Source organism: Suricata suricatta, chromosome 6 (assembly GCF_006229205.1).
Source record: "Suricata suricatta isolate VVHF042 chromosome 6, meerkat_22Aug2017_6uvM2_HiC, whole genome shotgun sequence".
Classification (NCBI taxonomy): Eukaryota; Metazoa; Chordata; class Mammalia; order Carnivora; family Herpestidae; genus Suricata; species Suricata suricatta.
In genome coordinates, this window is record NC_043705.1 from 50,077,711 (window position 1) to 50,318,180 (window position 240,470).

The 240,470-nt window shown below is 41.1% G+C and overlaps 3 protein-coding genes across 7 annotated transcripts in view; 2 read left to right on the forward strand and 1 right to left on the reverse strand.

Annotated features, from left to right (window-relative positions):
- The window catches only part of MAP1B (microtubule associated protein 1B), a 94,001-nt gene extending 55,647 nt beyond the window's left edge, over positions 1–38,354 (forward strand). Inside the window, exons 3-7 of the mRNA XM_029942409.1 lie at positions 13,276–13,358; positions 16,090–16,230; positions 26,554–33,055; positions 36,410–36,648; positions 37,815–38,354. Of these exons, the coding sequence (XP_029798269.1) occupies positions 13,276–13,358; positions 16,090–16,230; positions 26,554–33,055; positions 36,410–36,648; positions 37,815–37,970 (7,121 nt within the window). The 3' untranslated portion in view covers positions 37,971–38,354. The remainder of the gene's footprint in view (positions 1–13,275; positions 13,359–16,089; positions 16,231–26,553; positions 33,056–36,409; positions 36,649–37,814) is intronic.
- A 9,290-nt stretch (positions 38,355–47,644) lies between these two features.
- On the reverse strand, positions 47,645–136,117 carry MRPS27 (mitochondrial ribosomal protein S27). 2 transcript variants are annotated; one of them, XM_029942411.1, is made up of 12 exons: positions 136,013–136,117; positions 129,225–129,302; positions 117,860–117,930; positions 115,608–115,666; positions 67,645–67,759; positions 63,470–63,548; positions 60,226–60,341; positions 56,286–56,388; positions 53,622–53,764; positions 51,575–51,742; positions 48,729–48,881; positions 47,645–48,085 (listed from the first exon to the last, which is right to left on the reverse strand). In XM_029942411.1, exons 1-12 carry the CDS (start codon positions 136,083–136,085, stop codon positions 47,930–47,932), a joined length of 1,314 nt encoding a protein of 437 aa, XP_029798271.1. In that variant the 5' UTR covers positions 136,086–136,117; the 3' UTR covers positions 47,645–47,929. The 2 variants fall into 2 exon arrangements, with proteins under 2 accessions (XP_029798271.1, XP_029798272.1); XM_029942412.1 differs by having other exon boundaries at positions 47,992–48,881.
- A 39-nt stretch (positions 136,118–136,156) lies between these two features.
- Positions 136,157–193,781, forward strand: PTCD2 (pentatricopeptide repeat domain 2). 4 transcript variants are annotated; one of them, XR_003909903.1, is made up of 12 exons: positions 136,157–136,314; positions 138,105–138,197; positions 141,248–141,377; positions 144,973–145,090; positions 147,508–147,586; positions 148,244–148,335; positions 150,668–150,781; positions 155,037–155,111; positions 162,719–162,832; positions 185,870–186,037; positions 191,603–191,677; positions 193,762–193,781. XR_003909903.1 is itself a non-coding variant. In XM_029942413.1 (10 exons), the coding sequence occupies exons 1-10, from the start codon at positions 136,203–136,205 to the stop codon at positions 166,268–166,270; spliced, it is 1,152 nt and encodes a 383-aa protein (XP_029798273.1). In that variant the 5' UTR covers positions 136,159–136,202; the 3' UTR covers positions 166,271–166,862. The 4 variants fall into 4 exon arrangements, 3 of the variants coding, with proteins under 3 accessions (XP_029798273.1, XP_029798274.1, XP_029798276.1); XM_029942413.1 differs by lacking the exons at positions 185,870–186,037; positions 191,603–191,677; positions 193,762–193,781 and adding an exon at positions 166,046–166,862 and having other exon boundaries at positions 136,159–136,314; XM_029942414.1 differs by lacking the exons at positions 136,157–136,314; positions 141,248–141,377; positions 185,870–186,037; positions 191,603–191,677; positions 193,762–193,781 and adding an exon at positions 166,046–166,862 and having other exon boundaries at positions 138,114–138,197.
- The last annotated feature ends 46,689 nt before the right edge of the window (positions 193,782–240,470 follow it).

A 240,470-nucleotide genomic window follows, 5' to 3' on the forward strand; every position in this document is an offset into this window, starting at 1 on the left:
TGAAAATTGCCCACTTGACAAGAAGTTCACATGAGATATTGCACATGATTTTCACAAGTATGTGAAAGCATTTTGTTAACTAAGACAATAATTTAGTTGGATGCCTTAGATCCTCTAAAATTATGTGATGTAGGGACCATTAACCACCATGAGAATTTTGAGGGAAGAGACAGCTCTGGGAGTTGAAATGGACAGGAGATATTCCCAGAGGAAATAAAATGGGAGCTGGATCTGCAAAGGATTGATTAGATTTAAGTAGGTCTGAGGCTTTACTTTATGACATAGTAAATGGTGTCATCAAACAATACCCTTTATTTAAAGCAACCTTTAAGCCAACTGTCCCACTGGGGTGACCAGTTGGCATAGGCTCTGATATAATGAAAATTTCAATTACTTAGTGTAAATTAAGTGAATACATAGACATTGTAAATTACTGGTTTATTTCATGTAAACTTTTAATAGGATAACTCATTGAAATTAAATGCTATGGGGGTGCCTGGGTGGCTCAGTCGGTTAAGCGTCCGGCTTTGGCTCAGGTCATGATCTCACAGTTCATGGGTTCGAGCCCCCTGCCGGGGGCTCTGTGCTGACAGCTAGCTCAGAGCCTGGAGCCTGCTTCAGATTCTGTGTCTCCCTGTCTCTCTGACCCTCCCCTGCTCACGCTCTCTCTGTCTCTCAAAAATAAATTTAAAAAACATTAAAAAATTTTTAAATAAAAGAATATGAAGTGAAATGAAGAAATTGAGTGGCTGAGTTCAAAGTCAAGGTCCTGCATCCTGCTCATCAACGTGCGATTTCACGTGAGGCCTGAGTCAGTAGTGAGCTGGGTTCCATACCCTCTCCCCTCTAAAAATAAGAAATGGTATGAAAGCCAGTAAGAAGGCAAACTCTGTGTATGATGTTGAGCGAATACTGAAATAGTTCATGTAACTGCTCCCTTTGCTCTTCTAATCAATATTTTACTGATAAGAAGTGGGGTTTGCGTTTGGTTGAGGGAGGAGAGGGGAGAGGTGAGAGGTGAAGGGTGTAGTTGGAGAAAGGTCTTCTGATAAAATTTTCCTGCCTCTGGGCCTGCCCATACACAGGGGCTTGGTATCCCCTGTGGCAGAATCTCTGAGGACATGCTCAGAGCAGTTTGCCTGTGAAGACTTTGTTGCGTGGTCTTCTTCAGTTTTTAGTCTGTAGGGCTCAAATATCTACCCAAGGCTTTGTGTTCAAATACCTTATGCGGTGCTCAAAAATGGCTCTCTTCTGCCACTGCTGCCTACTAGGACAACACACGGAGAGTGGAAAAGAATAGCGTGGAAGTGGCCAGGGGGAGACTTACTTCTTCTCAGCTTAGAATAAGAGAAGGAGCACACTAAAGAGGAAAACGTGAGCAGACACGTGGGGCCATTTGTTAGAGCACAGCAAGGGATTGAAATGTAAGACTGGCTGGGAGCCATGAGTTCAAAGAACAGACCTTTCAAAATAGTGTGTGCTCTGGAGTCAGTGAAATGTGAGGCGAGCACATCACTGAGAGGAGGTGAAACTTCAGTCTGGGTCAGCAGACAGGGCACATAAGTGAGGGCAAAGAATAGGAAATCCAGAGGAGTCAGGGCTTGACCCTGGTGTGCTGAGAATCCCCCTTCAGCCCCAGGACAGGGAAGACCCCAGGTCAGTAAGAACTGAGTGTACTTTTCTGGGCAGCCTGAGTGCCGAGCCTTGACCGGGTAACACAGACACTGTGTACAGTGGAAATATACAGGTGTCGATTCCACCAGCATGTGTGAATTAGCCATCTCTGCCTCCGCCTTCTGAACGAGGCAGTATATAAATAAATAACACTAAAACAAACAACGAAAATCACACTACCGTTGGTGTTGAGGTGTTCTGCCAAACGCTTGAAATATACAGCCAGATTTATTCATACCAGCTGGAACACAAGATGTGAGGCTCTACCTTTCCATGACCTGTCACAGATGGTGGCGGGTGAGGCACCACATCAGCTATGATCAGATCTCAGTTCCCTTGAGCCTCATACTTCCAGATCAGGATCTTTTTTTTTTTTTTTTAATGTTCACTTTTGAGAGTGAGAGAGCATGAGCTTGGGAGGGGCAGACAGATAGGCAGGCAGAGAATCTGAAGCAGGCTCCATACCCACAGCAGAGAACCCAGTACCGGGTTTGAACTCGAGCCCTGAGATCATAACCTGATCTAAAGTGGGACCCTCCACTGACTGAGCCACCCAGGCGCTCGCCAGCTCAGGGTCTTGACCTTAAGAACTCAAGGTGACCTGGCTTGTTGCTTTCCCCTAGCCTATTGATACTGCCACTGGAGATAGAGGTGGCATTGTCCCTTTGGGACTTTCCTGGGGGGGGAAATCAATTCATACTATTTCTCTTTGGCCTAGAGATAAGAGTGTCCAAGGAGTTGGATAGTAGATGTAATATTTGTTGTATTAGCTATTTATATTTTTCTTCTTCGGTTTCTTTTTCAATGGCCAGGATCAAAAGGACTGATTTGATTTCTGGTTTTAAGGTATCTGGCTTTGAGGGTGAATAGTGTGATGATTTGGTTCTAAATAGTAACAGATGAGGGTGAAAGGTCAGCAGTTTCCCTGGATTTGATCAATGGCAAGAGTTTGATGGCAAATTAAATGTCAGATAAAACTGTCAGATGATTTCTAGAATCAATACTTACAGAGAAAAGTTTGAGCTTTTAATGATCACATTTGCTCCCAAGGGAAATAATTCTAGCACTGTGTTTAGACATTAGGATAGGAATACATTAAAAGCAGTGTGAGGATGATTTTAAATAAGATCACTTGCTATGTTGTTGTTGATCAGTAGCCTATTCTTTATACCCACTGTGTGGTTTCTCAAAGAAGGGGCCACACAAGATCAGAATTCTCTGAAAGACTGCAGAAATGCAGAGTCCCAGGCCCCCCCCCCCGAACCAGTCTGTCTGAGCTTGGACCATGCAGCTCTGTATTTTTATTGCGTTCCTCCGATGATCCTGGGCCATGTTACACTCTGAGAAGATCCAGCCTCCAGTCTGTGCTCCATCAGGCCGAAGTGTCCCAGACAGAAAACAAAGCCATGCCCACCCACTAAGCAATGTAATGCTGCTGTAGGCCCACTCGGTACATTTTGGGTTGAGTCTGAAAAGTACCTACTAGGTGTTAATTTGCTTTTTTATGGTCTCTGGAATATTCTGTGTCTCCTCTCTGCGAGGTGGATTCAGTGTGCAAATCAAGATGGCACTGCAGGTATACGTCACCTTGGGGGCTGGCGGGGAGGGGACAAGGCAGTGGTACCATCACTTCCCTTGTGCTCTTTCTCTGTCACCCTCATGGGTATTTTGCTGCTTTTGCCCGCCTTCTGGGTAGTGGCATTTCCCAAGACGTTTTGCAGCAAAGTCTCTCTACATTCTCTAAGAGCACCAGTGTACAAATACACTGATGCCTCCCAGATCTGGTCCAACCTATTGCTTCAGCCTCACATCCACATCCACCATCCTTAGGTCTGCTTGTTGGGCAGAACTACCAGGATCTCCCATAGAGACCTCAAAGTCAGAGGGCCCCGAATCAAACTGGTTGTCATCTGTCTTCTGTCTTCCCTTTAAAATGTCTTATTAGCTAAGAGCCTGGGTCTGGACAGTGACCACCGGGTTTCCATCCTAGTTTCACTGTGTATTCCCATGGGCTGTTGCTTAACTGCCCAGTACCTCATATTCCTCGTCTGTAAAATGGGAATACGGCCGTCCTCATAGGATTGGTGTACAGATTTAATGCAGTAATGCAACATAAAGAACTTAGGTCAGTTCCTGACCCAGGGCAGGTATTCAATCTATCTGAGCCATTTTTATTATTCATTCCTTTATCAAATATTGATTGAGCTGCTGCTGTGTATCAGACACTACTTCTGACTTTTACTTCCCAAATGAGACACTGTCAAAACTCCAAGTGTCCCCATTAAACTATCTTCCCTTTGGGCTAGCATCCCATCCATGTTTTAATCTCAATGCTAGTTTATGAAGGCAGCACTAATTTGTCCAAACTGAACTCTAGACAACTGTGTGCTCTAAATAATTCACATTGTCTTAGTAAATAGGGAATACAGCATCTCGTACGAAGGCCAGGAGAAGACCAGTAAAATTAAAAAACATTTTCTGAAACCTACTCTGATCTCAAAAAGGCAGGGGTCTAACTGTGGAACCACAGGAAAGTGCCATTTTTGAGTTGACACAGGCTGAGATTGGCCATCTCAGGGTTTAACCTAATGGTTGGCAGGTTTCTGGCACCTGGCAGGTGTCCCTGAAAACAAAAAGAATTCCCAGACCTAAATCCCAAATGCTGAGAGTATTCTGTAATATACTAAGGAAAATGTATCTCAGATACATCTTAATATTGTTTTTTAATTTTTAAGTGTTTTATTTATTTATTTTGTAAAGAGACAGTGAGCGAGCAGGGGAGAGGCAGAGAGGGAGGGAGACAGAATCCCAAGCAGGCTCCGCACTGTCAGCACAGAGCCCCGTGCGGGGACACCCTCACAGACTGTGAGATCATGACCTGAGCCGAAACCAAGAGTCGGACACTTAACCGACTGCGCCACCCAGGTGCCCACAAATCTTATTTTAAACAACTAAGGATATAGTCCTTGTAAACTTTTAAGACAATCTGAGCAGCACTGAGGGGCACTGGCAAGAGTGGGGATCAGGAATCAAGTGGGCTAGATTTAACACGTGGTTTCGCAGCTTATTTTATCCCCGTGAGGCTGGGCAAGGCGGTAGCTCTTACTCAAACAACCTGCCGCATGAACTTCAATTTCTCTGTAAATCATCATCATCATCATCATCTTTGTGATACACCGAGGTAATATGCAAGTCAAAAGATTTTATAGGGGCACCTGGAGGGCTCAGTCGGTTGAGTGTCCGACTTTGGCTCAGGTCATGATCTTGTGGGGGGCTCAAGCCCCACATGGGGCTTGCTGCTTTCAGGGTGGAGCCCACTTGGATCCTCTGTCCCTCTCTCTCTGTCTCTCCCCTGCTTGCGCTCTTTCTCACTAAAAAATAAATAAATCCTAAAAAAAATAAGAATTTATAAACCATGCAGTGCATCACAAACGAAAGGTAGTGCTGTTCATATTTTAGCACCTATTCCCAAATAAAACTGTCTGCGGCAGGCGTGGGAACTGCCTTTGGCAGCCATGCAAATACAGCAGTCACTCACCTATGTTCAGACCACAGTTCACCCCTGGAGCTTGTCTTTTTCTTCTTAGAAGATAGTGGGTGGCATGGAATTGCTCCTTCAGGCCCCCCACGCAGTTCTGTGAGGTGAGAGATTCTGACTTCTTATACCATAGGAGTGACAGGTTCTTGTCACAGGCTCATGGGTAAGAGGCCTCTCCTTGGCTGCTGGACCCCTTGAATCTTAAAGGCAGAAGGCATTTCTTTCTTGTGCATGAGGAGCATAAGTATCTTTCTTTGTCTGCAGCAGGCTTTGTTTAGGGAACAGGGCACTGGGACACCTCCCACCTTGCCACGGGCCAGCGGACCCGGTTCACAGACCTGAAACACCATCATCAAGTTTACATGCACGAACCCAGAGGACAGTGCTGTGTAGACGGTAAAGTACTAGACAGATGTGCATCTCTGCTTTTGCTGACAGCCAGAGTTGGCTCCCCTGACCGGTAATATATAGCCCTTTGCTAGGGGTACCTTTTTTTTTTTCTCCCTCTGTAGCATTCTAAAATCTGTATGTTGTTGAAGATACAACTTTTAGGTTGTCTTCTCTCTCTTAGCTGGTGCCCACATTGGTGGTGTTGTTCTCCCTTAGCTGTTCTCCAGGGAGCCAGACCTTCATCCACACCGTCTATGGTACTTTCTACTTCTTTCAGGCCTTTCAAAAAGAGGGAGAGGGAAGAGGGGAGAGGAGACCCTACAAGAATGCGATTAGGGAGGAGAATGACCCTGTGGAGAGGATTGGGAAAGAGGGGAGGAGGAGAGCCCTACCAAAGGGACTGGGCCTGTTGCTGCCCGGCGTCCCCTCCCCCCCACCAGGCCTGTGCCCAGTACGAGCCGTTCCTCTGTGGTTGGAACAGGAGGGGATGCAAGATGATGCTCCTTCTGCCACCAGGAGCAGGGCCCGCCCGCCCGCCTGCCTGTTGTTAAGGCTCCGTCTGCGTCTGCCTGCGGGGAACTCGGTTAGGATGATTAGGACAAGGAGAAAGCCTCAGGGGTCCAGGAGACACTGCTTATTTGCTTATCTGAGTGCCTAATGGTCAGGAAAACATAGAGCAGAAGACAGAGCCCGAGAGAAGGATAGGGTGGAAGGACTGGCAAACCCATGAAAAACCAAACCACATGACAACAAGCAAGAAGACTTAAATCCAGAAATGTAGATTCTGTAAATTCTGTGTCCCACAAAAAATGTGAAAAGTAAAATCCTTAAAAGGCTGTCTAATGCCCAATAATCAGTGTATTTAAATTAAAAGCAATTATTTGTGAGGTTTCCTGTGCATGTTTATAATGGAATTCAAGTTCTTATTGTCTTACACAAAAAAGCAAACACTGAACATTTGGAGGTCTATGTGACTTACAGGAATATATATCAGAGATGAAACAGATGCAGAAACAAACAAGTTTACTCCCAACAGAAAAGAACAGCCATTTTCAGGAATATCAGTAGAAAGGTGGCAGAGAACTGGGCTCCGATTGTGCAGCAGGAACAAAGAGGGAGTGAGTCTCGGGGTGCGTGGGGGAGGCCAGCGTGCCTGCCGAGGGGCGAGGGAGTCAGCAGCCCTGGCTGACCAGTGGCTGACCCAGGCAGTGTGTTCAAAGGAGAGTCTTGGCGTCACAACTGGAAAACCTCTCTTTTGGACAGAGGTGGGTGGGGAAGGGGGACTGAGAGCTGCATGAGCTGACAGAAGGGAATGATGAATGGATTGATGTTGAGGTGTGAAGGCTCCTGGGAAATCAGACTCCTTCCAACGTTAGGGGTTTTAGTTCCCTGGGGAGGGAAGCTGTGTAGGCTCCTGGGGAGGGCTGGTTTTCCGTGTTCTGTGCTGACACTGTTGGTCTTTGGGGACCGTGTCATCAGGAGGTACCAAGCCTCCTAGCTCCTCTGTTTTTCTAAAGGTGTCTCAGTGGCAGAAGTCAGGAGCCGAGCTGTCCAGCCTCCCTTGTGGTCATGTTCTCCCCCATGTCTGAGGGGATTTCTTCCTTATTCTAGGGAATGAGGGGGAGGCTTCTGCTAGGTCTGTTAGAGCTCCTCCGCCCTCCTGCATCCAGCTCTGAGCCCTCACGCTGGGGCACCTGGGAAAGACATGGCTGCTGTGGTGCTCAAAGAAGCACTGTGACCACATAACCATGTCCAACCCATTTTCTCTCTTTCTGTTTTTCTTGCTTAGACATGACGAGGTGGGATTGAGGGAACACAGGGAGAACCAACAAAGGCTGCTGGGAATGGGCCTCTGCTGCTTGGAGGCTTCCTGGCTCGCCTCCCTCTGAGAAGGAGCCCAGGAGCCATCTTCCCACCAGGGATGGGGGTTAGCTGCGAAAGGGTAGAGAAGGAAAGCGGATTCACAAGACCTTTGCTGATGCAGGCGTCTCGCCTCCCTCCATACTGGCTCTCTCCATCTTCAAACTTCCTCCATCTCTCAGCATATTTGCTTTGCATATTCGTGTTTATTCCTGCATAAAGGAGGCCTGGATGTTATTCGAAATAAAAAGCTGTTATTAAAAGCTGCTGTCAGACCCAATGGGAAACAATTTTTAGTTCCTGCGCTGAGTACCTTTCATTTCTTGATTTCACCCATTTAGCTAAACTTTACCCTGGGGAGTGTGTTCTGCTCATGGAGGTTGGAGGCGAGCTTTCCTCTTCGAAAATCCACTTTGGTGAGGAGGTAGACTCAGAGAAGTCACTGCTTTTATTTTCTTTTTCCTTCCTCCCTCTCTGCCTCCCTCCTTTCCTTCTTTCTTTGTCCCTCCAATGAAAACAGACTTTAACATCAAGACGTTCTGTGCCTGTGGCCTTTTCTTGATCTCCCAGCCCTTACTTTTGGCCAAATAATCCCAGTCCCATGCACCAGGCTTTCCCTTGCTAACTCTAGAATCTTCTTTAACCCTAAATTTCTGCTTCTTCAAATTGGAAGTTTTTCTAGTGCTGAATCCCAATCTCAGATTCCACTTCCTCTGGTTTTCACCTGAGGATGAGGCAGGAGGTGTGGGTGGGTGAAAGGGGGGGAACGAGGGGCAGAGGTGAGTGGGCACGAGGACTCTTTGCCTCCCCAAGTGGAACCCTTGACCCTGACTCTCAATCCTGGTCACCAGTGCGTCCGTGTCAGTGAGTCATGACCCTCCTCATCTTCTTTCTTCCATACTGAATATATATCGAGGCTTTCTTTATTCTTCCACTTCCATTTCTAGAGGAGGCCTGCAAAGTGTTCCTTTCTCAGGAAAAGGAAGTGGTAGAAATAAAGTTCTGGGTTGTGATCCTTAGTGGAAATGGAAATTAAATGTTCAGTCTCAAGACCTACAGAGCGATTGATCTCTTGTGGCCGATCTGAAAGGTTTCAGCATTGCTACTTGTGATTTTTATCAGGGGCTCCCCGCCTCCTCTTAGCGCTTCTCTGACTTTGGACCTGACATTCTCTCCCTTGCGCTGGACTCTTTGATTAAGCAGCTGCCCATCTGGGCTGAGAATGTTGGGGGTCTTGCTCTGGCCCCAGCTGGGATGGTGTCACTCCGAGGCCACTGTGTTCTAGGACTGATGTGTGGGGGATATGTATGGGAGAGAAGGCTCAGCTGGGTACAAGAGAGAAGGTTCCACGTCTCATGGGGATTGGTGGGTAGTGGGTGTCCGTGAATTCTGTCATGGTCAGCCTCTTCAGAAACCAGGAAGGAGCCTGTGTGTGTGTGTGTGTTTAGATGGATATTAAACTCTGTGGAGAAGAGACCCTATAAGCATCCTATAAATTATATACCTAGAGAATAACATTTTGCTTTCAGAGACTTCAGAGTCCCCTGGATATAGTAAACCGTAAACCACCAAAACAGCACAAACCTTAAAAACGCATAGATTGAAATAATCGGTCAGACTTAGAATGACTGAATAAAGTCCCAGCAATAACCGAAAATTACAGGCTTATTGTGAGTCTCAAAGATAGCCTTTGGGAGTGTGCAAACAGAGGTCTCATTGTCTGCAAAGACCCTGCTGCTTCAGGGGTCCCCCGGGCCATCCTCTTTTGATTTTACAGACTTCTTTTTTGTCACACAACAGTCCCTGCCCCATTCACCCCAGGATCGAGCCCTCACAATTACAGTGAGTTTTGTGGGGAAGCCCTCAAAAGGCTTTTTCTTATCAAAGCAATAAGCGACACAGCCATTCCATCTCAAGCCCCTGCTTTTGCTTCCCTCCGACCAATGCTGAGGAGAGTCCGCTATTCACAGGGGCTGCCTAATGGTTTGGCTGTGAGCGGTTTCTGGGAATGCAGACTAGAATGGTAGAGAGAGAGGCCACGACCAGGTTGTCTTTCTTTCCTGGGAACTTCTTTTCTGAAGCAATTGAATGAGACCTTTGCAGTCGAGGGTGGTGGCCTCTCCTTCAGAATGCCTGGCCTGTTTCCCAGTGTGAAACATTCCCCAAATATGCAACTTTGCAAGCCTCCCAGGCTGCCCACTGCCCGGGAGGGCTGGCGTTCCACCGGGGTGCCGGGGCGGGGGCACGGGGCTCCAGCCCCTCCGGCAGCCCCTGCGCTCGCCAGATGCCAGGAAGGCCCAGCCCCTGGTTACATCGTCCAGGGAAAGAATCTGTCCAACAGCCTGGCTGTGACAAGACCTTGAAGCTTCTCTCTCTCTCTCTCTCTCTCTCTCTCTAAATCCCCTCCTTCATTCAAATCCAATCCTATAAAAAGGCTTTTGTTGAAGGAGCAGCCATGACATCTTGGTGCACGTCTGTGTCACTGCTCTCAGTCTTTCCAAAGATGGACAGAAAGAATGTCGTTAGTTGAATTCCTGAGCAAACAGGTCTGAAAATTGACTTGGAGGGAGTAGAGGTAAACGGCGGCGGTCACATGGCATTTGTTGTGTCTGCAAGTGAGGAAGCCACGGAGGAAGGGAGCTTCTCCTGGATGGTAAGAAGCCCTCGGCCAGGGCGTGCCTGGCCGGCGGTGCCCTTGCTGTGTGTCTGGGGAAGGACCTGCTTGAGCGGGGGAAGCTCGGGCTGCACTGGGCTGTGGTTGTTTAGATGTGGGTTGGGAAGCTGCGGTTAGCAGAGGTGGGCACCGTGTGGATCCCTTAGAAAAGAAAGGGGCTCTGACTCCTTTACCATCTCTTGGGGAGGAAGTCATTTGTGCCTACCTTGCTCAAGCTTCCCTTTGTGGGTTCTTACAGGACAGAGCCCGGACCGCAGTCCTACCATGGCGTTGTGCTCCCTGCGGTCTGGCTTTGTGTGTTGGAAATCGTCATGTCAAAAGTATGATCAAGGAAAATGACCATTCATTTCTCCTTGGTCTGAAGCTTTTGCTTAATTTCTTCTCAACTTTGTGCTTTTAAATCTCACAGAGGCTTTGTTTCAAGGAGGCCACTGATGAAAGGACTAGAAAGGTTTTCTGGGTTTGGCTGATTGTCATTTTATCATTTGCTTATTCAATCTGATGTTCTTTTGCTTTAGCTTTAAGTGCAAGTGTTTTTGCTGTCCAAAGCAAAAACGATCAAGCCAAAAAAACAATGGCCAACAAATTATAGATTTTGGCATTCATTATAAACATTCTTTCCCATGGCTTAAATTATTTTCTTGAAGCTCAGTCCTTCACCTGATCAAACTGTGTGTCATTGTTCTGTTTTGGACTTTCTTCATTTTCAGGCATTTCAAGTAAAATGCCATACACTTTTTTCACCTTTTTTTGTGTGTGGGTACTCTACCACCTTTGACTTCTTTTTTTTTTTTTTTTTTTTTTTTTTTCTTTTTGCCAGTAATCTGTGAATGCTTTCTGGCTTCTTGCTTCTTGCCACACATCCTTGCAGTTACTTTTTTGGCTTTTCCCCTCGCTCTCCCCTGGTATTTATTGTCTGCTGCACCTGTTTTTCCAAATCCTGCTTCCAGTTACCGCCCCACAGAGCGGTGTACCTGGGGGGCTGTGCAGCCAGGTGCGTGGGCTCCAGGTCCTCACTCAGCACTTCCTAGTGGCGTGACCTGGAGCTAGTTCGTGCTCCTTTGCAGACTCCCTTGTCCTCAGCAGTTAAAGGGGACAATCCCAGTACCTCTGTCATAGAGCCCTCCAGGCTATTAAATGAGTTAGTACTGGTGAGGTGCTTAGAACTATGACTGGCGACATCAGTGTTTAGCTTGGGCTTCTTCCATTTCTAATGCAGGGTTTATTGGGACATATTAGCTCTTGGGGAAAGAAGACAACGGAGGAGAATGTGTTGGATGATGTGATGGTGGTATTTCAGCATGTTGTTTCCATAGTACTTCTGGTCCTTCATGATATTAAGGAAAAGAATCCTGTGTACCCTACACTGGTTTCTTGAGGCTCAATTCACATGGCATACAGTTCATTTAAAACATACTGTTCAACAGTTTTGGGTGTATTAATTTTGTTTAAGTTTTCGTAAAATATATGTAAAACACAAAATTTGCTAGTTTAGCCATTTTTAAACGTACAATTCAGTAGCACTGGTTACATTTATAATGTTGTGTGACATCACCTTTACTTCCAAAGCTTTTTCATCACCCCAGAGAGAAACTCTGTGCATATTAAGTAGTAACACCCCATTCCTTCTCCTCCAATGTCTGGTAACCTCTGATGTACTCTCTGAGTCTATGAATTAACCTATTCTAGATATTTCATGTAAGTGGATTCATACCATATTTGTCCTTTTGTGTCTGGCTTACTTCATTCAGCACACTTATTTCAAGCTTCATCCATGTTGTTGCACACATTGGAACTCCCATTTCTTTTTATGCCAAAGTAATATTCCATTATGTAGATACACCATTTTTTGTTTGTCCAGTCATCCATAGGTGGACATTTGGGTTGTCTCCACCTTTTGGTTCTTATAATTCTGATGCAGTGAACATTGCCTTACAAGTATCTGTTCAAGTCTCTGTTTTCAATTGACCTAGGAGTGGAATTGCCAGATTGTATAGTAATTCTATTTTACCTTTTTAAAGAACTGCCCAGCTATTTTTCTGGAAAGCAGTTGCTTTTTGGCCATTCTCTATTCCTGTTTTCCTCTCCTTTGGTGTTTATTTCCCCCAGATATTATTCCATTCTGTCTTGTCACCCAAGTTTCCTTATACTTCCCAAGCAGCAGACGTATTCTTATCTACCCTCCAACCGCGTGTCTCCCCTCCATGCATCTGAGGGAACACCGCTCTTTTCTCTTCCTTATCACCTGGTAGAGCATGTATCGCCCACTGTGGCCGCACATCCACCTGGTCACTTACTGTGTAATTAATTGTCCAGGAAGGAGAGTCTATGCAGACCGTCATCTACAGGCCTCGGTCTACTTCAGCTGGAGGTGGTTTCCAACACACAGATGCCCCTAAAGCCTTTCCGGTGTGGGAGATCAGTGACGTGGAGCCAGAGGCCCTGCAGGACTCCGGCCCTCCTTAGACCAGCTCCTGCACTCCTGCAACACCTTGCTTTGTTTTTCTCCATCACCTTTGCTTGTCTTTATGGGCAGTTTGGCCACTCAGTACAGCCGGAGAGTTGTTCTCCACTCTTCATTTGCTCACAGTTTCCCCACTTTTCTATGAGCAACTGAATTAATTAAAGGATACTCCAACAGCCTGTAAGCCTGCCTCAGACAGCCATTCTGGTTGTTGGGTAATTGTTAGCTGGGGTTTCTGGATGTCATTCATCTCACAATCAGGCTCCTAATTAATCTCTGCACTATTCTCACCAGAAGAAAGGCTGATGCGGAGAAACATCCCCAATTACCATGAGAAAGGAAATGTCAAGAGCCCCGTTGAGTTTTCCTGGCATCCACCCCTCATCTCAGATGAAAAAAACCGCCATTAACGCACTGAGGCAGGCTGGCGGGCAACCCTGAAAACTCGAGTGTTGTGCGGGCATGAGGAGCTCCAGACACCCGGACCCAACTCTGGGAGGAACCTGCAGGGTCCGGGCTCTTGTGCAGGAACACCAATTGTGTTTCCCAGGATAGCGTGGAGAATCCCGGGGCCGCGTGCCCAGGAGAGCCGCTGCTGTCCCTGCAGCCAGCGGGGCAGTTTTAATCTGGAAAAGCTAAAGGTCTCCCCTTTTGTCTGTGTTTTTGTGTCTCTAGGACAAAAGATCCTTCATCACCGAAGTGACGTTTTAGAAACAGTGGTTCTGATCAACCCTTCAGATGAAGCAGTCAGCACTGAGGTAAGCATCTGGCTCTGCGGGGTCTGGAGCAAGGCTTACACAGTGGACAGAGACCACCGTTCTGTAAGGGCAGGGGTGGTGGGGCAGGAGAAGGGCGCGGGAGAGAGAGGTTTTTTACCCCCCGTCAGCGGCTGGTTCTTACCTCAGCACCATGCCAGACGGTGGGAGATGCTAGCCAGAACTAAATACTTTCTACAGGCAGGGGGTGTGAAATCCTGGGTATTTATGGAGGGTGTGCTGCTGGGAGAGCATCTGGCTGAGATGTAGCAGGGGAAATAGCCCACAAGTCCTCAAGCCAGGCCATTCAGGACACACATTTGGAGAAAAGTGGTATTTTAGAGGCAAGCCCCCTTCAAGCCATTCTGCTCCCCCTCTAACCACCGTTGAAAGGAAAATACATGGCGATCAGGAGCATGGCCTTTGGTGTGAGACTCCCTGGTGTCCTTGGGGCAGATGACTTACTGTCTTTTTGTCTCAGTTTCCATCTTTGTGAAATGGAGATCACAACAGTCCTTACCTTGTTGTGATTAGAAGTGTCAACTGCTTAAAACAGAGCATGCTGTATGACCGCTGAAATATAAATGCTGGCTGTTCTTCATATTAACATTATTATTACTATCATTTGAAATTGTTGCCAAAAGGCATAACTGGGTATTTCAGAGACTACTGTAAGGTAAGAACTTGGCTGAAGCCTAGAACCCCTGGCCCCTCTAGGCCAGAGGGATTGATATATGTCCATTTCCCACTTCTTTTATTACAGTTTAGCACTTTTGAGATTGAGTTGCTTCTTGGACATTATAGTTCCCATAGTCCCTGGGGGGACTTCATTATCCACAGCATCTCTTCTGCCCATGCTTTGAGCCTATTTTTAAAAATTGAGAAAAAAATCCACAAAATCCATCTTTTAAAATGTACAATTCACTGGTTTTTAGTATATTCACCAAGTTGTGTGCCTGTCATCACTGTCTATTCCAAAACATGTCCATCACCCCTCGACAGTCCCAGACCCATGAGCCAACAAGCCCTATTCCTCTCAGGGGCCGGCAACCACTAATCTACTTTTTGCCTCTGTGTATTTGCCTATTCTGAGTATTTTGGATAATGGGATCATACATTATTCTGTATGGCTTGTTTCACTCAGCATAATGTCTTCAAGAGTCATCACACTGTAGCATGTATCAGTATTCCATTCCTTTTTTTGTGGCTATTTCACTTTACAGATGTACCACATTTTGATGAGTGGATATTCATTGGGTTGCTTTTACTTTTTGGCTATCATTATGTAGCTTGGTTTCTCTCTCTCTCTTTTTTTTTTTTTTTTAAAGATTATTTATTTGAGAGAGAGAAAGAGAGAATCCCAAGCAGGCTCCACAGGGTTAGCACAGAGCTGGACAATGTGGGGCTCGAACTCATGAACTGTGAGATCATCACCTGAGTCAAGATCAAGAGCTGGATGCTCCACCAACTGAACTATCCAGGTGCCCCTGTGTAGGCTGTTTTTATCCCATTTCCACTGGCTCCAGATCAGCAGGACCTCTTTAATAGTCTATGAAAGTTCAAGGTTGAGGCGAATGGTGGGCTAGTAGTCTCTCTGTGACTAACGGAATCAGGAAGTAAAGACAATTTGAAATGGAAAAGGAAAAATGAGGAATCCAGGCTTGCTTGTGGAGCAGATGGAGCTGGAACAGTTACTGTGGTCCATGTGCGTTTCCTTGATTAGACCTTAGGGTTCTTGGGGACCATAGGTCACATCCTGTTCACTTTTATATCCCTCCCTTGTTGTCTAGCATGCTGCCTGGCAGTCAGTTTGTGCTGAACTGAACTGCGCTCAGAACAAATACCTTGGTGCTTGGAGCAGCATGTCTGCTGAAGGACAGACTGGCTTCCTGCCACTTAAAGAACAGAGAGTTCTTGGGGCGCCTGGGTGGCTCAGTCGGTTAAGCATCCGGCTTCGCTCAGGTCATGATCTCATGGTTTGTGGGTTTGAGCCCTGCATTGGGCTCTGCGCTGACAGCTCAGAGCCTGGAGCCTGCGTCAGATTCTGTGACTCCTTCTCTCTCTGATCCTACCCTGCTCATGCTCTGTCTCTCTGTCTCAAAAATAAAATTAAAAAAAGTTAAAACATTTTTTTGAAAAAAGAAAAAAAAAGAACAGAGAGTTCTTCATGCAAACCATTTACAATTCTATTTAAAAGATTCCCATTTGAAAAAAAAATAAATGATTCTCATTTGGGGCAGCCTTTTGTTTATGTTCAGCGTTAGGCACCTTGCTGATCCCACTGGAGATGGCATTTGGAGACAAGCTTGTGGTGTATGGTGTGGAAGGAAAGGGGTCCTGTGAGGGAGGGGCTGACCCTGGACCCTCATTGGAAACCTGTGCTTCCTGAGGCAGCACTCGGGGGATCTGGACTGTACTCGGTGACTCAACCTGTGAGTGTCACAGGCTGTGCGCTGCTAGCAGACACAGCTGGGGAACAAATGATTGCCCGCTGTAGACTGCTTTGAGAAAGGCAAGAAAACGAGGGGAGAGAGTCAACTACCACTGCTTGCTTGGTCATCGTAAACACAGAAAATGGTGTTCATTGGCGAACTGATGACCGTCGTCCTTGGCTCTGTCCACTTCCATAGGGGAAATGAATGAGGCTTGTTGGCAATAGCTTTCAAGCCCTGCCTGGAAGTGGGCTGGCGGGGCTGGCTCTGGCTCACGTCCTGCTCCCTGTGCTTCGTTTCAGGTGCGCTTAATGATCACTGATGCTGCTCGACACAAGCTGCTCGTGCTGACAGGGCAGTGCTTTGAAAATACCGGAGAGCTCATTCTCCAGTCCGGCTCTTTCTCCTTCCAGAACTTCATAGAGATTTTCACCGATCAAGAGGTAGGCTCCTGTCTGGAAATATCTAAGCTTTACCGTTGTTTGGTTACACTTGCAGCCTAAGGCTAGGGGGAGCTAGGAGAAGGGGAGGGAATGTCACACCTCCGTTCAAATAAACAAAACTGCGTGATCAGACATAAGACAGTTCTATGATTCGTCACCAAAAGAATTTAGAGCACCCATCTATAATGAATTGGAACCATTCTTAATGTGCTGGAGATACCGGGGCGGGGGGGGGGGGATTGGTACTGTCAGCATTTTACAGATGGCAAACATGACGGAGAAAATTGAAATGACAGAGCCCAAAAGAAAACCCTGGTTTTGTCTTTTCTGAAAGAGTACTCAAAGATCTCTTGGACTTTTAGTAGGATTTAACTGCCCTGATCTCTTTTCAGTATTTGTATTTACTTTTCCTGGTCTAATTATTTCTGATTGCTCTTATGTTTCATGCCTGGTCCCAATGTTTGAACGTGGGCAGTTTGAACAGCCCAACAAAGACAGGGCTCAAGAAAGGGAGGCATGTAGGAAAATGGAGCATATCCATGCCCCAAGAAAAAGACAGTTGAGGTAGCTGGACTAAACCTGGACATTAATATTTTTAATAAATATATCTTATTCAGTGACAATACAGGTCATGTGTTAAATACTATAGGACATTAGTGGTATTTGGTAGAATCAGATTAAAGAGTTTAATTTGGGTGTTTCTGCTGGAAAATTTATCCTGGCTGGGAAAATTCTCTTTCCAAAATATCTGTGCCTCTTTCATTTTGTTTATTTGTTAATAGTAGGTACACAGGTCGGGGCCGCCAGCTTAGTGGGTTGGGGCCTGCCCGTAGCGGATGACAGGTTTCTACATGGAAGGGTTGAGGGATGTGTGCACGGGATGGGTCTCCATGTCCATTTGAATCCATCTTCCTGAGAACTTCCTGAGTTGGTGGCCCCTGTGTCTCCCATGTGTTGCAAAGGGCGGTCTGTCTTTCTGCATTTAAGCTGCCTTAACCCCGGGGTTCACAGAGAGGTACCTGTCATTGCTAGCAAGAGGGGTAAATAAACCTCCTGGCTTCGTTTGGCTTGCCCGGAGGCTTTGTGACAGCTCTGGCCAGGTGACATAACGGTGTTTCACGCTCCCCTCCAGTGGGGGAATAAACAAATGTGAAAATGAACATTTCTCTTAACATTTAAGCCCCCGCTTTCAGAAGGTGTGATGCTAACTGGGTTCTGAGGCAGACAGCCCTGGTTCCCCACGGTGAGAAGGGTCCCCGGGGTAGAGTCATGGCTAGTACCAGCTTTACCACTTAAAGATAAAGGCTTTCACCCCATTTTCTCTAGAGCTTGTTATCTGTCCACTTACAAGACTACTAGAGTTCAGCGTGCATGATTGGAAATCACTGGACTAGACCAATGGTCGCCAGCCTTTTAGAGCCATGATTGCCTACTGTGGCCTTGGAAAAAGGATTTGAGTTCCGAATGAGTTAGTAACAAAGGGACCGTGAAGGTCACTGGTGTTTAGTTTTGTTACATTTATTCAGTCCTTGATAGACACTAGTCACTCTAGAGAAACCAGAAACACTGTTTAGGAAAAACAAAATGATGCATTTTTTTTAAGAATAAGAAGAGCTGAAAATAAATGGTCTGAAAATATAATTATCAGTGCATTTTGAGCTTCAGACTGTGGGAGTCTTAGTCATTGGAGGTCAACCACAAAACCAGAACTTACAGACAGAACAGTCATCTGGCTAACCCATTCCTCCCTGAAATCCGAGGATGGTGAAATCACATCTACTCGGACATTTTTCAGTCTCAGTCTCTCTCTTAGTGAGTCTTTCCTTATTTGTCTCATTGTATCTTTAAGGGAGGAATGTGCTCCCTTTTCCATTTGGTGATGTCTCTGATACCCTTCACCAATACTGCCAGGTTTTTTTCCCCTTCAGATTATTTTCCGTTCTGCACACTGTTCTTCATAAAAGAAGATGGTAGAAGTTTCTTACATTCTCTGGTCACTCTCCACCAGACCTGTTGGCAGGATGAGATGGGTATGGGAGAAATTCAGGAGTTGCCTTGGTCATGTTTTAGTGCCTTGGAATTGTGAGACAATTAGATACATGGGTCAAGGGCTCAAGGAATTCAGAGCTGAGCTGGAGATATGTGGAAGCCATCAGCATATTAAAAAGCAGATGACGTGCTCTCGAGAGAGAAGTGTATTAGAAGAGGAAGGGGCTCCAGTCTAGCATGTAGAAGTCATGGCCAAGGAGAACGAGCCAGACACTTCAGTTGGTTTGTTTGGTTTTAGTCTAGTTTCTGTAAAATGTCATGGCTCATACTGGACACTGTACTCCAAGGGACACTAACTGGGTTAGGACTGTGTGTCAGTGACTTCTGTAGTTTTCAATGCAATTGTCCGTTAAGTCTGAAAGTAACTTTTGACCATCAATAGCCTAATTAAATGTCAGTGGGCAGGGAATGCAGGCTTTGAGGAGTGCTATCATTTACATAAATTGGGGGCTCCTCTTAAGAAAAAGAAAATGGAATTATCAATACACAGTTAAGTACAGGGTTTTGGGAGGAGGCCATGCCAGTAAGGAGCCTTGAAGTGTAAGCTTCTTTAGCTTTATGATCAATCCATTAGACTGTCAGTTACAATCCCTGAATCTTTTCCATGACTGTTGTTGTTAAGCTGCATCTCCCAATCCTGTGCTTCATCCAGCTGGTTTATTGGACCCTACATTTATCCCTTTAGAAGGCCGTCCTGTTAGAGTTGACTTAGCCATCCTCATCCCAAAGTCAAGAGCTTTAGTAAATGTTTTAATTCTGCCGTCTCGCATTTTGCTCTGCCTCCCATTTGCTTGCCACCTACTGATTTGATAAGCATGTCTTCACCATTTGTATCCATGTCAGTGCCCACCAGGATATAAATGAGCCCTAAGGCAGCCCATCATAGACCTCTGTCCAGGCTGACACTAAGCAGCAGGATTTATATGACTGACTTCAAATCCATCTAATTCGGCTATCACACTGTTCAGAGATCTTATTAAGCGTCTTGCTAAAACCAAGAGATACATTGTCCACTGTATTTCCTCATTAGCCAAGCAAGTAACTTAATCACAAAAGGAACTGTAGTTAGAGTAGACTGCGTGGTTTAGAGATTCAAGATTCTTACTTCATTATCTGCAGTAGAGTCAGTTATTTCCTATATCTTCCTTCCTCTTCCATTATGCCTGCATTTAATTAGAAGAATTAGTTAACAAAAAGATTATCTTTGCCCCAGTATTTCTTCCAGTCATGCCTCTCATCTCTATCTGTGGAAACAAGGGAAGAGTAGTGTGCTTGAGAAGTATTAGCAGGCTCATGTCGCTTCCAAAGCAGCCACTCCCGGAGGGCAGTACATATTGAATTGGCCAATTTCAGTGCAGTTTAAGAAACATCTATGGAGCTGACAGTGCATCAGGGAAACACAGATAATTATACAAGGATGTGTTTCCTTCTGTTCAGGAACTTTTACTGTAATGGGCTACACTAGTTACCATTTATTATGATGGTAATTTCCAAATTCTTTTAGAGGAAGACTGTTTCCAAGTCCAAGTTGCCCTGCCACTAGCAATGTTGGCTCCTTATTGTTCTCCTCTGGGCGTTGCAGAAGCATTGATTGAGCTGACACTCAGTCTTTGCCCTGAGGCCCTCAAGCCAGCATGCCTGTTGGTTCACAGGTCTGGAAGCTGGCTCGAGAATGGGGTGAAAGCAGGGGCTGTCTCTGCTGTGTAGCTCCAGGACTGTGGCAGTTGTCTGCTTCGGGATGGCCTCTCCGTAGCCCTGGGCTTAGCATCCCAACTCCTCATGCCCAGTTCGCTGCTGCTTCTCTAGAGGGACCAGGCTTTCCCTTTCTGAAAAGAAACCTGTCCAGTGCTGACTTTTCTGCTTTCCCTTGTATTCCATACTTTTCTATTCCCCAGGCTCTCTGCTGTTTTTCAGTACCATTGACTTCCTCAAAATTCTTGCAAACTTGCTTTCTTTTGTGGTCACATTTCCTCTGTTTCATAGGAACTTCCCAGGCCAGAAGTGAAAAGATGGAAAGTAGGAAGGTATTCCTCAAATCTTTTTACCTTCTCCTTAAACTTTGTCATTAAAAACCCTCTACACACAGCTGCCATACCCCTCAGCATGGAATTTCAAAGATTGAAATGAACTAAACTTAATTTTAAAATTTCACTATTAAAGACTCAGCAGTTTGAGTTTTCCTAGATTTCTCCTGTAAAATGTATTATAAAGCATGAAGAGTTTGTAAGTACTTTTTGTGAAAATGAGGACTAAGAGAACCCTATTTTGGCTATAGTAATGGTGATGAGTGTCTATGCTAATTATTGGACAACAAACCCTATTTGGTGCCCATATTTGTTTTGGTCAGCAGGTAGTTTGAGCAAAAGCTCCCCTAGATGTGCTTTTTTCAGTTTTCTTACCTTCCAAAATAGTTGATTCTTGAAATTGTTAAGCCAGAGATAAACACCAAAGTCAAAGGCTTTTCTTTTTTTTAATTTTTTGTTTTTTAAATAATTTATTGTCAAAAGTTAGCTAACATACAGTTTAGTGTTGGATTCAGGAATGGATTCCCATGATTCATCACTTACATACAACACCCAGTGCTCATCCCAACAAGTGCACTTCTCAATGCCCACCACCCATTTTCCCTACCCCTCACCCCACCACCCCCATCAACCCTCAATTTATTCTCTATATTTAAGAGTCTCTTTTTTAAAATGTTTGTTTATTTTTGAGAGAGAGAGAGAGAGACAGACAGACAGACACACCAGAGAAGGGGCAGAGACAGAGGGAGAGATTGAATCCAAAGCAGGCAGGTTCTTTGCTCACAGCACAGAGCCCAACATGGGGCTTGAACTCACAAACTGTGAGATCATGACCTGAGCCTATATCAAGAGTAGGACGCTTAACTGACTGAGCCACCGAGGTGTCTCTTTATTTAAGTCTCTTATGGTTTCCCTCCCTCTCTGTAACTTAGTTTTCCTTCCCTTCCCCTATGGTCTATGGTCTTTTGTTAAGTTTCTCAAATTCCACATATGAATGAAAACATATCTTTCTCTGGTTGACTTATTTCACTTAGCATAATACACTCTAGTTCCATCCATGTTGTTGCAAATGGCAAGATTTCATTCTTTTTGATTAATATTGAGTAATATTTCATTATATACATATATACCACATCTTCTTTATCCGTTCATCAGTTGATGGACATTTGGTGTTTCCATAATTTGGCTATTGTTGAGAGCACTACTATAAATATTGAAGTACATGTACCCCTATGAGTCAGCACATTTATATCCTTTGGATAAATACCTAGGAGTGCAATTGCTGGGTCATAGGGTAGTTCTATTTTTAATTTTTTGAGGAACCTCCATACTGTTTTCCACAGGGGCTGCACCAGTTTGCATTCCAGCATCAACTGTGCAAAAGGGTTCCCCTTTCTCTGCACCTTGTTAACTTTAGCCATTCTGACAGGTGTGTGGTGATATCTCATTGTGGTTTTGATTTGTGTTTCCCTGATGATGAATGATGTTGAGCATCTTTGCATATGACTATTAGCCATTTGGATGTCTTCTTTGGAAAAGTGTCTATTCATGTCTTTTGCCTATCTCTTCACTGGATTGTTTTGTGGATGTTGAGTTTGATAAAGGTTTTTTTTTTTTTTTTTTAATTTTGAATGTTTATTTTTGAGAGAGAGACAGAGTGTCAGTGGGGAGGGGCAGAGAGAGGGAGACACAGAATCTGAAATGGACCCAGGCTCTGAGCTGTCGGGACAGAGCCTGATGCAGGGCTTGAGCCCATGAACTGAGATCACAACCTGAGCTGAAGTCAGACTCTCAACTGAATGTGCCACCCAGGTGCCCTGATAAGTTCTTTATAGATTTTGGATACTAATCCTTCATCTGATATTTCATTTACAAGTATTTTCTCTCATTTCCATTGTGATCTGAAAATATGCATGGTATGATCTCAGTCCTTTTATATTTATTGAAGGCTGTTTTGTGACCCAGTGTGTGATCTATTTTGGAGAATGTTCCAAGTGCACTTGAGAAGAGTGTATATTCTGCTGCTTTTGGATAAAAAGTTCTGAATATATCTGTTAAGTCCACCTGGTCCAGTGTCTCCTTCAGAGCTGTTGTTTCCTTACTGATTTTCTGCCTAGATGACCTGTCCATTGCTGTAAGTGGAGCATTAAAGTCTCCTACAATCAGTATTGTTATTGGTACATTTATTTATGTTTGTGATTAACTGATATATTTGGGTGCTTCCCCACTGGGGGCATAGCTCTTCTTAATGGATAGAGCCCTTATTTGTGAAATAATGCCCTTGTTCATCTCTTGTTACAGTCTGTTTTAAAATCTAGTTTGTCTGATAGAAGTATGGCTACTCTTGCTTCCTTTTGACATCCAGTAGTATGATAGATGGTTCTCTATCCCTTCACTTTCAACCTGCAGGTATCCTTAGGTCTAAAATGAGTTTCTTGTAGGCAACATATAGATGGATTTTTTTTTAATCCATTCTGATACCATATGTTTTTTGATTGGGGTATTTAGTCCATTTACTTTCAGAGTGATTATTGAAAGATGTGGATTTAGTGTCATTGTATTATCTGTAGGTTTCATGCTTGTGATGACGTTTCTGGTCCTTTGTAATCTTTGTTGTTTTCCACTCACAGAGTTCCCCTTTAGGATCTCCTGCAGGGTTGGTTTAGTGATCATGAATTCCTTTAATTTTTGTTTGTCTGGGAAAGCCTTCATCTCTCCTATTCTGAATGACAGCCTTGCTGGATAAAGGATTCTTGGCTGTATATTTTTCCTATTTAACACAGTGAATATTTCCTGCCACTCCCTTCTGGCCTGCCGAGTTTCAGTAGACAGGTCTGCTACTACCCTTATGTGTCTACTCTTAGGTTAAGGCCTGTTTGTCCCTATCTGATTTCAGAATTCTCTCTTTATCTTCGTATTTTGCCAGTTTCACTATGATTTGTTTTAGTGTTAGCCTGTTTTTGTTGATTTCCAATGGAGTTTTCTATGCCTCCTGGACTTGGATGTCTGTTTCCTATCCCAGATTAGGGAAGTTCTCAGCTATAATTTGTTCAAGTAAACCTCCTGCCCCTTTCTTTCTCTCTCTTTTCTTCTTCTGGAACTCCTATGATATGGTTATTATTTCATTTCATTGATTCACTTAAGTTTCTAATTCTCCCCTCATGGTATAGTAATTTCGTTTCCATCGTTTTCTCTGCCTCATCATTTTACATAATTTTATCTTCTATATCACCTATTCTCTCCTCTGTTTCTTCCATCCTTGCTGTCACTGCATCTAGTTTGTTTTGCATCTCATTTACAGCATTTTTTAACTCACTGTGATTATTTCTTAGGTCCTTGATCTCTGCAGCAATAGATTCTCTGCTGCCTTCTATGCCTTTCTCAAGCCTGGCTATTAGTCTCATGACTGTTATTCTAAATTCATGTTCAGATATATTTTTTATATCTGTTTTGAGCAATTCTCTGGCTATCATTTCTTCCTGGAATTTCTTTTGAAGAGAATTCTTCTGTCTCATCATTTTGGCTAGTTCTCTGTCCTTTTCATGTTTTAATAGCTTGTTACGTGTTCTGCACCTACTGTTACTACTGTATTAAAAAGATGTCATACACTGTCCAGGGCCTGGCACTTTAGGAAGTGTTTTTGGAGTGTGTTGTGTGCTCTCTGTTGTTGTGACTCTGGTTGCTTTATCTCCCTACTTGTAGTGGTCGACTGTTTGGACCTTCTATTGGGTGTGCTTTGATTTGTTCATTGAAGTAACCCTGGAAAAAAGTAAACAAGAAAAAGGTGGGTGGGGAAACCTATCCCATACAAAGAGAGAAATGAAAGGGGCAGGAAAAGGCGGGTAAAAAGGAAAGGAAAAAGAGAAGGAAAGAAAGTGACGAGAAAAATCCTATCAGTCTAACATATAAAACTGCAGGACAGTTGTCTTTGGGTGCCTTGGAACTGGTGGCTGTGGTCTTGAGGACGGGCCATGTGGCTGGCTCAGTGTCAATCCCGCTCCAGTAAATATGCAGTTACAAGGCACGTCCTGTTCTCTGAAGCTCCAGTGTGTTGGCGATGGGGAGGAAAATGGCAGTACCCCAGTCGCCCCTTCCCGGACCAGTGTCTCAAACCACGCTGTTCAGGCAGCCCCTCCCGAGAGGCACTGGTGGCTGGCTTGCCCCTGCTCCACAGTTTCCCAGTCTCCTGTGCCTCCGAGGTGCTCGGCTGGGATTCAAACCCCGATGTCGTAAAGTATACTGCACCACACGGACTTGGTTCTGGGGTAGCGCCACGCCGCCCAGCTGACAAAGGGCCTTTTGGGTAGCCCCTGCAGGGTCTTTTGTCCTTGGGGGGCAATACACCGTGTTCCCATAGTACTCAAGGGAGGGGACTGTTCTCTCCCAGTGCGCCCTTGAGCCTGCTCCTCTCCCCGCACCAGGCGCATGCACATGGCGGCAGCTCTGTTTCAGAGAAAGTCACACACCCCTGAAAACTCTGATCTTTAGCTCCTAAAGCTCTTTATAAAGTAGAAACTAGCACGCTCTGTATTTCTCGTTCCCCGCTCCGTGGTCTGAAGAGTTTTTTCTTCTGGTCAAATACCCACTTCCATAGCCTCTCTTTCTCTTCATTTTGTCTCTCCACATGAGAGGTTCCCCCATTCTGTGCCTAGGCTGCCTGTTTTCTCTCCCCCACTTCACAAACATGCACCTCTGTCCCACCAAGCTGTCTCTTTCCACCTATGCAGATTTTTCTGTCACTCTGCAGCCTCTATTCCTGCATGTTCCAAGTGTTCTGGCCTCCATACAGCTGTGTTTGAGGGGCAAGGGAAATTCCGGTAGCCCTACTTCTTTGCCATCTTAACTCCTCTCCCAAAGGCTTCTTAGTTTGCTATTTTGTGACCCTTCACATAAAATGTAGGGCAGATACACTAACAAAACAAAAATGGCTATTTTACTGTAATCTAATATAGGAAAATTTAGATTCTATAAATTATTCCTCTACACATACACATACCAGTGGTGACTCTAGGAGGCTGTGTGAGACAGAGGATACCACTCTAATGCTGGAAGGCAAGAGTTCAGACCTGCTGGCTCAGGGATGCCCGGGGCCAAGTAAAGTCTTTGCTTTAACCCTTTCATAGTTTGCCATCAAAACCACAGAGCTCTTTTCATTTAGAACTCTGGGCTGATTTATGAGCTTTGCTGTAACTGATAGAAGACTGGAGTTTATGACATGATTCTTCCTCACTATTTACTAAGCCAAGACCATGAAACACATAGCCGTCATATGGAGTGAGAAGGAGAATAGCATTTGTATTAAACTGATATTCTCTGTTTTTTATCCCAGTGTATTCTTCTACATTCCCATCCTATGGTAGTAAACAGTGCATTGAAAAAGTTTTGAGCCAAATTTGACCTTCACCACTCACATCCAGTTTGCCCTGAGAAGAGCAGGAGCTGTGAGGGAGTAGGATGTCTCCTCTTGAATTTAAACATGAGCAAATGGGGGACAAAGTGGGCTACTTCCTCATATAACTATCCAATTGGCTTTAATCATCATGAGTTCAATCAAAGTATTTGTATTTGCAGAGAAGCTACTGGATGGACAACTCATGTTTTAAAGATGCCAGAACCAGTAATTTTTTTGTAGTGATGTGCAGTCTTGAACTATCTGTTTCCAAGGGGAAGAAAATCATGTCAAACTTTTTTCTTTTGTATCTACCAAATTCTAAAAGTAGTCAACAACAAGTGCACTAGATCTAAATTCCTTTAGCATGTCAGTCAGGCCTTCTTGCCAAGCCCAATGGAATAAAAGAAAAACAGTTTATGTAAGTGGTGAAATGACTCACATAGGCTTCCCCTGTGATTGTTTAAAGGGCATTTTTGCGTGGCTGGTACGTGGGGATGAGATCCAAAGTATTTCACAACTGCTGTGGCACAAGCATGGACTATTCTGATGGTCACTAGTCCTAGAACTGGAGCAGAGGTCTGGAGTTCCCCTCCTGGGCAAGAACAGATGCTGGATGGGTCGCAGAGGAAGTGCTGGTGGTGAGGAGGGGTGGCTGCGGCAGATGGGAGTAGTAGGGGGAGTCAGGACAGAGACTATTCACCTACAGGAATGGAAATATTTCTGCATTTATCCAGCTCACATCTCTGAAATCAGCCCTGTGCACACCCAGTGATCCAGTAATACTTAGTAATGGATGCAGATGATGACAGTCACTTAAAACTTTTCTTTCTTCCTTTATTGTTATTTTTTTAATCCCAGATTGGGGAATTACTGAGCACCACCCATCCTGCCAACAAGGCCAGCTTAACCCTGTTCTGCCCTGAAGAAGGGGACTGGAAGAACTCCAATCTTGACAGACACAATCTCCAAGACTTCATCAATATTAAACTCAACTCAGCGTCTATATTGCCAGAAATGGAAGGACTTTCCGAGTTTACTGAGTATCTCTCAGAATCAGTGGAAGTTCCATCTCCCTTTGATATCCTAGAACCTCCCACATCGGGTGGATTTCTAAAGCTCTCCAAGCCTTGTTGTTACATTTTTCCAGGAGGGAGGGGCGATTCTGCATTGTTTGCCGTGAATGGATTCAATATGCTCATCAATGGAGGATCGGAAAGGAAATCCTGCTTTTGGAAGCTCATCCGACACTTGGACCGAGTGGACTCCATCCTACTCACCCACATTGGGGATGACAATTTGCCTGGAATAAACAGCATGCTACAGCGGAAAATTGCAGAGCTCGAGGAAGAACAGTCCCAGGGCTCCACCACAAATAGTGACTGGATGAAAAACCTCATCTCCCCTGACCTAGGAGTTGTATTTCTCAATGTACCTGAAAATCTGAAAAACCCAGAGCCAAACATCAAGATGAAGAGGAGCATAGAAGAAGCTTGCTTTACTCTCCAGTACCTAAATAAATTGTCCATGAAGCCAGAACCTCTCTTCAGAAGTGTAGGCAATACCATTGATCCTGTCATTCTTTTCCAAAAAATGGGAGTTGGTAAACTTGAGATGTATGTGCTCAACCCAGTTAAGAGCAGCAAGGAAATGCAGTATTTTATGCAGCAGTGGACTGGCACCAACAAAGACAAGGCTGAACTAATCCTGCCTAATGGTCAAGAAATAGATATCCCAATTTCCTACCTAACTTCAGTCTCCTCTTTGATCGTGTGGCATCCGGCAAACCCTGCAGAGAAAATCATTCGAGTCCTGTTTCCCGGCAATAGCACCCAATACAATATCCTGGAAGGACTGGAAAAGCTCAAACATTTAGACTTTCTGAAGCAGCCGCTGGCCACCCAGAAGGACCTAACTGGCCAGGTGGCCACTCCAGCTGTGAAACAAGTAAAACTGAAACAGAGAGCTGATAGTCGAGAGAGTCTGAAGCCAGCCGCAAAACCACTTCCTATCAAATCTGTGCGGAAGGAGTCTAAAGAAGAAACCCCTGATGTCACAAAAGCTAATAATGTAGAAAAGCCACCCAAAGTTGAAAGCAAAGAAAAGGTGACAGTGAAAAAAGACAAGCCCATAAAAACAGAGACGAAACCTGCAGTGACCGAAAAGGAGGTGCCAAGCAAAGAAGAGCTGCCCTCGGTCAAAGCCGAAGTGGCCGAAAAGCCAGCCACCGATGTCAAACCCAAAGTCTCAAAGGAGAAGATAGTGAAAAAGGAAACCAAGGCAAAACCTGAGGAAAAGAAAGAGGAGAAGGAAAAGCCAAAGAAAGAAGTGGCTAAAAAGGAGGACAAAACACCCATTAAGAAGGAAGAAAAACCAAAAAAGGAAGAGGTGAAAAAGGAAGTAAAAAAAGAAATCAAGAAAGAAGAGAAAAAAGAACCCAAGAAGGAGGTTAAGAAGGAAACCCCACTGAAGGAAGCCAAGAAGGAGGTGAAGAAGGAAGAAAAGAAGGAAGTTAAAAAGGAAGAAAAGGAACCCAAAAAAGAAATTAAGAAACTTCCTAAAGACTCAAAGAAACCATCTACTCCTCTATCTGAAGCAAAAAAACCGGCTGCATTAAAACCAAAAGTGCCCAAGAAGGAAGAGGCTGTCAAAAAAGAGTCTGTTGCTGCTGGGAAGCCAAAGGAGAAAGGGAAGATTAAAGTCGTTAAGAAGGAAAGCAAGACACCAGAGACTGCAGCTGCAGCCATTGGCTCTGTGGCCGCTGTTGCAGCTGTGGCGGCGGCAGCTGGAATGGCAAGTGCTGGCCCTGCCAAAGAACTTGAGGCTGAAAGGTCCCTTATGTCATCCCCTGAGGATCTGACCAAGGACTTTGAAGAGTTAAAGGCTGAGGAGGTTGATGTGGCAAAAGACATCAAGCCTCAGCTGGAGCTGATCGAAGATGAGAAGAAACTGAAGGAAGCTGAGCCAGTTGAAGCCTATGTCCTCCAGAAAGAGACAGAAGTCATCAAAGGCCCTGCCGAATCTCCTGATGAGGGGATCACCACCACTGAAGGGGAGGGTGAATGTGAACAAACCCCTGAGGAGCTGGAGCCCGTCGAGAAACAGGGAGTGGATGACATTGAAAAATTTGAAGATGAAGGAGCAGGTTTTGAAGAATCCTCAGAGATTGGAGACTATGAAGAGAAGGCAGAAACTGAGGAGGCTGAGGAGCCAGAAGAGGACGTTGAAGAAAATGTGTGTGTGAGCACCTCCAAGCACAGCCTTGTGGAGGAGGAGGAGAGTGCAAAGGCTGAGGCAGATGTGCACATCAAGGAGAAGAGGGAGTCTCTGGCCAGTGGAGATGACCGAGCAGAAGAAGACATGGATGAGGTGGTGGAGAAAGGAGAAGCTGAACAATCCGAGGAGGAGGGTGATGAGGAAGACAGAGCTGAGGATGCCAGAGAGGAAGAATACGAGCCCGAAAAAGCTGAAGCTGAAGACTATGTCATGGCCGTGGTTGACAAGGCTGCAGAGGCTAGCGGTGTCGAGGATCAGTATGGATTCCTTACCACATCAGTCAAGCAACCAGGAGCCCAGGCTCCTTCCCGAGAACCTGCATCTTCAATTCATGATGAGACTTTACCTGGAGGCTCAGAAAGTGAGGCCACTGCATCTGATGAGGAGAATAGAGAAGACCAGCCTGAAGAATTCACAGCCACTTCCGGCTACACTCAGTCTACCATTGAGATATCCAGTGAGCCCACGCCAATGGATGAGATGTCTACTCCTCGAGATGTAATGAGTGATGAGATCAACAATGAAGAGACAGAGTCCCCATCTCAAGAATTTGTAAACATCACCAAATACGAGTCTTCACTGTATTCTCAGGAATACTGCAAACCTGCTGTTACATCAATCAATGGATTATCTGAAGGATCAAAAACAGATGCCACAGATGGGAAGGACTACAATGCTTCAGCCTCCACCATCTCACCACCATCATCCATGGAGGAAGACAAATTTAGCAAATCTGCTCTACGTGACGCTTACTGCTCTGAAGAGAGAGACAAGAAAGCCAGTGCCACACTGGTGATCAAAGACACCATCTCAGCAGTTTCAGATGAAAAACTTAGCCCACCCAAGAGCCCATCCTTGAGTCCATCTCCACCATCACCGATAGAAAAGACCCCCCTGGGGGAACGCAGTGTGAACTTTTCTCTGACGCCAAATGAGATTCAAGTCTCAGCAGAGGCAGAAGTGGTCCCAGTGTCTCCTGAGGTGACCCAAGAAGTAGTTGAAGAACATTGTGCTAGTCCTGAGGATAAGACCCTGGAAGTGGTATCTCCATCTCAGTCTGTAACTGGCAGTGCTGGCCACACACCTTACTACCAGTCTCCCACTGAAGAGAAATCTAGTCACCTCCCCACGGAAGTAACTGAAAAACCATCAGCAGTTCCAGTGAGTTTTGAATTCAGTGATGCCAAAGATGAGAATGAAAGGGCTTCCATAAGCCCCATGGATGAACCTGTGCCTGACTCGGAATCTCCTATTGAAAAAGTCTTGTCTCCTTTACGGAGTCCTCCCCTAATTGGATCCGAGTCTGCATATGAGAGTTTTCTAAGTGCTGATGACAAGACCTCTGGTAGAGGTACTGAAAGCCCCTTTGAAGCAAAGAATGGAAAACAAGACTCTCCAGATGAAATGAGTCCAGTCTCTGATATGACTGCTGCTGGTCTTTTACAAGACAAACCGGAAGGGAAAAGCACAGACTTTATACCAATAAAGGAAGACTTTGGTCAAGAAAAGAAAACTGATGATGCTGAAGCCATGAGTTCTCAATCTGGACTGGCTTTGGATGAAAGAAAATTAGGAGGAGATGTTTCTCCTACACAAATAGATGTCAGTCAGTTTGGGTCTTTTAAAGAAGACACTAAGATGTCCATTTCGGAAGGCACTGTCTCAGACAAGTCAGCTACTCCTGTTGATGAGGGTGTAGCAGAAGATACATACTCGCATATGGAGGGTGTTGCCTCAGTATCCACAGCTTCCGTGGCTACGAGCTCATTTCCAGAGCCAACAACAGATGATGTGTCTCCTTCTCTGCATGCTGAGGTTGGCTCTCCACATTCTACAGAAGTCGATGACTCCCTTTCTGTGTCTGTCGTGCAAACGCCTACCACTTTCCAGGAAACAGAAATGTCTCCATCTAAAGAAGAATGTCCAAGACCAATGTCAATTTCTCCACCAGATTTCTCCCCTAAAACAGCCAAATCTAGGACACCAGTCCAAGATCACAGATCTGAACAGTCCTCAATGTCTATTGAATTTGGCCAAGAATCCCCTGAGCACTCCCTTGCTATGGACTTTAGTCGACAGTCTCCAGATCACCCTACAGTGGGTGCAAGTATGCTTCACATCACTGAAAATGGGCCAACTGAAGTGGATTACAGTCCTTCTGACATGCAGGACTCTAGTTTATCACATAAGATACCACCAATGGAGGAGCCGTCCTACACCCAAGACAATGATCTTTCTGAGCTCATCTCAGTGTCTCAGGTTGAGGCTTCCCCATCCACCTCTTCAGCACATACCCCCTCTCAGATAGCTTCTCCTCTTCAAGAAGACACTCTATCTGACGTCGTTCCTCCCAGAGATATATCCTTATATGCCTCACTCACCTCAGAAAAAGTGCAAAGTCTAGAAGGAGAGAAGCTGTCACCAAAATCTGATATCTCTCCACTCACCCCAAGAGAGTCCTCTCCTTTATATTCACCTAGTTTTTCAGATTCTACCTCTGCTGTCAAAGAGAATATAACAGCTTGCCCCACTTCCTCTTCTCCACCAATGGATGCAGCATCCGCAGAGCCCTATGGCTTCCGTGCCTCAATGTTATTTGATACAATGCAACACCAGCTAGCCTTGAACAGAGATTTGACCACATCTGGCATGGAGAAGGACACTGGAGCCAAGACACCTGGTGACTTTAGCTATGCCTATCAAAAACCTGAGAAAACAACCAGGTCCCCAGATGAAGAGGGTTATGAGTATGAGTCTTATGAGAAAACCACCCGGACCCCAGATGTGAGTGGCTATTACTATGAGAAGATAGAGAGTACCACAAAATCCCCATGTGACAGCAGCCACTCATATGAAACCATTGAGAAAACCAGCAAGACCCCTGGAGATGATGGTTATGCCTATGAGATCACTGAGGAGACCACACGGATCCCCGAAGAGGGTGAATACAGCTATGAGGCAAGTGAGAAGACCATGAGGACCCCTGAAGTGAGTGGTTACAGCTATGAAAAGACTGAGAGGTCTTCGAGAAGGCTCCTGGATGATATCAGCAATGGCTATGATGACTCTGAAGATGGTGGCCACACGCTTGGGGATTCCAGCTACTCCTATGAGACCACTGAGAAAATTGCCAGTTTCCCTGAGTCTGAAAGTTACTCGTATGACACGTCGACAGCTACTACACGAGCCCCTGATACTTCCACATACAGTTATGAGGCCACCAGAACCCCACAAGCATCTGCGTATTCCTACGAGACTTCAGACCAGTGCTTCACTGTAGAAAAGAAGTCTCCCTCAGAGGCTCGCCAGGATGTTGACCTATGCCTTGTGTCCTCCTGTGAATACAAGCATCCCAAGACAGAACTCTCACCCTCCTTCATTAATCCCAATCCTCTCGAGTGGTTTGCGAGTGAAGAGCCAACTGAAGAGTCCGAGAAGCCCCTCACCCAATCAGGGGGAGCTCCACCACCTCCAGGAGGAAAGCCACAGGGGCGACAATGTGATGAAACCCCTCCCACCTCAGTCAGTGAGTCGGCTCCATCCCAGACTGATTCTGATGTTCCCCCGGAGACTGAAGAGTGCCCTTCCATCACAGCTGATGCAAATATCGACTCTGAAGATGAATCAGAAACCATCCCCACAGACAAAACCGTCACGTACAAACACATGGACCCACCTCCGGCTCCCATACAGGACCGCAGCCCTTCTCCACGCCATCCTGACGTGTCCATGATGGACCCGGAGGCCTTGGCCATTGAGCAGAACCTGGGCAAAGCTCTGAAGAAAGACCTGAAAGAGAAGACCAAAACCAAAAAACCAGGTACAAAGACCAAGTCATCTTCACCTGTCAAAAAGGGTGATGGGAAGTCTAAGCCTTCTGCAGCTTCACCAAAACCAGGGGGCTTGAAAGAATCCTCAGATAAAGTGTCCAGAGTGGCTTCTCCTAAGAAGAAGGAATCTGTGGAAAAAGCAACAAAAACCACTACCACTCCGGAGGTCAAAGCTGCACGCGGGGAAGAGAAAGACAAGGACACAAAGAATGCCGCCAACGCCTCCACATCCAAATCGGTAAAGACTGCAACTGCAGGTAGGTAGAAGGGGCCGGCGTCCTGATACAAGCCAAAGCTGTCCACTTTGACTGGAGACTTTGAATTGCCATGTGACTTGGTACTGGAAGGGGAGAGGGTCCATCTCTCCCTTCCCTTTTACTATTCTCTTCTGCCTAAAGGTGTGGATCTCAGCCCAACGTGGCTATGGGCTTGAGGGTAGTGCAGCATATTGCCCAGAGCACCTGATTCGCCAGGTAACAGTTGTCTGGGTTTGCTCCATTCTGCAACACAGCGACCACAGCCTTGTTCTAAATCTTCAGAACCAAGGACTGTGTTTGAAGCTCCTCTGGAAGACTGTATTGACATGGCCCTCTGAATCAAGCTGAGGTGACACAGGCCAGGAGCTCCCAAAAGCTTAGGGAGGGCCAGAGTGCTAAGCCAAGCCTGGTGTGAGCAGTGTGGGCCCAAGATATAATTATTTTTTTTAAAAAATTTGAAGTAAAATTACAATATTTTTAATTAAAAGTTGTAACATTTAAAATTAAAAATTGGAAAATTTTTATTTAAAAACATCACCATCCTAGAGCTACATCCACATTAAAGGTAGTGCCCTGTTTTCTTAGTGGCCAATGAATGTCCTAATTTCATTTGACCCATACCTAGTACAAATTGAGAGAAAAGCATCAAAGTCTCTTTGTATCCCCCCTCTAATGCCACAGTCTCCCTAACAGACAGTCAGGATTCTAATCCAGATTGAAATTCAGTTGGCAGGAAGAGATATCCCTGACTTCTGATTATTTCTGTTTTGGTACCAGTTCCCTTATTCATCAAGTTCTCAGCGATGACCTGGGTTTCTGATGGAACAGGTCTCTGATGGCCCTGCTTCATTTCATTGCTTCAAACCAATCACAGGGTTTTGCATTAATACATTGTTCTTGAGGGATTTTACACCTCAGTTCACAAAGGAATATAAATTGACCCAAACGTGTAAAGCAAAAAATGATTTAAATAACATTTCTTCATTTATTAGGGAAAAATCTGACAGCTGAACTGTGGGACTCTCAAATTCCGTACATTTTAGGAAGTATCACTTATAGCTGCCAAGTTTTACTTTAAGCACCGTGGGGGATCAATTTCAAGCCTGACTTCTCGTCAGTTTTCCTCTTTGTACATGCATGCAGAAGACAAACTTACTTTGTTCATGCTCAGAATAGATGGAAAACCACCAGGTAATTAACCTCTTGGTCTGAAAGAGTTGGCAACTGACCTGTACTTAGAGGAACATGTGAAACCCTTTCAAACAGATAAAAACCAACTGAAATTTGCTACCAAACTTGCCGAATATATACATTCCAGCACACACAAATGGTTTTTTAAAACATTTTGTTTTTTGGTCATTTAAAGAGATATTTTCAAGGCCAGGTAATAAATAAAGATGAGTTACTTTGAATTTACTTTTCCAATAGATTTCTAAAATAACAAAACTGCATTATTAATTAGTTTTTAAGACATGGGTTGGGGTGCCTTGTGTGGCTCAGTCAGTTAAGCAGCCGACTTCAGCTCAGGTCATGATCTCATGGTTCATGAGTTTAAGCCCTGCATTGGGCTCTGTGCTGATCGCTCAGAACATGGAGCCTGCTTCAGATTCTAGGTCTCCCTCTCTCTCTGCTCCACTTCTGCTTGTACTGTGTCTCTCTCTGTCTCTCAAAAATGAATAAACATTAAAAAAAAAAACCCAAACAAACCTGGGTTGACTGCTGTCAACTTCCCTCAGTTTGTGCTTCTGTGAGCAACTTTCATTTGGTTTTGGTGGTAGTGATTTATCGTGCAAGGAAAAACTGCAGACATTTTTAATCGTTAGAACTGTAACTCACAAACTTATGCTCTAAGTCAGAATTCTTTGGTAGGCCTAAATATGGACATCCTAAGAGCTTTTAGCTCACATTCATTAAAATGGCTAGTTATTTATTAAACTGAGTCAGTTTATCCAAATATCAGTTTGGCTGATTCTCATCACTCCTCTCTATAAGTAAAATTAGACAACTGATGGAATTCACTGGTAGTTTTGACTCTGGGGTGACAATCTTTAATGATCCTATGGAGAAAGGAAAGAGGAAGATTCAGTATATAGGATACAGCTGGTATTTTAAATGACTTTATAGTAATGGTCTCAAACCAACTGCACATTAACATCATCTGGGATGCTTTTAAAAGATGCTGGTGCCCAGACCCTGCCCCAGTCCAGGGAAGCCAGATTCTGGGGCGTGGGGCCTGGGCATCAGTATTAAGTTTGCTAATTGATAGTAATTATGCACCCGGGCTGAAGAACCACTGCCTTAGAGTGCTAGTTCTGTTACTGTTTGAAAACGTTTTAACCTTCTAACCAGAACAAGTCAGAAAGCCATCTCATCAGACAAGGTGCCAGGAAAGTTTTGGGCTCTCTATCATTCTTTTAAATGTTTATTTTGAGAGAGAGAAAGGCAAAAAAGAGAGAGAGCAAGTGAGAGAGTGAGGGAGGGGCAGAGAGAGAGGGAGAGAGAGAATCCCAGGCAGGCTCCTCCATGTCAGCACAGAGCCCCATGTGGGACTCAATCCCACAAACCGAGATCATGACCAGGGCCAAAATCAAAAGTTGGTCATTCAACTGACTGAATCACCCAGGGATGGCTTTCTGATTTAGACCAGGAATTTAGACAGCCAGATGCCCCTTTCCCCAGTCTGGTATGTCTTGGTTGGCTAGAGAAAGCCTAGTCTTCCCAAACCTTCCTTAACAAAGTTTGGTAGCCAGCCTTGCCTAGGGAGAGATGTCTCACTTTTCAGAATACTATGCTAGGAGAGAATACAGCATTTCATCAGTATATGAACAAGGTTGAGTTCTGGGGGCCTTGGAGATCATAGGAGATTAAGATCTGAATCATTTATTAAGTCAAATACTGGGGTATAATATTCAGCTGTGAGCAGAGTTGCTATCATATGAGAGTAACATGGATTACTAACAATGCTTAACTAGGGTTTGCCAAATGCAGAGGATTCCTTTTGATTTTCAAAATCTATTTCTCAGATCACTTTCCAAATTAGGTTGCACATTAGTAGCTCTTTTAGGAGGAGTATTACCATCTAGTTCCATCTTTTGGGGAGGCCTTGAAACTCCTCTTCTTTCTAGTGGGTTGTCCATAAGGGGAAACCATCCCGTTCTTCATTTTTCCCTTTGAGATGGTAAACAACCATGATATATTTTCTCAAATTCCAGGTGTTAAATGCCCTATACACAAGAGGGAAATGCCCAGTGTCCCCTTTGCATGTCCTGCAGGACCTCCTTGGGGAATAAGTAGGGAAGTGGGTTTCTTTGCATTTCTGTGACCCTGGCTTTTCTCTTTGTTTACTTACCAAAGGACCAGGCACCACCAAGCCCTCCAAGCCCTCAGCTGTGCCTCCAGGCCCCCCTGTGTATTTGGACCTGTGCTATATTCCCAATCACAGCAATAGTAAGAATGTTGATGTCGAATTTTTCAAGAGAGTGAGGTCATCCTACTACGTGGTGAGTGGGAGTGATCCTGCTGCTGAGGAGCCCAGCCGGGCTGTCCTGGATGCCTTGTTGGAAGGGAAAGCCCAGTGGGGCAGCAACATGCAGGTAAGACAGTATCTGCACTGCACATGGAGCTGTGTACAGAGGCAGAGGGAAGGAGTCGTGTTTACCGCATAAGGTGCCCCGTGGGTCTGTGACACATGAAATATCCTGAGGACAAAGTAGATTTCACACAGAGAAGATACTCTAGAATATTATTCTTGGCACCACCAACAACCATGTCTGGGAGGAAAGCCACTTCACCATATTAAGGCATAATTCACTTATCTACAAAATGGGCCCAAGATTACTTGCCCTTCCTAACATACCAAGAATATGTATGTATGAACCAAAATGATATTTCCATGTGAGGGCGACTAAGGAATTGTCTTTACTCCTTTGTGTTTCATGACTAGACCAGATCTAAGGGCATGGCCATTCAGAAAATCACTTGTCCATGTGAAATCCCACAGGAGGAGCACTGCTGAAAATGGTCTGCAACAGGACACTCCTAGCTCACAGACGTCGTAACTCACTATGAACCAGTCTTATTATTTTGGCTGTGATCTTCACTAATCTCAGGTTTACCTATGGTTTTAGAGAGTCACCAAGTAAACTGTATTTGTGTAATATTAATATTAAATAGAATTATTTGCTAGTTAATGATACCAAATCTCATGAGAAACACCCAGTGGCCTCCTAATGAATATTTCATGGAATTTTTACTATTCAAGCCAGTATCCACCCACCCACCAATCCCCAGCCACACACACACACAGATACAAATCTTTGTTCTCAGGATGAAGTATTAGTTACACACAGTTGGGCAGCAATGGTAAATGAAGCTCCTGGATTTAGTCCTCAGTATCTTTAACGCAAAACTTACCAGGTGTGTTAAAGGAAATACAAGCAATTCCACTTTAACGGAAGCCCTTCTTAACACCAAAGAACTGAAAAACGGAGGATGAATAGAAATGAACTGATTGACTAGGCATGAGTTGCTTTTGGTTCTAGTCTTGAACTCTCCCAGAAACACTTAATTTTCTGCAGCTTTATTTTGATTCCTGGAAAATGTAGGTTGAAAATGCCTTTGTATATTTGGAGAAAAACAGAAACTTTTCCTTTCTTTCCCCCTCCTTTTAAAAAAAATCTTCTAATACCCTGTTATTATTTTATCTTTTCATCTCATTTCGGGCTCTGCCCTTAAACAGCTATTTTCTCTCTCCCTGCAGGTAACCCTGATCCCTACCCATGACTCAGAAGTGATGAGGGAATGGTACCAAGAGACCCATGAGAAACAACAAGACCTCAACATCATGGTTTTAGCAAGTAGCAGCACAGTGGTTATGCAAGATGAATCCTTCCCTGCATGCAAGATTGAACTGTAAAAACCAAGGCCAGCCACACCACAGGATTTGAACTTTGTTTCCAGAAATTCTTCAATTTGAAACCACCTTTTCTAAAAAGTCAATTCATCTAAATAAGTCACTGAACTGTTACCTGCCAAACGCTATACTGTGTCATGGTGATGCAAGTCACTAATATTTCTTAGTTTTTGCTGATTGCTAAGGGGAGTAACAGTATTCCCACAGTAGGGTTCAAGTTACTGCAAAATTACCTGCCCCAGTTCATCTCTGCTGAATATTTGGAAACCATGCACTAGCAAACCCAACTGACTTCTGCTAGGTAGAGGCATTTGTCTTAGAGAGAGAGAGAGCGAGAGAGTGAGAGAAAGAAAGAGCGCACGCGCACCATGAGAGAGAACACAGGAGAGAGAGAGAATGAGAATGAAAAAGAATGCAGGAGAAGGAGAAGGAATGGTAGAGAGTGTGGGTGAGATACCCAGAGAGAAAGAGAGAGCAAGGTGGGGTAAGGAGGTGAAAAGAACCAACACTTAGGTCTGCATTTTCTCAGGCAGTTTATATTCTGTAGTCTACATACTCAGCGTTCTCAACTTGTGTCAGTCTGAGTCATCAAAAAGGTCTTAATTTCCTAAAACAGGTTAGCTGGAAGGAAACGAAAAGAACAAAACTTGTTATGAGGGCATGTGAGATTTTCACGCCTTAATTAAGCTCCTTCAGTTTGAAGGCTGCACACTGACAGAATATAGTGCGTGTAGACTAGATGTGTGAGTGGTTTGAACCCCATTCAGAACTCTCAGACTCTTCAGACACACGAGTAGATTGATCTAAGGCATGCTCCCAGCATTTGTCCACCCGGTTAGTCCACTGAGTCAATGAACCTGCATGCAGAACACCCAAGTCCACCCCCAATTAATAAGCAAATACCAAAGCGGTTGGGAGTACATACGGTAGACAATTTGCCTTAGAAAGTGACTTGAATGTACAAAGATACTTGATGCACTTAATTTTTTAATGTGAGACCGCAAGTTTATAAAACATCCATGTAGGATTATAGATACTCCAGTTAAAGGAGCAAGTGTGTGCGCGTGTGGGGGTCCTAGAAGCTGATCTGATTGGTGCAGCGGTTTGATGCTGAGTCACGTGTGTTGACTACCACCTCAGTGCACCTGTGGCCCCTCAGCCAAACAAGTTGAGCCTTTCATAGCTTCTTTACTACTGCAAGTTCCAAGACTGAAATGGCTTCTATGATCAGAACTGGGAAAACAGCAAGTCTTATGGTGGAAGAGGTTCTTGGCAAGTGTACAGTATTTACCTTCCTTTGTCTTACGTTGGCTTTTTTTTTTTTTTAGTTTTTTTCATTAATTTCAGCATAATTATGGGAACAAATGTACAGAAGAATTTTTTTTAAAGATATGTGAGAACTTTTCATAGATGAACTTTTTAACAGATGTTTTCATTTACAGGAAAATGCAAAGAAAATTTCAAGTGACAGTCCTTTTTGTTTAGGTCTTTCATATGAAAGACAAAAAATGAAAATGTTTTTTGAGGTTCTGGTGAGACTCAAGTCTGATATTGCAGTAATAATATTTATTAAAACCCATAACTATCAGGAATAGTGATACCTCCCACCCCTTGGTTCCCATAACATAAAAATCTGAGTATGTGTTACTTGAGAGTGGGGGAGAATAGCATGGTAGGATACTTTTCCAGGCCTTTACATCACCCAGTGGTATTCTACGTACTTCTTTCAAGATCTTTAACCATGAGGTAGAAGAGCCAAGACAAGAACTAAGAACCCTAGCAAAAATTTGCTTTGGGATGTCCTTTTCTGGAAAAAATGTAAAAGAAATAGTTCATTGAAAGCAAATGAATTCCCATCTCCTACGATTCATCATGTAGAGCTCAGAGATCATTTCCATCGTCATCCTTGAACTGTGAACCTGGAAGCCAGATCATGATTAAAACTGATGTCAAGCTTCAAGTTGCAGATCAATGCACCCAGTGTTCCGATGTGGCAAACTTCTCAGTGACAACTGTGCTGTGCTCTGTCACGTTGTGTTTCCTGCAGACTCTTAAGATCTATGGAGTAGTGAACAATGACCTCATTTTATTTTCTATGTTAGTTATTTATTTCAAAATTAACATTTTAGTTTATTTTTGTCTGAGAAGTGTATGTTTTGCACTGCTAACTACTATGAGGGTTTAAACAATGCTTCTTCAGGGTCCCTTCAATGAGGACCTATGCAGTCTACTTAATGCTGTGAATTACATTTTTCAAATGTTTAATTTTTTTAAGAAAATTAATATTCTATTTTTTTTAGGCTTCTCTAGAAATGCAGCTTTTATTTATTGCCCCAGTTCTTTTAAGCCCTTAAGAACAACACATTGATAAAGGTACAAAAGTTTAACACAAAGTGGAAAAACTCATTGTAAAAAATGGATTTTGTTGAGTATAAACTTTATCTACTTCAGACTTATTTTATGGACAACCTAAGATACTCATGATAGTAGTTATTTAATGATTAGTTATTAAGTTGAGTCAGTTGGGTCCTTGTAATACATGGGAAGAAAAACTGATTTCCAGCCTTCTTGCCAAATCCAGACCGCTGGTTGATTTTTCTGATAGAAGAGGGAATTATTTTCTGATTTCCCAAATTCAATTTATTTAACATGTGCATTATTTTGCTTTTTTAAAAAAAGACAAACATTTATAGCTGATCCTTGATAATAAGCATCCTATCCTCCTCTTCTTTCTTCTTCTTCCTTTTAATTGCTATGGGATTTAATGAGAAAAATCTACAAAAGCTGTCACTGGTCAGCTGGCTCTTTTTCCTATGAAATATATCAGTACCTCTTTCCATCCATTGTTCTCAGTGATGACCACAGAGCTTGAGTGTACCAGGAAAATCAATTATGTGCATTGCAGGTTGCTCCTGTCTTTCCAGACACCTTTCCTACCTGTGTGACTAACCTAATTTTGCTAGTTCCATAAATACACAATTAGTTTAGTAACAGCCATCACAATGTACCATGTACATTCATGGTGAGAGCTAAGGATTGACACAGACTTCTAGGAGCTTTATTCATACTGATTCTTTAATCCAATTGTACAGATTGAATATTTGAGTGAAAGGAATTTACACTCTGTTTAAATGATGAGACTCCATCGAGAGGGCACTCATGATCATGAACTTTTTGGTAGTATTCTTAAGCAAAATTCTACAGAGACTAAATGTTAGAGATGATCCTCCACTTCCAATTTTAATGAATTCTATCCCCTTTCTCAAAACCCAATCCCCATGCATGCTTTCTCAGTCTTGTGGTGGGACTGGATACAATGACTGACACCCCTCCCCCCCACCCCCAATGCCATTTTCCATGAAGTTCAAAAAAAAATTTTTTTTTAAACCTTACATATCCTAGTGAATGGTTTCCCCAGTGTATATGAATGTTTTAAGTGTCTCCAATAGCTTATGCAGTTTAGGAGCTTTTTCAATTCTCATTTAATAAGATTCAGTCATTTGCTAATGAAAATTCTACCACCTTCCATTTTCTGTTACCAAATTTTGGCTCTCAGGAGCTGCTCTTTAATTCTGAAATTGCTTTTCTTGCCTCTCTTTAGTCACCTGCCACAGGAGGTTCTTGCTCGGTAATGATATTGTGAGTTAGATTAATAAGTTGTTTCTTTTTTTCTTTTTTTTTTTTTTGTGCTTCAGATTTAGAAGATTTGAAAGGAACTGTAAGCTTTTATCTTCTAACCAACTGAACAACACACCAAAAGCAGCCTAGGGACGAGCATTTCTTTGAAAGCAATTAGGTTATTCACCTGGTATTCAAGCTATTTACTATTTTAAGAATCTGACTTTATTAATTTAAGGCAGCATCAAAAACTGAAAAGGAAGGGAAAAATATAAGTAGCTTCTCTGCACTCATTTGGAGCTCCCCAAACAGGAGCCATCAAGATGAGGCATCAAGACCGGGCTGCCCTTTCAAGAACAACATGCAGCCATTCCAAGCCCTGCTTACCCGCGCTGCACGCAGCCCTCTTTCCGGCCCGGAAAGAAGTCTTGAGCCTGGCTGAGAAGCACCTCCACTCCTCTCTCTTGTTCTGAATGGTGTTTGTGTCAGTCTGCAGCTGTGTATGGTATTATGTCTTATAATCCTGCATCACTTCTATCCTATCCAGTCATATCTAATGTAGAAAATTAGTTTTCAGTGAAAGTAATATGTAGTGCTTTTATGATATTTGTGTGCAATATCCCCTCTTCCATTGAGGATATTTGATGTAAAAGGAAAAAACTCAGTTCCACAATAAAATACAAAAGTGGCAAAAGTTCATGTGTGTGCTGTGCTGTCTTTTGTGTCCCGAGTCAGGCTCATTAGGAGCTGGGATTTGCCACCCACAGTTCGGGAGGCAGGGGGGCACATTCACTGATGAGGGCTGATTGTGTTCTTTTCAGTGGCTGCTTGGCTTTTGGCAAATTGAAGAGAAGGCCTTGCTATCATTCTGGTACTGCTACATGGTTCTCTTCTAACCACCTCCCAGAGAACGTTGGGGTCTAAGGACAGAAACTGGGAGGTAAAGGGAAAAGGTAATTATCATTCCTGCTTGAGAAGGACAAGTAAATAGACCAGTGCAGATGAAGGACGATACTGGGATGGCTTCCCATATAAAACAAAAGACAGGCTTTACTCCTAACTCTGCCATAGCCAGCTGCCTGACCTTAGTGGCTTTGTAGGGCGCAAGTTCCTTTACTTACCTATAAATGAGAGGATTTGACAGGATGGTCAAACTGCATAAATCCCTCCCAAGACTGACTTTCATCATATTCAGTAATTACATCCAATACCTTATCTCCCTCTTAGTGTCTTGCTGGTTATAGAGTAGGCTTATGTAACTAACATAATACTCTGTGGATTTGACTGACACCCAAGAACTAAAAGCTATTTAGGAAAAGTGATTATAAATAACAAAGAGTATCTGAAAAAAAAGAAGGAATTCCTCTTGGTCAAATGACCATTGTACCTTCACTCTACCCAGTGGTTGGTAATACTGTGGGTATAAAACTTAAGTGCTGCCCTAAACTGACTGGGGTGACGGGCTCCTGAAATTCAAGGGTGAACTTTGGTGACGTAGGAGGCACCAGAAGTGATGTCCTGGAATATGCGTAGGTGTGTGTGTGTGCTGGGGGTGGGGTGGGGTGGGCAGAAAGCAAATTCTAGGCAGAGGCAACAGCTCACACAGAGTTGGGCGGCCCGCTCAGCTCACAAGAGCAGAATATAGAGGTGGCGGCCCTGGCACCTCCATTCCCTCCTTATGGCCACAGAAAATATGCCCAAGGTTGCTCAGTACAGATCTCTAGTACACGGCCTGGTCTTTAGAGATGATCCTTCGGCCTCAAAAGGCTATAGCAGCTTGTCCTGAGTCATAACGATGTCCCTTTGGTACATACACTCCTTCTGATCTTATATTGCGTCTCCAAAAAACTATGGGACTTTACTGACTGGCCCCATTCGAAGCTGCAATCTGGCAGAAGGGACTCGGAAATGCCTCCAGAAATTTAAGGGTTAAGCAGGTGAGAACTCAGGATGGGAAATCATCATCAAAAGATTTAAATTACATCGATCATACTAAATATAGTAAGTTATTTTCTATTCCACTGCCGAACTATTCAGTTCCAGGAAGTCTCTGTGGCCAGATGCTAGGGTGCGGGACCATGTGGGGTTAGCCCAGGTCTGCCCTAGTTTGGGCGGTTGAAGTCCTGTGTCTCAGGAAGGCATCAGTCCCAGGGAACCCCTGACCACTGTTCACCCTCCCCAAATCTCTCCATGTATTTATATCCCACTCCCTCCAGACTCAGTCACAGCAAGGATGGAGAGTTAATGCCCTTCCAGCTGGTCCTTGTTTAGACATTAGAAGTAGCTTTCTTACATTTCTTTATTTCTGGTCTTCCAGGCAAATCAGCAAATGTCTGGTAAGGCACTGACTCCACCTTCTCTTTTTATAATTCTATTGCTCATTCTAAATGTTTCTCTGTGTCCCTACAATGATTTTTCCATAAACTCCTCACTCATGAATGCTTGGACTCTTGTATAATCCCAGATCACCATTTCCTTTTTGATCTTATACTGTGTATCTTGAAAATCCAATGGAGTCATATATGCAGATTGACTTTTGGTCACACCAGGTTCCTTTAATATGACCAGTTCTTCTGGGTAACTCTTGGGGGGTATCTGGCAGTGTTTTCACAGATGACGCAGCATCATAATGACACGTGCTTCATGGGGTGATCTCACCATAAAAAACAGGCACAGCTCCATTTCGTGGCTCACTGAGACCAAAACTACAGGTTACTGTCGTGCAGTCTCATGGATTTATATGCCAGGTGTAAGCTGATAACTTCTACAATTTCTGTCTCCAGTCTGTATCTCTTCTCTGATCTCCAAATTCATAGCTGTCAATTAAGAGTCCTATTTGAATGGCCAATAAGGATCTTCAAATAACCCAAATCAAATTTAACATGCCCCCAAACACATCTCTGATTTCCCCAAACTACTTCTCTCCCTCGGCTTTTCTATCTCAGTAAATGGGAAACACATTACTCCAAATTGCTCAGGTAAAAAAAATCTCAGCCAAGCCTGCTGATTCTACTTCCTAAATACACCCAGTCCTACCCCTTCCCCTCACATTACTGTGACTACCTTTGTCTAAGCCTGTCATTTCTCTCCTCGATTACTGCGGTAGCTTCCTAGCTCATCCTCCTGTCTCCGCGTTCATTCACCACACCGCAGCTAGACTAGCGAATGCTCTGAACGTGTTAGGTCAGAGCTTTCCACTGGAGCCTTCGGATGGGTTCTCATCTCAGTGTGAAGGCCAGCACCATCCTAAAGGCCAGGAAGACGTACACCATCTGTCCCTCCCTGCACCCGTCTCTCTGGCCTCTTCTCCAGCTCCTGTCCACCTCACACTTTCCACTCCAGCCACAGTGGCCTCCTTGCCAGTCGTCTGGCACTGTAGGCAGGCTTCCATCTGGGCCCCAGGGTGCTGGTTCTTCTGTGTGCTGCGCCTTTCCACAGGTAACACCATGGTTCCCACTCTCACTCCTGTGGATCTTTGTTCAACAGTCGTCTTCTCAGGAGGCCTTCCCTACCTAGCGTCCTCTTCCTTTTCCTTGCTTTGTCTCTGCCACATATTACCACATGACATTACTATGTACTTACAAATTGACTGTTTCATTGCCTTGAATGTAAGTGTCATGAAGGAAGGAATCTTTGTCTATTTTCTTCCTTGCTGTATCCTCAGTGACTATTTTAAAAGTGCGTGACACATAATAGGTGTTCAATAAATATTTGTTGAATGAATAAATGTACTTAGTCTCAGACTGACACAGTGGTTATATGGTGTGGTTGCTGGAAAGTGGGTTTGGAATAAGACAAACTTGGGTTCAAGCACTGTGAACCCACTTACTAATTGTGTGGCCCTGGGCAAGTCATACAAGCTTCAGTTTTCTCCTCTGCAGAGAGGGTAATAATCCCTGCCCTGCAAGCTGGTGTAAGTAGGTGCAATTAAATTAGGTAGAAAAGGGGATTCACAAAGAGGAATTGTTGAATGGAATTTTTGTAATCAAGATGGATACAATGATAAACCAGAGCCTGGAAAACACAGCTATCCTAAAGTGGCCCATCATATGGTTATTGGAGGGGGATTTTAATGGCCACTGGTTTTATTCCACATACTATTTTAGGTATATTAACTGGGGAGGGTGTTTTAAGGATTAAAATTTTGAACACTACAGCAATGAAGCATGGTGGAAAAATAAAAAAGCAAGTGACATTCTTTTACTGCTGGGTACATCAGAGAATAAACATAATGTACTTCATAGATATCCTTTATGAATCTTCCCTGTAGTCCCTGATCTAACATTTAAAGCCCAACATGGAATTTATTTTCAGATGTTTCTCGTAAGAATAAACTTTGTTTTCTGAACATAGTCCAGCTCAGATCTGGAATGCCGAACATTCATATATAATAAACACAGCCTAAGAATAAACGGTTTTAAACAAAGATCCCAGTGGTAACTGCTGTAATCTCAGGGGCAATGCTACCCTCTTTTTTGGACTTCCTTGATACCACACCACAACAGCATCCTCACGGCAGCGTGCAACGTCAGCAACACAGCCAACGCAATGGAAGAAAGGAAAGGTTATTTTCAAACTAAGGAGCTGTTACTTAGAATAACAGGCAATTTCCCTGGCATAATGATGTTGGAAAGCATTCTTCCATTTTCTCAAGTAAGATTTTAGTAAGCAAAGTAAATAAAAAATTTATCATTGTCAGAGTTTGAAAAATTCAGCTCTGAAGATAAATGACCATTTAATGAAAATACAATCACACCACATTTCCTGCTTTTATGATTCACTACAGCCAAAGCCTTCTGAGCCCATTTCAAACTTCATTGCATCCTACCCGTGGACCCCCAGGAGGTTACTGGGTGCAATGGTGCTGAGTCCCACTGACACCCAGGAAGCCACATCACTGCAGATTCTTAGTCATGTATCGCCAGACAGCAAAATCATATAGATCATCATTTACCCTTTTCCATATGGACTTTGCTTAGGAAGAATAATGGCCCACCCTACATTACTGCATACTTTATACTCATTTAGATAAGAAGCAACTCACTATTTTATTAAATAGTTAAATTCAATATTAAAATAATTAGATATGTTAATTATTTTTTTATAGCCTAAGAAATGTCATTTGTAAATGAGCCAAGGAGCCATCTGCACAGACATGCCTGTGGATGGCCTGATCACACAGCTTAGGCCAAGGCTTCTGACCTCAGGGCACCACTGACATTTTGGACCAGATACTTCTTTGTCATGGGGGCTGTCCTGTTGCATTGTATGATATTTAGTAGCACTTCTGTCCTCTACTCACTAGATGTTATTTCATTCACAGTGAAAAAATGACTTTAATAAACTAGTTTTCAGGGCCTTTGAGTACACATAAGACCTACAACAAAACCCTGATACGCATACCAGCCACAAGGTATGAAAGCAGAATGCAGTTTGGTGCCAAGGCAACACAGCCCAGAGGAGACAAAGGTATTTTGCTGCTGCTCAGCAGTTTTCACGCTCCCCACTCTGGTAAAACTGGAAATGAAGTGCGACAGGGACAGATGGGGAGGAAAGAGAAGGCCAACTTATGAGCTGAAGTAGTAACAAGACGCTTCATGCCGTGATGGCCAGTAGTTTACTGAGCAAAAGGGGTCTTCTGATTTATCTTGAATCTCCCCCTGGCTATAATAAGGGAGTGGCACATGTGCAACTTGTGAACCTGATCAACCAAAATGTCACAAGTGACTTTAGGTCATGATCTCTACCTAGGTACGACTCCGCTTTGCCCACCACAAGGCCCTGCGTTGGACATGGCCTGCAGGTTGGGATGGAGGGAACACGCAGGGCGGGCAGCAGTGCCAGCCAGTTTTCTCACTCAAGAATGAGGCCGCTCTGGCCTCCCTCCCAGGGCTGCCTGCGGTTGGCACAGTTAGTTCTCAAAAAGCGCGTAACGGTTGTGGTACAAAGTCTGACGGAGAAGAAAGGTTAAAAATATGTTGCTCAAAATCAGAATAACCATACTGATAGTGTGACTTCCTCTCTCCCTCCCTTCCCTGAAAGATAAAGAATACACCAAAGCAATCCCAGAACATTTATTTCCACAGGTTCTTGATTAAAAGAGTACAACCTTGAATAAAAGTACACCACTGTACTTAAAGGCAAAAGTATACAGCAAGCAGGAACTGCCCTTGACCCCTTTCACAGAGAAACTTCAGGAAGGAACTTCCACCTCCTGAGAGGTTCACAGTTACTCAAGTCTCCTATGCACTACAAGCCCCATCCTGCCCCTTGTTTTCTCCTATTTCTCCAAGTGAAATGTGTGTTCACAAGTTGCACATGTGTGCACGCACGGACACAAAGGCTCACTTTACCTCCTTGAGGAAGGAGACGAGACAACGCTTTGGGAAGAAGTTACCCAACGTGATGGAGTAGCCAAGTCCAGGAGGCTTCACAGCTAGAGCCAGCTCTCTCCTCAAAAACCCTTCCATTCTAAAACTGTCACTGTGGGTGCCTGAAATCTGAAAGCAAATGGGTTCATGGTGTCATGTTCGTTCCTGTCCTCAGTTTCTCCCCAGTTTAGACATAGGGGAAGGAGAAAGTGAGACACGTGGGCGTTCCACACCCATCAAGGACACTGAGGGGGACGAGGCCTCAGGGTGTGCAGTTCGCCTGCCGGGGAGAGAGGCCATTCAGAAGCCTGTGCTTGAAACCAGGCTGTTCAGCCACAGCCTCTCCCTCCACCACTGCTATGTATCAGGAACTTTCAATGTCCAACACTGATCAGGGTTTCCTTGACCCTGGAAACCCCACCATTAGCCTTCACAGCACCTTTTTAAGGTGTTTAGCTGGGGCCTTCGTCTGATCACCTGCCACTCACAGCTCCGCCACCCTTCTCGGCATCTGATGGGAAATCACAGTGCCTTCATATGTCGAACACTGTGGCTCTGTCACAAGCGGCCTGCTCGAGGAAAAGGAGACGTACGGAGGAAGTGGAGGCTGCCATCATGGTCATCATGAATCCTAGGGCGGGGCCTAGTGAAGTTCCTGTGGTGGGGCCTGGGGCCTGTGGGCCTACTAGGCAGATGCCTTTGCTGCTCTCCGGGCCTCATGCTCCCGCTTTGCCCTCTCCCTCTGCTCCTGTTCCCTCTGAATCAAGTGTACCCGTTCCTGATGCCACTGCTGCAGCTTCTGCTCATAGGATGCGATGTCCTCTGCTTCGCAGGCGGGGAGCTGTTCCTTGACGAGCTGCATGGTCAGAGTCAAAAGGCTTTCTGACTCAACTTTGCCCAAAGCCACAAGCTTAGAATGTAAGTCCTGTTGGAAACAAAGAAAAAAAGAGGAGATGGGGTGAGGGAGGAGGGTGCAGGTGGGAGAATACAAAGAGGAAAAGAGATTAAATCACTGCTTGCAGGAAAAGGCACTTTGTTGGGAACCTGTCAGGCTGCCTTTCATCTAGGCACTGTTAGCGTTCGCTTTTTTTTTCCCTTCAGCCCAGCAATTTTGCTCAGATGCACCACATGTGGTCTCTCTCCCGTCACTCACAAACAGTAAATGGAACTCCATATGCTGCGATTCTCTGTTATTTCTTATTTTAATCCACAAAGACAGCACAAGTATAACAAATCTACGTTTCCACTCGGACTTGCACCAAACCAAGCAGCCAAATCCCAGAGCAAAGAACTCAAGATGCACACAAAATGGCAGAAGCACTGATAAACTGGAGCTAGCCCGTCTATATCTTTTCCTCCTGAAGAGCTGAGATAAATGCTGGTCCTAGCCGGCGTTCATGTCAACAGAGGGAAATCACTGCAAGGATTTTTTTTACTAATGGCATGCTAACCAGCTCTCAGGAGACCTTGCACTATTACAAGCTTCCACCTGCTGTGTTCCATTGCAGGTCAGCCTTCACACACTGAATGCTCACAGCTCCATCTGAAATGGCATCTTGGTTTGGTAGATATTATATTCCTGGAGAAGTAAAGTACTAAAAACACTAATATACTTAAGTGCTTCAAGATGTAGATCATCAAGAGAGAGCCACTAATGGCCCAGCTCTACCTTATACCACACATCCCCATGTTCCAAAAACAAATGCCATTCACTAGCTTAGGTGATGAGACCTGCTCCAATAAGGGAGGAAGACGGGCAGGATCTATGCGCCAAGCAGTGGCTACAGGCCCAGTGTGATGGGTCAGGCCTATAAAAATGGACCTCAAATTACCTGAGATCATAAAAATCAGGCAACAGGAAGAAAAGGAAATGTACAATGAAAATGATTTCTTTCTGGTATCACTTTCCATGTGGCTTGAGGCCAGGGAGACAACCTGGGATGCCAGAATGAGGACTCAAATCTGAGTCAGCAAACTTTTGTTCAAATTCCAAACCAGTCACTTAGGGGCAAATTTCTCTCAGCCTGATGTCATGGAAGGTAGGAAAAGCAGCGCCTACCCACAGAGCCACAGGGAAGATAAATGAAATGCATTGGTCCTTAAAACAATAAGTATTTGTCTCTTTTCATTTTGATTTTCAAAAACATGCATTTGTGAAAGAATGAAAACTAAGAATTTAACGCAGCACAGATTTCTATTCTCTGAGATTAAATGCTATAAGGAGCAAGAGAAACAGGCGGTCATCTTTAGGCGTGCTGTGGCAGGCTTGGTCAGCATGAATGCTGGATGATAATCTATGGATGATAATCTATGGGGCTGAGTAGATTTTCTGTCTGTTCTTGAGCCTTTTTAAATCTGCAAAGTTAAGAGGAATGAACAGGTATATAAATTCTTAACTTAGCTGCCAATTCTCTGGGCACCTAATATTAACCTTTCTTTCTTAGTTTCCAAATTAAAAAAGAGGGATGTTGAATGAGGACTTTACAAAAGCACCAGGAGCAACAGCTACTACAAGCACAGTGGAGTCCTCCCCATAACACAGGGACATAAGAATCCCATAGCAGGTTCAATACAATTACTGAACAAATCGGGGCGCCTGGGTGGCTCAGTGGGTTGAGCATCTGACTTCAGCTCAGGTCATGATCTCACAGTTTGTGAGTTCAAGCCCCGCATCGGGCTCTGTGCTGACAGCTCAGAGCCTGGAGCCTGCCTTGGGTTCTGTGTCTCCCTCTCTCTCCGGCCCTCCCTGACTCGGGCTCTGTCTTGCTCTGTCTCTCAAAATAAATAAACATTAAAAAATTAAAAGAAAAATTACTGAACAGATCTAAGTGTAATAATCAGGCAAAATGATACCTCTCTCTCTCAAAATGACATAATAGGTCAGCTGGCATGAATGAGAAGTTTTCTGTTTCACACAAAGAATTCTCCTTTAGACAGCATGTTTTTCTCTCTGCACTAAATAGATTAGAAACAAAGCAAGGAAGAGATCAAGGGGTTAACCTCTAAACATAGCTCTTCTTCCCTGACTCTGATCACAGAGGATTTGGGGACATGCAGTCCAAAGGTACCAACGGCAGCCTGAATGCTCAGATCTGTTGTGAAAAGACACAGTGGAAACTTGTTTACATCTTCCATGCAGTCCAAATAAGTGTTCTCAGGGCCTGAGTGGAGCACATAACACAAAGCTGAGAAACACAAGATGCCTGCATCTCATCTCCATCATACTCAAATTTGGCTCTTTATTTCTACTTTGGTTTGTGGGTTATCAAGCACATTAGTGCAATATGGAGAAATGACCAGACCCTTTCCACCTAGGGTTGGAGTCAGGTGACTGCTCTGAGGAGGCAAGCTATTACCCACCCCTCAGGCACATGTCAGGGGTAAGTGGGTAATGACACGCTGCCCCAGTTACAAGACTGTCATTAGCTCATATAGAAAAAGGAGCATAAAAATTCCATTTGTTTCTTTTAAGACCACTTCCTATTTGAAGCATGATTTTTGATGTCAGTTTTCATGCCTTTGTGTGTGACACTGATGCATGAAAGAGCTGCCTATTACCACGGCAGAGAAGCATGCTTAATGCATAGCTCAGAGAGACTCAATTCTGCTATAACACACCTTAAATCGTTCCAGGTACTGGGGAAGCTTGGACTGTTCAGTTTCTTCCATGTCCAGCTGCTCCACCAGCTCGTCTGAGCCCTGGCTGTCTTCTTCTTGGCGCTGTTCCTCTGAAGACCCACAGGCTGGAGCAGTCACAGCCTTCAGCGCTCTGTCCAGCACATCCAGCTGTGGAGCAAATGACCAGGGACTAAGCATCCTGTGAAGCACCCTGAAAACATACTGTTAACAGAGGGTAGGGAAGGGATAGGAAGGAAGAGCTGGGATCTGAAGACTAGCGAACTTTGTCTTATAAAATTATAGGATACAGACATGGTGACATGATTTTCCACTAGAAACACCCGTCAGATGGCATGGACAACTTAGTACAAAACAAATGGTACATATCAGCAAGCTCAGAATTATTGTATCAGCACAGTGGCATTTGATGTCACCTTTAATCAACTGGGCAGAAATCCAAAAATTATGTTTGAGGAGTACTCAAAATAATTCCTCTCTTGCCACAGAGCACAACCAACAGAAGGCCATTCTGAGTGTGCCCAAGAGAGCCTCTGAATCCAGGCAGGCACTTCCTTTGCAGAAAGACTGTAGCTCACAGGGTTTCTGTAAATTAGGGAGCTGCACAGCCCTCACAAGCTGTTGGCAGAGACCTGACAGGCCTACGTAAAATTCACAACAAGGTGATCTCTGTGACTTAGAAAGTAAGTAAATTATAAAACAGAGGGCTTCTTTTTGTTTTGGCTTCTGTCGCCCACCACATTCACTTTGGGGCACACCTTCCCTTGACCCACCGAGGGCCTAATCATCAGAGATTCTACAACCTCAAGCTCAGCATTAGCACCTGCTTGGATACCAATTAATTCTACCATGTCACACTACAACAAAAATCTAGAAAGCGTTCAAGTCTTTTAATGCCATTAATACATTATACTCTAACCTAACACATATCCCATGCTTGCTGACATCTGAATCACATTCCTATTAAGACAGATCGAAAAGAATGCTCAGATTGGAAGGACTAATTTCTCTGGCAAAGAATTTATGTATAATACTGTTTTTTTTAATCACCAGCACTGACTATATAACAGGATTAAATATGAATATGTATTTAGGAATGTGTATGTTCTGTTATAAACATCTACCAAAGAACGTGATGATTCACTAGACATCAGTATCTGGCCAATATAGGCACCAGACTTGTGTATCTTCATGATGAAAATTAATCCAAGGAGTGAGCCCTAGCACCTGAGGTCAAGGCAAAACAAAGAAATACGCTCAATGTTAACTTTTACATCCTGGTAATGCAACAACAAACATCCGTCTAGGTCTCCCTCTGAAGACGCAAGTGGCTTGGACAGGAGTGGACACTGGCTGTCTGTGGAGCAGAAGGCTTTCATGCGGCTCTAAGATGCTACGTTCCCTGTGGGCTGAGCTAAATCTGGTGGCTCCAGGGTGAAGAGCCCTAGGTGACTGAGAGGTCACTGGGGCTGTGGGGAGACAGTGGCCCAGTCCAGGCCAAGTGAGCCCCTGAGAATTCTGCAAGGAGTGTCCCACCCACATCCCCCAGCACCGTGTGTTCTCCACAGAATTGTTTCATAGAAGCACAAGACTGTGCCGTCTATAGTCCCAAGAGTCCTCTCTTGGGGGCTTTTATGGTGGACATTAATTGCCGTATAGTCTCCCAGGACTATGAAGGTACAGAATGGCCAAAAATTAAAACTCAAGTATTAAACTCTTTTGGGCTGCCACTGAGATTTTACTGGGGGAGGGGCAGTGTTTTACTGAACTCAGTTTAAATTTCAGGAGAGCGGGACAATTTTCCTCTACACAGCGAGCTAGAGAGTCAACATTAATCTCACTGTCTAACACCTTTGGTCAGGAACATTGAGAATGTGTGCGGATTTTCATTTCCCTTCCACTGGAGAAGTACATGCTTCCACAAGCACAGACAGGAGGGGCAGGGGGAAGAAAATGAAAACATTCACAGCCTGGTTGACAGGGAACAGGAGATGACTAAAGCATACGGAATCAGAGCCCAAGGATGTACCGCTTCTGCACACAGCTTCCTGTCCTCCGGGGACGAGACCACCTTCTCCATCACTTGAAGGGCTCGGTCAAGGTAGCCGGGTTGCCACAGCAGAGGCATGTTATGGTACACAGCCCGGAGCCCTCGCTGCAATTCCACCTTCCCTGTGGCCAAGAAGAACAATGAAGATGGCTCAGCCATGGCTTCCCACTATGTTTGAGACTGAGGACTTGAAAGCCCAATAAATATGTACATGGCAGCTCTAGAAATGAACGAGAATCATTTCAAATATGTACCAAGAGACTTGTCCCATCCAGTAACCTGGAGTCATTTCAGATGGATAATTAAGAATATGGTAAAAATTAACCAAATCCATTCTTTAAACATGAAATTGTACAAATTTGCTTTTCTTCTTTTGCATTTGGCCTGGTGGAAATTATCTATCAGGATGTATGAATCATAGGGCTGATGGAAATTTAGAGAGGTTGATATATCTATCTTTTAAAGTGGAACTACCCTTATAAAACAAGCCAAACAAGTGACGTACTATTTTTGTTTCAAGAACAAAATCTTCCTCAGAAAAAGAATTCTCACAATTCTCCGGTGAAAGTCTTGTCAACATATGACAACCTTCCCTGCCAGCAAATGTTTGACATTTTTCAAAACACTACAAAACATCCCCTTGACTATCCTTTATTTGAGCTTCATCGGTACTTAAGTCATAAAGTCTGCATCATCCTTACTGGATCTTGGGACAAGAACGTTTTTCTTGATTCCTCAAACCATCACAAGTGGGGATCCAGATGTGGACACCAGACACCAGGGGCCTCGGGTGGGATGGGGGGCTGTCTCTGTGTTCCTGGGGAACAGAAGCCCTCTCTGCACTTAATGGGCAAAGTCACCTTAAGCTCCCAGGTCTTAAAGCCACCTTATCATTCCTGGAAAGGAGGATTTGGGAGGGCTATAGTAGGGCAGAAATAGACAAAGCTTATCAGGTGACAGCTAATTTTAGACTTTAAGATACTTGGGGCTGGACTGCAGTCACATTCTGGGAAAGCTGCTTCCACTGGGACCCGGTGAGGCCGTGCAGCACATGACGCAGTAGAGCAAAGAGCTTTTCATCTGATGGCCACTGGTCCTGAAGCACCAGGGCCTCTGCGCAAGAGGCAGTGGCAACCACATACATTTCTCAGTCGTGACAACTCCCTGAACAATTCACATAGTGTAACAGTCCTAAATGACCACCTGAAGGCAAAGGCAAAACTAAGCCAATAGTAAAAGGAGACAGCATATAAGAAGAAAACAATTATTTCTTTTATTTAAAAAATTTAAAATAAGTTTTCATTGTTTATTTATTTTTGAGAGACAGAGCATGTGCAAGGGAAGGGCAGAGAGAGAGGGAGACACAGAATCTGAAGCAGGTTCCAGGCTCTAAGCTGTTAGCACAGAGCCCGAACCATGATCTGAGCCAAAGTCAGATGCTTAACCCACCCAGGGGGTCCTAAACATTTTTTAATGTTTATTTATTTTTGAGAAAGAGACAGAGCATCAGTGGGTAAGGAGCAGAGAGGAAGGGAGACACAGAATCCAGAGCAGGCTCCAGGCTCTGAGTTGTCAGCAAAGAGTCCAAAGCAGGGCTTGAACTCACAAACTGCAAAATCATAACCTGAGCTAAAGTTAGACACTTAATCGAGTGAGCCACCCAGGTGCTCCAAGAAAATTTTTAAAAAAGAGTGGTCAATTCTTTTGCTAGTCTGATAGCCAGCTGAGAAACTCTAAAATTCCTCTCCCTACATCAGTCTATATCAGGATCAGCATCAGAGAATGCCACACTGCACTGTGTTGAAGATCAATTTCAAAACTGTTAAAACTCTGATGATTTTCATAAAACAAAGTCAAGAGAAGGTGCCTTCTGAAATGCCTGTCTACTTAAGAGAAAGAATGGAAGAATAATGAAATAATATGCATTTAGCAGGCCTCTGTATATCAGGACACATTTTATGCACGCTTAGATTTGATGTTATTTGTCCTGATTTCATACAATCCAGGTTCTGAGGCTTCATCCGTCTGACCTTTCAATGCAGTTAGGGTATCAAAGTAAAGCAACCAACCCCGCCTGCATGGCACAATCACACTGTGCCAATGAATCTCTGCTTTCTCAACGTGCTCCTAGATGTGCTCTCTGAGCTTCCCTTCCCTCACCTGAAAATGGTACCAAGGATACCAGTTCAACCCTAACTCTTGATTTCTTACCTCCTGGACTTTAGGTCTAAAAGAAATAGAAAGATCTTTGTTAATACTGGGAAATTTACTGGCTGGCTGGTTTTCCCAAAAGAAGGCCAGAACTTTCCATTCTGTATCCCCTTCTCACACTGATTAACACTAAACATAATCCAAAGCCACCAGAACTAGTTTTCACCTTACCAGCGGTAACAGGTTTTAGAACTCTCTTTACTGTCTCTTCAGGCATATGTTCATAACTGTAAGGCTACCAATGTCTATTTTTATGTTTAAAAATGAAAGCTGCAACACATGAATACAATCACACGTATGATATCGTATGAATAAAGCTGTAAGAATAAAATCACCAGTGCACTGAAATCAAATTAAAAATGTATTACAAATTATAAGAATGCATCAGTTCTATCCATGAGGAAGAATATTTGTAAAGATCACTTGGCTTACCAAGAAGTGCATAGCCACACAACTGGGAACTCAACCCCACTGAGTTCTCTTGCTTTAGGCCTGGAAGCAATAGTGATGCACCGAAGTTCCTCTCTTCTTCCCACTGCAACAGAATAAACCAGATCATGGTCCAGCCAAGCAAAGAATTTTATTTTAATGATTTTTAATAGGGAGGGAAAACATATTATCGTAGTAAGTAAAAAAAAGAAAAAAAAGGCAAAATACCAAACCTATAGGTTTGCTATAATCCTAATTTTATAAATAAAAGATATTTATGTTTAATGAATAACAGAGAAAAGAAATACCCTCTATGTTAACAGATTTCTGGGTAGTGAAATTATGAGTAATTTTGGTTTTTTTCTTTATACTTTTCATTATTTTCCATATTTTTGGCAATGAATAAGAGCTCCTTTTGCAATCAGAAAAGCAAAACAAAACAAAACTAAAGCATACACTCGGGAGCAACACTGCCTTGAGACAATCAGTAAGGATTACACATGCTGTCAGCCCAATATGCACCCACACTGCTATGACATGCTGGGGCCAGCTTTTGAATTTTAAACAATTCAGCAATGATAAGACTCCTTCTACTTCAGTGTAAAAATAAATACAACTATTAGGTTGCTTTTAGATAGATTTGTGCCTCTTAAAAATAAATTGTACAATCAGAAATACTTCAGTGCTCATTTCTTTCAACCCAGGGTGCAAAATTACACTTCATTAAAACTGGAGCTTTTTGAGACGTTGGAGGGGAGGTGGAAGAGGGTAAAACTGCAAGCATTGCTGAGCCCGCTGCAGGGCAGCAAGAGCAGAGAAAGGGGCTCGCGTAGGCGCCGGCTGGGAGGACAGCCTTGGCAAGCCCACACAATGAGCGCTGTGATCTTCCTGGTGCCATGTGAGTGCACGGTGCCCAGGGCCCAGTTCAGGGTGCCCTGCGCTGCTCTCTACGGCCAGAGGCGGGGAAGGAAGCTGAGAAAGAATGAGACACACAGGCCAGGTATAAGTGAGGCACCCCAGGTGTTAATGGGCACCCGAGCCTCTTTCCTGGGAACGGCCTTTGTGTACTACAAGTGTAATTTCTTAAGGTTTTTCTCAACCTTTGATAAAAAGCAAAGATCTTGGGAGGAAAAACAAAGCCTCCTCAGGCACTCCTGCAGCACAGATAAGTAAAAGAGCTGGTAATTGAGGACGGGGCATTTCACTTTGAAAAGCAAATCGCCCTAAGGTTTGATTTTCCCCCACATAAAATGCATGAAAAGGAACACAGTGAATAAATGAGCCTTAAATTTTTTTTTCTTTTCTCTAGGGAAAAGCATAATCTATAACATCTAAATGCAATAGGGGTGAAAAGCCAAAATGAGTGGTATCTTTGCTGCTCTAGGAATCGAGCAGGGGTGGCAATGGCAGCTGGCACAGGGACACCTCTGAAGGCATTTTTATTATTTTTTTTAATAGTTTATTGTCAAATTGGTTTCCATATAACACCCAGTGCTTCTCCCCACGAGTGCACCCCACCATGACCATCACCCCCTCCCTTCCTCCCCCTCCCCCTTCAGTCCATGGTTCGTTTTCAGTATTCAGTAGTCTCCCTTGATCTGTGTTTCTCACTCTCCCCAGCAGAAGGCATTTTTAAAAAGATGGATGAAAACCAATAAATGAAAGTCTTACAGATTTTGGGGGGATGATTCCCTAAGAACAATATGACCCCCACTGTTTATATAAGAAGCTATCTATGTGTTAACATAAGAGATCAGGTCTCTCCCAAACCTGTAGCTTCTACTGTATGTACTATTATGGATGAAATCGGGTGCGATCACACTAGGGTCCTCAAGGTTTTCCTACTTGGTGCTTGTGCCTTTCCCATGAATACAAAGCAAACCTCATTCTCCCACTCTCCACTCCCCTTCACTGCGGGGTATTTCAAAGCACTCCCCTATGCTAGCTGTCTCCTTTCTGCCCCTTTAGCTCACTCCATAACTCACTCTAATTTCCTTTCCTGCGGCATTATTCCATGGAAACACAGGTTACAACTGAGTGTCTTTAGGCCACTAAATTCAATGAATTTTTTACAAGTCCTCATCTTACCCTCTCAGAAGCATTCTAAACTGTAAATCACACTCTCTTCCTGTGGTTTTTGTGACCCAGCATGATCCTAATTTCCCTTTTTGCTCTGTGCTTCATCTGCAGAAATTTATACCTATAATGTATAAACTATGTTCCTAGGCCAAATGTTTCCATAAAGATCCCAATTTCGCTCATGAAATCTCTTGATTGTCTCAAAGGCATCTCAAACTGCAACATGTTCACAGCCTAATTAATTATTTAATTCATAAAATCTAGTCTTTTTCTAGCGTTTCCCTTGCAAACATATGACAACCTTTCCATTCAGATACACAAGTCAGAAACAAAGATGATTTCACCAGTATGTTCCTGCCTCCACATATAGTTCCCCCCCATGTAATCTGCCTCCCAAGTACGTTCATTGGCTACTCTTAAGTCCATACCTTCTGGTCCCCAGCTTACCATTACTGCGTGCTGAGACCACCGTGGTAAGTCTCCTAAGTGCTCTGGCAGAAGCCATCATGGCCCACCCACATCACAGGTGATGTAGCTTTCCAAAATACAAATTGGATTTACCCCTTCTTCTTAAAACTTTTCAAATGCCTCTCACTACTTTTAGGATGTACATCATATAGCTTAGCATGAATTATATTCTCCAGCCTTACCTCACCCCATGCCCTTCCTACCATTCTCTGCTGCATCTACATTAAGTGTCTTCTTATCTTTTTCCAGCCGCTTTCTGCTTGCCATGTTTTTTTTTTTTCCTGCCACAGGGCTTTTACACATGTTATTTGCTCTTTTTGGACTATTCTTCCTCTCTTCAACCAGTTAGTCCCTATTCATCTTTCAAGAACTATTTCCTTAAGGAAGCTATTCCTAACCTAAGTTTAGGATACAAAAAAATTCCCTAAAAAGGAGACTTTTCATATAGAGGCTTTTGTAGATCCATTGCGGTTATAAGTTTAAATTTGTGTATTTGTTTTGTTTTGCTTTGAATGCCTGTATTCTTTGACTGGAAGCAGGAAATGTTTGTTTGCCACTGTATAACCAGTACTTGGCAATACATGGAAGGCAGCAATTGCCCAATATAAATGTAACAAATTAATGAATGTGAGCTGGATTCAATGGCCTTTTCAGTTCCTATCCAAACTAGTATTTTCTGGTGTTACATTGGAAGTTGAGGGTAGACTGTAGGGCCAGACTGCCTGGCTTCTCCAGGTGGCTTCAGCACCTACTAGCCAGGTGGCTATTATGTAACATCACTGTGTCCAGTCTGCTCATGTGCAGAGAGTTGTGAGGATTAAATGCATTAATAAATTTAAAACACCAAGAACAGAGCTTGGTGTAAAGTGCGTACTATGTAAATATCAATTATTGTTGTTACTGTTGTTATTCTTAGGGTAACAAGAAACAATGATAAAATAGCCTCATTGAAGAGAGGAAAGTAAAAGTTGGTCTTCTGGACTGACTTAGCGTAACCTTACGAAAACACTGATGCGAACTTAACACACCCAAGCTTGTGGTCAGTTAGATGCCTCATTGCTTCTCTGATATGCAAGTCCCACTATCACTGAGGATCAGTTACCCAGTTCTGTACGTCTGAGGTGCATTCAGCTTGGCTCAAGTTTGAAAACGTGCCTAAGGACTTTCAGTTGAGATTCTTTCAAGTGAAGGGACATCCAGTTCCACACTGTCAAAAGCCAGTCACTAAAATGTATAGACAGAACACTCATTCCTCGTTGTCTGGGGTCTCAGTTGTATGTCAGATGGCTTCTTTCAGATTCCAGTGGCAGCGGTTTCCTCCAGCCACCGCATTCGTACTAAGGAGTCACTGCATGCTTCTAAGGCTCTCAGGACTACTTTATGGTTGATCACTTACACTGAAGTCTGTCTTCTTGGCCAGGCAATGGTATAAAACACAGAGGGACAGAAGCTGGGTGGAAGGTACTTCAAAGGCTTCTTGTAGCATGATCTCAAAAACCACGGATAAAGCATCTGGCAATAAGACCAAGTAAAAATCAGAGGGAATTAGTTTTAGGTAACATCTCCAAATCTATATTTAACTATAATAAACACTCTCAAAAAGTGAGGCACGATAGGGGTGCCTGGATGGCTCAGTCAGTTAAGTGTCTGACTCTACTTCGGCTCAGATCATAATCTCACGGTTCATGGGTTTGGGCCCCACATCAGGCTCGGTGCTGTAGCACCGAGCCTGCTTGGGATTCTCTCTCTGCCTCTTTTTTCTCCCTCCTTCCCCCTCTTCTCTCAAAATTAAATAAATAAATAAATAAATAAATAAATAAATAAAACCTTTTTTTTTTTTAGTAGGGCATGATAGAAAAACAAACAAAGAGCAAAAAATGTGAGCTATGATCCTAGTTCTTCCACAAACGAGATCTTTCCAAGGTCTTTAGCTTCTCTTGTACTTATTATTATATACTAAGTCAAGTGCTCTTGCACAAATGTTTGAGGACAGTGAATAATCTTAATTTCTCTTAACTCCTCAGTATCATCTTCATAATGATATATATACCATTTGTCCCATCTACTTCAAAAGACTGTTGGACAGTCCATCAAGATAGTATATATAAAAAAAATGCCTCATAAACTGTGAAGCAAATTTAAGGTACCATGTCCATCAGCTGGAGGAGCTAAGGGATACAGAAAGGAGACAAATATATTTTCCAGGTCACTCTGACAAGCAAAGCAGAATTTTGTGTTCTGGAACCTGCTCTCTGTTGGGGCAAAAGAAGACAAATGCTAGAGAGGATCCTAAATCCCAGCTATTGTTTTAGAAATAGAAAACTGATGGCTATAAAAGGGATAATCAGCCTCAGTTTAAAAAGGCTTGAAACACTGGAAAGAAAAAGCTCATTCATAAACTATACAGCCTGGACTATAACATACAATATATTTACTTCCACATGAATGCTGATCATAGAAGATCAGACCTTGAGCAATTTTTATTTTCCTTTAAGATTCCACAACATAGATGGAAGCCAAGAAAATCAAGTTTAGACAATTTCATTCCCTTAATATTTGTTGTTAAATTAGAGAATGTTAATATTGGTTTCAAATATGGTGCCAGCACATAACACAGGCACAACACGCGTTTATGACCGACAAAGGTGCTGTGTGAACCAATTTTTACTTATGATCATAATTATAAGAGCTGGCACTGACTTGCAGCTGGTTTTGTACGTGTTGTTATGGCTCCTAATGAGCCCATAAGTAAGAACTTCTGTGCTCCTTTTGCAAACAGGTAAATGAAGACAGACAGACCAGGTAGTCATCTATTAGGTCAACAGCAAATAAAGACCAGGAAGAGATTTAAATCAAACAAACAAAAGCCCTTTTAAAAGAACACAATTTTTAGCTAAAAATCCAGTTAAAAATTTTTTTTCAACTGTTCATTACTGAGTCCAAAATTACACAAGAAAAAGAAATCAAACTTATTTTACCTTACTTATATTCTGCAGTTCATTTAGCTTAGGAGTAAAATTAGACTAGCTTGTGTAATTAACTAACTTCTCCATGTACTTTGTTATTTCCTATTCTATTAGTAATAAAAAGTATATTTTCCTTTATTATTATTATTTGAGAGAGACAGAGAGAGAAGAATGAGAATGAGCAGGGGAGGGGCCAGAGGGAGAATGAGATAAAATCTTAAGCGGGCTCCATGATCACTGTGGCGCCCGATGCAGAGCCCCGTCCCATGACCTGGTGATCATGGCCTGAGCCGAAATTAAGAGTTGGATGCTCAACGAATTGAGCCACCCAGGTGCCCCCAAAGTATAACAGTTTCTAAATCTTTGCCATAAATGATAATATTCTTCATTAAAACCTTATTTTTACAATCTTCAATATTAAATATTTACTCTGCACTTAGGGCAAAAAAGGTCCTTTGACCTTTCTAACATACCCTTTAAAAAGAGAGTGCAGAGAGAAAACTGCTTCTAATAATTTTCCAATGATGTACTATTAAAGGTGAAGTTCATGAAGCATAGATAAGAAACAAGGACAAGCTAACTGTCTTCCACCTGAATTTAGGAAATGCAGATTTGAAACTGAGTAAGAAAAAGACAAGAAGGGATAATTGATATTTCAAAAAATAATATATAGCAAATATTCTTTGGTAGTCAACAACTGCAAGCCGTTTGAGAGAGAAGATAAAGCAGAGACCCAGAGAGAAAGGAGGGAGGTGCTCACACTCAGGGCAGAAAGGTCCAGTCCCCAGCCTGAGCAGCAGGAGAGCCACTGGTGCTGGTGTGCAGGGATGAGGGGTTGGAACCTCAAATAAAAGTGCCCACTAGCCCACATCCACATTCCTGAGGTAGTAACTACCCTAACATAGGCCTGGCTCCCTCGTGGCTTTTCAGTACCAACCCTGAGGATAAAATGGTAGAAGAGAAAAGCTAGTGTGTGTCTTTCCTTCCTCACTGTCAGCACAGCCACGAGCACAAGCATGCTGTAACAGGATGCCCTGTCCCATGGAGACTGGCCGGGGTCCACCTGACTCCTGCGTCGAGGCTGCTGCAATCCCATCTTTTCTTGGACATCCTTGTTGCAGGGGAAGTTGAGTCACTTTGAATTAATTGCACAGGATCAGAGAATTTTGGGGGTAGAGATCTCAGAGATTACTCATCCACTTATTTTATAGATGAGAAAAAAAGCCTGGGGAAGTAAAATGACTCTCCTTCATAGCAAGTATACTGCTCTTTCCAGAAGGTCAACTGATTTTACAGTCTTACATTTCACAAGGAATAACAACTGTGATTTAAATTAAGTTAGCAAATGGTACTAAAAGGACTCAAACTAATAGCTGTATTACCACAATCTTAACCAGCCATGAGAGCTCAGGCAAGGTTTATTGCTTAACTAAGTTCTGTCCTTTGCACAAAGAGACATGAACAAATAAACCTGACAAACTCAGAGGAAAAAAACCTGGATAAGATTGTCCTATCTGGCCAAGTAGTATGGTAAATCAACTATGCATCTCTTTCTGACTAGAAGAGTGATGTAAAAAGATGTCATTACAAAATTTCGAAAGGGAAACTGCCTACGTTGACTTGCCTTTAGGAGCTGAAGCTCCATTATAAATGGACCCGGGTGTGGTTTCTTACCTTTGTAATTTTCTTTCTTTATGAAAGAATCGATCAGTAAATTGAATGTAAAGTTATCTGGAAAAATTCCATATTGGACCTGTAATGGTAATGAAAATAAAAGGAAAATATGAGAAAAATATCCACTTTCACTGTTCATAATATATGCCTATGCATTATTTATGACAAAACCTGCCACCATTAGCTTTCAGGCATTTGACTATCATTTTACAGCATCTGTGACAGTGAAATGAAACCTGTGACTCATGAGGTTTGGTAATTGGAACTTGGTCAGGGTAAGAAAGTTGTGAGTGGGTGTCTGATATAAGACAACTGATATGAGAAAAATAAAGCTCAATTCTAACACCTCATCAAAGCTAAAAACAACAACACAAAACCAAAACAACAACCCTCCCCAACCCTGATATGCCACTGGTTCTGTGATTCTTTTTATTATTTAAAAAAAAATTATGTTTTATTTATTTTTGAGAGCAAAAGAGACAATGCACAAGCAGGGGATGGGGAGAGAGAGAGAGAGAGAGAAGGGAAGACACAGAATCTGAAGCAGGCTCCAGGTTCTGAACCATCAACACAGAGCCTGATGCAGGGCTCAAACTCACAGACTGCAAGATCATGACCTGAGCTGAAGTCAGACACTTAACTGACTGTGTCAAGTACGATTATCACTGCAAAAATGGACTCTCATGAGGAAGTACACATTATCACATTACGCAGCATTAAATGATGCAGTATTATTTTCTGGTCTTTATTTTTTCTCCAACTTTATTGAGCTGTAATTGACATGCAATATCATGCAAGTTTAAGGTGTACAACACGATGATTTAATACATATATACACTGAAAATGGTTATGATTACCACAATAAGGTTAGTTAACACATCCATCATCTCACATAAATACCTCTGTGTGTGTGCGGTGGTGATAACACTTAGGATCTTAGCAACTTCCAACTATACAATATACCACTGACGATTGTTAACTATAGTCGCTATGTTGTACATGAGATCCTCAGAATTTACCTACCTTTTAACTGAAACTTTGTACCCTTTGACTAACATCTCTTCATTTCCCCTATTCCCCAGCCTCTGCAATCTACCATTCTATACTCTATTTCTATGACTTTGGCTTTTTTGATTCTACATATAACTGAGATCTTAGGGTATTTGTCTTTTCCTGACTGACTTACGTCACTTAGCATAATGACCTTAAAGTTCATTCATGTGGTCACAAATGGCAAGATCTCCTTCATTCTGATGGCTGAATAATATTCCATTGCATACATATACACCACATTTTCCTTGTCTATTCATCCATTAGTGGACACTTGGGTTGCTTCTATGGTTGGCTATTGTGAACAACGCCACAGTAAACATGGGGCTGTAGGTATCTCTGAGACGCTATTTTCATTCCCTTTGAGTATATACCCAGAAGTGGGATTGCTGGATCATATGGTAGTTCTTTTTTAAATTTCTTGAGGAATTGCCACACCATCTCCCATAGTGGTTGCACCAGTGCACATTCTCACCAACAGTGTACAAGGGTTCTCTTTTTGATACACCCACACCAGCACTTGCTGTATCTTGTCTTAGACTCTTTTCTAAAGATCTTAGAAATATGCCAACAAAATATTACTAACTGAACTTCTGTTCACAAGGAGTTAAGCATTTGAGAATCTAGACTTCCCAAAATGTGGATTCTTTAGCATCTGCCTAAGAATTTTCTAGGAGTGCTTTAAACAATGCGGATTTTTAGGCCTCAGACTTACAGAATTAGAATCTTGGGGAAAAGGGCAAAGAAACCATAAGTTTTAGTGAGCTTTCTATGTGATTTTCATGCACAATCAAGTATGACTACTAATGATCTAGATTGTGGTTATGTACTTATTTGTTTTAAATTCTTACTTGAGTAGCATTAACTTCTATCCTCCACCCCGCCCCTTTCTGCCTCCACCAACCACCAGAAGCACCTGAGGAATTTTTCCAAATTATTCACAGCCCCTGGGGGAGCCCCTAACTGCCACCCCCCCCATCCCAATTGTGAATCACTGCCAAACTGAGTCACTGTTACAGCAGGCTGTATGGGATGCCTCAGATATGCTGAAATAGAAAAATAGTTTAGAAGCCATTGTTTTAAACACTGGAGTCATGGGAAGTTTCTCTATTTCTCAAAGCAGCCATCCAATTCAGCACTAATCCCCAGGAGGGCAGGGAAAAACCAAAATATTTTAGAATGATAAGTCATTAAAGCTAGAAGGAGCCTTAGATACCAATCAGTTAGTGATTCTCAACCCTGGCTTCAAACAAGAATCAACTTGGGAGCTTTAAATGGGTAACAATGAGGGATGAATAGGCAGAGCACAAAGGATTTTAGGGACAGTGAAACTATATGATGCTATGTGATACTCTAAATATATACTTATCATTATACATTTGTCTCAACCCACAGAATGTACAATACCAAGAGTGAGCCCTAATGTAAACTGTGGCCTCTGGTGATTATGATGTGCCTCTGGTAGGGGATGTGGATAATGGGGGAGGCTGTGCATGTGTGGCGCAGGGAGCATATAGGAAATCTCTGTATCTTCTGCTCAATTTTGCTGTGAACCTAAAGTTGCTCTAAAAAATAAAGTCTATTAAAAAATTTTTTAAGGGGCGCCTGGGTGGCTCAGATGGTTGATCGTCCAGCTTCGGCTTAGATCATGATCTCCCAGTTTGTGGATTTGAGCCCTGCATCAGGCTCTGTCTGTGCTGACAGTTCAGAGCCAGAAGACTGTCTTTGGATTCTGTGTCTCCCTCTCTCTCTGCCCCTCCCCTGCTCACGCTATCGCTCTCTCTCTCTCTCTCTTAAAAAATAAGTAAAACATTTAAAATAAAAATTTTTTAAGACATTAAAAAAGTTAAAGCCTGTGCTCCAGAAATATTAGTTACATTAGAATCTTAAGGGTGGTAAAAAGTATCTTTAATATTTAGAAGTGTCTTGTGTGATTCTAATGGGCAGCCAGGGTTAAGATCACTGATTTAATACAATTAACTTGACTCAGAGTTGAAAAAACTAAGATAAAATTATTTGCTTGAAGTTATGGGCAACTGGTGAAACTTATGAGGTTACAGTCTGGCTCTTCTGACTCCTTGTCCAGTGTTCTTTCCACGAAAAGATTAGAACAGCAGAAAATGAGATAAATTTTTCTGCATTTCTATACCCTTCTTGTTTTGTTTTCATAGAAACCTTCTGAGTATAATCTGTCATTAGACTCTCAACTGATGAGAACAGGATTTGATTCATTTCTTCTTCTGGGGCCAAACAGATTTATCATAAACTTGTTTATCTGCATTATTAAATGATAAACTTGCTGAGGGTAGGAATAGGATATTGCTCATGTTTATAGACAATGCCATACCTAGTGCAATGTCTCACATACAGACTGTCTGCAATGTATATTAAGTGGAACTGGGTCCAAGTCATGGGACCAAAAGGTACTAAAAACAAAAATTTTATACCCTTTTGAGTTCTGACATACAAGGTCCAGTGGCTCTCTAGAGATAAGTTTTCATAGAAATATTGTTAAAATATTTTATGATCAAACTAGAGGTTGAGACTCACCAAAATAACATTCAATAATTTTGCTTATTTTATACTTCATTTCATACTATAAAAGTAAGACTCAACCCTTGGAAAGTAATGTTCAGAAAAACCCTAGTCATAGGAGACTCTGGGACTCGAGGAGAGAAGTCAGGGAATTCAGAAGAAAGACATGTATTGAGTAGCCTAAGAATACTCATCTTTTAAAAATTGTGTAAGATAGTCTGAATATTCTGGAGATCATATTCCAGCAAAGTGGTCATGTCTTTTTCCCTAAACATCACCAAAGGGAACTGGACAAGATATTTATGTCTTAGGGATCAAGAATGAAATGACCATCAGGGCAGAATTCTTGTGACCAAATTTCCTTTTGCTTTTACCTGTCCATTTCCGAGTCATGAGGTGTGGAGAAGCACAGGCTATGGGAACTTTTATATTTAATTGTTGATTAATTTCTATTCAGTTCCATTCTAAAAAGGATCTCTGAGAGCATATAAATATCAAAAGTTATTTCTTGTTCTATTCTTTGCTGTACTGTAGTTGGTGTATCATCTACACTGAGGAAAAGAAGCTACAAATAACAGGAAAATACTCACCTTATTTAGAAGGGTATATAAGGCTTTGTCTTGTGCACCATATTTTAAACACTGCCTAATCCAGGTGTGGATAGTCCAGTCTCTCAGGTACCAACAATTGGGGCTGTGTCGAAATCTAAGTAAGCATAAGAAGAGAGAAAACTGGTCATTAACTCTGAAATATCAATGCCAAAATACGTCCTCCATCAGCAGGTCCTTCTCTTAGGTATTTATAGATGTGTAGTCAGTGTAACCAGAGGTCATAAAAGTCAACAGTCAATAAAAACTTGAGGATAAAACTTGTTAACTATAAAGTATGAAATGGGAAAGGGAAGGCAAAATAATAATAAATAACAAAAGTATTATATAAATTGTATTCCTTATTTAATGCCTCTTGATTCAACAACTTATTTTAAAATAGGAAATTTAGGGGCACCTGGGTGGCTCAGTCACTTAAGCGTCCCAGGTCTTAGTTTCGGTTCAGGTCATGATATCATGGTTCGTGGGATTGAACTCCACATTGGGCTCTGTTCTGACAGCACAGAGCCTGCTTGGGATTCTCTCTCTCTCTGCCCCTCTCCTGCTCAGGTGTGTGCGCACATGCGTGCTCTCTCTCACAATAAATTAACTTAAATTTTAAATATGAGATTTATAAAAAATGATTTGGGAAAGTGCTCTACTAACCATGGCATTATATAAATATGCATTTCATTAGATGAGAGATGTGAGGCTGAAGCTAACATATTTGAAGTTTAAAATAAAACAGGTGAAGCAAAAATGAAGAAAGGAATGGTATAGCAACTCCGGAGGGGTATCAGCTCTGAGTTATATTGGTATTTCTTATGGCACGTAGGACATATTGGGAAACTCTTCCCTGAACCCAAAGAGAACAACAACAACAGGAAAAAAAATTAAGCAAAATTTAACATCCAGGTCATCCAGGATCCATACCCTCGCTGCCTTCTTCAAAGCTCCATTCTAGCTCTTCAGTTTTTGCATCTCCTCGTGCTTCCTGCAGCTCCCCACATGGTTTTAAAAAGCCCAAGCAGCCAAGCTGAGGTGTATATGGGAATGCTATGATACAAACGAACAGAACTTCCAAAGGGACGCCAAGTGCTGCTCCTGCCTCAAGTGTGCATACCCTGGAGACACCTGGGATTGGAGAGACTCGTCCTAGGGGCATCCCTCCCACAGACTGAGGGAGAGGTGAGAGAGGAGACAGGGCCATGAGGAGGGGAGGCGAGAGCTCGGTGGTTCCTTTTATTGTTCATCAGCTTTGATTGGGACTCATCCTCAAACGTCTGTATCATTTATTTATTATTATTTACCTTTAATTACCCAGGAAGCACATCAATCTTTGGGTTGTACAAAACTCAAACTGTTTTCTTAAATAAGAAAGGTAAGACAACAACTTGGAGCGAAAGGATTTTGTGCCATGTATGAGTCAAGAATACAGCTAATACTAGTGTTTTTTAGAAGCTGGTTATTCAATCTACCACCTGCTATTTCCTGCCATCTGCTATGGGGACAGTTTCCTGCTGAACAGGTTCTCTGCCAAAGGAAAAGCTGAGAAAAAGAGAGGAAGTGTGAAGTAGTATTTAATTTAGGATATTTATTAGTGCTCTGGTAAGAAATTTGGCAAAAATAAGATCTGAAGATGTTTTATGATATGGAGTCACCCAGACCTCTCTAGACTTTTGAATACATTTTGCTGGAAATTAGTTTTCACTCTTTCTCTTTAAAAGAGAAAAAGGAGAAAGAATAGATGGGGCACCTGGCTGGCTTCGTCGGGTGCAGCATGCAACTCTTGATCTTGGGGTCATGAGTTCGAGCCCCAAGGGGAAGGTAGTTTACTTAAAAAAATAAATGCAAATATACAGCTATTAAAACATAAAGGCAGAAAAACAGAAGAAATATGCCAAATTGTGTTCAGGATGAGAATGACCTAGCCAGAGAAAGGCATAATAGGTGCCCAAGAGAGTAGATCTAATGAGATGCTCTGCATAGAAATGAAACAAAATATATCTTTTAGTATTTCATGCTTTCTCTCACATTTTAAAGCCAACAGTTAAGCTACTTGAGTTCCTCCCCTTGTTCTTCTGAAAAATCTGAGATTTAAAGCGTAATGGCCAGTTAGAAGTTAATTTTATTTTTTCAAAGAATCAATTGAATAGAAATACTAGGTGTATTGCCTAATAATAAGTCCATTCTCTCCCTTATCCCGGAACAGGACTATTTGCTATGATCTCTTCTCTGAGACCTAGTAATCCAGATACACACCATGTCTATCAAATGTGAAGTGAACTAAGTGAACATATTAAATCAATTTAGAAATAAGAGGGAAACAAATATATATCATGAAATATGCTGTCCAAACTGCAATTCCTGCACTTCCCAGCCAGGCAACATATAAAGTTCATTCTAAGACCACACTGTGTTAAAAAAGAAATTAGCACACACTAGCATACGTGTGTTATCTAGCTGTCTAAAATATAAACAACTCAAAACGTTGAGAGTAAGGTCCAACTCTGGATGGAGAGTTTGAGAAGAATGCCTCAATCAGTGATGTTTCAAGCAGTTCAAACAGATAAACTTGGGCCCTTTTCAGAACTGCCGGTGGTAATATGATAGGCAAATCAAGTCTCTGAAATGGGTACTTGCCTCAAATGATTCTGTGGACTGCTGGACGAGCATTCTCCCTTTCAACTAGGAGAAAGGCAAGAAGAGAACACAACTAACACATTGATTTTCCAATCTGTCTGCAAACAGACTGGCTTTTGTTCTCGCCTGCTCTGACCACCGGCCTGGCAGATTACAGGCGGCCACTGTAGGAGTCCCCTCTGTGCCCCATGCCATCAGCTGTTTGCTCACCTCGACAGAAGCTTTATTATAGTCCAGGCCAACAGGCTGCCAAGCTAGGCAAACCGTGTGAGTGTGGAAAACATAAACAAATGCAATCCCAACAAACCCAACAATGCTTTTGCTCATGAAGGACAGGAACATTCTGAATTTCCATCTTATAAAATTGTAAGTAAACTTACAGCAATTCTAAGGACATGAATATCTCCTGAGGGAAGGAGGAGCACAAGAAGGAGGAGAGAATGAAGGAGTACACTCTCGAGCTCTACTTCCAGTTGTCAGAGGTGGGATCCCAAGGCTGAAGACATTCTTATCCACAGTGCTGAGTAGAGTTTTCAGGGGAAGCCAGAACTTACCTAAAAAGCCAAATCCTAGCCAATCAAATGACAGGAACTGGGAAGCTTCCTCTCCTTACAAGTCAGGCTATATTCAGGGCTGCTCAGGGCATTCGCCTGCACCACTGCTCTTTCAAGATTAATGACACCAGGAAGGAAGCAGAGCAGAATCACAGGCTGCAAAACTGACTTTGGGCAAAAGCCTTTGATACCTTAGAGATTTTTTAGAGGGGAAGAGAGGTTACATCAAAGAAGTCAAGAGTGAAAAAAGCAAAACGCCAGAGACTTAGTGTAATTACAAGAAACACACTTTACTGTGTGTAAAAAAGACACACAGGATTTCCTATTTGTAATCAATATCATCATTTCATTGGAAAAAAAAAAGTGGGAAACAGCCTTTTCTTCCATGGGATTCATGTAACAATTACTGCTGAAGGTAAATGTGGCCATGCTCATCAGCTCTTCCGAACAACAAGGAAAAGTGCTCCTGGCTGGGCAAGGCTCATGCACAGATGCCACAGCCTGGAGCCCAGTGGCTGCACCATTTAGCTGCAGCACTGTCTCTTCCATATGAATGAGCAAGCTTTCCACAACGTTTATCTGATTAGGAGAGCCACCATCCTGAAACATACACATGCAGTTTTCCCTCCTCCTTAGCGAATTCTGTATCCTGTGGCAACAGGCTTTACAGATGGAAACCTGCGCCTTTGAGCTGGGCAGACGTGGAGATGGGTGAGGGGCCAGGGTGAAGAGGGGAATGAAAGAACGCCAAGAAGAAAATACAGCTGGCACCAAAGCCTGTCGTGTAGACTGGGAATCTTATTTGTGAAGTAAAGTGTGTGATTATTAAAAGGTTTGAGCATTTTCCTGAACTAGAACCAAAGAGTGAAAGTGTGTCGTGTGACTATTTAAACCAGAATATGATTCAATCATTGCCACTGACTTTCTCATTCTAAAAGGATAATTACTTTCCTTTGCATCCTTCCGGAAATTCTACTTTCATCAATTGTTAGTTGCCCCCTAAAACCATAAATAGAATCAAATTTTTATGAGATAATTTTCTAATGACTTGTTGTCAAGTATAAACAAAAGAGTAGAATCTACTATAGGAAGTGATAATAAAGGCAGAGAATTATAAATTAAAATTTCTTCCCTGCTTGAGATCCCAGAGTCTTATTCTTACAGAGGAACTTCAGTTAATTTTAACTTTCAGCAAACATGTCCTAAGCATGCTCTAAGAGAGGCACCAGGAATAAAAGTCCGCTCCAAAATGCTCCTCCCTCAAATGGGCACCATTTGGACTTCATTATCTACTTCATGAAGCAGATTTTTTAAATGGTGGGGTTTTTTTTTTTTTTACAGTTTCAATATGTTTTTTTCTTTTTTAAAAGACAGGTTTACAGAGATAGTGTACAAACAGTGAAATTCATACTTTTCAGTGTATAGGTCTATTGAGTTTTGACAAATATGTCCAGTTGTATAATTACACCATAATCAAGATTATCAGAACAGTTCTGCCACCTCTAAAAATTCCTTAACGCTTCCTTTGTCATCCACCTCTCTAGGTTGTGCTGGTCAATTTAAGCAAATTTTATACAGATAATCTCTCAGGTTTCTTTCTACCCCCAGGGTGATTAATTTTATGAGAGGGAAAGTAAATAAGGTAATAAACCTACAATTTCTATCAGTTAGTTTCTAATTCATATCCTGCCAATTTCTAAAAAAAAATTTGAAAAAGTTAAAACTCAGTTTGCATAAGACCTTCTGGTATCCTTGTTTGCCATTCTAAAAAGGGTGATAAGTAAGTGGATTTTTGGTAGAGAATAACACAGGCATAGAATTTTGCAAATGTGAAGTGCTAAATAAATGCAGCATAATAACACATTTTTTGAAGTGAAGATGGATAAGAGAGGGACTCGTTAGATATCAAAGTCAAAGTCTAAATTTGTTACACTCAGGGCTTAAAAATGTGTTTTACCTGGAAACACACTGGTATAACATATGAGAAAGTATGAAAATACTCAATTTTCTACGAGTCCTATCATGGAATAGGAAGAAAGCAATGATAAAGCGGGATATTATGGTCCCCATTTATTACCTCTTTCTGTTCTCTCTGACCTGGCTGTTGTTTTGCCAGATCGACCTTTTTCAATCCAGGAAACATATTTTGTATTCATGAAGTAAGTATTTATCAAATAGCTACCCTGTGCCAGGTAATCCATATTCTATCCCTGTTGGTCTATTCAATTTCCTTGAGCTCCAGTCTTGAAGATAACATCTCTCCCTTTCTGATACAGAGAGAACACTTGAGAGAAAGAAAAACAAAGCAGAGGTAGTCTGCTGTTCTTTCTCTCAAGGTATATAATATAAAGGTAAGAAGCCAGCCAGAATGAAGCAAACGGTCTTTGTCTGAAGCCTAGAACTCCCTTTTTCTCAGCCTCCAAAAGGGGATGCATGTGGATGACAGGGGAGGATTATTTGAGGGAGAATGGGAGAAGAAAAAAATACAGTGATTGCTGGGGTGCTTTCTTGTTTGTGACTGTTCTAAAAGCAGAAAACAGCTGTCTTTGTGGCCAACAACTGACATGTCAGTGAAACTATACCCAGAAGCACGTGGTGAGGCTCCTCAGCAACTTTAAATCTGGACACACAGGTTAGCTTCACACCTGAGATACAGGCACTAGAGGGCAAGGTGAGCCTAAAGGGAAGGGCAGGAAGTTAAGAAAAACTGGATCTTGGAAACAGTCCCATTTATGGAAGCACATAAAGTTGAGGGAACTGGCTTGGTTTAGGCAGAGATAATGGAAATATTTTTGGTTTTTGGTAGGAAATCTATGAGCAATAGATGAGCCAGTTTCAAAAAGAAGCAAACACTGCCTGATATCTTCTATAGTCTGGCTAGAGCTTCAGAAAAATTTCTGCAAAATCATGAATAATATGATGACTAAGAGAGGAAAATCACATATATTTATTAATCACTGGTAGGCTGTACATATGAATAGTTCTGAGGAAGGGGAAGGTGAGAAACAAAATGGAGAAAAACAAAGTCATAGAAATCAGAATTTCTGGAGTATTCTTGGCTTAGTGAACTTGTCAGGACTAAGTCTGCTACAAGAAGAAATGATCAGGCAAAGACTCCCAGCCCAGAGGATGAAGCATACCAGCAAAAAAAGCAGGGAAGCATTAAGCTGATGTTGAGCTGATTTATATGTGTTTTTGTATATGAGATTATGGATTTCTTTATGGGTATTTTTGAGGGAAGAGAAACTCAGTGGTAATCTGGGTTTCTTAAGAATCAGATTTTTTTTAATAAAGAAGAAAAGTATCTCAGTGTTTTAAACACTATGATTCTCTAATACATGGAAAAGTTGAATTCCCTGAGGATTCTCTATTTATAGAAAAAGGTTAACATTGAATTTACTTCAGTTACACAACCCAAGGTTACAGCTAGTTCTATTTCTCTAACTCCAATGACTTCCCTATAAAGCTCTGAATCTCTTAAAAGGTAGGGGAGAAGTTTTTTTATCTTCTCGTGTCCTGCAAAAGGAGGTGTTCGATGATTTGGCACAACAACTAGGCCTGCTCAGACTGTATAAATCCAATAATATATGTTGAAATTCATAAGAAGTGTTTATATTTGAAACAGTAATCCATTTTCAGTTTTGAAGTATCATCCTGCCTATAAACAGATGAAGCCAGGAGGAAATGCTACCTCTTTCTGTACAAGGCAGGAGGTGATCAGAGATGACAGAGAATGTGGAATAATGTAGTCACTCTGCAAAGCCAGCTACTCCTCACTTCCTCTGTCTGCTGCTTCCCTCCTATCAAAAAGATCCATGGATTCTGCAGTGTAGTACTTTCAGGAACACACAAGCTGATGGGAGAGTGAAACCACAAACATGAGGATAGAAGACAGAATACATGGGTTCAAAGAATTTCCCTAACGGGTTCTAAACCAAAAAACTTAAGACTCTTCTCAAGATGGGAAGAGACTCTGAAAGCCATCTAGGCCAAGTAAACGGAGGATAGGGGAATAGGGGAAGGAAGAAACACTCAGTATACAATTAGAGAATCTAATTTAGTGATGGTAGGGACTTTCGATACCCATTGTTCATGGAACTATATATTGAGAAGTTACTCTTTTCTTCTTTTTTTTTTAATGTTTATTTATCTTAGAGAGAGAGAGAGAGAGAGAGAGAGAGAGAGAGAGAGAATGAATATGAGTAGGGGAGGGAGGAGGGAGGAAAGAGACAGAGAGAGAGAGAGAGGGAGGGAGGGAGGCACAGATCTGAAGCAGGCTCCAGGCTCTCAGTTGTCAGCACAGAGCCTGATGCGGGGCTCAAACCCACAAACCACATAATCATGACCTGAGTTGAAGTTGGACACTTAACCAACTGAGCCACCCAGGTGCCTGAGAAGTTACTGTTTTCTAAGCCCTGTACTGGGTGATGCGAAACTGCTTGGTCTAATTCCTTTATTTTACAGATGAGAAATCTTGGTGTCTTGTGAGATGAAATGATTCAACCAAGATAGGCATGGTTTGTAACAGGACCTAAACTAGACTCTTCACTCACTCTTCACCAGTGCCTCTCAGTTCTTTTATTTGTAAGACATCTTTAAAAAGCATTTTTGCAGTTTGACAAAGGTCTCTAACATACTGAAATACAAATAACATCTCTTCTAAATGAAGCAGCAGAACTCAGAGAAAAATACTCAAACTGTGAAATAGTTTTGGAATTGCCCTGAACTAGCCTTTGACTTAGGAAGTCCCTTGATCCTCCTGGGCTTCAATTCCTGCAACTGTAAAAAGAAGAGGTAGGATTATCTGGAACTCAATTGTCCACAGGGGCCAGTCAGTTAACAGAAATGCATGAAGAAAGAACCACGTAAGACAACAGGTACAAAGATGTTTGTAGTGCTATCAAACAAAATAGCTACTATTTTTGAAAACATACTAAAAAAGACAAAATATACTGGGACTGTGGACTGGACTAGACCCCCAGAAACTCTTTCCAACTCTCTACTTTAATGACTCTGAAGAATAATAAGCCAATCCTTTCATTAAAACATCAGTCATTCACATGTTTCTAGTAAGCCAGAAAAATGGCAGCAATACAATTAAGTGAATACAGATTCAAAGATAAACAAGCAACCATTCAGCCCACCGCTGATTCTACTCTTTTCCACTAGACACTAGCCTCTATTCCCCTAACAGATGAACACCATTTGACCCAGTTTGGGTAGTCAACATAGATTATTATGGGGACAGCAGAACTTGCAAAGTGGCATCTAAAATTTCAGATGAAGTAATAAAACCACTGAAGTTGAACTCAAGGTCCGGAAAGTAGATTTTAATTGGAGATCAAGTTCTGCAGGAAATAAAATTTCAGCAATTGATCCATCCATTAGTAAAGTATTTTCTACTCTAATGAATACTTTATTGTATTCAAATTATACCTAAGAGTCAGCCATCCAAAGTAACCCTCCTAATACAACACAAATTGTTTTGTATGTTGCTATTTTCTCTTACTCCTTAAATAAATTACTGCTAAGCAGTCACAATCACCCAAAGAGCTTACCATCATAACTTGCTTATTTTTGGTATCAAACCCCCTATGATCTGATTATTTCTAGAGCAGAAATAGTTGAACCCTTTAAAAAAGAGGGAGTGAAATTGGAGTGGTGATAGGGATATTAAATTATTTGCTAGTTTCTGGAACCATAAAAGGGCACAATCATTTTTTTGTAGCTAAAGAGGAAAGACATTTGAAAGGTGAATCGAGATTTGTCAGTGCAATTGGTTTTCAGGAAGCTTTAATTTACCACTCACAACAAAACAAACAAAACAAAAATCCTTGTTTATAGATGAAGGTAGGAAAATTAAGGTGACCTTTCTTTTTTCCTGTGCTGCCAAATGGATGAAACCAGCAAACCAGCATGACTATACCTAATAAGCAGCTCCTCTATTTAGCTCAGGATAGCAACCCCCCGCCCCCGCAGCCCTACTAAAACCAAACTTTACAAAAAATGGAATTATTTGAAATTCTACAAACATAATATACTAAGAAAATTCTTAATGATGTCCAAATGAACACTTCATTCCATAGGAATGCTAAGGGTCTGAGACAATTCCTTTTAATATGATAATCATAAGAAAGAATAATCACAAATTTTGAACGGCGAAGAGCTCATTCTTTAGTACTACACCAAACATAAAGATTTGGTTCAACTGCTCTGGCTGGCAAATCTTCCATAAAACCACCATGCTACAGCTAAACAAAAGCTCTTTGGCTGACTCCAAAGGAAGGAATGAACAATTTGAAAAACATCTTTATTCCCCAAGAAAAAATTTTAAAATGTCTAAAAGTGCCAGGAGAGCTGTCTCAGTGTGACTGTGGGCAGCTTTCCAAAGTCCCTCTGCTCCTCTAAGTATGAGTCATAGGGAGAGGAGAGAGAGCATCTTGGCAAAGATAGTCTTTCCTCTTTGGTTCTACCCTCTCGCCCCCTTTTATTTTATTAAAGAAAAAAAAAACTTTGATGGATAATAGTTAAATAGATTCCAGATAGGCTTAACTGGAGAAGTTTAAACACCAGAGAGGCAAAATATCATTGTAGAAGTCCCTACTGTTTGCCACTGTGAGCCACAGATGCAGGGAAGGATCTGCTGCATCCTAAAAAGGGCTGTTGGACCCATTGATCATTTATGTGTCAGATCGTGGCTGTGCTTTGTGGGAGAGGAGAGAGAAACGAACTATGAAAATACCTCCTCTTCCCTAGCGTCAGAAACATCATTAGCTCATATGCTGGGCAATTACAACGAGTTGAAAGGGGCAGTGGCTCGTCCTTTATGAGTCCACATTAGGTGGATTTCAACCGCAGAGGCTGCAGGCTATCCATCTGTACATGGCTGCTACGATGTGCGCAGCCTTCAATGAACAGGTACCATTTTTCCTTTGCTAATTTTAAGCAAAAAAGCAAGAGAGCTAGTTAATTTAAAAAATAAAATAAAAACATAGAATACCTAAGGAGAAGCTAAATGTTGAGCTACAGAGAGGAGAGTTCTACTCTGGTACCTATAACAAACAGAATGGAGCGCCTGGGGATGGAAAGCTGCTCTCTTCTGCACGTGCTCATCCATCAGCCTACGATGAATCAAGGTATTATGTGGGGCACTGAGTGACAAACCCACCTACTCCTGGCCTTCAATAACTTAGATAGAGATTATCAAAATGCAAGTATTTCCTGAGCATCTACACCAAGCTTAGAAGGTTAGTTAGTTACTATCAGTGCAAGTCCTCATTTACTTAACACTGATTATTTTATAACGCCCTGGTAAACAAAGTTCTAAAAATTGGCTCTCAATAAAAAAGTGCATCCAACTTTCCTCTTTTTAGTATGTCTTTTCTTATTTATTTGCTTTCTTTGGATATACTTAAATAAAATGTTACAGATATAAAGAAAGCTGTACCCCCCTCCTGCCACTTTCTGAGGAGGAACATGCTCATGCATGCTTTTCTACCTTTATCATCTAGGGATGCATCATCCAATTTATGTATCTGCCATTTAACTCTGCATTCTAGACCTGTCTGGTAGAGAACTGAGCCAAAACCATCATAATAAATATGTGCTTCTCCAGGGGCAGAAGAGTAAGGAGAGAAGTGACAAAATTATGGCTATCTCAGATACGAGGGGGGGGAAATCACATGCCACTGTTATGGTGGAAATTAATCAGCAATGCTGCCAGGAAAATCCCTGACAAGGTGATTGCTCTGCATTTGACTGGATCCCAGCCCTGACTCACTGACTTGGTTAAATTAACCTGAGCATCAGTTTTGTCATCTATAAAACAGAGGGGAAAAATGCCTTTATCATTGGGTTATTGTGAAAATCAAAGGAGAATTAGGTAAGTATGTTGACAATTTTTAATCCTCTTTGGAACCAAGCAGAGAACAAATATGCAAAAAACAAGTAATATCATTGTTATGGTCTACTTGATATACCACTTGATGGCATTCGGTCTGGTATTGCTTACTAATTGCTGTAACTGTGCATCTAATCCTAAGACTAAGGCCTCTAGTATAACTGCTCTTGGTAGCAGAGTAGTAGTTAAGAGCTCAGATTAGGCAGTAGGTGGGCCTCATTTCTATTTTATAAACCCCAGGAAACCGACTCTAATCCTGAGGATGCCAACCTGTACAATATGAGTAAAAGTTGTACCCACCTCTTATGGCACAACTCTGGATTGCTCTGAGCACTAAAGAGACAAGACATGTAAACTCTCTAATACAATGGCCAGCACACAGCACTTTAGGACGAGCTGGACAGAGCAACTGACAGTAGCCATGTGCAAAAGCCCACCGAGTTAAATGTGAGCTCTTAGGACTATTCCCTCCACATAGGATGTGACTTGCAAAGTGCTAGGCACACACGAGCAGCAAATACTTGATGGTCATCAGCCAAAGGAAGGGACAGAGTAGGAAGGACAGGGTCAGTAAGAGGGTGAAGCATCCCATGCGCCTCATTCCTCTAGAGACAATCTCAAATGAGGAACTGAAAGGCGAACCAGAGGGGAGAACAGAGAGGCTTTTCACAATCACAAAGGCCCAAAGCCAACCAGCACAGGGGTGTGCCAGTCAGTCTGATGACTGGTAGAAGGGTTTCTGTTCTTATTTAGGATAGAAAAAGATCCAGGCAGGGAGATGGGAGTCAGGAGGTGATCTAAAAAGGAGTTAATTTATCCATTCCTGCTCTTCTGCCCTTGGACTGGTTTTCACAAGTCTGGCAAGGCAGAGGTACAACATAACAGAATTTATGCCTTGAGTCTTCTGTCGGTTCAGTGCCCATCAGCCTCTGGCTAGAGTTAACAACTAAGGACTGTGAATATCTACTAAAGATAAATTGAACCACTCAAAAGAGAAGCTGCCAAGCACTGCTCATGGCTCTGATCTATGCTGGGGGAAGAATCTCAGAGGAAGGAAATAAGTATATAGGACATACCACCCATCCAAGCCTAGGAAGTAAAGGAAAAAAAGCAGCAAAGGCAATGCATTTGTTGCTGAGCAAGCTGCTGTAACCTCTGCCTGCCCTAACTCCCCACAGGCATGAGCCCTCTTTACCTTGTCTTATCCACCAGTGGTAACCTCTAAAAGACATGAAGGCTGAAAGCACCCAGCCAGATGTATCCATCAGCCCTTCCACAACCTGGAAAAAGCAGATGACGGCAGCCACATGACAGCAAATGGCCAGAGTTAGGCCTGTGTTTTAGGTTCCTATGTTAAGAAAGGCTCAAAAAATGAGAGAAAGAGCTGTTGCTATGGTGACCACGGTATTTGATCTTCTCTAGGATTTTCCATAATCCTGTGCAAGTATAGAAAAGTCTAATTTATTAGCCACACTTGCACTAACTATATCTTTAGGAATGAATATTTATAAAAGGGTACAACATACTGAGAAACGCAACTTTTCTGGAATATTTAGATCTTAAAAAAAAAAAAAAATCACACTGAAGGGAAGCTTCCTTTTCCCAAATCCTCATCTAAATGTGAGAATGATGAGGAGGATGAAAATAAGCAACAGCACTGTTAATTAAAAAGTACTAAACATTTCCTATCTGGATTATCCTAAGTACTTTACATACATTTTTGTTTTTACAGAGAAGGAAACTGAAAACTACAAAGGATACACATCTAGCCTAATAGCTTGCAATGAAGCCAACCCATTTTTGGTTTTTTATTTTTACTACAGTGTTTGAAAAGACTACTGGTTGCTGTTAAGCATCAGTTGTTAGCTTCATTTAGATAGCCTTCTTTATAAGAAATGTGTCCCCCTGAACACTAGAATTACACTTGGCATGGCAGGACATTCATGTTATGAGGGAACATGGAAGTGAGGACAACAGGTTCTCAGGCTAGGGCAGGCTGACAGTGCTATTTTGTTAGGTGACTTCCCCAGCCTGTACCCAGCACCAAGAATCTACAGGTCTTTTCTCTTGGGATGTTGTTTCCCCAGAGATGACTCATCCAGCCTCCTTCTTCAAAGGGATAACAATCCTTGCATCCCCAAGTCCAGAGTCCTTCTCGTTTAATCTCTCCAGAAAGAAAACTATCAGTCTTCTGCTAGGTTTGAAGAGAAACACTCTGGATATTTCACTACTTCTTATGAAAACTTCCAATCAATCCTCTACTCTTCCTGCTCTAACTTAATGATCTAGGGTCCTATGGTACGGATGCTCTTGCCGCCAAATTTGTTTTCTTGCCAGCTCCGGCGGTAGCTTTCTCTTTCTGCTAAATGTGTTACCTCTTGTCCATCTATTTTCTAGCTTTCAAAATTTTGTTCCTGTTGTCTTTTCTTCTGTTTTATTTTGAAGTTTTTGTCTTTTTTTTTTTTTTTACCTTTTAATTGTCATTTTTGCAGAGGTTTTATAAGGGAATAGAGATAAGAACATACGTTCAATCTGTCCTGTTTAATCAGAAGACTTCTATAAGCAATTGATCTTTGTGAACTAGTCAATGGATTGTACCTGAAAGCAATGATGTAAAGAAAATGTACTTTAAACATTCAAATGTATTTCAACAGTGATATCCTCTGTTTAAAAAAGAGTATGACGTGAAGAAGACATTCAACCCTCTGGATATCCATTTCAGTAAATTAGAAAACAAAAGGTTAAATCAGAGAATAGTCCTTTAATAACCTTTTAAACTCTAATATTCTTCAACAAAGGCCCTAAATAAATCACAGTGCTATAATCTGAATTATTTATTCATCTAGAAAATTTTATTGAAAATATCTGGGGGTTGCCTGGGTGGCTCAGGTCATGATCTCATGATTCGTGTATTCAAGCCCTGCATCGGGCTCTGTGCTGACAGCTCTGTGCTTTGTGCTTTGGATTCTGTGTCTCCCTCTCCCTCAGCCCCTCCCCACTCTCTCTCTCAAAAATAAACATTAAAAAATAAAAAAAAACCCCACATCTGTGTACACAGATTAAAAGCCCAATATGTGGATGGTATGTTAAGTGTCAAAAACCATTAAGACACAGTCCCTGAAGATATGTACAAATGACATATTGGATAAAGGGTTAGTATCTAAAATCTATAAAGAACTTATCAAACTCAACACCCAAAAAATAAATAATCCAGTGAAGAGATGGGCAGAAGACATGAACAGACACTTTTCCAAAGAAATCCAGATGGCTAAACAGATGCATCTAAAAAGATGCTCAACATCACTCATCATCAGGGAAATACCAACTCACACCAGTCAGAGTGGCTGAAATGAACAACTCAGGAAACAATAGATGTTGGCGAGGATGTGGAGAAACAGGAACACTTTTGTAAACTGGTGCAGCCACTCTGGAAAACAGTATGGAGGTTCCTCAAAAAGTTAAAAATAAAACTAAACCTATATGACGCAGCAATAGCACTACTAGGTATTTATCTAAAGCATATAAAAATGCTGATTCAAAGGGGCACACACACCCCAATGTTTATGGCAACATGATCAACAATAGCCAAATTATGGAAAGAGCCCACATGTCCATCAACTGATGAATGGAAAAAGAAGATGTGGTGTGTGTGTGTACACATATATATGTACATATGAACAATGAAATATTACTCCCTGATCAAAAACAATGAAATCTTGCCATTTGCAACAATATGAATGCAACTAGAGTGTATTATGCTAAGTGAATATAAGTCAATCAGAGAAATACAAATATATGGTTTCACTCATATGTGGGATTTAAGAAACACAATAGATGAACATAGGGGAAGAGAAGGAAAAATAAAATAAAATAAAAACAGAGAGGGAAGCAAATCATAAGAGACTCTTAAATATAGAGAACTGAGGGTTGATGGAGGTAAGGTCGGTGGGGGGCGGGACTAAGTGGGTGATGGGCATTAAGGAGGCCACTTGGGATGAGCATTGGATGATGAATCATTAAATTCTATTAGTGAAGCCAATACTATATGTTAATAACTTAAATTTTAAAAAAGGTCCCTAAATTGTAGTATTTCCTCCTTTTTCTGAGAAAAAAGTATAATCACATCTAACAACATTATTCAGGATTACTTGACAAATGAAAACGAGTTAAATCAAGGTTGACAATTTCTCTCATAAGAAAGTAGGAAATTATGTTATATTGCAACAATGTCTTCAAAGATGAAACTTTAGTCATATTCATAGAACTTTCTTTTTAAATAAGTGTCTTCTCTATTATGTAAAAGGTCAAGAAGCTAGGAGAATGGATCTCACAAAATTGTGAAACCAGTACAACAGAAATTATCTAACTTAGGTTGAAGCCCAGCAGAGCACCAAGGCATTTACGTGTCAACCTCCTATAGCAGGTTAGCACAAGACCTGAGAAATTAGGGAGTACACTATGCCACTGCCCAGCTTCCTGGCCTATAAACCTAGTCATCTATTTCTCAGAAGAGAGGGAAAAAAAAGAAAGCGAACAAAGGAATGGGGGATACAAAAGCCACCCCTACTTACTATCCTTAGGGTTAAAACAAAGTTAACACTATTTCCCACAGTCCTGGAATTCTATACATAGACCCCTTTACTTTATATGGAAAGGACAGCCACAGTCTAAAAGAGAGAAAAAAATGTCAGCAAATGTAATGAATACAGTGCCATATTAGAACAGGAAACAAGGACCTCTTCCTTTGCACGGGTGGAGAAACACTGGCATTAGGGCACAACACAATACAGCAACTGCCTCGAGTGTATACACTGAACTCTTCATTCCTTATAAATGCCACACAGGATGTGACATTATACACAAGCCATGTCATTAGCTATACTTATTTTGTACCAACTCTAGGGATACTAAAAACTCAAATGGTTGAGTTAAAATTTATACTTCAGTGAATTCAAGTCATTCAAAACTTGGGATTGTTTCATATGTTTAATAATCTGTTGCTTTCTGGTTACCACAGTCCTTTGCTTTAGAAAAGTGCCTGCCTCCAAGAAATGTGAATGTCATTTTTATTCACCGAATCAAATAAATATGCAAAGTTTAGTAGCTCTGTAAAGAAGAGCTTATCTTTCACATCTATAACATAACATATTTATTGATATGCATGCAATATACACATAAACATCTGAAATAAGGATGGCAACCATGGACAAAGGGCTAAAGCCTATATATTAGGTCAGTACCCATATGTCCCTGATATTATCCTCATTGAGTAATATTACTTTACTACTGCCCGATGTCATGCCTCAACAATTCCTCTCTCCGTAGGCGCTCAAGATGACAACACCTACATGATGTATTCAATGAATAAATAGTGCCCAACATTTCTGAACTTTTATGTTTTTTCCAGTCATGGGGTTCACCACTTTCTAAAGATTACTTCATTTATGTATCAGAACAACTCTATGTAAGGTAAGCATTTTATTATCTCCATTTTACAGATGAGGAAACTGAACATTAAAGAGTTAGAGAACTTACCTAAGGTTAGGCAATTAGGATTTAAACCCAGACAATCTGGCTCCAGAGCTCTGACCACTGATTTATACTTCCTGTTACTATAATCAGGTGATTTTATTTATTTGTGTTTTAATTTTTGTGATACTTTATTTTTTTAAGTAAGCTCTACACCCAACATGGGGCATGAGTTACATGCTCCACTGACTGAGTTAGCCAGGCACCCCTAATCAGGTAGATTTAAAATTTTTTTAAGTTATTATGTTTGTTTATTTTGAGAGAGAGAGAGAGAGAGAGAGAGAGAGATAGACAGACAGACAGACAGACAGAACCCGAAGCAGGCTCCAGGCTCTGAGCTGTCAGCATAGAGTCCAACGCAGGGCTCAAATCCATGAACCATGAAATCATGACCTGAGCTGAAGTCAGATGCTCAACCAACTGACCCACTCAGGCATCCCTAATCAGGTAGATTTTAAAGGCAAAACTTCTATTAACTTTCTACCAAAAAAGCTGTGGGACTTCTTAATGTTCTAATCAGGGCATCAACAACAATACAGAAGGTGTTATTCCAATTAAGACTACCCTCTAGAAAAAGGAGCTTTTGGCCAGAAAATTTGTAATTTTCAGAGTTTAGAGATAAAATAATTTGGTTTGAATCACACTGAATGAAAGTCATTGTCCTTTATCTCCTGATCCTGGAATGCGTTATTATACTTAGATGTTTAGCAAGCTACCTCAGCCCTAGAATTTCCAATATTATTCACTAATGACAACCAAAAGTCACCATTTGCTATAACATCCCTTTAAAGACCATAAGGCACGTAATGGTATCAGACAGGTATATCTGTATATATCTATTCCATGCATAAAGGAACTATGTGTTTCATTCTACATATGTTTATACACATAGTCACACAAAAGAAAATGCTATCAAATATAACAATATACACCTTACATTTAAGAAGCAGAGCAACAGCCATTCCAAAAATTTCAATACCTAAAGGTATTATACTCTGGTTTCTCTTCAGATCACATAAATCTTTCGCCTTTTACTAACGGTATTCATAAGTGAACAGGTAAAATAAAACTTAAGTGGAAGGGTAGGTAGAGATTTAAAATAAAATTTAAGAGGAGAAAAGACCCACGCTGACCCAGTGGCAAGGAATCATATTGTAAGAATACTGTAGAGCAGTTAAGGGACCCTTCAACATATCTATTCAACCCCTTTACTTTCTCATTATAAAAAAGGGAGCTTGGAATGATAAGGCAAACTTGGCTAAGAGCTCTTTGACAATTTCATTACATAAATTATAAACTGAGCCTTAATGTATTGCGCACTCTCTTTTTCCCCCAGATATCCAAAGTCATTTAGCATTGTAATGGGTGTGACTGCAGAACTGTAAGGGTGAGGCAGAGAGGAAGCAGTTCAAACAAGAAGCCTGAGAAGGGAGAATTATTCCATGTACCCTGATTTAGACATTTGCCTAAATTATCCTCAAAACAATGAGTCTATAACAGTGCTCATTTTCTCATAAAATGCCCACCAATTCAGTACTCACTGCCTCTATGCTGACTCATGCTCTGTTATCAGATCTCAAGAAGAAAACATTAAGAGACTCCCCGAAGTCTAATGCATTCATCCACTGATCATCAGGGGATAATACTATTCTTACAAGATGCTATGGTATGTCTTGTACAGAACAACTAGGCCATTCTTGGTAACCTCAGGATTTAATAAGGCAGTCTCTAAGATTATTGCCTAAAGAAATACAAGTACAACAGATAAGTATCACAGATGTGTAACTATGTCATTTACATACCACCAAAAGGAAGGAAACCCAACCACAATAAGGTATACCACATACATGAAGCTTGAGCTTTAACTCTTTAGCCCACACCAAATCCTATCTATAATTTGTGCTGTTTTTTGGTGGAATTTTTATATAACTGTATCCTATTACAAACAGCTATGTACCTTTGGGAAAATCTTTTATTCCTTCTCGCTTACAGTTTCCAGCTCTGTAAATTACATTATTTTGAACAGCTCGCTCAAATAGACTGAATCTATATACAACGCTCCCTTTGGAAGACCATAAATGCTTCTATTATTTTTTCTCCACACATGAAAATGATGACAGACATTTTTTTCCTCTGAGCTAATCAGTAAGTCTTTCTCTTCTCTCACCATGGGCTGCTAGAGAAAAACTGACCACTAGGTCTGCTACATTTACCCACAAGCCTGAATCAACTGAATGTGGCTGGTGGTAGTTCGATTGCTCCCGTGGAGATTCATGTGCACAGGTTTTATGGCCAGACCAAAATTTCATATCCCAGGCTTGATGGGAACAAGATAAGAATTGGACGTTTATGACACTTCAAATACAGTACTATTTCACTTCTGATAGTATTAACTTTGTGTAGTTTTAGGTGGTGGTGGTAAAGAGATTTTAGAAAAGGCTGTCTTAGTTGAGATAGAATTTGGATAAGCAGAATGTCCAGCTTATTCACTCAAGGATTTGGTCTACAATGTCAGAGACTTGGAGAGTAACTGTGAAACTGATGCCTGCCACCAGAATATCTTCAAAATTCAAGTGCAAGACAAACAGAGATGACATCAAAAAACATGACCAGAGAAGCTGCCAGGAAAGCTTATGAACCCAAGTGAATAGACTTGCTGTTCCAAAATGTACTTACTAATGTGTAACGTGTGATATAAAGAAGGCTGCTATGTTCTCTGATTTTTGTTTTTAGAGGCTTTGTCAAGTATGGGGAGACAATACATTTTGTGCTTTCTAGGATCAAGGCTGAGTAAGAACCATTTTGTTTTCATGATTTCAAAGACCAAAAAGACTCTGGGTAGAAACGTAGGTAATAAGATAAAATAGCTTAGATGCAGAGAACTACTGAGTGTACATCTCTAGCCCAAATACGGTCCATGGCTGCAGGCCCATAAATTCAAGTGCTTCCTAGACATCTCCATTTGGACCTTGCACAGGTTCTTCACACACACCATATTCAGAACTAGGCATGTCTAATTTATCTCCCTCCCTCAACTATGGTTTAAACTTTCTGCATTCTTCATCTTTAATGACCTAAGATCACTCTGAATTCTACTACCAGACCTCTTAAATATCTCTTAGCTTCTGTTCTACTCAGTTTAAGTCTGGTTCCTCAGTGGCTTCTTTACAAGCTGACTTTGAAAGCTGCCTCACCTCACCTTTTTAATTGTAAAAAACTATCTTTTCTGATAAAAATGTAATTTTCATGTAAATTTAATCAGTATAGAAAAGTACAGAGAAGTAAAAATCATCTGAATTCTTACCACCAAGAGCTAGTTTTCCACTGATTTAACTAATCCTCTTGTCATTTACCTATCTCCTCATAATGGGCATATTTCACTATTATAAACAAAAATACAGTGAATTTTCTTGAGTTATGTACAGACTTCTCCTTAGGATAAATTCTTTCCAAAAGTAACAATTTAAGTTCCTACCAGAGTCTGTTGAGAATGTCTGTTGCCATGAGAATGAATATAGGTCCTTTTTAATCATGCTTACTAGGTCAGGTAAAAAGTTCTTTCATCATGTTATTTACTTGCATATTCTACTGAGTGGCAAGGATGAACAGCTTTTCACATACTGGGTGTTTGTCTTGTTTCTAGAATTGCCTTTGTAGGATTTTTTTTTTTTGTCTATGACTTCTAGTTTAGAATGCATTATTAAGGTTATTAATAATAATGTTTTAATAACTTTCTTATTTTTTGTATGTTACTTAGATTAAGGAACTCTGCTTGTATTTTATTTATTTTTTTAAATTTTTTTTAATGTTTTTTATTTATTTTTGACAGACAGAGACAGTGTCAGCAGGGGAGGGTCAGAGAGAGAGGGAGATACAGAATCTGAAGCAGGCTCCAGGCTCTGAGCTAGCTGTCAGCACAGAGCCTGATGCGGGGCTCGAACCCACGAACTGTGAGATCATGACCTGAGCCAAAGCCGGACGCTTAACTGACTGAGCCACCCAGGTGCCCCAGTATTTTATTTTTTAAATTTTCAAATGGATAAATTTGTTGTCTTTTATTGCATGATATTTGACATTTATGGCATGTTCAAAAAGGTCTCCATGTGTCAAGATTACAAAAGCATTTGCCTATTATATTTTTACATACTAAGATGGTTTCAGTTTTTAAAGTTAAGTCTTTAGTCACTTGGCATTTATTCTAGTATGAGGATATAAGAATACCTAAAGACTATCTTCACATATTTCTTAAGTTATATGTCCAGTCTTTGAGGCACTGATTTTTGTTTCCCCTACTGTTTTATGTCTCCTATCTACTGACCTTTAATTTTAAGATAATCACACATACATTTTTGACTGCTGTGTTCTGAGTCAAACAAGGCTCCACCTGCAACATGCATCATAGAGAGGAAGGTTTAGAATTAGAAAGGGAAGAGGGCATTTCCTGCTCCTTCTCCTACAAACTTAAAAAAAAAAACCTATTTATATTTTTGTGCTAAAAACAGTACAGAGATAAAATGGATGACCATTGAGTGTGTAAAATTTCTACATAATAAAATATGTATCAGATATAAAGGAATATAGTCTAACAGTGAAGTAGTCAAGTAGTCAAAATGTTATAAAAAGTAATTAAGTGGTTCAAAATATACATGGAATACTGAGCCACTGTTTCCAGAGCAACAAAATACCAAGTTTCATACTACTTTCTACGGTAATTAAATCATTTACATTTAAGTGGCACCTTCTCCATGCTCCTGAATATTGCTACACTGATGTGATTAAAATGCTGATCAGGAAACTGCAACTTAAAAATATATATATGCAGCTGCTATATACTCAATGGAAAATAAAAGCAAAAAACTATTAGTACATTGTGGATGCTGTACTACATTTTTGGACTAAATTACGAAAGCATAATTAACAGTAGGAAACCTGGAAAAAACACTTTTCAGCAGCAATAGCTATGATTGTCATATGGTATTTATGAGTATTATGAGAGAATTGCTGACATGCAGTACCTCTATCATGAAGCAAAACAAAGGTCAGTCATAATCGCCCACAAATTCATCCTTGTCCACTGCCCATTACCCTGTACTCCACCACGGCCTTAAGACCAGTATAACACAGATTTCATTTTAGGCCAATTTTAGTCTGTTGGCAGTGGTCAGTATATTGTTGTATTGAGGATTCTAAGGCTGAGTCACAACAGGTGAAATGCGTCCATGATCAAAGAGTACTCTCTGCCAAGAGCAGACAACAAATGGGGTGATACAAATATAAGTTATCTGCTCTACCTCTAAAAACACCAATCTCCTCTGCCCCTACAATCTGTCCATTCAGCAAGTTCAAACATAAACCCCCATTCAAATTGCACTAACTTCCATTTGGGGGAATAGTATGGCATAATGGTAAAAAACTGGGCTTCAAACTCTTCTGGCCTAGGTTTGACTTCATGGCCAGCTACTTCCTGGGATTTTAGGCAAGATACTCATTTTTTTTTTTCCTGATTCTTGATGTCCTTATCTACAAAATAAGGAAAATAAAAGGTTCACTGAAAAGGCTTTATGGCAACTCAGTCAGTGACTTTGGTAATATTGTCAGCACTCAAATGAGGCCTGTAACTGTTGCTATTTTCATCCCTACGAAGTGCTATTTTGTGGGGCCAGTTATGTTGTAGCATCCTCTTGGCCCCCAATCAAAAAACCACCACACCCATAAACGAACCCAGAAAAAGCATTTCAAAGCTCAGTAGTAACAATTCAGCAAACAGTAAATACTCACTAGATACGAGGCTCTGCTGAATGCTAGAGAAACAAAGATAAATATGACAAAGCCACCTCTGGACTGCTGCTGTACACTCCATTAGAAGGCAACCAAGTATATGAAAACTTCTACACTCTAGTGAACATTAATGAACCAATTCTCCATAAGGAACAAGGGTAATAAAATCAAGAGGATGAAGAAAAGGAGAAGAGAGCTCCATCTTGCTGATGGAAGGGAGAATGTAATTTCACAGGAATTATCCCAGGAATGCCTGCCTATCATAGGCTGTTTGAAGGAGAACTTTATGTGGCAACTTGTTTGGGCCACAGGGCATTTGGATATTTGGTTAACATGATTCTGATATGCCTGTGCAGGTGTTTCTGAATGACACTACCATTTGAGGGGGAAAAAAAAAAAAAGATTGCCCTCCTCAGTGTCTCAGTGTGTGGGATTCTTATTTAATCTGTTCAAGTCCCGAACAGAACAAAAATGGCTGAGTAAGAGAAGATTCTCTCTTTGTCTGTCTTTGAGCTGGAACATCAGTCTTCTCTCAGCTTTGACTCAGACTGGAAGTAAACCATAAGCGCTCTTGGGTCTCCAGCTTGCCGACTCACCCTGCAGATCTGTCACTTCCCAGCCTCCATAATCACATGAGCCAACTCCTCACAATAAAACAATCTCTCGTGTCACCTAGGTGACTCAGTCGTCTCAGGTCATAATCTCACAGTTTGTGAATTCAAGCCCCACATCAGGCTATGCACTCATAGCCTGCTTTGCATCCTCTGTCTCCCCCACCTCTCTGCCCCTTCCCAGCTTGCTTGTGCACGTTCTCTCTCTCTCAAAAATAAACAAACATAAAAAAACAACAATCTCTCAATCTCTTTCTCTATATAATAGGATATAAATAATATAAGGTATATTATATAATAATATAAGGTATTATATTAAATAGAACCAATAGAAGATACACACACAAACACACACACACACAATAAAATGGATGAAACCTGAAAACATTTTTATGTGTGTGTGTTTATCTCCTACTAGTTCTGTTTTCTCTGAAGAAACCAGAACTAATATAACCTGTAAGTACTGAATAAAACCTCTATTTGGTTCAATCATTTTCATGACTGGGTTCACATTACCCTCCCCCCAAAAATACAGGTAATGTTTATCCCTACTGGCAACAAGGTTACCATGTTTTGTGATATGAAAAGCACTCCGGTTTCTAATACCTCTTAAAGCATTTGTCCTTGGTTATCTCCTAGGGCTTTTCTGAATTAGTAACACAGTGAATTATAGAACATTAGATCATAAGGTCTTTGAAGGCACTCTTCAGTATTTGTGCACAGTATCCAGTTTTGTGCATATTAACAACATAAACTCAAAACAGATCAGTGATCTAAATATAAGACCTAAACCCACGAATCTGTTAGAAGAAAACATGGGGCAAATCTTTAGGACATTGGATTTAGCAATGGATTCTTGACACTAAAGGCAAAGACAAGAAAAGAAAAAAACAGATAAATTGAATTCATCAAAAGCAAATTTTGTGCATTATTGGCCATTACCAAAAAGCAAAAAACAACCTTCAGAGCAGGAGAAAATGCTTACAAAAAGAAACTTAAGACACGATAGGAAAAAAACAACTAGGTAGTAGGTTTAGAGAAGAAAATAAAGAAAAACATGGAAGAGCAACTAGACTGTGAAGAGAGTCTAGACATGAAATTCAGAGAATCTTTATGCAGAGAACTAGAAAAAATGCTTAAGAAAGCAGTAAGACTTCATGGAAGAGTTGCAGAGCCTCATTTATTTAACAGGCAATTATTGAACATTTACTGCATGTAGGATACTTTTTAAGAGCTTTTGCTAATTATCATTTTATTAGACATGGTTTACTCAAAACGTAGATAATCCTACAATTTGATATTTTCACAATATCATGTAACCAATGTAACCTGAGTGATGCAAACTAAGTGCTACCAGTGTGCAAGTCAGGGGGTTACTGCTGGCTGGAATGATCTGAAAATGGATCATGGAGTCTGGACACTTAGTATCTGGCTGACTTTTAAAGAAAAAGGAATCAATCCCCAGGGCAAGAGCACAGCTCTTACAGAGGAAATACAATTAATACTTGTTAAGCAAACTAAATGAGCCAGAAAAGATAATTCCATAAACGCAGGAATTTTGTTAGACATTCATGATACCAGGCTGGAAAATTAGGTTGGAACCAAATTATATAAACAGTCTAGTCTATCTTTGAAATATGTGGCATCAAGAACAGGACTGAGCCACAAGGGGTGGGGAGGATGGATAACCATTTTATTCCTCTTATAGCTTCTAATCTAGTAAATGACAGGGGACCTACTGATGAATGTCAGAACATATGAGTCACATAGCTTTATCACCTCAGGAAACAAAGTTTATTTGGATAGATGTCTTCTCAAAGAGTTATAAAATAAGTGGCTGATAATGTCCACATTTTAATTTTACCACTGGGAATTATAAATCCAAGGAGCCTGGAATACAAAATCAGTAAGATGCAATCATTATCTTCAAAAAGTTCACCTTAGATTGGTGGTTCTCCAGAAACGCATTTTGTCTGAAGTCAATAATACCTACAGTGAAAATCAAATTTACGGTTGCCAAATATGCAGATATCAAAACAAATTAAAAAGATTCTGTACTATCTTGCAGTAAAAAGATATCACGATTTTTAAAAACAATGTGTGTTCAGATGCTGCTTTCCAAATAAAATCCAGGTGAACTATGTCAATCACTATAAAATACTTGGCCAAAAAGATTCGTCAGGAGAGTCCAAATGATTAGTAGCCAAAAAGAAAGGTAATATTTAGAAATAGAGAGAGAGAAAGAAAGAAATCTAGAGGCATTAAAAACTACTTTCAAAATGACTCCCAATCTTAAAAGCAGATTCAGTACTTTTCCTACTTGGTTCCAAATCTGTATTGTATCTGGAGACTTGAAAGTTAACTTTTGTTTTTATGGCAGAGAAAGACCACATAATGGAAAAAAAAATTTTTGAAAAGCCAACTATTTAAAATACGGTAATTTATAGAATCATAACCATGACAAACCTAATTTACCATAGGACTATATCCACAATGTAACCTTACTCTCAAAATCATTTTCTTTCAATCTTCTAAAAGCCCCAAGGCTTACAGACCTCTACTAACAAATCAAAACAAATAGACAACTTCTGCCTTTTCCTTAAAAATATATTATCATTCTCTTTGTATCACTGAGTATTTCTGAATAGGAAGTATTCTGACACCACTAAGGTAGGGTGATATGAACATGTCAGAAGTATGGGAGTATACTCTCAGGAAGATAAAACATCACCGCAATGTGAGGATGATATACATTTAATCTGCCTGAATGCCTGTGGAGTTAACAAGTAATGTTTTTAAGAGACTGTGTGGCATGTATGGGAAATAAGTGTTCTTTCAGGCTTAGGGGAAGAACCTCAGGCTTCAAAAGATTTAACATTCAAGTAAGCTGTCACTCACTAGCTTTTTGCCTTTGGAAATGTTTCTGCTCCGGCTAACTTCCTTTCCCCACAAAAGAAGAGCAGAAACAATAACTGCCCTTTGAGTTTTGCAGACTTTTCCAAAAGGATGATAAACAAAATGAGATGACAATATACTTTTGTATATACAAGTAATTATTATTATTTGATCTTCATAGTAATGGCCTACAGTGTCACTCCAACTGACTGGGTGGCCCACTGGAGTTTCAAGAGGTTTATTTACTCTCATCCCGATCTGGGTATTCCTGAAGGCAGGGAGTTGTTTAGTGTGAACAGCCACTTGTACTCCCACTTAAGGAAGCACATTATTGAATTGCGTAATTAGCCAGCTCTGGGGCTAGCAGCTCAGATGGGGAAGAGGAGGCAAGGGAAGGAATGTGCATCTGGCTTTCCTGGTAGTTCTTTCCCTGACTACATTATTTCTATGGTGCAGTACAATTCAAGATTGTTATGATTTTATAATGGTTCATTTTGAGTGAGTGCTGCCTAAAGGTGTGAACAGAGACAAAACCCAGCCCTAGCGACTGTATAACCAAGTACAAGGCTGCATCTTTCGGAGAAAGGTACTTTCCCCCTAACTTACCTGTTTATACAAGGCAATCTATTTCTGGTTTGCATAAAGATGACCTAAAGGCTATTTAAGGCCCTGGTCATGTATCTGAGACTTTCAACCATCATTTGAGCATCTCCACTATAGGAAAGGAGGAGGACTGTATATTCAAATAAGGTATTTGAAAAATACTTCTAGGGACGCCTGGGTGGCTCAGTCAGTTAAGCGTCCGGCTTCAGCTCAGGTCATGATCTCATGGTTCATGGGTTCGAGCCCCGCATCAGGCTCTGTGCTGACAGCTAGCTCAGAGCCTAGAGCCTGCTTTGGATTCTGTGTCTTCCCCTCTCTCTGACCCTCCCCTGCTCACACTGTCTCTGTCTTGCAAAACTAAAAAAAAAATTAAAAATAAAAATAAAAAAAGAAAAATATTTCTAACAATTTAATGAGGTTATTTAGACATAGGAGAAAGGTATTCGTGGAGGCTGAGCAGAGAGGTGGACAAAATTATGGACTTCCTCATCAGATATCAAAGCATATTTGGAAGCTATGATAATTAAAACAAGTATGATGCTACTGGATGAAAAGGCAGAGCAGTGGAATAGCACAGAGTTCAGAGAGACCCAAACTCAAAGAATTAGTATATTCAAAGGTGGCATAAAATATCAGCAGGCAAATGGGATTATTCAAAAAACAGCATTAGGATAACTGCATAGCCATTTTTTTTAATGTGGGTATATGTATGGATCTGTACTTCACATAATTAAACCAAAATAAACTACAGGTGAATTGTATATTTACAGGTTAAAAATGAAAGCATACATTCACTGAAGGAAAATATGGGGAAATTTCTTGGAATGGACAATGTCATTCTTAGTTTGATATAAAAGAAAAAGATGGATAAATTTAATCACCTTTTTAAAATAAGAGTCTACAGAGGCACCTGGCTGGCTCAGTCAGTTAAGCGTCCAACTTCGGCTCAGGTCATGATCTCACGGTTCGTGGGTTCGAGCCCCGAGTCAGGCTATGTGCTGACAGCTCAGAGCCTGGAGCCTGCTTCAAATTCTGAGTCTCCTTCTCTCTCTGCCCTTTCCCTACTCGTGCTCTCTGTCTCTCTCTCTCAAAAAATAAACATTAAAAAAAAAACACCAAAGAGTCTACATAGCAAAAACTACCATAAAGCAAAATAATTTACAAAAACAAAAAGAAATGAGAAAAATAAAAATTTTCATACCTCGAATGTATTCCCTAAACATTGAGAGGTCCTACACACTAATAAGAAAAAGACCAACAATGCAGTCAGAAGACAGGATAAAAGTTAAGAAAGTTCAAAGAAAAGTGAATGACTTTTAAGCATGTAAGAATATGTCAACATCACCAATAAGGAAAAATACAAACTAAAATTATATTGAGAAGACCTATATCTGTTCAAAAATAGGAATTTCTAATTAAAATCTTAAGAGGAAAACTCCATGCCCATCCAGATGACTTCATTAGTGAATGCTATCACATATTAAAGAATTAGTATACATCTTACATGAAATTTCAGAAATAAAAGGAGAGAACACTTCTCAATACATTTTAGGACATCACATAATCCTAATGCCCACACCTTACAAGGATGTTATAAGCAAAAAAATTTAGAGGCCAATAATATCAACAGCACAGACACAAGCATCTCTGACAAATATTAGCAAATTTACTTTAAGAATATATCTGAACGGGAGGGCATCACAATCCCAGACTTTAGCCTCCACTACAAAGCTGTCATCATCAAGACAGTATGGTATTGGCACAAAGACAGACACATGGACCAATGGAATAGAATAGAGAGCCCAGAACAGGACCCACAAGTATATGGCAAATTAATCTTTGACAAAATAGGAAATAGTATCCAATGGAAAAAAGACAACTTCTTCAACAGGTGGTGTTGGGAGAGCTGGACAGCAACATGTAGGAAAATGAAATTAGACCACTTTCTTACACCATTCACAAAAATAAACTCAAAATGGATAAAGGATCTGAATGTGATGCAGGAAACCATAAAAATCCTTGAGAAGAAAACAGGAAATAGCCTCCTAGACTTCAATTGCAACAATTTCTTCCTCAACACATCCCCAGAGGGAATTAAGAACAAAAATGAACTACTGGGACCTCATCAAGATAAAAAGCTTCTGCAAGGCAAAGGAAACAATAAAAAAACCTAATAGGCAACCGACAGAATGGGAAAAGATAGTGGCAAATGACATATCAGATAAAGGGCTAGTATCCAAAATCTACAAGGAGCTCACTAAACTCCACACATGAAAAATGAATAATCCAGTGAAGAAATGGGCAGAAGACCTGAATAGACACTTCTCCAAAGAGGGTATCCAGATGGCCAACAAGCACATGAAACAATGCTCAGTGTCACTTATCATAAGGGAAATACAAATAAAAACCACACTGAGATACCACCTCACACCAGTCAGAGTCGCTAAAATGAACAAATCAAGAGAATATAGATGCTGGCGAGGGTGTGGAGAAACAGGCACCCTCCTACACTGTTGGTGGGAATGTAAACTGGTGTAGCCGCTCTGGAAAACAGTGTGGAGACTCCTCAAATATTATCGATAGAACTCCCCTATGACCCAGCAATAGCACTGCTAGGGATTTACCCAAAGGATACAGAAGTGCTGATGTATAGTAGCACATGTACCCCAATGTTCATAGTGGCACTTTCTACAATAGCCAAATCATGGTAAGAGCCTAAATGTCCATCACCTGATGAATGGAGCAAGAAGATGTGGTGTGCATATATATATATATACACACACAATGGAGTACTATATGGCAATGAAGAAGAATGAAATATGGCCATTTGTAGCAAAGTGGATGGACCTCGAGGGTGTCATGCTAAGTAAAATAAGTCAGGCAGAGAAGGACAGATACCATGTTTGCACTCATAGGTCTAACAGGAGAAACCTAATGGAGGACCATAGGGAGAAAAAGGGGGAAGAGAGCTGTGGAGAGTGAGGGACACAAATCATGAGAGACTATTGAATACTGAAAATAAACCATGGACTGAAGGGGGAGGGGGAGGGAGGTAAGGGGGCGATGGTCATCGTAGGGGTCACTTGTGGGGAGAAGCACTGGGTGTTATATGGAATTTGAAAATAAACTATAAAAAAAAAAAGAATATATCTGAACAATACATTCTTGGGAACTCATCCCAAGAATGCAAGACAGGATTAACATCTGAAAACCAAAGTAATTCACTATAACAGAATGGAGGAGTAAACCCATATGATTATTTTTATCTTTGTAGAAACAATATTTAACAGAATTTAGGATCCAATTATGGTAAAAACTGTCTGGAAACTAGGACTAAAAGTGAACTTCCTCAACCTGACAAAGAACAACTGTGAAAAACCTACAACTAAGATTGTTCCTAAATGTGTAATATTATATACTTTCTGCCAAGACTGCGAACAAAAAGCAAGGATATCTGCCTCTACTACTTTTATTCAACACTGTACTGGAGGTCCTGGCTAGGGCAATAGGGCAAGAAAAAGAAACTGAAAGGGCTAAAATTTGGAAAGAAATAAATGTATTTCTATTCATAGACAACATGAGCGGATATGCAGAAAACACTAAGGAATCTACTACTAGAATTAAGGAGTATTTTTATCAACCTTATCAATCAATATCTCAGGATATAAGGTCATGAGACAAAAATTAACTATTTCTAGAGGCAAAAATTTGGAAATTCAGAAAAATAGTTTCATTTACAATAACGTGAAAATCCTTAAAATATTTAAAAATAAATTTAACAAAAGACTTGCAAGATCTCTACAATGAAATTTATAAAGCATTGCTGAGGGAAAGAGTACCTTAAAAAAAAAAAGAGTTAAACTAAGTTCATGGGTTAGAAGATTCAGAATTTCATGACATTGTATAAGGTCCTAATTACAATGCCAATTCTTAAGTTGATCTATAGATTAACAAAGTTCCAACTGGAAGCCCAGGAGGCTTAAGAAAAATTGGCAATCTGATTCCAAAATGTTTATGGGAAGGTAAAGGACCTAAAATAATTAGAATAATAATTTAAAAATAACCAAGTTGAAGGACTTACACTAGATGGTTTCAAGACTTACAGTATTAAGAGTATTGTATTGCATTAAGATATACATATGAATGGAAAACAATAGGGAAACCAGAAACATCCATAAGGAAAAAAAGAAAAAGAACCCCCACAGTCATACCATAAGCAAGAGATGGTTTGAGATGTAAAGTTAAATTGAGACATAAAACATAAAATCATGACATTTTAAAGAAGAAAACAGAAAAATATCTATGACTAAGGAGTAGGCAATAACTACTCAGGACACAAAAATAATAACCATAAAGTATAAGATAGCTAAATTAGATTTCATCAAAATTAAAATTCTGCTCATCAAATCATGCCATTAAGCAAACAAACAGGCGCCTAGTGGCTCAGTCAGTTGAGCATCCGACTTTGGCTCAGGTCATGACCTCACTGCTCTTAGGTGGGTTCAAGTCCCGTGTCAGGCTCTGTGCTGACAGCTCAGAGCCTGGAGCCTGTTTCGGATTCTGTGTCTCCCTCTCACTCTGCCCCTCCCCCACTCACACTCTGTCTCTCTCTCAAAAATGAATAAATGTTAAAAAAATTAAAAAAGAAAACAAACAGAAAAGTCTTATATTGGGAGAGGATATCTGTAAAACAGATGACAAAAGATACTGAGAATCAGATTTTTCACTGCCAAAAGAGAAAGACAAAATTAGAGAAGGGCCAGTCTAAAAGGAAACCTGAAGTGTTAGACTGGAATTGGAAGCTCCAGGAAGAAGATGGTTTAAAAATATTGTTTATATATAATATAAACATACTATATATGAAAATATAATCCACTAGAATGGATAGATAGATTTGCTAACTCTGTCCACTGAGCAAGTCCGGGAAAAATAATACCCCAATAGCAATGAACATTTCCTATGAGCAGATTCTGACTTCTGAATGCCATTCTCCCTCTAAGAAGAACTGGGCTCTTTAGAAAAATGGCTGGTTCCAAGGTTGGGGCAGGAATGGTGTAAGATGACACTAAAAGACCTCTTTGTCTAGAAAATTAAAAACTGCTCAAAGAAGGACAGAACATATCAAAACAATGCAAGAAGCAGGGTCTCCTACTCACCATATAGGGGACATTTTCAGTCTCAAAATAAGTAATGGATTATAACTTAATGAATAAAATCAAGTCATGACATCTGGGAGATACCAACTTAATAAGGTGATCAAAATTAACATCACCAACAGTGGATGAACCATCAACACCACTGCCTGATAAAATACACCAAGAACACAACATCACTTCTGTGGCACTCCTGTCCATAAACTCCTTCCTTCCTAGGAAATATCATAACTGAAATATCAGAGAAATCTAAATGGGTGACATTCTACAGTATAACTGGCCTGTACTCTTAAAAAATGTTAAGGTCAGGAAACAAACATACACACACATATTAAAGCTGAGGAAGTATTTCAAACTAAAGGAGACTAAAAAGATATAAAACAACTAAATATAATGTATAACCCTAGTTATACATTATAATGGATCCTGGGCTAGGAAAAAAGTAACATCCATAAAGAACATTAATGAGGCAACTGACAAAATTTGAATTGGGATTATATACTAGATCATACTACTATAGTACTATTAAATGTTCTGATTTTAATCACTGTGTAGTAGCTATATAGGAGAAATGCCTAAATAAAAGGTCAACCTATCAGTACTGATAAATAATATCTGTGTAAATTGGGTATCTATCAGTTAAAAAGGTCATCATCTTTCTTCTTCTGGGACCTAGGTTAAAAAAAAAAAAGCACATGCCAGCAATTTGCAGTTGTCCAGCACTTGTTACAGGGCTGATGAAATTTATACCTATGCGCCTCACAGGATACAGAAGAGCCATCCAACTGATTGTTCCTCCTCAAGCTCCAAGTTGCTAAATCAGATAACTCAGGAGTTAGTTTTGTATGTTAGTCTTTACTTCTTTCACAACAAAACAAAACAGGATGGATGAAGTCACATACTGGGATTTTTCTCTGAAGATTTTAAGGACAGAAGAAAGTAAGTGAGGGTGCAGATCAAAGGTTGGCAAACAAGGGCCTATGGACCACATCTGGTCTACAGCCTGTTTCTGCACAGGCCCTAGGGTAAAAAGAGTTTTTACATTTTTAAAGGATTGTATATAGAAAAGAGCTATATGAGGCCCAAGACTGTTACCCTTAGAAAGTGGGGAGTTACCTCACCCAAACATACTACCCTATCTTTCTTGCCAAAGTAGACTCTGCTCCAAGCTGGGCCAGTCCTACCTCAGGATTTTTCAAGGAATTACCCTCAACTCTATTCAAATAAATTTGTTAACAAACGTAAAAATGGTTTTTTATTTTTCTGTGTGGTGGGAGAAGAGTTTAAGTGCAGCTGAAGCCCCTTTGTATACATCTCCTGATCCAATTCCTACCTCACTGTCCTGGATGTGGGGCTCAAACTCACAAACTATATCATGATCTGAGCTAGAGTCCGATGCTCAACCGACTGAAACAGCCAGGTGCCCCCAGATGAATGATTATTCACCATGATTTTTTTCTACTCATTACGTTTTTGAGAGAGTCAAGCTGAGATGTATGGCTTTGGTTCATTCTTTCTCACTGCTGGATGGCATTCCATTGTACGAGTCTATCATGCTAGTTTCCATGTGTATAGATGCATCTCCGGGCTTCTCCATTCAGTTCCAAGAATCTAAGACAACATCTCATTCTTAGTTACTATAGCTTTCTAAGTCTTGTTATCTATCTGGTAGATCAATCATTTTAGTCTTTTTAAAAGTGTCTTAGTTATTCTTGGCCCTTTACTCTTTGATTTGCATTTCAGGATCATCTTCTCAGGTTCCACAAAAAATTGTGCTGAGATTTTGGTTGGAATTACATTGGCTTTATAGAAGAAATCTGAGAGTTAGTGTCAAGTAGTTTAAAACAAATTAAATTAAAATATGTAATTAAAAGCCTGGAGGGAAATACACTAAAAAGAAAGTGATTTACCTTTTTTCCAAAACACAATAGGCCACACAAATAGGAATTCTGAGTTTTTACATCTGGCGGGGGGGGGGGGGGGGGGGGGGGGGGGGAGACAAGAAAATAAAATAGTGGGGAATGCTGACAGCATTAGAGATCTTTCGACATTCTGAGCTGGTCTTGGGCACTCCAATATCAGAGCTAACATCACTGGAAGCAGTCCCTCAATTTCTATTTCAACTGTTTAAATGTTTTCCTGTCATGCTCCCAGCCTTCAGAACAGACCTCTCCTTTCAGTTCTAATGTGCACTGTGATAACTGATGCAATAACATCTTATCAGAGATCAGTTTGGGTTCAGGTTGTTCCCAACTGGCAACTGATCACCTTTGGGCTTCTCTCCCTTCTCCACAGATAAGAAGCAGATGACTTTCTGCTGCCCCCTTCTGGTTTTTGGACACTGTAAGCTTAGCAATATGGGTAGATACATGAAACCTTGAAGTTAGTTATCTTTTCGGGTCAGGCAGCATCTCCCCAAATTGTGATATCCTTCCCATCTGAGTGTTAAGCTATGAGTATTCGTAAGCATCTATTTCTCCCTATCCCTGAGTCCTGATACTCTTTGCACTTTGATGCCCTTGGTGGGGATAGTTACAATAGTGGAGGACTACTTAGCAGCTGAAATTAGAGTTCAAAATACGTTTACTCTAAAGAGAGAAAATTTCGGAAGGAATAGTCCTTGCTCTTCAAGATGTTACAATGCAGCAAAGACAACATTAAAGCTAAAATTTACTGAGCACCATCCTACTCAGTCCAAGACTATTCTAAGGGTCTACCCTAAAGTATAGGAATTATTTTAATCCCCATTTTAATGATAAGGAAACTGAGGGATAGAGAATATAAATAACTAAATTAAACAGCTAGTAGATGGCACACTTGGGATTCAAATCTAGACAGATTGATTCCAGAAGCCATACTCTTATGCTTTTGTTTTGTTTTAATATTTATTCATTTTTGAGAGACAGAGTGAGAGAGGGGTAAAGACAGAGAAAGAGATGGAGACACAGAATCCAAACCAGGCTCTAAGCTCCGAGCTGTCAGCACAGAGCCCGACATGGGGCTCGAATTCACAGACCATGAGGTTATGACCTGAGCTGAACCTGGATGCTTAACTGACTGAGCCACCTAGGCACCCTGTCTATGTGCCTATCTAATACACTAAACTACTCCTCAAGTAAAGAAAAAGTTTAAAATATGTATTTCTGACTAGTCAAAGAAAAAAATAAACCAAGTAAGCACCCCTGAGTAGATAAAAGAAAAGCTATGGAAGAGGGTCAGAGAGATCACATTCAAATGGTAAAATTCAGGGCAAATTTACACATGTAGCAGTATTTGGGACAGGCCTTAAAAGACAGGCTGCATTTTATCAGAAGGAGATGGGGAAGAGGGCAAAGAGAAGAAAACACCTGGTGCACCCAGAGAATAGCAGTCCATTTCTGGCTGGAGTCTGAAAGCCCTGTGAAAGTGTGCCGTCTGTGTTAACAGACAGTCTGTGCGATTATCCAGGAAATGGAGGACTATAACAAACTATATATAGGAGATCCACAAATTTCTCATTTTAACAAATTATTTCAGAGTTCTTCCTATCAAAACTCTGCCTGGCTTCCATCAATGAAGACAAATGGCCAGTATGAATTTCAGCTCTTGATAACATCCATCACAGAGCCATTTAACAGCCAGTGTGTCATAAATATACTAGTTATGCGCTACACTGGCCTGGAGTTGAACAACCTGGTTTACGTCCAAGCCTTGCCCATTACTAGCTATGAAATGTGGTACATCCTGGGTCTTAAAATCAGCACTGCTATTAAAAAGAAGAACAGAATAGATCGCAAAATATAAAGTCTTTAACGTAAAAACAAACATAACTGGAAATCTAGCAGGAAAATCACTGCAGCATGGCACTAAGAGAATTCATATCAAATACTTCTAGTTCCTCAACTGTCCTCTTGCCTAGACACACAGCATCTGAAAATACTTAGGAATTTATTTGCCAGTGGCCTCAAAACTCATGATGAAGTCACTTCTCACAAAGGCCTTCTTGAAACTTCTGTGTATATCCACTCACCTCTCCCTTAAATAGTGTACCAGCTCCTGAGAAGGTTTTTTAATTATCTCTAAACCAAACTGCCTGACATGCAAAATCCTGCTGAAGACGCTCTGTTTTTAAGCATAAGACATTATAGTTATGCCTTTCTTTCCGTCCTATAGCTATAATTTCTGCTACTTTGATAATGACTTTGAAGTTATGAAAACAGTCAAAAAAATGTTTTTCTTGGATCAAAGAACTTTATACTCTGGAAAAAAACAACTTGGATATATCTTTTTATATGAAACTACAGAAGTTTTTTTTAGGTTTAATCCACAGAGGGTTCAGCAGCTATAAGAACAGATCTATTTTAGCTCTCTCCTTTTAAATTCCATGTGTATGCAAGGCATCAAGAATAGGTGCTTTGTGGGCCCTCCAGAGAAAGAGAATAGGAAAATATCAAATACAGAAAAAAAACCTAGCTTCCTGGAAAATAAGAGTGAACACCCAGCTTCTTATACCAAGAAATTTACTAAAAGTATTCAGAAATAAGATAGTAAATTAAGCCTGTCACCCAAATCCAAAAGAGATTAAGAGATCCCCTTATACTTTCTGCTGTTTATCTATATCCACTAGTTTTTCTATAGATATTCATAGTTAATGTGGCTGAAAGTTCAGCTCCACTATTTAAGAAAATAAAGTTATGGGTGAGAAAGTAAACAAAAATCAGAATCTCAAGCTTTCAAAGTCTGAGGTTTCTTGTGATAAGGTCTAGATCAATGAGATTAAGAAACACAGGATTTTAGATATTACTGGTGACTTGTGAAGCATCCAAGATCATTTGCTCATCTTTAACTGGCTCCAAGTTAAAGATCAAAGTGGAAACTAAATTGGTCCTAAAATCCATGTCACCTGACTATTTCCTGCCATCCTGATTCCTTCAGGATCTTTACGGCATCTTTTGTCTTCGTGATTATGCTTTTTTTTTTTTACAGTTGTATCTCTGTATATACTAGTTTTTTTCTGAGTTTAATTAGTTTTATGTTACTCTGTTATAAAGTATTCAAGTATTCACTGAGTCTTTATGTTCTGCTTTATTCCCTAGACTGCCTGAGGACAAAAACTTGGCCCAATGAGATACGCTGGTCTAACTGATGAGCCTCTGAACTGTAAGTGAGGCCTTCATCTGCAGCTAGTGCTTGGATGTGTGCATAGGATATTGCTTAGCCGGCCCAAGTCTCAATTTCACAGACTCTGAAAGTTAACAGAACTTCAGAGAATGCCTACTCTAAAATTCCCCAGCAGCTACTATGACATCAGGAAGACTCTAATGTAGGTATGTTTTGGCAGCTGTTCTTTCTCCAAAAGTCTGGGACAAGTTCCTGTGAAACAGTTCAAATGTGGTTGGTTGGTACACAGAGGACATGATACAGCAAACTCAGAAATCTGTACATGTACATGAAAAGGCCAAAGAAAAATCCACCATCTTGCTGTCACCTAAATCGAGGATTTTTAAAAAACTGTGTCAAGGAATTTTAAAAAATCTTTAAGTAATATATATCCATGATATAAATATTCAGAAGGTACAAGAGAGAATTCAGTCAGTAGTCACCCAGGTCTTAAAAAAAAAAAATCACTCAGGACTCTTCCCCAAAAGAAACCAGTATTACCAGTTTACCAGTTTGTGTGTGTGTGTGTGTGTGTGTGTGTGTATACACACACACACACACACACACATATATATATACACCACTGCAGAGACAGTCTATGCATACATACACACACACACACACACACACACACACACACACATATACACATATGTATCAAAGCATGTATACACTTATTGCATATAGATAGAATCTACAATGGTAATGTAACAAAAAGTTCCATACTTTTTTTTTCACTGAATGCGTTTTTAACTTGTTCCATCAGAAATATGAATAATGAGAAAGAATGAAATATGGCCATTTGTAGCAAAGTGGATGGACCTCTAGGGTGTCATACTAAGCAAAATAAATCAGGCAGAGAAGGACAGAAACCATATGTTTGCACTCATAGGTCTAACAGGAATACAGGAGAAACCTAATGGAGGACCAGGGGGAGGGGAAGGGGGAAAGAGAGTTGGGGAGAGAGAGGGACACAAAACTTGAGAGACTACTGAATACTGAAACCAAACTGAGGGTTGAAGGGGAAGGGGGTGGGGGGAAAAGAGGTGGTAGTGATGGAGGAGGGCACTGTGGGGAAGAGCACTGGGTGTTGTATGGAAACCAATTTGACAATAAACTATTAAAAAAAAAGAAATATGAATAAAGTTTTCCTTCTTTTCACTGCCCTGTATTGTACTATTAATAATTAATCAAGCCCCTGTAGATCAACATAATCTTTTAGGTTTTGTATTGAATATTATTTCATAGGTGTGTGATAAGGCCAAATTAATGGCTCAACGGGTATGTAAGTTTGTAACTTTGATATATGTTGCCAAAGTTCTCCATAGAAGTTGTACCAATGTATATATTATCATACATACACATACATATGTATGTTAACAACAGATTTTAAACTCTCCTTTCTCCTCCGCCAGCATTCTGTTCCCTCTGTATTCTACTACCTTATTTCTCACTGTTCCTTAATAAGCTCTGGTCTCTCTGGTCAGGGCAGTCCCTTGTCCCCCATAAAGCCAGTTTTCACGCTACCCTATTAGCTTTTTCTCCTCTACTGTTTATTTCATCATGAACATTTGTTCCTGCTCCTTCTTCTCATCCAGCCTTTGTGGCTACCTCATGTTCTACCTCTTCCGTGAATGCTTGCTGATAACATCGCTCTTCAGCCTGCCCGAAGCATATTTTCTCCAAAACACACAACCTGTTATAGAAATACAGTCAATTTACCCATTTATTATTTTTTGGGCTTGTGTTTATTTTGAATTATTTCACATATCTAGTTACCTCCAACCAATTTATAATCTGATTGTAGAATTATATCATATCCTTCCTTTGAACACACCACAGGCCTGGAAAATTAAAGAACACTTAAGAGACTGAAATGTGTCTTCATGTATTCCCATCTCAAATTCTGTGAGGACAGTTTAAATTTGCCTTCAATGGAAAGAGAATGATTGCTGACTTACATAAAACCAATTTTCCTTTCTATCCCTTACAATCTTCTCTCTCATCCTTATTTCTAAATATATATGAGGCATTCAGTACATATTTCTTGAAAGGAGTTTGCTCCTAATTTCTGTACATTAACAACGCATGTAGGTATGTATGTGTGTGTGTGTGTGCGTTATGTGTGTGAGAATACACATGAAAACTGATATGGGATGCAAAGGACCTGAACCAGCCAAAATGAATGTGAAAAAAAACTGAGTTGGAGGACTTAGAATAGCTAATTTTAAGACGTATTATAAAATTAGAGGCATCCAGACAGTGTGGTACTGGCATCAAGACAGCAAAGAAACATAGGTCAATGGAACAAAACAGTACTGAAGTAGACTCACACATATACAAACAACAGATTTTCCACAGAAACTCAAAGGTAATTCAATGCAGAAACAAAAGACTTTTCAACAAATAGTGCTGATACAACTAGATATTCTTATGCCAAAAAACTACCTTTGAGTCTTACCTCATGCCATATATAACACATAACCCAGAGTAGATCACTGTCCTAACTATGAGGCTTAAAGCTACGAACTTAGAAGAAACACAAGAGAAACATCTTTGTGGTGTTGGGCTAGGCAAAAACTTCATCACTGATGGAAAAAGCACAATCCATAAAAGAACTGACAAACTGGACTTCAATCAAAAATAAAAAGTGCTCTCTGAAAATCACTGTTAAGGGAGCAAAAACACAGAACTAGGAGAAAAAGAATTCTCAACACCCAGTAATAAAAAAAAAAACAGGCAATCCAATAAAAAGAAAAACAGGAAAAAGAGTTGAACAGACACTCCACCAAAGGAGATGTAGGGACGGCAGAAAAGCACATGTAAAGATGCTTCACATGATGAGTCATTTAGGCATATACAAATTAAAACCACAGTGAGATACTACTAAACCGTATTAATAAGGCTAAATTCATTGGCAACAAAGTAGAGGATCTGGAACTGCTGTTGGGAGGGTAAAACAGTATAATCACTTAGAAAAACAGTTTGGAAAATGTCTACCTCCCATATGCTCCACCCATGCCAGGTTTTGACCCCAAATAAATGAAAGCATCTGTCCCTACAAAGCCTTGTACACAGATGTTTGCGGCCGCAGGAACTCCTAGGATGAGAGCCTCCAGGTGACTTATCACTCTGGAAGAATAAAATAATGTAAGGTGTCAGACCCCACTGGGAAAGCTAGGTAGCATGTGTGGACAAAAGCCAGGAAAATACCCATGAAGGTCGTCACCCCTCTGGTATGATGAGGTCCCAGGCTGCAATGAGACTGATGGGGAGACAAGTGCACAGCCTGAATGCAGGAGCAGCAGGCACAGTTCTCACCCTAAGTCCCAGCACACAGCTCTGGCAGGTCCTTGGCAAGGTGCAGGCAGTGCCCCTGACAATGGACTACTCTCTACTGCAGAGCCATTAACAGTAAGAAATTGTCTCCTAGGCCTGTGGTAAGGATTAGCAAGTAAGAAGTAAATAAAGCACTCGGCAATATTAAAGAATGGAATAGTCTTTTTAAATTGCTGTTACGGGGCACATAGGTGGCTCAATTGGTTGAGCGTCCGACTTCAGCTCAGGTCATGATCTCACAGTTTGTGGGTTTGAGCCCCACATCAGACTCTGCTGACAGCTCAGAGCCTGGAGTGTGTCTTCAGATTCTGTGTCTCCCTCTCTCTCTGCCCCTTGCCTGCTCATGCTCTGTCTCTCTCTCTCCCCCCAAAATAAATTTTAAAATCTTAAAAAAAATTTTTTTAAATGCTGTTACGCATCATTTCCCTCCCGTTGGGCTCTTACTCCTTTCTTAAGAGCATTCGAACATAATGACAAATCTCTAATTTCTTTTTATTGCTGTAATACATAATCTCCATGCCTGCAAAGGAAAATTAACTGCTTAAACTCATCAGCTCCCACCTTCCCCTCTTTTGGCAGGCACACACAGATTCTTACAACATGGGCCTAGGGTAGTACGCTCACCTTCCAAGGAGCCACAGGGATATTTTTGTTTATTGAAAGAATGCAGCTATTTTGGTCCATCCTTTTTCAGACTGGCTGCCAACCTGGGACCTGGAGACATGCAGGCTGCCATCTGCCTCACCCCAGCTGTTCCTGACCTGCCATCCGTCCCCAACCAGGGACGCCTGCTATCTGCCAGGTCAGTTAAGCGACTCCTGAGAGATGCTTGAGGCTAAGGTACAGTGTGGATGAATGTATCGGCAGCACGCAGCCTGCCACAGCACCTTGACTTCCGCTCATCAATGCGTGGCAGGTCACTTCCCGTGACAACATGGAGCTGTACTCTGAGAAAAATAACCTTCTCATGGAGCTCTGTGACAGTCTCTTCTTATTATAAGGCAACAAATTCAGCATTCCCTGCATTTTTGCTAAAAACCAAAAGTCTATTTAAAAAGATGTTACATTCTTAAAATAGAGAGAATATGTTATATACATCAGAAATTTCTATCACTTAGCCTTCAAGAATGATGATTGTGTTGCAGATTAAATTATCAGTTCTGATTACTGACATTGACAGTAAAAGGGACAAGTTTAATTTTATGCATGCTAAACTGCCATGGTCCCAGAAGTGTTTGAAAGTCTAAATAAGACTTTAAAGATGTAATTTGCAAACATCCTTGGAGAAGAGCAAGATACCACATGGAAAGATGGAATTTTTATGCCTTCAGTTTGCATTCAATTAATTCAGTAATCAAATACCAATACATGAATCGTTACGGCTTATTAGAACCATGAAATCAATGGCTTTTACTGATGCCACAGTTTTACTCATGACATACATTTTATCTCCTGAAAATGGAGATGAGAGCCTGCCTCAGGGACTGAATGTATATATGTGGGCAGCACAGGGACTTGGGAGTCCTGAGCTCACAGCTACAGACTAGGTGGCCAGTGAAAGAGACACTTTCCACCAAATGATCAAGGAAAACTCTAGGTAAGCTCGCGATAACACAGACTTCAAGCTGACAGATCCTCAAAGGGGATCTCTTCTGGAGAAAAAGCTAAGAGCACAGCTTTTAGAAACCAAGTACCACCAGTGACCCACAGACTACAAGAAATATAACACATTTCCTCCTATCCCTTAATTTTTGTTTTCTCCTGCTTTACCATGCTCTATACTCTTGTCTCTAAGGAATCCCTTCTGTCTCAGTTTCCTTGAAAAAAAAAGCATAACGGGATCCTTACTGATAATATCTTGCACTGGGCAAACACTACTGTTTTCATAGTACTGTTCCTCTGTTCACATTCCGTTCTTTTTGGCTTCCCTTCTCTGCCTGGGATAGGCAGTGGCTTACACGCACACCACTATGTTGGCTGTTCTCAGTGTATCTCTATGCCTTAGTCTTAGCATCAATAAAATAAAGATGCAAATCTAATTCTTAGGAATGCTGTAAGCTTACAGTAAAGCAAAGATAGAAAGACATTTTTCTCCAAATGCCAAAGAGAGGATATGTGAGTAGGAAGGAAAAATTAATCCTATGTCCAAGGGAAAAAATATTTTGCTCAACTCTTTTTAAAGCTACCACGGGACATATAAAACTCTTTTTGACAAATAGCATAACTCAGCCATCAGCTTCCTATGCCCAGCAGTCAGATGCCCTCTGAATAGCCGTTTCCTCTCAGCAGCCATCAGTTGCACGGTTACTTCTCTCCTCAGTGCCTTAAAACCTTAGCTTACTGCTGACCAGTAGCACGGGTTCACCCTCACCAAGCTGGATGGGTGGTGATACCAAAACCCCGCCCAGGCACTGATCTCCTGCCCACAGCACCTCTGGCCAGTCTCTGGCAGCTCTTCACTTCCCCACACCCTCTTCTTGCTCTCTGGGGAAGCTTAAGAGACTGGCTGTGTCTAAGCTTTTATTTGGAAAACAGCACACCTATACACCATATGTTTGTCTTCCTCTATAAAGTCTAAACTAAAATAAGAAGTCTTTTTTGTAAGAATAAAAAAACAAAGATCTAGAAAATTTCAAAAGGCGTGGAGGAAGCAGCAGGAATAAGTCTAAGCAAAGGACCTTTTCTTAAACACAATCTCATAGCATGGTTCTTGACATTTCTCTGTGGCATGAACTATGGCAGTCTGATGAAGCTCATATCCTCATTCTCAGAATGATGTTTTCAGTGCATAAAATAAAAGCACACAAGATCACAAAGGAAACCAGTTATAGTGAAATACAATTACAAAATATTTAAAAAATGCTTAAGATGTGGGAACACATGCTTCTCTGACAATGCACGAATTAACACTATCTAGCAGTAGTTTTAATTCCAAATGTAATGTTTATATATTTTTTGAGAGAAAGAGACAGACAGACAGACAGCGAGCAAGCAAGCAAGTGGGGGAAGGGCAGAGAAACAGGGAAAGACAGAATCTGAAGCAGGCTCCAGGCTCTGAGCTGTCAACACAGAGCCCAACGCTAGGCTCAAACTCATGAACCATGAGATCATGACCTGAGCTGAATGAGCCACCCAGGGTCCCCCCCCCCAATGTAATTTCTAAGCAGTGCTGAGCATAATTTGTTAAGATATCTGCAACAAACATATGAGATTCTAAAAATCTGCTTATGTTAGCAAGAAAGACACAGATGTTGCTTATAATATTATGAATTGTTGCAAATATTCATAATTGAAGGAAATGCTAAATATTGAGAGGTTAGTGAAAAAATATATAGTTTTATTTTCATCAAAATTCACAGACCTCTCTGTGCATTACTCGGCAGACCCTGACATATAAAGCAGCTGGACGCACAGCTTCCCTGGCTTAAACAGAAGCAGAAACAGAAGCAGAGGGCCGGGGGCAGCACTGCCTGGCTTCTCTGTCACTGCCTTTTCCTCCCCAGCCCACAGCCCGGAGGCCCCTGTGAGCAATCAACTCCAGGGCTTCCTGGACGAAGCTTGAAAAGCACTCACAAAGAAGGCGCTATCGGCCTGCTGAGAGTATTAGTGCAATCGCATGCCCAGGCCTATTTTCCCTCTCTCCCGGCCATCTCCCTACACACTGTGTGAATCGAGTACGTGGAGCATCGGGTTCTTCTTACCTCATTTTCTCTTCCAGCTTCTTAGTCTATTTTTATCTTGTTTCCTTTAGTTTGTTACAGCCCAATGGTTCTTAGCATGCCTTCTCTTGTTTCTTACTGGCAGACTTTGTACTTCAGTTCAGCGTTTGTGCTGTTGTAATTATTTTTACTCTTAGTTTTCTCTTCCCATTAGACGTATAGAATATTATCAGAGACTCTTTTTCTTGTCAACCTATATACTGTCTGGTATTAACTGCTTTAATCACTGTTAGTACACATTATTCCTTTGTTTGAAGCATCATTTCCCTTTCCTCATTTTTGGTTTTGTTCTTGTTTGTTGTTGTTTAAGGACCGGTGTAGGAAAAGTTAATCCTCAGGTTGTAGGCCCCTAGAGAACAGACCACAGCCCAAAAAGGGGTATTTGGATATTCTTCTCCCTCATACTTTCTCACAAGCAGCCTTTCTAACTCTTCTTAAAAGATCCCTGGTTTCTCAGTCTTGAAGCCCCTAAACTTTTAAACCTGTGTCCCTCAGGAGATTCAAAGGCTAAAATTCTCTCCTGGGAGGACAGCTGGTTACCAAGCAGGCCTGGGCCAGTAGCACCCTGAGGTGCTAGAACTCGTGCACCTGAGTCAATGGCAGACGCACCCTCAGCTCTCTACTGATCACCCAAGGTTCCAAACTTCTCTGGCTCTACTACTGTTTATATCATCAGGGGAAAGACTGATCACTAGGAGATGGGAGAAGGCAGCAGGTAGGCACTGCTTGCTGAGCCTGATCTGCACAGGCTAAGGAAGACAAAGAGTTGAGCTAATGACAGAGGTGGCAGCCCAATGTCCTGTTGTGGGCCTTACCCTCAAAGATGGTACTGCCTGGGGAGTGAGAAATCCACCCAAGAAGCTGTTAGTTGTTTGGGATTAAGAAATGGTTTTCCTGTCCTCACCCCAGACTTGTGATTTCTAAGACATCTAAAGTCATCCCATGTGGGGATGCTGGGCATCACGACCACTGCATGCTGATGACCTAACTGGTGGAAATACCAGGAGCCCTTGCTGCCTTCAGGATTGACATTCCTGATTTCAATTAATGGGCAGAAACACCGAGAGTTCGAGGCTTGTAATCTCTAACTTTGCAGAGGCACAACCTTTATATATCCTCTAAGGATGGAAAGCAGGCATGAGACATTTAGCTAATGAGTGAATGTAGCTGACCTCCGTTATCTACATCTTGATGCAGTTTTGCGGGGTTATACCTAGGCCCATACACATATAATAATAATCTCATGAAGTTACCAAAAATGTTTTTTTTTTAAAAAGCTGAGAAAAAGAGAGCCAATTTTCTTGGCAATGGGAGGAGAAACAACAGAAATAAAGTGATGTCATAGTTAGAACATTAGTTTTTTTTTTGAAGTATAGTTGACATTCAGTAAATTAGAACATCAGTTTTGATTAAGCAAAGGATGGGATGTCAAATTAAACAGTGGCTCATTTTAAAATGGATGAGTCTTCTACATGATCTATATGGAATCAGGAAGAGTTTAGGAAACTCAGTAAGAATCTAGGCCTAACAAAACTGACATCATAAGAAGAATCATGATGGTCTTAAAGGTGGGACTTAAATTTCCCAGTTAAACTTCAATGTATGGGGAATGGAACAGTCTTTAACTTGGTCTCTATATTCCAGCACCTTGGACACAGCCTATGCATGTAACAGGTGCTCAGTTAATTACATGTGTACTTGGTGAATACTGACTCACTGAAATCAATTATATCATCAGTCTGGGATGTATTTCTTCCAAAACCATGGCACTGTGTCCCAAAGGAGAGAATTCTAAGAAATAATTTCTCTTTAGACATTGGAAATATTTTCTGCCATCAACAAAGCAAAAGAATGAGAACTAGAAGATGCTAGCCTGAATACACTTTCCACCACAGGCAAAATAACTATCAAAGGAGCCCTACGGTAGTGCCAAAGAACCACTAAAAAAGGCAGGGCTTACTCTCTTTCGGAATACATTTATATTTATCTTAATGAAGGGTAGGAAGACACTTGCAATTATGATTTCAGGACATAGAATTTAAAATTATGACATTATTTCTTTAAAAAAATTTTTAATGTTTTATTTATTTTTCAGAGAGAGAGAGAGAGAGTGTGAACAGGGGAGGACCAGAGAGACAGAAAGACACAGAATCTGAAGATAGTCCCCAGGCTCTGAGCTAGCTGTCAGCACAGAGCCCGACGCAGGGCTCGAACTCATGAACCGCGAGATCATGACCTGAGCCAAAGTCAGATGCTTAACCGACTGAGCCACCTAGAAGCCTCCAAATTATGATGTTATTAAAAGCAATCTTAGATTAAAAATAACTGTTCTTAAGGGCACCTGGGTGGCCCAGTCGGTTGAGTGTCTGACTCTTGGTTTCAGCTCAGGTCATGATCTCACTGTTCATGGGTTTGAGCCCTGTATCAGGCTCTGCACTGGCAGCATGGAGCCTGCTACCATGAGTGCACACTATCTCTCTCTCAAGAGTAAACACACTTTGAAATAAATAAATAAATAAATAAATAAATAAATAAATTTCAGGTATGAAATCTAATGTATTTAAGATTTACATTTGTACAGAAAACACCAAAAAGGTGACCCAATTCAGAAAGAAAAAAAAAAAGGCTCATTACTATGTAGCAAAATCACATAAAAGAAAATTGAATACATTTTCATTAATATAAAAAAAATCTTTAAAAAATGTACCTAGGGGGTGCCTGCACGGCTCAGTCAGTTCGGCTTCTAACTTTGGCTCAAGTCATCACGTGATCTCAGGTTCATGAGTTCAAGACACACATCCAGTTCGCTGGTGTCACCATGGAGTCCGTTTGGGAGCCTCTGTCTCCCTCTCTGTCTGCCCCTCCCCCAGTCATGACATCAAAAACAAAATAAACATTAAAAAAAAAATACCCAAATGGAAAAAATAAAAACTCTCTTAAAACAAAGAGCAAATTGCAAATTCTAAAGTAATGCTTACTAAAAACATTTTCTTTTTTTTTTTTTTTTTAAGTTTATTTATGTATTTTGAGGGAGAGAGTGAAAGCTAGGGAGGGGTTGAGAGGGAGAGAGAGAAGCCCAAGCAGGCTCCACTTTGTTAGCACATAGCCCTGGACATGGGGCTTGAACTCATGAACCATGAGATCATGACCTGAACCAAGATCAAGAATCAGATACTTAACCGGCTGGGCCACCCAGGCTACCCCAAAACATTTTAAGTTTCAGTATGAGTCTATTTTTGAAACCCAGGAATTGGAAAAATCATAAATCAGATTTTTTTAATGACAATAAGGAATTACAGTAAAAAGTTGTGAGGTTTCATTTTGCTCTTAAAGATGAGACACCAACTATAAGAAAAAAATCAGAATTTATTTAGCCAGTCCTTTATTTAATAAGCTTTAGGTTATTCACATCTCTTGCTACCACAGACGGTGCTGTAGTGAACAAGCTTCGTTTTCTTTGTACACAAGGGTGAGGGTGTCTGTCGTTCACAGTGGGACTGTTAACAGCTGTGGGAAAGTACGCAGTAAGTGCGGTAATGTCCAGAAAGATTTAAAATAAAGTGTTAATTAAAAATAGGTGCTGAATAGTGCATATAGACTGTATTTCCATCCGAATAAGAAAGGGAGAGAGGAGATATATAAAATTGTTCACCTATCAGATTGACAAAAAAAAAAAAATCTCAAAGTGTGAAAACACCTGTTGGCCAAGCTGTAAAAACAGGCCTTTATACTCCAGGGCTGGCAGTAATGTCACCTGGTGAAATCTCAATGGAAAGCAAATTGGCAGCAGCTATTAAAATTACAACTGTATATACTTATAAGGATTGTATATAAAATTACATGTGCACAGGGTTGTTAATTACTATACGACACCTCCTACAAAGAGACAGAGCAAACAACCTACAGGTCCTATTATAGAGAACTGGTTTAAATAATATATTCACAATATGGAATATGATGCAGTTATAAAAAATGAGGAAGCTATCTATATACTGATACAGAAATATCTCCAAAACATAAACTTAACAAGGTGCTAAACATTATGCGTAATACATACCACCCTTTGTGAGAGAATATATGGTCAAATAAAATGGAAAACTTACTTGTAAAGGTAATACTCTGCATGGTCTATCTCTTCTCTAGATGAAATGTTGTCCACAAACTGAAAGAAAAATAAACTTTGAATACAGATTATGCTACATATTGCATCTGATTTACACAATGACCTTAAAAAAGATAGGACATCCAGAGGTGCCTGGACTGCTCAGTTGGGTAAGCATCCAACTTCGGCTCAGGTCATGATCTCATGGTTTGTGAGCTCGAGCCCCATGTTGGGCTCTGTGCTGACAGCTTGTAGCCTGGAGCCTACTTTGGATTCTGTGTTTCCCCTCTCTCTCTGCTCCTCCCCAGCTTGTGCTTGCTCACTCTATCTCCACCATAAATAAACTTAAAAAAAATTTTTTTTAAAGATAGGATGTCCATTTTATTGGAACACTGTTCACATGATATGGCTCCATTCTTGAAATGGTTTTGTACTAATACAAAGAATACACAAGGGCTTCTCTATTTTTCTATGTGCAGATCAACCTTGCTATTAAAAACTGTTTGAAAACCAAACATGAAACTTGCTCAGAACAAGGGAGAGCTCCTACTTATGTTTATAATTAGTTATCAATATTTCCCTTTATCTTTAAATCCTGATATTTTCTCTATGTTCTAAGCTCCAAACATAAGAACAGGTAGGTGAAAGGACAAAGATTCTAAAGGCTGAAAAAAATATGGCCCAAGAGATGAAAATGTAAATTTATAAAGTGCAGCCTTATGACCAATTTTTCTACTTTGATTTTCTACTCTGGCTCTGCTCTGAACCAGTCAACCTGTGATCCTTCCACCAACAAAGGCTTCCTTTGAACCATAAAATCCCTGTGTATGCTCCTAACTCCAAAGTAAAGAAACAAACGATAATAATTACTCCAAGGATGGATTCTATCCTAAAGGAGAGACACAGGCAAAAAGGATTGAGCAGGAGAACATGCATGTTGTGCCTATAATTAAAACTTTATGAAGAAAAAGAGAGAAAAAGTAAAAGGGGGAGGCTTTCTAAAAATGTCTAGGACTTAAGGATTTTATTTAGAAATCTCATTAAGGAGCAGATAAAATACACTTCAAACCCAGGACTTAACGTTGAGAACTCGCTCTCCTGATTGCTTGCTGTGTGGCATAGACAGATGGTACAGCCACTCTGGAACTTAGCTGCTCCATCGGATCGGCATGGACAGAATAAAGGCTCCTACACTGAAGAGTGTGAGACCCCAGTGAGAAAATACCCAGGAAAGCTCTGTAAGCTCTAAAGTGCTGCTTAAACAAGTATTAGGTATTACGGCATACAGAAATTTTATCCATCATGTAAGAGATGTGCAATGGCTTTTAAGTCCCCCTCTGAAAACTGAGGCTACACAATTTGGGTTATGACCTAGTTAAAACTACTTCCCGACTAAGAAGAAAATATCAAGAGGCAGAAAGAAAAGACTCAGACTAAAAAGAATAGGGGTTTCTTTACTTTTCCTCATGTAGATGTAAAAATATCCTGAATTTTATGGTGCCATTAATTTCTACAAAGATTTTTCACAATTAAGATCTCATTTTAGCATTGTATGAGCCCTGTGGGGAAGACACTATTAATCCCACACTGGAAATGAGGAAATTGAGAGAGGTCCAACTGCCTCATGTCACAAAATGAATTCATGACAAAGAAAAGGGCAGATCCACTTGAGGGAGGCGATAGAGAAGGACTGTGATGTCACAGAGATATGGGTTTGAAGCTCAATTTTTCAATTTATGAACTGTGTGAATGTGAGAAAGTTATCAACCAATCTGAGTCTTACATATAAAATGCAGCTAACAGTGCTGATCTCATACGGCCGCTATATGAATTAACAGAGATCATGTATGTCAGGAAGCTAGTACAATAGCAGGCATCGAAAGTGTTCAGAAGTGGTCTATCAATTACAATTCCTGATTCTCAGCCTAATACTATTCTCTGTTCCACTGTACTGCAGTATTTAACATCAGTATCCATTCTTTTATAGACTTCCTCAAGTATCAAAATTACTTCCAAAAATTAAAATAAATCAGATACACAACAATGATCACTGACATGAGAGTCTGGTAAATTTACTACTTTTTATTTCAGTTATAGAAATTTGCTACTTTACCACAAAATATTAGTAACTATAAAAACATACCCTATTTTGCAAAAATATTTCCAATGAGAGGTAGCCTTTATTTACATAGCTTCATCTCAATAGTCACTCATCGTCCTTTTTTGAAAATATAGATGTTTAAGTTTTCTTACCCGTGATATTGTTAAAGAACTAACAGGCAACTTTCTCTCATACGTTTTATCCATTAAAGATGCTAGATCAGCTGTGAAGACAAAGAAGGGAAAAGAACATTGTTAAATATACATATTTCTTAAGAATAATCTAACAGATACAACTCCTACCAGATGGCTGCCAAAGTTGTAAAGTCATTATTAAAACAGATGCTCTTTCTTGCTCTTTTTATAATTCATTTTTGTATAAATTAGAAAAGATGAAGGAATATTAGTAATTAATACTAGTAATTCAAAAATGATTTACTTAATTGGAGTAAAGATTTTTAAAATCCTACCATATATTTAGCTTTTTATTTTTTTAATGTTTGTTTATTTTTGAGAGAGAGAGAAGAGAAGAGAGAGAATGTGTATGTGTAAGCAGGGAAGGGGCAGAGAGAGAGGAAGACACAGAATTGGAAGCAGGCTCCTGGCTCTGAACTGTTCGAACAGAACCTGACACGGTATTCGAACTCACAAACCCCAAGAACATGACCTGAGCCAAAGTCAGGCGCTTAACCAGTTGAGCCACCCAGGTCCCCCACCATAAAAAGAATCAGTAAAGTATCTCTGGAAGGAGATAGAAGAAAAGTGTTATCATTGACACTTTCCAGAGAAAGGAATTACATAGGAGGGAACCAAGGAAAGGAGACCCTTCATTGCTTACACATTTATTCCTTTTGTATTTTGAAGCAGGTGGCTAGTTATATTGACTCTTCAAAAATTTAAAGGTTGGAATTTATGAAATGAATTTTATACATTTTCTGAACAAATCCAAGAGGCACTGTGACTACATTTAGTGATTTTTGGTCTGAACTAATTCCTATTCTGGTTCCTCTGGGCAGAATATCCACAGAAATACTTTGCATTCCTGAGATTACATTGTTATCTCAGAGTCTAAAAAGATCTGAAACACCAAGCAACATACTCTCAAAAGAATTATTTCACACCTTCTCATTGCTTCTCAAAGTTACAATATGTTCTTTCCCCTTCTTCCCTCCCCTTGGCTCATGGTTTTGTATCTTATTTCCCTGAGTATAAAATAGAAGCAATCAGGAGAACTTCATCCTCCTCCCATCAGGTCTCCAGGCTACCAGCATCTGTGCACATACACTCTGCTATTTTTTCATAAAGGATGAACTTTATCAAACAAAAACCCAAAATGGCAAAAACTGCCCTTAACCTCCTATCTCCTTGCAGATTCTTCTCCTGTGCTCTGGTCCCCTCTGCAGTTCTCAAAACAGTCACCCCGGACCCAGCTGTTACTACCTCCTTAGGTCCATTATCTCTTGAACTCATTCAAATCTGGTTTTAGTTTCCATTATTCCACTAACACCAAAGACCACCTCCACACTATTTAATCCAACATTTCATCCACATCTAACTTGATCTCTCACTAGCATGTTAATATAGTTGACCTTTCTATACTCTTTCTTCTCTTTCTCAGGTTCCTCTGCAAAATCTCCTCTTACTGACTTCTAAATGCTGGAGGGCCTAACTCTCAGTGGTAGACTTTTCACCATCTGCTCAGTCCCTGGGTGATTTCATGCCTTCTCTCCCACAGCTTTAATCATCATCTATAGATTATTTACTCCACATGTATATGCCTACCCTGACTTCTTTCTGACTGTAATTTCACACTTGTGTTTCCAACTGCAGAGGTGGCATATCCATTTGGATGCCTAACAAGGATCTAAACATGGCATGTCCTCTTAATTCTCCAACCTTCCTTCAAACTTGCTTTTCCCCAAGCCTTCACATCTTAGCCAACTATTACATTTACTGGCTTCTTCAGATCAAAAGCCTAAGCGTCATCCTAAACCCCATTTTTTTTTTCAATCTGTAACCAACTATCAACAATACTCTAGGCTCTAGATTTGAAACATAAATGTAAATATGTATTCTTCCTCACCACTGCTAACCTCTCACCCCTGTCATCTTTACTACTGCTCCCACCCTTACGATAACCTCCACACAGCAGGCTGAGTAAGCCTTTTAAAAAAAGATAAATCAGATACTGTCATTTCCTTTTCTCAACCAGCCAACAGCTTTCTATCATACTTGGAATAAAATCCAAAATATTTCCTATCACCTACAATGCCTACATAAGCTCATCTGTGTTTGTTTTTTTGTATTCTGTCTTTTATAGTTAGAAGAAGCAAAGGTGATCCATTGACAAGTAGTTCTTGAAGACCTATTGCTGTGCTTTTCCCTCTTTCCTTTCCGTGGAGCAATGCTCTCAACAACTCAGCAGCTACTGTGGGAAAGCAACTCAAAACCCTAAAAACCCTGATATAACATAAAAGTAATTACTTTTCTTATAACTACCTGGAAGGGACTGACACCAGATAATTAAAGAATATAAAAACACACACATGGAAGTCTCTAAAACCTCTTCCCATTAAGACAAATTAGTATTGTTAAACCGACTTGCTCAGAGAGTGATATTAAACAGCAGTCTCATGGTACCAAATCTTTACGATAAACACTGGATTGAGCTGGCTTCTGTAATGTGGTAAGTCAAGATTCCATTTTAATCCTTCACACCAAGTCATCTTCAGTCAAGTGAACTTGGTCTGGGCCTCAAAAAAGCAACAGCTGCAGAGCCAGCATCAGATGAGTAACATTTGCATAGTAGAAGTCAGAGAGGGGTTTGTTGCTAAATATTATGTGACCAATCACCTTATGTGATAGTGCAGGTGTGATGAATGAGGCAGAAAACTGCACAGAGCAGGGATGGCCGGGAAAGCTGGAGCAGCTGTGGTTTACAGAGGGCCAGCGCCACAGGCTTCTGGACCACAGGCCTCAACAGCCAAAATCACACTTCATGTTTTAGTGAGGGCACAGATGCCCAGGTTTTGTTCAAAGAAATGTACCACAGAAGACGCCTTCTTGCCTGTCATTCAGTTCCTGGGGAATATACCCTACAGCAGATGGTTGAGGCCTACAAAAGCTATATGGGAAAATGCATCTTCATTTAACAAAACATAAAGCTGTTCAGACAGTATGAAAGTATGCGCAGGAAATGAAATGTATACTAGTATAAAATGCTCCTCTTATCTAAAGAATACCAATGATGATTTAAGCTCATAAAAGATTTGATTCAGGACCCTGCATAATTCCATGTATAGGAGTGTAATCACTCACAAACTTGCTTGAGGATTTGAATCATGTAGAGGACTTTAAAACTTTAAAACTTCAGGGGCACCCGGGTGGCTCAGTCAGTTAAGTAACTGACTCTTGGTTTTGGTTCAGGTCATGATCTCAAGGGTCCATGAGGATGGAGCCCTGTGTGTGCCTCTGAGCTGTCAGCACAGGATTCTCTCTCTCCCTCTGTTGCTGCCCCTCCCCGACTTGCATTCTCTCTCTGTCTCTCTCTCTCTCGAAAGAAAGAAAGAACGAACTTTAAAACTTCAGAATTCTATGCTTCACACCCAGAGGGTGATTTAATTCTGTAGGCCTGAAGTAAGACCAAGGAAATACAAATTTTTAAACAAAGGCCCCAAAAGGATGCAGTGCCACCTTACAAGAACTAGAGTGAATTATGTTTGAGAACTGCCAAGGAGGGAACACAAAATACATCTTCAATGTTGCTCTTAAGCCCAAAATTGATATTAAACTGAATTCCATTTCTGGAAAAAGTAGAAAATAAAACACCTAAATAAAATATTTTTTAAAAATTCAAATATATGACAGTATTAGGTGAGAAATTATTAGGTGCTTTTGGTTTTTCATGATCTCTATGTAACTGCACAGGACTGTTATCCAGTCAACACTTAACTCTTTCTGGGCTTAAGAATATCTGTGTACCTTGGAGAAAATGGGTGGAGGGCATTAAGGAGGATACTTGTTGGGATGAGCACTGGATGTTATATATAAATGATGTATCACTGGATTCTACTCCTGAAGCCAAGACTACAATGTATGTTAACTAACTCAAGAATACAATAAAAAAAAAAAAGAGTATCTGTGTACCTTATCTAATTTATGTAATAAACTAGATACAAATTATTATTCTACCTCCTAGGAGAAGTGATCAGAACATAGAATCTGAAGCTATGTTTGTTTCCAGCATTAAAAAGAAAATACAGGCACACATGACATATGTATAGAAGCAACAGAAGGAAGCAGGAAGTAAGAAACACTAACTTAGAAACCATTTTGAATGTAGATATTTAGATTTTTATGTATCCATTTGTTTGTCACCAGGCGCTTAAAACAAATAGTTCCAATAAAGGAAAACTCTAAAGGCAAACTTTATATGCATATATACTAAGAAAAAGAGACTGGGGCACCTGGGTGGCTCAGTCAGTTAAGCGTCTGGCTTTGGCTCAGGTTTGTGGGTCTTGCAGTTTGTGGGTTCGAGCCCCGCGTCTGGCTCTGTGCTGCCAGCTAGCTCAGAGCCTGGAGCCTGCTTCAGATTCTGTGTCTCCCTCTCTCTCTGACTCTCCCCTGCTTGCGCTGTCTCTCTCAGTCTCTCAAAAATAAATAAAAAACATTTAAAAAAAAAAAAAGAAAAGGGACTAAAGGAGGATGATATGGAACTGAAAGATTAGTAAAGCTGGTTTCAGAAAATGTCTGTCAGGCTTCAAGAGCAAGGTTTGAAAAATCGCTAAAACGAGCCAAAGGCCTCCACAGCTGAAATGACACAGCAAAACTAAACCTCAGCTAATGAGAGAAGTGTTTGTAAGAGAGGATCACAGAGTTTTGCATCACCCTGATTCAAAGGAGTCAGTGGTGTATGTAATTCTCTTTGATCTGTAAATGGAGTTCTTAATAAAAAAAAAAAAGTCTGAAAACCTAAAGTTATCCTTTACTTTTTAATTACTTATAAACTGAAAAATCAGAAAAAATATTTAATTCCTTAAGGCTCAGAAATCCAATTCAGCTCATCATCAGGGCCCTCACCACTAAGAAGGTGACACAATTGAATTTCTCAAAGAAGGCAAGAGCTTTCAGTGTTTATTTTAACCAAAGTGAAGCCCAATACAGAAAACAGTTTAAAACTGTAATCTTCTGACTTCAGTTGGAAAGCCCAAGCACTCCTAGGGGTCTCTGAAGCTCAGTTCGTAGAAGTAAGGCCCTTTCAATAAAAGTATCAACTGGAATGGATTTAAATGTCTGGAATATTTAACTCCATGAGTTCATAATGATATTTTAAAAAATATATCACTACTGATCATTTTTGGAGGATGGTAGTAGTTCAACCCATTATTTTGAAAGCTGCTCTTTCACATAAACTGTAGCTCAGGATAACTAAACTGCTGGAAAGAAAATTCTTGTAAGACATTTTCTGGGTAATAAATGAGGAAGAAACAATAGAATTAAAATAGTAACATTCTGCAGCTCCTAATAAAATAATAGATATAAGCAATGATCATAACTGTCCTTTAACATCACAGAGGGATCAACTAATGCTGTGTGCCTCCTCAAAAAAGTAAACAATACTTGTATTCATGCCAAAAGAAAAACAAGAAAACAAAACGCCTAAATCTTATCAAGTCTCCTATTCTAACTGCCAGCTTTACCGGACAAATGGAAGGTAGAGGAACATATTAAACACCATCAAAAGAATGAAAACAGCAAATCCAGAATATGGGAAACAAAAGACCTGTTTTCTTCAACAAATAACTGCAAGAAAGAGAGAAATAAACTTATAGATTAAAAAATATTTAATTAAGAGACATCTCAACACATTACAATGTATGAACCTTACCCGGGTCCCATTTCCACAAACTACAAATTAAAAAGAAACTTATAAGACATTTGGCAAAATGTAAACATTGATGGCATATTTAATGATGTTAAGGAAGGACTGATTTTTTAAAGTGAGAATGGTATTATAATTAGATTTTTTAAAAAATCCTTATCTTCTAGAGGTACATGTGAACATACACATAAAATGATCTGCTAACAAATGTTAAAAAGTAATCAGGTCACAGGAAAGGGGATTGATGAAACAAGTCTAGCAGGGAATTGACAACTACTGAAACCAGGTGAAAGGGCACAGGAGGTTCATTATACCAACCTCCCTACTTTTATATGTTTCTATAAAAAAGATTTTAAAAGAGGCAAGAGAAGGGGAGGTTATAATAAATTGCACTGTATGGACCTTATCTGCATACTGATTCAAACAAATCATTAAAAAGATTTATGAAGTATTGGGGTAATTTGAACAGACTGTATCTTTCACATTTAAATAATTATAAAAATTTTAAGTGTAATAATGGTATTAAAGGCACTTTTATATTTGAGAGCTATATTAAAATATTTATGGATGAAATTAGATACTATCTAGGATTTGCCTCAAAATAAATCAAAGGATCAGGATGGTAGAATGAGTAGAATTAGAGAGGAAGTAAATATTAGCTATGAGCTGATAATGGGAGCCACAATTAGGGCTTCTTAAGGAGGAGGGATGTTCTAATTTTTACATAAGTTTGTTCACTTTGTGATAGTACATCAATTGAAACATTATGATTTGTGTGCTTTCTCAGTATATATTATACTGCAACCAAAAGGGTATTTTGTTTGTTTTGGAGAGCAAGAGAGGGTGACAGTATCCGAAACAGGCTCTAAGCTTTCAGCAGAGAACTCCATGGGGGGCTCGAACTTACGAACTGTGATATCATGACCTGGGCCGAAGTCGGATGCTTAACCAACTGAGCCACTAGGCACCCCAAAAGGTTTTTTTTATTTTTTACTTTTGTAAGCAAGAAATCCACTGTTCAGTGCGAGTGAAGACACTACTACAGCAATCATTTAGAAAGCTATTTTTCAGCATAAAGGCAATCATCCTAAGTAAATGTCAAAATATGGCTTCAGTTTCCTCATCTATAACCAGCAGCTGCATTAGCTGGCTGAAGTGCTCAGCACAGAACTAGCAACAAATGAAGGCTACCTTTCCATTCTTTTGTCAGAGCACCTGACTTGCATTCATACCCTGCTTGATCCCTAAACTGCAGTGTAGGTACCAAATAGCACTCGTGGTTTTAACCAAGACCTCCGTAGTACTAAATTACATTCCTACTGGGGCTGGACAGATCCCCATTAGCCCGCCCGCAGGCTCTAACCGAAAACCACTAACGAGACTGAAGAGGAGCCACAAGAGCCTCACGCCCGTCAGAGAAAACACCGAACATCTATCACATCCGCAAGTACCTCGCGAGGAGGCGAAAGCACTTAAGCAGATGGAAGCCGAAGCACTACACCCACACCCAGGCATCTTCCCTCTCCCGCCCCGCTCCACTCCACCCCACACCCTCCAATGAAGACGCGCGGAGTGAAAGCCTCATATCGCCCCTCCTCCTTCCCCCAATCAACGAGCCCGCACCAGGTCCCAGCGCCCAATCACTGCGCTCCACATGCTAAGGGCAGCACTTCACGCACGCGCGAACGGAGGCGGCTTCCCGAAGAGTCCGCACCCGAAAGCCCGATGCCAAAGGCTGCGCTGCGGTCCCCGGAGAGGCGGCGCTGCCACCTACTGCACGATCCGCAGGATGCAGCCCTGGGCGCAGTGATTCAATTCTCAGGACCCATTATCTCCACCCAAACACTTAAGAGTTAGGGAAAACATGCAGTAATCACACAGGCGTGGAAGTTTTAATTACATTTTGTGACACAGAAGGAAAACAATACTGTCTCAAACAGCCTTTTTTCTTTCAAGCAGTTTTAGTTTCAAAATCTATCTCACCTCACTGCCTAATCTTTCATATAGTGTAGAATCAAGGAGCTAGGGATTCATTCATTTCGCCTATTTCTGGGGCACCCATTATACGGGTATTAACTTAAGTAGGCTTTATAATCCTCCCTAATTTATAGCAGCAGGAACGAGCGTTACATGACAAAATTTCTGAAAGCTGGCAGAGCTTGGGCTCACATCCAGATGTGTGTCCCCCAAGTGCAGACTTATCACATCAAACGTCACAACGAAGGTACAAAGTGCTGTGAGAATATAGGGTGAGGAAAAAATCAACTCTGACTGGATAGGGATCCAGGATGTACAGAGGATATTCTAAGCAGAGTAGCATTCAGTAAATGGTAGTCCTTACTGCTTTTCCAAGTATACTAATCTTAACAGAGAGAGGACAATAACCTACATCTGTTGCAGACTTACTATATTTCTTCTTTGTCAAATACCTTCTGTTTATTCAAGAATCTAGGACAAAGTTCCCATAAATTTGTCCCCTAATAAGAAAGAGCTTTCTATATCCTATACCAAGGCACCAAATAAAACGGTCTTTTCTAAATTTCCCTTCATACCTAGGAAAGTGGTAACAATAGCTTTCTTGAAATTCTTCACTGTACTTCCATAGCACTTTTTTTTTTTTTTACAGTTCATAAAAGACTTATCAGAACACCCTTGCAATATAATTAACGGAGTCCATGTTGGCTTCATCACTAGAATGGGCACTATTGGCCCCAGAAGGCATAAATGCCCATTTTCTAAAGAAATATGGGTTGTTGTTGTTGTTGTTGTTTTGACACAGTGACTTCAGGGAGTACTGAGTGATCAGAAGACACGAAAATTAGATAAACTGCAATGCAGAGACTGTCCAACACATTAAAACACTGTCCCTGTTGAGGGCCAGAGTTTTCAGTGTAGAAGGCTGATACAAATATGGACTAGAGAAACACAAGGAAGAATTTCTGAGGATGAACTGGAATTAGAAGTTTTACCATGAATTCATTATTTGTAAAATATGTACATTTAAGCTTATATGCATGTATGTGCATATTATGTTTATATGTATATATACCCTTTTCTTTCCTAGTTCTATCTACTGAATAGACCAAGAAGCAAAAGTCCCAAAGTAGCAAGAGGACAACCAGTGCACAGATCTTGGTTTCTAACACCGTTCCTTAATAAAAGGAACCAGGACTCCTTGGAGACATAGTGAATTCCAGGGCTAGAGCAGGAAAGGTACAACGTGGAACACTGGGAGTCAGGTTGAAAGTTGTTTTATCAGCCAACTCTGAAACAATTTGACCCCCAAAATAACAAGGATGGTAATGAATCATCGAAAGGAAAAGAAGATTCCACCACCCACAAGACCATACTGATAATAAAAGGAGAAAGAAAGAAATGGGAGAAAGGGGAGGGCTCCTGTTCATATTAGAATACTGAGTACTAATTACTCAATGTGGAGTTATTAATGGAATTGGAAAACCACTATTTTGCAACCACCATAGTAAAGACTGATTCAGACAATCTGAATGGATACTAAACCTAGGGGGAAACTTTTGATAAGCAGTAGGACATTTGCATGATACTAAAATTATCACCCCACAAATTGCCCATTAGTCACAAGGGAGAAAAATAGTAACTCTCCAGTGAAAAAAATCAGACATATTTGACTGGGTAATCAAAGTTGACCTCACCAGTGAGGGCAGATGGACATCAGGTATCTCCAATGAGATGTTGTCCTAAGTATCCCTGACAATATTCTGGTCAAAGGAGCCTTTTTGAATCTAATTAAGAAGAAATATAAAACAACCCCCAAAATAAGAATATTCTATTTAAAGAAAGGGACTGGCTTCTTAAGAAATGTCGGGTAGTCTACACCAAAGCACTCAGCGTAAAGGCTACAATAAATACAACAAACTCCCACGTGACTAAAAAAAAAAGTGTGACTGTGGATAATGAGAAAGCAAAAATGGGAGAGTCAAAATGATGACACCTGGTGAATCTAGGCAGCGACTATAGATGCTATCTGTATTATTCTTACAATTTTTTGGAAGTTTAAAATTTATAAATAAAAAGGTAAAATATTTGCCCCACATACCATGGCATCTAGGGCATGGCAGACAATTACATAATTTAAAAAAATCAACCTACTGATAACAGAACTCCTTTTTATATATAAAGGCAAAGTACTTTTTGGGGCATAATTTGAATATAAGCTGAATTTTTCCAGAGATGCCACTACCATGTAAATTGAAGAAATTGGATTCATTCAAAACTTCAAGAGTTGTTCACCACCTTGTCAATAAATCTGTGTCACTCATGATAACGCCACTCCTGGTACTGGAGTTTGCCAGTATACCTCATCTGTATCCACCTGCATTTGTATCTACACAGAGATTCTCCATCTTTGTGCAAGTACATGGGTTGCTCATCTTCAGATTCTCCACAGCTCTGCTTTGGTTAGTCCCTGTCTACACATCCGTTCTAGGACACGGCAACCAACTCTGCTCTTGCAATAACACCATCAAGGGAGAAAATGAGTTCCTTGAAACCCCTAACTCTATCCCAAGGTAGCCATTACAGACAACTACAAAAGAATGTCTCCCCCAGATACCCGTTATGAGAAGAACCCATAAGCACAGGAGAACTTTATTCTTATCTTACTGAGCCGCCCAGGTGTCGAGAACTTTATTCTTTAACATAAGTCCAAAAAGCAGACAAAGAAATCTGAGGGAGAAGATTAGATCAGCACTGGAATTGACAAAAAATTATGTCAATCACAAAGAATTATCACCATCATCTGACTTTTTTTTTTTTTAAGTTTATTTATTTATTTTGAGAGAGAGAGAGGGAGCGCATGCGCGCACAAGCAGGGAATGGGCAGAGAATCCCAAGCACAGGGCTCAATCCCACAAACCATAAGGTCATGACCTGAGCCGAAATCAAGAGTCTGGCACTTAAATGACTGAGCCACCCAGGCCCCCCTCCCAATTTTAACTGTCTGACTTTATTAATGTTCTAATGATGCCATATATAATGTATATTACATATATGAAGTATTTACATTTCTACAAAGTTCTCATATGGTCAGTGATTTCTTCTAGGCCTGGTTATTTTAGAAAAAAAAAGGCTGCTATATGTGTAATGTGACCTAAAGAACAGGGTAAGGGAAATATAATTAGGAGCCTACTGTTTGAGAAGATGTTAGCCAATTATCTTCCCTAAATGGTTTATATGAGATTGTAACACTGCTTTCAAATGTGTTACCTGGTAACAGAATAGTTAGAAAGAACTCTGAAGACCACAAGAAATGACAATAAAAAATAATGAAATAATAAAAAATGTTTTTCTCTGCAGATAATGTAAAACAGAGACAAGCTGCACAGTAACTAACTATATCATAAAAATGGGCAAAAAACAAGAAAGAATTGTTTACATAATTCAGGGACACTAATAATCAAGGCAAAAATGAAAAAGAAATTTGCAGGATAACAAAAATGATTTGCCATACGTGAAGTTACATACTATTCTTTTTAAGACTTAAAATGTGCTTATCTGAATGGGATCATCATAAAAGCATTATTTCTTAAATACACTAACATAATGATAAGCATACAAAGTGACTGACATGACATATATAGCAGCCTAATAGGTACCTACCCAGGTGACAGTGTTCTTTTTCTCTTGCTTCCCATTTGTGGCTGTCCACATATGCTGCAGAAAGCAGGCATCTTTTACCTGAGGAAAAAGTCAATTATCAACACGTGTGGTTTCACAACAGGTTCAGTTTATGTGTCTTAGTAAACATATCTTTGTCCTATTTTCAAAGTACTAGATTATATAAAGATTCTAGTACGATACTCTAACCAATATCACACTGTTCATAATTCAGTTCATGACAACATCTAACAAATAGAAGATGCAGAAAAAAATGAAAATGTCTATAATAATGTTATGGGTAAGAATGCTAGTAATTTTGTTCCTGTAAGTTTAGGACTAGAAGCCATTTGTTGCCCCTGACTTACAGCCTAGGGCAGCCCTAGCACTCTTTAGAACCCAGATACTTGCTGAACTATTGCTTAACTCACAAATCGAATGCTTTATAATCATTAGTCCTAAAAACATTTCCATCTGACTTGGATCAGCATATTTATCCTAACTTCCCCTACAGTCAAGTATCTTGCCCAGTAACCCAGCACCCTACTTATAAATGTGAAAAACCTAAAAGCCAGATTTGAGGTAAGTCACTAGATGGCATAGCTCCATTCAGAGCACTTGGCACAATGACTGGCATATGGCAATGCTCAATAGACCGGAGGTCAAGGAGCTGAGAAATGGAGAGAACGGAGAAAATATTTGCAAATCATTTATCTGATAAGAGACTTGTACCCAGAATACATAAATGGCTCTTACAACTCAAAATTTAAAAAGACAAATAACCCACTGAAAAATGGGCAAAAGCTTTGAACAGACATTTCTTAAAAAAAAAAAAGGGCATCAATAGCCAACAAGTACATGGAGAGATGTTTAATATCACTTGGCATTAGGGAAATGCAAAATACATTGAAATAGCACTTAATACTAGGATGACTATACTAAAAAGCATAGATAATAGCAGCTATTGATAAGGATTTAGACAAACTGGAACCCTCATCTACTGCAGGTGATAATATAAGATGTTGGAAAAGTCTGGCAGTTCCTCAAAACATTAATATGGAGTTACTATGCAACCCAGAAATCCCACCCCTAGGTCTATACCCAGGAGAAATGAAATCATGTATCCACAAGAAAACCTGTATACAAATGTTCATAGCAATATTACTCATAATACTGGAATAGTTTCAAAAAGTGGAAACAGTGCAAACACCCATCAACTAATAAAAAAATAAAGTGATATGTTCTTACAGTAGAATATTACTTGGCAATTAATAGAAATGAAGTACTGAAAGGCTATAACATGGATGGACCTTGAAAACATTATGCTAAGTGAAAAAGAAGCAAGCCACAAAAGGTCACATTTATATAAAATGTCCATAATAGGCAAATCTATAGACAGATCTGTAGTTGCCCAGATCTCGAGGGGAGGGAGTCAGGAAAGCTTGTAGGAAAACAGGAAGGGAAGGGACTGTTAATGAGTATGATGGGTTTTCTGAGGGGATAAAAATGTGCTAAATAGATTGCAATAACTCCACAACCCTGTGTATGTCCCAAAAAACTACTGCATTGAATTTCCGAAATGGGTGAAGTACATGATATGTGAACTGTATCTCAATAAAGTCATAAAAAGAAAAAAAAAAAAAGGAAGAAGCGGCAGAGAATTACCTAAAGGACACAGTCCATAACTCCACAGCATGGAAGCTGACTAAACACAATATTTGCAAGCTATTGTTATTCTGTCCACCTCCCACCTAAAACAAACAATATAAACACATCTATGTGTTTTATACACAAACCAATCCCTTCCTTACCTTAATTACAGGTCAGACCTTTACTAGAATAATATGCTACATTTGAGGTCTAAAGCTTAATGGTGTGATAATATGAAAAGTCTTCCAAAACCTGTCTCAAAGAGGAACTAAGCTTTTTTAAAGAAATAGTAACTATTAAAAAGGACCCACACCTCAAGTGGATTATTAAACAATTAGATGTTTGGAACTTTGCATAATTTCCCACAGAAACAATGTTATAAATTGTTACATTCCTAGATCTGCCAAGAAGGATTAATAAAATCCAGTGGCATTAGCTGTGTAGGTGTACACCAAGTCAAGGGTGAGGAGACCAGAAATTTGGTTTGAATTTTACCAGCTGGCAGAAAACTAGAGATCCTGCAGTTGCAAATGAAGGAGCTGAACTCAATGATAGTTAAGAAGTTTCCTACATGTTCTTACACAGAACCAAAAGAATTCAGATAACCCAGTCATAAATTTATAGCAGCATTTTTATGCAAATTGGATTCCAGTGTCTAAAACCAGGAAAGTTTCAGGTGCCTGGGTGGCTCAGTCGGTTAAACATCTAACTTTGGCTCAGTTCATGATCTCATGGTTCTTAGTTTCGAGCCTTGCCTCCCTCACACTCTGTGCTGACAGTGTGGAGCCTGGAGCCTGCTTCGGATTCTATGTCTCCCTCTCTCTCTCTCTGCCCCTCTCCCACGTGCTCATTTCTGTTCTCTCTCTCTCAAAAACAAACATTAAATTTTTTTAAACCAGGAAGGTCTCTCCTTTCTGTCGGAAAGAAAAACAGCCCTTCGCTAAGTGAGCAAGAGCTAAAGATAGGGCTGTTAAACTATATACTTCAGGATACCAGTGACCTATTTTCTATTGATTATTATAATTTCTTATTTTCTATTTCTTTTCCTAGAATATGCTCCACTCTAGGGGCACCTGGGTGGCTCAGTCGGATAAGCGTCCGACTTCGGCTCAGGTTATGATCTCACGGTTTGTGGGTTTGAGCCCTGCGTCGGGCTCTGTGCTGACAGCTAGCTCAGAGCCTGGAGTCTGTTTTGGATTCTGTGGCTCCCTCTCTCTCTGTCTCTCAAAAATAAAAAAATTAAAAAAAACAAAACAAACAGAACCCCCCCCACACACACACAGATTAAAAACAAAAATGTCTTAGAATATGCTTCATTCTAGCCTAAGAAATCACCTCTCCCTATTCTGGGGTCAGAAAAGACAATAATATAGGTCAATCAAGAATTTTTAATTTGGAGATAAAACAAAAAGCAGGAGAGGTCATAGTGGGGAAAGGTAGGAGCTCAAGAAAGCCCTTTGTGTGCAGGTTTTTAAGGGCATCACATGAACTGAAAACAAAACAACAAAAAAAGAGGACCAGTAAATCTACAAAAGGTAAGCCCAGCAACCTTTATATATATGAACTATTCAATGTTTGCTTTTTAAGAAAGTAACCAGTAATCACTTTCCATCTTCATTTTAGGGTAGAACAAAAGGATAAGGGTGTAAGGATGAATAATTTAAATTCAGCAAGTGGAAAACTTTCCTAGACCAATAAAAACATATGATAAACATAGAAATGTATGGCCGAATTTGGTAGGCAGAATAATGTCCCTCCAAAAGATATCCATGTCTTAATTTCCAGAACCTATGAATATGTTGGTATAGTAGCTAAGGGGGATTAAGGGTACAGATAGAATTAAGATCAGCAAATCAGCTGATCTTAAAGTGAGGCGATTGTACTGGGGTTATCCAGATGGGCCCAATGTAATCACAAGGTCTTTAAAAGTCCAAAAGCGAGACAAATACCGAGATGCGCGAAGGATGGAGGGATGTAAAGATGTGACTTGCTCTTACTCACGTTAAATGCATTTGAAAAGGGGAAGCATCAGCCAAGGAATTCAAGTGGTTTCTTGAAGAGGGCAAAGACCTGGATACACATTGTCCCCTAGAGAATTCTGAAAGGAACCTGTCCCTTTCAACACCTTGATTTTAGCATAGCAAGATCCTCTGTCAGACTTGTGACCGACAGAACTGTAATAGTTGTATTGTTTTATACCACTTCATTTTCAGGAATTTGTTAAAACTGCCATAGGAAATTACTACACCTTAAGACAAACATTCTCTTAAGAATGTTTCTGTAGGGGCACCTGGGTGGCTCAGTCAGTTAAGCATCTGGCTTCAGCTCAGGCTGGTGAGTTCGAGCCCTGCATGGGGCTCTGTGCCGACAGCTAGCTCAGAGCCTGGGGCCTGCTTCAGATTCTGTATCTCCCTCTCTCTCTGACCCTCCCCTGCTCGCACTGTCTCTCTCTGTCTCTCAAAAATAAATAAACAAACATTAAAATTTTTGAAAACAAAAAAAAGAATGTTTTTGTAAGCCTGTTAAAAATAGTAAGAGTCTCACAGGTTTAGGTGTCTGAGGCTGATTAATCCACTCTGAATATGCTACCTAGCAGTATTTACAAACCTTTCTTGAACTTAATTATCCTTCAGCCAGTTAGCTTTGGTGGCAACCAAAAAGTAACTAGCCACTATAAAAAGTAATTTCTCCATTTAATCCTAAAAAGATACCTCTAAGGACCAGAATCTCAACGTTTAGTGAAAAGTGACTGGCTCTATCTATATTCTTACTCCTTTTATAGTTACTTTGGCCTTTAGACCAAGGTCTCCAAACATGTTTTCCATCCAAAGAAAAGCAGTGTGACTGTCAATACAGATAGCCTTTTAGAGTCACAAAATCTTACGCTGGAATCCTTGGCTTGCTTAAAAAAAAAAAAAAAAGGTATGAAATGTGGGAAGCTGCACAATCTGAGCCCCTTTCATGATATGGAAGATAGTGCCTACCTTGGGTCCGTTTAAATGAAGGTGCATTATGTGTTTAATGTTCACCCAGTAAATTTCCTGTCTCTACCCTCTTCGTGTATTATTTATTTTTAAAATGCTTTATTTTTTTATAGCTTATTTATGTGGGGGCAGAAGAGATGGACTGAGTAAGAGGGAGAGAGAATCCCAAGCAGGCTCTGCACAGTCAGCAGAGCCCGATGTGTGGCTTGATGTCACGGTTCGTGAGAACACGACCCTAAGCAGAAATCAAGATTCATATGCTTAACTGACTGAGCCACTCAGATACTCCCCTCTTCAGGTATCTAAATCACTTTCCTAACTTGTACCAAGTTTATTTTTTCCTCTCTTACGCTGTAATGGCTCAAGATATTTTTATGACTTTAAAGTCAATCTCCTTATCAGCATTTTCAACTCCTGGGTTATAATGCACTATCTTGCGTACCATTTTATTTCAAGTTTTTATTTAAATTCCTCGTTAACATATATGGTAAAATTGGTTTCAAGTGTATAATTTAGTGATCACTTAAAACACCCAGTGCTCATCATAGTAAGTGCCCTCCGTGATACCAATCACCCATTTAGCCCATCCCCCATTCACCTCCTTCCATCAAACTGGTTTGTTTTCTCAAGAGTCTATTACACCTTGCTTCCCTCTTTTTTCTTCCCTCCCCTATACTGATCTGTTTTGTTTCTTAAATTGCACATAGGAGTGAAATCACATGTATTTTTTTTCCTGACTGATGTTCCTACGTAATTCTATTACTTGCCTTATAGTTCCCAGTTACTGATTTCAAGACTCCTTTCTTCTATGGTCTAACCTCGTGCTTATTCAACTGAACGTCCTATAAAGATGGGAATGTTCAATTCTGAGCTATACAACTGTAGCCACTAAGCATATATCTCTACTAAACATTTAAAAAGATGTGGTGTGACTAAAATTGAATTTATTTAGTTTTAACTAATTTCAATAGCCACATGTAGCTAGTAGCTTCCACAATGGAAGAGCACAGGTATAAATTACATGTTCAACAATTTAAGAACAAAATGCTAACTGATAATTCTCTGAAGTCACCCTTACCTAATTTCCATTCCCTTTTTAGAATGATTATGCCAAACACTCTGCAACTATGATGGTCTCCCTGATAAGCAATTCAAGGTCTTGTTTAAATTGAAAAGCATTTAGTAACCACCATAATTAAACAGGCTAGCAAATAGGTACAGCTGCTAATTCTTAATGAGATGCCAGATACTGTACATACTTAACATGTGGCACTAAACATTTTCACCTGTTAGGTCAACCAATTAATTATTAGAAAAACCTGGCGGCTAACAATAAGGTTTCATGCCCACAGTTATGGCTGTTGCTAAAGAAGTATGAACAGTGTAGGTGTTGGTTCTTAATAGGAGCTAGAGGAACTATGTTGGAAACATCAACTGTGATTATTGCATTTTAGTCCTTTAATCACACTGTAAGAATACAGTATATAATTACATAAAACACAAAAAAGTGTTAACGGATTGTTTGTGATGGGTAAGGCTTTTGGAGGAGTCAAAACATAAACACAAAATTTCCACTGCCTGGTATCATGCCCCTAATCCTCGAGTTGTTCAAAGGTCAAAAGTACTTCAGACGTATCTATAGTATCTACACGTGGAAAACTGGCATAGAAAGATTACTCAAAAGTTGTGCCCCAGATCACTAAGTAATGCGAAATTAGTACTGAAATGCTTTATCCCAACTGGAGACCAGAGGTCTGGCCAAGCGTGAGGTGGTGAGGTTTTTGACGCCCCTCCAAGGACACTTAAGCGGGTAGGAAGGAAACTTCTAGCTCTGGGGTGGGCACATTAGGGCTCTACATGGTCAATGAAGAGACGATCACCCTAACACAAACCCAGCAAATCTCAGGCAAAAGCCCTCATGCCATGACTTCTCTCTACTCTTTACCCTTTTGGACTGGCAGGCACTGCTCTGTGGAAGGAAACGGGTCAGAAACCTTACCACCCCCATCATGCTACCCAACGCTGCAAACGGTTTCTCTAGCAACCAGAACCCTGAAGCCTTTCCTGTCCTGTTGAAAACCCACAACTCCTTTCACTGAAGGAAGAGTGCTCAGGTGCCTAATGAAGTAGCCCCACAAAAGCGGAGCGGCCACAAACCTGCCAAGGAGACTGGAAGCAGAGACACTCTCCGCGCCAGAAGAAACCAGCGCCGCACTATGGGGGCTGCCATCTTGGAGCATACCCAGAAGATGAACTTCCGGAGGTTGCGCGAGAGGAAGGGGTGGGGTCATAGGCTGATGCTCCGCCCTCTTCCCCGGCTCCCGTAGTTGCTGCGGCCCAGAACAGCATGGCTGCCGCAGTTCGGCTTCCGAAGCATGTTCTGCTGTTTACGTTGCAGAGTTCCGCGTGTCTCGGGGTGGGAGGCTCAGGCTCCACATGCTGCCGCTGCCCTCTCGGAGGTATCCGCGGCCTCTGGTCGTGAAAGAGGGGAGAAATGGGACAGAAGGGAGATTGACACCTTAAGAGGCATCGCCTGGGGGGAAATAAAAGCGCCTCAGTCGCACACTGGCCTGGAGCAGCCTATGGTCTTGTGCCCTTTGGCTGCGAGCGAGTGCAGCACTGGCCCCTGGGTGTCGTTGAGGCCTCTGTGCCTGGGAACCAGAGGACGGCCGGGCTGGAGCCTTGACCTGGGGCTTATAGTAACCCTTCAGGTGGGGCGACGCAGTTGTGTGGAAATCCCTCTCCCCCTTGGGTGTACGGTTCTACAAAGTTTGGGAGCCGAGGTCTTAGACTGAGATTGGTGTCCGACTTTAGGGCTAACAGTCTGAAAGACCTTAAGCAGGTTTCTTCAATTGTAAAATTGTCCATTAATAGGTTTATGGGAATGATTAAATTTTGATTATGCTGGTGAATGATAATAAAATATTTAACTTAGTGGCAGCAATTACTCTACATTTTAAGTATATTCCTTTTCTCTTGAAACCACTCAATGAAAGAGGTACCATTTTCTCTGTTTACAAAGATGGAAACACGGAGGCCAAGTAATTAGCCCTAGGTTAGATGAATCTGGTAGAGGTGGGATTTGCCCTCAGGCAGCCCAACAGGATATTCCTACGGTAACCATTTCCCTGGATTGCCTTCTCATAAATAGACACTTTAAAAAAAATTCTTGTAATGTTTATTTTTGAGAGAGTGTGAGAGAGGGCACACAAGCTTGGGAAGGGCAGGCAGAGAGAGGGGGACTAAGGAATCGAAGCAGGCTCTGTACTGACAGCGGTGAGCCTGATGTGGAGAGGGAACTCTCAGATTATGACCTAATCGGATGCCCAATCGACTGAGTCACCCAGGTGCCCCAAGACCACACTTTGTTAAGCTGTTACTGCAGTACTGCGAGGTCTTTTAGTGGGTGTTTCTCTGAATACACTCCACTGCTCGCACAGCCAAACATCCTAAACAACTGATGTTTTCTAAACTTTCCTTTCTGTTAAGCTGTGGTCAGTGATTTCTGATGTACTTTGACACCAACAGTGCAAATCTGAGAAGCTAGAACTCTTCATTTTCAAAATTTGAGGAGCTGGGAATTCCAGTGCTCGCACTCTAGGTTTTTCATCTATACTATATGCTTCTTCCTGGGTAAACCAAAATTAGGTAGATACCAGTTTGACATTTAAATGGTAACCTTTTGTTTTGTTTCTTGTTTTTTTGTTTTCCTCTTCTTATCCCATAACCAGATGGGAAATGTCTATTTGTCTTTCACATCCCAGATTCCTCTCAACCCATTTCCATACAAAGTTAATCACTAGCTCCTTTCACACACAAATAAAAAACTTGGTGAAACTTTGCATTCTCCCATAGTTTAGAGATGTTTTCCCCACCACTAGGTTGACATATTTGTAGCTGTCCAGGTGGATTATTTATAGTAAGTGAAAATCAGTTATTAGAAAGAGACAATCAACTTTTTTTTTTTAATGTTTGTTTCTTTTTTAAGGGGGGGGTTCTTTGGAGAGAGACAAAGCATAAGCAGGGGAGGGGCAGAGGGAAAGGGAGACAATCCGAAGCAGGCTGCAGGCTCCAAAGCTGTCAGCACAGAACCCAACACAGGGCTCAAACGCACAAACCATGAGCTCATGACCTGAGCTGAAGTTGGATGCTTAACTGACGAAGCCACCCAGGTACCTCAGAAACACAACTTGTTCTTCACTAACTATAAAAGAATGAAAATGATTTTGCTTTTTTCTTTTATTTGTAGCAAAAAGATATCTACTTACAGATAATGTTGTGAAATTAAAAGAGTTTCAGCATAAGAAGGTGGTTATTGCACATCATCTTCCTGGCACCAAAGGTAATTCAATCTATTTTGTTCTTTCATTGATGTGCCTTTCAGGTTTTTCTGTGTTTATACATTTGGTCTCCTTCAGTGACCTTATATCTGAGAAAAAATTGACATAATTTATTCTTGATTTCTGGTCTACTTTTAAATGTACTTTTCATCAGGATTCCAGAGAAATACGAAAACTTGTGTTGGAACCAGTTCTCTCTACATCCCTGCCACCCAAACTAAGATTAGCAGCAACTGGAAGTTTCATAGAAATGCCCCACTTAAAGCCCCAGACTATTAATACGCATAGTAAAGTCTGAGAACTGCTCAAGATGACTGGCTTTAACATTTTTTGATACACTTCTGAGTAAAAAGTACATTTTACATAACATCTCCACTATATGCATATGTATCTGTACACATATGAAACAGTGAAACAAAACCATCTCATGTGGGATGCATTTTCACATTTTTCTACTCTTCTAAAGAAGTCAATAGGCTAAAACAAAGATTTTTTTTTCAGTTAGCAAAATATTGGTCATTTTGGAACCTAGGTGGTGGGCACATGAGAGGTCATTATACTGTTCTCTTTCTGTTTTGGGGTATGTTTGAAAATTTTTATTACAAAAAGCTGAAAACATACCACTACCCTAGTTCTTATTCCTGTCATCATCTGAGAACTCTTGAGTTGAATTCATTCCCTCTATCCACATTTTTTCCCAGTACTTTAAATTCCTTGATAAGCATAGCAAGACTTCTCCAGAAATCAGTCTTTCCTCACCTCTTTGTTAATCATATACATTATACCACCTATGGAATGAGAAGATAAACCTTCAGAGTGAGGGAGAATATATTAATCTACAGTGGATATTATACTTCAGATTTTACTCATTCTGGATTTTACTCATAGATTTTTGGAGCTTTGTGAAGTTGACAGAGTTAGGGCTTCATGTGATTTTTTAGTTTCATCTAATTATTGTAGTTTTTCTAAGGCTGTCACAGTTGTGCATGTTCTGAAAGGCAACTAATGTAGGGAGTGCCAATCTACTCCATGGTCAGATTGATATTTATAAAATACTCAACATTTCTTCATTGTAAGAACCCACAGTGGTCCTCTGTCCTACACCACACTGTACATCTCCCCCACCACCCACTGCCACCAGCTTCCTAGCTCCTCCATAATGGACTCCTTACCCTTTCTGGAGTCCAGTATGATTTCCTGTTAATCTACTCACACTTTCCCTCACCGCCTTCCCCTGTGCCCAATTCTATGCTATTATTCATGCTGATTCTCATACCAAGAATGTTCCCCTCTCCTGAGTTTCTCCAACCCTATGCAGCCACTTCTTTTCTGGTACCTTTCCACTTTTACCAGACCTGGTCTGATTCTGCCCTGATTTCTTTCTATTTATATAGTTGGTCACCTGCCACTCCCTCAGTCATTGTTTTCCAAAAAAATTTTTTTGATGTTTATTATTTTTGAGTGAGAGAGACAGAGACAGAGTCAGAGTGTGAGCCAGAGAGGGACAGAGAGAGGGAGACGCAAATCCGCAGCAGGCTCCAGGCTCTGGACTATCAGCACAGAGCCCGATGTGGAGCTGGAACCCACAAACTGTGAGATCATGACCTGAGCAGAAGTCGGACGCTTAACCGACTGAACCACCCAGGTGCCCCTTGATTATTTGTTTTAAAGTACAAAGTACATCTGTTGAAATTTTGGACTAAGACTTATTGAAAAGTGCAAGTTGTCCCATTAAAAATTTTAAGATTAGAAATTGATTGGAAATAGTTAATAGTATAAGTTCTCTTAAATCTAATAAGTGGTGGAATAAAAATGAGAACAATGTGCATGATTTACTGTCAGTTACTATATGCTAGGCCCTTTGCTAAATGCTGAATGTACATTATCTCAGGATACCCCATGATGTAATTCTCACGATTCTCACTTTACACATGGAGTCAAATCTAACAGACAATGGTCTCCCCACAGCATGCAAGTGGCAGAGCCTAGGTTATAGCCCAGGTCTTTCCGTCTCTAAAACCTTTAACTGACATGGCTCTGTAAATAAAGATTGGATTGTCCACAGCATTAACTTAAACCAAATGGGCCTTCTTTTCTTTAAATTGAGAACAGTGTCTGCCTCAGCTTCCCGGGCTTGTGTTTTAATATATATTCTTTTAAGCAGCTTTCTTTCAAAGCTCTGGGCCTTGGAGCAAAACCCATAGACTTTTCTTGGCAACTCCTGATACTGAGAACAGCTCTGCCTTCTAGAAAGCAGATGCTTCTTTAACGCTGGCCTTGCGTCTTATCCCACATTTTGCCGAGAGTCTGATCCCTTCCTAATGCCAAGGAGCAGTGTTTCCTTTTGGTGTTTGTCTCCACAGTCGATCAGATACAAGACAGGGGATGGAGATAGGTATAGCCACTTTGAAATGATTCTGTTACCAGGAGTGTTTGCTGCTGTTGAGAAGATGGGTTTTTTTTTTTTGTTGTTTTTTTTTTTTTTACCCTGTGTGCATTATGTAGTGCGGTGGCATGTTTTCTAACAACTGAGTAGGAAGAGCAAGAGAAATGAAAGAGACTTGAAATACTCCTAAATCATATGGGTCAACCACTGGGGCAAACCTATTTTCAGTACACATTTTCCTTTCAGTTTTCCTGCTAGGTATCCTGCCAATTGATAGTTTAGATGTCTTGGTTGCATTTTTTTTTTTCCTAATGGGTCATCTGTCGATAGTTTTTTGGACTAAGCATCTGGGACATTAGTTCTTAAATGTTAGTGTGCAGAAGGATCACCCAGGTCATCAAAATTGCATATTCCTGTGTTCTTACCCTCAGAGATTATATGTTAGAAGGTTCTGAATGGGCCCCCATCCTGTGCCCCTGTCGCACAGGTGGTTTGCTTCTTAGACCTTCTGTGGTACTGCTCTTGAGGACACTGGTCAGTGATGGGACCCCTTCTCAGTACCTCTTTGCAATGTGCCAGAATCCGGCTTCCCCTTCTCCCTGAGGTCAGACTCTTCACAGCCCCAGTGAACCTGAGTGATGGCCACCACACTATGCTTTCTTCCAGAAACCTATCTGAGAAACATGAAAGAGAAATTGACCCAGAATAAGCTCATCTTGAAAGACGAGTTGAAAACCTTGCTTCATTTGTGTGATTCCCGGGATGACGTGGAACTGGCTAAAAATGTCATTTACAGGTGAGGTATTTCCGTACAGTTCTGCCAGGGTCGGTCTCTTCTTCACTCTTCTTTTCCTGAAGAGTCTCACCCACTGAACGTGGATTCACTTTGCAACTATACATTGATGACTTTCAAGTCTCTTGTCCACATGCCTGCCCTGAGCTCCAGATGTTTATATTCACTTAGCAAACACTTACTGGATTCCTTCTATGTGTCAGGTACTGAGGATAGAAAACCAGAATTCATGTCCTAAGAAATCACCAGCCTGATGAACTCCACTTATATATCACATTCGACTTCACAGATTGCTTCTTTTTACTATTTTGTCACATTGACCCCTCAGGACAGATAACTGGGAACCTCTTTCCCCTAATCTTATTTGCTCTCCTCCCTGACAGGATAAGAAATCCTACTCTTCCGCTTTCCTGGTGTCTGTCATCTCTGGCCTTCCGATCTCTGTCCTCATTACCAGCGTCTTAGTTCAGGCCTCATCATCTCTCACTTGGACCACTTCATGGACTCCTAGCTCGTCTCTCTCCTCCAGGCAAATGCCCATTTCTCTTATCCATCGTCACTTTCCCACGTCAGGGGAGATCCCGTGTAATCACGGGCTGCTGTTAGGAAACCCAGCAAAGGTTTCACTTACTCGGGAAGTGTGTGTGACCCGGAATCAACAGGCTTTGTTTCTCAAATTAAATTCATGGCTTTTTTTTTTTTTTTTTTTTTATCATTCTTGAAGAATAGATTTCTATACCTGGACCAGCATTTATAAGGTAGAGAGAGTAATGCAAGGGTGTTCATATATAGAATCCTGGAAGAGTATGTACCCAGAGTTAATTGTGGTTCTCTGGCAATTACACAGTTTTTGGTTTAAATATGTACTTCTTTGATTTCTCAAACTTGTCTAGAGTGGGCATTATCTATTTTATAATAGAAAAAAATTAATGTTATCTTTAAAAAGGAAAAAAACCCAAAATTACACACAATTCATTGAAAGTGTGAAAAACACCCAAAAAAGTAGAAGAAACATATCACAGATTCTATTTCTATTATTTCTTGCTGCTCACCAGAACTTAATGGCTTAACATGGTAACTGTTTATTTTTTCTCTGTTATCTGTTAAATATTAGTTATTATTTCTGAGGGTCAGGAACTGAGGCCTGCTAGCCAGACAGTTCTATATAGTCAGCCATAGAGGTCTGAGCTGGAAGGTCCAAGAGGCTTTACTTGTATTTCCAATGCCTGAGTCCATGTGGCCCCTCTCCCCTGGGTGTCTCACCATCCATGAGTGTAGCCTGGGCTGCACTGGCACCCAGCACAAGTGGAAGCCGTGGGCCTTGTTCTGTGCCCAGAACCGGCACAGCCTCACTTCTCTCATGTTCTCTTGGTCGAGGCAAGTTACCTCTGAGCTGTCAGCACAGAGCCTGTTCAGGGCACGAACCCACAAACCACGAGATCATGAGCTGAGTCATGTTTGTTTGTTAATATTATATTTAGGGGTTATATTTTAATGACTTTATAATATTCCATTGTATGTCAGGTACCCCTCTTGTTGAATGTCTGAATTATTTGATATTTTCCTCAGTATGAGTAATGCCATGATGAACAACTCAATACATAAAACATACTCTTTCTGTTTTGGAGGTGATGAGAGGATGTGAACAGTTTAAGATTTGTTGATACAAAATGCCAGATTATTTTCCAAAAAGGGTCATACTAATTACATTTGCACGGTATTAGGAATCCTAATACTATCTCAGTCTCACAAAGATGAATAATTTTAGACTCTATAGCTTGTTTTACTGTCAGTTTTTACTACCCAAATCTAAATCATTGCTAGTGATTCTGCCCAGTTGCTATCTCTTCCCTCTACTGGTGGACAGTTGGCAAAACGGGAAAAATGGTCAGGTCCCTGGTCTAACCAACCTGTTCTGTCTTGCTGAGACAGGCACCCCCTACTGGGGAAGAAGAGTAATGAGCCATAACATAAGCTCTTTATTGAGTCAAAAATGAGGAGCAGCTTAATCTCCCCATTGTCTTGACCACATGTTAGTGTGTGGTGTATTAGGTGTATTTTAGATTCTCTGATTTGAACATTTCTTGTCAAGAAGAGGTAATACTTTATCTCTGTGAATTTTTGCACTTCTATTAGAATAAATGTCCTCTGAATTGGGAAAACTGTGTTTTTGCATTATTTTATTTCTAATCTGGCACAAATTTTTCATGACACTATTTTTGGAATGTATTGATTTTTAAAGGTTTTTTCACAGCGTGCCTCATAATTTATAAAAGCTAACACATATGGGAGATTTTCTGTATGCTAGTAGGCATGTCATCTTAACCTTTACAAAAACTTTTTGAATTGAACTTTTATCTCCATTTACAGATGAAGAAACTGAGGCATGGAGTGGTTAATTAATTTGTTCATGATTATACATTTAGTAAGGAAAAGAGCTGGGATTTAAACTGTCAGCTTGGAATCAAAATCTAAAAATCCTTAATCACCGTACTGTATTGCCTTTAAATAACTTAACTCTTTTCCCCCCAGTATTATTGAGGTATGATTGACAACTAAAAATCATATATATTCAAGGTATACAACTGATATAATTTAATTTATAACTTGTAATGAAGCAGTAAATATATTTTATAATTTTGATAATTTGATTATGAAATGTATCTTTATATATCATCATTTTATTTGGCAGTATGGATGTTTAGGATAAACTCTCCATACTGTTACTGCAATTGTCCTCATAATTTCAGCAGATGGCTAAAAAGCCTTCTGGTTTTAAAGTCAGAGCTTTTCCCATGGTAGTGTGATTTATTCACATAATGAGTCTTACTAAAACCTGGTTTACGTAATCATGAGATACTTATTTTGTCACCAGATTGTCTTCTTGGTGTCCAAAACAGAAGGACGTGGTTATTGAGAGTAAATTTATGCTAGCACTTTTCAGTTCTGCATCATAACTGGTGGACTTGTAGAAATCTCAAGCCATGTATAAGATGTCACTGTCTGAAATTAGCTTTTTCCTCAAACGAAACTTCAAAACAGCATTTAATTTGTTTAGCTAGGTGATGGTAGCTTACATATGCGCTTGCCTGAGCAGAGAAAAACAGTGATGGGTCTAAATTGTAAAGTACATCTGGAGGGTGTCTGCCATCCTCTGCGGAGAAGTCAGGTTTGAGGAGGACAGAGCATCACTTCCCTCCTTTGATTCATCCCTCTCTAGATGGGGTCCATATCAAGATACGTACCGTGCCCTTCTCATGAGCTTGCTGGCGCAAGATCCCGTTTATTCCCTGATGTATGCTAACACTCATCCTAGCAGGTTGTTGATAAATTGAGATGATGACAATGTATGTTTTTCCATTCTAAGCTTAGCTTAGAGGTTATGTGGGCCTCTAACAAACCCTTTCTTTTAAATACCTGTTTACTTCACCCTGGAATTCCTCTGATTGTCCTCACTGCTGCACTTTTCTCCCTCTAGACTGTGAGAGCACCTCATTCTTTGTTGTGTCCCCAGCAGCTAGCAGAGTACATGCCACAGCCTGTTGGTCCTTCCCCCTGCATCCCACTGTTCGGCTCACTGAATCATTTTCATTACCAGGTACCATGCAGAGAACAGAAATGTCACTTTGGGAGAGTATAAATTTGGACCACTTTTCATGAGGTTGTGCTACGAGTTGGATCTTGAGGAATCTGCCCTGGAACTCATCAAAGACCAGGTTCTTATCTCCTGATGACTTTCCCTGTCAGTGTGATTTCCTTGTGCTGAGCATGGGGTGTTTTTAGTGATGTCAGGGAAGACATCTCTGTTACACACGTTATTCCTGGCTTAGATTTCTCAGGGCAAGGTTGCTGTACTGAAGGAATGAGCTCTTACCTGCATTTCAAGGTTTCCTTGGAGTTCATTGCTATGAAAAGGCCTTGGTCTTCTTAGACAGAGGTGTAGGACGGGTGTGGAAGACATGTATGTACAAATGACAAGGGATCTACCTTCCTTGGTTTTGACCTGGGACTGACTTCTCAGAGAAGCTTTTAGTGGGGGATAGTTTAAGGCAGGCGGCCACTTTAAGATTGCCTTTCCAGTTCCTCCTCTGTCCTTCTCCGTTCTTCTTATATTTTTTTACTTCTTGTTGATGGCCACCTTGTATAGTGCTTTTCTGGTTTTCAGAATACTTTCATATCTTCTGATTTTCTTTTCGTAAAGACCAAAATAATGATAGTTGTTTATTGAATTGTTACTGTGTCCTCAGCACTCTGCTTCAGCACTATACCTGTTTCATTTGTTCCCCACAGACCATGGCAGGTGGATACTGTCATTCTATTCATTTCACAGATGAGGAAACTGGGACTTAGAGACTTGATAAAATCATGCATGCTCAGAAACATTTATTTGGGGGCAGGGCTGACCACCTGGGACACTCTTGTATATTTAGGAACCCTCTTAAGTTGTCTTTGTTCTTTCATATAAAGTGTTCTTTCCATGGTGAAATTGTTAATTCTTGACTAGCCCCTCTTTTAAGGACACCCATGGTTTAGAAGGAGGTATACTGTATTAGTAACCAAAGAAAAAGAGGTTTTACAACAGTGGGGATTGGTTTGAACCTATTATTTTTCTTAAAGAAAAATATACACACATATTTATTTTTAATTAATTAATTTTTTTTTTTTTTTTGAGAGACAGTGCTAGCAGGGGAGGGTCAGAGAGAGAGGGAGATACAGAATCTGAAACAGGCTCCAGGCTCTGAGCTGTCAGGACAGAGCCCAATGCGGGGCTTGAACCCATGAACCATGAGATCATGACCTGAGCTGAAGCTGGATGCTTAACCGACTGAGCCACCCAGGTGCCCTCACACATATTTATATTTTAGTATTTATTAAAAATTTGCAAGGATCTACATGAAACTTTTATTTATCTTTAGGGGGTAGAATTACAGGAAATTCTTACTATAAGTTTTTGTATTATTTGTTTAATAATCGTGATGTAATTAAAGTAAAATGAAAATTTTACTGTAATGACAAGCCATGTGTATAATGATAAAAAACAAAAAGAAAGAAAATACAACTTCAGTTGGGTTTTTTTTTTGCTTTTGTAAAATAAAACTTATTTTACATGCATGAAATAATCATGTAGAACCAAGTATTCATGGAGTAGCAGATTAAACTGAATTTAAGTCCAGTGACATTAAAGCCTAATCCTGTTTCCATTCTTAATTTATTGTGTCCCCTGCCCTGGAGTGCTGCCGGTATTATAGCCACTATCTGCGTGTATTGATGGGGCCCTTGAACTGTGGCTAGTTCAAATTACATAGGCTGTTAGGGCACCTGGGTGGCTCAGTCAGTTAGCATCCAACTTTGGCTCAGGTCATGGTCTCACAGTTTGTGAGTTCGAGCCCCACGTCAGATTCTGTGCTGACAGCTCAGAGCCTGGAGCCTGCTTCGGATTCTGTGTCTCCCTCTCTCTCTGCCCTTCCACTGCTTATGCTCGCTCGTTCTCTCTCTCTCTTTCTCAAAATAAATAAATATTAAAAAATTTTTTATTAAAAAAACATATTACATCGGTTGTAAAAGTAAAATGCATGATGGATTTCACGTGATTTATATAAAAAAGAAAAAGTACTTAATCTTTTTTATTGATTATATGTTGAAATTATATTTTGGATTTAATGGGTTAGGTAACATTATATCATGACATTATGACCTGAGCTGAAGTTGGACACTTAATGGACTGAGCCACCCAGGCGCCCCTTGCCTTTTCATATGAATATACTGCCACCCACATTGCAGGACCCCCTTACCGGGGTTAATTGGCTTGTTTCTTTTCTCCTACGCACAGGAGAGCCGTGTGTAATGAAGATGTTCTTCACTGTATTTCTGAAACCCAGAGGACTCTCGCCGTGCTGTTTGCCTGTTGTTTGTGTGCCCATTGCCAAAGGCGTGACAGCCAAGAGTGGGTGGGCAGCATTTGTATTTTTGTGAAAAATAAATCCTGGTACATCAGAGATTTATTAGCGAATTCAGGGGACCAAATGAATAAAGTATACACAAAACTAAGCCCTGGACAGAGAATATGGAATAGAAGAATACATCTTCACTTAATAGTTAAAAATTCTTAACCAGAGTATTTTTTTTTTATTAGCACTTACAAGGTTTCTTCTCAGACTCCACATCATTCAATATTTTGATGGATATGTTATTTATGAAAGGCAAATATACAAGTAAGTATTAGAATTTGTTTATTGAGAAATTCTGTCTTTGGTGGTAAGCTGTTAGGAAAAACACTGGGCCATGCAAAAATGATCTTTTTTAAAATTTAATCTAATTTTTTAAATGTTTTTATTAATTTTTGAGAGACAGAGTGTGACCAGGGGAGGGGCAGAGAGAGGGAGACACAGAATCTGAAGCAGGCACCAGGCTCTGAGCTGTCAGCACAGAGCCTGACGTGGGGCTCGAACCCATGAACTGTGAGATCATGACCTGAGATGAAGTCAGGCGCTTAACTGACTGAGCCACCCAGGCGCCACCCCAAAATGATCTTTATATTCCTGGTAAATGACTGAACTCTGGAGACTTCATTCTTTTAAATTAGAAAAAAAATAGTATCGCATCTCATGTCATGCCCTAAACACCCTGATTTTACTTAAGCTGAAAGCATAAATGTGTTTAAAATACTAGTTCTTGCTGTATGATTTGAGAATTTCTTTGAAATTTAGTTAATTGCTAAATGACTTTGACAGATAGTTTCTACATGCTTCTGGAATACACTTTTCAGTAGATGGTGCCGAACAGATTAGAACTCGGGAAATCAGTAGTAAAGGACTCTGAACTCACCTGAATGCTTTTACCACTGCCTGCCCATGTGTCATTTTTGATAGGTGCCCTGGAAGTGCTGATAGAGATGAAAAACCACGATGTGAAGTTCAGCAAAGAAACCTATGTCCTTGCTTTTGCGATTTGCTACAAACTGGTAAGAATGGCTTCCCTGAAGTTTTAGAACACTGTGGGTAGTGTTTGAGAGAGAATTTATTTATTTTTTTCTTTTTGCTACAAAGAAAAATTTAGTTCCTCCAAAGTCTTTTTTTTCCATCTGCTGCAGATATTTCAATTTTAAATGTGTTCATTTTTAGAAAACTCCACTTAACCACGTCCGTTTTATCACAGGGAAAGCAGTTTTATCATGTTTCACCCTTTGGCAGGGCTGTGGACAGGGAGGACAAGAAGCAGCGCGCTCACTGGGGTCAGCGTGTCCAGAGGGCCGGCTTGCTCTCAGCCTCACACTTGGGCTCGACGGGACGAGTCCTCTCTGTAGTTCTCTCCCATGGAAATCTGGTCATGCTTTATTGGTGAACTCACGGGCTACTATAATTTCCTCTGTGGCTATTTTCTGTGATTCAGAGTTGGAAGTAACATCCTTTAATTGTGCTCTATTTGTATCACCTATAAGGCCTTCTCACTGCTTGATATTATTCTAAGTGGAAGTATGTTTCATCCTCCCCACTAGAGGTTAAGTTCGAGGCATTTTGTGTGCCAGCACCTAACAGTGTCTGGTATACAACTGATCTTTAATAAGTGTATGTGACACTAAAATGAACTCCTTTATGACCGAAAACAGGACTTAGAAGTCTGTATGTCATTACTATATCAGGATTGTTTTTTTACATAGAAGAACGATATCTTGATTATTGAGTGAATGAATCAGTGCAAAACTGACAGCTGATACAGTGCAGTGACCAAGGTTGCATGCTTTACTGTAGACATTTATATCATTTAAACTTTGGAAACTTAATCCTTTTATGGTGAAAAGGAAGGAACACCAGACAAGGTGGAAGAGCATGGCCCTTAACATTTCTCTGAAAAGTAGAGTGATACTACTTTTAAAAATACGGGAGGCAGTAGGGTTATAGTGGAAAGAAAATCATCTGGGAAATTGAGAAACATGAGTATAGTCTCAACTTTAGCATTAACTAGCTTTGAAGTGGTCATTTAATTCATTTGTGAGATGAAAGGGTTGAATTCAAGAGCACCAAGCTTTTCCTATAAAAGACCAGATAGTAAACACTTTAGGCTTTAGAGGCCACATACAGTTTCTACCACATACATTCTCTGTCGTGTCACATATTCATTCTTTGTTTTTGTTTTTACAAACCTTAAAAATTCTGAAAACCAGTGGGCATGGAGGAGGGCAGTTGTGGGGATGAGCACCAGGTGTTTTATGGAAATCAACTTGACAATAAATATTAAAAAAAAAAAAAATTCTGAAAACCATTTTTAGCCATAAGCTTGACTTGGCCTGAGGGTCTTAGTTTGCTCCTTGCTGGACTATGAGCTGATTCTTTCCGATCATACCATTTTCTTAGTCTGTGAGACAGAAGGCCAAATGCACAACAGCTCAGCGTCAGTTTGTTCACCTCTGTGGTACTGAGTTTTCTGACCTTTTTAGAGATGCCTTTCTGAGTGTGTACTAAAGTGGAGAGAATTTAATTCGGCTACTTAGGAAGGCCAGAGGACTTTTCTCCTCTGTATTGTGTCTAAAAATAACTTGTTTCACTCAGTGGAGATGAGAGTTGAAAAATTGAACCAGTCAGCTGTTACACATTCCCGGCCGGGAACCGTCCTCACTCATCGAATTCAGGTTTTACTTTAGGTTTTGAGTTGTGAATCGCGTCATGACAGACCTACATAGATAAAAAGTTAATGCTGTTGTCACAAACCTAATCCACCTACAGCATGTACAAAGGAAGACAATTCAGTTTTACTGTTACTGCCTGCTGGTTTGTGTGTCGTTTAATTCTTGGGTTTTTTTTTTAAGATTTCTATTTTCATGGGATTCTGTCATGGTTTACATTCATATAAGTGTTCACGTTTTCATGTATTTGACTTACATGGATACTTCCAAATTCAAAATCCCCTCAGGAGAACTGTTTAGTGTTGCTGTGCTTTATTATTTAATATAGTAACAGACTGAGTTTGTACATTTTTAACATTGTGGTACTTGTGTCTAGAAACCAGTCTGCCCAGATACAAAGAGACCTATACACTTGGTGGTAAAAAGGCCCCAATTCATAAAATTGACCAAGAGCTTTACAAAGGAAGTTCATTTAGATTTGAACTGCTAATATATAAATAACTTGGTCTTTTTGCAAGTATCCTCTATACAGGGCTTAATCTGCTAAGTGGGTTGAAATAGGCTCTGGGAACTTCTTTTAGAAGGAGATCTGAGATACTGAGCACTATCAATCATTTTATTAAACTTAAAGCAGCCTGCCATTTATTTACTGAGCCATCTTGTCTCCTGCCAGAATAGCCCTGAATCTTTGAAGATCTGTACGACACTAAGAGAAGAGGCCCTAATCAAAGGAATAGTCCTCTCCAGGAGGGCGTCCTGTTTCGCTGTGGCGCTGGCTCTGAATCAGGTAATGAGGCTTCAGGGCACGCATCTGTGAATGGAGAGTGGGAAGACTTGCCTACTTTCATCCGTTCTTGCTGTTACTTATTTTTTTTCCTTCTGATTGTGTCCTAAAGAAAAAATTCCTATAGAGAGACCAAAGCCTTTGGTGCTATGGCAACCCACACCTACACCTAGCCCTCCAAAGGGTGTTTTTGCTTACAGTTGAGGACCTAACATGCACTGCTGTTGAGAAAGGGCTGGCCAGGATTTCCCTCAAGTGAGGGAAGCTCTACCCTGAGAGAAATTTCTCAAGTAATTCAAATGAAAATTTTAAATAATTGTTTTACCATGTAATGTTTTCAGAACAGTTCTTAGTGCTCTCCAAAGTGGAGTTTACTTCAGGTGAATCCTGGATCAGTTTACTGTTTAAGGAGGGCAGGGGGGTAATTGTATATGTCTTAGACTCAAATACTCTATTTGGAAGAGGTTTTAGTGATCTCATAGCCCCTCCGCATCTCAGGACAAATGAAGGCAACTGAGGTCAGAGAGAAGAGGACCTGCCTGCCGTCACACAGCATGAAGGACAGTTAGAGCTGGAACCCTGGAATACTCCCTCTCCTGAAGAGCCCCTCCCAAGATGTCCTGTTCCAAGGCTTTAGAAAATGTGAAATATGTCAAACATTTCATAAGTGGTAAAAGGAGATTTAATGGCAGCAAAAATAACCAAGCCAGTTTATTTGTCCGGCTGGTAAAATTTGTCTGGAGAACGCTTGTTTATCATTAATTAGAAAAGAAAATATTGGGGCCATGTATCCTGCCAGGGAAAGCCCTTGAAGGACTGAGCCTGAGGAGGATACACTGTTGCTAACTTCTGCTGCTTGACCTTCCCACTCTTTGTCCTCCCAGCCTGTCTGTCGGGACCTGACAGGGATGAATTAAAGGCCCTTTCTAGGAATGTTTCTTTCTGTAGCTCCTGTAGTTTTTAACCTATATGTGTGTTTAAGTTACACCATTTGGGGGGCGCCTGGGTGCTCAGTTGGGTGCGCGTCTGATATCAGCTCAGGTCATAATCTCACGGTTCCTGAGTTCAAACCTGGCATCAGGCTCTCTCCTGTCAGCCTTTCAGCTCAGAACCCACTTCAGATCCTCTGGCCCTCTCTCTCTGCCCCTGCCCTGCCTGTGCCCTCTCAAAAATAAGTAAATATTTTTTAAAAAAAGAAAAAGTTATGCCATTTGGTGCTTAGATACATAGAGTTATGGTCTGTCATTGATGCATATGTCACTGTGAATCTGTCGCTGTCGCATTACAAGATGCATCTTTTGGTTTTGATTAAAATGCTTCCTTTTGGGATTTCACCTTGTCTAATGTTAATATCTCTCCCACCGCACCCCACTTTTTGTTTGCCTCTTTGGTTTAATTAGGTTTGCATTCACCTCCTACACACCTTTTCCTAGCCTTTTATTTGCCATCTTCTCTGAATTGTGTGTATCTCTTGTACACTGCATAGATTTGAACTCTGTCTTATGATACGCTGTGAGGCTTTCTTTTAATGCCCTCCATCCAGATAGACATGGTGTATTTAATCTTAGGTTTCAGTTAAAAGTGAGAATTTTTTTAAATTTAAAAAAATTCTTGAACTTAAAATTATTTTATTTTTTAAACTTTTAAAATTACTTATGGCATGTGGTGGTTTTCTTTGTTTTAGTTTGTATTTTTGTGTTAGTAGTTACTTTAAAACCATAGCTTGATTTAATCTTCTTAGTCTTCTAATTACTCTGACAGTACCTGGTAATTCCCTACTGTGAGTAATGCTGAAATTAGTATGTTTCCTCTTTTTTCTCTCCTTATCCTCCTTCTCTACCACCCAATTTTGGTTGATATGTTACTTTTCACAGTACTCATTTTTCTCTTAAATATGCTTTGTTTGTCGGCTTTAAATGCTATTTTTCTGACCACACATAATAAAGACAAGACAGTTAAGCCTACTGTCTCTTACATTCTTTCTCCCTTTGTCTTCATTATCCAACCATATAACACTTGTGCTTCATTCTGTAACTATATTCCCCACATTTTTTTTGTCTTATGTACATTTAAATATATATTCTTACATATATTTAAACATATTCATATATTTAAAAATATTCATTTACTACTGGTTTTCCAGTCATCCCTTTGTTGATTGAAATGTATCTTCTAGTAAAGTATCTTCCTTCTTCAGAGGAACAGTATTTCCCATGTTCTTGGTATTTAAAATTCTTAGCCTGGTTTTTTGACTTGAACTTTAGTTTGACCAGATATATAATTTTGAGGTGACCCTCATTTCTCTTGAGTTTTTGTTACTGTTTTTGTTTGTGTTTGAGAGGGAGAGTATATGCATGCACGTGCAAGGGAGGGGCAGAGGGAAAGGGAGAGAGAGAACCTTAAGCCGCTGCATGCTCACTGTGGAGCCTGAAGCTTGGCTCACTCTCAGGACCATGGGATTATGACCTGTGCTGAAGTCAAGAGAGGCACACTTCACCCACTAACCTACCCAGGTGCCCCTCTTACGAGGTTTTGTTCACGCATTGCTCTTCTGTCTTCTAGTATAGAGTATTGCTGTGGAGAAATCCGAGGCCTGCCTGATTTTTTTCTTTTTCCTATTTCTGAGTTACTTGATCTTGTTTTCTCATTACTGTCCTCTATATCCATGGAAACCTTTCTCTGTTGGGGTTTCTTCATCTGCCAGTTATTTTCTGATTCTGTTTTGCTATATCCCTTTCCTTGCTCTTCATTTTCCTCATGGTGTCTTTATATAGATCATGTGCTGGTTCTTTTTTGAGTGCTCATCATTGAAAAACAAGTTTCTTACCCCAGTTATTTACGGAAAATCCATGTCAGAGAGAAAACAGAGCCATGTTGTAATGTTCTGGACTAGTAGGAATTTTTTTTAATTTATGTATGGGTTTTGTCTGCAGTAAAGCATAGGCCTTATTTCCCCGTGGCTAATGAGAACAGGCATGGAGGCAGCTTACAGTGAAGAATCTCATTCTTTGCCACTGTCGTGGCAACAGACTCTTTCATGTGAATATGGCTTCTCTGTTTAAATTCTTGGTTAGCCTCATCTTTGCCACAAAAAGGATCCAGAGGACTTCTCCTTACCAGTCCTAAATTCCACTGTCATCACTGTAAACAAGAATTCAGACTTTGTACTTCAGATTGTGCCCCTCACCTTTGAGAAAGTATTGTGGGCTCCTAAGATAGGCAGCAGTGTTCTCTGCTCACTGCTTTGTCCAGAACTTACCCTATTCTCCATTTCCTGTGTTGTTGACAGTACTTCTATCTCTTCTGAGGTTTGAGCTTTCTGCTTTTCTAATTATGTCAAAGGTGGAGTTTGCATTTCTGCTTCTCAATCTTGATTTCTTTCTTTTTAAAACTTGTCCAGTGGGAGTAGGAGAAATGCCAACTTTATGCCTCCATCTTAAAAGCTAGAACTCAGAGGCTCCTGGATGGCTCATTTGGTTAAGCATCTGACTCTTGATTTCAGATCAGGTCATGATCTCACAGTTCATGGGTTTGAACCTCTGTCATTGCAGGGCTCACTTGAGATTCTCTGTCTCTGTGCCCCTCCCTTGCTCGAAAATTCTCTCTCTCAAAATAAATAAATAAACATTTTAAAAATATGGACCTCACCTTACTAAGATACTCAGTAATCTGGGGCACCTGGGTGGCTCAGTCAGTTAAGCCGCCCACTTTGACTCAGGTCATGATCTTGGGGTTCACAAGAAAGCCTGGAGCCTGCTTCAGATTCTGTGTCTCGTTCTCTCTTTGCTCCTCCCCCACTTATGCTCTGTCTCTCAAAAATACATAAATATTGAAAAAAAAATTTTTTTTATATTGGTGATCTTCCACATTTGGAGTACATAGATCACAGGATGAAAGGCACATCGTGGGGATTATAGTCCATAGTCGCTGTGTGGTGACACATGGCACTACACTTGTGGAGAGCGCAGTATAATGTGTAGAGTTGTTGAATCACTAAGTTGTACACCTAAAACACATCTCAGGAGCTTGAACTCATTAACCATGAGATCATGACCTGAGCTGAAATCAAGAGTCAGATGCTTAACCACCTAAGCCGGAAGGAAGTTCATTTTTGATTACCAAAACAAACTTTTCATTGTGGACTTCAAAACCCCTAAGGCATCATAAATAGGAATATCCTGCCGCCTTTAAACAAACTTTATGATAGCAGAGTAATGTTCCTATGATTTGAAGTATAACTCGGTTTTCTTTCTTCTAGAACCAGGAGGCGAAAGCTATATCCATTTTTTCTCATATCATGAAGCCAGAAAGCATAATCTGCACTAATTTAAATGTAAGTGACTTCTTTGTTGTTTAAAGGCTTGAAAGGTAATAAGATGACGTCTAGACTTTTTTAATCTATGTATGATGAATTTTGATCTCCTAAAATCTTGATTCAATTCAGTGATTTATTTACCGAGCTCTGTGTTCAAGTTACATTATAGCCCCTGTAACAGGAGCCAACACTGGCTGTGCTCCCGGAAGTTTACACATGGGTGGAAACTGTAGATTTGCTCAGTGCCGCAGGTAAAGCGCATGACTACGGAAAGCTGTAGATGCGGAAGGAGATAGCCTCTTACCTTTGTCTTGACTGAGACTTAAGAATAATCTGTGCACTAACTGCATCCTATTCATGGGACCTGACTCAAAGAGTTTGTTATACCTGCAGTGCCTAAAATAGAGCTTGACGTGTTGACATAGACAACAAATGTCAGCTATCTTCATTCTTGTGTTGCCAGCCTGCCATGGTCCATCTGTCCCAGTACTCAGTGAGTCATCTACGCCTTACTGGCACAATTGAAAAGATGAAGAGGCTCCTGTCATTAAAGACCTTATACCCACCATTCAGCTAACCCCTTCTGGGGCCCTGCTTGTACGCTGAGTGCACCTGTGTTGTGGGGAGTTGAAAAGAAAGCCCCTAACTTTCAAGAACTTAGTCTCCTGAAGCATCACAAGGTCACGATGAAGAAAACGTTGTCAAAAGAACTGAAATGTGTTAATGCCAGTGTGGTATGAACTAGGATAAGGGCTCACAGCCACTGCAGTATTTCAGCCTGGGGAGTGAGTGCTGGCCAGTGGGAGAAAATTGCAGGTCTCAGTGAAGAGAGAATTGTTAAGCAGTGTTTGAAGGAGAACAGGACCCCAGGATTGAAGGGAAGAGGGCTAAAGGGCATTCTTTGTTAGATTGTTTTTGCTGAGGGTCCCCAGTATATTAAAGAATATAAACTTTTTTAAAACATTTTTTAATTTATTTTGAGGGGGAGTAGAGAGAGTGGATTTTGTAAATTTATTTAAGGAGAGGTAGACAGAGTAGAGAGGGACAGAGGGAATCCCAGCCAGGCTCCACGCTGTCAGCACAGAGTCCAACCTGGGGCTTGAGCCCATGAATCATAAGAATTCAAGAGTTGGGTACTTAACTGACGAGCCATCCAGGCACCCCTGTAAACTTTTAATTGTAACCACTTCTTACTAGCCTTAAGCCCTTAGGCAACTTATTTAACCTCTATTGTCTCCATTTTCCTTTTATCTGAAGCAGCAGTAGTAATAGAAATATTATCATCCTTTCATTGTGAAAATTGAAAGAATAATGCTCAGTACCTGGCATATAATCAGCGTTCAGTGAATGCTTGCTAATATCAGAAACATTCGTTTGAAATGAAGTGTGTTACATAAAGAGGAATATTTATGTTTAACAAATCCTGAAACCCAGTGAATAGGAATTGGGCATAACTCCAAGGTTCCATGGTCTTCTGTTCTTCCATAGTGATTATCCTCAAATGTCACTCCCAACCAGGGCCCCAGACCAGATGACCTTCAGGAAAGGACTAGGGGTGCCTGGATGGCTCAGTTAGTGTCCAACTTTGGCTCATGATCTCATGGTTCCTGAGTTCAAGCCCCATGTTGGTCTCTGTGCTGACAGCTCAGAGCCTGGAGCCTGCTTCAGATTCTATGTCTCCCTCTCTCTCTGTCCGTCTCCCACTTACCCTCTTTCTGTCTCTCAAAAATTAAAATTAAAAAAGTAAAATTTTTAAAAAGAGAGAGAGAAAGACTAGATGAGCTTTCTGATAAAGTTTGGAGAATAAAGTTGCCAAAGTCTGAGGTAAGAATACCTTATATTTGACCTCACATTGACTTTTTAAAGTCTTTTCATGTGAAGAAATGATGACTAGGGAATCAGAAAGACGGACACAGTGATAATAGAGAAACTGAAAAAAGCATGATTTTGGGAGAGAAGAGACTAAATACTAGGAAAGTATCCAAAAAGAGCTCTTACGGTCTTTAAAGGGCAGGAGCCTAGATGGGGATGAATATCACAGCTCTTAGTTAACAGCTCATCTGCATAAAACCGGCAGTGGATCTGATATGAACTGACTAATGCCACAAAAAAATGAGGTAAGAGGACCCAGAAGTGAGTTTAGTAAGACATCAGTGGTGAGGCAGAGGGATCCCCAGAGAAAGACAGGGCAGAACTAGCACCAGTGTGTAGAAATCTAAGAGGGCTGACAGCCCTGCCTGTCACAGCCTGCTGCAGACAGCCCCTGTCCCAAGGCTGGGTGCCTATGCAAAAACTGCAGATCAGAGCAGGTGGGTCAGGCTGAAAAGCTCACAGGCATGAGATCTGGAATGTCAAGGTGGCAAAGGTCCAGAGTCCAGAAGTTCAGGTCGTTTGAGCCAACAGTATCAGTAAGCCAAACATGAGGAAGCCTGGTCTTCCAGAAGGTGCTGTGTGTGTTGTGCCTTCTCTGCTGGCTATGGGATTTTGAGGAATTGCTTCTGAGAGAGGGCGTGGCCTGCAGATGAACTCCTTTCAGGATTGAACAGAAGTAGAATTGCTAGGATTCCAAGTGGTTGATAGCATCAGGTAGGAAAGAGGAGTGTTCTGTGGATCACTGGTAGCTTTTCCTAGAGGTGAAGTGAGCTTGGGAGGATCAGTAAGGATGGGTGGTGAGAAATTGAAGAGACACCGTTTTCATTTAATTGGGCCAAGGTGCCATGCTAAGTACTTAATACTCATTGGTTCATTTTATATAATGTAGGAACAATGTTTCCCCATATCATACATGTGGAAGATGGAGATTCAAAGGGTAAATTAATTACTCAAGTTCTTGAAGCTAATTATGTACAGAGGCTGTGACACAAACACATCTGTTTGATTACAAAGCTTAGGGTTTCCCCACCACTCCAGACCTACAGAGATAAGGGTTGTGTCTTTTTATTCAGGTTTGGGATTAGCCAGTCCTCCTGAATGAAAAGGAAGAGGATTGGATGTCAAAAAGCCAAGTTGCTGGTAGTGCACGTCCTCCCTATTCTTGTGTTGAGAAGCTTCATCTCTTGTGCTCCTTGGCTGTCACATTTATTATGAGAATCTAGTAATAACTTTTTTCCATCTGAGAAACTGCTTAGGTGGAAATAAAACATAGCCTGAGAGTGAAGCTGCCCATTCACAGTAGGAGGAGAAATCCAGAGCCCAGAGCATGGTGGGGAGTGTGCCCACCAGCCAGGGCAACAGGACTGACTGCTTTTCTCTGAGAGCTGGGATGGAAAGGCAACTGATACATGTGGTGGAACGGCCGTGTTTTGGGCAGACATTATGTAAGGAATCCTGAATATGAATTATTCCTCCATGAATTGGGTCACAGAAGTATACATTGTTAAGACACATAAAGACCATTTTCTTGTTTAAAAGTGCTCACTCGGGAGCTTCTTCCAAATGTCCAACCAAGTTTCTTGTATTTCAGTGTAAACCTGTTTTGGCTTCCTTAGGGAAATTGAAAAAAGATGGTTGCCATTCTCAGGTTTAATAATCTTTCAGATTCAGATCTCTGTTATTAGAGCAGGTTTTTAAAAACTGATTTAATGGCCCTAGCTTCTCTAAGTCTGAGTCATCTACTTGGAATCCCTAAGGGCAATTTGTTAATTATTAAGAAATGGAAACCTGACAAATAGGCTGCATAGAAAGTTCAGTCAGTAGTAGCAGGAATAAATGAAGGGTTTTTTTTTTTTCCTCATCTACTTTAAAAATTAATGTCTTCTACTAAAATCCTTTCCTGCTGCCAGTTGGAATTTGAACTTACCTAATTTTTCCCCCTCAACTTAATTTTCTTTTCATCAAAATTGTGTCTGCTGCCAGTATGACCTAGAGGGCCTGATTTTCCATTTTCCCAGCTAGTATTTGCTATATACTGAATTGATTTAGCAGATGATGTCATGGAGGCATACGCATATTGGCTCTGCTGTCTGAATTCAATCCCATCAATTTCAAAAGAACTATAGCCCCCTCTTTAGCAATGTTAATCAATGTCAAAAGATTAATTTCCACTTCTAAATATGTTTGAAAATAGCTGAGACCAACATCGGATAGCTTTCCACTGATGCTATTTGAATTTCAATCATATCTCTAGAAATAAGGCATGTCTCCAAATGGATACCCATTTTGTAATTGAATTACTTTGCAGGGGAATTGACAGTTGGTTAGTTTTGCTACTTTTATCATTATTTGTTAACACAGAAAAATGTTTTTCTTTTAATGTTTATTTTTGAGAGCGAGCACAAACGTGCATGTGTGCTTGAATGAATGGGGGAGGGGCAGAGAGAGGGGGAGAAAATTCCAAGCAGGCCCCATGCTGTCAGTGCAGAGTCCAGCACCGGTCTTGATCCCACCAACTATGAGATCATGACCCAAGCCAAAATCAAGAGTTGGACACTCAACTAACTGAGCCACCCAGGTTCCCCAACTCAGGTAAATGTGTTAATGGCCCTTTCTCCCGTCACTAAGGTCACCCTAAAGTTACAGCCCATGCTAGGAAGTCTCCTAGGCTACATAGGATAGACAAGGAGGTAGGACTTTTTCTCATAAATCCCTTAAAATTTTGGAACTTAAGAATTGCATTTTGGTTAAGAGGAATGTAGACTTGATGGGGAAAGAAAAGGAATCTATACAAATGAGAAGCTTTGTTTTTCTTCTATGTGGAAAACCATGTAGATGGTCAGTCTAGGTCTGGTGTGACATTTTACGGTAACATCAGGGATGCATCCTCTTTCTGTGTCTCCATACCACCATCCTAAGCACATGATTTTCATCTATTGCATCTTTTCCAGCTCAGAATGGAGGACAAAGACACCAGGCCCTTTTGAGGATGCTTTCCCAAATGTCTCACCTAGCCACTTGGACTTACATGCTATTGACCAGAACTGAATACTATAACCATACATAGTAGCAAAGAAACCTGAGAAATACAGTCTTAGAATTCTGTACATGGCAGCATCAGTTGAAGTTAGGGAGTTCTATTAATCGAAAATAAGGGGAGGATGGATATTGTTTAGAAAACTAGCAGTCTCTAGTGCACTATGATATTCTACTTCAAATATAGCTAACTTAAAAGACAGAGACAAATCCAAATTTTTGCATATTCAGGGCTTTTGGTCCTTTATTTTAGTCAAAGGACCCAATGACCTGTGAACATTTTTTGAGATTTCAGGAAACCAGAGAGGCAGGAGTGTCATTCTGTAGTTCTTGGGGTAGTTTTTATCATCTAACTTCTCCCATACCTTGCTATCTTTTCTTAACCTTTGGTTTGAAACCTGTAAGACTAAAGCATTGTGCTGTACCTTGATCTAGTTTCCCTTAACTGTACGTTGAGGTTTCAGTTTGAGACCAATTCTTGTAGCTTTAAATTCTCTCTTTGCCTTTTATCAGCAACTGCCTCATCTATATTGTCCTCATCAGTCTGTTTCAAGGTATTGAACTTTACTCTTGAAATCCCTTCGGAATCACAGATAGTTGCTGGAGGCAGGAAGGGAAATTGGGAAGACTTGAGAAGTTGAAATCTTCCAGGAGCACCTCATTAATAGATCCTAGCATGGAGCTCCAGGAGGTTTATCTGTGTAAATTGCTAGGGGACCTAGGCTCTCCTCTCATTCGTTATTGGCGAGGGTCTACTAGGTGCCAGGCACTAGAGACCTAACACCTAACAAGGTCGACTTCTCCTTGCCCTCAATAGGACAGACAACTGCCAACCCAGTCAGAATTGTTATTATTAATATAAGAGTTTGAAGTACTACTGAGAGTCAGAGAGTTTGGCCTACTTTTATAAGCTAATGAGTTAACCTTGCATAGTTTCATGAATGCTGGTAGAGTTCACAAGGCACTGAGAGGTGAAGGACATTTTCTTAATCAGTAGTAGCCACAACATTAGCATTTTTGCATCAGTTTCTTGAACCCACTTCTCACATGGCAACACGAGGTCTATATGCCTTTTATACACAGAGGAAGTCGTACTTAAAGGAGAGGATGCTTGACTTTGGAGAACCCAGGTCTCTCAGGATGGCAGTAAGCATGCCTGCCCTTTTCTCTGCATGGGGCACCGTGTATGTCTTTCCAAGCTGTTAGTTATATGAATATCCTTGAAAAGATCATCCAGAATAAAGGCAGGTAGTACTTCTGCTTGAATGTGAGAAACCTATGGAGTGTTGCCTCCCAGTGAGAGTGAGCTCATGATTTTGCCTGTGCTTTAGAACACGGAACTTAAATGGGGTTCTCTGGATTTAGCCTACTTGGAATCATTTCAATTTGTTCTTTGGAACCAAAGATAGCCCGTCATCCTGATCAACTGCTCAACAAACAAATTGTTAAAAATGTAAAAAGAACTTAGCTGTTTTGGTATGTGAAAAGGAGTATCTCTTCCAGAAAAACTATTTTTCCAAAGGATCAAGAGCCTTTACAATGTTTATATTCTTTGACTTTATAATTTAACTTCTGGGAATCAAGTCCTAAAAAATTAAAAAGTTTTTAATAATGTATGCATTTGTCAGTATATTGAACTTATCAATATATTGAAGAGTGGTATTGCTTAAATTAATGAATTATCATATGTATATGATAGATTGCTATGCATTCATCATTAAAAAATGAGGTAGTCTATAATTTCTTAATGAGAAAATATTCATTGTATAATAGTTGACAGAAAGCAGAATCACATCTGGGGGGCAGGGGAAATTAATACATATGTAAGGTAATACATAAAATTATAAACATTGGATAACATTAGTTGGGAAATTCTGAGTTGTTCTTATTTTCTTTAGCCTTTTCTGTATTTTTCAAATTGTACTAGCGAACATTGGTAATGAGGGGGGCAGGGATGTGTTTTTTTTCCTTGGGTTAATTATATCTGTCTGATGGAAGGTAGGTAGTGGTACAATTTTAAAAGCCAAGTACAGTGCCCAGTTTTAAAAGTTGCTTATTAGCCACAGTGTAAATAGGAGTACTTGAATCAGCTTCCTCTTGATACCTGCACCAACTGATTTACCTGCAGTTTCCTGAAAGAAAAAAAGGACGGAAAGAAGGAAGAAAACAGAAAAAAGTATAGGTAAAGGTAAAAGTATAGGTATAAGCAAAGGTTTATTCTGCCCCACTGTCAATCTTAAGGAGACTGTCTGATAGTCCTCTGCTCTGAATCTGGAAAAAATAGGAGGAAATTGATAGTTATGTTAGAGTGCCTTCTGTGTGCTGGTGTTTTATTCGATATTCACACTAACTCCAAATGTGAGATGTAAACCTATTTCCCTCATTTTACAAATATGGAAGTTGAACGAGATTATATACATGGCCAGAGTCACATAGCTGGTAATTGCCTAAGCCAGGATTCCAGCCCAAATATGTCAGACTCCAAAATCCGTATTTTCTCTGTTTCTACCTTTAAGTTTTGAAGTTGAGGTGTTTTGATTAGCTGTTGGAAACCAAGTTCTGGCTGACGCATACATTTGAAGCATCTTTGAACTTGTGCAAGAGAATGAATTAAGAAATAGCATGAAAGCAGGTAGGTACCTGTAAATGTAAGATACATATATCATTGTTGAGCCCTGGCTCAATCTTGTTTTTGTTTGTTTGTTCTTTGTATTCAGATTTTGATTCATATCCAGTCAAATATGTTGAAAGCCCTGATAAAGATACTAAAGGATGCTGCAGAGGGAAATTTATCAAAATTTGTGAAAAGACAGGAGTTCTCAGAAGAAGTGGTGAGTAGGAGATTGCTGCAGAAATGATTTAAAGGTGAAAGGTTGTTCATTGGAGTGTCCACTTAGAGTCTTCATGCTACAGGCCGCCACCTTAAAAATTGTCACATGTGGCAACCTCTCTCTTCTTCCTGTTAAAAGATTTCTGTGTTTGGGTGCGAAGATTTTTTTTTTCCTTCCAACGGGAAATATCCTCTGAAATTCTAGGAAAACGTGGTCCTCTTACATTATTCCCCCCCACCCCCATCCCCTGGCCTCAGAATACTGTTTTCCTGGGTCCTGGCTCATTTCTCTTTCTCAAGCTCTCGAGTACCTTCTTCCCACTCCCCCACTTCTGCCCCTGGTTCGTGGGGGAAATCAGAGCAATCAGGAGAGAACTGCTGCCTCACCAGCCGCCTCCTGCCCTGTCTGCTCTGCTTCCCCCTGAAGCCATGGTGACTGCACTCCCCTCTCTGGCGCAGGCTTCCCCAGTGAGCCCTGCAGCCCATCCCTCTGACCCGCCGCAGGGCATCAGTTCAGGTGTCTTACCCTCTTTTGAGCATCATGAACATCCCCTTCCCTGGGGATCATTCCCATCAGTAAACAATAGGCTACAGTAGCCCTCATCTTAAAAATAAAAAAGTTATAAAAGCATCCCTACTTACACAAAAGACGCGCAGTTTGTTGAGATAGTAAAACTCAGCCCCATGAAGTCAGTTTTTCCCAACCTACTGTGATAATGTAACATAATGAAAGTGCCATTAGTTTTGTTTCTGTAGTTAAGGTTTAGTAGAAAGAACAAACTAGCCAAATTAACTGCGGAAAACCCTGTGAAAGAAGAGCAAGGAGAGGTGCTAGACCTGCCAGACATTTAACCGTATGAACGCTCCTATCATTGGAACTCTGGTTGTAGGTACTGAATAGACCAACTAATAGGACTCTCTAAATGTTTTTGCGAAATTCTGTGAAACGAAATTAAATAGAAATGATAAGCAGTTTCCAAAAATTGAAAGCAAAATGAAACAAAGGAACCCATCTCTCACACTGATGACAGAAAGAGGAGCTACTATAAGGCATCTGAAATTTAGTAATTTGTACATTGGTAGCTAAAGGGGGAAAACTGTAAGGAAATTGTAAATTATGGGCAGTGATGAGTTAGTTACTAAAGATACTGGTATTGTCATTTTAACTAAAGAAGGGACTGGCTGATTGGTTCTCCCTCCCTGCTTCTCTCCCTCCTTCCCTTGCCTCTGATAGCGCTGGCCCCTGCTGGTTGGCAGCAGAGGGCAGCAGGCTCCTCTCTCCCACCTCCGACACTCTGTTGCCCTCCCAGCCCTACCCCTTTTTCGTACTTCCACCTTTCCTGCTGGCAAAGGGAGCTTGTCAGGAAACTAACTGGATATGATTAGTTTAAAGCTTCTATCTATCTGAATTCTTAGCTCACAGACCCAAAAGGGTCCACCCAAACCCTTTTGGAGTATGTTTAGAAAAGTAGGGAAACTTGAAATGTAAACAGGTTTTAAAGTGCAGATTTGTGTGCATATGCGTCCATTTCTGACACAGCTTTAGTTTCCCCAATGCACTGATGTTAATCACTCCACTTAGACCTATGAATATATTGTCCCGATTCTATGACTCAAGCATCCAAACTCCACATTGAGAAGTACTGATGTTTATCTGATTTCCCCCCCAAAATCTGTAAGATTGCTTTATTTCAAAAGCTCCCCCTCTAGCTGAGTGTGTTCCTGGGTGTTGTGAGGCTGCATGGGGAACTGCCTTTGAGAAATACATGAACACCCTGACTTCAGGAGCCTTCGAACCAGCTCTAAATAGGCTCCCAAGACTGCATGTGGAGTATGCATGCATAACAATGGAGTAAAATAAAATCTCTTTTCTGCTTAAATTGTAGAATGGTCCTAATGACACAATTTGGTATTTGTGTAGTGTTGGGAGAGAATTGATGCAGTATATGCAATTAGAGCAAAGTTCCCTGCAGCTTGGCATGTTTGCTTGGCTGCGTTTGGAAACTGTATGCTGCCCATTAGGTCACTTCACCTTCAACCTGGGGCGGGGACTAAACAGGCTATTCTTCTTAAGAATGGCATAAAGTGTTGAAACTTCTTACCTGAAGGTTCATGGGAGCCCTTGCATGATAGGAAAGTATGCCGTCAGCAGAGACGGTTATGATCTATCTAGAAGATGACCAGAGGATTTCTTAGGGACCTTGATCACAAGTAAATTTTATCAAGAAATGGGGTTAGATTGTATCATAAATAAGGATTGAACTAAGTCAAATGCTTATTTTCTTCAAAGGTAGCTTTGCATTGTTATTTAGAGCTCAACCATTTTTGTAGAATTAAATACTAATCATACACTTGTGACTCCAATGTTTATTCCTTTGGTTTAGACCTCGTCTCCATGCCTCATATTTGTGTATATCCAACAAACTCTTGACTTACCCACTTAGAGCTTTCATAGGCATCTCAGCCAGAACTCTTGATGTTTTTAGCCCTTCAAATCTGTTCCTCCCATCTTCTCCATCTCCATTAATTACCTCACCCATCACCAAGTCACTAAAGCCCAAATTGGGAAGATATCTTTGATTACTCCCTTTCCTTGACCTCTTCTACAATAAATCCTTTCAGTTTAACCCCCTAGATACACTTGACAGTTGGCTATTTCTGCATCTTGTGTCTGCATTTCCAGTTTATATTGTGATCTTCTCTCCTGCGGACTGTGATATTGGCCTCTGGATTAGCCTCCAGCCTCCCTTTCTCTGCACATGTTTAAACATAATCTGCAGATGTTTTAAGTCAGATCCTGTCCTAATTTGGACCTTCTGACAGTTTATAGAATACACTCCAGAAAACTTACCATGTATAAAGCCCTACATATTTGGCCCTACCTCCTGCTCTGATTGTTAAATTTGGCAAACTTGTTTCCATTGCTATTTGACTCCTTTTCCTAGTATGTTTCATTGTATAGTATGTACCACGTAAACACCCTTTCTAGGAGATATCAGGAATGATTTTCAAGTATTAACTGTGAATTTTGTATATAGCTATGGAGTCCCTTCTAGTTGTTCGTACTTCTGTGTGGCCCAGTACCCTGGTTTTCACCATTATAGGTATATAGTATACATTTTAATGCATTTGGATCTCTGCTTCTTGGAGAATAAGAAGAACAAGGAAGAAATCTTGCATAGAGATAATGATCTGCTCTCTGGCTTTTTCCCAGCTGGCCCAAGCAAGGAAAAAAGTGAAGGATGTGCCCTCCCTTCTGGACAAATTTGATGAGATCTATGAGAAACTCCACATAAATGGCCAGGTCACCAGTTGCACTTTGGATACTCTCCTCTGCCACACCCCTGGGGACAGGAAATCCCACATGGTACTCTTAAATAAGAGGACAGTCAGCCAACGGACCTTCCAGCCTCTCAGCCAGTCCCTGTGGGCCGAGTAATCCTGTGCTCAGATCACTCATGGGTCTGAGCTGGAAGGGGGCTCCCAATGAGTTAATGGCTTCCTAAGAAATCAGACATTGTACTCCAGTGGATGCTATATTAACAAACACCTGGTCTTAAGTTTCTGAGTTGATTGAGAACTGGCATGCTGATCTGAGAAGCTGATGTTCTGCCGCTGTGAAGATGGGGAGTCCAGCAGAAAGCTTCGCATCCTCAGAAAGGACACTTTCCCTGTATAACTTCTAAGGATCCTTGAAGGAACATGGCTGTGATCTTCAATCCAACTGCCGGTACCAGCGTAGAACCCAGTAAGCACAGTGGAAAGGAAGTTGCCTTAAGTGGTCAACTCCAGTGAATTTTCAGGGGAGTGGTTACTTGCAGATTATACCGTTGCTGAATTCAGAAGGTCTGAAACCCTATTTTGCCACTGTGGGCAATGGCCCAGGATGTTCTCACTGCTTCTGCCATCTTTTATCTGTGACCCTTGATAAATGCTTGTGAATCTGCATATTGACTTGAAATTTTCATTTAAGTTTCATTAGGGTCAGATTTTCTCAAAGGTGAGAGAAATAAAAGATTCCTGAGAAGACATCTTGAGGTTATGTTTTATTTCCTTAACAGCACAAACTAACCCAGGACTTGGTTCTCAGAAGCGATAAATTAACCAAAATTTAAATGGTTACTACTGTGGTCACAGGCAGGCCAAGTGCTTTTCAAATCAAGTGTCAATAAAAACCACATAGTGCTCTCTGTATTGCTTTGTTATTTAAATATTTGGTCCCACATTTCATCTTATTGATGATTTTCTTTTTTCTTTCGAGATGCTTTATTTTTTTGTAAAAGTAAACGTGTCCTGACAGCAGGTTAAAGCTTCCTCATTCTGATCCATGTGACAGTTAGAAACAGAGCACCAGTGAGCGCTGCCTTTTGTTTCTCAAGGCCCATGTGATGGTTACGCCTCTCAGCCATCTTCCTTGAGTTCTGTACACTCTGTCTTCAGTGCTGCTTCAGAAAGTAAGGATGGGGGTGCCTGGGTGGCTCAGGCAGTTAAGCATCTGCCTTCAGCTCAGGTCATGATCTCACAGCTGGTGGGTTCAAGCCCCACATCAGGCTCTGCTGACAACTCAGAGCCTAGAGCCTGCTTCGGATTCTATCTCTGTCTGTCTCTGTCTCTGTCTCTCTCTCTCTCTGTCTGTCTCTCTCTCTCTCTCTCTCTCTCTGTCTCTCTCTCTGCCCCTCCCCCACTTGTACTCTTTCTCTCTTTCTCTCAAAAATAAACATTTAAGTAAGGTTTGCTTTTAGCTGATTGTTATTCAGAGGCCAGAATTATTCATAGAATCAGCAATTCTAGAGTAGGAGGAATCTTCTGACTCTCCTAATTTAACTCCCTCATCTTTCAGGTGAAAGAAATGACTTGTCCAAATTGGTATAATTAGTTGGAGGTGGAGCCAAGATGAAATATCGATTCCTGGTCTGATACCCTTCCCCCTAGAGCACATGTCTCTTCTAGAATACTAAGGGAGGGCTCCCCGACTCACTGTGTGGCCACAGACTCGTGGCAGTTTCCTTGTTTGTTAAATGGGCTCATCATACCCACCTCCTAGTCCTGCTGTGAGAGTGGAATGAAGTGATCAATGTAAAGCAAGCAGAACAGTGAGTGGCTGGTGAGGAAGTGCTGCATGAGCGTTAGTCATCATCCTTACTGTCAGTAGCACTCAGAATGTGGGTACCTAGTTGAAGAATTATATAAACAAATGCGTTCTTCCTTCTGTAAGGAACACCCAAAAGAATTTTGTTTGCTTATGCTTGGTGAGGCCTTACCCCTTAGAAAACTCTGGGCCTTTATAGAATCCTAATTGTATTTTTTGTGCCTGCTGTTTGGATTTCTCTGTCTTCAAAGTCTTTGGGAATAATAGGGCATGCTTCCTGTCCCCCAACTTATCTTTTATCTTCTCTGACTTTCACAAAGAGCTTTCAAATACCTTTTATGCCCTGTGTGAATATAGTCCTGGTTGTTAGCTAACAACCATTCATTACCAAAAAAAAGAGCCATAAGTAGCAGGCCTGCCCTGCCCAAGCTCTGCTGCTCTCAACAGTGGTGGCTGCAGGGCTCTGCTGACTGCAGACACTGGGCTGTTCATCTGTTCCCAGAAGTGATGCTCAGGGGCCACAGTGCACGTGAACTAGTGAGTCTCGTGTTTACCCCAAAATAATAGATGGTTCTGAGGGCTAAAACCCCATCTAGGAAGAAATTTGCTTAGTGGATCATGAGCATTTCATTCTTGAAAATTTCATAATTTCCTTGATAAATGGTGGGGTTTTTTTGAAATTGATAAGCTGCCCCAAAGCATGCACTTATTCTGTTAATGAGACTATTTGGACACAACATCTTATCCCCCAACCCTGTCATGTGCCTTTGGTAGATTGTTTCATTTATTATAAATGTCTGTTGCTTCAGAGCCCACATGTCCTCCTGGGGGGTACAGCACAGTGTGAAAAGGAGTGTGCAAAGATCCCTCTTTCATTCTGTGTTATCAGGATAGTGTTCTGGTTAGCTCTTGCTGTGTCAGAAACACTAGAATTTAGTGGCTTAAAACAAGACCAATCATTTACTCATTATCATTAGAATTGACTGACTCTGGCCTGCTGCTCTTACTCTGGGTCCCAGGCGGTTCTCAGTGGTGGGTGGCTGGGATTAGAGTCACCTCCAAGGCCTCCTCACTTAATATTTGTGGCAGTTGATGCTAGGTCATGGTGAGGCTGGGGCAGGAACATCATCGTATACATGACGGCATAGTGGCCTGGTCCTGGGGAGTGTGTGAAGAGGACCAGGCAGAAGCTGTTGCACCTTTTATGACCTGGTTTCAGAAGTCCTGTGGCAGCACCTCCACTCAACTCACAAGGACACATTCATTCCAGCTTTCAGTGGTGGCAACGTCAAGGAAATACTTTTTTCCAGCATGCTCTTTAAGCTTTTTCCCATTGCTGCTTCTCTAATTAAACCCACCATCATTAGTCCTCTGTCTTTCAGCTATCCTCTCTACTAGAGCCCATGAGGTTTCCAAAAGAAATTTGTCCTTTTCTATTTAAAACCTCCCGAGGGCTCTTCACATCTCTTTGGATAAAGCTCTGTCTCTTCAATATGGTTTAGAAGGCCCTTGGTAATCTGGCCCAGGTTTGCCCAGCCAGCCCTGTCCCTTGCTACTCCACATTCCTTCCCTCCGACTCATCTTTCAGGCCTAACTTAGACATCTTTCCATCTGGAAAGACTTTCTCCATCCACCCTCAAGTTCGGGTTTGGTGACCTGCTTACACGGCCCTGTACCTCACTTATCAACACACTTAGCATGCTTCCACCATTATTCTTCATCTTTCACTGGACTTAGGTGTCATGTCTATTTTGTTCTCTGCTGTTTGCCCAGTACCTCACATGGTGGGAGTCATTTCAGAGGATGAATACTCCTCAACTCACTGACTCATTTATATTGTGTAATGATCTTGGTTGTCATCATATCCCCCTGCGAACAGCTTTTTCTCTCTAGTGCCTTCCACTCAGTCCCAGACACTCCACATTTAGGCCTGACTTCAAGCTTTTGCTCAGCCTATTATGTATCCTTTTCTCCTCCCACCTAAGATGCCCTCCCACTTTATCTATTCTTTTCTGCCCATTTTTCAAGATCCACCTCGTGTCACCTTTTACATAAGATGTTCTCAAGATGGAGAACCCTTATGGATACTCCCTTCACTGATTCACTAAATCAATATTGACCAGCTTACAATGGACAAGGCACTATGAAAGACTCCCGAGATGCCACAGGAAGAAGACATCCTCTCCCTTTCCCAAAGCAAAACATTTTTATCCTGTCATGTTGAACTTAAGGACGTTTTGGCCTAGTCATTTGTTCTTTGCTCCTACAGACAATGCCCCTTGCAGAGTGATCAAAATCTTCCTGAAGAGTACTCCATAGTGAAATAGCTCAATCCTAAGCAATTTGGGGTAATACTTTTTCTTTACAGTGATCTAAGAAGTTAATACAAAATTGAACTAATACCTAATGAATATTACTGAGAAATTATAATGGAGAGGTAAAGATTTATCTGCTATAATTCAGGTAGGCAAAATTATAGGTTTCTCTGTGAGCAAACAAAAATTTTTAAAATTTTTTTTTAATGCTTGTTTCTGAGAGAGACAGAGTGCAAGTGGGGGAGGTGCTGAGAGAGAGAAAGAGAGAGAGAGAGAGAGAGAGAGAGAGACAGAATCTGAAGCAGGCTCCAGGCTCTGAGCTGTCAGCACAGAGCCCAATGCGGGGCCTGGACTCAGGGACCACGAGATCAGACTGAGCCACCCACGTACCCAACAATTTCTTACACACTCTCTACTCCTGTTGAGAACCCCAGAGAGGAATTCATGGAAGACTTGATCTTGCTTAAAGGCTATTTTAAGCTTTGATTTTTTTTCCCTTGAGGTAAATGTTTGATCTTTCTGTAGTTTCCTTTTTCTCCTTTTCATAGCCAGTGACAGCTGAGTATAAGGCAGTGGTTCTCAGACTTGAGCCAGCATCAGAGACACCTGGAGAGCTTATTCAAAGCCAGATTGCTGAGATCCATCTCCAGAATTTTTGATTCCACAGATCTGGAGCAGGGTCCCAGAATGTGTATTTCTAATAAATTCACTAGTGCTGCTGTTTCTAATCTGGGGACTGTAGTTTAAACCACTATTTTTTGAGACAGCTTATGTTTTTTTATGTACATGGGAGGCTTCGACTTCAGTTACCGTCTTCAGGTCATCTGGTCTCGGCTGCGAGAAGGAGGGAAAAGCAGGCAAGTGTGGCCTCGTCCCTGGACTTGTGGGACAAGTGTCTGTGGAGGTGTGTATTATCTGCCTGTGCCTCTACTCCTGAGGACCCTCACTGTAATGTCGACCCACCTCCTCAAGCTCTCTCCACTGCAGTCAATGAATCAGGAGTCCCAGGTCGTTATGATTTAACATCAGTGAGAAATGTATTTAGTTTTTCAAATTATATATACATATAAATGTATACATGTACACATATGTATAAATATCTATGTAAACATATGGCAGAATAGCACAGAACTTGACAAAAATAACCCAAGATTTAAATGTACTTAGTAACATTTCTGTCTACAAATTTAACATACATTATGCATTTAAAATGTGTGGTAAACCAAATCATTGTGAATTAACCCCCCAATGGAAATATTTCAGAAAAGTAAAAATAAAAAGAATCTTTAAAAGGAAATGGTTTGTAGTACATAAACAATGGCTCAAGAAATTAAGTTGGCTTGAACAGCATTGCCTCAAAAACACCTTGAGTGGGGCGCCTGGCTGACGCAGTTGGGCTTCAACTTTGGCTCAGGTCATGATCTCATAGCTCATAGGTTTGAGCCCCGTGGCAGATCCTGGGCTGACAGCACAGGCCTGCCTCAGATTCTCTGTTTTCTCTCTGGCTCTCTGGCTCTCTCTGCCCCTCCCCTGCTTGCATGTACTCCCCCTTTCTCTCTCATAAATACATACCAAAAAGAAAAAAAAACACTTAAATATCTTGAGCAAAATTGATATTGATATAATTCTGATTGATTTTTTTTTTTTTTTGGTTAACATGGAATCAAAACAAGGGGATTAAAAAATGCCCTCTGTTTTCATGAGTCTGCATTCTCCAAAAGGAACAGACATTAAATGAGTAACCATTGTTATAATTTGGATAAGGCCAGGGTGATACTTACCTTTTCTGGTCTTTCACAGCACCAATTCTGTCCTTCATTGTGACATATAAAACACATTGTCTTGTGTTGTTACAGAAAATTTTACAGTGCATCTAGTGTCACCTGAAGGACAAACTATCCCACCTGAGTTTTATGACCCCAAAGTGTCTATGTAGCGTATTACTATACTATGACACTATAATGTGTCCTTCATATTTTTTGAAAGGGTGGGCTAATTAATGGCATGTTTTAGTTAGTATGTATGATCTGCCATGCTATGCTTTCAGTATTTCTCAACTTTCTCATAAGCTGGTTGCTCTTTCTATCCTAGTTTTACACAAGACAGTCAAGACGTGGAGAAGTAGAATGCCCAAGGAGAAGGTGTAGGTGACTAGTGCATAAGCATGCTGGCCAGAGCCCTTTATCATAGTTTGACTCCGTGGGGTTTTCCCTCCAGTATTTCCATGCTCTCAGCTGATCTGAGACAAGTGATTTGGGGAGAAAGGGGACGAGGGGGAGGATACAAGTGTGCACTCAAGTTTTCCAGGCTGCTAATGGAACAGGATCAGAATGCTGCTGCACTGTGCCTTCTACCTTATTCAGCTGACCTTCTGGGACTGTGGTCTCCAAGAGCCTCAGGCCGCTTTGCCATAGTGATTAAAGGTGGGGTCTGGAAAAGAAAGCCCAGGGGAAAGAAGAGAACCCCACATTTGGCGTCTAATGACCCCCCTTCAGCTGAAATACTCCAAAGCTGGGTGTGTGGGATAGGAGAAGACCTCATTTAATCAGGTTCCGAGAGGAAAATGCAGGAGCAGCCCCTGAGCCCACCCGGAAGGCCTCAAGGAGTTGTGGTCTGTGGCCTGCAGGCCTCCCTGGAAATGCAGTGCCTGATTAGTGATGTTTACATCCTTCATCTTTCCTGACTCCTTCTTCCTACCCCAAGTCAGGCCAAGCTGCTAACCCAGAAGAGCCCAGCAGCACCATGTCACAGAATCCCACAGATCTCCCTCATTCCCGGGCAGCAGGATCATCCTGTCAAATTACAAGTGACATCACAGAGGAAGACATGACCTCCACAAAATGACTGCCCTACAACTTGATTGGATTTTAAAGCCACAAATCCAAGTCGCATGCCTGGCAGCTCAGCATCAGCCTCCTGGTGGACCCCACGGCACTCCAGGGGGGCACATTATACAGCCATCAAGCTTCAAGAGGATTAAGGAGGCCTTCCTTCACATTCATGGCTGGAAATTACTGAATTAGTATCAGGTTAAAAGTATGTTCTGATTCTAGTGGCACAATGGCTACATGCTCATCTAAGATAATTCAATATGAATGTAGCTCACTGAGAAGCCAGGAGAGACCAAGAAACTTCAGATGAGGCTTTTGAGCCATAGAGTTTATGTATAAAACTATGGAGAGCAGAGGAAATGTCATTTCCAATTTAGATTAGCACAGCCATTTCTTTGACACATCAGTGCTGAAGTAACAGGGAATTTAACAACATGGCTGTGTATGCTAGGGTTTATAAATTAAAAAAAACGCTAACACATAATAAGACTTAACAATTGCGAGGCTCTGTACCAAGCACTTTGTAGGCAGTATCTCATTTAACACTCAGGAAAACCCCATTTCACAGATGAGGAAACATGCTCAGAGAGGTTACGTTCTTGCCTAGAGACGTAATACCAGGGAGTGGGCAAGCACAGGTGGCTTGATGCCAGAGCTCATGTTTTTATTCTGTCTCTTTATTGTGTGCCGCCAATCACGGCTGTGTGTATATGTGTGCATGCACATGCTCATGTGTGCACTTTTCAGCAGAACCTCAAAGGGGCCCCTGAGTTAAAAGGTTTAAAAGGTTTAAAATATATATGCATACACACATACACACATACATATGCATGTTTTATGTACACATAGACACACATACGTACTTCATGTTGGTATAAGGTGTGTGTTGGGTTTTTTCAGTAATCCCTCCCCAGCTTCAGGCTTTGCTCTTACCACGCATATACAGCTGAAGAACTTAAGACAGCAGAGGGCGCCCAGAGTCACTATTTTTAAAAGGTGTGAGGTTTTGAAAGCATCTTCCATTTCTGGAATTCAGGGAGAACAGAGGTCCACATTTCAGGCTAGATGGGAAAGGTAGCTGTAGATAACTTCATGGAGGAAACAGAATGTTCCCTTCACTCAGAATGAGAATTCTTGTATTGAAAGGATGTTTTTAGAAGAGAGAAAACAGGATGATCCTCTGTAGATAGCATTCTGATGCAAGTGTATGTGGGTACACACTAGATGTTTCATAAAAAACATCTACAGCTTCATATGAAAGAAAAAGAATAAGCCTTTATCTCACTTGGGAAGGGGGTTCCTCCTAAATTAAGAAGAAAAAACCCAGAATGAATGATTTGCTGTTATTTACTAAAATCATATTGGTGTGGAAAAGATTTAAGCGTCTGATTTCTGCTCAGGTCATCATCTCACAGTTCGTGGGCTCGAGCCCCATATCGGGCTCTGTGCTGCCAGTGTAGAGCCTAGAACCTCCTTCAAATTCTGTGTCCCTCTCTCTCTGCCCCTCCCCGCTCACACACACACACACACACACTCTCTCTCTCTCTCAAAACTAAACATTTAAAAAAATTAACCAAACAAGAAATTAGTGTCTTAATTATTTGTTCTATCTTTCCACCTGCTCAAATTCATCAAATAATAGCAACCTGTCTCTTCCTGCCATCATCGTGGAATTACTAAGTCTTGGAGCTTTCTCCTTTAAAGGAAGGGGATTTCATTACCCTGGTGTATTTATCACCACCCATTTCTAGGAGTAGGCCAAAGATCAACTTTTCATTATCACAGACCTTTAATCTGCATTAGGATTTCACAGAGTACTACCATGAATTGGGGTTGAGATTCTGGTGAAAGATGTCCCTGACAGACATTCGAGGCTTAGGAAGAGGAGAGTGGCAGATGCTCTGCTGAAGATGACTTGCTCATGAGTCTTCAGTAGATAACTTTTGGGAACCACCAAAAGTACCTGGAGGAGATTCTGTGCAAATGGACATTCTGTAACAAGTGATGAGGATAAAAGAAAGAAACTGTTAATTAGTCTAAGTGTGGCCTACTGAGTTTGTATGGCTTGGGCACAACAGCTCAAGCATAAAGGTACTTAAAAAAAGACCCGGGGGAAAATCCTCTAGTACATGCTATTCCATACACATGGTCTTTGATTTTTCTCACTTATGAAATCAAAAACTCCCCATCCACCACGTTGATGAGCATTTGGTCAGACTCCTCTAGGAGTCAGTCTGGAGTGGAGTGGCCAGAGCTAAATATCTCTTTACGTGCTGTGTTAGCAGGCTTGTATCCCATCAGATGTCAGATGTAGAGAGGGGGCCATATGAAGGTAGTGTTGCACTACACTGCACAGAGTGGAGGTGATCTCACTGTGACATAATGCATACACTGCAAGGAAAGAATCAATGTCATGAGGCTTACTCATGAGCAAGATCTGTTTTGACAAGGTTGAGAGCTAAGCAGTTAACTAGTGAACCAATTGGTATGAATGGCAGCTCTGGACTCCCTGGGCTTCCACACCCTTTGTTATCCCCTTAGAGTCTCATAAGTTATTGATTATCTCATTTTGTTGAAATCTCCTCAGGTGCAAAATGTGTGGTTAGATAGGGGGGGAACAAAGATAACCAGCACACCATTGGTACTAGCACATCTCCTGACTTTGTTTTGCAGATTCTGAGATGAGTAGTTAATAGGAGTCCCCGTGTCTTAGAGTTAAAGCTGTGGCAGGTAAACTGGCTTGGTGTAGGTTGGGTGTGATCGTGCCTTCTGCTCACTTTTCATGGACAAATGTCTTACAATTTTTTTCTCCTCCTGAATTCTGCTTCCTCTTTCTTCTTTCTCTGTTCTTCTATTTTGTGTCTTCCCCCATCATTTTATTAATGCTTCTCCTTTGGGAAAAAAAAAGTTAGATCCCTTTTTCTGGGGCTCTTCGGTGACGGACTCTAGCTTCCTGTGCCCTCACTGTTTCACTCACTGACTCAGAGTGGAGGCTGCTTTACTGGAACTTAAGAGAAACCTCAGTTTGTTTTCAGTCCTGTTTTCTCCCTAGCATAAAGCTCTAATTTCAAGGGAAAAGTCTGAATATGCCAGACTGAAGGAAGCAAGCCACAAGCCTAAACCCCATCTTCCTCACCAGCTACTCTGGGGCTATATTCTGTAGAAAGGTAACAAAACTATTCGGAGTTGCCCATTTGCTCACCAAATATAACTCCCATGCCCACAGTTTTATACAGACTTTGATATAAGTCCCTCAAAGTAGGGCTTGGACAAGACTAACCAGCTAAAACTTTTACTGCAACCCAGGGTACATTTCAACTTTCCCAGTTCATTCAACAGAGAATATTTAGCAAGCATCCATTTTCCCCAGGAAACAGAAAGGACAGATTAGAAATAACAATGTGTTATCAACATTTCCAGACCTAATATTCAGATACCTACTAACAACTCTGAACTTCAGATCCAAGTTTAAAGTCCAACTTTGGGACTACATTTCCCATCCTCTGTTATAGCTTGGAAGATGCTTATTAGCATAAATTTAATATTATTTCATCACTTTCATCTTTATTATTTTAAACCAAGATCAAATTGTGTTTGACCATGGCAACTAGGAGAGGAATATTTATTTTGGAGTTGATCCTATATGTTCATCTTTAGAAACTGATAAATGAATAGAAGATGCTTAATCAGACCTGTGGGTAAAAAGTCAAAGACTGTTGCATGTGAGATTAGGGAAAATTGGGCACCCAATGAAGACAACAATGGGAAAAGAATGAACCACGATGCTCATTATGACTCAGTTGACAACACTTTTAGGTAAAGTCCACACTGTTTGGAAAGCACATTTTCATCCCTGGTATCAAAACCTCCAAAAGCACATAGAAAAGTAAAAGATGCTGGCCCATGAGGAGTTAGTCTAGGGTTATTTTGGAAGCCCCTGTAGTATTTAATGATAATGAACATGCATTTCATTTCTCCATCTTGTCTCTCAGACTCTGTCCAAAACACTATGTAAAAAAGAAGGAAAACCAACTAACAAATAGCCCATGACTGGATTTGTTCCAGTCAGATCCAATAGAACAAACCACATCAAGTTGCTAAAGAAATTTACCCACTGACAATGACCACAGCAGAATTTGTATCATTCCCCAGAGGTACTAGGCTGTTGTAGCTCAGAGTTTGAGAAATTTAACCTGTATGCAAATGTGTGACAGGGCTTTCCTGGCAACCTGTAGTTCAACAAAGAATAGGAAGTGAAACTGTCATTGTTACCACAAGGTTTCTTTTACACCAGTTTCCATAATTTAGAGAGGTACCTTGCTGCTTACTCTCTGTCCTCTTTCGTCTATACTGCTCTGCATTACCTCCAAATGAAGAAAAGGAAGTGCTTGTCTCAGAGGTGAAAGGTCTCAGGAATTGGATGTGACCCCTGGGGAAAAGGAATGGGTACCTCTAAGATTCAGCCCCCTCCTGTTTGCCTCAAAACATTGAGCTGGAGCCCCAGAAACCACTGCTGTAATTTGCATACCAAAGATGCTAAACTTCTAGAAAGTCTCAAGAATACTATTTAATACCATTTTATTTGCAGTTTCTTAGGTAACTTAAGCAGCACATAAGACTAAGGACCATGATATATACCTGTCCGAATTGTATCCCAACCAGTGATGCTTGGCAGAGTGGCTAAGTGGAGACTAAAATCCAAGGCTGGATTTTCCTTTTCCTAATTGACCCAAATCCATTGTGTGGACAAGTAGGGGGTGTTCAAAGTCACCCTGACCCCTTCTTATTGGTTATTCCCTCTCTCAAAACTTCAACAGACTTCTCATCACACTGAGAATCAACTCCAGATCCACACAGTCTGGTCTCTTTGACCTCTGCGACCTCAACTCTTCCTTCCTTGCTTGCATCTTTCCTGTTGCACAGGCCTTCTTACTGTCCCAGAAGACCCCCAGCACATTCCTGCTTCAGGGCCTTTGCACTGGCTGTTCCTCTGGCTTGCTCCCTCACTTCATTCAGATGTCTATCAAATGTCATCTCCTCAGAGAGATCTTCCCTGACTAACTGCTTTAAATTCCACCTTCTCTCCTCTATTCCTTATTCTACTTTTTTTTTTACTTCTTGAATTTTATATTTATTTGTTTATTATTTGACTTTTCTCTAAAACTGAAACACTACAGTATGAGGACTAAATCATACTTGCTGCCTATTTTTGTAAATAAAGTTTTGTTGATATACAGCTACTCTTGTTCATTTTCATGTTGTATTTGGTTGTTTTCACACTACAACTATAGAGTTAAGTAGTTGCAATAGGGACTGCATAGTCCGTGAGTCCAAAAATATTTATTATCTGACTCTTTACAGAAAAAGCTTGCCGACCGCTGCTCTGTAGTGTAAGCCCTATGCAGTCAGGGGATTTGATGTCTTTTGCTGACTCCTGTATCTCCAACACTCATATTGCCTGACACTTAGTAGGTGCTTGATAAATATTTATTAAATGGTTGAACATATGGATGAATGAATATCCAAATGTATCTAGAAAATTCTCTTCTTGATTCAGTAATTACTGAGCACCAACTTGTGCCAGGCATTGGACTCTTTGCAGGGGATAGCACGATGATGAGAGACCAATAAATTAAGTGGTGCTATGAAGAATGTCATGTTCTGTGGTTTGGGGAACCATGAAGGGAGATACCTGACCAAGCCATCCAAGAATACTGATCCCTAGGAATAAGAGAATTGTGAAGGGCATTTCAGGCAGAGGGTAGGACATGTATTGGTCCAGAGCTAGGTAACCACAGTCATCTGGGGGATCCACAGTTTGTATGGTATATGAGGGTTGTCTGAAGGGGGCAGTTGAACAATTTCTTATTAGGTTTGAATAATCACTCTCTTCATCTTTCTGACTCGTTTCCTTGGTTGTCATTTAAAGTTTGGGGAAAAATAATGATTCTCTTCAAGAAGCCTGTCATTCTCCTGTTGATGTTTTTGGCCCAACTCAAAACACACTAAATGTACTTTTTAAAGAGATGTCTGGGATACATTACACCAAGATTTCTCAACCTTGGCACTAATGACATTTGGACCAACCATTTTTTTTTTTTGTGGACATATCCTGTGCATTGTAGGATGTTTAATAGCATCCCTGGCCCCTACACACTAGATCCCATTAGCACTCCCTCAGTGTGACAATCAAATAATCTCTAGATATCACTAAATGTCCCGTGGGGGGTAATATCCCTCTATTGGTAACCACTGCATTAGATGGTGCCAGGAACCCACATGGGGCCACCTGGGTCTCTGGAATAAAATTTTTTATCTCCAGATGATCACCCAACATGATTATGACAAGTAACTATAGAATTAGAAAAATAAACATTAATTACTTCTTCACTTGGTTACCCAAGTGCCATTTCTTCTAGAGGCTCCTGGGGTCTGTGCCATACTGAAATGTGCTACATTAAATATGCAATAGAACAGGACAATAGAACCCTACTCAGCAATAACAAGGAATAAGCTTCTGATAAATGCAGCAGGATGGATGAGCCTCAAAGGCATGTTACTGAGGGAAAGAAGACAGTCTCAAAAGGTTACATACTGCCTGATTTCATTTATATATCTTTCTGGGAAAGGAAAAACTGTAGTGAGCACAGATTAGTGGTTACAAGGGCTTGGAGTAGGAAGAGTCGTGTGGCCACAAGGGGATAGCATGAGAGTTTTGGGGGTGACAGAACTGTTAGGTGTCCCGACTGGTGGTGGTTGTTACATGAATCCATGCATGCATTAAAACTCATAACATTGCACATCAAAAAACTTAATTTTACTGTATGTTAATTCAGAAAAAAAGAGTAGTTGCTGAAGAATATGATAAGCTTCTAATACTTAACACATGTCTTCTTCGAACCACAGTGAAACATGGTGCCAGGCACAATGCCTTGACTACTGGTAATTAGGGTGTTCAGGGGAGAGGGGCAAGTAGATATTCTGGAACCAAATGAAGAGCTTCAGCTTCCTTGCTTCAATTCCTCTTTCACTTTCCATAGAACAAGGTGATCTTCACTTCCCAATCCAGGGTTGCCAAATTTCACCCCAGAATTGCTTGAGCCTCCTTGGGCAGAAGAAAGAAAAAATTTTCAAAACATGGTGTATATTGGAGCAGGCTTGCCACCATCATTTGGGGTATATACAACATTACAACATTGTATCAATCTGACACATTTGTGTAGTGATAAGAGAGAGCCTAAAACTGTGGGGCGAGCCTTCCAAAGCCCCGGGTGAGAAAAGGAGCAGAGAGCATAATGAAATGAAGGTGACTTGATTTTAAAAGATATCAATATCCTATTTTATTATTCTTTGGAATAAGGTTACCAGATTCATGCATATATGAAATAATTGTTATTTCCGAGGGATTTTGACTCCCCTTCAATATCATCTATGATGACAGTGGGGCCCAGGGTATATATGGGAAAATAGTAGTGACCTTTATCTAGCATGCTACCCCATGAGCATCCGGTTCAGGGTAAGAATAGTCAGCATCCGTTTGTGGTTGATATATGTATGAAAGGACTGTTCACAAGAAAGTGTTGCTCATCTGCTTATGCAATAATAATAATAAGCCACAGGATTATCATGTCAGAAATGAATGTGCTTTTTCATTCTCAGAGAATGAAATTCATGGCAACAGTGAACATCAGAACGTGTCATCTACCTGAAATCTACACAAAGCACAAATGATGTCATAATCAGAAACATTATACTTCTTTCTTTCTGTCCATCATCATCCAACATTTTCAGTAACATGACTTTAGATGGACAATTGAAGTGTCCCTAAAGTGTTTCAGAGGTAGCCTATTAAATCAAACATCCTCAGGAGCTGTTTTCCCCACCTTGGCTAAATGTAAGTGTGAAAATGAAGTAAAAATGACAGCCTCTCTGTGTCTGTATGGTGGGGATCGGACAGGATGGCAGTGGTACGAAATATGTTACAGAAGAACTGGCTCATGATGACTTCAGTCTTCTTGAAAGCAGAGCTTTGAACCTTTTTAATTCTACATCTTTTAACTTTTTTGATTGTCATTACTACCTTCTCTGCCCCATGATTTAGGGAAAGATTACTTTATGCCTTTTTAACCAAAACTGGAGCCAAGACATAGGTACTTGAAGAATTTCCCAGAGGTCACTTAGGGGACTAGTGGAAAAACAAGGTGTAAGACCTGTGTCCTGATTCTGGAACCCCATGGCTCCATTCTCTAGACCATATTATCAAGTGTCACCCAGCTTCACCAAACATACCCGAAAAGCTCGGAGTTGAAGATGGTTACCCTCTGTAGGAATCAGTGGAAGTCATACTCCCATTCTCAGGCCTGAAGGTAGTAATGCATTCAGAGTTGAGAAGGTGCCTCAACCCTTTTAACATGTATATCAAGCATGAAGCCTACAGGAGGGGTATTCCTACCCATAAAATATTACTTTTTTGGCTGAGACCCACCATATCTTAAATGTGTTATCTTTGTGCATGTAACTCTTTTCTGAAAAAAATTTAAGTTTATTTATTTTGAGAGAGAGGGAGAGTGAGTGGGGGAGGAGCAGAGAGTGAGAGTAAACCCTAAGCAGGCTCCACACTATGAGCACAGAGCCTGATGTGGGGCTGGAACTCACAAACTGTGAGATCACGACCTGAGCCAAAACCAAGAGTCAGACGCTCAACCTACTGAGCCACCCAGGCACCCCACATGTATCTCTTTCAGGGCCTGGTCTTGCTGTTCTTGGGTTCCTAGATCCTAATACAGAGCCTCTTTCATAATAGGCACTCAGTCCTTGTGTGATGAAAGAAAAGCATAGCATGAAATTTATTCTTTAGAAGTGCAAATCAAGGGCAAGGTGAGCATGGAAAAACCTTGCAAAAGTCATTTACCCTCTTAAAGCCTCAGCTTCCTCATCTACAAAATGGGGATGATAAGAAATAACCCTTCAGGGTTATTGTATGTAAAATGCATAGCAAGGTGTCTCACTGAGCTCTCGGTAGAGGGTAGCTCAAGATGGTGCTCAGTGACTTTCACCTCCTAGTATCCAAAGTGCCTTTCACACTGAATAGGGCAAACTATGTGACCAAGAGGACTTTGGAGGACTGACAGAGTGCTTATGAGACTAAGCCATAAAAATTTTTGAGACTTCTACCTTGTTCTCTCTTGGATCATCTGCTCTGGTGGGGGAGGGGGAGGAGCAAGACACCATATCCTAAAGATACTTTAAGCAGCCCTATGGAGAAGTCCATGTGGTGAAGAGCTAGACTTCCTACTAACACCCAGCTTCAAGTCACCATATGAGTGTGCCATCTTGGATTCTGAACCCCCAGCCCCAATCAGTCCTTCAGATGATGCAGCTCTGACCAACATCTTGACTACAACCTCAAGAGAGACTTTGAGTCAGAAACCCTTGGTTAAGCAGGTCCTGGATTCCTGATCCACAGAAATTGTGTGAAATAAATTCTTATTGTTGTGGGGTTTTTTAATTTTTTTAAATGTTTATTTTTGAGAGAGAGAGAGAAACAACACAAGCAGGGGAGGGACACACACACACACACACACACACACACACACACACACACACAGAATCTGAGGCAGGCTACAGGCTCTGAGGTGTCAGCACAGAGCCTGATGCAGGGCTTGAACTCATGAGCTCTGAACTGAAGTTGGATGCTTAACTGACTGAGCCACCCAGGTGCCCCAGCTTATTGTTGTTTTAAGCTGGTATGTTTGGGTGTAATTTGTTACAGAGCAATAAGTAAACAATACACTGTCATTGTAAATGGCTGTGTGTGTATCAATAAAGAGATATGTCCCACAGGGTCAATCCTGGTTCTTGACCGACCTCAGTTCACAAGAGCTAATGGGTAAGGAAGGCTGGTTTTAACCAAATCAGGACTTTCCTGCCCCCAAACTGAGGAGATAACTAAGCTAGACATTCTCAGCAACCAACATGAAGAAAGTGAGACGGTCCCCTTGGTGCTATTTGCCACATTAGACAAACGTTGACTCTCACTGTACAGTGAATCAGATACTCTAATGTTATTTAATCATGTCAGGCATGTAGGTCCTCTCTTTAAACAGTGGGATAGTTTTGACCCCAAGAGCTAATCTTCAACTCTTCTTTCTCTCCCTGACCCCCTGCAGCTTGCATACCACCCACACCAATTCCAGATAACTGAATTGTCTATTCCTTTCCCAAGGGTTTTATACCACAAAACTTGGAAGAAAATGGCAATGACTTTAAAGGAATCAGCCTGTCACTAAATATCGAGACACCCTCATTTTGGGGGGCGGTGCTACACAGACCTTGGCATTATTTAAAGCTCAGATGATCGGAAGCAAGATATTTGGCTCTGATTTTCCACATGGTTGTGTTACCATAACTTAACCCAAGTCCCTCTTTTTCCCAGTGATCCCTGGTACCTCGAAGGATTTGCCAGTGCTGTTAGACTGTTTAATTTCTCTACAAATGATTTCATTCTTTCCTGCCATCTCCAATTCTTCTGTAGTCCTTGCTCTGCTCAGTTTCTTTCACTCTCAGAACTAGAGGGTTTATACCCTAGCCCCCACCCCAAGCATTTACAACTTTTCCAGGTAACTGACTTGTCTGACCCTTAAGTGACCACAGACATTGAAGGCCCCTTGAGGCTGCCCTTATATAGGAATTTACTTAGTCCCCGGGCAGGAAGACTCAACTCTCTGTTGTACTCAAAAACAGTCCTTGACTATGAAAAATACATGTCTCAAGATGGGGAATATGAGCCCTTATTCACATCAGAGAGCTCTTTGCCCACTTGGAATCCCTCTTTCTGCTGAGAGGATGGCACAGACACAGTCTCCTCTTGTTCAAAAGTCCCAGAATTCCCTTTGTTTTCCTGAGAGCTTAAATAGACCCACAGATCTACCATGGCCAGTCTGCCCTGGATCTTAGAATTCCTACAGACACAAACCATATAGATATGACCATCACAACTCCCCTGGATTAGGACTAGATACCAAAGAACTGTACACAAAGCTTGCCTGGACCAACTCCATTATGCTGAATAGATCCTATTTTTCACTGCTCCTACCTAAAACTCTTTTAACCCTTATATCCACCCAATCTATCTGTGATGGGATCAAGAGGGGGACATGGTGAGTCTAGCCGCCAGATTAAGGAGTGAGTTTAAGGGTCACTCAGCATCTGGCCTTCTCCCATATCTGACAGCAAAGCCCCATGACTTGATGGCCACAGCCTGCTCTCACATCCATAGAGTCCCTGGAAAATGCAGCTTTTTAAGGAATCCATGAGTCTTGTATTGTCTAAAACATCTAATGGCTTATGCTTTAGGCAATAGACAATACATGAGTTGACTTCAGCACTCATCAGAAAAAGTACTGGGTAAAGAGTGTGTCCTTGGGTTGTTAAATAGAATTTAAAATTTTAATGACTTAGCTCTGCTTCAATACTGACTGTTACTATGACAGGACAAAATTTCTCTGTCCCTAAACTTAAGAGAAAATTAATTCAGTGTTGGCTCCTAGCACAGTGTGGTACACATTGAAGGCAGCCAATTAAGGTTTTTGATTTGGTTTCATTAATATTTCATTAAGTGGGAAGAATCACCAGTTTTAACTTTTGCAGAGAGTACTTCCTCTGTTTTTGTCAAGGTTGTAAGTTTGTTTTAGGCCTTGAGCTATTTCAAGGAAGAGAGGTTTCAAGTTTAGCGTGGGACAAAAGGAAAAGGCAGGTCAACCTGTCACCATTTTTATCCACTGGGTTTCCATGTATATTATTATTACATGGCCCCTCAGGATCTAGGGGTTAAACTTTCTCTTGTTTAGTCTTCTAAGCAATAAAGCAGACAAACCATCTCACCTCCAAACTTGGTACTCAATCTCTAGTGACAGAAAGACTTGTTTCAGCGCCAACATTATTTATGCTGTTTGGCATGCCCAAATTAAATAAATAGCTTCAATAGCTGCAAAATATAGGGAAGAAAATAAAATTTACTGACTTGCAGTCTTCCCAAGACAAATCCATGAGTAGCTTAGCCAGATTGCCAGCAATTTCTTGTAAGCAATTTAATGGTAATTTTACTATAGAAAAGAAAAAGGAGAAATAGAAGGTAAAGTCCTAGGAACTTCTCCTTTATCTCAGTCGTCCATCTCTTCTCACACTTGGAGTGACAGGAACAGAGAACAAGGATGGAAATGATATGATTGATACATATACAAAATCTCACCAGTGGTTAAGACTTTCAGGGGAAATTTAGACCACAGCCTCAGCTTCCCAGTGCTCACTACCCTTTGGAGTAGTTCTGTTTTTAAAAATAATAATTAAAAAAATGCCACACTTGGAAGCTTCAAATTGGATACATTATGAGAAATGAACAACATTTTGCTCCATCAGTGGTGATGCTTTATAGGAGAGCTCGGTTCCCAGAGGACTGACAGTTCCAAGCTTGTGATTGTCACAGAGAAGACAAGGAGGTAGAGGTCTTGAAAGGGGTCTCTGCTTGAGATGATGAAGCCAGCTGTGAGATATGCCCTAAAATTACAGGCACCCACCAAAGCTATGCGTGCCTAAATCACCTCAAGTCTTTGCCTATTCCAATCCTTCTGACACCTGTCTCCAGACTAATCCTTCTAATCAAAACAGCTGCCTTGGCCACATCATGCTTCATCTTTAGTGACTCCCCAAGGCCTCCAAAAATGTCAGTTACACCCTAGTCCGGCGTTTGTGTTGTGCAAGAATCTGGCTGCCTCTGACATTTAATCTCCCTCTCTCTCCTGCAGGAATCTGCCACTGCTGTCAAGAGTCTCTGCATCACTTCCTGTTTGCCTGCCTCTATTCCTTTACCTGTGATGGTCTCTATCCTCTTCACCTGGACTAGCCTCCTCTTCCTACCCCCTCCTCAATACCCAACTCCAAGACCTGATACAAAGAGTGGGATTTGGACCTAGGTAGATCCAGGTTAAATTTTCACCCCACGACCTGCTTCCCATGTGTCAATGGGCAAGTGCCTTATCTTCTTGGAACCTCTGTTTCTTCAACTACAAAATGAGAATGTTCACATCAGGTTCATGATAGATGCTCAGTAAAGGTTAATTCCTTTTTTCTGTATCTCTACCCAACCCCACATACCCTCCCAAGGCCCTAATTCCTATCAAACCACAAAATATGGTTTACATATGAGAATAAGATTTAGGTGCAGTAAAGTTAATCCTCAATGAATGAGCCAGGTCAGGAATGTAAAAATCACAAGACCCTTTCAGGACAAAACTCAGAGGCCAAGGCACATGGGTTCATTTTCTGGCAATGACACACTGAAATTTCACTTTCAAGGGAGTGAACTCAATACAAGTACTTGGAAAAGAGCCAACTAGTCCACAGTTGGGAAATCACAGTATTGCCAGAACTCACTGTTGAAATAATAGTTGAAAGAATTCCTGAATAATACATTTTTCTAATTACTTAAAAATTGAAAAAAGATATCAATTAACAGATTCAGTTCCACAATACTTGAATTTTAAAGAGAATAAAAAGCAGAGGCATTAGATGTGCTTATGATTCCTAAGTCCCTTTGAAAGAAATTGGCCCATTAACAGACCCCAAATTGGCAGTCAGTGCCGTGTGATGGAACCCCTCTTTGTGCACATCTGATTGGCGCAGGGATGGGCACCAGACTGAGGGACAGCCAATCCCATAGTCTGGAGGCTAAGTAGGACTTAGGTTCTAGAGCAAAAATATGAGCTAAGTTCAAGAATTGGAACTAGGAAACACAAAACGAGTGAACCAATAGCAACAAGAGCAGAACCCGGGAGGATGCCGTAAGGGACAGTCAGGGACACGGTAAGCAAAAACCACAAGCAAGCCAGAGTTAAGAAAGTTCAGAAACATCTGATAAGCGGAATCAGCCAATTTAGTAGAGAGAGGAGAACTGAACAGAAGCACAAGCAGAAGCAAGAAGCCATAAGAAAGGGATAGAGAGAGCAGTGGGTCCCTAGAGCTGACCAGTTCCTCAGGCTGTCTCAGTCTTTGGAGCTGTGTAAAACCCCCATCTCAAACTAGCTTACATCAGAATTCCTTATAAATAAAAGAACCAGCTTACACAGTAGGAAAGCAGTGAGATATTTTACTACTTGAAGATATAAATACACCTATTCTGAATATACACACGATTCCACAAGTCACAAAACCAATCAGACCATGAGGACTATTTATTTTCAATTAGACACAAGGTGCAGGGTTAGACTACCTTACAGGACAGATTAACGTTTTCTCAGAGCACTGGCAGCAGGGAGTCTCTTATCGCTTCACTTCTGAAGGAAACCACCACAGTCTGACACTTAGAAAACGTTCCCACCTGCTCTAAGGACTGGGGCCATCCCTGGTGGGGACGTGGGGGGACTTGGAAGGGAGAACCATCTTTGGCAATGAGAAAACATGCCACCTGTGCTCTGTGATTAGTGACCCTGAGCAAGTCACTCAAATTCTCTTGAGTCTCAGTTTCTTCCCTTGTGATATCTGGTTGCTAAAGTGACTTCTAGAATTAATCACATATAAATCTTCTAGAAATTCTTCCTCCAGTTAAATAAGAAAAAGAGACAGCCTAGAAGGAAAAGAAAGACTTTGGACCAGGAGTCAGGAAACGTGCATTTCAGCTCTGCTACTCCCTACCTAGAGAGCACATGTGACCTTTCTGGGTCTCACCCATGAAACAAGGGATTGGTTTGTGCCTTATTAAAAGGGCATTTTCATTCCAAATTCCATGAGCTCCAAACATCCCAAATCTACAACTCCAATGACTCCTTACATTTGTATTTAAAATTCCTTACCTTGTTTTTCTTTCTTATCCTTGAGGATCCATAAAGCAGTGTGTGACGCAATTCTTACAAAAACTTACTATTTCAGGTTGTCCAGCTACAGGCTAAGTATAAAGAATCTTGGAGGGAAATCTGGTGTTTTTCAGTCCAAAGCTAGTTGGAACAGACATATGAACTAATTTGGGTTCCTAGTGGCACAAATTCTCCCGGTTGCTGATGGAAAACTGTGAAGTCGAAATAGGAAGGCAGACCATATTCAAAAGGCAAGATGTGTCTCCTTCCCAGAAAACCATAAATCCATAAATAGAAAATGAAAGTGTGGAGCCCAAAGCATTCCATAAGACCTTTTAAATTTTCTTCTTTAAAAGATTAAATTGGTGGAAATTAAGAATTTTGGGGTCCACAGTTCAAGGAGGTCAACAGAAAAAGGTCAGGAAAAAAACATAGGTAGTTTTAGGTAGAAAAGAAATTAAATGCCCTGCAATCTTAGTAAAAACTGAAAGGCTAAAATGACTCCAAGATACTGAAGGTCACTTTCATTGCTCCTCCAACACAGCAAATGCTCTAGTAAAATGATGGCACAATACTACAATAGAATTTTTAGTGCCCCAGATATGCGGTTGACCCAAAGCATTCAGGTACAAAAAGTATGAACTGATAATTCACAGAATAAATACCTACAGGGAAGAAAGGTATGAAAAGGTATTCAACCCCAGTCACAATTAAAATAAAGTTATAAATGAGATTTTTTTTCTTAGGCCATCAGATTGACAATGAATAAATTGCATCCAGGCTGCTAAGGGTGTAAGCAAATAAGACAATCTTATACACAGTAGGTAATGCAAAATTCTAAATATGCACAGACATCGACCCAGCAATGTCAATCCTAGGAATTAAGCCATCAGAAATTCTTCTGTGGGTATTTACTTAACAATGTCCATTTGCTGTTAATAGCAAAAATTGGGAAATTACTCGCATCAAAAGTGGATTGGCTCAACAAAATTTTGAATTTTTTAATACTTTTTATTTGTACATCCAAATAATAGAGTACTATATAGCTCTTTTTAAAGCAATGAACTATATCTAAATGTACTGATGTGGGGAGATATGTGAAAAAACAAGTTTTGGAAGAGAATCCATAGTATGATCCAACTTCTTTAAAAGGTGCACAAGTGCGTACATGTGCACAGGCACACGCACATGCACACAGTGCTCTGAAAGGTCCCTGCCTGCTTCACCCTCACAACTTTCCAGGTTCACCTCTTCTAGCTTATACGGAGCCCCCAGCATCTCTACGGTGTCCAGCATTCTCTTAAGAACACATGTTCTCTCAGCCCTGGGCTCCTGCTCAATGCCTCCCTTCTTTTTAACCTTAATCCTATGTTAGTGCAGGAATCTGGGAGAGTAGACACCAAAGTGTTAACATGGTTACTCCAAGGCTGAGATGACACAGTAGTTTTTTAGTTTATTTATTTATTTTGAGAGAGAGAGAGAAAAAGTACGAGTGGGGGAGGGGCAGAGAGAGAGAGAGAATCCCAAGCAGGCTCCCCACTTTCAGCACAGAACCCTATGTGGGGCTCCAACTCACAAACTGTGAGTTCATGACCTGAGCCAAAGTGGGACGCCACATGATGGCAGAGTATTTTTCCCTTTCTGTATCCTACTTTCCAGTACCATATGAATTTCCGATAATGATAATAATTTTTTATTATTTCATAATCAAGAAGAAGCCACTGGGGGCGCCTGGTTGGGCTTCAGCTCAAGTCATGATCTCACAGTTTGTGGGTTGAAGCCCAACATTGGACTCTGTGCTGGCAGCTCAGAGCCTGGGGCCTGCTTCCAATATTGTGTGTCCCTCTCTCTCTGCGCCTCCCCTGCTCATGATCTGTCTCTCCCTATCTCTCAAAATTAATAAATATTAAAAATTTAAAAAAAGAACAAAACTGAAAAATTAAATGATCAGTTTTTATCTCTTCCTTACAACTATTGCTACCTTCAGTCTCCTAATTCCTCCACTTCTAGTCAGATATCACCTATCTGTGAAATAAACATCTATAAATAAAGCTTCCCAGGAAAATCTAGGATGGAGGCAGTGAGACAGAGAGGAAAAGGAAGAGCTGATTTGCCAATATTTTAAAAGATGGTGCTACTTCCACATTTCAATTAGGAGACTAGGGTATTTTCAGTCCTATGGCATGAAAGCTGACGCTTTGGTTCCTTCTTCAACCTCTCAGAGAACCTGAATAGAGAAATAACTTCAATAGGTGCCTCAATGTATTTTTTTAATTATATTACATAATTATATTTTCAAGCCCCTCCACCCCAACCAGGCCCCAAAATTTTTTCTCAAAGAATACGTTTTTTAAATTGTAAAATGAAACAAAGCGCCATCACTTAATTGATCTCATACAGTTTGAAGAAGTATAGTATATTTGGAAAACCATAAGTATCAGAGTATTTGGACATTATCTGACTTCTACGGTAAAATGTGATGCTCATGTTAGTACCTCCCCCTCCGAACATAGGAAGTTCATTTTTAATTTCTTCCTTTCCAGCATGTGTTGATCTCCCCACCCTCCATCCAGTGAGGCTCCAGGCTCTGTTGATTCTTGTCCCTAGGTGCCTCGCAAATCCACCCACTGGCGCTGCGCTGCCTCAGGCCAACATTCTCCCTCACTTGCACCACAGCCTCGTGTCTTGTCTTCTTAGTCCGAGAGATTTATTCTTCACAGGATAGCTGGGCTAATTTTCTTCAGTGCAAAAGTGATCTCATGTTTTCTCTGCCTTAATTCCTTTGGGGCTTCCCCAGTGCTAACAAGACAAAGTCCAAACTCTGAGTCAAACATGAGGCTTAAGGCAGCTTTCTTACGAGGACCACCTTAGTTAAAGCAGTGGTTTTCAATCCTAAGATTTACCAAAAAATTTAATGCTGATGCATTTTGAAAATTCAGCCCAGGAGATTCTATCCTAATTGTCGAGATGGCTATACTTAGAGAAGCACTGATGAGACATAAGTAATAAGGAAAGTCAGAGGTACAGGTGTGGGTGCTACCTGGAGTTTTGCATTAACCAGAGGCAGCTTTCTAGTCCAGTAAAGCCACAGTTCTTGGGATCTGCACCAAAAAAGACTCATTTCCTCCTGAGCCAGAGGATGAGATGAAATAATCACATGATCCCCCAAGGGGCCCTTTTAAAAAGCAGTGCAGGGGCACCTGGATGGGTTGCTCAGTTGAGCGCCTGACTTTGGCTCACGTCGTGATCTCAAGGCTGGTGAATTTGAGCCCCACTTTGGGGTCTGTGCTGACAGCTCAGAGCCTGGAGCCTGTGTCTCCCCCTCTCTCTGCCACTTCCCTACCAGTGCTCACTCGCGCTCTCTCTCTCTCTCTAAAAAATAAATAACCATTAAAAATGTTTTAAAGCAATGCAAATATTGAATCTTTCCTGTTGTAGATTTATAAAAAGTGAATAGTTAATAAGCATCAGTCTGGCAATTTTAATTTGGAGTTTAATCTGCTTTCAAAATCCAAGAGCAAGATTCCACAAAGGCAGGACCAAATCATACAAATACTGAGTCTCCCTCATTTCTTGTAGAACTTGTTCAAACACACGATGGGGCAGGGGCAGGAGCGGGAAATACACTGCATAGATTCTCTTTATCCCTGAGTTTCTCATTGAGCTTGTTATCTCTGCCTATTCATGCAGGACTGAAAAATGACTCCAGACAACGTGCATCCATTGAATGTTTGCAAAAGAACCTGAGGAGAGACTCTCTCTTAGGTAACTATGCATTCTAATTTCTAGGTCTTATTACAAGGGCACTTTGTATCTATATTTATACTAATTATCTCCTTTCGTCATTATAATTCTCTTCAAATTAGATGGGCCTAGGCTTGAATACCATCCTGCAAAGCTACAAGTTTAATGATTCTGGTCAATTTACTTACCTCTCCTTGTCTGTTTTCTGGTTATTCTTTTTATTTAAAATAAGTAGATAGGGGGCCGGCTGGGTGGCTCAGTCAGTTAAGCTCAGTGACTTTGGCTCCGGTCATGATCTCATGGTTCGTGAGTTCAAGCCCCACATCAGGCTCTATATTGACAGGTCAGAGCCTGGAGCCTGCTTCAGATTCTTAAATAAGTAGGTAGGACCTGGGAAAAACAAGTCAGGTACCCACTGAAAGTTAGTGCCCCTTGCCCTCCCCTCTCCCACTCCCCAACATGTACCATAGCATCACCTCCAGATAGTATTTGTGCAGTTGATAATCTCCTTTTGGTCTAGAACTTGCATTCATTTTCTTATAGTTACACACTCTGTGATAATGTCAGTTTGAAAGAAACATTTGTGATCCCTGCGTGGTCCAGTGGAGTAGCATCTAAGAGAGCTACTGGTTAGCTGTCAAGGGGCCTTTCGAAGTGGCATCTATCCCGTGGGAATTCACGGTGGTCCACGACCTTATCTTCATCCTTGTAGACATAGAACCTGATTTGTCCTATCTTGCTGGAGGGTCTCTCATTCTCTAGAACTCTGTGTTAACCGTAGTCACAGAGATTGATACTTACAAACCAGAATGCTGATTTTTTAACTTACAATGAAAAATATACCAGTGGTGGTGGTGGTGGTGGTGGGGATGCTAGTGGAAGTGGATGGACAATTTACTCGAGGTACAAAACAGGGAAACTGGCTCCACAATGCCACTTTTTGGCAGGCTCCGACAGTGTCCTCCCTCCTCTAACAGCTAGAGCTTGTGAGGGTGGCCACATCCAGCTTCCCATGTTCTAGATTCCATTTTCTCTGTTCTAGTCTGTGCTTTTCTGTTCATGCATCTTTCTCCACTAAAGCACATTAACATTCCAGTCCTACTCACCTTGAGTTCTCTGGTGGTGAAATCCTGGGTGCCCTCTACTCTTAAGTCACACAGTCAGACTCTGTGGTCGACTCCTCACTACCTGTGAATGCTTTTTCCCCTGGTTGATGTTTTCTTCTTTATGAGGGTAGAGCAATCATGACAATGGCCTGGACTTTCTTTCACTCCCCCTTCACTTACACCCTCCCCTTCATCACCCCTCAGGAAGATGGAGTGGCTTCTCTACTTGGTAAATTTGGGGTACAAATTAGTATACAAGGTTGGATCCTTTTTTTCTTTTTGGCAGCAGACCTGTTCACAGAGAGTGGGATTTTTCCTGCGCACCAGCAGTCACGCTTCCCACAGGAGAGGTCAAGCGCGACCGAGTGGGAAAGTCTACCTCATTCTGGGGCTCAGTCTTAGGGAGCCCTTCCCATAGATGAAAGCCTTGTTCCCTGATGTAAGTGTCTCAGTGAAAAAGGTGGCTATTTTGACCCCCATCTGTCTTTCTTATTTTATTTCTCAATTGAAAGTTGAGCAGGGGATAAGTAATGCTATTTATTAGTCGCTATCAAACATCCCATGGCTGTTAGATGTTCACCATAGCCACTGCCACTTCTTGCAGCACTGTGCTGATCAACTCTCCTAGGTCGTCTGGGAGGTGGGGCTTCAGGTGCTAAAACGGGGACAGTCCTAGACAAACCACCATGACTGGTTACCCTACTGGGCACACTGGAAGATTGTATTTCCCAGTGTCTCTTTCAGTTGATCGAAACCACAGAATGTGGGTATTAGTGAGGCCCTGCTGTATTTTCCATTACCCTCCATGCCTTCTTTGTTTTTATCTGCATGACTGAAAGTAAGACTCAAAGATGATAGGGCCATTCAATGGAGGAAGACTAGGCCCTGAACCATCATTTGGGGGAAAGCCTCACAATCCATTTCATATGTGAAAGGAGCAATAAATAAAGCCTTAATAGTGTTAAGTGGCTGAGATTTGGGAATTATTTGTTTCAGCAGTGAGCCTATTCTGACTAAAGAGCTCTCTACCATCTGTTGGGAAGCTGCATGTCAATTTCAGAGGCAAGCCTGATTTGCTTGTGGCTGAGTCCAACAACGCCATGATGCCCTTTCATAAGTGGCATTTTGGAAGAAGTTCAAAGATCAGGTAACCTGTGTATCTGTGGTCTGTGTTCAGATCCAGTCCTTGTGTAGCTGCATAACCTTGGACCAATCAGTTGGCTTTCTGAGCCTTATTCTTCCCATACTTTAAATTAAAGGGATATATATCAGTGGTTTATAAGTATCTTTGGGTCAAGATCCTTTGAAAATCAGACAAAGGCTGTGTTCCCTCTCTCCCGAAAAATACACATACATCAGATCTTTGTAAACTGTGAGGAGACTCCTATGTTCACCTGAGAGTTGTCTTTTTAATCTCCCTCTGTATGTCCTGCTCTGAGATAGAATCTGTTGCTCTCAATGCTCGCTGACTTAAAACATTTATCAGGTCCTACTATGTGCCAGTCACTGTCCTGAGTTTGGGTGTTAACATGGAGAACAGAATGGATGTGGTCCATCCTTCATGAAATTCACATTCTGATTTTATTATCAAGTCTTATTTTTGCATTCCTGGGGAGGCGCTGAATAGTATCTGACCACAGCACATTTTTATGATAGGAAAAGCTCTCAACCTTTGAATCAGGCAGATCTGGGAGGAATCCCAACTCTGCCACTCACTGGCTGTGTGTCCGTAGACAAACCAACTAACTGCTCTGAGCCCCAGGTGTCTTAAAAATTAAATTGCTTATATAGTTAAAGTACCTGATGTGTTATGGTGAGGACTAAATAAAAATAGTGCATGTAAGGTATTAATAGAGAACTTGGAAGTAGTGAGCACTTAATACATCTAAGTAGGCACTTACTAATGTAACAAATGTAAAATACAATAACCTGTGTGCTACCTTTCTCCCCAAAATGTAAGCTTCTGGAAGGGAAGGACCATGTCTGTCCTTCGTGAGGTCATAGTAGAAGCTTAATAAAGGGCCCCTGGGTGGCTCAGCTGGTTAAGCATCTGACTCTTGATCTCAGCTCAGGTCATGATCTCATGGTTCATGGGATTGAACCCCACATTAGGTTCTGTGCTGATGATGTGGAGCCTGCTTAGGATTCCCTCTCTCTCTCTTTCTCTGCCTCTCTCTCTCTGTCCCTCCCCAACTTGTGCACATGCGTTCTCTCCCTCAAAATAAATAAATATACTTAAAAATGTGTTTTTAAAAAACAAAGCTCAATAAATGTGTGTCAATTCAACTGATTACTTATATGATACAATAGACCCTTAATTAGCCTTTTGTCAGTAGCAACAATCATGGCCTCTTTCTTTTAAAACTGTGGAATTATATAGATAATATAAAGTATGTCTTGTAATAGCTTTATGCTTAATTTTACATATTTTGGATCCAGCCTCTCATAAAATAAAAGGGATTCCTAGCTGTGATTTTGATGAAATCTTCACAAATAGGCAAATAATCTTATTGTTGAAAACTAAAGAAATTTAAACTCTGATTGCTTTGATACTTTCATTTGTGTGAACACATACATGGAATCAGACTGATTATAAACCTGAATGGAAGGAGACATTGATATGGAAACATAACAGAAGGTTAAAATATGTTCCTTATTATTTTTGGGTACAGATGTGCCAATGATCCTGGAATTCCCATTGTTTCAAATAAAGTGAGGTCACCGTGAAAAGATTTGGTTTGGAAGAGCTGAGTCATACTTTTGTATCCTGTTCTATCACACTACTCCCTGATCTTTACCCCATCAGAAAAATTGGTGATTGCACCCCTCAAACTGATGGAAAGTGAACGTAGGCCCTTTTCTACATCCTACTTCCTTGATGTTGACCTAGAATCTTTACTTACAGATTTTAACTAGAAAAGAGTTAATACATTTAGACTGCTATTGACAGATTGTCCAATAAAATAAAGTTGTTAACATTAACAAGAATGTTAGTGCAGCTTTTGCTAATGATGACTCACACTCGTGATATGGTAGGAGTTCATAACCTGGGCTTTCATAAAAAAAATATCCAGTGACACTTGTTCAGGATGGTGAGGCAGACTTTATTTGGTACCACTGCAGTAGGTGTAGGGGCCATTTTGATAGAATTTTGCGGTGGGGGAGAGAGATTGGATTCAACTTTAAATACCCCATGGGCAAGTGGGCATTTATAGCCAAGGAATAGGGTGGGAGTCAGTGCTTAGATAATTACTCAGAGGAAATATCAGGGGTCAGGGGCATTTTGGCTAAAGCCACCTTCAGCATTGTTACTGAAGACAGGCCAGACTGATGGGACACGGCTTGGAGGATGGAGAGGGATGATGGGATATCGAGGGTAGGAGGTTCTGGTTAAACTGACTCAGCAGGGTTCTTGCTAAGACTAGATTTTACAAGGAAGTGCACAGATGGGGTCTAGGAGAAAGTTCAGGAGCCTGGTTCATGTTTGGTCAAGCAAAGAATCTTTGTCAGTTCCCTAACCTCCGTGGGTTCTGGTGGGTCCCCGAATGAAGCATTGGCAACACAAGATCTAATGGTCCCCACAATAAACAAGTAATACAGAGTATGCTAAGTAGTAGAAGGGCACAAATAGGAAGCTGTAAAGGAAAATAAGGAGGGGTCACTTTGGTAAATCCAACAGAGGAGGCATTTTGAGGAAGCTTTGAGTAGAAGAAAGGAAAGGTGCTGGTCAAGGGAGCAGCACTGAGGCAGGCTGAGCCTGGTGCGGTTTCCAAAGCTGGGGAAAGCCTGCATGGCTGCAGTGCAGGTGGGGGGCAGGGTGACAATGCCCACTGCTGAGGTGGAGAGGGAGCCAGGCCCGTGTTTTATTCGATATGAAGTGGTAAACCGGGAAGGATTTGTGAACCAGGTTGGGGTTGGACCTGGTTTGCCTCTTAGTTATTTGTTTTCCCATACAAATAGATGTTTATAAAATGTCCATCGCAAATAAAAGCACCAGAATCAGTTGGTTTAACAGGCAGATTCTATCACTTTTTTTTATCCTTGGTTTTTTTCTTTTCTTAAGTTTTTATTCAAATTCTAGTTAATTAACATGTAATATGAGCTTCAGGTGTACAATATAGTGATTCAACACTTCATAATCACCTGGGTAAGTGCACCCCTTAATCTCCATCACCTATTTCACCCATCCCCCATCCCCTCCCCACTGGTAACCATCAGCCTGTTCTCTATAGTTAAGAGCCTGTTTCTTTGTTTGCCCCCCCCCCCGCCATTTTCCCCTTTGCTTGTATGTTTTGTTTCTCAAATTGCACATATGGGTAAAATCATATGGTATTTGTCTTTCTCTGACTGACTTATTTCATAGCTTTCTAAAGTGACTGCTTTCCATTCTATAAAGAGAACCAGCTGTAGCGAGGCCAGAACCAAAGCTGCACTGCAGCAGTGAGTGAGAGGTGATGGGACTTTTGGGGGCTGATAGCCATGGGGCCTGAAAATGCACAAATAAATATATCTCATAGTTAAATAAATGCTTTTTAAAAATAATGAGAATTGTGTTTTTTAATGTTGATGTTGCCCCCAAGAAATGCATTAACATTATGGAAGAAATAATGTACAATTTCCACACAAATGCATAGAATTGACATGTAATTTTTATGTAATTCTTATTTTTACTGACTTCTAATGCCCGGGCAGAACAGGACACCTACACCAGCCATAAGCGTAGGGGCTGAGAGACAGTGACTGATTCTTCTGCCAAGCAAACTCCTGTTGTCTGTGATTAGCAGAGCCCGAGTCAGGCAGGCAACAGGCTCTTTATATACAGTTGTCCTAAAACAGGCTGGACGGTAGAAGGAGGGAAGAAGGAGGAAATCATACTCCCAAGTTGCTCTTACTAATATCCTTTTGTTGGGCACTGGGTGTGTGATCCATTATCAAAGATGTATCAGCTCATCCTGGGAGGATGTAGCAAAGGAAGAGTTTATGTGCATTTGTGTGTATCTCACTACTTTAATAACCCATCGGTCACCGTAGCTAACTATAAACAAAGCATGTTCACAGAAATTCCATTGGTGAAAAGGTTTCAAGAGAAATGGCTTCTTTGGGTGACATAACCTGTCCCCCCACCCCGTCCCCTGCCACACCACACACCATAGTAAACTTCATGTGCATCTAAATTGCTTGGCAGCATATAAAACAGGCTTGAAATAAATAATTTGGTCAAGTCCCTCTATAGAAGCTACGGTATATAAGGCAGAACTTGGACTTGTTCTCTGGGTAATGAGCTCATCACATAAAAAAGTGTTCTTTATTTGAGTTTCATCAGGGAAAGGAGGCTCGGTACTCCGCTTCACCTTGGCCTATAACCCCATTTCCTCTCTTGAGGCTGCGAGCTGTGGCTTGGGTGATTGAAACGTTGGAGGCAGAGAGGAGGGGGACTCCTACCTGAGGCTAGAAGGAAAAACTGGGGTCAGCTCAGCTCTCACTTTCCCACAGTGCAAAGCAGTCAGTTAATTTGTTAACTTACTTACAAATGACATTCTGTGAATGGGGATGAAAGGAAAATGCTGACTATAAGATAATTTATTTAGAAGATTTTAAACCTATCAATCAAGCATTAACCCAGGATGTAGAAGACGCTTTCCCCCGGCCCTATGATTCAGAATTTGGTGTTAATTCTTGAGGAAATGCTGGGAAATTTTTCAAACAATACAAAAGCATAGAAAAAGTTAAAATTCCCTTTCTCCCTTCCCACACCTCTTGCTTCCTAAAAGCAACCACTGTTACATGTGGTCTGAATCCTTTCCCATTACTTCTTTTAAAAAAAGGTTTTTTTTAATGTTTATTTATTTTTGAGAGAGAGAGAGAGAGAGAGAGAGAGAGAGAGAGAGAGAGAGCATGAGTGGGGGAGGGGCAGAGAGAGGGAGAAACAGAACTTGAAGCAGGCTCCAGGCTCTGAGCTGTCAGCACAGAGCCTGACATGGGGCTCGAATCTATGAACCGTGACATCATGACCTGACCTGAAGTCAGATGCTTAACAGACTGAGCCACCCAGGCACCCCACCATTGCTTCTAAGAACATGCGAATGTGTGTGTAATAGGTAATATAGAACTGACACAGCATAGAGCATAGATTTTGTAAAAGAGGGACTCTGCTACGTATATTTTTTTGCAAACTACTTTCTTACTCTTGAGACACTGTACATAAAAAGCCATTTCACGCTTTTTAATGAAGGGAACACTGTTTTGCCAGCATCCTTTTGGTAAACATTTAGAAGATTACTTTCAAATAAGAACTTCTCTAATGTAATGGTAGGATTCTTTCCATGTAAGGGGAGAATGTATGTACCTCTGCTGTGGTACGATTTTTATCTAAATGCTGAAACCAACTGTGGATATGAACTGAGAACCGTTTGAATTTACGGAAAACAGGCCCTGAGACGTTTAGGAACTCGTCCAAGGTTGAAGGGCACGAAGCCATCTGCCCGCTTCTCAGCCTGGGGTCTTTCTTTCTGAGCCAGTGAAGCAACTGTCCCCTGGGGATTGGAAGGGCACCGAGAGGGGGAAGAAGCTTTCAGTGGAGAAAATAATACAAGGAAAGGAGGCAGGAAAGTGACACAACGGGCAAGGGAAGAAGGAAGGACAAAGGGAGTCGGTGACCTTGACAGGAGCCTCGAAGAGAAGAAGGAGACCGCAGGAGGGACTAAGGAACTGTGTGGAGATCCTTGGAACCATTTTTTTTCAAAGGATATTTTGTTGCCAAAATAAAACTTAAGGAAGAAGCCAGAAAGCATTCACATAGGAAGGACATTGTGAAATTTTGATTAAGTCCTGGCAGATGACTCAAAGAACATTGCCGTGACTCAGATTGGAATAAAAGAGCATGATGCAAGCTTTAGGGGGGCAGGGGATGACTTTTTGTGTAGTTATTTTGGGGCTTACGCATGATGAAAGTTAATAAAAAATGAAAGATGTTGCTTCCTGGCAAAATTACAGAGGCACCAACCCTGTCGGGGTCCCATGTCCTCAACCTCAGCTTTCTTCCACTCCGGTTGGCATCCTCCACCATCTAACAGCCTGGGTCACCATCACAGCTCCCCAGTTTCTGTAGTGGGGTGGGGGGCTTAGGGACTGCAATCTGAGAATGTTATAAAGCAAGACAAATAACAGAGTTCCCAAAAGATGATTTTATTCACATTCCATGAGTATTAGAAGAAAGTTAATTATTCACCTCAAACAACATTTCTCTTACTTTATGTGAAGTGTTCTGGGGGATTGGAGAAAGCGAAATCCTCCCCAGGTCACCTACTTCATCCTTTGTTCTGCTGGCCATGGTCTTCCTGTTGTCTGCTTCCTTCTCATCAAAACTCACTTGGAAGACAGATTAAGATGAGCTCAAAAAAGGCACTTCTGGATCATAGACTCAGCTGCTGCAGCAAGCAGACTTTCTGCATTATGGCAGGGAACAAAACCTAAGCTGAAGACTCCATCTCTTTGGGGTGCTATATGAGTTGGTGGAGTGAGTGTTCTGGAAGAGAAGTTGGTCCTCACAGGCTCTGATGTTTGTCTACCCCTCCGCCTGCTCCTGAGGCCAGGCCAAATAAACGTCCATGGATGTACCCAATGCTTTTAGGATGGGGAGAGATTACACTATCACTAGTCAAGTAACTAAAATATTGGATAGATTCTTGAGTATGTAAATGTATATAAATGGGGAGTTCTTCTTTGTGGGTGAAGTGTGCTATTTTAAATACCCTGGGCCATTTCATGTGATCAAGGCACAGTAAGGACAAAGGAGCTCTGGTGAGGGCTCTATAAGTCCTGAAAATAGGGACTACCCACCCCATCCAGGAGTTTGTGAGAGGATGTTCAAATGGAATTTTCAGCCTACTTGTTGATGTTCCAGTGAATTTCATTCTCTGCTGCCTTTCCTAAGTGGAGGAGGTGGGTTACTCAGAGACTGTTTGCAGGAAACAAAAACTACTCTAGATATTTTAATCGGAAGGAGGCTTATTTCAAGGATTTGGTTAGAAAATTTTAGAAGGGCTGGAGGCGTGGACTGTAGGCTAGGCCTGGAGAAGTGACTTTCATAACAGATTCACTGAGTGGACCCCCAGGGGAGCTGCTGCTCTGGCTACCATCCAGAGGTGAGGCATCAAGAAGCTGGCACTAGAAGTTGAGCCACGATGTCAAGCTGTGATCCAGAGATGAGGAAACCTCTGCCATGACTGATGGAAATGCTTCTTAAGGTTCATGAGGATGATGGGTGGATACTGGAAGCACAGATGCAGAGGAGTGCTGTCTCCGTCTCTCTGGCCTTGCTCACACTGAGACATCTCTTGCCCACCTCCCTGCTGCGTTCTGCCTTCAAAATCTTGTTCAAGTGCCATCAATTAGCAGAACCAAATTTGTATCCAGAGCCCTAACTACAGGAGAATCTAAAAATAATTATTTTCAATTTTGCAATATAGGAAGTTCACAAGAAAAGAAATTGGAAATTTTGCTCAGGACCAATTCACCGTATCTGCTATAGAAGGGAGGGCTGGGTAGGTGGTCGTGTTAGGAGCATGATTCCCATTTCCTTCAGGTGTTGGAAGATGAGCTTTAGGGACACTACTCGAAAAGCTAGAAACGTGTTCTTTGCGGTTTGCAGTTTCGAAGGGATGAGGGAGCGTGAATTCTGATCTCTGCCTGGGGAACCCAAAAATGAGAGGTGCTCTGACTGGAGGAACACAGGCTCTTTTGATGCTGCATTGTGACTGGCCTGTTCTCCCAGCGTTTGAGATTGAAAGGAAGAAAGTAAAAGGAAGCATGAAGGTTTCCAATAGACTTTATGGCCCCCACTCAAGTGAAAGCTGGTGTGGAATTGACTCCTGTCTGTGCAAATGGGTTGTCTGGACCAGAGGAGGGGCTTCAGCAGGAGGAGGATGGAGTTCAGGTGTGAATTCTTAGGGACTAAGCAAAGAGCATTAAGCACAGAGCAGAAGGACAGTGTAGCAACCACATCAAGAAGGACTCCCAAGAACTGACAAACTTTAATCTGAAGAGAAGGAATCGGGTGTTACACTGTGCCAGGCCTGGGGGGTATGCGGAAGGCTCAGGCCAGCTTCAGATAAGCACAGACAGTCTGCTTCCTTAACTCTCCTCACTCCCCACATTTATGAGTCAGAAATTCGGTACCAGAAGGGAAGGAGGGGGAGCCGCATGGGGATGAAAGTGAGTGCTGTGGACTAAATTGTGTCCCTGACCCTCAATTCATATATTGAAGCCAATTCCCAGTGTAGCTGAATTTAGGACAGGGCCTTTAAGGAAGTACTTAAAGTTAAATGGAGTCATAAGGGTAGAGTCCTGATCCTACAGGATTAGTGCCCTTAGAAGAAGAGATACCAGAGAGAGCTCCTTGTCCACCTTGTAAGGACACGGCAAGAAGGCAATTGTCTGCAAGCCCGGAAGATGGTCCCCACCAGACCTGAACTGGCCAGTACCTTCATCTTGGACTTTCCAGCCTCACAACTGTGACAAATGGCTTTCTGTTGTTGAAACTACCCAGTGGACAGTATTTTGTTGTGGTAGCTTGAATAGCCTAACACAGTGAGAAGCCGTCCAAGCCCCTTTATCTGTCTGATTGTAACCTGCAAGCTGGAGGAAGGGAAGCCTCTCAACTTTAAAATGAGTTTGGCATTTCAGTGATTACTTAAAGCTGGATATTTTGCTCACTAAACTGAGACCATAATCTATTACATGTTCCCTGAGAGTGAACAGAAACATTATGGGATTTTTCTAGATATTTTTCCAAAGACTAGAGAAGAACTAGCCCAGAGTGACTTTAAAGAAACAGTGGGGACAGAAGAGAAAGCTGCTTGATGAAGACGTCCCAAGAATTGTTCTTATTTAATGTATTGATTATAAATTAGCCTCAGAAATCAATATATCATGTTTCATAGTCAAGATTACCCACATATTCTTAAGGAGACGGGATGACTAAGGCCTCTTAGAAGTGACTTTACCTGGCTGAGTGTGCCAGTCCGAACTGGATCGGCTCGACCATGGAAACAAAAGAGAGTGGGAGAGCAGGCTGAGGTTGTGGATGCCTCTCCAAGTCCAGCACAAGCGAGGGATCTTGGCTCAACAACCTGAAATGCTTCCACTCCCATAGCAAACTGTCCCTCTGGTGGGTGAGAGGGCATCCATCTCTCTGAGTAGAGAGATGCTCCTTAGGATTGATTAATTACCATTGTTGTGATCCATCACCACCTTTGGGTAAATTGGCTCCCCATGTAACGAGGTGAGAAAGAGAATGAGATTGTGCTGAGGCGGGGGCTTGGAGGAAGGAGGGAGAGAGAGGGTGCAGTGGAAGAAACCCAAGATTATTTCAGCATTGAAAATAAACACAGTGGACACACTGGGAATTTTGATTATACCTGAGGGTGAGAGGAGGATGTACTGATTTGCTAACACAAGTTTGAATCCTTGGGATGATGTGACAATTCATGGTAAATTCATGGAGTGACATTCTGGTTTGTTTGTATCATTCCTAGTGAACTTGGTGAATGTGAGTCTGCCCTTGCAGGAAGAATCCATTCTCAGTCTCCCAAATATCAATCAGTCAGTCAAGCCATGGATTCATAGCATTTTAGTTTTAAGACCGATACTCATGTACTAGTAAGTTATCAAGGTAAATACTTTATTAGGAGTCTCTTGGCAACTAGCTTGCTATACTGGAGACACGCATTATCAAAATGCTTTCCTATTTTCAAACGTACCAATGACCTATGTAAACAGAGGGAGAATTCAAGCTTGTGAGCCCTCAACGAATCCATAAAGATCATGGCATTTAAGTTGGGGTTGCTTAATGAATCACAAGCTAGTTTTCTCTACATTCCTATTTTGTGGTTGCTGAAAAAGTTTGCCAAGCCAAGAACCTTACAACTTCTTACTTTAACATACTGATGCATTTGGTATATGATAGGCAAATTGCCTCAGGTGTTCAGTGCAGAGACCCATTATAATCAATGTGGAAGTCAAAATTGTGTAAATAGTCTGACAAGGAAATGTAATTTCTTTCCAGATACCAAAAGCCAAATGAAGGAGAGTGTATCCATTAGCCTCCTCTTGGCTGGTTTTTTCAGCTACTCTGGCCCTTTTCCCAAGCAGGATAATTCTCATTACTAAAATAGCACAGCTCTAAAACAGGCCGCATGATGTTCAGATGGGGCGAGGACCTGTGGCAAACATTCCTGACCTTTTACCAATGTGAAACCAGGATAGGTTAATGCCCCCTTTGCAGGAAGAAACCTAGTCTGGTGAGTAATGGAGGACCCAGATTTTGATGAGAAAAGTTGACCCTAATGAAAGCAAAATATGTGGTTCTTTTTCACTACTTGTCTTTAAATCTTTTAATTCACTAAACAAAATGAAACCATTCTTGCTGGCTTAGGAGTCAGCATTTCAAATATGTCCATTTGTTTAATGTTAGATTTTGAAGATGCTGACTAACATTATCAAGATCTCATATATCTCCTAAAGGAAATACAAGGGACAGTATAATGTGTTTGGATTCACTCTCCTATGTGATCCTAGAATTTTACCGGAAATGAATAAATGCATAGCAAAGTAGCATGGATTTGCACGATTAAAAGTCAGTAAAGCTAAAGATAAAAATTTAGCAAAATTGAAATAAAGAACAATTCTCTAATTTACATACCATAAAACTTACCCATTGTGAATGTGCAGTTATTTTTAGCCAATTGGCAGTTGTGCAGCCATCATCAGGCCCAGTTTTAGAACTTTTCTATAGCTCCAGAAAGTTCTCTTATGCCCATTTCGGTAAATCTCCATTCTAGCCTCAAGATCAGGCACTAATCTAATTTCTGTCTCTATGGATTTCATATAAAAGGAATACAATATGTTCTCTTTTGTACATTTGGCTTCTTCCAATTGGCATAATGTTTGACTATTATGAATAACATTGTAGTGAATATTCTGTATAAGTCTCTGTAGATGTTTAATTTATTTTGGAGGGTAGATACTTCAGAGTGAAATTTCTAAATTGTATGGTGAGGTTATGTTTAACTTGTTAAGATACTGCCAAACTGTTTTCCAAAGTGGCTCTGCCATTTTCCATGCCCATCAGCAGTGTATGAAAATTCCCATTTCTCCATGTCCCCTCCAACACTTGTTACTGTCTGTCTTGATTTTAGCCATTCTGATGAGTATGAAAGGTAAGTCATTGTTTTAATTTGCATTTTCTTGATGGGTAGTGGCATGTACACTTTTGCATATGCTTATTAAATATTGCTATATCTTTTTTGGTGAAATATCTACTTAAATCTTTTGCTTATTTTTTATTGGGTTACTCATCTTATTATTGAGTTGTAAGAGTTCTTCATATATTCTGAACACAAGTCTTTCATTCGTTACATGACTTGCAAATATTTTTTCCCAGTCTGTGACTTGTATTTTGTTTTCTTAGTGGTGGCTTTTGGAGCACAAAAGTATTTAATTTTGATGAAGTCTAATGTATCAATGTTTTTATTTTATGGATTGTATTTTGGTATTACTGGCTTTTTCTTTTTCTTTTCTTTTTTGATTCTACCATAAACTGGTTCATGGTAACATATATTCTCTCCTATCTCCTTTGCTATATCTGTAAAATGGCACAGAAATACTTTTTTAAAAAAAAGTTTATTCATCTGTTTATTGAGAGAGAGAGCATGTGAGCAGGGGGAGGAACAGAGAGAGGAGATAAAGAGAATCCCAAATAGGCTCCACACTGTCAGTGCAGACCCCAACATGGGTCTTGAACCCACAAATTGTGAGATCATGACCTGAGCTGAAATCAATAGTCAGATGCTTAGCCGACTAAGCCACTCAGGCACCCCATGCACAGGAATATTCTACTGAAGGAAAACTGCAGTAGGGAAGAGTTTCTAGATTAATATATCTCTAAAAGATTGTTTCAAGGATGAAGACAAATGAGCTTGCATGAGATGAAGTGGGAGGAAAACTTAAAACACAGCATGGAAGTTACTGTTACAGAAATGGTGTGGTAAACCTAACATTCAATGAATAGTCACAAAAGAATGGAAGAAAAGGGGGTAAAGTGGCTAAAAGATTAATACTGTTGATTCTTTCTGGCGATTATTAAAAAGAAAATGCAGAGGCCTCTGGGGGGACTTTGTCTCTTGGTGGGCCATGAGAGAGGCTGGTGAAGTCTTCCTCTCTACCATTCCCTTACCTCTCTTCTGGCGGCACAGATTGAGTGGATTATAGGGTGTAAAAAAGTGGGGAGAACAGAGCACTCAGTAATAAATACAGAAAAGAATGTGGACATGTTGGAGTCAGAAAACATAGGCTTACATGCTGGCTTTGCCTCCAGCTAGCTAAGATCGCTTGATCTCAGAGTGTTGGTTTCTTCTCCTTTAAGATGGGAACAATAATTCCACGTCACAGGGAGTTGTGAGGATCAGGGGAGTGTGTGTTTGGGGGGGCTGCTTGTGAATGTGCTGCCCATTCTGCCCATCCACAAAGACCCCAAGAAGTTGTGGGGCAAATCATACTCAGGTGTGGCAAGTGTGCTGGCAGTACGTCCTACAGGCGAGAGATTAAAACAGCCATTCGTGACAAAATTCTACATTCCTGCTGTAAATTTACCTAACCGGACACTAAGGAAAAGAGTCCCAGTGTCATGAGTAAACTGATTTGACAAATGAAATATAGGAAAAGCTCTCTGGGAGAAAGAAACCCCATAGGTTTTGTTGTTGTTGTTTTTATCGGAAGTTATTAGAGGTATAGGCAGTCTTAGACTCTAATCGAAAGATAAATGATACTGGAGGACAAAGAGGAAGAGATTAGTTGTCATCTAAGCACTGTCACCAAAAAAGAAAAAAGCAGGAAGAATTTTTCTCGTTAGTCAAATGAAGGGGTTGGCATAGCTAACCTCTGAGACCATTTCTTGTTTATGATTTTATCATGAGAAAAAAGCTTTTCATAGAAGTAAGACTGGACTTGCCAGGAGAGTTTCCAGAGAGATTTTAAGAGGGTTGATAAGAGAGTTGCCAAAAAAAATTCCCTAAAGAGGGAATAAATTTTGAGTACAATAAGAAAGCAGAAATAAAGAATTCCTAGCTTAAGACACATGCCAGAATTGAAAAATTAACAATGGAAAACATGGAGGACAAACTGACTTCTATAGATAGAGTCTTCTTTGTATAGGAAGGTATAAAATGTTGACATTTTGAAAAATGACAGTAGGGATGGGTAACTTTCTGATTACAATATTAGGCATAGTAATTAAAGTCGGAAAGGCCTGGAGATTTGCAGTGGGTTATGTGAATCAGGAAGACAATCGAAGGACAGATCATTTAAAGGGCCTGGACCTACACCTGGGCTTGCAGGAATACCGTGGCCCACATATGTCATAATTAAATAGATTGTCATTGAAAAAAGTATTTCCAGAGACTGGTAATTTGCCCCAGTTCTCTAGGTCTACAAAACTGATTGGCAGCACCCAGCCGCCTAGACCCACCAGGAGATTTATTTGTGGCGTATGTAATGGTTATGACAGAGTTTTAAAACATATGCTTCAATACTTAAACATGACGTTCTATAAAAATGTAACTACTAAAATAACCTAGTCCTCACACCTGTGCTAATTATTTCTCATTCTTCCTTCTGTATCTTTTTTCCATTTTTCACCACTCTGTTCTCAGCCCTGGGATGCTGCCCTGTTTGGATTGCATTGCAGGGCCCTTTGCCTCCTAGATCCTTGGAGGGACCCTGGCAAATGCCATACCTTAGTTCTAGGTTAGGAAAGAAACCTGATCAAATTTATCGACTGCAGGAGAATTGGAATTTTGTCTGAGTAAGTAAGTGTGTGTGTGTGTGTGTGTGTGTGTGTGTGTGTGTGTGTGTATAACTACAATAGCAACATACACTGACTTTGAAAATTTTCTGAGTCTATCAAACTGTATAGAGGAAACCTTGAGAGGCAACTTTTCCTTTTTGAATCAGAAGTTCCTAAAGATACATCAAAAGAACTTACATAGTTTTATTTACAAATTATCCATACTGTCTCTATGCTCAGCTTTCATAGTGTCATGCCCACAGTTCTTGGTCATATGCTCACAGCTGAAACACAAGTAAAGGGAATGCTGACTTTGAGCAATACTCTCTCCCTGAGATTCACAGTCTCTCTGTTCTCTTCCTCTTTTCAATGGATAACCATTTAGTTATGAAAACCTTGATAGCTGTAATCTTAGAGGAGTTTGTTCCTTCTGAACAATGTGAAGATATTTTTGAGTACAACAAATATTTTCTAAGAGGGGAATGGTGCACCTTTACACTTTATTTTCCTTATTTTTGCTTAAAGTGTAAAGGTGCACCATTCCCCTCTCAATCCTCATTCCCAAACCACCTCAGTTCCATTCTCAGGGGTAACTGTTGCTTACACATATTTTGAAAATACGTGACTAAGCAGAACACATTTTCTTATGATAGTTTTAAGTTTTAAAAAAAGAAGTTGGAGTATGAGAATTAGCCTGTATCTTGCCCATTTTAAATTGGCAGAAAGGATAACACTGATACAAAATGGGTCCAAGGTGAGAAAGAAGCTTGCAAAGGGGGAAGCAAAAAAGAGTAATACCCAAGGTTAAAAAAAACATTCTGAGAGAAAAGTGTACCCCTAGAGAGGAATTCAGTTTGTTGGAGGGAAATGAAGAAGAGATTCAGTTTTACCAAGTTTTAAGAATTGAAACTTCCATAGAGAAGTAGAGATAGAGTGTGGTTCACACAGCATGGGAAATGGCTCAGCCAAGGGAATGTCAACAGCTCCAGCAGGAGAGTGACAAGGGTCCCTCAAAGCTGTCAGTAAAATGAAGAACAGAGTAGGTGACATCTGATTGTTAGATGCTCAGTTTTAAGCTCTTGGGCACAGCCCATTTAACATAGAGGCAAAGGAATGATGGGATAGACTAAAAATAAGAAAATATTAAGCAGACAATAGAAAGCAAGTTGTGAAAAAAGGGACATTAATGACCCTACTGTTACACTGATGTTCTTAACAGAAGATTTATAATGAGAAAGTGTGGCTAAGAAAATGAAGACTGGGGGCGCCTGGGTGGCTCAGTTGGTTAAGCATCCGACTTCGGCTCAGGTCATGATCTCATGGTTGTGGGTTCAAGCTCCACATCAGGCTCTGTGCTGACAGCTAGTTCAGAGCCTAGAGCCTGCTTTGGATTCTGTATCTCCCTCTCTCTCTGACCCTCCCCTGCTCATGCTGTCTCTCTCCCTCTCTAAAATAAATAAACAGTAAAAAAAAATAAAATAAAAAAGAAAAGAAAGACTGATATTCACAATGGCACATGTGAAAATCTTTCTGTTTTCTGTTTGCAAAGCCTACTGATTTGTAAGCAGACTTTTTAGAATTTCTTTTTTCTCCCAAAAATAGCCATAGTGTTTTTGGAGATTATTGTGTTGAGATTAGAGCCCTAACATCGTTTTGCGTGAGAAAACATTTGAAAATAAGATCCCGCACAAGCTTTCACAGGACTAATTATGGGCTTGAGCCCGTTTAGGAAAGAGAGAGAGATCCTCCTTAAGGGGAAGTGGGAAGAAAAATGAGGAACAAAACTGCAAGAAAGAGGTAGGCTAGAAATGTTTATGCTCAGTAACTTTGTGTTATCGGTTTCTGAGTGTGGTGTGAAAAAAATTAATCGAAATGATTGAATAGGAAGTTGGAAAGTGGAGAGAAATGAATGAATTTCCAAAATAGGGTGAAGCTATTTTTGTTATTATTGTTGTTAAGCACTTATTATTCATTGAGCTAGATTTTTTAAGTATAGGAATTATGAAGATAAGAGAATTGCTGTCTAGGAAGACATAAGGCTTGTTTTATTACTTTTAAAAAATGCTTATTCATTTTTGAGAGAGGGAGAGAAAGAGTGCACACGCATGGACATGCATGAGTAGGGGAGGGACAGAGGGGGACAGAGGGAGACAGAGGTTTCAGAGTGGGCTCTGAGCTGTCAGCACAGAGCCCAATGTGAGGCTCAAACTCCTGAACCATGAGATCATGACCTCAGCTGAAGCTGGATGCTCAACTGACTGAGCCACCCAGGCGCCCCCATTTCTTTTTTTTTTAAGTTTATTTCTTTATTTTGAGAGAGATAGAGTGAGAGAGCACATGCACATGTGCACACACAAGCGGGAGAGGAACAGAGGCAGATAGAGAGAGAAAGAGAAAGAATCCCAAGCAGACCCTGTGCTGTCAGCACAGAACCCATTGTGGGGCTGATTCCAGGACCCATGAGATCATGACCTAAGCCAAAATCAAGAGTCAGATGTTTAACAGACTGAATCACCCAGGAGCCCCTGTTACTACTCTGGTCCTGAGTAGCTGTTTAAACCCAGAATATCAAAATGGCAGTTTAATTGAACTAGTCTTTGCAAATCACATGCTTATTAGCCACATGCTTTAAAAAAATAAATAAGTAAATAAGAATAAAAAAGCCTACTTGCATTTCAGTCTGTTGAATATCAAAAGCATCTAGATCCCCTGATATGGTTAGAATGCCTTTGATTATAAGGAACAATGTGGTCCCATGCTCATGCAGGAAAAGATCCACATGCTGAGATCCAGAGAATCTGATCACAGGCCATGGGAGGGGTAAGAACCAAGCCAGCTTTGGACACTGGCTATGTTCTCTCCTCTCCTCCTATGCTCTTTCCCCTCTCCCTTCTTTTCCTCCTTTCCTCTCTCCTTCTCTCATCTTCTTTTTTTTGGCAGCTTTCTTCTTTCCTCTGTCAACTCAGCTGATCCAAAATGACACTTCCTGGATAGCCCACCTTCTCTCCCTCAAACCTTCACATTGGTGAGTGCCGCATCTTCCCCCTGGGCTCTTCTCCCTTCTCTTCTTAACTTGGTTAGATCCTGTCTGCTGCTGCAGAGTTTTCTCAGGTGCAGCCCTTTCCAAGCAGCTGCCCTTGACCCTCCCTCCCAAGGCTGGGTAGATATCCCACCTTCCACAGGTTTGCTCATGCTAACTATCGTGTCTTATGACTTTCCACTCTGTATTGTACTTCCCTGACCGCTTGTGCCTTTCTCCCCCTGCACTGAGAGCTCCTTGAAGGCAGGGACTGTCTCTTGTTCCCCCAGAACTTTACACAGAGCATGGAAACATCTGTGAATGACACGCTCTGGGGTAATAGTGTGCCCCTCTTACTAGGAGCGCAATATTATATTCATTGAATGGATGAATGGGTGGATAAATGAATTTGTGGCTTCCACTTCAGCATTACACATCAATTGTTTGTATTGTCTGTCACAGCACCTAGTCTTCCCATTTTTGTCTTCCTTATCATGGCATGCTTGAGTTTGCAGTTTAAGCCCAGTGGTTTTATAGTGAAAGTCAGTACAGGCCTAGCACTAAGTAAAATTGTGCTGAAACCAATAAAGAAGGACACTGACTCACCTCTTGTCTTGGATTCCCTGACTGAGAATTCCAGCTGGCAAAGAAACAGTACACCTTCAGGGAGATGGCTCAAGATGAGTGGCTTTGTCCACATCTAGGAGACAAAGTTTGCTTTGGGTAGCAAGTGACTGAACTGGGTGCTACTCCTCTTGAAAACTTCCATTCACGGTGTATAAAGAAAAATAATGGTTTGTGATTTATATTTTTGTGATTTTAAGAACATTCCCAGGAGTCACCTTTGTGTTCATTCTCTCACCAGGCTTATAAAACTCTTGTTTTCGTCCTTTAGCTAGACTGCGGAAATTGGTTTTAATGTTTCTGATTTGACTTCATCATAGTCTGTGAACACCACACATTAGCCTTTCTATGATACAAAAATGATCTGTTTTACAGTTATTGGTTTCTCCACAAGTCGTTACTGCCCACTCTAATCTTAACACTCCTCTGAGGAGGGTAAAAAGTGGATTTGAACCCTAAAATATTGCACAGTCTAGTATAGGTAACACTGTTCAAGCTCCTTTCCGAAAGCAGCTCATCTTATTGCTGAGTTATAGGTGGCATAGTCCAAGCGGGGCTCACTGTGAATTCTTGGAATTTCAGCATAAATAAAAATCATGTTCTGTTTCTAATTTGAAGCAAAAAGAGATAAACTGCATTTTTTATGAGAAAGTGGGATTTCCCTCCCAAACCCCTTAGGGAAATTTTTGGCTTTCATGATTTTGCTGCCATAACCATGGAGGTTAAAATATCCTGAAGTGTGAAAAAAAAATATCTCCAGTTGTCAAACTCTGTATTAATTTCTCTCATGGCTAGTTACGGTGCCCTTGTCAATAGTTCATTCTCAAGCATCTTTTATAAGTACCAAAAAACTTCATAAGTAGCCTGAGGGACATTCCTACATATGAACACAAGAGGAGTTTCCAAGAAGCAAGTGATATTCTGGGATGGGAAGGTCAGAGAGAGAAGTGGGTCAGTCTCGATTAAAAATGGACACATAACCAGTGAGACTTTACTATGGATAAGAGCAAGGAATTTCACTTTTATGAAGCCATGTAGATATCTACTAAATATTTTGTATCATCAGTTTGAACTCCAGCTTTTGGTTTCTGTGACATTTTAGATTCAAAGAAGCTGAAAGGAGGTGGCTTAAAAGTAAAGTATTTCCTTTTGCAGTATAAATAACCCAACTGGTGGTGTGTTCGCCAATGGCCATACCCACTAATGAAGCTCCAAGCCAAGATTTGTTCTTTCCTAAATTAATATTTTTCCAGATTTTTAAGATTTTTCCACATTTAGGAGCAACTGCATGCTTGCCTTATTAAGCCTGGAATGACTGAAGGAGAAATGGAGAAGGAGGAAGCTAGTCTGTCAGAAAGGTCACTACGTATTTCATTCCCAAAAGCCAACTGGCACTTGGTCAGCCATTCAGATTGAAAAGGCACAGAACACCTGGATCAGGTGCTTCCTTCCTTACCTTAAAGGTACAGGTGCTGTATACTCGGACAATATTGAATGTGAACTGACCATTCAGCCTCCCAAGTCCCTCTGCAGATCACATGTCAGGCATTGGGAGATGCCAAGAATACTTTTTTCTAGTCAAAAACATCTGCCGCACTTTCCAGTCCCTGATGCCTGAAATGCCACCAGTAAAGATTTTTATCTTTGTATTAAAGAACTGGGTTTATAAGCCAGAGGTTTGGGATTATGTCACTGGGTTTTTGTGGAAACTCACTTAACCTCTATGAGCCCATTAAGTGTAGTTGGATTGATAATGCTATCTTTCAGGTTGTTCTCAAACTTTGGCGCATATGTAAATTATCTTGGGTATTTGTTAAAAATGTAGATTTCAGGCTTCCTTCAGAAGATGATGTTGGGGCACCTGGGTGGCTCAGTCGGTTAAGTGTCCAGCTCTTCATTTCAGCTCAGGTCATGACCTCACAGGTTTGTGAGTTTAAGGCCTGGGTCAGGCTCTGCACTGGCAGCCCAGGGCCTGCTTAGGATTCTCTCTCTCCCTCTCTCTCTCTGCCTCTCCCCAACATGTGCTGTCTCTGTTTCTCTCAAAATAAATAAATGAACTTTTAAAAATCTTAAACAATAAAAATAAAAAGTGGATAAACTTGAAAAAAACCTTTTTAAAAAGTTGATTAACTTATTTTATAGATGTAAAGACTTGTATAAATGTAAGTAATTGCTCTTATCATCATGGGCATTCCTGGAAGGGGCAACACTTTGGGTGGTTATCAGCCTGTTGCACATCTGGAAGGGAGTAGAGTTAGCAAAATTGATATTCATTGACTATCTAATATGGCTTAGGCCCATTACCCACATTATTTAATTATATGAGGTAGGGATTAGTATTCCCATTTTACAGATGACGAAATTGTGGCTGAGAGCAGTGAAGATTCTTGTTCAGCATCAAATGACAGGGTCTATGAACCTGCCTTCAAAGTCCAGGCTCTTCCCACTAAAGCCAAATTAATTAACTGATACAGAGTCTTTTCTAAGTGACCATAAGTAGAAACCAGGCTTTTAGAAGAGGAAAGATGCAAATAAGAGGTCATTCAAGTGTGGTTTCCAGAACAGTATCTTTCGCATCATCCTGTGAACTTGTTAGAAATGTGAACTCTTGGGCCTTATGCCAGGCTTTTGGGTCAGACCCTGACCCTGAGCGTGGGTGAACAACTTGCCCAAGGTCATACAAAATTCCAACCAGTCCTCTCCACTCTCTCCTTATGACCTTTGGCAACCCCCGCAATGAATGCACCGCTCTCTTCTCATGGGCCAAGGAAGCTTGGGGGCACAGTTCTCTCTGCTGCATCCCAGTCCTGAGGACGCACCCTGCTCCCCAGCAGCCACTCGTACATGCATCCGACATCACTGGTTCCTCGGGTGCTGGACGTTAAAGCATGAAGGGGCTCCCATCTGATGCCCTCATCTTTGGGTGGAAAAAGACATAAGCTACCATTCACAGTGCAGGATGCTTTCAGAGAGACTAGGCACATCAAACTTTACCTGAGGGTGTCAGGAAATGGTTATAATGGCTAGCATTTATTGAGCACTTACCACATGCAAGGAACTGCTCTAATTTTTTTTAATATTTATTTAATTATCTCAACAATCCCCTGAGGGAGGGACTATTATTATACCATCTTACTGATGAGAGAACATTCACAGAGAGGTTATATAACTGGCCCCAAAGGCACACAGTTAGTGTAGGCTAAACATTTCCATTATGTTTTTTGTAAAAATTCAATTCAGAGGACAATATATCTGAGCCACTATGTGGCACTTTGACATAATCCTTAAAAGCTGTTTTGTTCAAGCTAATGTTTGATGATGTGGTAGCTAGGATATTGTCTGTGGAGAAAGAATCAAGTATGAATGTGCCCAAGGAAACGGCTGTGATTTTTAACAGTGTGATTGGCTCACCCTTGAGAGTGAGATTGGAGGCAGGAGAGGTAACTTGATATAGACATGTCATTTTCAAAACTGATAACTTGGGGCACCTGGGTGACTCAGTTGGTTGAGTGTCTGACTCTTGATTTTGGCTCAGGTCATGATCCCAGGGTCATGGGATGGAGTCGACATTGAACTCCATGCTGAGCATGGAGCCTGCTTAAGATTCTCTCTCTCCCTCTCTCTCCCTCTCCTTTTGCCTCTGCCTCTCTCTCTCTCTCTCTTCTCTCTCTCTCTCTCTCTCTCTCTCTCTCTCCCCCCACCCTGCCCCTCTCCCCTGCTTTGGCTCTGTCTCTCTAAAATTAAAATTTAATTTAATTTAATTTAATTTAAACACGAGAACTAGAAAATTTTTATGTGAAGAAACAAAAACAAAAAACAACTGATAACTCATTTCATTTAGGTACTGTTTTTCCTGGATTAACATTTCACTCTCTGCACTGGCCTTCCCTCTGGGAAAAGCCCTGTTTTGCAGTTAGTCAAAGACTATACCCCCAGCCAACCCCCAATCAGTCAGTTTGCTCTACAATGTGTGATGGTGGTCACAAGGGAAACTAGTATGAATGACTCAACATGACCATCACTGCCACTAGAAAAATATCCCATACCAAGACTTACTGGCTCTGATTTCCTGGTATCATTTATCTAAAGAGCAGTATCATCTCATTGATCCTAAAGGAATCCCCTCTAGAGAGGGGATTTCACAGAGTGCCTAAGTATGCAAGATGAACAAGAATCCAAATTTGACATGGGTGAGACATGTGAGAAAGAGGACTCAAGAGGCATTTCAGAATTAGGTTGTCTTGGAATGGAATGTGGCCTGGGCAGGGAAGCCAGAAATGGTCTATCCTAGAAGGTGTGAGATCTGTTCTCACAGAAGGACTAAGGGTAGGAGCTGGGAAAGGGAGTCAGGAGAGTAGCAGCTTCTTGGGGACAGTTTCACTCTCCTTCTCAAGGAACTGGCTCCTATCACATGGTTGGGTTCTGAACTCCTGTGTCTAAATTATATGACCCTATTCTTTGTTAGGCAGAATTGATTGGTAGAGGGGAGCCCTGAGCTAAATGAGCCAATAAGATTTTTCTCTGAAGGATCTGGAAGTTTGAACTGAGAAGTATAGATTTCAGGCGTACGTGCTGTGGAGCAAGAGTAGTGGTCTGTAAGTGTTCCTATTGCTAATGACCCAATCTGCCTTGGGTCCAGCCCTACTTAAGGCTGGTTGTTCACCTCTACCTGAGGTTTCCCTATTTATTTGTTAGTTACTTACTTAGTTATGTTTAAGTTAGCTAGATTTGATTTCTATAATTCGGGATCAGAAGAGCTGTATTTAAGACTTTCCACAAATTGACAAACACCTCTTCAGGCTTCAGTGCTGTCTTCTCAATTCTAATGGAAGGAAACTAACTCTTATAAGTAAGATTGACAAGTTAATTAGCTGGAAATTAAGACTCCACTGAAGTTTGAGACTACATAAAAGTGGAAACCAAGAAAAGTGCCCTCTTTTTCTCTCTCTCTCTGTCTCTTAATTTAAATTACATCTCAGGGAACAAGATTAAGGACTAACTGTGATTGGCTCCAGCCACGGGTAGCTGAGCAGCTTGCCACCTGTTGATGGCTAAGATTTCTAGAACATACTACTGGCTGCTAAGCCAGACTCATTGCATCAGAATATGTAGGGCTCAGAAACATTCATTTTGCAGGGGTAACGCATTTTAAATAGGCTCTCATTATGTTTCTTGCTACTTAAAATTTTTATTTTTTTTAATTTTAGAGAGAGAGAAAGAGAGAAAGTCTGAGTGGAGGAGGGGCAGAGAGAGAGGGAGACACAGAATCTGAAGCAGGCTCCAGGCTGTGAGCTGCCAGCATGGAACCCAGTGTGGGGCTTGAACCCATGAACTGTGAGATCATGACTTGAGCTGAAGTCGGATGCTTAACCAGCTGAGCCACCCAAGTGCCCCTGTGTTACTTTTTGAAAATATCATATACATATAAATATATATAAATTTGTATATATATGCAAACATATATATTTGATAAAATATTATATACATATAAATACATATGTATTTGTATACATATATGCAAATATATATATTTGATATATATTTAGTTCTTCTAAAACACTTATTCTCAGACTACTAAACAAATACCATAAACTAGGTGGCTTAAAATGGCAGTAGTCTCTCACTGTTCTGAAGGTTGAAAGTCTAAAACCCATGTGTTGGCATGTTCATGCTCCCACTGAAGACTCTAGGGAAGAATATGTCCTTGCCTCTTGTAGCCTCCAATGGTGTCTAGCAATCCTTGGCATTCCTCGGCCTGCAGCTGCAGCCCTCCAATCTTCACCTCGCCCATCACGTGGCCTTCTCTCCTGTGTGTCTGTCTCTCTATTTCCCTCTTATAAGGACATCATTCATTGGATTAGGGCCCACTTTAATTGAGTATGGCTAATCTGAACTTAATTATACCTGTAAAGACCCTATTTCCAAATATGGTCACATTCATAGCTACCAGGGATTGGGACCTGAACATATCTTCTTGGGGGACAATCCAACCCACAACACTTTCTACTGGACATTTAATTTGTTTCTAATTTCTCAAAATGATAATGCTACAGTGAGCATTCTTTTATATAAATCTTTGATGTCATAGATTCTGATTATTTCTCTCTGATAGATTACTACAAGTGAGTGGTGGATCCAACGGAATATGGATCAGAGTTTAATCTGGAAAACAAAAAACATGCAAATTTTTATAGCAATGGGAAATTCATGAAAAAGAAATGTTTATACAGGTTCTGTAAGTAGCTCTGGAGCCACTCAGGGCAAATGAGGCAGCCCGAAGTGTAGGGTTGAAGCCACTACTACCCTGGTGAGCCCCTCATGGACTCTAGAACTACAACTGGCCTGTTGGGCAGGAGGTGGATCCCTCACAATGGATTTTGGAAGTACTACCCAAGGTAAAAAGAGGGAGGGGAACCTGCCTTCTCCTTTCCTCCCCGCCTCCTCCAGCTTCTCATTAGTATCTCCCAAAGCGGCATCACCAGGGTGTCTGGAACACATGACTCACAAGGATCAGCCCTCTGCAATTCAGAGCAGACCAGGCAAAGGCAGAAGTGACTTGGGGGCAAATGGACAGAGGCTGGCCCGGGTATGTGGCCTTGCGAGCATCTGCTATTTTGTTCAATACTTTCATAAAGTGTCACCAATGTACACTCTCATAATAATAAATGAGGGCCTGTATCATAACACTTTTGCTTGTAGTGAAAATTTAAATCTAATAAATAACATTTTCCTCTAGTTCCAAAGGCAATGCAAATTTCCTGTAAGAAATATGGAAACTAGAAAAGCAAACAAAAAATATTAAAATCTGCTCTAACCTTATCACTCAGTGACAACCACTATTAAGAAGGGTCTCATACACATCAGCAAGTGTCCAATAAATATTCTAGGTACTGAATGGAAGTACGTATTAATGGCCTTTTAAGTGCAAACCGAGAGTTGCTGTTCACAACAGTGGCTCTTTTTTAAACATTTTTTTCCTGAACATTTGCCGTAACTTGCATCCCAACATAATGCAACTAAAAAATCCAGTAAAGAATTTCACAGATTCTGCCTTCTGGTCCCCCAGTTTAGCAATCATCTTGCTGGAGGGCCAACATTCAGATGGCCATTTCTTCTCAGCTTTATATCCCCAAATCCAGCCCAGTGTGAGGCCTATAGTAGGTGTTCTGTATATAAGTGAGTGCATGAGAACTCTCTTTGAAATTAACCACATTAGCACCGTCAGCATTACATAAAGTCAAAAGTAAGATAGGGAATAATTTTCTTACGGAATAGCATAATAAAATTACTGTGCTTGGCAGTGTTCTCATCTCAGGCTCTGAAATATGCCACAAGTGCTGGAGTTTACTCTTCCTCAGGTAAGGCAGCTTCCTAGGGCTGTGTCTAAACAGATTTTCCAGTAAAGCGATATATGAACACATCCAAGATTCAGACCAAAAGACAATGCTACCTTAAGTAAATAAAAGCCTACAGGATCTTCAGAAAGAGAGGAAGCAGTTTTTTCATGTTCATTTACAGATAACTGAGGCAAAGACAGCACCTTGTCCCTGGCCTCCAGCCCTCAGTTCACAGTATCAGAGACTCAGACAAATCAAAGGCAGAGGCTACCTTTGAGTTTCCATCACTGGACTCTGCTTTGTATTTTATCTCCCAACATTACTAAAGTGATGATAGAAAGGCCCCATGGGCACTGTAAGAGATAAGAGGCATTTTGCCACTTTGTTGAACCCTTGAAATAATTTCCAGACACTTGTTCTCCAAATGAGACCAGACACAGTCCACCAAGATGCAGGGTGTCATGTTAGACAAGGTTGTGAGTTACCAAGGAAGGAGGAAGAAGGATGCTTTCAGGTGTTAGGTCTAAACCAGGTGCTTTACAGGGGATTCAGGGGAGCAAGGCTAGACAAAGGGAACTAGAATCAGGACATGGGGGTTGTAGAAGTGTAGCCCCCCCAAAGAGGAACAGAAGAACAAGAGCAAGACACCTTGGCCCTTCTTGTCTGGGGTTTTTATGGAATTGAGTTCATCTTCCTTCATGATCTAGCTGCTGCTCAAGAGTACTTTTTCCTTCCTTCCCTAAGTTTTTAATTTTTTTAAATGTTTATTATTTTGGAGAGAAAGAGAGAGAAAGAGTGCAAACAGGGGAGGAGCAGAGAGAGAGAGGGGGGGAGGCACAGAATCTGAAGCAGGCTCCAGGCTCTGAGCTGTCAGCAGAGAGTCTGACATGGGGCTTGAACTCACAAACTGCAAGATCATGACCTGAGCCAAAGTTGGACTCTTAGCTGACTGAGCAACCCAGGCGCCCCAACCTTCCTTCCCTTTTAAAGCCAAACTGTTTCAATGAGAAACATCAGGGATCATTGTCAAGGCCAAGAGGTTCCCACACAGATTGGAAGTTCTGGAACATTTCTAAGAAGTTTCCATTGTTCCATGCTCTACTTGTCGCCCAGCATCTCTGCAGTTGACTCAGACTCCCAGAAGAAGGGGCTACTGCTCCTTTCCTTGCCCTGCCACACTCAAACATCACCTCACCCCTTTACCCCAAAGGTGTTTAAGAATTCAGAGACTATAAGAAGAACTCCTTAGGTTAGGCCAGGGATTCTTTCCACAAATATTTACCAAGTACTTACTTTGACTCAGGCTTTGCTCTTTTTGGTGCTGGCAGTGCAACAGTGAGCAGAACATACCCCTGCACTCATGCGACTTATGATTTTCTGGGGAGAGCCAGACAGTAACACATACATATGTAATATGTTGGATGGCAATAGGTACTGTGGACAAACTAGGACAGAATAAGGCAAGACAAAAGGCGATGAAGATGGGAATGGGGTAGGGTAGTCAGGAAAGGCCCCTCTGATAAAGGACATTGGAGCAGACACCAAAAGAAAGTGGGAGAATAACCTAGGGGATACGTGGGGGGAGAATATTCTATCTAGGCAGAGGAAATAGCAAATGCAAAGGGCAGGAGTCCAGAGTGAATGTGGCTTGTTCAAGAAGCAGCAAGGAGGTCAGGACGCCTGGGACACGCTGAACACAGGAGGCTTTTGCAAAAGTTCTACCCAGAAACAGATGGTGTGGCTTGGCCTGAGACAGTCGTGTAGAAATGGTTGAGACATGGTCAGATTCATGAGATTTTGAAGGGAGAGCTTTCAAGATTTGTTAATCAATAGAATAGAGGATTAATAACTTGGAAGCAGTGGAAGGAAATTGAGAGGTTTTGTTGTTGTTTTAGGTGTATTAGTTTGAGATATCTTTTAGATATTCAAGTGGAAATGTAGAAAAAGCAGTTGACTGTTGAGGTCTAGGATTTAGGGGAGATACTAATTTGGGTATCTGAGGTCAGGAGATGAGAGGCTTCAGCAGGGGATAATGAGGAGGAGCTGTCAGTGAGCAGGGATGAGGCGAGAGGGAGAGGTCTCCTGGTGCCAAGTGAGAAAGTGTTGGAAGAAGGCAGTTGTGATGGGCTCTGTCCAAGCTGAGGAGATAGTAGGAGGAGCCAGAGGAAGGGGTGATGTGGAGTTGAATGGTGACCCCAACAGTGGTGGCGTTGGTGGTGCGCAGGGAGGGAACTCAAGAGGAGAGGGACTTATGAGGAAGCAGTGTGATAAGATTTGCTCTAAATGGAAATAGGAGATGTGGCCGAAACTGGAAGCAACACGGGGCTACAGGAGTGTTTCTTCATGAAGGAAAGTATAAGTATTAGTTTTTTTTCCACCTCATGTTCCTTTACTTATCAATTACATGAGGAAGACATGTTTCTTGTAGCCACATTAGAAAATAAAAGAAGACAGGAAGAATAAATATACTGACGAAGCCTTTGATTCTACCATGTCGCCCTGTAAGCTCTGTAAACATTTTGGTGTGTAAACTTCTGGACCTTTTTTCATGCTATGCAAGCTGGTTAGTAACTTATTTTTTAAATTTCACAATATAATCTGAATGCTTTTTTAATGTCAGTGTATATTTCCATAATCTTTTAATTGAATATACCTAGATTTGCTTAGCCAATCTTTTATTAAATATTTAAATTGTTTTCTTCTTTTAACTATTAAAAATAATTCTTTGTACACATCTTCGGGTACTGTCCAATAATGTCCTTAGAACTGCTAGGTCTAAGGACATTTTTATTTTTTTGTTTTGTCTTTGTTTTTAGATTTTTTAATGTTTTATTTTATTTTTTGAGAGACAGAGTATGAGCAGGGGAGGGGCAGAGAGAGAGAGGAGACACAGAATCCAATGCAGGCTCCGGCTCTGAGTTGTCAGCACAGAGCTGGATGTGGGACTTGAACTCACGAACTGGGAGATCATGACCTGAACCCAACCTGGACACTCAACGAACTGAGCCACCCAGGTGCCCCTGAACATTTTAAAAAGATATTTAATATGTGGTAGATAATTCTAATGTCCTAACTGTAATGTCCTATATTTCCCAAGAGTAAAAACAGTGATGTGATATCATGTTCTCACTGACCACTCTAGAACTGAAAATTAAAAGCCCTCAACTTTTTAAATTCAGAAATAAAAAAATAAAACCAAAAATCACAAGATTTTAATAGTAGGAATCTTGAGGAAAGGAGAAACTTTGATGTATTGGCATAAAACTTTGAGAATAAGGCTTTTATACAAATGAAGATTTTAAAAAATGTTCAGATTGGTGTGCCTGGATGGCTCAGTCAGTTGAGCGTCTGACTCTTGGTTTCAGCTCAGGTCATGATCTCATGGATATGTGGGTTCAAGCTCCACATCAGACTCTGTTGGCAGTGCAGAGCCTCCTTGGGATTCTTTCTCTCTCCCTCTCTCTATGTCCCTCCCCCACTCATGCTGTCTCTGTCTCAAGATAAATAAACTTTAAAAAATTAGATCAGATATTTCGAAGTTTCTGAGAAAATAAAACTTAGTTTGAGTAAAGTTTTTTTTAAAAAATGTCAAATATACTCTTAGTCTGTGTCTTGTCATCAAAGAATTCAGTCCTGGCTAGCTCATATATAAGAAACTTTTCTATGAGCTGATAACTGCCATTGCTCATGATTATATAAGCTTGTTTGCAGATTATGGTACTTGTTTTCTTCTTGTAGGAAATTTTATTTACTTGCACTTTTGTTAAAACAAATTGATTTTTAATTTATTCAGCAATCTTATCATTTTTAACTCATGGGGTATGACTTCAGGAACTGATCTTGTATTAGCAAACCCAATCAGTAAAGAACTTGTTTTGATTCTCCTAGAAATTAGAAAAATTTCCTGCTTTTGCTTCATGTAGAAGCTTCTAATATCTATCATTTTCTTGACTTGCACTTGGACAGTGACTCCTTATAGATGTATCTCTAAAGGTGTGTGTGTGTGTGTGTGTGTGTGTGTGCACATGCGTGTGCACGTGCATGTGCGTGTATAGAGAACAGGAAAGTCATCTGGTTGCCATTTCCTACTGGTTACCTCCACATCACTGCACCTTTTCCCACCTACTGCTGTTGTTGTGGACTGGCCCTCTCTTTGCTGTTGAGGCCACTCTAGACAGGTTTCAGCAGATCTCTGCCTTCAGTAGACCTAAGGTCTAGTGGGGCATAAGGTCCCAGCTCTGCTCTGAAGGCCAGCAGAGTCATTTGGCCTCTGGTCTCTGCAGATATCACATAGGTCCTGCAGGTCAGACTCTGTTCCATGGCAACCCACAAGCCTTACTTCTCTCCTAGTATTCTGGAAACCAATGAACTCAATCAGAAGTGTTCTCCTATCTTTGAAATACAAAAGGCTTTCTCCATGAAGGACAACCCCCAGGCATTTGAAAATAAGGGCTCTTTGGGGCTGCCTTCGTACCATCTGAAGATCTCCTCTCTTAATCTCTCTCTCCCTCTCATTCTGTGTGTGTGTGTGTGTGTGTGTGTGTGTGCAGCATTACTGAGGCATATAAAACCAATGTTAACTCCTATTTGTGGGGAGAAGGGGATAAAATCCCCTTTTGTTTCTTTCCAAAAATCTAGAGTAAGGAGGAAAAAACAAAAAGGCAATTAATATGATAATAACTCCTCTTGTTACATATTAATCCGTGCCAGATTCAAAATCAGGTCACATCTGGATTCCAAAACTGAAATGAATACGAGCCAAAAGAAAATAGTGTGGTGGTGGGGGTGGGAGCATTTATGCTAATAGCAACTGCGTTCATAAGGGGAGACGGCAGGGGCCTACTGCATGTCTACCTGCTCATAGATGTAGACTCCTGGATTCTAGAGAGGGGAGGGAATCATGGAGACTTGTACTTCCCTTCCCATTAAGCACTCGTTTCAGGATATCTCTTGCAGATAATGACCTCATCTCAGACTACGTGTGCACAGCGGGAAAGAGCCTGCTTCTTTCAGAGGTGCCTCCCTCCATCCCTGGACAGTTCTAACAGCTTTTAAAGTTCTTCCTTATCTTAAATCAAAAACATTCTCTATTTTGTCCTTTAGCCTTTGTTTTGCTTTTTAGGAGTAATGTGGGATAGAGCAGTGCAGCATTCAAACATGTAAAGCCAGCTTTTACCCTCCCCCACCTGGTTCCCTGAGTTGCCGGATGGCCGCAGCCTGAACTGCTCGCTTCCCCTCACTGCTGGTTGGTCAGGGCGATACATGAGTGCATGCCCATTTAAACCACCCTATGACGGAGGTACTATTTTTATTCCCATGTTACAGGTGAGGAACTTGAGATCACACAGCTAGTTGCTGCAGAGCTGAGTTTAAACCCAGGCATTCTGGCTCTGTAGTTCACGTGCTTCATCACTAAGCCAGTGGTTCTCAAACTTGAGCATGCATTAGAATCACAGAGGGTTTGTTCACACGTAGATTGCTAGACGTTTCTAATGAATGCAACAGGCCTTAACTCGGCCCGAGAATGTGCATTTCTAACAGGTTCCTAGGTGATGTTGGTGCTGGTAGTTCTGAGAACTACATTTTGAGGACCACTAGTTGGTGCCAAATAAATCTTACTCTTGATCTGCATTTTTGAATTCTCTCATTTGTTGCCCGCATGACACCCCAATGCGTCAGGAACTGGACAGCTCTAAGTTCCAGAGTATGACTGGGCTCCCACTCTTTGCTCTGAGATAACCCTGATACTACCGGTTTTCCTGAATCTCTGCCTGTTGTCATCTGCAAGGTATTACTGTTCTCCATCTTCCTTCCTGTGCCTCCAGCTGCTAGAAATCTCTGCAATCACAGCCACTCGATGGTGGGTTTATCTTGTCTGTGGATTCTACTCTGTCCTGTCTGCATACTGACCAAGCTGAGGCTATGAGAGTTGTCGCCCCTTTAATTTTCTCTGACCTAAAACAATTAGCATGGGTCACATGTTCACAGGTAACATAGTCTTCAAACCTATTGCTGTTCAGCTGACCCTCCTCTTATTGCTCTCTAGGCCATCAATATTCGTTTAGTCTACAGAGCGCAAAACTAGACAAGGTGCTCCATATGAGGTCTGATCACAACTCACTGGCATCATCTCTGCCTTTCTTCCTGACTTTTATATTCTATTAATACTGCATTGATTGCATCAACTTCCCCTTTTAGCACATATTGATTTTGGACCCAAGACTTCCCAATATTTTCAAATAAACCATTCTCAGACCCATCTTCCCTCCATTTTATGCTTCTATAAAATCTTTTTACTTTGACACAGGACTTTTCAGTTACTCATGTTAACGTTCATCTGGTGTGTTTTTATATTGTTCCAGTCAATGGATTTTTCTTCCTTTTTGAAATAAATCTCTATTATTTTTTCCTTATTTTGAAAGGAATACTTCTCCATTACCAAAAAAGTCACAAGATATAAACAAAAATAAGAACCTTAAAAATGTTATTATGCCACTCACCCAAAGTTAATCATTATGAAATACCTTGGTGCATATCTTGCCACACCCTTGATAAACATCTTTCCAAAATGCCCATACATTTCTGTACATAAATGACCCACAGTGATTCTTTTTAGACTCACTGTAAATCCAATATATTTTGTATTCCTTAGCTCTATCAGCCACAAAGTGGCTTCTGTGCTTTGTTGATAAAAAGTTGTGTAAGATGAGCAAGAACAGGATCCTGCAGCATAACCCCAGATCCTGCCCTCCAGAAGACCAGAGATTCATCATTCAACATTCATTGGATAGCAGTTTTTAACCAGTTAGAATCCACATTTGTGCCCTTAGTCCGGTTCTCCATCTTATTCTGATGGATAGCACGAGAGACTTCACCTGCTTCAGTTGTGATGATCACTGTGCCACCTGCAAATGTAATCTGTCTGGTAATTCCTAAATAACCAGGTTTCACATTAAGTTGACGATTTAAGTAGTTTCCAAAGCCCAAATTATACTACTCTCCCTCCTTTCAGAAATACAGTCATTTGTCCATTTCCAACTTTCAGGCCCCTTTTCCATTCTTTCTGATGTTCCAAAAATTACTGGCAGTAATTCTGTAATTTCTTCGGTTGTTCTCTCAACACCTTGGGATAGAGTCCATCCAGGTCTGGGGAATGAAGTTTTTAACAGAGGCTTCCTGTTCTCCTACTATCTTAGCTCCTATCTTGGACTTCAATTACCTCTTAACCATTGTTTGTTCCATACTTTCAGCTTTGAAGATCTTTCACTTTCACAGAAAAGATGGAAGCCAGAGTTGTGAGGAAGTTCTCCACTCCCCAACCACCCCCACCACCGTCATCTGTTAGAACATCAGACTCAGTACATTGTTCTGGCCACCTTGCTCTCATCATATCCAACAAAAGACCCTTTTGATGCCTCCCGATTTTTTCCATGTGCTTTGATTTATTTTTTGTCTTGGCTCCTGTCTTCCAGCTATAATTTTAACTCTTTTATACCAACCTTTCTTTTTCCCCTTAGTAATGTACTGACCCTGCGTGTGTATGTGATCTTTCACAATCAGATTTCATTGAAGTGGCCCATCATGTGCTCATTTGCTTCCTTACATTCCTCTCTCTTTTCTTTTACACCAAAGTGATTTTTTAAAAATGATATTTTCAGATTTATTGTTTTGTTAGAGTTGTAAGCCACTTACCTATAGACTCGGAGTCAACATACCTATCTCTTCTTTGAGTTTTTTAAATATCAGATAGATGCCTCACTATTCCCTCTGTTTTACTCTTGATTATCACAAAGATGATATGAAGATTCATATTCAATAAGGGGTTTATGGATGTCAAAATTAACATGGCTATTAAGTTAGTAGCAGTAGAAATAGATGATGGCTAAGTTAAACAAAAATGGAATTTTTTGGGAGAGTTGAAGATTGAAACTGATGAGAAGATTTGGAACCAGGCTGTGAAACAGAACCAAGGTGGCTTCAAGAGTTCACTCAGCAGGAATCATTCTCTCCTTGTGTCAATCTACTTAAGTTCAAAAATTATAGGAGAGACAGTGCATCTTTTTGGCCTAACTATGTCTGACACCTATCCCTTAGATAGGGGCAGGCAGAAGACCCTGACTGACATACCCATTAAAACTACTCAGTGGGGAGACTGTAATCACTCCATAGGTGAATCAGGGTGCATTTACCTGTAGTGAGATGAATAGAACTCTGGAGAACAGCAAATGTCCACTAGTTACCGTTTCCCAAGGTGAACCTCACTTCTACTTTACCAGTACATTCTACCTTTTTTTCTCAGAATTAAGCATTGGTCAGTATTAGCTTTATTGATCCATCTGCTTCTGGAAAAAAAGGTGTTGTTAACAAGGGATATTAGGAATTTATGAGATGCTCTGCTAAGACTCCCATAGGTATCTGAACAGTGTAAGTCCCAGGAAAACCAGTAATCTCTGTGCCAGTTTTAACAATCAGACTCTATTTACCCTGTGATCTCAAATCATTTAGAAAAGAGTTATCACAAATACATTGATCTCATATTAAAATACTGAATTACTCGAACAATCATATTTTGGGTTTATCGGACATTGGGAATAATAAATATTGTTCCTGAATCTTACCCATTATTTCTTTTTGAAAATCATGAGCTGTCTCCTCAACAACATTAATAACCCCTCTGTGAGAGTGCTGACTCTGGACTTCCTACTACTCTGTTTCATCTTTCTTATTTATACCTAGTACCGTTTATAATATTTGATAGTATAGTTTTTCTTAGACTTTTTCTCCCTTCCCATCATTTCAGGAATGTAATTTATCTTAATCCTATTAAATGTGTTCCTTCAAAACTCCCTAAGTGGTCCTCAGCTTTTGCCAGGAACTTATGCCAGCCATGAGCTGATCATTTCTCAGGACCATCTTCCTTTAAAGACAAAATCTTCAACAAGGAGGGATAAAAAATTATTGTGGTGCCTATCTAGAATCAGAGATATGAATGTTCCCTCTAATTTTACCATTTGTTCCCATGTGGTAGTTGACTGAAGAGAGGCTTTCCTTGTCAAACATCCTCCAAAACAGACAACTCAATTCTAAAGGGACCAGGACTGATTAGGTAGAGTTATCTCCTTATCCGTCACTGTGGTAAAGCACATCTTCTAGAAAATTGATGGGCATATGGATGTTGGAGGAGTAAGAGCAATTCTTAGAATCATTGATTCAGAGACAAACTCTTTGGAGGTGGTGACAGTGGTTGGAAATAAAAGACTGAAAGAGAAACATGGTAAATAGAAAAGAACAAAATTCCTAATGTTTTTCTGTAAATGAGCTTTCTCCTATTATCCTGGAGATCTCCCCTGCTTAGCAAACCAGAGTGACAGTAGAACTGGGAGATTATTTTTTTTAAACTTCTGACTTCCAGGGACTGTACTTGAAATTAAAGCAGGACACACAACTAGTCCTAAATGTCATACACAGGTGTTATCAACCCCAAAAAGGCTTAGAGACTAGAAATTTGAAACTTGCCCATGACTCAGTTTCCTTTCCTTTCAACTGTCTTTAATGAAGTTACAAGATTTAACATTGGCCAGCCAAGCATCCATGGATGGTTCCCAGACTCTGGCACTTAGTAGGCAAAGGAATTTCTGGGATACTTACATGAGAGGGAAGCTGAGGGTAAAATAACATCTAAAAGAATGCTAAGAGTCAAACAGGGGAAGCCAAGTTCATGGTCCAGGGATTCAAGAACAGAAGAAAAAAGGAAAAGAGGTGGGAAGAAGGAAAGGTCCTTTTGCCCTGAGTGGGGCTGGGAGACCGGAGCTCTCTCCTTCATATAACTGACTGACTTTCTAGGGTGTGGGTAGAGCAGCCTGGATTGAAGGCACTGTACAGACTGAATAAGAGCTCCTGGTTTTACAGAAATGTCCTTCATCCTCTTAGCCTAATAGCAAAGTAGAAATCTAGAGACTTTCTCCTAGAATTCTTCCTCAGTGAATAGAAGCTGAAAAGCTAGAGGAATGGTTTATCATACAGCTGCTCCTGAACATCCATCTAGCATGGTCTTGGGAATGAAAACACGGTTGGTAGAAGGGGCTAGGAGGCTTAACTGAAGCTGGATTCAGTTAGATTGCACATTTATTTTGAGGCAGCTCTGAAGTTGATGAAGATGGGGGCGGTGGCTGTGGAAAAGCCAGAGTCCTCAAACCACTTCTTGGCACCATTTCCTTCCACAACTAAATTAGTTTACTCATGATTACGGCATGTTGTGAAAGATGCAGAGAAGGGTGGGGAAGATGGCTGCAGGGGGCTGTGGTGGTGGTGGAGGACAGAGCACATAAAGATACTGCCTGACTCCAACAATTTAATATATACCAACGATTGCAAGGGAATACACTTCAGAGCTCCAGGCCATATTCCCATTTCATCCATGCAAATAGGGAAATAATGAAAAGAAGGGTGAAGGGAAAAGATATATTAGGAATGAGACTATTTAACTCTATCGAGAAAAAGGGAGCAAAAGCATCAATCACAAAGTTCAAAAGGGATACTTGGTAAATAATAAGCATATGTTCTCCATGCCCAAGGAAGACATAATGAAAGAAAATGGACTGCAGCCGCAGCCAGAGAGGACATTGATCTGGGTAATAGAATTTCCTCCTCGGAAGTTCTCTGGAACAGAAGAGTTGCCATTGTTCCAATACGGCCTTGTTGCAGCCCCAACCCTCACCACTGTTCTCACTGCCTCAAGCATGGGAAGCACAGCCCGTCTTCTTAACCAGATGCGCCCTGCCCCAGACTGTCCGACATGTTGGCCATAACAGGCATGCGGACCACAACCTCATGAGAGGACCAGCAGCCAGAACAATCCAGATCAGCTGCTCCTGAATTTTCAACCTACAGGATGATAATCCTTATTATTGTTTTGATCTGCAACGTTTTGGGTTACTTCATTACAGTAAAAAATGAATATTTTAACAACCTGTGGAACAGAAGGGGTGGAGCCAAGTTTGGGACTAGCTCTGATCACCTCAGCCGACCCTATGAGAGTTTCTGAAGCTGGCATGACCCTTGAGAGTCATACGTATTCACACAGGTCAAAGCATAGCACTATGGAATTGCTGATACCCAGGCTTCTCACTCATCTGTAGTTACTTGGCCCTCTATGCTCCATCTCTCTATCCCTGGTTCTCACCTAAGAGCCTTTTCTCCCTCTGAACTTCCTGGGGATCTTGCTGCACTTGTCACACAAAGGGCACTTTATGTGAGCTTGGAGAATATATCTGAGAACATTATGGGTAAGTTATATCAAGACATTAATAGAGAACTATCTCAACAAGTCCCCCACCATGTCCTGCACAGACTCTCGGGTTAATACAAAGTTCTCAAACACTTACTGTGATGGGACACTGTGAGAGACTCTAAAGAACTATGACTCGGTCTTTACTCTTCAGGAACTGAAAATCAAGTCTCCCCACTAACTGGGACCCACAGGAGCTGAATCCAATCAGCTAGTTTTTCTTCCTCACTGATACAGCTCCAGTTACCAGAGGGGAGGAACTGCCCTAAGGTCACTGAAGCTGGGAAGGCACTCATTAGTAGTCTTTCCCTCCCTCCACTGCCCTGTCTTCTTCCTTCCCTTTCTTCCACCCCCAACCTCAGCGCACTCCTTGTGATAAAGTAAAATTATGGCCCTATGAATTGGTGGTATGACTTGGGTTTCCCATTATCTTCATTTAATTCTTTAATCCAGAGTGGGTATTTTTATTTGTTTTGTTAAAATGCACATATGTATTTCTGTACATCTAGTATTTCAATGGTTTTCAAACTATTTTGACAATGACCAATAGTGAAAAGAAAACCATTTACCTTGTAATCTATCCAAGTATCCATCTATATATTTATATCTGTATCACCCAAAGCACCTGGCCTTATATGCATAATACTCTGGAATAGATATTTTCTATTCTAGTCTATTCCTATTTGTAAAAATGCTGGTCTTAATCCACTTGATTTCATGAACCATTAATGGGTCGCCACCTGTAGTTTGAAAAACACTGATGTTTCTGCCACACCACAGGCCTGGAGTCAAATTCAGGTGTTTGCCTTTTGTAATACAAACCTTAAAAACCAGTGCTGTCTGCTTGCTAAATTGTTCTTCCCTTAAAAGTCAAAAGTTATCCTCACTAAATGTACTGGAAGCAACATAAATCTGAGACTTTCTCAGAAGTTGGCATTAATGTGCTGTAATTTGGTGCCAGTGCTGGGAATATCAGTAAGTGCACCTGGCTCTGTCATTCTGCTTGATTGTCTGTCACAGTTGGGGAGGTACTTTCCCTCCAGATGCCTTTGATGCAGCTCACTTGAGAAGAATGCAAACGCTAGTCAGCTCTGGCCAAGACTCCATCGCTCTGGAGCTGATTGGATGACATGGCAGAAAGGCATGTGTGTCTGTCACCAGAAAGAGTGATGTGTTGTATGAGGAAAGCAGGGGAGAAGGCAAGGAAAGGAGGGCAGGTGTGGGAGAATTCTCCCTCACCTTCTGCCAGCACTCCCAAAGCGGCATTAATGAGCCCCCAGTGGTGTCCAGGTCAGTCTGGGAGGATGGGGGAGAGAAGCTGACATTTCTGCAAGTCACCTGTGTGTCGGGCCCTTCTCTAGGCACATTTCCATGTGGTCACTGTACTAAGGAGCTAATGTGTATCCAGTGCTTATTTTACTTTAGGCATTTATGTGCATGATCCCATTTTAATCTCACAATGCTATGAGGCAGAGGCTATGTGAATCTCAATTTTGCAGATGAGAAAACTGCAGCATAGAGAGGGAGAATCATTTCCTCTAGGTGACACTGCCACTGTAAGAGGGAGCCAGGACCAGAGCCCTGAACTTGGGCTTGTCACCACCACTCTGCATCATCTCCACTGGGCAGATAGGAACCTGCCTTGGATAGGTTGTGGTCAAGGTCACACAGCTAACAGGTGGCAGAGCCAGGATTCATGTGGAGTCTGTACTAACAACACCGTGTTCTTTGACTAGAAGCACTCAGCGCTGCCATCTCCCAAGCCCACAGTGACCTGGAGTAATTGAAGGGAAGATTGTGGTTCTTCCAGGAATGCCAGCTTGAACAGGGCAGAGTGAGACCATCTCAGGGCTGCTACTGAGAAACATGCACTCTAGTGCGGATTCTCCCCAGGCTTGCTGGGGGTGGAGGGTGAAGAGGGCAGTGTCTCAGATAAATCATCCTGCGTCTTCAGACAACCAGCAGGAATAATTCAATCTCCTGGACATTTCTGAGCTCCCCCAGCATCAGACCTAATGGTGGGAAGGCTTTGAAAACTTTTTAGTTCAGTAGAAACACTTGACTGTTAAAATTCCTTCTTAAACCATGCACCCCCTGAGAGGCCAAGAGAAATGTTATATTCTTCATTCCTTAGATAAATAGCAACAAACTCCTGGAGGGCAGGAACCCTGCTGCATGGTACTTGTACTTAGCCCTCAAGTCTTTCCCCACTGTTACCTTGTAAAGCCCCAGAAAAGAAATTTCTAGTGCCAGTGAAGATATTTAAAATTGGGGTGGGAGAGGGAAGTGGCAACCCCTACTAATACCACTGAAGGCATTTAAGCAATAGTTGTAATAGTTGTTAATTATATATAGTTAATTAACATAAGTAGAATTCTAGAATCATTATCTCAACAGGAACTTAATTATTCTGCTTAAAAATTGGAAACTTTCCATATAATGGATGTATTGTTTTAGGGTACTCCTATCCATGTCCTTTATATATTATGGCCTTACAAGCTTACTTAGCACAGTGACTGTCTGTAATGCTCACTCTGGTGAGCACAGTGCCTGACACATAGCAGGTGCTCAATAAACATTCACTGAATGAGTGAAGTTGTTGATACCCTCCCCCTTTTTTAGTTCCAGGGGGCAAGTAACAGTTGACAGATGCCACAGACACATTTTTAACTTAAGAGTGAGTATCAAGGTTTTGATGAATGAGCACTGCTCCATAGTCTTAGAGGCTCAGTGAGGTGTTTATCACTACACTTAACTCACATTCGTACTAAATTAGCCACATTGGTTCTCGCTCTCCAAACAAATGTCTCACAGAGGTTTTTTGGTTTGGAGGAAGTTTTTACAGTTTAAAGGTTGCAACCATGGACAAGAATATCGTTCCCAGCAACTTGAACCGTGGCTGGGTGTATGTTCCTTCCACTGCTGCTGTGTGCCTGTGCGTCAGCACCCTTCCTGCCCCCACTCAAATGGAAGATGCATTTCTCCCTACTGTTTACAGACAAGTCCCAGGAAAGACCAACCTCAGTCGCTTTGGTACAAGTTTTACAAGGGCCACCCAAGGGTACAGCCAGTTTACTGTAGCTGTTAGATCATCTGACAATTCAGGGTCAAGGGAAAATAGGATCAGAGGCCAACAAAAGAAAATAGACTGATAAAACAGAGTAAAACAACTGGAATAAAGACTTCCTTCCAAAATTCAAACAGAGTCCTCACCCTTTGAAGGAGAGGGAGGTACAAAACAATGGCAAGACAACAGGAATAAAAGCCACATAAATCACTGGGCTATTCAGTTTCTATTTACAAAGAAAAAGCTCCAGGTCATCCTTTATTTTCTATGTTTATATTCATGAGAAAAAAAAAAAAAACAAGGAGAGTATAAAACTGAATATGGAGCTCAGCATTACCAGGTGAACAGATGAAGGAATTTAAATGTGTTATTTAAAAATGATGATCACAATGAGATACCACTTCGTACTCATTAGAAGGACTGTTATCCAAAAAATGGAAAATAACTAGCATTAGAGAGGATGTGGAGAAATTGCAACCTTTGTGCTTTGCTGGTGGGAATGTAAACTGGTACAGGTACTATGGAAAAAGTCTGATGGCCCCTCAAAAAGTTAAACATAGAATTACCATATGACCCAGCAATTCTACTTTTAAGTATATACCCCAAAGAATTAAAAGTAGGAATTCAAATAGAACTTTCCATACACTGTTCCTGGCAGCACTGTTCACAACAGCTGAAAGGTAGAAACAACACAGCTCATTACAAGACAGGTGAATGGATAAATGAAATATTCAATGGAATATTATTTAGCCTTAAAAAGGAATGAAGTTTTGACACAGGCTGCAACATGGATGAACCTTGAAAATACTGATTCTGAGTAATATAAGCCAGACACAAAGGACAAATATTGTATAATTCCACTTATATGGAGGTATCTAGAGTAGTCAACTTCATGGGGCCAGAAAGTAGATTATAGGTTACCAGGGGCTAGGAGTTCGATCAGTGGAGAGTTAGTGTTCAGTGGATACAAGGCTCCTGTATGAAACATTTCTGGAAATGGATAGTGGTGATGGTTACGTGACCTTAAGAATGAACTTCATGCCACTGAGTTACACACTTTAGAAATCACTAAAACGGTCGTTTCTATGTTATGCGTATTTTATCACAATAAAAAGAATATGTCGTAAAATCTGTGAATATATCAATTACATTTGCAGGGTTGTATAAATGTTACCACCAGCTGCTACCGCCTCCTGGTGAAGAGGGCTTCCGTAGCACGGGGGCAGGGGAAGTGGGAGCTGCCCGTGTTCACCGGCTGCTCAGTTGGCCTTGAACGCTTTCCTCCACCAGGAACCAGGGGAGATGGGAGCTGCTCCTTGGCTTCCAAGTGCCCTGGAATAGCACTTCCACAGCACAGGGCTGTGGGGCAAGGAGGCGCTGCCCCACGCCATTCCTCCTTACCAAGCGGGGGCTCGGGGTGGGGAAACTGATACACTCTCTGGCCCCCAACCCGTTCCCCAGAGCTAAGAAAATGGGAATTGCCAGTGCGCCATCAAGGTCCCTGAAGCCACCTCCCACAGCATGGATCTCGGTAGGTGGCATGGGTGCAACCCGCCTTCCACTGTTCCTACTGAGTTCCTGTAGGTTTTTGTTGAAAAAAATATTTCTTAAATCGTTGTAAGCCCTTTGGCCAATCTCCAGAGATTTTGTATGATTGTTTTGCTAATTTTTACTAGTTTAATAGATGTCTCTCAGGGGATGAGGTTTCAGTGGGATCCTCACACCGCCATTCCAGAAGCTGCTCCCTCTCTGTAGAGCCTTAACTAACCATAATGGAAGTATACATATTTCTGGACAGCAGCATTTTGTACAGGTCCCTTGTAAATTCATGTATCAATCTTATACCTTTCTTATCGTGTCCCAAGGAGAAACAGAGATAGTCGTCACATCCAATCTCAGGTTTGTCTAAAAACTTAGGGACCATGTTATGGTGGCCAAGCCCTTTACTCAGAGAGCTAACAGTCTGAATTAGGAAAATGATTTGATTACATAAACCTGAGATCAAAAGTAAAGTGTCCCTGCAGGAAGGTAAGGGGATTAGCAGTGTGGAGGCATGCAGAGCTTTTGGAAAGACAAGCCCTTTGAAATCCACAAAATTATCTGTGTCTCAGATAGGGGCTTAGAGTGATTTCTGAGGGGATTAGATCCTGACAGTGGTGTTTGCTTCATAGAGATGCATCATTATTCTCAATGATGTTTATTGAATGTCCCCTGAGAGGCCAGCATTGTAATTATCTGTTTCTAAGTCTCTGCATAACACTTTCATTTTACTTTTTTTTTTTTTTTTTTACTTTAAAGACTTTGCTATTGCTGGGGATTTAATATTTCTCTAATTTTCAGTTGGTTTTTAAGGAGAAGAGGCAGTCGACTCAACGCTCTGTATATTCAGTCTTGTAAAACCACAGCAGGGCGCCTGGGTGGCTCAGTCGGTTGAGCATCTGACTTCAGCTCTGGTCATGGGTTCGAGCCCTGCATCGGGCTCTGTGCTGACAGCTCACAGCCTGGAGCCTGCTTTGGATTCTGTATCTCCCTCTCTCTCTGACCCTCCCCTGCTGTCTGTCTCTGTCTCTCAAAAATAAATAAAAACCATAAAAAATTAAAAATAAAACCCACAGCTGAAGATTTTAAATATTATTCTGCTTTGGATAACTTGCCACTCTAACACGAAGCTGTTTTCTTTGCTAGACTTGCTACAGGTTGGAAGGGAAGCTGTCCTTCAACAGTGGCAAATGACACAGCTATCATTTCTGCAGGTCCAGAATGATTAATAGGTTTTATTTCATCCATCCTCTCTCCTGACACAGGTTGGAGAACAGTTTCATTATTTCTACTTTCTGGAAGAAGCAACAAAATTATTTGCCAGCATGCTTAAAATGATGAATTGCTAAATCGAAAGAAATATCTTTATAATCCTTTTAGATGTCTCTTAATGTAGCTCTTCATTTTCCTTCCAAAGACCATTTGTTTATTAAGATCTGCCTTGTGAAGACTCACAATGCATATTTCAAACATCAGTTTAAGGTGATTCTTCAGGTGCCATGCCAGTAACTTTAATAGCCCCCTTTGCAATGCTTCTGTGATCTCGGGCATGTCCTTCCAAGCTCCCTCCTGTCTCCCCTTCCCTACCCAAGTGCGTTCTGAATAACAAAGAGCTTCTGGCTGGACTTACTGTTTGGGTCAAGTTCAGAGAGTGTCCTTGTGTTTCTTTCATCATCTAATAAAGATGGGGGGCAGTGTGTTCAGTGGTCAGGGGAAGCACGTCGTAGAAAGGAAAGGCAAATTGAGATCTCTGATTCAAAGACTGTGGCTCTATCACTTTCTCTTGCATAAAAATTGTATTCATCCCACACTTCCTACTGCAAATCACTCTGGTGCGACGTGACAATGCAGCAGATACACAAGGACTTTTCCCACATCACACTACAAACACAGTCACCCTCTCTGGGGAACCTAAGAGAAACTTTTGGGCTTCCACTTCCCCTCCATTTGTTTGAAGGATCAAGAGAACACAGTTCCATTTTCAACAAAAATTAAAAAGGAAAATCATGAAAAGAGCCAGCCTCCTCTTTTTTTCTCTCTCTTAATATATTGTTGCATCCAGGGAAGAGGAAGCAGTGAGCGCCACTGATACTGGGTCCCCAGGGACCCTATAAGGGTCACTCCCCAGCTATCAAATGAGCATGTCTTCCTCCACTTGCACAGCAAGTTTGTAATGGGACTGGAAGTTACTTTTGGCTCGGCCCTCCCGTGCAAAAACATGAAATGCCACAGTGCTTCAGGGATTCAGGGTGTGTTCACACCTGGGCTTTCACAGGGAAGACAGTAATCAGTTTTAAGGCTTTGGAGATTTCAAAACCTATTAACCATATTCCTGCCCGCCTCCATAGGCCTTGCTAAGAAGTGTGTGTTCCTTAAGGACAGGAGCAAATTCCTTTCGCACATTTTTGTTTTTTTATTTCTTCTTTAGGAACTGTCTGTGATGCCATGGGTCAGTTCAGTGTGGGACTTGAAATATGGCAACATCTCATTTATTCTGCACGGTTGCAAATTAATGTGTGCACTGGATAAAAATTTTCAGATGAGTGGACTGTCACCCTTTGAAGAACTTAGAATGAAATGTATTTGGAGTGCATTTAGTTAATAAACAGGTAGAGATGATTAGCTGTTTTTTGACCATACAAGTTCACTATTATTAACATGCTTTTACTGGCTGCATCAGAGAGGTTCTTGGGGCCTATAGAGATCAAAAGGACTTTTTGCAGCCTCACTTATGATCTTGGAGTTCTAGTGAGTTTCCTTGGTTTTCTGATTTCTAAATGTGTGCTCTTTTGTCCTTGCTTCTGCCATTCCTTCCCAGGATCTGTGTCTGACAAGCTTCATTCTTTGGTCCCGACTACTTCATCAGGAGCTGTAACCTAGAACAAAACTGAGAGAAACAAGATGGCTTAATTCTACATATATTATTTGGTAAATATGCTCTCTTGTCAAGTGAGAAAAGAGCTTGGGTTTTATGATAACTCTGAGACTCTGCTTCATCCCTTCTATCATTATGTGAGGAGATGGACTTTATAGTAAGTGGCATTTTGTACATAGAAAAATGTACATTTTGTTATTATTATAATTAGCCTTCAACAGAACAAGTCAATTGACAGATTTTGAACCATCTACCTCTAACTCTTTTCTGCTGCCTCCTTAATCAAGGCCAATGTTATCTCTCATAGACTATTATATCTGCCTCTTAATGGTCTCCCAACATTATTTTGGCTTCCTTCCAACTCATCCTCCACACTTTAGCCAAAATGAGTTTTGGAACATGTAAATCTCATTATTTCACCCTCTTTGCCCTGTGGCTTTCCATGTCAACCTCACTTCACGTCACTCTTCCTCTCCTGCTGTGTGCTGCCACACTGTCCTCTCTCCTTGGCCATATTCTCCATACCACAGTCCTTTGTGCGTCCTGTCTCCCCTGTCCGGAATGCTCTTCTCCCAGTTTTCCCCATGGTTGGCTCCTGACATCCTTAAGTTCTCAAATTAAACATCACTTTTTCAGAGAGACAATTCCTGACCACTCTAATTAAAGTAGGTATTCCCTATTATTTTCTGTGGATAGACATATGGGAGTGAACACAAGTGTGAAAATCTTTGTGTTAACATCCATTGGGTTGCATGCACCATGGAAGAGACATTTAACAATCAGGCAGACAATGACTTTGTCAGTTGACTTCAGCCCTCTATCAACATCCACTCCAGTGCTGAAACAAAAAACATATGAATGAAGTGGCCACAGTAACAGATACGGAGGCTAATAAGGGCCCAATGGCATGAAGTACATTTACCAAGGCTGATCTAACTCCTATCACTGCTGAATATCCAACATACCAGCAACAAAGACTGATGCTGGGCCTCCAGTATGTCATCATTGCTCAGGAAGATCAATCGGTCACTTAGCGAGAAGCTGACCATATTGAATCCTTTTAATCTTAAAGAGCAAGTGGTCTTTTTGTCACAGGAATAGACCCATATTTCCAAGGGTAGAAAAAGGAGTGGCCCCACCTGTCGACACTGACAGTGACACACTGTTCTACTTCTCATCCCTGTAATTCTACGTTCTGCAGGGTTAGAATTCTCATCCCCAGAGAAGAATACACTGTCACTCAGGGACATAGCAAGAGTACCTTTGAATTATAACTACAGCTGCCCTCTGGGCATTTTTTGTTCCTTGTCTTCAGGGACCACCAGACAAGGAAAAGAGTCACTATTTTGGCACAGGTAATCAACCCAATTATCAGGAGGGAGAAGGCTGTTGTAACAAAATGGGTCATGGAGGAAAAAATGTGGAATCAAGGTAACCCATTTGGGTTTCCTTTGGTACTTCCTTTCCCACTTGTGACTAAAAGAACAAGTGCAGCAGCCCCATTCTGAAAAGGACACATGTCTTAGTCCACTTGGGCTGCTAGAACAAAATACATAGACTGAGTGGCTCAAGCAGTAACATTTATTTCTCACAGTTCTGGAGGTTAGAAATTTCAAGATCAAGGTGCTGGTGAGTTCTTTGTCTAATGAGGGCCTGCTTCCTGTTTTGGAAATGGCTGCCTTCTTGCTGTGTCCTCAAATGGTGCAAAATGTCCTCACATGGTTCTTACTATTTTCTGTCTACAGTGGATAGACATATGGGAGTGAACACAAGTATGAAAATCGTTATATCAGATGTTAACATCCATTGGGTTGTACGCACCATGGAAGAGACATATGACCATGTCTAAGAGCACTAAGCCCATCGTGGAAGGGCCTCCATCTTCATGACTTCATCTAAACCTAATTACCTTCCAAAGGCCCTACCTCCAAGTACCATCACACTAGTGTTAAGGGCTTCAACATATAAATTTGGGGGGTTGGGGAGGACACAACATAGCAACATGGTGGTCAAGGCTCAGATGCTTTAGGGATGAGGATCTAGGTCACACTATTTGAAAAGCCTCTGAGACTGGCAGAGGTGATATCTAAAAGTGACAGGGATCCAGACAGATAATGGAGGAAGGAGAAAATAAGTGTCAGCTATTTCTCCTAGACTAATTATAGGAGTTGGGGCTAAAGTCTATCTCAGTCATCTTCCTCTTCTAAGTTTTCCTTCAGAAAGAGAGACCCACTGATATCCTGGAGGAGATGCCCCATGAATAAACATAAAGAAATGGATTGGAGTGAGGCAAAGGGTGGGCTGTGGGAGACACAGAGATGAGTTCAGCAGTGTCTCTTCATGGAAAGACTTGTACCAAGCTGTGGGGAGTACAGTCAGCAGACAGCCTTCAGCCACTGGCTCCTTCAGGGTCTGTCCCTGCTGCAGAGTCACACCATCCTGAGATGCGCTTCCCAGGGCAGCCCATACCTGGTGACTGAGCAAGGTGGGTGTAAAAAGGCCTGGACATCACTGCCCAACATGGCGCAACTCTGATGGGCAATCCTTGCCCAGAACTGCCTGCTATGTTGAGTGAGGCTTGGTCAGTTTGTCTTCTCTCTTTACTTGATCTTCTTTCCTCCCCTTTCTTTTCACTGCTGCTAATCCCTATTAGACATCTTGCACCCCGATTTGTCTCATCATCTACTTGCAAAGAAACCAACCTGGTATAAGCTACATGCTTTGGCAGCAAATTAAACTTGCTAAGTAGGTCATTTGGAGGAAGTTATTTCACTCTGTTGCACCTCCATTTCTTCTTCAATAAAATGGGAATAACAATATTTGCCTCTCAGGGTTGTGTGAGGTTAAATAGAATCAAGTGTGTAATTACCTGGCATGGTGTTTGGCGTCTAAGAGTGTATAATGTTTAAGAGAGAAACTCTCTCAGAAACGGTAGCTTCCCATGCTGACACGGCTTCGTCAGTTCTCCGTTGGGAAGGGAGAGCTATGTGTTCAGTTTTCTGGCCACTTTGTTGATGACAACAGTGGCAAATTCTTACATAGCATTCACAGTAAACCAAACACTTTTCAAGTGTCTCGCATATATTAATTCATTTAGCCTACAAACAACTTGGTCAGG

Bases quoted from the DNA above. Each gene is read 5' to 3' on its own strand.
- MRPS27 (XM_029942411.1), bottom strand. From the start codon at position 136,085: ATGGCAGCCCCCATAGTGCGGCGCTGGTTTCTTCTGGCGCGGAGAGTG. The intron at 67,760-115,607 runs GTAAGTTTTCCA...ATGCTTACTTAG, and splicing joins GCAGAGTATTACCTTTACAA to ATTTCGACACAGCCCCAATT. The intron at 48,882-51,574 runs GTGTGTTATAGC...TGTTTCCAACAG, and splicing joins AGTACCTGGAACGATTTAAG to GACTTACATTCTAAGCTTGT.
- PTCD2 (XM_029942413.1), top strand. From the start codon at position 136,203: ATGGCTGCCGCAGTTCGGCTTCCGAAGCATGTTCTGCTGTTTACGTTG. The intron at 138,198-141,247 runs GTAATTCAATCT...GCTTTCTTCCAG, and splicing joins TCATCTTCCTGGCACCAAAG to AAACCTATCTGAGAAACATG. The intron at 148,336-150,667 runs GTAAGAATGGCT...GTCTCCTGCCAG, and splicing joins TTGCGATTTGCTACAAACTG to AATAGCCCTGAATCTTTGAA.